Here is a 288,358-nt window from a genome sequence, read left to right on the forward strand (position 1 = left end):
GCTACAGGCTTCAAATCTCTAGCGGCACGGGCAACGGCAACAGCAAATAAGTCTAGAAATACGCGCGGACTGAAAGTTCCAACTACGCTCTCTATCGACATGACACCCACAGAAATTGCCAAGGAGCAAAAGGAGGACCCCTCATTGATTGAGTGCTACAGCAAAGTTAGTCAAGTACTGCAAAGGAAACGAAGTCGAACGATTTTTCAGTTCAAGCTTCTTGACAGTCTGTTGTATCGACATTGCCAGTTTTCGTCGGGGAGAGAAGCGCTCCAGCTGTTGGTACCGAAATCCTTAAGAGGCGGTGTTATGCGGTTGGGACATGACAGCATTATGGCCGGCCACCAAGGGGTGAAGAAAACGTTGGCTAGGATAACAGAAGACTTTTTCTGGCCTGGTATTCAAAGCGACGTGAAAAGATACGTTAGGTCTTGTGACATTTGTCAACGCACCACACCCAAAGGACGAGTGGGTCGGGTGCCTTTGGGGAGTACACCCATTATACAACGACCCTTTCAGCGAGTCGCTATTGATATAATTGGCCCGATATCGCCATGTTCAGGACAGGGAAATAGGTATGTGCTGACTCTTGTTGATATGGCAACGCGATACCCAGACGCTACCGCTCTGAAGAGCATCAACACTATACACGTAGCTGAGGCTCTTGTGGAAATGTTTTCAAGATATGGCATCCCAGAAGAGATTTTGAGGGACAGAGGCACCAGCTTTACCTCGGAACTTATGCGAGAGATCAACAGGTTGTTGTCAATCCACCAACTGCTTACTACACCGTATCACCCGATGGCAAATGGAATGGTTGAGAGATTTAATGGGACGATCAAAAATTATGATCAAACGGATGTGTCAAGAACGCCCGAAAGATTGGGATAGATATCTACCGGCTCTGCTATTTGCATATCGGGAAGTTCCCCAAACCAGCCTTCGATTTTCGCCGTTTGAGATGCTTTATGGAAGAACAGTGAGAGGCCCACTGGCGGTACTCAAAGAACTTTGGAGCAACAGTACTATTGATAGTGAAGTCAAAACCACTTATACATATGTCCTGGAATTGAGACAGAGGCTCGAGGAGACTTGCAAGTGGGCACACAAGTATCTGGAGAAGGCGAGGGAGAGATACAAAGGGTATTATGACAGGAAGACAGTGATGAAACTCATACGTCCCGGAGATAAAGCCTTGATTCTTCTGCCCAGTGACAAGAATAAGTTGTTGATGCAGTGGAAGGGTCCCTTCCAAGTCGTACAGAAGAAGGGAGATGTTGATTACGAGCTTATGGTGCATGGCCGAAGACAAGTTTTTCACGCGAACATGTTAAAAAAATACGAAGAAAGGGAGTCAAGCGACCAACATGAGGTAGCCTGCATGGTGATTGCAGATGAACAAGATGGGACCGACGTACAGACTTGCAACACTAAGAAGAGTATAGGATGGGAGAAGGTGATGATAAACCCGTCATTGGATGAAGAAAAGACTAGGGAGTTAGCGAACCTCCTGGAAAAATATTCAAACCTGTTCTCAGACTTGACGGGGAAAACAAACCTGGTGAAATGTAATCTCCAGCTGACTACGGACAATCCTATAACCGTCAAACAATACCCACTCCCGTTGGGAATTGAAGAATCTATACATAAAGAGATTCAAGACATGCTGGATTTGGGAGTAATTGAGAGATCAAATTCCCCCTACAGGTTTCCACTGGTTGGTGTCAAGAAGCCGGATGGTTCTATCCGAGTATGCATAGACTTTCGTCGTCTCAATGACGTATTGTTAATGGACGCTGAACCTATACCAAGGGTAGATGTTATTCTGGCTCGTGTAGCACAAAAGAGGTTCTTCACGAAATTAGACTTGACCAAGGGTTATTGGCAGATACCCATGGATGAGACCACAAAAGAAAAGACCGCGTTCGCTTGCAGTAGCGGATTGTTTCAGTTCAAATTCATGCCTTTTGGACTGAAAAACGCAGCCGCAGTCTTCACTCGACTTATGCGAAAAGTATTACACGGACTTCAAGGGGTGGAGCATTATATCGACGACATTCTGGTAGCGACTGATACGTGGCAGGAGCACCTGTACACCCTGGACGCACTCTTTCAGAGGCTCCTTCAAGCGCAACTAACAGTGAAGCCAACGAAATGTGAAGCCGGATATGGTGCAGTTACCTTTTTGGGCCATACACTCGGAATGGGTCGGATCGCGACAAACGTCAATATCTTGAACGAGATACAGACAGCCACAACACCGATAACAAAGCGGGAAGTGCAATCCTTTTTAGGCCTCCCAGGATATTACAGAGAATTTATCCCACATTATGCAGAGATTGTTGACCCCCTGGTGGAGTTAACGAAGAAAGGAGCCGGAAACAAGATCAACTGGACGCAGAGCCAAGAATTGGCCTTCAAGACACTGCAAGAGAAAATGTCGCAACCACCAGTCTTACTGGCCCCTGACATTACAAAGGAATTTGTTCTACGCACCGATGCTTCAGAAAGGGCTCTTGGAGCAGTTCTACTGCAGGAGAGCAATGGCATTTTGCATCCAGTGTTTTATGCTAGCAAGAGGCTGACCAATGCGGAGAGAAATTATGCGACGGTGGAGAGGGAGTGCCTAGCTTTGGTGTGGGCGATCAAGAGATTTCACATTTATCTCTATGGACGGACATTCGTGGTACAAACTGACCATCAGCCTCTACAATATCTAAGCAAGGCAAAGCTCACTAACAGCCGATTGATGAGGTGGAGTTTGGTGCTACAGGAATATAACTTCCAAATTCAGTACATAAAGGGACGAGATAATGTGGGAGCAGATTATATGAGTAGATTACCATAAGCTATTGTTGAGCGGGCGAAGTGTGGACAGGCTGCCTCCGCAAACTTAAAAAATGACTCTTGCTGAAGTTATGTGGGCATGAGGAAAGTGAAACTTTCGTGAACTTTTCAGTGATTACACTTTATTGTGTTAGATGTTGTGCTTAGTACTGAGCTGAACTGTGCTGTGAGAAACCGACTGACTGGGATTTGTGATATGAGGGCGGGTCATCGACCTCAAACGTGGAAGCAGTTTTTCATGAAAAACTCTTGAAGACGGGGGCAAATGTCAGGAGTCAAGGTGCGAAGACGGCGGAGACGACGACGAAGAAGGGATAAGAAGCGAGAAATTTCTGGAAGCTGGTGGAGAAAAAGGAGGAAAAACGAGAAGGAAGACGACGAGCGGGTGGACGAGGAGATCGTGGTTCGAGGCGACCGAAGGAGGCGGGACCCGAGGTCTGGGAACCCGCAGGGCACCAGCGGCACTGCCCCGTTGGCCTCCTCAAGCATTTGACGCGGGTGCTCCTGGGCAACGGCGGCTCCGCTCCGCTGGCTTCAGCACCGGCGTGCCCGGGCACACACGCACCAGCGGCTTCGTCCCACTGGCCCCGTCACCATCTTCACGGCGCTGCGCTCAGGGAACCACCCCAGCGACAACGGACACCCGACTGCTTCAAGGTTCCAGGACGACGCAACAACAAAAAAGACATCCCCCTCGCGAGGGGCACGATCAAATGCACAGCATTTCCGAGGGGGTGCGCCGGCAAGTCGTATCTCTTGATCGCGGGACCCGTGTCGCCATTTTTTGGAGGCGCGGGACAACTTGTGGCGCTTTCGAAACAAACGAGAAATGAGTGAAGTATATAAGGCGCGTTCGGTGCATCGAAATCTGTGTCGGTTTCGTGGCTCGGTCGGTAGGGCGCCGGGCACCTTGCGTTCCGCCCGCGGCGTCATGGGTTCGAAACCGGGCGCCGGAAACTTATTTCTTCCTGGCTGCGGACTACGACAAGGCGCGCATGCGGACTACGACAAGACGCGCATGCGGACTACGACAAGGCGCGCATGTGGACTACGACAAGGCACGCCAACGCCGCGTGACATTGTGAGTTACTAAAATGCTATGCATTTAAAAGTGCGGTAGGGAAATGGCCTTGAAGAACATGTAGATAGAGCGCGAGGACTCTGTTGTAGTTATGAACTGAAAGCTATTTAGAGAGAGAGAGAGAAGGCTCTTTATTGAAAAAGCAGAGAGTTTTGCCGGCGTTTGTGATCACCTACATGCTTCTCTGCTAGGGGTCGGGGATGTAGGGCGAACAGGCCCTAGAGAGAGGTGGGCAGAAAAGAAAAAAAAAAAAGAGAGAGCGAAAGAAAAAACGAAGAAGCAAAAAAAAACACTGGCGTGGTTTGGCGGGCTTGGCGGACTATTTTTTAGATTGTGTTACAGAATTTACAATTTTGAAATGTGGCCAATGTCCTCCAAATATGAAAACAAACTTTTTAGGGCCTGACGCTGCTTCGATGGGCTAGTCCATGGTCCTAAGATGGTCTTCAAAGTTACCGGCCCTTGATCTAGGCGTTCAATATCTTCAAAAAAACGGGATCTTGGTGCCAAGTAGGCCACACATTCTAATAAGATATGTTCGACGGTTTCTATGGAAGAACAGTTATCACAGTAAGGGTTGGTCGTCAGTCCGAGGCGAAAGAGGTAACTGTTGGTGTAGGCCGAGTTCAGTCGTAGGCGATGATATAATGTCTCCAGCCTACGAGGGAGCTCTCTAGGAAGTTTTGATGTCAAATCAGGGTCAATCGCGTGCAAAAATACTTCACTATTGGGTTCGTTGCTGCGCCATAGCCGGTTTCTTTCACTTACTGCAAAGCGATGGGCCATGGTGGAAGCGTCTGTTTTTGTAAAGTACACTTTGCGGTATTTGCGGTGGTTAAGGCCCATACGGGCCGCTTCATCGGCTTTTTGGTTTCCAATAATACCACTGTGGCCAGGTATCCATTGCCATTTTATAGTGTGTCCAGCAATGCAAGCGAGGTGGTGAAGGTAGGAGATATCGGCGGCTGCGGTATGGTGAGGGGAAGACCTGCTCCTCCTTGACAGAATTTGCAGAGCTGCCTTGGAGTATGTAAATATACTCCACTGACGCGGCTGGTGGCGTAAGACGTAAACAATCGCTTCTTTAAGGGCATATAGCTCAGCCGCTGTAGATGATGTTGGTCGCTCCAGACGAAATGAAAACATTTCACCCGTAAGTGGCACGTACATTCCAGATGAAGAGCTTTGCGGGGATGACGATCCATCCGTAAATATGTGTGTTCTAGCCGAATGCATTTTATACATGTATTGTAGCACAATATGTAGTATTTCAGTATGGGACATTGTCTTCTTGGGGCCAATTCCAGGGATGCGACATTGAATCTGTAAAGGAGTAACGTTCCAAGGAGGGAAATTTCGAGGCATTATTTGTTTCGGCTGGTTTGGAATTAACAGGGGTATTCTGCCAATTGCTTGGGCGAATCCAGAGCTCGAGCAGCTTGAGGATACGCGACTTAAAAAGTGATTGCTTGAGTGAAGCCGATGCCTCAGGTGCACACGGAGAGTCTCCTGTTTTCTAATCACGTCAAAAGGCAAGCAACGTGCCTCCGCAAGGGTTCCGACGCTCGAAGATCCCTTCGGAAGCCCAAGACATATGCGTAAATTATTGTTCCTTGCTGCCTCAAGACTCTTCTTGCTTGTGTCTGATATACGTTGTAGGACCGGGAGGCTGTACCTAAGCGCACCATCCCCATAACCGTTGTGCAGCATGACCATGGAATGACAATCGCTGCCCCAGCGCAAACCCGCAAGACATTTCAAAACCTGAGTGGCCGAAGAAATGCGGGCCCGTAACCGTTTAACCTCGGGTGACCAGGTCAAGTTGCGATCTATTAGAATTCCCAGAAATCTCTGAACTCGTGCATATGAGAGTGCGCGGCCGCCTAGAATCAGAGGATAACGATCCATCTTTTTTCGTGTGAAGGCCATGGCTACACTCTTATCTGGGGACAGCTTAAGGCCACGGGCGGCGAGGTAGCTAGAGATGTTATGGAGGGCTTTCTGTAGGCGCTGCTGCGTAGATCGTCGAGAACGTGAGGCATACCAGATACAGATGTCATCTGCATATAGTGTGATTTTCACTCCACTGGGCAGGACTCTCTTGAGTGAAATAAGGGCTAGGTTGAATAGCAGTGGACTTAATACAGCACCTTGTGGCACACCTTTTTCCACAGCGTAGTAAGATGTGGGGCCACTTGGAGTAGACATAAAAAGCTGTCGTCCATCAAGGTAGTCCGCTATCCATGAGTATATTCTGCCTCCGAGACCATGGTCTTCAAGAGCGGCAAGGATTGCTGCGTGAAAGACCGAGTCGAAGGCAGCTTTGATGTCCAGGAAAATGGCGGTTGGTGTAGAGCCGGAATTGAGTGACTCTTCAATAGAAGACACTAAAGCGATAATGTTATCTATCGAAGACCTGTTTTGACGGAAGCCATTCATTTCTTGAGGGAAAGTTTTCCTGCTCTCAAGATACCAGATCATCCTTGAATGTACCATTTTTTCCATTAACTTCCCAACACAACTGAGCAAAGCAATAGGCCGGAAAGATGCGTAACTTGTTGGCGCTTTCCAAGGTTTTAAAAGTGGTATTATTTTTGCAAGCTTCCACTCCGGAGGCACTTTCCCTCTTTGCCATATTGAATTATAAAATTCCAAAAGGCGCAGCTGAGAAGGCCGTGACAGATGAGCTATGGCCTCATAGCTGACGCCGTCATGGCCTGGTGTGGAGCGCTTATTCACATCGAAGATGGCCGAAGAAAGCTCTTCAATTGTAAAAGGAAGGTCAAGGGCTGGTTCCGACACTCCAGAGTACGTAGAGCAAGACACACGCATAAGTCGTGGTGAAGGCGTTGATGACGTTGAGAGAAGTCTGCAATATTCTTAGGAGACTTCTTTTAAGGGTGCGTGCTCGTGCAGCGAGAGGGCAGTTAATGGATGTAGTTGCTGGCTGCGTTTGCGCATTCCATTAAAAACACGCCATATGCGTGTCAAAGGTTGCCTCGCATTCAACGAAGCACAGAAGCTCCTCCAACGTTGCTGACGTAGCTTGTTTAGGTGGCGCCTTACATGTCTTTGCGCTCGTCGGGAAGCTCGCAAGTCTTCCATACTTTTGGTTCGCAAAGCCTTTCGCTCCGCTCGTCTTCGTATCGCACACAGCCTTTGATACTCGGGATCATTTTTTGGTATATCGCGGCGCTTGCTTAGGCTGCGGGTCGTTTCCCGCAAACAAGATGCAATCGTGTCGACAAGTTCGCCGTCACCAGTCTGAGCTGTCACACATCTACTAGTAGCGCTAGTAAATGCGTCCCAGTTCGTGCTGCTCACCTTCTCAAGGCGCCTTGATTGCGAAGCGTCAAGGGCGGTTATCAAAATTGGGTAATGATCACTTCCTCTTGTTTCTATGTCAGTGATCCATGTAAACCGCCCAGCAAACTGAGATGAAACGCATGAAGGTCAATGCAGCTGGTGACGTTCGGGGACTTGAGGTAAGTTATACTGCCGTCATTCAATGGCTCAACACCATGGCTAATGAACAGATCAGCCAGTTTCCTCCCTCTTGCGTTTGTGTGCGTGCTCCCCCATAGTATATTATGGGCATTGAAATCACCACAAATTATGTGGGGTGCCGAAGTAGTCCTAATAAGATTGTCTAACCGTGAAGCGTCGAAAACAGCGCCTGGTTCGAGGTAGGCGGATATAAAAGTGAAAGGTTGGCGGCCGATAATAGTAGTGCCACAAACATATTCGTTTGTATCATGTGGTGTGACGGCAGTTTCAACGAATGGCATGTCGTCTCGAAAGGCCACAAATAGTCTACTTGGTTTGTTAAATCGCCGCGAATGCAGTATTTGGTAGCCACTTATTCGAAACTCCTCACCCACACGCGATTCAGAGATGGTAATGAAAGGAAAGCGGTAAGTGTTCACAAGATAGCGAAAGTCCGCAAGCTTTGAACGCAAGCCACGCGCATTCCACTGGAAAATGGTAGAGTTCCTGTAATGATTGTGAAGTGGCAATCCGGGTCCTGCAGCTTGAGTTGTCATGACTTGCCTCCCGATGAACTTTGCAGCGTTGGGTATGAGGCGTTCACCAATGGCTCCAAAGCCAAGACAGCTTCGACCTCGGGGAGGCTTCCGGAAGACGGAAGCGCACGAAGAATTGCCTTGATAGCGGCGAAGAGCATAGGTATCAGAACCTGTCCGAGGTCAGCAGTGGTGAAGCTGCTGGACTTGTTTAGATGGGTGTTCCGTGGTCGCGAGGTCTGGGAGGTGCTGGCATGCTCAGGGTGAGCTGTGGGCTTGCATTGGTTGTATTTTGGCGGCAGCGACTTGTGATTCTCTTGAACAGACATTGCGTAGGACTTGTTAGGGGGCGTCTTGATTTGCGACGTCATGTCTGTTTGGGGACAGTTGGTTGACTTGTTAGGTGCTGCCGTTTTGGTTTGCGTAGACTCATCTGCCTGGAGGGCGTTGGTTGGCGTGAATACCATTTCCGGGTTAGGGGGTGGATCCTGGCGCCTGGGATTTGTGCCTTGCACTTGCTGTATGGCCCGAGCGAGGGTGGCAGCTTTTTCTTTGGACATGATCCGTACGATGCCGGGTGCGAGCCATCACAATTGGCGCATCGCGGATGGGACCGTGATGTGCAGTCCTTGTGGGAATGTGAACCAGCACAAACTTTGCACCGCACAGGACCATTACAGTGCTTGGCAATGTGCCCGTGTCGTTGGCATTTAAAGCACTGCGTAGCTGCGCCCATAAATTCCTGTATGGGGTAGCTACAAAACCCAAGGTATGCCCGCTTAGGCAAGGGGGAGTCATTCGCAAACTCCAAAATCACTGATCCACGTCGCGACTCTGTGACTGTCCCGTTTTCATCGGGAACGTAAGAGACCTGTCGTCTCACAGCTTTGGTCCCTGCTCGAGTATCTACGGGACCAAAGCTATTTAGGGTTTTTTCTGTATGAGGGGTATTTCCATCACTTTTATTGTCCTTTTGTTTTACGTTCGCAATACCTTTGCAAACCTTAAAGTATCGTCTCAGCTTGATCCTTTGTGTCCGGAGCCCATTCTTCTACCGAGGTGACGCGTGACATCTGCGCAGCAAAATCTCTTCCCAGCGATCAAGTCTACCGGGGAGGTCCGTTCCACACGGTGGGATGAGGGCACGTGTGGCGCGACGCAGATCGTCCTTCCGTTGGAGAAACTTTTCTATCGCACCGGGTGTTGACATTGGCAGCGGCCGAGGAATATACGTAGGGTGACAATTTAGTTGTTCTGCTCAGCGTGAGCGGCGGTCGCCGCCGTCGCTGTCGCCGATCCGCTGATCGGTAGCCGACCACCCCCGCATCCTCCCATGCATGCGCCTCTGGGTCGTCTCGGGTTACGTGACTCGTCTCCCGCCCGGAGAAGAGGAACGGCGCGTTCGCCGTGAATGAACACCGTGTTCGCCGCGTTCGCCCTGGTAAACGCCACTTACACCGGGCGTCCTTCTGTGAGCGTTGCACGGGACCGAACGGCTTTGAGCCGTGGCAGGCAATTGAGCGACATCAAAGGTTAACCAAGCGAAACCAATACTCAGCCAGACTAAACCAAGCTTTTGCATTGCATATCCAAGGTTATCTCAGCTAAGCCGCCGCCATTTTTGAGCACATTCCTTGCGGTACTAAATTACGCCTCGTCCAACCCATGCAGTACATTTCCAGCTTTTCGTATGTCTGCTTATTGTGACACTTGTTTACATTCCTTGGCACAGCATATTAAATTCCTGTTTCAGGGATTATTAAAATCAAATATGACAAATCAAACTGGTTTGTGGACAGTGAAGAGAGAAACAAAATTATTAAACATTCAATTCCACGAAGGTGAATGACGAGCAAAGCAGTTTAGTAAGCGACACATGTGTCACAGGATTTTGAGCAAAGGTATGAACTCGTTTATTGTCTTGATCGATGGTCATCCTGACGAAAGACACGCACACATTTAATGCCTCGCCACCTTTGTGTATTAATGCGACGGGATAAGTGCCTCGTTGTGCGCAAAACCGGCGTTGCCGTTTCCCGGTATAGAAAGTGTCCCCAACTGCAAAGAAAAAAAAAGACTTACAAAATGTTGGGATTCGCGACAAGGTGCGCATGCGGGGCAATTTTGATAAAGTAAATTAATTTGAAAACCAAATTCGGTATATCGTAGTTCGCGTGGTAATCGAAGCGGAGTATCTAGATTGGGAGCCGAGGCAGTTACCACGACAACAAACCATCACTTTGTCTTGGGCGGAGAAAAAGTCCAGCACGTGCGGCGCTGACGCCATATCACGTGATCGGTAGAAGCTGCGCCATGTGCGTGTGACGGCACGTGAGTGGAAGAGGTCACCTCAGCCGGGGACAACGCCGTTTCGGGGAAGTATTGCTCGCATTCAATATGCTTCTCAATATGCTTGCAGTGAACGTGTGACAGCGTGGACACTGTCACACGTTCTATTGGATCTATTACATGATGGACCTTTTATATGTAACAGATCCAACAGAGTCCACTTCAGCGACACCACTGAAATGCTTCCGCATTTATACGTAACTAGTGCCACTAGATAAGGATACAGAGTATCGGCACTCTTATCTCCACTTGTTCCTTGCCGCCGCTGTGATCATAGGTCAGTTCTCATCCAGTGCATTTGTTTACACTGCGAAGGTTCATTGGCGCCGCCATTTTGTTGTTTACGCGTTTTCGTCGGGCAACTCTGGTAGGCCTAGCTTGTCCTCCCTGTTTTGCGGCTGCGCGCGACTGACGTCGTTCCGAATGCGAATCAAAGATAACGCGTGTGGCAGCATTTCAGCAGCATAAGTGTGTCCAAGGATGCCGTTTTTCTGCATCTGACGTAGTCTTATCAACAAACGACCTAGTCGAAGTTGACGGCGAGGCAGTGGATGCGGCAATCTCGCAACACTGATGAACAACAAAATGGTTGCCATTGCAGACTTCCGTGGCTCAGTAGCGGAACTCGAATGCCTTACCTACTGACACTATATGTAGCCACTCTTATGGCCGTATGCTCAGTCTGTACTCCACTCCGCGTATTCCCTCGACTCGGTTGAGTGGGGGATACATCAATGCGTTTAGATGCGAAAATCTATTTCAAGAATCTTCCCGACTGGAGGCTCGAGTGGAGAAGGTGTTCAGAATACCATGGTTAATGTATCTCGGTTATTTGCTATTTTGAGCGTACCATCTTTCTGCCGTGCCATCACTCGTGGGAAATTTGCCGACAGTGACCACCGAGATGCCTCACAGATTTTTTGGCAGGCCAAATGGCTGAGGGGAGTTGGAGTTACCGACAACCCTCTCTCCTCAAACTCGGCGGCCGGGTGGGCCAGAAGGTGCTTGACGTCCTCGCCCTTTTAAGTGCTAAAGCACTTTATAAATTCCCGGCTTGTCGTCATAGCTCGTCAGGGGTCACGGTATCTAGCCACCATAGTCACGCGGCGTCACGCACCCAAACAGAAGCTCAGAAAAGATCACCGATTCCCCTGGTCGGGATCGAAAATGTGTCCCTCGCGTTACGAAATTAATATAAATCTCGTTGCGCCACAGGGGCACATTTTACTCATGTGAAAAATGCTTGGGGGGATCTTTGTGGTGCGCCGTTGCCATGGAGGCTGACGTTGCTAGGCCGCAGGTAAGTACACAACAATATAAAATAAGTAGGACATCATGAATTACCGCAATAACTACAAGAGATTAAGTTTAACTCTTCCAGTGTCTCTTTATATGCCTTTTCAGGGGCTGCAGTTCCCGCTCTTGAAATTAGCCGAGAGAGGCCGCCCCCGCCCCTCCGGCGAGTCACTGCCCCGCACTTGAAAGCTATCACGTTGGGTGTAACTGCTTTAATTTTTTCGCACTTCATTGTGGTTTGGCCGTGATGTAGTAAATACCGGGATGTCATTTCGTGGTTGCCTAGGTGGCAGGCTGTGTTCAGTACTGACTACAGAACTGCCCTCATCGGTCGGCAGCGTTGTTACTGTCGTTACCTTCGCGCTTTCCTTAGTGTCCCGGTAGGGTGATTTTCTCCGCAAGACCAGGGCTGTCTCGTTTTTTTTTTTTTTTTTTGCTTCCGCTGTCGTGAGCCTGAAACAATGCCACGCTGGGCTAAGTCGGGAACGGCCGACACGTCTCCGCATCTCCGCGACAGGCTCAGCAGCGGCCAATAGAGAGTTATGCAGAGCGGAGAATTGGTACAGAATAGTGCCCTTACACCTGCGCATGCGCACGACCAGTTTTTCTGTCTCTGCGCCCGCGCAGTAGCGCCGTTCACGTACCGGGTACCGCACCGCGACCGGTTCTTTGCTCTGCTAAAGCTCCCTAATTGGTCGCAGTTAGCACAGGACCGGGATAATTGGAGGTCCATGCGAGAGGCCTTTCACCTGCAGTGGGCGTGGGTATGATGATTATGATGATTATTATTGTTGTTGTTGTTGTTGTTATTATTATTATTATTATTATTATTATTATTATTATTATTATTATTATTATTATTATTATTATTACAAAGCAACCAGTGGTGTACCCCAGGGCTCCGTTCTGGGCCCCCTTCTTTTTTCCATTTTCATTAACGATGTTGCTTCTGCCATTAAAAATTCTTCTTTTTTGTTGTATGCTGATGATGTGAAAATCTTCAGAGAAGTGCGTAATGTTCAGGACTGTAATTCTCTTCAGGCTGATATCGTGTCATTCCATCGTTGGTGCACCAAAAACGACTTAATTTTGAACCCCTCAAAAACGAAAGTTGTTTCCTATAGGAGGAAAACTCAACAGCTGCAATACTCCTATAAAATAGCAAGCACTGCACTGCCGAGGGAGACCGAAATTCGGGACTTGGGAGTACTATTTGATTCTTCACTGACTTTCTCTTCCCACGTTACACAAATTACCGGACGCTCTCTTCGATGTCTGGGTGCTGTTTGCAGGTATTCTAGAGAGTTTAAAAGTCCTCTTCCTTTCTTAAAGTTGTATTCGGCTCTCTGCTTACCTCTTCTCGAATACGGTTCTGTTGTTTGGAATGGAACTTGCAAGTCCAATAGTGACCGCATCGAAAGGGTTCAAAATAAGTTCCTTTCTATCTTTAGGCACCGTTTCCGTCATGTACAAGAAGACGCAAACGGCAGCACGTCTTGTCTCAAAAGTATTCCTTCCCTTTGGTGTCGACGAATGAGAGCTGACATTATCTTTCTTTATAAACTTCTTCATGGTGATATTTTGTGTGATGACTTGGTTGCACTTATCAATGTCAACTTGCCGAACAAACTTTTCCGAAGATTTCGAACTTTCAGAACAGATGCTTTAAGTAAACGATGCTCGTCCATCTGCAGAATACAATGTGCATATAATGAATATTCCGATCGTCTTGATATATTCCAGAGCTCTTTGTCTTTGTTCTCTAATGAATTGAAAACTGTTGTAACTTAAGTGCCTTTATGTCATTTATGTGCCGTATTTCTGTTCCGTATTTATTTTATGCAAATAATCATCTTGCTTGTTTGTTTTTCACTTGTCCTGATTTTGTGTTGCTTGAATTTCTGTCGGTTTAAGTGTCAGTGCTTGCAACGCTGAACTTCGTTTTTCCATTTTGAAACTTCCTGACATTTTGTTACAAAACCTTTGTTTTATGTGTATAATCTATCTCCGTCATGTGCATTGAGTATTTGCTTGTATATTTTCAATTTTTCACGTGCCTTCAACGTTTTGCTGGCCGGGTGTCATGGCTTCTAACACTAGGCTTCCTTTTTTTTTTTTTCTGTTTTGCTGTTTTGCTTTCTGGGATCTCTGTAACTATTTTTATCTTATTGTTTCTTTCATATATACGGTTTTCTGTGTTGTGTTGTCTTGATTTTAGTTTGTTTTTATGAATGCTTGTATATGGTGTACCAGTACCAAGACCCTAGGGTTGTTCCTGGGCACCAAAAATAAAGGTTGATTGATTGATTGATTGATTGATTGATTATGTGATTATGATGATTATGACACTCTGATATCAGCAGGCCTCTGCATCAAGCTAGGAGAACCACGGCCACCTTGCACCCTTCTTTGTCCTTCACCATTTCCTTTAATATCACACCCAATTGGATGTACCATTGGATGTATCCTACTTTTTCCCCAACTCCCATTACCTAATCCCTCTCCCCTAGACACCAAAATTCGGCAAAGCGTAACATGGTAACATGGCGTCTTTGTATTCCTTGTACATTAAATAAATGCGTGTTACCACCACCTTGTCCGCAGGCTTTCCATACTGTAGACGCGTGATTTTCGATCACACCAGGAACGTGTGACCGTACTCAGGACACAGGTCCATTATGGAAACTCGGGAGAGGAACCGGCTCGAAGTGGCGCCGATCTAAATCCCTTATGTCCTTCATTCGGTCGCGAGCCGCTCGATCACTCGCACAGCAGGGACTCCAAAAGGCCCTCCAGTGGTCTAACTGCTTATGTGAGGTAGCTTCGGAGCTATATTTTGCCTTAATTCGGTCACAAGCACAGCGGGAGCTCTAAAAGGCCCTCCAGTCGTCTAACTGCTTATGCGAGTTGGCTTCGATGCTTTATTTTGCAGCCCCCTTCAAGGGAGCTCTCAAGGCAAGGAACGAAGAACTGAGACAATGTGATGTAGTCTCCATTTCAACCAAGTTTACCTCCGCTGTGAACAGAATTTTCTCTTTCAACAGCGGCGACAGTGAACCGAAATGAACCTCTTCTGGCTACTTAAACGATAACCAGGGTTGTTTTCGCAGTGCATGGAGTGTTTACCGAGTTTCGCGCATTGTGCCTCCTTTTGTGTACACGAAAAAACTCCGCAGACAATGGCTTGAGCGGGCCGATTACATCGTGTCAACACACGAGGCGCTGCTCTATGTCGACTGAGGGGACCTTTCAGTTGCACAGAGGATCTTGCTCGCGTCATCGTCATCGCCGTCATCATCATCATAATCATCATCATAACCGTCCGGCTGTATGGACTGCGGGACGAAGGCCTCTTCCATGTTCCTCCAGTCATTCCTGTCTTGCGATGTCCTAGCCTATCTTTTTCTATTTCTAATTATTAATTCTCAGAATTTTCTCATTTCGTCTCTGTCGAGTTAACGCTCTTCCTCTACTTTTAGTCCCGCATCTTGGCAGCGGTGTAGAAATCGGCCCTGATCCTTATGGTCCTACCCTGATGGTCCACCGGCGGGTGGTCAGTCCCAAGAATTACATGTCCAACCCAAGTTCACGTATTGATTGGAGCTATGATCTGCTCCTCCCAAATTTGTTCTCTGATATGGGATGCTAGTTTCCTTACAGCACCATGCATGTGTATTTATGTATGTACAATAAAAACTTGATTGATTGATTGATTGATTGATTGATTGATTGATTGATTGATTGATTGATTGATTGATTGATTGATTGATTGATTGATTGATTATATCTCCAACGGTTACTCATATTATACTTAATTCCGCTGCTCCTGTTTTTGCCATAAAATACTTTATTCGGCCTGCTCTAATTGGGTTTATTTTATGCACAGAAGAGACGTCGCGGGAAAAAAATTTACTTTATGCTGCCCGCTTTAATTTTTGTCTCCTTTATGCACAAATGAAATGCTGTGGAGACTACTGTGCGGGTTTGTTATTGCGCTGGTCAAAAAAAAATTAAGGCGCGTAATTGGTCATGAAAAGATCCTAAAGCATGAAAACGTGCGCGCAAGGTTTTGTTTTTGTTTACAGATAGACCGATAATTTAGTGCGAGCTGCTTTAAAGTCGGAAATTATATTTGAGCTAAGTAAGTACCTGGAAGCTTTAGCCCTCTGGTGAACTACTTGAAAGCGCACACCCAACAAAGAACACTGATTATTGTTCATCAGAGCTGGCGTTCTGCCAGTGTCACTAAGGTTTCCATGTGACCTATCACAAGTAACCCTCACGTGAAATGACTTTCCTAAAGAGAACTACTATTGTCAGTGTTACGGTTAAATAAGAGCGTCACGCCAAAGGGCAAGACGCAGGAAATTAACCCCGCACGTAGTTGGAGTGCGTGAAACGAAAGGGTTTTTGTTGAAGGAAAACAAAAGCTTTACCAGCCCTTCCTAAATAAATTTGAGAAGCGTGAAAGCTTCGTCCAATACAAGGAAAGTGCGTCCAATCGATCGTCAAACCTTCAAAGACTCAAATCGCAAGCTAAAAGCTCATGCGACGTTTTTTCGCGCACTAAGCAAACACATCTACGGACAATCTAAATGAAAACAACACGCGGTATATGAGACAGAGGTATACACTTTTGTACTCCTTCTCCGTGATCGATGAGTGTATTGTCTTATTTATACTCGGGAACAAGTTAAGAATGACAATAGCTCATGTACAGTATCACTCCGCCTAAGCGACGGACCCGGATGTCAGCGGGCGCTCGCATTTTGAAAGAAGATTGATATGAATACGTGATATCGTCTGCCTTTTCTTAGGTAGTGTGTTTGTCATTACTGAGGTAGTTTATAAGCAGATAAAGTCGAGCAAATCACGGAAACGGCTCCCGCCATGTTCAAAGTATTCCCACTAACGCACTACTTGCGCCGTGCGGAGCACCGTCCGGCTGCGGTGACGAGGCACAGCGACAATTTCCGTTGCCGTTCTTAACTTGTTACTGAGTATAGAAGCGTCCATTTTTCGCGATGTTCAGGTGCCCGTTTTGACAGAATGGTTTCACGCACGCGGCGTGTGCCTGCAGACATTATTAGAGCTATTCGGTCGACCAAACGGTCTATGTGGAAATGCATTCGTTTTTTGACAGGACGCCCTCAATCCCACTAAGAAAGCTTTCGCTTTAAAATACACCAAGCTCACGCCATATACAGCCTTATTGTAAAGACGTCCTGTGAATTGCGATCAAGCATCGCCACAGAGTGCGCGGGAACAACCTTTCCCCGCGCTTTTGGTCCAGAGTCAATAACTGTTTCACTTATTACGTACGTACCTTTAATGCACAAGCACTGAGAGAGTGTACGACAAAAAATATGCGACAGTGTATGAATCCCCCAAAGTGTCTAAAGCCTGCACGTTTGCACTTAGCGAACGAGCTGACGATTAAAAAGGGATAGTACAGCTGGAGCACCGAAAGGGGTAGAGGGAACGGTTGTAGCCGAGAACAAAAAAGGACGCGTGACGTCAGCACGAGCCACGCCTGCGCAGTGAGGGGCGTGGTGGATGCGTGGCTCGCCACGCGGATGTTCCTGTGCAGGGCCGTCTTTAGGGCCTCCGTGATCAGCAACGGCGCTAAGAGGAGGCGTCTTCTCGATATTTGGAAATATCTGAAAGCAGTATATAAAAGGAGGGCGAGATTGCGTAGTTCAGAGTGCATTGAAGTTCACCCTGAGGTGTTACTCCTCCACATAGCACAGAGTAACACTGAAAAAGATCCAAAAGCAGGAATTTATGCTGGTCAAGCTGCATACCGTCGTCTCTCGATAATTCGAAGTCGCGTAATTAAAATTTTCGATTGATTGGAAGCGACGTGCAGATCGGGGCAATTTTACATATGCAATCCAATGGAAGAAATCGCTCGAAAATTCTAAGCTGAAATTCATTACACCGGTTCACCGGAAGTCATTTCGAATAAGAAGTATCAAGGTGCCCATCCTTTCTCGATAAAATTTTAAATTTTCGAGCGCAAGAACAGCGCCGTGTTCTCCACTGACGTCGGCGCCATCGCAACTGAGCAGCGCGCAGTTGATAATGCGGCAGGCCAGTTTAGCCCCACGCAAACGTGTACCTCTCTCTCATTTGACGTTTTCAACCTTTTTTTCGTTGTTGCGCACAGCGTCTTGTGAGCAGTTCTTAGGTGGACGCTTCAGACTTCGATTTTAGGGATAAGTTTCAACTATCATGGCAGCCAGTGTCATACGCTCGACTTTGGAACGAAAGTCCAGATTATAAACGGAATCAGGAAGGGAAGCGTGTTGTGGTCAGATAACAATGCTGTTATGGTGCTCTTTGTTAATTTGGAAGTTCGGCAAAATCAAAGATTTTACTGCGACACAGCATTCCTCTGACTAGCCAGGGAAATTTTCGTGTCCGCGTTAGCAGAAAACGTCCAGGCTACTACTGGCTACACAAAGAAACATCTTAGGCTACTATTGACTACTGGCTACACCCAGGCTACACAAACTACTGGCACCGCCAGGGATTGAACCTGGGCCCGAGGAGAAGTGGAGCGAGAGCCCGTCGTATTGCCGACTAAGCTACGCCCCCACCTGGAGGCGGGGAGACAGACGGTGGTTTACATTCAGTGTCTGAGGAGGGGGAGGGCGCTTTTTGGAGGCGAGACATGAAACAAGATTGAGTGGGAGGCAGTGGGAGAGAGGACGCCATAGCCACGCCTGCCGCCCTCCTCCTCGTTCTTCAAAAGACGCTCGTCTCCGTTTTCTTTTTTGCGGCGCTGCTGCGTTCGGGACGCTTCCCCCTAGAATCCAAGGTAACCACTGGCAGAGTCTCTGGTTTCACTTTTTTTAGAGCCACGTGTGTGAATTTAAGTGAAGCCGCATGGATAACCGTTGTGAGGGTTGATTACAGCTTCCAAGTCCAACCACCTCCACAGCATGGTTGGGGCAAGTTTTTTTTTTTTTTTCTTGCGGTCGCTGTGGTCTTCGTATTAACGAGAGGCGACCGTAGGCGATACATACAACAATCATGCGACATCTGGACCTGCTTAGTTATAAAAATTAACACAATTAAGCGCGCACCTATTGCAAATCCTCATGAGGTCGTCCCACGATTAACTTCATCCTAAATTCTTCACGCAAGATTTTCTGCTATGTTAAGGCTGATGCACTTCCAGTATCGGTAGCCTCGGATACTGTTACTCGCCGGTTATGAATAACAATACCACAAGTTTTTCCCAATAAGAGCTTGCTTCTGGGCTACTTGGTACATTACTGCTTGTAAAACGCTGCGCTAAGTTGACATTGACGAAGACGAAGGGCAGCTAGATAGGGCTTTGTGTGGTGGCTTTGGGTGCTTTCTTTCTATGTTTACGTTTGCAATGTTTTTTTATAGTGTCGGAAAATAAGGCCAGTTGTTAGTTGCGCTTTCGTATATGTGCATCTCCTATCTCGCCGTCCTGGGTCGTTGTCAATGTCAACTTAGCGCAAGTTTTATTTTTTAAAACCCTTTCCAAGTCCCGGTTGACTGCACGTCCACCAAAGCGTGCTTCATCTTCAGTTGATGTGCGTCTACTTTTCGATCCCACCCAAACAAATAGTTTTCCCTGCTGGCTCACCGTTTCTGTCAACTACGTCTAACTTGGTTTCGACTCGCGCAGTCGTTCACTGCCTAAAAAGTCTTACATTACTGCACATTGATTGTCTGTTAGTATTTTAGGGATTTAGTGCTGGCATGCTCGCTTAAAACGTATGTCGCACGAAAATAATTCCCCGCTTATGGGTAGCATCTCGCATGCCACCGCGATGTCACCGCAAAGAATGGAACTCAATGTTTACGGTAAGTCTACGCACAATGTCTACATCACTCTATCGGCGAAAGATAACGTCGAAGGTCGAGCTGGGTCAAGAGCGCTGAAAAAGAATCCGTTAGAAATTGTGATAACAGCCGCCGCGTTGCACGGCAGTCCTCGTCAATATAGGTGGCGGGTCATTCTACGCGACCGTGCGCTGAAGAGAACGTCTGACCGTGGAGCTTTAAGCAACTCCTGTTAAAAAACTAACCGTTCTATTTTGCGCAAAGTTCTCACCATGAGCTTGCTACTGTCACTATTGAATTTTGACATCGGATTTCATACCGTGTGCTCCATCCTGCTGTTGTATGCACTGTTCAATCTCATCAGGTGAGCGCATCTTTGATTTCCCTATCATAAAGAAATACAGATTTGGTTTTGGAACATATAAAAAGAAGTACAACATTACCCTAGTAGGGCAATCTTGCAAGCCTGCATGGGTAAAATGTACGCAAATGCGTCTCGTTAACAGTATACGTTCAGAACATTTCTAGTATAGAGGAATGACCAAGTTTGTTCCCTTCACAAGCATGATGGTGACTCTTATGTCTGGTAAATGGCGAGACATGCCAACTGAGTTTTATATAATATACATTTAACACTCATTGTACTACCAGACGATTAAGAGTAGGGTATTAAGTCGAATGGCTAGATAGGTATCATGCCTACTTATGTGCCAGGTGCTATATCATTGTTTCAAGTTAGGCATGCTAGGCGCAGCACTTCAGGAAAGTTTCCCTCACTCCAAAACTAGTGGTTAGCAGCGGCACAAAAAAAATGAGGAGGTAGGAAGGAACACGCACAGCAACGCGGTGCCGAATTTCCAACTAGTTTTAATCGAAAAATAATGACACAGCTTACATACCATCGTTTACAAGTCGTGTGGCATCACAGTTCATGTCAAGTGCGTAAAAGGCTATTTCTTTTTCCTATAGAGCTACCGAAGGTGCACACACGCGGCCGTCAACAAAGCATGCTTCTAGAATCATGCGTTCCATGTTGTCGCTTGCTTTCTGCAGGAACTTCGTGTAACCAAACAACAACATGCATTGGCATATTTTGCAATGCTCTAAAAAATGTCCGCTTGCATTGTTCCACAGTGAATCTGTACAGGCGGGGACAAGTGAAAATCGAACACGATAATATGAACCAGAACCCAGAAACGGCACAATTTCTTTCCATGCAGGTCAAAATGACGCGTGGCTTAGACAAAATACAAGTTGGGTTTATTAGTAAGACTGCTTAGTCCCGATAACAATGATACCAATATCATCACAGTAAATGATGTAGAGGTTCGATGTTGTTCCTTGAAGATGGATGATGATCTGCGTTGGTGCCTGATGGTGGCGGCACTTGATGGCACGACGACGATGGTTGATGGAGGGTTTTCAAAACTGTATATTTACACAGAAGATATATACAGAATATTGACAAACTGAAGATAGAGTTAACAAAGTAAGAAATAAAATGGGGTTCTAGGTCAGCTAAAACTTTGTGCACGCGGCACCCCCGTCAGCGACGGACCCTGACCTTAAAACTACCCAAGTGGTGAGATCCTCCCTAGCCTGACCTGGCTAGCCCGGCAATACGCCGGCCGTGCATAGCACATTAAACCCTGAGGATTCGACCCCGAGACCTCGTGTCTCGTGGTTTTGATGGGTTACTTAGGCCCCACCCCCGATACACAGGCCAATCAGTATCTTCTGGGGACCTGATTGGATGGATTAGTGAATCCGGGCCTAAACCGTGGCGGGCAACGCCCCTCCGTAACCCTCAAACGGTGGTCACTCTCTCCCACCAGAAAAACAAGGAAGAGATCAAAAGCGAACCAAGCAAATGCAACAAACACTCAAACATCCGAGGAAACCAAAACAACCTCCTTGGAGGAAACACGTGCAAGCGCCCGGGGCAAGCTTCTAGGCACGCCGCCTCCCTTGCCCGTTCCCACGCCCGCACTTTACGCGTATAACGCCTTGTCCAAAGTTGGACCGACAACACAAACGCGGGGTGACCCGTATCCGTTTCTCTTAACGAACGCAGCGCGCCCTCGCGGTTCCCCGCCATTGACAGGCAATCCTCGGCAGAAACCATATGGGGCGCGCGGTCCCCGCGGCGTCGCATTCCCAACGAAACATCTTCGCACCTCCTTAGTGTGCGCGCGGGCCAACAAAGACCCAACTACGGCCCCAATCGGCCGCCGACAAAGCACGGTTGACAGCCCCTTGCTCCCCGTTATCAGAAGCGCGTCGGGCCACTTTGTTTTACAACCGTCCCTCTGGCTAAACGCGCGCGCAGGCGGCCCCCGAAGCGACCGCCACCGCGTCCACGCAAAAGCTCATCGAGCATCCGACCCGCGGTTTCCCACGCTCGTACTGTGCTTTGCGACTCGCCGCTCAAAACAACGCCACAGCACAGCTGAGGCTCAAGACAATTCGTCTCCACGCAGGCGGCATGATCCAAAGGCCGCCTGCTGTTGACAGGCTGGCTGCCAGAAAGCCCTTCAGGCGCCCTTCAGGGAATCGCCGCTTCACACGCTTTTGACTTTGAAGCGTCGCTGGCGCCTGCAACCCTTACAATCACAATCTTGGAACAAATAACGGAGATATTAAAGAAAACGTGTGAAGCAGTCGCGACCCCCTAGCCAATTTCCCGCAACTTTTCTATGACGTCACGGAACTTTGTTTGTGCGATTGGCGGCGGCCTAATTGACCTGTCGCGACGACATATGACTGGACGTCTGTAATGGGGCCTCTAGTTCCATTTGACCGCATCACTTGAATGCTAACGTGCAGTTAACGCACTGAAAATTATGTTTTATTGTTGGCCCGTATGACTTCATTCATGCTCATAACACGTCACTGTAGCGCAAAATTTGAAAGTTTTTAAATACTTCTTGCTTTTTTTCGTAAAAAAACATCTTTTGTGGCTGTAATGGAGCTAAGTGAGATACTGAATCCTAGTTCTTTCAAATTAAACGAAGTTGTATTTTCTCTTCATTCCGGCTCCTTTAAAGAAACAAAGTTGGGGAATGTGGCCAATAGCGCGCCATTGTAGGATCTCAACGAAGACTCTTCGTTGAGATCCTACAATGGTATATGTTTAAATTTTTCGTGTTCTGGTTCATATTTTCGGGTTCGCATTTCATTTGCCTATGACTGTACATGGTTTTGTTGCGACAAAACGTGCATCTGTCTACAGAGACGCGTGGCATAAGAATTTCGTCCCCAGAGCTATAATTTAAAATTCTCTGTAGCTCTCAATCTGTAATTGAGATGAGACAGAAACCGCGCAAGACTTGGCCTATTTTACTTGGTCATTGAAACCTATGTTATGTATGAATGTATGAATGCGTGACTTAGAATCGCGATAATGTGGTATATAGGCAGTCGGTCGCGCTTGCGCCGCGTGCTGAGCTGTTGCACTGGACGGCTGTCGAGGCGGTGGCGCCATCTGTTGGCCTAGCGGCGCACCTCCGCCTGGACGGCAGTCGAGGCGGTGGCGCCATCGTCGGCCTTCGCCTGGCGTCACGGGCATCGTCACCGGACATTGCGAGCCCCTAAGCAGCTACGCCGTCAATATTTGTTCCCTTAATGGTCAAGATTTGGCCTTCCTCAACTTAGTCGCTCAACTAGTCTCACCGCTACTGGTCGGTGCTCAAAAGTGGCAGAGTCGCCCCAAAAACGCTGGACTGTGCCATTTGATTGGGATCAGTGACATTTGGAACTGCATGTTGTGACGCAGGTGGAGGCAGAAAACGTACAGTTATTTCAAGGAAATCGGCATTCCTGGCCCCGAGCCGAGTCTCCTCTGGGGAAATCTAACCGAGTACCATGCCAAGGTAAGTAAGAAAACGCAGGTGTTTCAAGTTGCCTCTATCTGCACTAGAAAACTACCTGATCGTAGCAGCTGTCGCCGCTGTCCATTTCCCCCGGAGCGGGTACTTTAATTGAGGAGAGGTAGATAGATAGACCAAGTTTTTGGCAGCGAGGACGCGGACGGCTTTCACAAAAACATATTAAGAGATGAACATAAAATTGAAATACTGCAATGTTTGCGCTAGCAGATAACGGTAAAGAAGTGCCAGAAAGTGTTCATAGGTCCCCAGAAAATTGTCTTCACTTTGGGGAGTACGCGAATCGCTATTTCCCATCATCGGCATTGGCCAATTCCCCATACATTTGGTCAAATCCCTTTGTTTCTTTTTTTTTGTTCGTTTCCTTGTGTTTTTTTTTTTATGATGGAGTAACTCTTCGACATTACTTGCGGGCTCGTAGGGCTCTCTTCCCTTTATAGCGAACCACAGAAAATTTCGTGTGGTATGGGACTCCCTGACTTTGCTTAACGTGTATGTGCCACAAAACTTGTACTTTATATTTTCCTGGTTTTTCCTCTTTTTCTTTTTTTTTCTTTTTTTTTTGGGAAGGGGGGGGGTGGCTGGCCTCGTTTCTAAACAGATTCGCTCCTTCTTCACTTTTTTTTCCTTTGCTTCGCTGTTTCTTTCCTTCCGTAGTCCTGTCTTGCAGTTTCTGTTTTTCTTTTTTGCCGGTTGCGCAGCATAATTTAAATCCTTCCCGTTTCAAAATATCTGCTTCAAACGAGCCCCGATAGGCTGAATGCAGGCGAAAGAGATGTGACGCGCCCAGGACAACGTCACAACTTGAAACGAACGCGAAACGCGCGTTTTTGCAAAGGACACAACTCAAAATTCAGCCCCTATTATTCATTTTCGTATCCCCCCCTTACTAAAGCAACGCTTAGAAATATGCAGTTGCAATGGCAAATGAGCAATCATTTTTGCAGGATATCGTGTACGCGCTCGACGAGTGGTGCGAGAAGTATGGAGACGTGTTCGGGTGAGTAGGCTCGTTTATAGCGTTAATGTCACATGAAGGGCTGACTGCATACTACGGAGGCCCAACATACGGCCGGCCGACTTCGGCAACAACAACGGGAAAAAAAATTGGGTGCGTATCTGATTACTTCGCTGCAAATGCCTTCGAAAGACGATAGTCTTCTACGCCCCTGCCGCGCTAATACCTCTATTCTCTCTCCGCCCACCCCCACATTCTTCCCCTACCATTCTACCCTCCCAGGATAAACACGGAGGTGTTTGCTAAAGTCAGTTCAATTTTCCCGCGTTCCCCCTCGCGCCATCTACTGGAACCTTTTGTTACTGTTGAACATCGAACAGTGCCAAGAGGTCCAGGCTCATGCGAGGTCTTCTTGTATTTTTAGTTCGAAATATTGTCTTCAATGCGTGTTTTTTTTTTATTTTCTATAGCAAAGGCCAAGTACAAGTTAATTTTCAACTCAAAGCACACTACGCGCACCAGTTCTGTAGATAGGGTTTGCCTCAAATGTGCTTATTATTGTTTGCCTTTTGCAGAACATTGTTGAATATTATGAACATTGCCACCAGATTTCGCAGCTTGAAAATGTTTTGCCTACACAAACGTTAGGTTCTATTTTTTTAAACTTTTGGCCAGGTGGCTGAATAGAGGGACTGAAAGACGGACAAAGACCCCAATTTTTGGGTTTTAGTAACCGAATAAAGACTACCCGCTTTGAAAATTACCCGCCCTTGATCACCAGTCGACAGACAGAGGCCTGGGCATGCAGTGTAGCGAAAAGCCTCTGTTCGGCATGCTCCTTTTTTGGAGGGAAGGGGGAGGAGGTAGTGGGAAAATCTTCATAACACTGCATGCAAGAAGCAAAACACCGGCGCGTAAACAACCGTGCCGCTTTCTTGTGCAAATGCCACTGAAAGCAAGACAAAGCGCATAAGTGAGCCTTTAAGATCCCTGCTGTTAGCACTTGTAAAGAAGACATGATGGATTTAAACAACAAGAAAGCCTGATTGAAGAAATCGAGCCATGCCTGCAAATGTAAATATATATTTAAAATGCTGCGGATGTTCGTGCCAGTCTCCCATTTGTCTGTCTACGGTCGTTCATCCTTTGTTTAATTCACAAGGAAATGCTTATTTTCGTCTCCACAAGTGTGCCTGGGAAAGCAGATAGCTTCCTCAAGGCATACGTCTATCAGAAATGAAGATGCAAAGACGCATGAATGTGCAGAATATGTGCCCCGAAAGAAATTGAAAGCAGGTGAAGCCAGTTATGGTCGCATTACACTCTGTTGGACGAAAGGCTCGTCCTTATTTAAACGACTGAGCTGTGTTATTTCGCCATCGACGTGAATAAAACTTGAAAGGTACGCCACAGCTGTAGGGAGAGCAGTGTTCGGAGCATGGGCAAAGCAGCGGGATCAAATATTGAAACTGAAGTGGCTCAGCACTTGTAATCCTAATTATCATGAGTGAAAGCCCAAACGCACGCACAGACGTCCCAACAGTGCGCCATCCAGCGATGCTGAGCGACCAAGCGCCAGCTAAGCAGCCGTGGAACGCTCACCTAGTCACGTGGCACTGCAGCGGTGAGGTTCCCAGCGAGCGCACTTGTGATGTCTCTCCGCGGCGGTCACAAGGTGTGACGTCACACCTATCAGGCTTGCACTCCGGGGGCTCAAGGTCATTGCGACGCAATGAATGACCTTGCCAGACATGGCGTAGTCGAGCTTCCACTCTAAAAGTTCGGGATGCGCGCAAGATACGTGAGCCGGAACTCCCTGGCGACGACGTACACGGCGATCGACTGCGAACTGTGATGGGGAAGCCAACAGTGGAAATCAGTTGGAAGCGCAAAGTGGCGGCGCAGTAAAGCAATTTCAGGACGTAGCGCACTGCAAAGCTCATTATGCCAAAATGGAAATATGCAAGTATGCTGGCTTAGTCTTGGAGATCCTTTTAACCGTTTTCTACCGTCAAAAGAAGACATTTTTGCTTTAGTCATACGAGAAGATTGAAAACGTACACTGCACCTTGAAGACGACAATTATCCATAAGGCCGAATTCTGAGTCCCTCCTCTACTACATTTGCTCCCTCCGCTCAGCTGAGGGGAGGATTCCGCAATGTTTATGCATGGATAAATAGATTTCAAGGATCTCCTTCTCTCGAAGGTCGAGTGGAGGGAACTCTCAGAATACTAGAGATAGAGTAACAAAGCTACGACAATGCGAAGAGTTTTTATTGCGAAAAAAATGCAGACATGATGTTGCGCAAGCACTGAAAGCCGCATTATTGCATTTCAAAATGAATTTGCCGATTTGAGATAGAACCCATCTGCAGTCCGTCCAGCCCTCTCAAAAAATTTCTTTTTTTTTGGTCACGGAGTTTTTTCGTGCTCATCCCCTGCAATGTACCCCAAATGAACTACTTTCCAGTGATAAGCGAAACAGGAAGAAGTTACCACGTTGCGAAGGATAGCAGCAACTGCGCGTGCCCATTTTTATCTCGTTCTGTTTCAACAACCCGTACTTGCAAATCTGTTTCACTGATCCGCTGCGAATCTGTTTCACTGATCCGCTGCGAATCTGTTTCACTGATCCGCTGCAACAGTAGTTTGTCAGCGCACTTATTTTTCCGACCCTGCTTACAAGTGCCCCGACCTATTAAGGTAGTGTCAGTAGTGATCACAAGTGCACCAGTGGCGAAATGTGTGCAGCTCCGCCCTCAAGAAAGAACGGATGTGGGTTTACGGACGAAAGGTTTCTTTGTCTGTTCAATGCATATTCAAAAGTGTTAGCAGCAGTTATCCTAATATAAGCGCTCATGAAGCGTTTAGTAGAGAAACTATATCCACTCTTTGGCTATTAAGCTATCTACATTAAAAAATCGCTCTGATTTGTGTAATTTCAACCAAGAAAAGGGTATTGTTCTTCTTGGCGCCTTGGTGAAATCTGTATGCAACTCGTTCGCCCTTTCTGGGTGCACTTTTGTACGCCCTACCACTTGCCGGGTAAGCCGCAAAACAAAAACCTTTGCATGTTCAATAAACGATCCACCGGGGAGGGCACGGAATTTTAGCAGAGTGGGAAGTAACCAAATGGTAGTAAGCAATAAATAAGTAATGAGTAGTAAGTAATAAGTAATAAGTAAGTAATAATAAGTAATAAGATGTCGCTAATGCGAAAAACAGAACTAAAACGACCAGAAAAGGGAACGGGTGATGTTTTGGCAGTGTTGCAAAGGATGCATGGTCGACTCGTATTTTGTAAGTCCCGGGTTCGAACCCCGACCCAAATTCACCCCCATTTCTTTTCGTTCATTCTCTTTGAGCAGCCAGGCGTTTTTGGAATCATCCCTCCGTACCGCCGATGCGGGATTATCGCGTAATGGGGCATTTAATCCTTTCGCATTGATAAAAAAAAACGCCAATCTTGGCTTGGGTGGGATTTGAACCAGGGTCCTTCGAAATGCGAGGTTAGCTGCATCCTCAACACCACCACAGCTTAGTGGCTCTAGCTGCCTAAAGACGGTCCTAGGGAATGAGGTGTAGCTTTCGACATAGAAATGTGGTTTAGAGACGCATAATGAGGCTTGCATGAGTAATCTTGGCTCGCTAATTACAGAAGTAGCAATGACGGGAGTAGCAAAAAGTAGGTTCCGGTTCAATCTCCTCTTCGCTCCGAGTTTTTAGTAAGCCCCGAGTTTTAGTAAGCAAGATAATAAAAATACGCAAAAGGAAATGATTGTGGTGATAGTGAGAGGGCATAATCGGCTATTGAACACAGTCTGTCTCAATCACTATACATCATGAGGGGTGCTTAGGCACCGTAGAAATATTTTGAATCTAAATTATTACACCTGAGCAAACATAAATAAGTATATTGGGGCAAAGTAGTGGTTATCTGGATGTCAAATTGACGTTTCTTTTTTTTGCTGCTGTGTGAAAGGTTTTACAACGGTGATGTCCCCATGCTTGTGGTCAAAGACTTGGACTTTCTGACGTTCACCCTAATTAAGAACTTCCAAAACTTCGCTGACAGGGCCGTAAGTATATACTTTCTTGCTGAACTATTTAAATCCCATTGTCGTGCACTTCAACAGCAACATCAAAACACTACGCTGTACACGCTTGTCCAGGGCAAAGACGTTTCGGTGCGTGTATGTGTTGCAGATTATCAGCCTTCAGCTAAGTGACGAAATTTGACCAGGATGTAGAGATATCGGCGCACGTTTAAGAATTCCCAGATGGTCAAAATTAATCCGAAGCCCTCCACTCCGGTGCATCTCGTAGCCCAGCTTCGGTGCCTAAAACCTCATAATCAATCAATTTACCGTGATGTACGGGACCATTGCTCGGAATTCTACAAGCTGGCGAGCTGATAAAACCGGCAATGAAGTCACTGGTCACTTTTTTTCAAATATCTGCACCTTTGACACACCTTGGATTTATTAAAACGCCTGGATTTATTTGTACTTTCCCTGTTGACAATCGCGCATTATAAAAAAAATGCATTCGGCTCCTGGAGCCTGTGGTTCTTAAAACGAGTACCCCGTATTGTAGTTCGAGGAAGTAAAACTTCTATTAGGGTTTTATGTTATACAACAAAGCGGCACCTTGAACTTGCAAATATTGTCGATCGGGGACTGTTTATTTCTAACATTCACGGAGGTCGTTTAAAATTGACCTGTGGAAGTTGTCTTATTTTTCTGCTGGGCATGTTGTGGACATTTTCTTTGAGGATGACTGCTGTTCCCGGCAGTTTTCTTTTAGAATGACCGTCTAGTCCAGCCATTCGAATGTTTTGACGCAAGGTTTTGCTAAAAGGCAGCGGTATTTCGTAATAGTACAGCGTATTATAAAAGCGTTGCCAGATGGATTCCGGTTAGAAAGAATAAAATCTCGAGAATTAGCGTTTTTATTATTTCGGAATGCTAAACTTGATGCGGCGACAATAATATCAAGCACCTGAATCAGAATAGGCTTATTCGTTCCCATGTTCGAGTCTATCACGAATATTTCCTTGCAAAGAAAATACAATAGTGGTCTATTGCACCATATTGCTTTATCTGAAAACCGCATGTTGGGTTTGATGGGCAGGCAATGTCAAAACGAAATTACCGATGATGTCTTTCTGCGTTTAGCTCCTCGTGTGCATTTTATTAGAGATAGATTGTCCTCAATTACAATCCAAATCTATTTGTATTTGATTGTTTGCAGAGATAAATTTTTTATTTCGTTATAAAACATAAAGAATACCTGTTTGCTACACATTCACATTCGTGGGGGCCACGACGTCATTTTTTCTGCCTGGCACAGCTAATGAGAAACTCCACTGAATTCTTTATGATTTTAAAATGTATTTTGTTCTCAAAATACCACCCAATTAGTGAGCAGGAGGGTTAAAAATCGTGAGGTGGGAGGAATAGGCGTAACGCGAACACGGATATTCCTATTGATGTGTGTACACTTCAACAGGAGCCGAATAAACATGAATTACACACAGGTGAAAGAATTTCACACATTAAAAAATAATTCTTTAGAGCAACGAACTAGATTCGCCAGGGGTACGTTTCGGAGAAACCGCCGCTGTTGCACAGTGGCTAAAGCGTTGTGCTTCTGAGTACGCGGTTGTGGGTTTGATTACCGGCAACGATGGCTGTGTTTTGATAGAGGCGACAAACAAAAATAAAGGCCTGTGTTCCGAGATTGCGATGCACGATGGGAATCCCCATGTTGTCAAAGTTAAACCGTGGCTTCCTGCCCCAGTGCCCCTTATCTATGTATTTTATTAGATCCTCCACTTATGTATTTGCTTTTGGGGAAAAACTACTCCGAAACGCCACTACGTGGTTGAAATGGCGAAGTTTGCTTGGGGTAACTCTTACTGGTACTTTTGCAGAAGTTTGTAAAAAGTAAGCCGTGATATTATCGGGAATGTATTCATTACAGGCACTCCCAATGGTTTCAGTCGCAAGACGTTATACTTTCCGCGAAACGAGATAAAAAGCAGAATGAAAATGCCTGTCAGAGCAAGGTAGACTGCTCAGGTAGACTTCTTTGAGCTGACACAAACAATCTACAATGACTTCACACGATGTCTTAATAATATTAGAGAAAACTAACCGGGTGAAATTTGTTATGCTGAAGTTTCTTTTTTTTGTTTAACGATGAGCAAATGGTGCGTGATTTGATAATTAGTTTTGTTCTAGATAACCATGCGCACGGACCAAGAGCACAGCCTCTTGGGACAAGGTCTGCTCCATGCGAGAGGAGTGCAGTGGAAACGAATACGGAGCTGTATCTCGCAAGTGTTCACATCCAAGAAGCTCAAAAAGGTACGCTCTTGTAATCTGCAGCCACAAAACGAGTAGTGCAGGTGAAGACAGTGCCACGTTAAGCCATCTAGTCTCATTTATTGGTGGAGCAATCGTCATCAGCACTGCTCCTTTATCTACGCACCACAGGGTGAATTGAGGTCACTTTCAAATAAAGCGTATCTACTCAAGATTCCCTCAAGACTGTTCTAGCGTTTTGAGGCGATGGGTGAGGCAGAGAGAATATTGCCTCTGTTTAGTATCGTCATTTTTATGTGTGTTTGTATATGCTTGTATTGACAAAATACCTTAGTAGATCCTCATCTTTGTGGATATGAATGTTTGTTTGCTGTAGACATCGAGCGCAGCTTTTCTTTTAGTGGGCAATTTTTAGTAAGTCTGCGTCCCCTACCAATGGCAGTAATGAAGAGCTCATAGGCAAAAGGTCATTCCGAAGAACCGTCACCAATTATTTCCTGCTGCCAACCGTAATAGACAGCGGGGATTCTGTTTCTCAGCAATAGATTCGCCACAGAAGTGCCACTTTTTATTGCACTTTATACTAGCAAGTTTCCATAAATCATGCGATTTTAATCGTTCTTGTCAGTGAATTGAAACAAACTATATGTATCAAGACGGCCGGTTGTCGCCCTGAGGGACATTTTTTGTAGAATAGCCCAAAACAAACGTCTTGTTCGGCCGATAAATATTCCTGCCACCGAACGCATAACGAGAATATCCTTCGACACTTTCAGATGATGCCACATATAGTGGAGACAGCTGACATTCTAATGAAACTCCTCGACCAGAAGGCAGACGCCGGTGGCGAGTGGCTGATGCGCAGTTCCTTCGAGGCTCTGTCGATGGACTACATGACTCGCGCTGGCTTCGGCTTCGACTGCTGCTTCCAGAAGGATCTCATGCACCCTTTCATGAAGACGGCCCATGCAGTTCTTCGCGGAGTCATGAAGGGATGGGTTCACTTTGTGACACGTGAGTATGTCCAAGGCATTCCCCGTTCATTTATTTCATGTATCCGACCATCTAATTTTACATGCGGAGCACTTCTTGTGAAACCCTGGCCGGCACAGGATGACCCATTTCGTTCAATGTGGCGTAGCAGGAGTGACTACCAGGTGCTGTGTATGCAGAAGCTCTTAAGCTGTCACCGCTCGAAGCAGTGACGCATTGCGAAAGACTGAATGTGCCAGGGCAGGGCCATCTACAGTGAGAACAAAGCACAACGATTCCCCGTATCTTTTCGTTACAGGACATTTCTTCGTCATTGCGAATAGTACAGCTGAAGGAAACATGTTCTTGTTTCTCCGACCTCTCCTCCCAGAGTAGCCTGGTGGAAATAGTCCGAGCGGCCAGCGCATGCCAGGGTATCCCGGACTAGAGGAACCCCCCCCCCAGGCGGGTGGCCAGACATTAGCACCTAAGGCTCGCCTAAATAAGGTTTACTCCTCCTCCTTGCATCCAACAAGTTTTAATCTTGCCAACTACATACTTCTTTTTCGAAGTTTTTGCACAATGATTTCTAGCGGCAGGTTTTCCAGTTGTAGGGCGCCAAGCTGACATATAAAACAAGCAAGCTAAATGAAGTGGAAAGAGGGGGTGCTGAAGAGGAGAAGGAGGAACAACTTTATTTAGTCAACAATCATTGAATTGTTTGATTAATGATGATCTGCTTCTTGACTCCGTTAGGTGGCCAGAAGACCTTGCTTCATGGTGACTTCCAAAGCCCAATCCATGGCCTGAATTTGGGTCTCAGGCTCTCAGCTGGTCACCGCAGTCTCCCATTCTGTTTGGTTAGACAGATGCCATTCGGCTTTAGGTTGGAGCTCAGGGCGTTCATTTAGGCTGCGTTCCAATTCGCGGACAGCTTCGTAGACAGCCTACGAAGCAGTCTAACTAGACGTCTAAAGGAATAAAATTGGAACGGCGCCGCGGTCGCAAGCGCAACACCAGCGCAGACGATAGCGTCATAGCAGACATGTTGAGTTGCGCAAGCCGCAGGTTTCGTAACTATTATTACCGTTGTTATTACAAACGTTACGTAATTAAAAAAATTAAACAAAGTAATCTTCGTCACTAGGAACTTATACTAAATATTTAAATAAAGGAACAAGTGCTTTTGTTTTAACATTAATACGCAAAAAGGTGGCGCTAGCGTCACCTATTAGTTTAGACAGGAAGGTAGCCTGCATCGTTGCTGACTTCGATGCTGCCTCCTTGAAGCAGTCTTCGTTGACTGCTTCGTTCGAATTGGAACAGGGCTTAACATGGCGTACTGTCCGCGAAGACGGCAACGAAGCTGTCTAAACGGTAAATTGGAACGCACCCTTAGAATGTGGGCTAGGTCGGCTTTTTTGGCCTCACACATTCTGAATTTTGGGGTGTACAGACCTGGATACATTAGGGCCAATTTATAAGGATTTAGGAAGGTATGAGATTGGAGTTGCCTCCATGTCGCTTGCTGGATTTTCGCTACGGAATTCTGAGGAGCAGGGTAGACTAGTCTTTCATTTATGTAGTGCGACGTAATCTCTTGAAAAGTAACCATACGCTCCTTAAACACTGTGAAGAGGGTGAGGACGTGTGAAGTGGATTAATTTCGTCAACACAATTATATCACAAAATTGACAGAGAAATCTTATCACAGCGACAGATTACGGTACGATTTTTTTTAAGAAACCTTTAGTCGAACGTGTAGTAGAGTCGTTTGCAGCGACATACCTCCCCCACAGCCTCCCGTGAGACGGAATTGTGATCGGAGTTACACGCCTCATTTTATTTCTGGCATTAGCATAAGCACTTCGATGGTTCTAACATAAAGAAATTATCCTAAGAGCAGTCTATTTTTCCCTCCAAGTATTAAACCTGTGCTCACTTTTTTTGTTTCAAAAGGGTTTTAAAAATGTACAAGCACGAGCAAGAATTATTATGATGATCTTTTTTGTTTCAAAAGTTATCACGGAAGTTACTAAAATTGGGGCATCTACCCACTGGTGCGCGAAGCCTGGGTAAACAGCAAAGCTGGCGTCCCTAACTAGCTTATTCTTGGTTCAGCTAAGTTTATTCGTGGATATGCTTGGAGATTCGGCCAAGTTTTTTTTTTGTGGTTATGCATCAAGACTCGGTCAAGTTTGCTGCGTGGTGTCGTCGTTAGCCCCCACAAAGAGCAATGAACGCTCCATCATTAAAGTATGTACAATGCCCGCGTACCCACCGGCTTTGCGGAGAGGCTCCAAGAGTAGCGGAGGGCGCAGCGGGACGAGCGTTTGCTCAGAATGTTTGAACTCGTTCGGTGCCCACCATTCCGCTTATGTGGTCTGGCGTGCGGGACGCTAATAAAGAAATTGATTACCGTTATTAATTCTCAGCCTTCGGACTAAATTCATTTTGGCATTATTTCTTCTCTATGCCCAGTCAAATCTTAGCCACTCGCCGCAACAAGCGATAGAGCGAGCGCGCGCCCCGCGTCGCGATTAGTAAAAGCTTAGTAAAAAATTAGTAAAAGATTAGTAAAAGTAGTAGTAAAGCCGTGCTTGTACTAGTTGTGTCCTGCCTCCAACAGGTGGAGATACGAGTCCCGCCTGAGCGCGGCGAAGCAAAGCTACGATTAAGCGGTGCCGGCGCGCATGATGACATCATCACTCGGCGAGGTTTTCCTGTGCACGTTCGCTAGTCCACCCACCAGCTTACACAGCATAGCTGTTAATACAAGCACACCTAAGCATTCTTGATGTAGAGAATTCGAAGCACTGGTGTTCAGTTTCTACATGTGTCCTGTCAGGCTCATTATCATCGTCATCCTTTCCCTTTGGGCCTTTTCTCCTCTTCTCCGTTACTACTATTCAGAGGCTTGGCCAACCGCCCTCGTTAGACCTATACCTAAGTTTAACGCTACGTAGCCCTAACGCTCAGCTTTACGACGTGCGAAGCAACGTCGAACTTGCTATACATCAAGCAGCGACTACCGGTTGTCGATGTTCGAGCTTAAACCATAACATTAGGCCTAGCACCAATCTTGGGCGAGGCACGCGCTGCTCACGTGCTGTCTGCTGGGGCAGCGCCGTACGATCGCAGGTGCCAGTGGATGCGGCATGACGGCGGTATTAACGTCAGGTTTGCATATATCCGATGTCGCGTTGCCCAAGAGGACATATCGATGTAACGTGCTTTGATACCCGACCAATTGCTGTGTTGATAATTGGCGTGCTCAAATTCATCATGTAGACATCAGCACATCTCTCTAACACCCGCTCTTACGCCGAAGGCTACAACAACGCATCTATTAGTTCCAACCTTAGTCAGCTAGATTCAAAGAGCTTAAATAGCGTTGAGGATGCGTGCCGTCCCGCCTTCTGAGGCCCTAAGTTCCATTCTCATCTAGACCAAAATCTACCCACTGATCTTTTCATTTGGTTCATTTCTTTCATTTAATGTATCCTAAAAGGCTCTACGACACCACATAAGGGAAGGCAGGTGACGAGGTACAGTTCAGTGTTCAGTATAACACACAACTCCATTCCTTTGATTCTCCCAGCTTGTGCCGCCAGCCATTTTGTCTGCCAATTCTTCCTTACAATTCTTCCTTCCTTAAGTACACCGGTTTTACGGCACATCGAGGGAACTAACGGCTCCACATTGCAAAGGATAACGTTCTGCAATGGATAACGTTCAGTTCCCCACGGTGCATCTACAATGGCTTAAATTTATACCTCACGTCAATTTATTAGTAATTGACATACAAGAACCCCCTCATTCCAAAAACATTTGTAAAGCATGTATTGTAAAGACAATTTTCATCTCATCTAATGATTGAATCGCTTCGAATCATTTTCTCTCGATGCCTATATTCCAGAAAGTACAACCACCATGGGAACTTTGATGACCCCCGTGATGTGGCTCAACGAGCAGCTTGGTTCTTTTACCTACAGCAACTTCAACATGGAAACCACAAAGGTCCTCACTCACAGGCTGAACAACCCCAAGGTGAGCCGTCGTTTTTTCGTGTATAATGTTTCGTACTACTCGATTAGCGGCACTCGTGAAACAGGTAAGTTTGTATTACTGCATTTGCAGTTTCTTTGATCGCAGCACAAAATTCTCTTCCATGGCTGCTGGGAGCACTAACCGCTGAAGAACAATGATTGGAATGGTCTCATTTTCATACAGCACCAACGGCAGGCACGTAACAAAGTTAACACGGGAACACGCGCTCTCTAATTGTGCAAACATCAGGGATTGGCCCAGGCGTTCTTTCACATAGCAACAACTGTTGACATCAGTGGTTGGAACAAGCAAATTTTCACAGAGCACCAGGTGTTGACATTGAGCAAAGTTAACATGGCAGCATGGCCTGTCCGTTTTGAAATGCAAACGTCTGTTATTTTGTTAGGAACAATTTCGTTAACAAGCAACAAAAGACATTCAGTGAAGTGAACACTGTAGCATGGCCTCTCTTTCTGAAGAGCTACATGCTCATTGTAATAATGTGAGCGGCTGGTTCAAACTGTATCACGTGCAAGGTAAAGCACAAAATTGGTTAAATTTTTTGAGCCTGGCATTCTTTTTCTTCTTTTGGGCTTCGTTATTCGGATGTTTGTTTGACCAGGTTTCCCCCGTGTTCTCTCAAGTAAATTTTGGTATCCCTGGAAGCAATTTGAGAATTTAATTCTTCTGTCAGAATCTATATTTGTGTGTGACTAGTGTTCAAACGCAGATGTCATGAGTTCATTTTCCATTCACCTCCACAATGACTCGCCGTCACAGCATATTTCGGAAATCAGGGCGAAGCTCAGGTAAATGCCACCACAGTTCCTAATGCTGCGCAGAAGTCTTACATTGTGTTGGCATTCAAAAGAATTTCCTCAAACATATACTTCTAAACAAGCTAAATATCCGGTGCGAATGCAATTTGATGTCCCGGTTTTAGTCATGTAGGCGTTGAAAGCAATGCACTCTGTAGCTATTGAACAAATATTAAAAAATAGGAGCCCGTTCACTCTGTGGAGGTGGACGATCAACGAAGCTGTTTAAAATAAACATCACACGCTTTGTTAGACACTGAATTCGAACTTATTATTTCCATCGTTGGTGATCACAGCGACTATGGCATTGTTATTACTGAATGAAACTCGGAAAGACAAGAGTTTTATTCTGTAGACTAACATGGGTTTGTTCGTTTCACTCCTGTATCAGCGAATGGGTTGCCGGCAGGCGGTAATACCACTACTAAAGCATAACTGTAACCTACTTAGGATAAATAAATAAAACTCGCCATAATAATACCGTAGATTTCGCGGGGGATTTTCACATACATTGTTTCGGGATAGTTTCAAGACAGCAAGTTACATCCGTTTTGTGTCCAGCATTCGCGTTAAAGCTTGCATTCCCGCGGGGCGCTTTTGCCCGCGCAGAACGAAAACGCGCGGAACCGTTGCCACAAACAGCTTCGGTGTACAAACTTTTTTATTTAACATCTGACTGGTTCAAAGACACGTTATTTCCCTTCTCAGTCGCTTCGAGCCATCACGCAGCATCTGCTAGGCGCGCCTAAATGTGCCGTGTCGGCCCAGGGTGCACGTAACGCAAAGCAGCGTAACACTTTTGTTTTATTTTTCCGCTTGCTTTGTTTTTGCAGTTGAGGAGGGCAGACATCCTGCAAGTTTTGCTTGATGCACGTGAAGATGACAGTCTGCCAAAAAATGGTAATCGTTTTTATTTAACCTGAAACCTAAAGGCGCAATGAACATTTACCGAGGTCAACTAACATGATCTTCTCTGTGTCCACAAACAGGTGGTTAACTGTTAAGTAGCAATTATTGCTTTACGCAGCCGGTTGTTATTGGGAGAGACCACACAGTTGCAATTGCACGAGTGGTAAACTTAATCTTAAAGCAGGCTCCACATGTAAAAATATGACACGTCCCGTTTTTGATGCGATTATAATCATAGACATCGTCAAAGCTCGCTGGGCTCATAATGATTCAACACTCATATTGCACACACAGTCCACTAAAGCAGGTTTTATTATGTTCTTTTTCGTAAAGCCATTTACTTCAAAGATATGACTACTGTCACCTCCCGGTTGATGTTATAAACCCCTTTAATGCTCTCATAAATACTCAATTGTTTCGTTTCGGGAGATTTTGTCGGCGATGTTGCTGCCCCATTCCCCCAGACAAACAGGCTTAGGCTCAGGCTGTGCGATGAAAGCCGTTATCTGGAATCCGTTACCCATTTCAGCCGTTATTTGAAACTCTCCTCGTGCACAATGTGTTTTCTTTCACTCTTACTTAAGTAACTTTGGAAACTTCTACTAACATAAGCCTTCGTTCCGCGGATGTTACAAGGTTTTTCTGCTTCCTACTTGGTCCTTTAGCCTTCAACGCGTGAGCAACCAACAAGGAATATAGTTTTCGGAGTCATACAGCATTTCATATTATTCCTATAAACTCCCTTGTGAAGGTAAATTTAACGGATAAATCCAGCAAATCAGAGGTGCAGTGTAGTGTACAAAATAACGCTAATTTCCCATTGCCAATTTTTGTTTTTGTGAGCAGTTGAAATTTCTTAAATTCTTGCACGGCAGTTGTAAGATAAGAATTCATTTTCTTTTTCGTGCACCTGTAATTTTAGGGCAGCCACATAGCTGACCACACCCTCCAAACTGTTTATTTGGCTTGATTACACATTTAGTGGTTACGAATTCTGACATATTTTTTTCCCTTTTCACAGGAGAAGGTGACCAAGAAACTATGAGCAAGATGTCTGCTGAAGAAGTCGGAATTAACACGACCGTGCTAATATTTGCAGGGCAAGTGAATGTTAACTTCCCCTGTCTCATTTCCATCATATCACAGAAGTGTTGCAGGATTTATGGCAGTTCAACGAAAAGCACCGAGCTTTATGCATGCTCAGAATGTTTGGTGAAATCCTTAACTCACGCATGCGCACGAAAAAACTCGAGTACTCTGATGAAACGACGACAGTAGACAAAGTCACACACGGGGCATTTGACTTTAAAAGTGTTGACAGTAAAGCAGTAAAGTATGTTCTCTCACTATCTCTCTCTCTCTCTCTCTCTATATATATATATATATATATATATATATATATATTTATATCCTCTCATCTCTCTCTCTCTCACTCTCTCTAATCGGGGCCCTGCTAGCTATAAAAGCTCGTGCTCAAAATCTTCGGCTCGCGCTCAAGGATCCTTCATTGCACCTTCTATCAATTCTTTATCAATTTTTCATTAACTTCACTGCTTGAATTTTTTCCGGAAAATTAGTTCAATAAAACCTAAAATGTATAAATGTTACCAAAACACCGGTCTAACGCAGTGTTACCAACACAGTGTTTTCATCTAATGTTACCATCTGTTACCATCTCTTACTAACACAGTGTTACCATCTAACGCATGTTAGCAAACCAAACTACCGTTCTAACGCAGTGCATACATGTGCCATCTGAAATCCCACTCAGGCTATTGTCACCTTACCTTCGAATCGATTCAAAATCGTGCTGCTATGTCTAAGCCGCCAAACTATTACGACATTTTATCATAAAAGCAATAAAAAATTACCTTAAACTTTTTCGACATTTTATCCGCACAAGATGTCCTCTCCCTATTCCTATTTCAAGAAATCTTCAACTTTAATCCTTCTTCGAAACAATGGCTGTTTTCGTCCCTATTACGTTTCATCTCGTTGCCACCATTGCTTTAAAGCGGGTGGACATTGTGTCGCACAGATCTATAATGCGATTCTTTCAATCGTCGAACAAACACGGACTGGAACAACCTTCTCACTCTCCATTAATTTCCCAAATTCCACGCGCTCTGAAAAAAAAGCCTCTCAGCGATTTTTTTGCAGTTTTGACGGATGAATTGTATTTTATTTAATGTTTTACTGCTATCACAAATGCATAACTACTGTATCTACCTCTACCTCTTCTACGCTCTTCCTTTATTCTTATTTAATCTATCTGTGTACGTGTCACAATTTATTTCTTTTCTTCCCATATAGGTTTGAAACAACATCCATTGCATTCAACTATGTCGCCTTCATTCTCGCCAAGCATCAAGACATTCAAGACAAAGTCAGATCTGAAGTTACTTCTGTCCTCGAGGAATACGTGAGTGAAAACGTGTTAGTACTTGATGAAATTTAAAATACAAAATTATCGAAAATGGCCTGCCCTATTAAGTAGTAGCTGTAGTGCAGACGGCAATATCGATCCGGCTTTAAATCTTTTACAAATAATATAACGTTCGCATACCTTTTGGTGTAATTTGTGATTTTTCACTACAATAGTATTTTTAACATGCATTCGTATTAAACTTGCGCATATCGAAGTAGAAAACATCTGTTCTTTCGTCTTAGACAATTATGCGGTGAACAAAAGTTTTGGTCATAATATTGCAACACCCTCAACGGGCTAATGAGTATTCTGGGATGGACAGTTCGGCGTGTATGCTGACTGCTTGTGTCTTCTCAATTATGCGATCCATAATACGTACCTTTTCTTCAACGATTTGTGTCGTACGCGAATCAAAAATAAAGCACTAAAGAAATCATCATCATCATCATCATCATCATCACCAGCCTATCTACGCCCACTGCAGAGCAAAGGCCTCTCCCAGTCTTCTCCAATTACCTCGGTCCTGTGCCAACCGTGACCAATTTATCCCCGCAAACTTCTTGATCTCATATACCCATCTAACTTTCTGCCGCCCCCTGCAGCGCTTGCCTTCTCTAGGGATCCCCTCTGTTACCCTTAATGACCAGCGGTTATCTTGCCTTCGCATTACATGCCCTGCCCCCGTCCATTTCTTCTTCTTAATTTCTACTAATATGTCTTTAACACCAGTTTGCTCCCTGACCCACTCCGCTCTCTTCTTGTCCCTTAATGTTACACCTAGCATTTTCCGTTCCATTGCCCTCTGAGTCGTTCTCAATTTAAGTTGAAGCCTCTTAGTGAGCCTCCAAGTTTCTGCCCCGTATGTGAGTACCGGTAATATTGCAGCTGTCATACACTTTCTTCTTCAGCGACAATGGTAGGCTGCTATTCATTATCTGGGAATGTCTGCCATATGCACCCCACCCCATTCTGATTCTTCTAATTATCTCTGCCTCAAGCTTTACATCGGCTTTGTAGCCTAAAAAAGTCATATATCGTTTCCTCTTTTTAGGGTCAACTGGATTTTGAGTCCGTTATGCGAGGATTGAAGTACCTTGGCAACGTCATCGATGAAACGCTCAGGATTTACCCACCAGTCACTGTGTAAGTACGTGACCTTTAAGAGCAGAATGCCTGGAAAACTGCAATGGTTCTTCTTTTTTTTCTCCTTAAGGTGAGACGAACCCTAAGACAACATGAAACTGAAACATTAAAACTTTATTATTATTTATACACTAGTTTCAAGATTGGTCTTCTGTTTTGAATGGTCAGTGGTGACGTCGGGTACCGAAGTTCATGTTTTAAATTCAGGGGCAGATTCAAATCAGCTTGGTCGGAAAGTCAAACAAGTTCATTTCGCGTGCTTGGTACAACTGCCACGTGATTGTCTTGTGGCGTAACAACCCGGATGAGGCGGTAAAGACATCCGCCTTACTTCATTCATTTTAAATCAGACCATGCTAAAACATGGGATAAGGGAAAAGGCACAGTACGGCGCTGTCTCTTCTCTCAGGTTTACGGGGTGGACAAAAGTACAGTATACAGACAAATCCTCGAACATCGCCTCTCCCTTCCGATGAGTTCCAGATAAGGTGGGCAAAAATAAGGAAAAGATTAAATATTTACTCGAACGGAGGTGGAAGAGTAAATGAATCTCCTTACATCGATTTTCCCCTTTATTGAGTTTCTTACCAGAACAACAAAGATAACGAGAACAAAAGGATCATTGTACGTAAGGTAAGATTTATTTAAGTGTCCCACTCCGAAAGTAGCTGTCAGAATCCCATTTTAAAAATGATAACACCCTTTTAACGGGAGCTTACGTGGATACAAATTAAGAGCGCATGACCGTCTCTGCGCCGTAAGCTCCGGCAACTTACATGATCAAAACAAATAAGAAACATGCATTCATCGGACCGCTATATCGAAAGTTAACGTCCGTTTAGCTGAAGTCATACCTAGAGGGCACGCCATGGCATCTATGCCCAAACGTTATTTTACTCTAATCGCCTACCACACATATAGTCATGGACAAACCAAATAGCGTAATTTCTTTCCATACGTGTCACATTGCCGCATGGCTCCTTAACAGTAACAAAGTTTGGAAATGTGACTTTCCAAATATACCAGAAACGCGTCACTAGGCAGTTTTCACGAATCATATTCTTCCATTTTGTGTGTTCTGTTGCATATTTTTATGTTCGTATTTCATTTGTCTATGGCTGTACATCGCCGTGTTTCGGAGCGCATATAGTTTCTCTAACTCTTGCTTAATTGTTTTAAAGCGAATCTTTAGTGTCCCCATCGATGCGGTGGTACGTAAATACGCCCTGCGGCAAAGCCAAGTTTATCTGATGATGATAAATGATCGTGGGAGAAGTGAAAGAAAAAAAAACTCTTGTCGTGGCCGGAATCGAACCTGGGCATCTCGCGTTATAAAGTCGGCGTCTGTGCGATTGCTTCATTGAGACATTGTCATGGCCTTTTCGAAAACTCAGACGGCAACCAACCAAAGAAACCGCCACGAGAAGAATGGCGTTACTCTGCGTGTCGTAAAGGCTGTTGACCACAAGGCAGTAGGCCTAACTTCCCATTTTGAGGTTTAGGACTTTAGGCCTAACGCCACATCTTGGTGTTTAACAGCTGAAACCAGCGCCCGCTGAAAAATTGCTCACTGACGCCAAGCAGCAGGTACCGATTGACGCCGTACACCCCTAACCAAAACTTTGGTCTAAGGAGTGCACACCAGAAAATTGCGAAACTCCCTATAGGCCCCATGTATCAAAAAGCCGGTCTTCGGTTGCCCCCCTGCGCCGGGGCAAGCACGGGGCAAGTCGACCAGCCTGTCGTCTGTCGGCGGAACATTGAAGTAGTACTCAAATGCTTGCGGCTGCTGCCGTAAGTCATAAAAAGAAAAGCCACAAAAACACAAGTGCAATTCACGCAATGTGTGTATTCTAATTTAAAAAGCAATCTTTATTTTACAAAAAATTTGAATAATAATAGCCCAGCGAAGTTCATTTTTTATCTCCTAGGTGCCGCGCGCGTCGACTTGCCCCTCAGCTTCCACGGAGCAGGGGGGCTAGCGCCGCCCGGATTCGGAATCGGAGTTTCAGAACAGTATATATTGCCTGTGGGTACTCTAGAAAAGTGGTGCGTACCACCAGAGTAGCACATACTCGCAGTGCGGTATTGGCCAACCAAAGAATCCATCACAAGAAAGCTTCGCGTTGCGTTCATCCATCGTCGTCGTTAGACGGAGGGGTGCATGATTTTTTGACGCCATCTATGCGTTATCGAATTATCTGTGCGTATCTAATCGTCTAATTAGCCGTGTGTATCTAATAGTTGTGAGGGGTCACTCGCGCAGGTTTACTACCAGACGTGCGCTGAACGACTTCGAGTACAATGGCGTCACGTACAAGGCCGGCACATGCATCATGGCTCCGACACTGCAGATTCACATGGACCCCCGGTACTGGCCGGAGCCAGAGAAATTTGACCCTGACAGGTAAAAACAAGACAAGAAAGGTTAATTAAAGCAGCCTCGTGGTAAAACCCCTAGGTTCCCTTCCTAACGGTACTGAAGGTGCGTTGCAGTCACATCGTAGACGGTAAAGTAGACGATGCATGGACAGCAGTCACAGTGAGCCCCATTCTGATTTGACGAAACAGCTAGTGAAGACACCATCTTAATTCTGCCACATTTCATGCTACTTTGCTGTGTAATCTTGAAAATTTGCCAACGACATCTCCATGCCTAATAGTGTGCAAAAGAAAACAAGTGCTTTTAATTAAAACTTTTCTCAACTTAATAATTGAGCACCTGCATTTAGTAACTCTTGTAAGCTGTTCGCAAGGCGTCTGTAAACACTTTTTTTGCACTTGTCTGTATCGCTGGTACGGTGCTTTCGTCTACGCTGCTCCGATTCTCGTCGCTCTCACGCCTATTTGGACGTCTAATTGGACTGCTTCCTAAATTGTCTGCGATGCTGTCTACAAACTGTAACGCACCCTGAACAGCGGAAAGTGATGAATATTAGGACGACGAGAGAGATTCCGTGACGTGAGAATGGTCAAACTATATCCAACAATAAAAGTACTGTTATTGAGCGCTAAGACAAGCGGGTTGAACTGTACTTACCATTTTCTGGTGTCGTGTTAAAATTTAATGTCCCTAGAAGCAATACAGGGAAGTAACAGCAAGCTAAAAAAACGTAACCATCAAAGTAATTTCTGTAATTGTCGCTCAATATATTTTGAAACCAGGATTGTCTACATTGTCACCGATGGTACGGTGAATCCTGGTGGTCGAGGCTTGAGGTGGTGGTTGTGGTTTGCGACGGGAAAATGAAAAGCCGCCCGCATCTTCCCACGGGGGGAACTCGAGTAAATGCGTCGCATCCACGGTGGTCGCATCTACTCGAGTCAAGCAAAGCGTGACGTCAAGTGAAAGCCAAGCAAAGACGCCCTTGACTGAATTCCGAACGCGCGCTCCGCCGCTTATATACGTTGAGGGGACTGCGTAAGCCGGTCCCAGTCGACGACGTTGGCGTACTTGTAAAGCGGCGTGGACTCAAGGTATTTGAGCCAAGCGCGGATGTTGCTTCGCCGGAGAACGGCACACCGGTTATATGCGCAGCGCTCCCGAAGGAGAGGAAACCGCGGAAGAGAGAGTACTGCACAGCGCCGGCTCCAGCGCGTCTGCCGCGGCTATGACGCAACGTGCCGCGGCTATGACGCAACACAATCCAACACAATCCACTTTAATCCAATCCAATCCAATCCAAATCCAAGCCAAGCCAAGCCAAGCCAAGCCAAGCCAATCCAAGCCAATCCAATCGAATCCAATCCAATGCCCCTAGCGAGAGAGTGTTCGAATCCAATCCAATGCCCCTCGCGAGAGAGTGTTCGCTATCGCCTCGACTCGACGCGCATGCGCAGTGTGCGTGCGGACTACGGACGCCAACGCGGGTGACATCGTGAGTTACTGAAATGCTCTGCATTTAAAAGGAAATTCACTGGGGATATTTTGAGCTCGGCAGGGAGCTCACCTGCATATAACCCAGTGCAGGGGAAGGGAAGTAGAGGGGGAGTGATAGGATAAAGTAGAGAGAGAGAGAGAGAGAGAGAGAGAGAGAGAGAGAGAGAGAGAGAGAGAGAGAGAGAGGTATAAAGAGAGCTGTCAGTCCTAGAACGCTGTCAGTCCGGGCACACCAGTCAATCACTGCACTCCGGGCTACAGCCGCTGCGTAAGGCCGGTCGTCTCCAGGAAATGAAGCAGAAAAGTGAAGACTTCCCGTTGGGTTGCCGCAGGTCCCTTCGGGAACAGAAGGTCCTCCATGTCGGCGCTGGGAAGGCCTCGACGCTGGAGCGCTTGGTGGAGCTCTGCTCTCGGGCCCACGGGGGGGGGGGGGGGGGGGGGGGGGGGAGAAAGAAGAAGCAGAGTAGGTGCTCCAGCGTCTCCAGTTCGGAACAGTCCGCACATGTAGGGAAGTCCTTGCGCCCGTGTCGGTGCAGACGCTCCGCCACATTGCAGCAGTTGAGCCGCATGCGGAGAAGCAGGCAGCGGGCGTCCCTGCTGATGCGTGCGGGCAACGTTTTGGGCGCCAGGCCGCTCACGACCCGAGGGTCGGGGTGCATCGTCTGCACCATGCGGGCCAGGGCAGTGCGGGCCTCGTCGAACGCGGTGAAGTCTTGGGAGACTGGGGTGCCCTCCTGGTGGGCCTCCCTGGCGCGGGCGTCGGCTTGATAGTACTGGCGTTATTTCCATGAACTGGTGGGGTAGTAGCGGCGTCCGCGCACTTGCCGAGACCCAGCGACGTCGTCTTCCTCCGACCGTCAGTCGAGAATGATTGCCGATTGAGGTCTGATGATAATGTAGAAAGCTGAGCTCCAGATACGTTGCCAGTGGGGCTTGAACGTTTGCGGTGTGCCTCAATGAATACTAAGGCTTTCAGCGTTACCTGTATCTTGGTTATGTCGCAATTGAGCATTAGTATTCATTGTGATAATACAGACTTCTACATTATTCGCTTGGTTCATTCGCATGGTTCATGCGTTAGGGGGGGGGGGGGGGGGTTAACCGATGGAATAAAACCAACGTAACAATATTGCCGTTTTATTGCAGTTCCAGGCCATGTCGCGAAGCAGATTATCTGTCCTGCTTTGCAGCGTTATTGCAAAGTTAAAAACAAAATATGAATAAATAATGTCAGTAGGGGCCGCGATTGGTCAGCAGAGATCTATACTAAGTGGAGCAGTAACTTGTGCATGGCTTGTAATTGCTCTAGGGAGGTAAACAGGGCTTAAAACCATTCCACAATTTTATGTTCTACTTACGAATGCGTGTGCGCATTGTGTCATGGGCTCTCTCTTGTTATCCATTGCAGTGTATATGCGAACAAGGTATTTCGCTCAGAGCTAACGTACTCTGTCCGCTTTTTTGCACGTCTTAAGGTTCTTACCCGAAAACGTGGCCACGAGACCAACCGTGGCCTACCAACCCTTCGGCGACGGACCAAGAAACTGCGTCGGCAGACGCCTGTCTTTGCTAGAACTTAGGTACACAATGGCGAGAGTTGTTGAGAAGTTCAAGATGACGCTCGGAGAGTCACAAAAGGTAAGAAAAACTCTTCACATAACGGACCCTGGTGTGCACTGATAGGCAGTACCAGAACGACAATTACGGAATTGCTCGTTCTGGGATAATAAAAAGTTAATCAATTGACTCTGCAGTCATTGACCTTATTTTTACACGTTCCAGCTAAGCCCTGAAACCGTTGTTGTCTGCGAGAAGTATACGCTCTGGTTCGCTAAGAAACCACGTAACCCCAATTCCCGCTCCACCCTCCACTAGTTCCAAACTCTCAAATTAGGCAAGAATGTCCTCATTTCACAGAAGAAAGTTCGATTTATTCCTTTTCTGTATTCGCAAAAATCTTTCGAGGATATTTACGTAACGCAAATTATCATGTTAGCATATTGTGTAATAAAAAGGACACTCACTTCAACATGATTTATCCCGGTTTACATGTTCGTGTCGTTATTATTAAGATTTTCCTGTTTAGTTCTTGTCGCTGACGCGCAACAGACCTTCCGACAGTAGGGTCACTCATAACAAGCACTTGTCTTTAAAATAACACCAATTCGACAACATTCAAGACATATCTAAGCCAACAAAACGTTACAGTCACGGATTCTTACGCGGGGCAAATTTTTAATAATTACGCATTTAAATATATCTCTTAAAAACGTAAAGCTCCTGTGGTAATTTTTTCGTCTTTAATTTTCTGTTTCAGGGCCGCATGGATATGAAGTATTTTGCCATGGTCTCATCGCCGGCGAACGGACCATACATCAAGTTTGAACGCCTTTGAGAGCGCCTCTTTTCTTTCCCAGCCAGTAGCCCGAGTTTATTCGTACGAAGGCATATATGCGGCAGCGAGAGCGTACACGTGCGGATATAATTAAACTCGGGTATAAGTTAAGAACGGCAACGGAAGTTGCCTCTGTGCTTCATCACCGCAGCGGGAGGTTACTCGGCGCGGCGCAAGTAGTGAATTACTGGGAATATTTTGAACATGGCACGAGCCCTTCCCGTGATTTATTGAACTTAATATGCTTATAAACTACTCAGCGACGACAAACAAGCTACGTGAGAAAGGCAGACGATGTCACGCACATAGCAATCACCTTTCAAAACGCGCGCGCCCGTTGATATCCAGGTCCGTCTCTTCGGCGGAGTGATACCGTACCTGAGGTATTGCCGTTTTTAACTTTTTCCCGAGTATAAAGGGGGATAGCGTTTCTAAAGTTCTCCGGGAGCACGATACGCCCAAATCTCACGCTAAGCTTCAAGCACAAGCGCATTCACTGCAAATGGTAGTGAAGCCCCCCGGAGGGACGGCTTTAATTTTGGGGCAAATTTTTCATACCTGTGAGTCTTGTTTGCCATATTCACTCAAAGCAATAAAGCATTTGCAAATACAGTGGACTCTTGTGAAGACGAACCCGGTTCGGACGAATTTCATGGTTAATATGAACAACACATTTGCTCTCTTGTAGCGTGCACAATGCAAAAAACATTCACTTGAGACAAATTTATCATAATACGAACAAATTTTCACGGGCCCTTCGAGTTCGTCTTACGGGGAGTTTACTGTAATTTCTGGCAACACCGTCTATTTATAAAAAAATTTCGAATATTTAAATTCTCGCATCACTGTAAAACGATGTGTAACTTCGTTGAGTAAATGCTATCATTTATTAATCAACTGCAATCATTTTAGTGAACAAAAACACAGGTACAAGAAAAGTGCTGTGACCGCGTCTTTTGCTAATTTAGTTATTTGTTTACAAAGTCTGCAATCTTTTTGGGTGGCTTTCAATACGGTGAGGGGTGCATCGGACACAAAAATTCCACTCTACTACTAGGCCTAGTAGACTAAGTAGTAGCAGGACTTGTAACGATCCCTCGCCAGTTGTAACGGCTGGTATAACGGGACAATAAAGATACCGGTTACTGTGAATAGAAACTCTGGGGCCCTCGTATGTATACTAATATCAATTGTACCTGCTTTGTACCTGTTTGTACCTGTTTCCATCGAAATAAATTTCACTTTGACTTCTAAAGTGCCTCTCGTTGTCTTGCTGTTTAAGGGTAGAATCTATGGGATGACGATTCCATCAATGCATTGGTCAAATACAGGTTTCTCGATGGCATGGAAACAGAAAACAACTAAGCTAGAACGAACAAACCGTTTCGGCCGTACCGGTCTGTACACTCTAAACTCCTGCGAAGGGTTATAGCATGTGGTGGAGATAGACCACACAGGTTGGAGGTCGACTTGTGGATTTGAAGGCTCTCAAATATCCTTTTCTATTGCCTTATATTGTTTCCTCCGGGTTTTCGTGTTTATATCTGTACAAGTTCATATAAAACGAAGGCAGACAATTATCATCACTGAGACCCTCCAGACAGGAGCAAAGTCTGGATGAGACGTTATTTGCAATGTTTGCAAGCAACAGATTATGTTAAAGAAAATAAGGTTTTTATTTATTTATTTATTTACTTGTTTATTTATTTATTATTTTATTTATTGATTTATTTATTTATTTAGGTACCCTAAGGGCCCAAGTGGGCATAACATAGGGGGGGGGGGGGATGAGTTGAAAGCCGACACAACATACAATATTGTAAAAAGAAAAGAATCAACACAACAAAAGTGACATTAGAATATCATAAATGCACAAAAAGTATACGCTTGCAAAATACAGCGTGAAACATTATATCCAAAAAAAACAAAAAGTGTAAAAGTGACAGAAAATCTTGTATTTGAAAAGCAGGAACACACATTTACAGCCTGGAAAAGCTGAGCACGATGAAGACAAGTTACAGGGTATTTTGAATCGCTAAAAAGGCGAGGTTCTTGTTCATAATCTTGTTCTTGTTCTTGTTCAGAATCTACGTTTTCATCAGCAGGAGCCCACTAGGTCCACTGCAGGACAAAGGCCTCTCCCGTCGACCTCCAGCCGCTCTTATCCAGCGCTGCTCGAGCTAGTCCATTCTTTGCCTGTGAATTCCCTTATTTCGTCTCTCCATCGAGTTATTAATGGTCTTCTTTCCTTCTAGACCCTTCCCTCGGTGTCCACTCTGTCAGCCTGGTGGTCCACCGGTTGGCGTATATGCGTTTCCTAGTCAGTACAGCCAGCCGTTACCTGAGCTTGTTTATGGGTGTTATATCACAGCATAAACGTACCTAAAGCATACAAAAACCACCCGAACTGAAATAAATAACAGCCAAAACGGACCTGCAATGGCTGAAAACCACGGTGTAGAAACATATTCAGCAGAAATAGCCGAAAGTGACCTAAAAGGGGAAAACCCGCAAAAACGTACAAGAATCAGTAGCTGAAACTGACCAAAAGGCAACAAAAATACCCGAAATCGCGTTTATAAAGAATAAAGATGTCAAACTGATTATATGCGTAATAACAAATGTTAAAGGGGTCCTGAAATGCCTTCCGCCGATGCATGGATGTACATGTAACCAAATAAAGCAATGTATTAGCAATCTCCTCCTGCAAGAATTTTGTTAAAGCGATGAGTATTAGCTGAGAAATCGTAAATCAAAAACCGCGAATTATCGTCGCGCCGTATTTCCTCCTCCTTTCAACTGTTTCTTCGCTGTTGGCCTCCCCTCCCATGATGCTCCGCTCCTCAGCGGTGACGTACTTCCGCTATTGCGCTCCCACAGACTGCCGTCTGCTACGGGCCAGCTCTTTCGGCTTTTTCATCTCTGTAGACACCATGGACACAGGCTGGAAAAGCGAACGAATGACCTGGCCGCATGTGTGCGGCCTGGCCTTGCCCTTTCGCGGTGTACGTAGCTGCAGGGCTGCAGTTGGTATCGGCGGCGAACTCGCAGCCGCGTGGGGAGAATCGTGCGCTCGTTCCCTTTGGTGCACCGCGCACTGTTTATCCAAAAAGCGCGGTCTCAGATGTGGCCCCGCTGGTGCCGGGTGTTATTTTGCGGTGCTTGTAATTCCTACTACCGGCGGCATGTGAAAAAAGACATTTTCAACCGACACAGAACCCGTGCACAAAACGCGCCGGATCGGATCGCTTTATCAGCGGCGATGAACGTGAAGGCGAAGAGCAAACCAACGCTGCACTCGATCAGCGAGAACCCGTGTTCTGACAAGCTGCACCCATGTGTTGCATTCAACACTGACGGGAAAGCGTTTGTTTGCACTTGTTTGGATAGTCGTAAAATGTCCAAACACTCCGGCACTCCACTAGCAGATCAGCCGGCGAGACATTTCGGAAAACATTTGACAGATGGCGCCGTATGCATTAGTGTGTCGCTACGCAAAACTGATGAGACGCTCTACTAAAACTCCCATCGCGGTGTCACGTAGCGGAACGCAAAAATTTAGCGTTTAGCGTATGCAAAGGCCACAAACGCTGTACTAAAACTCTATTAGCAGCAAAATAGCGTGCGTATGTGAAACCGCTTGCGTTTACAAAGCTGCACGCCGAGCGCGTACGTTTCAAACCTAGTGACATCGTTTAAATATACTGGCAAGCACAGTGTAACGTAGTCAGATATCAACCGTATGCTCAGGCGACAAGCAAGAGCTTGTTTTATGTGGGGCGGAGATTGCGCATAAAGGCCCGTTCGCACTTGCGACGAAAGCGAGTGAGAGCGGCAGGAATTCCGTCGCTTTGTCGCGCGACGATCGTTTTTGTCGAATGGTCGGGACAAATTTTGGTTGCGCGACAGAATTCCCGTCGTTTTCGCTCGCTTTCGTCGCAAGCGGGAATGGAAAGTTCTGCCGCTGCCGTCTGCTACGCAGCTCGGAGGTAACCGCGCGATCTGCTCGGGCCGGATGAACGCGCACACTCCCGCACGGCAGCGCCCCAAGCGGCAGACGGCCGCGTACATCGCTCCCGGCGCCCGCCTGGAGCCCGCCCTCGGCACACTAGCCAGTATATTTCAGGCACTATAATGGAGGAAAGATTTTTTGCTTCCGATGAACCTAGTTCTTTGCCCCTGTGTTTTTAAATACGTGAAGTGGTTAGCACGTCGTCCTCACGCAGCTCTGTATCGTCGTAGCATCGCTGATTGTCCGAACGAAGCTTGCAGCTAAGCCAATGCAGCGACCGAAGCTGTGTGTGTGTGTGTGCATCGCCTCCTGTGTGTTGTGGACGCGTTCGTTTCGCGATGAAATGCGACATTGTACTTCTGCGGGTGGATAGTGCTTCCCATGGTCTGGATTATTTTTCTCGAACGACGTACCACTCAACCTCGCATGGGGTATGTGCAGTGTGCCTGGCTAAAAGCCTTCTCGCTTGCGCGCCAGAGTTGTGACTTGCTGCTCGTCCCCGCAAACCGGGTGTGAGGTGAGTGCCGTATTTACGACGGGCAGGAGGAGGCTACTCATCGTCTGTCAATCGCGGTTCAGACTTGCAACGCATGTTGTGACGTTGCGTTCGTTCGAAACGCATCTCTGGATTGTTTTGAAGTTGAATAAAATGTACGCGTCAAACCCGGGCATTCGGCTCAGGGTGTTCTCTGCGATTGCACCAAAGAAATGCCACGGGACTTTCTTTATGGTACGTACTCACGTAAGATAAAATCCACGTCGTGTTATGGCCGTGTTGCATTCAATACAAACGGTTAAGCGTTTGTTTACACTTGTTTCGTTTGTCGTAAAATGTCAAAGCACTCCGGCACTCCGCTGGCAGATCAGCCGGCGAGCCGACGCTGAGCAGACGACTCATCTCTTTGCCGGAAGTGCGTGAAAAAGCCGCCCAATAGCAGGATGTCTAGCTCATGACGAACATCTGGGAATCGATGATGTAGACATGTGAAGATGGCGGCGTCCAAAAACACGAAGGAAAGGGTGAGAAAAAAGCGACAAACTTTGCAACAAAAGTGTGAGCTTTCCGCTGCGCGTAAAAGAGTAATACTTGGCACAGGTGACGTTGGCGACCCAATCTAGCGATTGCGCTAGTTCATTTAGTGTGCTTAAAATGCCTTTCAGGGCCCCTTTAATATTCAGATATGACAAACCCTTGAAGAAAAAAAAACAGTGGTAACGGGATTTGAACCCGGATTAGGATGTTTGCTTCGCAGAAGTGGAGCTACTACACTACGAGGCTTTTTTTTTCTTTATTGCCTGCTTAGCGACAACGCAACACGCACTGCTCAGTGCACAAATTAGTAGCTCCAGCCACCAATCGGCTGAAGGGAGTGGCTTAAAACATCTTAAATTGCGCTACAACATCCAGAATGGGTAACCACTCAGGTTCTTCCGGCATGACTCGATAAACTTCTCTTATATAAGCAACGCTTTCAATGAAGTACTTTCGCACTGTGCGAGCATCCTCTTCGGCATTTTGAACCGCCATGCGAGTTTTCCACATATAATGCAGACTAACTGCCATGATCATATCATAGGGCACGCCTCCATCATTGTTTACGGGCAAAAAGCGAATGCCATAAGACGTTAATGGTAAGTCTTTTTTCAGGGTTCGTTGGAGGATGTCCCAGTGAAACACCGCATGTCAACAGTCCAGAAAGATGTGCTCAATTGTTTCCAGCTTTTGGCATAATCTACAGTTAAGTGTCCATGGGTGTACATATAGTCCTTTTTCCTGCAGCCAGGGTTTTACCGGTAGCGTGCCGCTATGAAGTTTAAAGAAAGATTTAACAGATGAACGTACTGGCATTCGTTTCACTATTTTTAGAACATCTTTTCCTGAACCCACTGCGTATAACTGACGATAAATCGGAACAGGCAGACACACATGAATCATATTTTTGTACAAACGTTTTCGCGGTACACTACTCAAATACTCCGAGGAAAGCCTAACCCTTAAAATACTAAACGCGTCCACCACTTCGCGCAAGAACCCACGCACACGTACTCATCGCATTTCAGAAGTTGAAGCTACATAGTCTAGAATAACATCACGTAGTCGGACTTGTACCAAAACAGTACGTAGAAAGCAATCTCTCTGATCTCTCAGAAACTGTCGGATAAACAGATGTGCCAGTCCCAATCCACCACTTTTCACCGAGCGAAACAAATTAGTTCGACTCATGCGCACCCAACTTGAGCCCCACAAAAACACCGCAAACACTCTGTGCAGATTTTGTATGTTCCTTCTTGACATACAAATCGCCTGTAGGACGTACCATACCTTGGCAACAGCAAACACATTACATACTGATGCACGGGCAAACATTGACAGATCCCTTCCCCCCGCCCCCCATTGTGTTAATTTCTCTCTAACTCTCTCCGTCCCACCTTCTAAGTTTCTCTCTAAGTTTCTCCGTCCCAGTACTCTCTAGCGTCATAGTAGTTTCAAGTGGGATGCCCAGATACCTGGCCGGAGTTGTCGTCCAAGGCATGTTCTCGAAAAACACTGGCCTACTTTGCCAGTCACCGTGCCAGAATCCTATTCACTTGTTCCAGTTAACTGCACTGGCCGACAACTCGCAAAATCGCTTTAGATCGTTCACCACATCACTCACACTTTTCCTATCACTACAAAAAACAGCGATGTTATCGGCATATGACAAAATTTTAACATCACTGCAGTGCAAACGGAATCCATGTATATTTCCATTTTGAAGAATCTTTAAACAAAAGGGTTCAAGATAAATCGCAAAGAACAAGGGACTCAAGGGGCACCCCTGCCTCACCGACGACAGTATATCAAAACTTCGTCCCACTTTTTTGTTTACAATAACACTAGCTGAGCACTGAGTGTACGACATCTTTACACCTTCGAGGATGACGGATCCTACGTTAACGTGTTCTAACACTGAGAAAATAATGTTATGCGCAACACGGTCAAAGGCCTTCTGCAAATCAATTTGGATCATCGCCACGTTGCCCCCTAGAGCGTCGCAACACTCTAATACACTTCTTGCGACATGAATATTGTTAAACATAGATCGTCCCTGAATTCTACATGTTTGATGGGTTCCAACAATTGTTTTTATTACTCCTTGCAATCTTCTATCCAAAACCTTCATAAAAATTGTGTAATCAATATTCGTTAAGCTGATTGGCCGATACGACTCTACCGCCAACAGCTTTTCAGGATCATCAGTTTTAGGAATTAACACAATATGGCTACTCCGGAACGAAGGCGGTGTTCTCTTGGATTCATACGCTTCCGTTATGACCCTGTACAAAATTACTGCTATATCTTCTTTGAAGAACTTGTAAAACTCGGTTCCAAATCCATCTGGCCCCGGTGGCTTCCCTATGAATAATTCGTCGATGGCTTTATTTATCTCCTGCAAACTGATCGGCGCCTCCATGCTCGTAATCTTTACTGCCTGGATTTTCAGTTCCAAGCAGTTCCTTATAATGTTCAAAAAACGAGCGCTCCACGACTTCAGAGTCCCTAGAAACCACATTATTGTATCGAATAGCTTTAATCTCATTCTTTTACGCATAATCCTTTCGTCACTCAGGGAACGTTTGATTGGCGTTTCGCCCAACCAGAGTCGCTCTGCGCGTGCGCGCACTATGGCACCCCTGTACTTCTCGATGTCAATCACCTCCAACTTATTTTTAACCTCTCTTATTTATTTTGTAAAAGTTCCAGGCTGTTGAGCCTAAATGCCTAGCAAGAAGTGCAACTCGCTTTGTAGTTGTGATTCCTCATTTTCTTTATGACGTATGACGGGCGATCTTTCTATTGCACTTATCTTAACGACACTTTTTAGCTGTTCCCAGACAGTGATAAGTGACCCACTTTCTGTTCCGTTTGTCTGCTCTAATCTTTTCTTAACACCAGTTGTGAATGGTTCATCATGCAATAGTTTGACATTGAATTTCCAGGTATCCCAGCTAAAGCGAGTTTTTCTTTGCTTCTGACATATTGTAAACGTCACCATGCTGTGGCCGCTGAAGGACAGCGGTTTCACGTTGTAGGCCTCGCACAGAGGCACAAGACCCAGTGATACGTAAACTCTGTCCAATCTTGCGTGACTTTCACGTTGCAAATGTGTGTACTGTGGTGCATTCATGTTCGACAGAACACACGCGACGTCCTCCAGGCCAAATTCATGCACTAGGCTATTTAAAACCATCGCACTCAAATCATGTGTCGGGGTTTGTTTTGCTCTATCAGCGCTCGAACAGACACAGTTGAAATCGCCAAGAAATATTACGTGCCTTTCGCAGTTTAAATACCCTTTCAAACTTTCAAAAAAAAAAAAAGGCGGCGATCCACTTCCTTATTTGGTGCATATACACAAATCACTCTCCATGCCATTTCCGAGTACAAAAAATCGCACACAATAAAGCGACCGCGTTCGCAAACGCTGACACTTTCTTCAAAAATTCCCACAGAATTACGCAGAAAAAGCGCACATCCAGCCGACGCGCCTACCGAGTGGGACACGCAAACGTTATATCGTGCTCTGAAAGTTTGCACCATCCGGTCCGTTTGCTCCTGACTTTCAATTTTCGTCTCTTGAACGGCGATTATGTCGATATCGTCTTCCAGAAAAAGGCGGTTAAGCTGGTACTGTTTCCTTTTTGACCACAGGCCCCTGACGTTGATTGTTGCCACCTTAAGTGCTGAAAGGAGATTCGTTGCCATTCACATTAATGAGCGTGTGGACAGGATGGTGCTTTCATTAATGCCAGGAAGAGGAGCGAACCGCTGTGGTCAGCCAAATGCGCCGTCGAAATGACATAGAAGCTGTCATGTGCCCCATACCAATTTATGGCACCTGTTCCGACCTCGACAATATCCTTACGTTGTCCTGCCCCCCCCCCCTCCCCCCCATACACTACAGACAGCAGCACGGGTACGGGGCGTGGATTCAAATGCAGCGCAGAATACGCTACTGCATTGCGGGCCAGGAGTCTCAGACACAAGGATGACCGACGCTGGCTCACTCGCACACCACTCGCGCGACTACGTCGGCGTCTTCACCGGCGTCGACGCTGTCTCCCTCCAGTCCGGGGGAACGCTACGCTTGGGCTTCTGTGTGGAACGCCGCCCCAGCACCGCTTTCCAAGGCGGCTCGTCGGAAGCCGCGTTGTCGCCTTCTTTCATGTCGGCGTTGCTCTCGCGTCCACGCTTTCCTCAGGTGCTGGGCCACGCCGCCAGGTGGAAGTCGCAGTAGATAATATTCAAGTGTACAGCGTTAAGTTCTGTGCATAATGCGGCAGACCCATAGCAACTCGAATCCGAATTTCTATCCGTGCAAGCGAACGTGACCGCGATTTGCGCTTTGCGCTTAGCGCTTTGCTAACTTTAGGTACTATTGCTCAGTTTGATTGTAAGTACAGCCTCACAACCATAGCTTTTTTCTCGTAAATAACCATGAACTCGTCGTCGCCTAGTTGAGGTAGGAGCTGGGCGATCGGACGACTCATTTGTTTCCGCACAAATAGCGCAAACTAGGTGTATTCTTAGTGTTCGATACATATGTTAAGTGCTCTATGTAACGTGTGTGAAAGGTGTTGTCTGTTTGAGTGTTAGAATAGGGAAGCAGACCATATTTTCCTGCATCGGCGAAACCGAATTCGGTGTTTCTTTAGCCTGAATTCTTCAAGTTCGCGTCGCTAGACGATTGCGACTGGTAAATGCAAGCGGGTTTTACAGAAGTTGCAGCATTGTCACAGCTTTGGTGCACAAGGCAATTATGTGCAGAGCGCAAAAGATAACTTCGAGACGGTTACCTGTAGCGAGCATTTTTATTTTTCAGTTGTCATCAGCAACTACTACGTTTTTTCTCGTCTGTTAAACATTTACATATTCATTACGCTTAGGAATCCACGTTTGCTATTGTCACTAATTTTTGTGTTACTGTTAACGCGCTTGAACGCTTTCATTGAACGTTATTACCGCGCACGAATCGTATGCAACACAGCGTATCAACATAACCTCACCGAGAGCGTCTGGTCATCGCGCTTCGCCGCTAGTTGCCATTACCCTAGGCGATTTTCTTATAATTAACATCGATATTTTCTCATGTGGCACCATCTAAAGGACCTGCTGACTGCAATGACGTGTGTTTTGGAAATCTAAAACTGTTCACAGACATATACGCGCAAGGGCAACGACGACGCCATGAGGGGATTAACGACGCAGCAAAGAGACTAACTGCATGCGTTTCGTCTTCCCGTTACTCCTTAGCGATCGGCGGGGACGAACAGTTAGTCCGCATTTGTGCACACGGCACATACTCTGCCGCAGATACTCCCCTTGAAGATGAATGGTTGCCTCTGAAGACTAACGGCTGTATTTTAGTCCCTATTTTAGTCCTTTTTGCCTAAGAGTGTAGTCTCGGACACTGTTCCTCGCCGGTTATGAGTATCAACACCACAAGTTTGTCCCACTGAGAGCTTGCTTGTGGGCTAGTTGGTACATTACTACTTATAAAACTCTGTGCTAAGTTGACATCGACGAAGATGAAGGACGGCGAGATAGGGTTTTGTGTGGTGGTTTTGAGTGTTTTCCTTCTCTGTTTACGTTCCCAATGTTTTTTCGATAGGGTTGGAAAATAAAGGCACTTGTTAGTTGCGCTTTCGTATGTGTGTATCTTCTGTCTCGCCATCCTTCGTCTTTGTGAATGTCAACTTAGCGTATGGTTTTATTTCTTTCCCCTTTCCAAGTTCTTTAACCACAAGTCCAACAACGCGCGCTTCATTTTCAGTTGATGTGCGCCTACATTTGAATTCGTCCCTTCCCCCCAAACAAACGATCTTCCCGGCCGGTTCACAGTTTCTGTAAACTTCTAATTTGCTTTCGACCCACGCAGTCGTTCACTTCCTAAACAGTGTTCGATCATTGAATATTGATCGTCTGTTTGTATTTTACTGATTTAATGGCTGGCATCCCCGCTTAAAACGTATGTCGGTCGAAAATAATTCCCCGCTTATCAGTAGCACCTTGCCTGCTACCCCAGATGCCACCGCGAAGAATGGAACACTATGTTTACGGTACGTCTACGCACAATGTCTACGTCACTCTATCAGCGAAGCTGAAAGATAACTTCGAAGGTCAAGCTGGGTCAAGAGCTCTGAAAAAGAATCCGTTAGAAGTGGTGATAACAGCCGCCGCGTAGCACGGCAGTCCTCGTCAAAATAGGTGACGGGTCATTCTACGCGACCGTGCGCTGAGAGCGTTTGACTGGGGAAGTTTAAGCAACCTCCGTTTCAAAAACCCACCGCTCTCTTTTGCACAAAGTTCTCGCCATGAGCTTGCTACCGTCACTATTGAATTTCGACATCGGATATCACACCGTGTGCTCCATTCTACTGTTGTATGCAGTGTTCAATCTCATCAGGTGAGCGCATCTTTGATTTCACTATCACAAAGAAATACAGATTTGGTTTTGGAACATGCAAAAAGAAGCACGACGTTACCATAGTAGGGTGATCTTGCAAGCCTCCGTGCCTAAAGCTTCGCAAATACGTCTGGTTAACAGTACGTTCATAACATTTTTGCTATATAGGAACGGTCAAAGTTTGTTGCCTTCACAAGCATGATGCTGCCCCTTACGTCTAATAAATGTCGAGACATGCCAACTCAGCATTATATAGTCAGGGGTGGAACAGCTGCGCCATTTGCGCCCCTGAGCGTCGAACTAGTTTACCTACGCCATCCTGCGCCGAAACGCTGCTATTGCGCCAAACTCGTTTATCAGCGCTGTCCTGCGCCACAACGCCCGAAATGAGCCGCGAGATACGACCACCATGATGCCCCGTGCGCGAAAACTTGGCTGGAACATTGTGTTTTCACAAGTCGTGTACCATATCACAGTTCATGTCAAGTGGGTAAAAAAGCTATTTCTTTTCCCGAATGGGCACGCACACAGCCATCAACAAAGTGCGCTTCCAGAACTGTGAGTTCAAGCTGGTAACTTGCTTTCTGCAGGAACTTTGTGCAACCAAGCCGGAAAATGCAGTGGCATATTTTGCAATGCTCTACAAAATGTCCACTTGCATTCTTCCACGGCGGACAATGCAAGTCCTGGACAGGTGAAAAGCGAACACGAAAACATGAACCACAACACAGAAACGGCGCGATTTCTTTCCGTTAAAGTCAAAATGACGCGTGGCTTAGTTAAGAAAACAAAGTTGAGAAATGTGGCTCTTCAAATTTGCCAATAGCGCCCCACTATAGCACCTCAACGAACGGTATTTCTGAATTTTGTGTGTTCTGATTCATATTTTCTTGTTCGCATTTCATTTTTCCATGACTTTACATGGCTTCGTTGCGACAAAACCTGCGTCTGCCTGGAGAGCCATGTGAAATAAGAATTTCCGTCTCCAGATCTTGCGTACAATGCTCTGTAGCTCTCAATCTGTAAATAAGATGAGACAGAAACCCCGCTAGACTTGGCCCTTTTTATGTGGTCATAGAAACTTGTGTAAATTATGAATGCGAAAGGCGAAAAGCAGACACCCGTGTGTTCGAGATTTCGGCGCATGTTAAAGACACCCAGGTGGTCAAATATTAATTCGGAGCTCTCCACTACGGCGCGCCTCATCGCCTGCGTAGCGTCGGCGCGTAAAACCACACAATCAATCAATCAATCAATCAATCAATCAATCAATCAATCAATCAATCAATCAATCAATCAAATAATTTATGAATGCGTGATTTTTGTTCAATTTTTTAACCTCTTTTTTAGGTTGAAGTGCGCGCTGTTGCAGAGAATCAGTTGTCAGTTCACGAGCAGACGGTCAATGCAGGAAAACGTATGTGCGTCCTGAAAACGTGAGCTGCCGATCCAAGAAGCGATTTTTACCATCCCTTGGCAGCTGTCGCGTGAATTTAAGTGCTTCCGGCGACTCAATGAGGATGTCAGTTAACATATTTTACTGTGACACTTTAATTTTTCAATGCCCCATTCGCTACCGCCAGATGGTCCTCCACACACCTAGAAATGGTAAATCGACTTGTCAACATTCATGTGGACACGCTTGCCAAAAGCAATCGAGTTGGAAACCAGTACAAGTGAGGAACAAATGCCAATTTCATTCCGTTGCAAATAATACCTTTAAAATTAACCACCGCAAAAAGAAGGTGGACACCGGCAAATTGTCGCAGTATACCGCCACACCGTGAAGCCTAATTTCCCCGAATTGAGGGTTTTCCACTGACACCTCCGCGTGAAGCGAGGCATTTACCGACTGCGCCGCGTCGACCGTGCTACATCACCCCTATACTCGGTTACAACTTAAGAACGGCAACGGAAGTTGCCGCTGTGCCTCATCACCGTAGCCGGATGTTACTCCGCGTGGCGCAAGTATGGCGTTACTGGGAATATTTTGAACATGGCACGAGCCCTTCCCGTGATTTTTTGTATTTAATATGCTTATAAACGACTGCAGCGACGACAAACAAACTGCGTGAGACAAGGCAGACTATATCACGCATTCATAGCAAACCCCTTTCAAAATGCGTGCGCCCTTTGACATCCGGGTCCGTCGCGTAGGCGGAGTGATACCATACATGAGCTGTTGCTGTTCTTAACTTGTTCCCGAGTGTAGCTATTTCTACGTGATTTTTGTACTTAATATGCTTATAAACGACTGCAGCGACGACAAACAAACTGCGTGAGACAAGGCAGACTATATCACGCATTCATAGCAAACCCCTTTCAAAACGCGCGCGCCCTTTGACATCCGGGTCCGTCGCTTAGGCGGAGTGATACCATACATGAGCTGTTGCTGTTCTTAACTTGTTCCCGAGTGTAGCTATTTCTAGTCTCCGTAACGCCTTCAATGCCCGTGTTTCCACCTTTCTATTCGGTGCTCCGCTGATGCAGTACCGCTAGCACGCACTGCGTTCACGCTAGGTGGCGGCGTGAGGTTTCGCTCTAGGATGTCCTGTGTGGTGTCGTAGATGTGTTAGTTGACAACTTTGACCGGCAGTATGATCCTCCATAAAAATGGTAGCTTTACGCACGCGCGAAGTATCTGATAAAGTTCATGCTGCGTGGGGCCCATTGAATGGCATTTTCGGAGTTCGGCCTATCTGTGAAAATTAAAGCCAGTTTCAAGCCTGTGAAATTTCTGAAACAGGGGTCGCGCACTTGGGCACGCTGGCGGCCATTTCCCGAGGAGGCGGGGGTCGCTCTCAACGCCGCTCTCCGCGGTATGTACGTACCCTGAGCTCAGTGAGCTCCCCCACGGAGTTCTAGTTTATCGGTGCATATACCATGGTCACTCGATTCTGAGCACCCCCTTTTTCTACAATCGCGATACCCAAAGTGAGGGGGGTGCTTAGATTCGAAAAATATAAACTGACTCCCCCCCCCCCCCCCCCCACAAACACACACACATACGCACCCTTTTTGCGGCGATACCTAGACGAGATAGGCGCAGGTAATGTTTTTATAACACACAATAAAAAATTTGGCCGCGTGTCTGCTCCTTTCGTTGCAAATGTCTTTAAAAGACGATAGTCTTTGTAAACATTTGCCAAGGAAATGCCCCCCTTTGCTTTCCCGCTCACCTCTCATGCTGTTCCTGTACCGTCGCGCTCATACCAAGGTAAACACACTAAAGGTTTGCCCAAGGCGATTTGAATTTACCGCGTTCCACTGCTACAGGACAGGTTCCTCGATGCCAGCGCTGCAGTACGGCGGAGACGCGCGTGTATGGAGGCGGCCGACCACAAAATTTATAGAACCGCGTGGCCGTGCTCCACGTGCGTTCCAAGCAGAACGTGGAACCTAGCTAGTGGAACCTTTCGTTGCTGTTGCCGCGTGATTTTTCATATGCCGCCAGGAGGCGGCGGTTTTCCGCAGTAGATGTAGAATATCATTTGCTATCGAAAAACCAAGCATCCATGAATTTTTTAATAAAGGAACACTGTAAATATCCCTTGTGTAGTAATTTTCTTTCTTATATTTCCGTAATGTCTTGTTCTTGTTCAACAAAGTTGACAAGTATGAACCCACAAACCGGGCTTAGACGCTCACATTTGGCTGTGAGTATATAAGACTATTGCGCAGTATGCACTTTACTTTGGCCGGGTGGCTGAATCGAGTCACAGACAGACAGACAGACGGACAGACAGACATACAGACAGACCAAAATTTCTGTGTTTAAGTAGCCCAAAAAAGACTATCATCTTTAAAAAGTATGCACGGACAGTGAATTAAACTCTTATGTCTGATATTCAGTCGCTCTCACTGGAGTATGTCGCAAGGCTTGAGCCGCTGCTGCCGGTATCCCACAGCAGGTCGTCTCCTGTTCCGTCGAACTGGTTTGTAATGTAAGATTTCTTGAAGGACTTGACCGCAGCGTCAACTCGGACCCACTTCCACGCGTCTGAAATCTGTCTTGAGGGTTGACGGGGACGCTTTCTGCTGCTTTTCCGTGGTGTTGTGTTTTATGTTCTGTCGTGTTGGAACGCAGCAACACGAGACACAGCCGGGAAAGCCTCAGCTAATGAGAGCTAACGCCTCCTGGCCGTGCACGAGAAGCCGGAGAATGCGCCACTTCGACAGCCCCTGCGTATGAACGGAATCAACAAGCACAGTTGGCAGCCTGGGCATCGCGCGCGTCCTCGCAGAAAAGGGGGCCCTTATATTCACATGCAAACTTTTAGAGGCGAGGCACCTTAAGGCAGAGGCTTGTCCAGCGTCCGGCGTCCGTGCTCACGTCACAGCCCCGTGTAAATCGAAACATCTGTGAACAAAAGGTTCACGAAAGGTTAACAAGAACAAAACGAAAGGTTCACAAAAGGTTAGAGAGATGGAGAGAGAGAGAGAGAAAGAAAGAGAGAGGGGGCTCCTGGAGAGCCGTGTTGCGCATACGCGAGGAGAATTGTATTGGACTGGATTGGATTGAATTCGATTTGGATTGTATTGGATTGATATAAACTGGATTGGATTGGACTGGATTAAATTGAATTGGATTGGGTTGGATTGGAAATCGTTTTAGCAGCAGTAAGCACTCTCACGGGTATTTTATGGTAAGAACGACCCCCCAGTGCTTCGCCCACTGGTAATGATTCCCTTCGTGGAGATGCGGCGAATTTTTTTCCAAATGTTTTTCTGAAAATAGATGAGGGTGCTTGGAACCGGCAAGGCGGGGGGGGGGGGGGGGGGGGCGGGTTAGAATTGCGAAAATGCGGTATATAGGGAGTCGGTCACGCATGCGCCGCGTGCCCAGATGCTGCACTGGACGGCTGTCAAGACGGTGTCGCCATCTGTCGGCCCGGCGGCGTACCTCCACCTGGGCGGCAGTCGAGGGGGTGGCGCCATCGTCGGCCTTCGCCTGCGTGATGGGCATCATCGCCAGACATTGCGAGCCCCTAAACAGCTAGCTCCGCTGTTAATATTTGTTCCCTCAATGTTCAAGATTTAGCCCTGCATCAACTTAGTCGCTAAGCTAGCCGCACCGCTACTTCTCGGCGTTCAAAAGTGGCAAAATTGTCCCCACAACAACGCTTGACTGCGCCATTTGATTGGGACCAGTTACATTTTGAACTGCTTGTTGCGGCGCAGGTGGAGACAGAAAACGTACAGTTATTTCAAAGAAATCGGCATTCCTGGCCCCGAGCCCAGTCTCCTCTGGGGAAATCTAACCGAGTACCACGAAAAGGTAAGTAAGAAAACGCAAGTGTTTCAAGTTGCGCCGGTCTGCGCAAGAAAAATACCCAATCGTAGCAGCTGTCGACGCTTCAAATACCCCTGAGTGGCTGCTTTAATTGAGGAGAGGTAGATAGATAGACCAAGTTTTTTGGAACCCAGGACGCGGACGGATTTCACAAACACATCTAAAGAAATGAGCATAAAATCGAAATACTGCAATGTTCCCACTTGTAGATAATGGTAAAAAATTGCCAGAAAGTGTTCATAGGTCCCCAGCAAATTGTCTTCACATTGGGGAGTGCGCGAATAGCTATTTCCCATCATCGGCATTGGCCAACGCCCCATACGTATGATCAAAGGCCTTTGTTCTTTTTGTTTGCTTGCTTGTTTTTTTATGATGGATTAACTCTTCGGCATTACTTGCGGGCTCGTTGGGCTCTCTTCTCTTTATGGCGAATCACAAAATATTTTGTGTCGTATGCGATTCCCAGACTTTGCTTAACGTGTGTCTGCCGCAAAATTTTCAGTCTCTATTTTCCTGGTTTTTCCTGTTTTTTTTTTGTGTGACTGTCCTTGAGTCTCAACAGATTCTCTCCTTCTTCACTTTTTTCCCTCGCTTCGTTCTTTCTTTTCTTCAACCTTCCTGTTTTTCATTTTCTGTTTTCATGTTTTACCGGTCCCGCAGCGGAATTCTAAATTCTTCCCGTTGCAAAATGTTCACTTCAAGCCAGCCCCGATAGGCTGAAGGCAGGCGACACAGATGTGACGCGCCCACGACAACGTGACAACTTGAAACGAACGCGAAACCCGCGTTTTTGCATAAGAAACAACTCAAAATTCAGCCCCTATTATTTATTTGCTTATCCCTCCGTTACTAAAGCAACGCTTAGAAATATAGTCGCAATCGCAAATGAGCCATCATTTTTGCAGGATATCGTGTACGCGCTCGACGAGTGGTGCGAGAAGTATGGAGACGTTTTCGGGTGAGTGGGCTCGTTTATAGGGTTAATGTCACATGAAGGGCTGATTGCATACTACGGAGGCCCAACATACGGCCGGCCGTCTTCGACAACAAAAAAAAAAAACGATTGGCCGCGTATCGGCACACTTCGCTGCAAATGTCATTGAAAGACGATAGACTTCTTCGCCCCTGTCACGTAAACGCCTCTCCTCCCTCTCCGCCCACCTCCTACGCTCTTCCCCTCCCTTTCGATCCTCCCAGGATAAACACGGAGGTGTTTGCTAAAGCTAATTCAATTTTCCCGCGTTCCACTGCTCGCGCCATCTACTGGAACCTTTTGTTACTGTCGAACATGGAGCACTGCCACGAGCTCCAGGCTCACACGAGCTCTCCTTGTATTTTTAGCTCAAAATATTGTTTTCAATGCGCATTTTTTTATTTCTTGCAGGCAAAGTCAGCCTCACAATAATTTTCAATTCAAAGCACACTACGAGTACCAGTTGTGCAGAGATGTTTTGCCTCCATTGTGCCTATTGTTTTCTTTTTGCAGAACAATGTTGACAATTATGGACATTGCCACCAGATTTCGTAGTTTGAAAATCTTTTGCTTATATAAACGCACAGTTCAACATTTTTTTAAACTTTTGGCCAGGTTGCTGAATAGGTGGACTGACAGGAGGGCAGAGACCAAAATTTCCGAGTTTTAGTAGCCCAAGAAAGGCTATCGCCTCTAAAAATTTCCCGCCCTTGGTCACCAGCCGACAGACAGAGGCTTGAGCATGCAGTATAGCGAATAGCCTCTATTCGGCATGCTTCTTTTTTATGGGGGAGGTAGTGGGGAAAACCTCATCACAACGCGTGCTAGAAGCAAGACACAGGCGTGTAAATGACAGTGTGGCTTTCTCATGTAAATACCACTGAAAACAAGACAAAGCGCATAAGCGCACCTTTAAGATCCCTGCTGTTAGCATTTGTAGCGAAGACAAGATGGATTTCAACAACAAGAAAGCTTGATTGTAAAAGTTGAAGCATGTCCGCAAAAGTACGTATAACTAAAATGCTGCCGATGTTACTGCCAGTCTTCCATTTGTCTGTCTACGACCGTTCATGTTTTCTTTATTTCACAAGGGAATGCTTATTTTCGTTACCACAAGTGTGCGTGGGTAAGCGGGTAGCTTCCTCGAGACGTGCGTCTATCAGAAATGAAGGTGCAAAGACGCATGTACGCACAAAATAAATTGAAAGCCGGTGAAACCAGTTATGTTCTCAGTTCCCTCTGTTTGACGAAAGGCTATTTAAGCGACTGAGCTATGTGATTTCGCCTTCTGCGTAGATAAAACGTGAAAGGAACACAGTAGCTATAGAGACTGCAGTGTTCGGAGCATGGGCAAAGCAGCGTGATCAAAGATCAGAACAGAAATGTCTCACCACTTGTAATCCTAATTGTCATGAGCGAAAGGTAAAGCGCCCGCACAGACGGCCCAGCCGGTGCGCCATCCATGCGATACTGAGCGACCAAACGCCAGCTAAGCAGCCGGGAAACGCTCGCCTCGTCACGTGGTACTGCAGTGGCGAGGCTCCGATCGAGCGCACTTTTGACGGCTCTCCGCGGCGCTTCTTCACGTGGTGTGACGTCACACCTGCCAGGCTTGCACTCCGGTGGCTCAAGGACATTGCGACGTGATGAATGACCTTGCCAGACATGGCGTAATCGAGCTTTCGCTGTAAAAGGTCTGGATGCGCCCAAGATGCGCGAGCCGACAAAGGCGAAAAGCGAAAACGCCCATGTGTTCCAGATTTCGGCGCACGTTAAAGCTCCACAGGTGGTCAAAATTAATCCAGAGCCTTCCCCCACGGCGCGCCCCATCGCCTGTGTAGCGTCGGCGCGTTAAACCTCCTAATCAATCAAATCAATCAATTAGTCAAGTGATCGACCGCGAACTGTGATGGCGAAACCAACAGTGGAACTAACTTGGAAGCGCACAGTGGCGGCGATTTAAAACGATTCCAAGATGTCGGGCACTGCAAAACTTATTATGCCGCAATGTAAATGCAAGTATGCTGGCTTAGTCTTGCATATCTTTTTAACCGTTTTTCTCCCGTCGAAGGAAGTCATTTTTGCTTTACTCGCACGGGAAGATTGAAAACTTACACTGCACCTTGTAGACAACTATTAGCCATAATTAGACAATTAGACGCCGCATTCTGTGTCCCTCATTTACTCCATTTGCTCCCTCCGTTCGGCTGCGGGGAGGATTCCGCAATGGTTATGCATGGATAAATCCATTTCAAAGATTTCCTCCTCTGGAGGCTCGAGTGACGGGAGGTCTCAGAATAACACGGATAGAGTAACAAAGCCACGACAATGCGAAGAGTTTTTATTGCGAAAAAACTGCAGACATGACGTTGCGCAGTCACTGAAAGACTCATATTTGTATTTCAAAATGAATTTCCACATTTGCAATAGAACCCAGCTGCAGTACATCCAGCCTCCTCGAAAATTTTATTTTTCGATCACGGAGTTTTTCCGTGCTCATCCCCTGCAATACACCCTAAATGACCTACTTTCCAGTGATAAGCGAAACAGGAAGAAGTTAACACGTTGCGAAGGATATCAGCAACTGCGTGTGCCCCTTGTTATCTCGTTCTGTTTCAACAACCCGTACTTGCAAATCTGTTTCATTGATCCGCTGCAACAGTAGTTTGTCAGCACACTTATCTTTCCGACCCTGCTTACAAGTGCCCTGACCCATTGAAGTAGTGTCAGCAGTGATCACAAGTGCCCCAGTGGAAAAATGCGTGCAGCTCCGCCCTCAAGAACGAATGGATGTGGGTTTACAGACAAAGGTTCCTTTATCTCTTCAATGCATATTCAGAAATGTTAGCAGCACACTTCTCCTAATGTAAGCGCTCATATAGCGTTTAGTAGAGAAATTATATCCACTCTTTGGCTACTAAGCCATCTACATTAAAAATCGCTCGGATTTTTGTAATTTCAACCAAGAATAGGGTATTGTTCTTTTTGGCGCCTTGGGCAAATCTGTATGCAATTCGTTCGTCCTTTCTGGATGCTCTTTTGCACGCCCTACCGTTTGCCGGGTAAGCCGACAAAAAAAAAACCTTTGCATGTTCAAACCATTTCAATAAACGATTCACCACTGAATGCACAGAATTTGTGCAGGGTGGAAAGTAACCAAACAGTAGTAAGTAATAAATAAGTAATAAGAAGTAATTAGTAGGTAATAATAGTAAGTAATAAGTTATAAGTAAGTAATATTAAGTAATAAGATGTCGCTAATGCGGAAAACAAAACTACAACGACGAGAAAAGGGGACGGGTGATGTTTTGGCAGTGTTGCAAAGGATGCGTGGTCGACTCGCATTTGGTAAGTCCCGGGTTCGAATCCCGGACCCAAATTCACCCCATTTCTTTTCGTTCATTCTCTTTGCGCAGCCAGGCATTTTTGGAATCATCCCTCCGTACCGCCGATGGCGGGTTATCGCGGAATGGGGCATTTAATGCTTTCGCATTGAGAAAAAAAATATCTCCAATCTTCGCTTGGGTGCGATTTGATTCAGGAGCCTTCGAAATGCGAGGTTAGCCGCACCCTCAACACCACCACAGCTCGGTGACTCTAGCTGCCTAAAAGGAAGACCTAGGGAATTGGTTGTTGCCTGAATTCGACATAGAAACGTGGGTTAGAGACATATACTGAGCCATACATGAGTAATATGAGGTCGCTAATTGCAGAAGTAGCAATTGCGGGAGTAGAAAAAAGTAGGTTCCAGTTCGATCTCCTCTTCGCTTGGTGAAGTTAACATGGGTAGGTCCCGAGGTTTAGCATCCAAGATAAGAAGAAAAATACACAAAAGGAAATGATAGTGGTGATAGTGAGAGGTCATGTTCGGCTATTGAACACTTATGTTTCCTCATTCACTAAACATCATGAGGGGTACTTGGGTGTCCTAGAAATGTTTTGAAGCTAAGAAATCGCACCTGAGCAAAAATTAACAAGTATATTGTGGCAAAGTTGTGGTCATCTGGATGTCAATTTCACGATTGTTTTTCTGCTGCTCCGTGCAAGGTTTTACAATGGTGACGTTCCCATGCTTGTGGTCAAAGACTTGGACTTTCTGAGGTTCACCTTCATTAAGAACTTCCAAAACTTCAGCGACAGGGGCGTAAGTACTTACTTTCTTGCTGTTTCTTGCTGGCGTATGTAAATCCCATTGTCATGCACTTCAACAGCAACATCGAAACACAACGCTCTAAACGCTTGTCCGAGGCAAAGACGTTTTGGTGCCTGTATGCGCTGCAGATTATCAGCCTGAAGCTAAGTGCCGAAATTTGACCAGGATGTAGAGATATCGGCGCATGTTTAAGGGTGCCCAGATGGTCAAAGTTAATCCGAAGCCCTCCACTCCGGCGTGTCTTGTAGCCTATGGGCAGCTTCGGCGCCCTAAACCTCATAATCAATCAATTACAGTGATGTACGGGACCATTGCTCGGTATTCTACAAGCCGGCGAGCTGATAAAACCGGCAATGAAGTCACTCGTCAATTTTCTTCAAATATATGCTAATGCCATTAACTTCTGTTTCCGAGACTTTGACACACCTTGACTTTATTAAAACGCCTGGATTTAGGCTTATTTGTGCTTTCCCTGTTTGCAGTCGCGTAATATAAAGTGTGCACTCGGCTCCTAGAGCCTGTGGTTCTTAAAACGAGTCCCCCGTAGTGCAGTTCAATAGAGTAAAACTTCTATTAGGATTTAAATTATACAACAAACCGGCACCTTGAATTTTGCAAATATTGTGGATCGGGGACAGCTTATTTCTAACATTCACGAAGGTCGTTGAAAATCGTCCTGCGCACGTTGTCTTATTTTTCTGGGCATGTTGTGGACATTTTCTTTGAGGATGACTGCTGTTCCCGGCAGTTTTTTTTTAGAATGCCCGTCTAGGCCAGCCATTCGAATGTTTCGACACAAGGTTTTCCGAAAAGGCGTCGGTATTTCGTAATAGTACTGCGTATTATAAAAGCATTGACAGATGGATGCCGGTTAGAAAGAATAAAATCTCAAGAATTACCTTATTTCGCAATACAGTTAAACCTGGATGTAACAAACCCCTATGTAACGAATTCCTGGATTTAACGAAGTTTTTAAATTCCCGATTGCCGGCCCTATTGAAACCCATGTGTTTGCGACCTGTATGTAACAAAAGGCGTTGCGACGCTTAAACTTGATGTAACAAATTCTATACGCTGATTTTTCTTGTATTCTTTCTGAAAAATCAGCTCGAGAAATGCATCAATGTTACCGAACTTCGCCCGCACCGCAAACTAACGTGCATTTTCATTGTGAGTGCGATGTTGTCGATTAGGTGCGAGAACTGCCTGCCGGCGTGTAGTCGCGCGTCTCCACTTCCATCTGTGCTGTCGGTTCATCGGCGATGAGTTCTGCTGCCAGAAAACGAAAAGTCTTGTTTTTTTCTTCAAAACAAACTCGTCTTTTAAATGCCGTCTCCGCCGGCGAGAAACAAGAACGTCGCCGCGCAGTACAGTGTCCCAGCAAGCACCATCTCAACATTTTTGAGTGTGGCAAAAAGCAGCGAGTTCGCGAAAGGTGCCCTTTCAGCAGTTTGATCCTTGAAACTAGTTAAGGACCGAAATGCGTCAAAGGCAAAAGTGATACTTAAGTTGCGTTTGTGAATACGGGGGCAAGTGACCTTGGTCCTTTGAAGTGCCGTGTAATGACTAATTTCGTGGGAAGGCAGCAGGCACAAATCGCGCAGTTTTTACCGTGAAATAAATCCTTTGAGGGTGAGTTCACCATCACTGATGTCTAGTATATTGGTTGCGTTGCTGCTTCATTCACGCGAGCCTTAACTCGAAACCCGCATGTAACGAAAACCTGCATGTAACGAAAAAATTGCGAATTTTAGTGAACTTCGTTATATCCAGGTTTAACTGTAAACTTTATGCGGCAACAATAATATCAAGCACCTGAATCACAATAGGCTTATCCGTTCCCATGTCTGAGTCTATCACGAATCTTTCCTTAATAAAGAAAATACAATAATGGTCCATTGCACCATGTTGCTTTATCTGAAAACCGCATGTTGGGTATGATGGGCATGCAGTGTCAGAACAAAACTACCGATGATGTCTTTCTGCGTTCAGCTCCTTGTATGCATTTTATTAGAGACAGGTTGTCCTCAATTACAATCTATAGTATTTGATTGTTTGCAGAGATAAATTTTTTTATTTAGTTTTAAAACATAAAGAATAACTGTCTGCGACACACTCACATTCGTGGGGACCACGACGTCATTTTTTCTGCCTGGCACAGCTAATGAGAAACTCCACTGAATTCTTTATGATTTTAAAATGCATTTTGTTCTCAAAATACCGCCCCCTTAGTGAGCAGGAGGGCTAAAAACCACGCGGTGGCAGGAATAAGCGTAAAGCGAACACACCTATTCCTACTGATGTGTGTACACATCATCAGGGGCCGAATAAACACGAATTACACACATGTGAAAGAATTTCAATGCATTCAAAAATAATTCTTTAGAGGAACGAACTAGTTTCACCGAGGGTACGTTTCGGATAAACCACCGCTGTTGTACAGTGGCTAAAGCCTTGTGCTGCTGAGAACGCGGTCACAGGTTTGATCCCCGGCAACGATGGTTATATTTGGGTAGAGACGACAAAAAAAATAATAAACGCCCTGGTTCCGAGATTACGGTGCCCGATACGAATCCCCATGGGGTCAAAGTTAAACCGTGGCTTCCTGCCCCAGTGCGCCTTAGCTATGCCTTTTATTAGATTCTCCACTTTTGTATTTACTTTGGGGAAAAACTAATCCGAAACGCCAGTACGTGGTTGAAATGGTGATGTATGCTTGGGGTAACTTTTAGTGGTTACTACCTTTGCAGAAGTTAAATAATTTCCTGTAAAAAATAAGCGGTGATATTTTCAGGTGTGTATTCATTACAGGCATTCCCGAAGGTGTCATTCGCAAGACGGTATACTTTCCGCGAAACGAGATAAAAATTAGCATCAAAATGTCTGCCAGAGCAAGAGCATACATCAGGTAGACTGCTTTGAGCTGACACAAACATTTTACAAGGACTTAACACGATGTCTTAATATTAGAGAAAACTGGCCCGATGAACTTCGTTATGCTGATGTTTCGTTTTTTGTTCAAGGATGAGTAACTGGTGTGTTATTTAACAATTAGTTTTCTTCTAGATAACCATGCGCACGGACCAAGAGCACAGCTTTCTGGGTCAAGGTCTGATCCATGCGAGAGGAGCGCAGTGGAAACGAATTCGCAGCTGTATTTCTCAAGTGTTCACATCTAAAAAACTCAAAAAGGTACGCTCTTTTAACCTGAAGCCACAAAACCAGCAGTGCAGGTGAAGGCAGTGCCACGTTAGGCCATCTAGCCTCATTTATTGTCGAAGCAATCGCCATCAGTACTGCTCCTTTATCTACTTAGCACAGGGGGAATTAAGGTCACTTTCAATTAAAGAGTGTCTACTCAACATTCCCTCAAGACTATTCCAGGACTTTGAGACAGATGGGTTGGGGCAAAGAGAATATTTCCTGTTTTTTATGTGTGTTGTATGTTTTTGTATCGACACATTCTTTTAGTAGATCCTGACATTTGTAGATAGGCAGGTTTGTTTGCTGTTGACATCAAGCGCAGCTTCTCTTTTAGAGGGCATTTTTTAGTAGATCTGCGTCCCCTACCAACGGCAGTAATGAAGGGTTCATAGCCAGAAACTCGCCACAAAGAAACGTCACCACTGATTCCCCTCTGCCCGCCATAATAGACAGCGGGCAATCTGTTTCTCGGCAGTAGAGTCGCCACTGAAGCGCCCCGGTTTATTACACTGTATACTATCAAGTTTTTAAACATCATGCGATTTTAATCGTCTTTGGCAGTGAATTGAAACACACTATGTATCAAGACTGCCTGGGCTCGCCCTGAGGGACATTTTTTTTTGTTCCGCCGTGGTGGCTCAGTGGTTAAGGCGTTGCGCTGCTGAGCACGAGGTCACGGGTTAGATTCCCGGCCGCGGCGGTCGCTTTTCTGTTAAAGGGGAAAAGCAAAAACGTCTGTGTGCACGAGATTTCGGCGCACGTTAAAGATCCCCAGGTGGTCCAAATTAATCCGGAGCCCTCCACTCCGGCGCGCCTCATCGCCTGCGTTGCGTCGGCGCGTTAAACCCTACAATCAATCAATCAATCAATCAATCAATCAATCAATCAATCAATCAATCAATCAATCAATCAATCAATCAATCAATAAATCAATCAATAAATCAATCAATCAATCAATCATTTTTGGTAGAATGACCCCGAAACAAACATCTTTTTGGGCCAGTAGATATTCCTGCCACCAAACTCATAACGAGACTTTTCATCCACACTTTCAGATGATGCCACATATAGAGGAGACCGCTTACATTCTAATGAAACTCCTCGACCAGAAAGCAGACGCCGGTGGCGAGTGGCTGATGCGCAGTTCCTTCGAGGGTCTGTCGATGGACTACATGACTCGCGCGGGTTTCGGTTTCGACTGCTGCTTCCAGAAGGATCTCATGCACCCTTTCATAAAGACGGCCCGTGCAGTTCTTCGCGGAGTCATGAAGGGATGGGTTCACTTTGTGACACGTGAGTATGTCCAAGGCATTACCTTTTTATCTAATTTATGTAGCCGGCCATCTAATTTTACACATAAAGCGCTTCTTGTGAAACCCCGGCCGGCACAGGATGACCCACCTTTTTCAGAGTAGCGTAGCAGGAGAGGCTACAAGGCGCTGTGTGTGCAGAAGCTCCTAAGCTCGCAGCGCTCGAAGCAGTGACCCATTACTAAAGATTAAATGTGCTACCGCTGGGCCATCTACAGCGAGAACAAAGCACAACGATTCCACGTATCTTTCCGTTATAGCAACTTTCTTCGTTATAGCGAAGAGTACAGCTGAAGGAAACATGTTCTTGTTTCTCCGACCTCTCCTCCCAGAGTAGCCTGGTGGAGATAGCCCGAGCGGCCAGCGCAGGCCAGGGTACCCCCCAGACTAGAGGAAACCCCCCCTTCAAGCGGGTGCGCAGACATCAGCACCTAAGGCAGGCCTAAATGATGATAAATTCTTTTATTATGAAGGGAAGAACCGAAGGTCGCTGGTGGGGGCTGGCCTAAATAAAGTTAACTCCTCCTCCTCGCATCCAACAAGTTTTATTTTACCGATGACATAGTTTTTTTTCGAAGTATTTACACAATAATTTCTAGCGTCAGGTTTTCCAGTTGTAGGGCGCCAAGTGGACGTTTAAAACAAGGAAGCTAAAGTAAGTGGAAAGAGAGGGTGCTAAAGAAACACGGTGAAGACGGTGAGGAAGTGGGAAGTGGCTTCATTTCGTCCAGACAAGTCTGTCACAAAATTGAAAGAATGCTTATCATAGCGAGAAATTATGGTATGATTTTTTAGGAATTCTTTTATCCGAACGTGTAGTAGAGTCGTTTTCTGCGACGTATACCTCTTACACAGAAGACTGTGAGACGGCATTGTGATCGGAGTTACACGCCTCATGTAATCTCTGGCATTAGCATACGCGCTTCAATGTGTCCAACATATAGCAATCGTCCTATAAAAGTCTATTTGACCCCTCAAATTATTAAACCTGCGCTCACTTGTTTTTGTTTCAAACGGAGTTTAAAAAAGTACAAACACGCCCTAAGCATTATAATGATGATCTTTTTTTGTTTGAAATGTTGTCAAGGAAGTTACAAAAATTGCGGAAGCTTCGCACTAGTGGCGTGAAGCCTTGGTGAACAGCAAAGCTGGCGGCCCCACCTAGCTTATTCCTGGTTCGGCTAAGTTTATGCGGCGTTATGCTCCTAAACTCGGTCAAGTTTGCTGTGTGGTGTCGTCATTAACCCCCCAAAACAGCAACGAATACTTTTTTGCTTCAAAACCATTTTGGATAAATAATTGCTGTTTCTCTCTCTCTCTCGGTCATTAAAGTATGCACAGTGTAGGCGTACCCACCGGCTTTGCGGAGAGGCTCCAAGGGTAGCGGAGGGCGCAGCGGGACGAGCGTTTGCTCAGAATTTTTGAACTCGTTCGGTGGCCACCGTTCGGCTTGTGTGGCTGGCGTGCGGCATGCTAATTAAAAATCTGATTAACGTTATCGCTTCTCGGCCTTTTGGCTTCATTCATTTTGGCATAATTCTTCTCTATGCACCGTAAAAACTGCACCACTCATCGCAACTAGAACCACTCGATCAGGTATCAGAGTATCGGCACTCTTTTCTCTCATTGTTGGGCGCCGGCGACAGCGGCCATTGGTCGAACCGCGTCACGTGATATTTGATTAAGCCACAATACCCATTGTCGCAGACATTTTGGTGCCCCTGTGTAGCTACGCGCGTGCGTTCTTCGATAAATCGTGATTTTCGGAGCGCAGTGGGGCAGAATGCCACGTTGATAGGGAGTTTTTAAGCCTCAGACAGAGGAGAGATGACATGATGCTCTGTACATTGCTGTTTGAGCCGGCCGAAAGATGGAAAACGCCTCCTTCGCTTCCCGCTGAGAAAGAACGACCGTGGCCCAGCGTAGCCTACAGCCACTAGAAAAGCGTAGTTTGTTTCGTGGATTTAGCGTAACCTAGAGCTACTAAATAGGCTACGCTGACGTAACCGAGCCTGACCCTATCGCACTGTCGCGCTGTCTCGAAATCCTTGAAAAAAAAAAAAAAAACACAGCTGTCATGGTTGCCAAGCGGCGCCCGGACCAATTCCGCCCGTCAAGATCTGCGGCAATTGGGCGCATAAAGTTGATCACACTGGAGACTGGCACCAAAATGGCTACCGGCGTGCATCAGGTGCCGTGAGTCTTAAGCGTAGCTTATTTAGTGGCTCTAGTGGCAACAAGCAATACACCAAGCAGTGCTTGTATACTAGGTGTGTCGTGCCTCCAACAGGTGGCGACACGAGTCTCGCCCAAGCGCGGCGAGGCAAAGCTGCCGGCGCGCGCGCTGACGTCATCGCTTGGAGAGGTTTTCCTGCGCACGTTCGAAGTTCGCTAGCCCAACCACCAGCTTAAAGAGCATCGCTGTTAATACAAGCACACCTACGCATTCTTGATGTAGAGAATTCGAAGCACTGGTGTTCAGTTTCCAAATGTGTCCTGGCAGTCTTATTATCATCGTCCTCCTTTCTCTTTGAGCCTTTTCTCCTTTTCTCCGTTACTAGGACTGAGAGGCTTAGCCAACCACCTTCGCTAGGCCTATACGTAGGCTTAAAGGAGCCATGAAGAGAAAATGCAAGTTGGTTTTATTCGAAAGATTTCGTGTTTTATAGTGCCCCCAGCGCTTGTCCGGATACAAACGGTGCTTTATTCACTGAGAAATTAAACAATTTAGGTTAAAATTTTGATTTTCCCGCTCAATCGTGCGTTTTCGTGGCCCCAAGTGACATCACGGGAACCGACCGCTCTGCAGCCTAGAGTACCTTCATTCACGCATCCGCCGTACAGGGTAGAGACACGTAACGCTGGCGCCGCCATGTTCGGTTGCTCGCTCGCCGCCGAAGCAAGTCATTGTGTCAAAACCGCGCTAAAATTATCGCCGCAACGCGGTTTACTGAAGAAGTTTGAATCATATTGTCTGTTTCGCGTTGCTAGGTCTCGTGGGAAACGAAAAGAATAACGCGTTGAGCCCGTTGGCCCAATTGCGGCGGCACGGGACCGTTCAAAGGCTGTCTCCACCCTGTACAGCGGTGTTGGTTTGTTCCCACGTTTCTTTACGTTCCGTAACCTAGATGGCGCCACCATACCGTGGCAAGCGTTTGGTTTGTTTTTGTCCGCATTTAAACCTGGCTTGTTTTTGTTCTGGGAGAAAATATTCGTTCCCTGAAACAGTGCTCGCTCGACAAATGGGGTCACGTAAGACACCGTTGCTTGCGTCAATCGGCCAGTGTCGTCTGAGACAACCCCAAGCCCCATAGTGCTGTGCGGCTAAACCAAAGCATGCTGTGCGCAGTACGAACAGCAGAACGCATCAGTACTTCTATGTTTACATGTGCTTTCGTAACTTCCACTGTTTGTCCCATCATTCCTATTTCTTTGTAAAGAATGTGCCCTAAATTTAAGCGCAAATCGCCCGTTCGTCTAGTTTGTAAGCTCTACCTAATTTGCGTCAGCTTCTGCCAGCCTCCGCCAATCGCAGAGCTTAGCCCATGTGACATCACAGGTTCTGTTGCGGGAAATGAGCTGGTGGGTCGCATGACCATTCCCGTTTTTCCTAATTATGTAGCTTATTTGAGCGAAGTTTACGTTAAAAGTGGTGTCAGTATGATTCTAACGAGACAATCTTTTGAATGAACCAAACTTGTGTTTTCTCTTCATGGCTCCTTTAACGCTAAGTAGCCGTACCGCTGAGCTTTACGACGTGCGAAGCAACGTCGAACTTGCTATACATGAAGCAGTGACTACCGGTTGTCGATATTCGCGCTCAAAGCATAACTTTAGGCCTAGCGCCACTCTTGGGCATACCTGCGTTCGTGCTGCTCGCATGCTATCTGCTGGGGCAGCGCCATACGATCGCAGGGGCCAGTGGATGCGGCATGACGCCGAGATTAACGTCAGGTTTGCACGTATCCGCATTAGCGCTGCCAAAGAGGACATATCGATGGAACGGGTTTTGCTACTCGACCTATTTCTGTGTCTGTAATTGGCGTGCTCGAATTCCTCATGTAGACATAAGCACATCTCTCTAACACCCGTTCTTACGTCGAAGGCCACAACGCATTCATTATTTCCACCTGTAGTCAGCTAGAGTCAACGAGCTTAAATAGCGTTGAGGATGCGTGCAGTCCCGCCTTTTGAGGCCCTGAGTTCCATTCTCATCTAGATCAAAATCTAACCGCTGATCTTTTCATTTGGTTCATTTCTTTTATTTATTTCACCCTTAAAGGCTCGAGGACCTCACATAAGGTAAATCAGGTGAGGAGGTACAGTTGAGTGTTCAGTATACCGCACATTTCCTTTGATTCTCCTACCTGGTGCCATCACACCATTTTGTCTGCCAATTCCTCCTTACAACGCAGTACACCGGATTTACGACACATCGAGAGAACTAATGGTATCACGTTTAAAAAAAACTTGTTCTGAAAAGGATAACGTTCAGCTCCCTACCGTGCACCTACAATGGCTTAAATTTATACCCCACGTCAATTTATTTAATTGGCATACAAGAAGCACCTTATGCCAAAACATTTGTAAAACACGTATTTTAAAGCCAATTTTCATCTCATCTAATGATTGAATCGTTTTGAATAATTTTTTTCTCCCGATGCCTATATTCCAGAAAGTACAACCACCATGGGAACTCTGATGGCCCCCCTGATGTGGCTCAACGAGCAGCTTGGTTCTTTTAGCTACAGCAACTTCACTTCAACATGGAAACCACAAAGGTCCTCACTCACAGGCTTAACAACCCCAAGGTGAGCCGTCGTTTTCTCGTGTATCATTATTTGTACTACTCGATTTGCGGCACTCGTGAAACAGGTAAATTTGAGTTACTGCATTTACAGTTTTTTTATCTCAGCACAGCATTCTCTGCTCTCGCTGCTGGGAGCAGTAACCGCAGATGAACAATGATTGGAATGGTCGCATTTTCATACAGCACCAACGGTAGACACGTAACAAAGTTAACACGGTAGCATGCGCTCTTTAATTGTGCAATCATCAGTGATTGGCTCAAGCGTTCTTTCACAGAGCAACAACTTGAGACATCAATGGTTGGAACAAGCAAATTTTCACAGAGCACCAGGTGTTGACATTGAGCAAAGTTAACATGGCAGCATGCCCTGTCTGTTTGAAATGCAAACGTTTGTTATTTTGTTAGGAACAATTTCGTTGAGAAGCAACCAAAGACATTCATGTAAGTTAACATGGTAGCATGCACTCTCTTTCTGAAGAGCTACATGCTCATTGTAATATTGTGAGCGGCTGGTTCGAACTGTATCACGTACAAGGTAAAGCACTGTGACAAGTGTGTGGCGCCCCCCGATACTAATCTTCGTTGGCCGCTAGATTCAGTGATCCCACCAGGCTCGGTGGGCAACATTGTGTGTGGCTGGAGAATAAACACCGCCGAGCACAGCAGCTCGCGATCAGTCACCGTCACCACCAGCACGCTGTGGGTCGTCACTCGGCTAGAGGGTACCCCGACCCTCCCACGTTCACGAATGCGGGCCAAATCATGACACTGGCGACGAGGGAAAAAGCACGCGGAGCGGCCGAGACACCGCCCCCCTACGCCGGCCGCCATTACGCCATGCCGCTGTACGGGAGGCTCGAGCCGTTCGAGGGTGAAGGGTCCGCCTGGCCGGTCTACGAGGAACAAGTCGGCGTGTTTTTCTGGGCGAACGACACGCCCGAGGCAAAACAGCGCGACATTTTCCTGGCCAGCTGTGGGACCCGCGTCTTCGCTCTCCTGCTCGCCCTCCTCAATCCGGCCACGCGGCATGACAAGTCGCTGGGTGAGCCGCTCGCGAAGCTACACTCGCACTTAAGCCCGGCTCAGTCCACGTTAATGAAGCGCTTCCGCTTCAACAACCCGAGCCGCCGAGACGGAGAGACACTTGGGCAGTTCGTCGCAGCGCTGCGAGGGTTGGCGAGCGGCTGCGCCTTCGGGGACCAGCTGGACTCGCTGCTCCGGGGCTGTTTCGTCTGCGGCATCAACGACCCCGCCATGCAGACGCGACTCCGGGAGCTTCCTGACCCCTCGCTGGACGACGCTGTGAAGGCAGCGCTGGCGATGGATGCTGCGGCCAAGGACGCGGGCGGCCGGCTCACCGTCGACGGAAGCAGCGGTGAACAAGATGGCGACACGGCATGACAGGTGCAGTCGTTGCGGTGGTGACCCCCCCCCCCCCCTTCCTCACAGTGCCAGTTCGCGCAAGCGGAGCGCTTTGCGTGTGAGAGAACTGGGAACATTGCTTGGGCGTGCCGATGGGTGATGGCAAACGGACAGAAGCAGCAGCCGGGGGCAAGCACGTTTTCCCCGCAAGCCCACGGCCAAGGGAGCCAGCGCAAGGGTAGGCTTCACGTCGTGGCCGAAAACCCGCAGATTTTTTACATGTGGCACATGGACATACTTCAGTCATCTGTGCCACCGTACATGGTGACCGTCGAAATCTGCGGGCAACCCATCTCCATGGAGCTGGACACAGGGGCCAGCGTGTCGGTCATGGCCGGTGAAGCCTTCAAACGCACCTTCCCTGGCGTGTCCGTCGAGGCGTCGGGCGTCATGCAGCGCAGCTACTCCGGACAGCTCGCCCAGGTCGAGGGTCAAGCCCAGGTCAGCGTTCGCCTTGGCGACAAGGAGGCCACCCTCCCCCTGTACTTGACCAAGGGGTCGTCACCCACGCTTCTGGGCTGGAACTGGATCCAGGCGTTGGGCGTGCGGCTGCCGGAGTACCAGGTAGCAGTGCATGCGGTGGAAGACGTCCCGAGCATCCTGACCAAGTTCAAGGCCCTGTTCCAGCTCGGGGTGGGCACATTCACCGGCACGGCAGTGAGCATACAGGTCCCAGAGGGAGCCCAGCCCCGTTTTTCAAGCCGAGCCCGCTGCCGTTCGCCTTGAAGGATGGGGTCACCCAGGAGCTGCAAGGGTTGCAGCGAGACGACATCCTGGTGCCCGTCAAATCGTCGGAGTGGGCTGCTCCCATCGTGCCAGTCCTCAATCAAGATGGTAGTGTCAGGATATGCGGGGACTTCAAGGTCACCATCAACCCCGTCGCTACGGTCGAAAAGTACCCGCTGGCCCGTATTGAAGATCTCTGGTCGGCGTTGTCCGGGGGACAGAAGTTCACCAAGCTCGACCTCAGAGATGCTTACCAGCAGCTGGTGCTCCAGGAGTCGTCCCGGAAGTATGTCACCATATCGACAACGCTGGGACTCTTCCAATACACGCGCCTAGCGTTCGGCGTGGCCTCAGCACCTGCCATTTTCCAGAGAGAGACGGACAACCTGTTCAGGGGCATGAGGCACGTGGCGGTGTACTTGTATGACATCCTGGTGACCGGTACAGACGACGAGGACTACCTGCAGAACCTGCACAACGTCCTGGCACGATTGCAGGATGCTGGGCTGAAGCTGAAGTTGGAGAAATGCATTTTCTTGGCCCCCAGCGTTGAGTACCTGGGCCACGTGATTTCCCAGGCAGGCCTGGCCCCGGCACCCCGCAAAGTTGAGGCTGTGCTCAAGGCGCCCAAGCTCCAGAACAAGAAAAAGCTAAAGAGCTACCTCGGCCTCGTGAACTTCTACAGGAGCTTCCTTCCGAACCTATCGTCACATCTACAGCCGCTCCATCTTCTGCTTCGCGATGAACAGCAATGGGCCTGGAAGAAGGAACAGGACTTGGCCTTCCAGTGCAACAAGGAGCTTATCACCAAGGCTCCGGGGCTGGTGAACTTCGATCTGGCCAAGCTTGTCGTCCTGACCGCAGATGCATCGCAGTACGGCGTGGGAGCCGTCCTAGCCTACCGGGAGAAGAATGGCCAGGAACGCCCTGTATCGTTTGCGTCCCGTCGGCTTCATGCTGCAGAGAAGCGCTACAGCCAGTTGGACAAGGAAGGCCTGTCTTCATGTTGGGGGTCGAGCACTTTCACCAGTACCTGTGGGGCCGAAAGTTCGAGGTGGTCACGGACCACAAGCCGCTGCTGGGACTGCTGGGGCCTGACAAGGCGGTCCTAGTGCAGGCGTCACCTCGAGTGGTGCGCTGCGCCTTGGGGCTCACGGTCTACAGCTACCGGCTGGTGTACCGTCCGGGAAAGGACCTGGAACCTGCTGACACCCTGAGCTGACTGCCCCTGCCGGAGGTTCCTGCTGCTGTTCCTGAACCTTCCGAAGTGTTCATACTGGAGCACGCCTACCCGGAAGTGCTGTCCAGATAGGCAGTGTCGCAGGCGACCAGCCGCGACCCAGTCCTGTCACAGGTGGTCAAGGCGGTGTCCCGAGGGTAGGACTTGGCGGAGAGGACGTACAGCCGCAAGGCTGCCGAGCTGAGATTGCAGCAGGGATGCCTGCTGTGGGGTTCCAGGGTGGTAATTCCACAGAACATACGGTCCAGGGTCCTGCAGTTGCTGCACGCGGGTCGTCCAGGCCAGGAGAAGACCAAGATGGTGGCCCAGTCCATCGTTTGGTGGCCTGGCCTGGACCAGGACGTTGCTCGCATGGTGCAGAGCTGCCAAGTCTGTCAGGAGAACCAGCGGGCCTCGCGTCATGTGGAGATCAGCCCCTGGTCGTTCCCGGAGACCCTGGTCCCACCTGCACGTGGACTTCGGGGGCCCCTTCGAGGGCCACTACTTCCTGGTGGTGGCGGACGCCTTCTCCAAATGTGTGGAGGTCCTACCAGTCACCACTCCCTCGGCAGGAGCAACCATTGTGGCGTTGCGGCAAGTCTTTGCAGCCCAGGGGTTGCCGGATGTCACCGTGTCCGACAACAGTCCCGCTTTCGCCACCGGAAAGTACCTGGCCTGGTGGACGAAGAATGGAATCCGTCGGATGATGGTTCCGTCGTACCACCCTGCGTCGAATGTTGCTGCCGAGCGGGTGGTGCAAACTGTGAAGGAAAAGCTCAAGAAGAGCAAGGCTGGGGATTTCCGTACGCAGGTTTCCCGGGTCCTCTTCCAGTACCGGACCACACCCCACGACGTCACGGGTCGTGCCCCCTGCGAGCTCCTGTTGGGCCGGATGGTAGAGACACCGTTGGACGTGTTGCACCGAGACCTCCGGTCCACAGCGCTCCTGAAGCAGCTCAAGCAGAAACTGGCGGCTGACCGAGGTTGCCGTCCTGGGCCTTTGCCGGAGTCTGGGGCTCCGGTCTTCGTCAGGAACTTCCGGCCTGGTCCACCCTGGTCTGCCGTGCATGTGGTCTCTCCTGCCGGTGCGTCGTCACTGCCCGTCCGCAGGTCGGACGGGACAACGTGGCACCGGCATGCTGACCACGTGAGGCCTCGCCAGGCAACCTCTACCGCCCCTTCAGGAAGCCAGCAGGCAGGAGAGCAAAAAACTACACCGGCCGCTGTCAGCACAGCACCAGGGGCTGGTGCTACTCGCTCCACGGAGGCGCCACGTGCAAGTCCGGTGCCACCTGCAAGGCTGACGGACTGTGCGAGAATGGCACAGGCAGTGCCTAATGCTGCCGCACCTACATCGACACCTGTGCTCAGGCGGAGTGAAAAAATGCGGAAACCTCCGAACCGTTACTCACCGGGGTGACAGGTGTTTTGTGGTTGTGCTGGACAAACAAACCTGGGGGTGAGGAGTGTGACAAGTGTGTGGCGCCCCCCGATCCTAACCTTCGTTGGCCGCTAGGTTCAGTGGTCCCACCAGGCTCGGTGGGCAACATGTAGCTGGAGAATAAACACCGCCGAGCACAGCAGCTCGTGGTCAGTCACCGTCACCACCAGCACGCTGCGGGTCGTCACTCGGCTGGAGGGTACCCGACCCTCCCACGTTCACGAATGCGGGCCAAATCGTGACAAGTGCAAAATTGGTTAAATTTTGTGTGCCTGGCATTCTTTCTCTTTTTTTGGCTTCGTTATTCGAATGTTTGTTTGACCAGGTTTCCCCAGTGTTCTCTCAAGTAAATTTTGGTATCTCTGGAAGAAATTTTAGAATTTAATTCTTCTGACAGGATCTATATCTGTGTGTGACTAGTGTTCAAACGCAGATGTCATGAGTTCATTTTCCATTCACCTCCACAACGACTCGCCGTGAGAGCGTATTTCGGAAATCAGGGCGAAGCTCAGGTAAACGCCACCATATTTTTTAATTCTGCGCAGGCGTCTTGAATTATGTTGGCATTCAAGAGGATTTCCTCAAACACATGATTCTAAGCTATATATTCGGTGCGAATGCCATTTGGTACCCCGGTTTTACAGTCATGTATGCGTTGAAATCAATCTATTTTATCGCTATTAAACAAATAATAAAAATATGAGCCCTTGCACTCTCTGTAGGTGCACGTTCAACGAAGCTGGATAAAATAAACATCACACGCGTTGTTAGATACTTAACACGAACTTATTATTTTCGTCGTTGGTGATAACAGCGACTATGGCTTTGTTATTACTGAATAAAAATAGGAAAGACAAGCGTTTTCTCTATAGACTAATATGGGTTTGCTCGTTTCCCCCTGTATAAGCCAATAAGTTGACGGCAGGCGGTAATACCACAACTTTTAAAGCTTAATGTAACCTACGTAGGATCAGTAAATAAAATTCGCCGTAATTATACAGTAGATTACGCGGGGGATTGTCACATTGTTTCGGGATAGTTTCAACAAAGCAAGTTACATCCGGTTTCTGCACAGCATTCGCGTTAAAGCTGGCATTGCCGCGGGGCGCTTTTCCTCACGCAGAACGAAAACGCGCGGAACCATTGCCATAAACAGCTTCGATGTACAAACTTCAAAGACACGTTATCTCCCTTCTCAGTCGCTTCGAGCCATCATGCAGCATCTGCTAGGCGCGCCTAAATGTGCCGTGCCGGAAAAGGGTGCACGTAACGCAAAGCAGCGCAACACTTTTGTTTTATCTTTCCGCTTTCCTTGTTTTTGCAGTTGAGGAGGGCAGATATCCTGCAAGTTTTGCTTGATGCACGTGAAGATGACAGTCTGCCAAAAAATGGTAATCGTTTTTATTTAACCTGAAACCTAAAGGCCCAATGCAAATTTACCGAGGTCAACTAACGTGATCTTTTCTGTGTCTCCAAACAGGTGGTTAACGGTTAAGTATCAATTATTGCTTTACGCAGCCGGTTGTTATTGGGAGAGACCGTTCAGTTGCAATTGCACGAGTGGTAAACTTAATCTTAAAGCAGGCTCCACATGTAAAAATATGACACGTCCCGTTTTTGATGCGATTATAATCATAGACATCCTCAAAGCTCGCTGTGCTCATAAAGATTCAACACGCATATTGCACAAACAGTGCACTAAAGCAGATTTTATTATTTTCTTTTTCGTAAAGTCATTTCCGTCAGGTAGACTACTGTCACCTTCCGGTTGATGTTCTAAATCCCTTTAATGCTCTCATAAATACTCAGTTGTTTCGTTTCGGGAGATTTTATCGGCGATGTTGCTGTCCCAATCTGCCAGACAAACAGGCTTAGGCTCAGACTGTGCGATAAAATTCGTTATCTGAAATCCGTTATTCGTTTCAGCCGTTATCTGAAACTCTCCTTATGCACAATGGGTTTTTTTTTCGCTCTTACTGAAGTAACTTTGGAAACGTTTACTAACTAAGTGTTCGTTCGCTGACGTTACAAGGTTTTTCTGCTTCCTCTTTGGTGCTTTAGTCTTCAACGCGAGAGCAGCCAACAAGGAATATAGTTTTCGGAGTCCTACAACGTTTCATATTATTCCTATAAACTCCCTTGTGAGCGGAAATTTAATAGATAAAGCCAGCAAATCAGAGGTGCAGTATAGCGTACAAAATAACGCTCATTTGTCATTGCCAATTTTCGTTTTTGTGCGAAGTTCAAATTTCTTAAATTCTTGCACTGCAGTTGTGAGATAAGAATTTATTTTCTTTTTCGTGCACCTATATTTCTAGGACAGCCACATAGCCGACCACCCTCCAAACTGTTTATTTTGCTTGATTACACATTTAGTGGTTACGAATTCTGAGATATTTTTTTCTTTTCACAGGAGAAGGTGACCGAGAAACTATGAGCAAGCTAACTGCTCAAGAAGTCGGAATTAACACGACCGTGCTAATATTTGCAGGGCAAGTGAACGTTAACTCCCCTTGTCTTATTTCAATCATATCACCCAAATGTTGCGGGGTTTATCACAGTTCAACAAACAGCGCTGAACTTTATACATGCTCAGAATGCTTGCTGAAATCCTTAACTCGCGCATGCACACGAAAATACTCGTGTACTTCTGATGGGACGAAGACACCAGATATTCCCGCACGGGGCATTTGTCTTTAAAAGGGTTGACAGTAACGTCTGTTGTGTCTCTCTCTCTCTCTCTCTCTCTCTCTCTCTCTCTCTCTCTCTATCTCTCTCTCTCTCTAATCGGGGCCCTGCTAGCTATAAAAGCTCGGGTTCAAGATCTTCGGCTCGTGCTTAGGGATCCCTCATTGCACCTTCTATCAACGCTTTATCAATTGTTCATCGAAATTCACTGCTTGAATTTTTTTCCGAAAATTAGTTCAATAAAATGGCAGCATCTCCACTCCGTGGATGATGCCGAGGGTGCGGAGTACGGGGACTCGAAATGACATCCAAGTTGCACCCCAAGTGACATTCGATTTGCGCCCCGACCGTCATTCGATTTGAGCCGTGAGTTGCACCTTGATTATTCCCTAAATGAAACTGCAACGCACGGCTCAAATCGAATTTCGCTTGATTTTCGCTTGATGGTGGTGTGCGTACGGATGGACGCAGACGGACATTGGGAGGTCCTAAGGTACTCCGCACCTAAAATCTAAACTGTATAAATCTTACCAAACCACCGGTCTAACGCAGTGTTACCAACACAGTGTTACTATCTGTTACCTTCTCTTACTAACACAGTGTTCCCATCTAACACATGTTAGCAAACCAAACCACCGTTCTAACGCAGTGCATACATGTGCCATCTGAAATCCCAATCAGGCTATTGTCACCTTACCATCGAAGCAATTTAAAATCGTGCTGGTAGGTCTATGCCACCAAACTATTACGCCATTTTATTATGAAAGCAATACAAAATTACCATAAACTTATCCGACATTTTATCCGCACAAGATGTCCTCGCCCTATTCCTATTTCAAGAAATCTTCAACTTTAATCATTTTTCGAAAGAACAGCTGTTTTATCGAACACACACGGACTGAAGAACCTTCTCACTGCCCATTAATTTCCGAAATTCTACGCGCTCTGAAAAAGAAGCCTTTCAGCTACCTTTTGTAGGTTTTACGCATGAATTGTGTTTTCTTTTTTGTTTTTACTGCTATCACAAATGCATAACTACTGCATCTACCTCTTCTACGTTTTTCTTTTATTATTACTTAATCAATCTGTGCACGTGTCACAATTTCTTTCCTTTCTTCCCATATAGGTTTGAGACAACATCCATTGCACTCAACTATGTTGCCTTCATTCTCGCCAAGCATCAAGACATTCAAGACAAAGTCAGATCTGAAGTCACTTCTGTCCTCGAGGAATACGTGAGTGAGAACTTGTTAATACTCTAAGAAATTTAAAAGAAAAAATTACCGAAAATGGCCTGCCCTGTGAGATATTACTCTAGTGCTTGCAGTGGTATCTATCCGACCTTAAACCTTTGAGAAAAATATAGCGTTCACACAACTTCTGGCCTAATTTGTCATATTTCGCTAGAGTAGTATTTTTAACATGCACTCGTATTAAACTAGCGCATATCGAAGTATCAAACTTATTTTTTTACGTCTTAGACAATTGTGCAGTGAACAAAAGGTTTGGTCATAATTTTGCTACAACCTCAACTGGCTAATGAGTATTGTAGGATGGACAGTTCGGAGCGTATGCTGACTGCTTGTGTCTTCTCAATTATGCGAACCATAATACGTACCTTTTCTTCAACGATTTGTGCCGTACGCGAGTCAAAAATAGAGCACTAAAGAAGTAAATAAGCTTTACACCGGCTTTCTAGCCTAAAAAAGTCATATATCGTTTCTCTTCTTTAGGGTCAACTGGATTTTGAGTCCGTTATGCGAGGATTGAAGTACCTTGGCAACGTCATCGATGAAACGCTCAGACTTTACCCACCAGTTACTGTGTAAGTGCTTGTTGCCCTTTAACAGCAGAACGCCTCAAAATCTTCAGTGGTTTTTCTGTTGTTGTTTTTTTTCCTCCTTGAGGTTACACGGGCCCCAAGACCACATAAAACTAAAACGTTAGAAATTTATTATTATTTATATACTAGTTTCAAAATTGGTCTTCTATTGTGACTGGTTAGTGATGACGTGAAGTACCGTAGACAGATTCAAATCAGCGTGGTCGAAAAGTCAAACAAGTTGATTTCGCGTGCGTGGTATAACTGCCACGTGATCTTCTTGCGGCGTAACAATCCGTATGAGGCGCTAAAGACATTCGCTTTACTTCATTCATCTTAAATCAGACCAAGGGAAAAGGCACAGTATGGCGCTGTCTCTCCTCTCAGGTTTACGTGTTGGACAAAAGTACAGTATATAGGCAAATCCACGAACATCGCCTCTCCCCTCCGATGAGTTCCAGATAAGGATGGCAAAAATAAGGAAAAGAAACATTTACTAGAACGGAAGTGGAAGAATAAATGAATTCCCTTACATCGATTCGCCCCTTTGTTGAGTTTCGTACAAGATCAACAAAGATAACGAGAACAAAAGGAACATTTTACGTAAGGTAAGATTCATTTAAGTGTCCCACTCCGAAAATAGCTGTCAGGATCGCATTTTAAAAGTGTATAATACCCTTTGCACGGGACCTTACGTGGATACAAATTAAGAGCGCATGACCGTCTCTACTTCGTAAGCACCGGCAACTTACATCATCAAAACAAATAAGAAAATGGTCGCGATACCGCCCTGCGAAAGTGGATGTCCATCGAAGCTGTTGTAAACCACTACATATGCTGATGGTGGTGGGTATGAAATGTTGCTCGTCTCGGCGGGCGTATCACTTGCACTCGGCTTCTCTGGTGGCAAATGCTGGGGCGTGCCCAGCGTGACGTATGCGCTTGACGTCTTGGGCAAGAATTGCTCTATTTAGTGACACTAGTCCTGCCTAGCCTTCAAACATAATCTGCAAATGTAATCTTCACCAGGACCACATGGGGGGGGGGGTGTAATTGTTCATAGGCACTTTATCATCCATAATGCGATTCAGATGCTTGTTTTCTGTTTTTTTAATGAATACTGAGCCCTATGCTGTATGCCCGATTAGCCTGACGCATGCGCTCTGCGTCTTAGGCGAGAACTGCTCGGTCCTGCCTGGGGTTTTTGTTTACGTCACGAAATTTTCCGACCAACGAGAGGCTAACAGCTTCGCTGTAAAACATGCATTCATCGGGCCCCTATATCGGAAGTTAACGTCCGTTTCGCTGAAGTCATACCGCGAGGGCACGCCATGGCATCTATGCCCAAACTTTATTTTTCTATAATCGCCTACCACACATATAGGCATGGACAAATCAAATGTGAACGCGAAAATATAACCCGGAGCACACAAATAGCGCAATTTCTTTCAGCATGGCTTCTTAACAGTAACAAAGTTTGGAGATGTGACTTTCCAAGTATACCAGAAAAACGCTTCATTAGGCAGTTTTCACGAATCATATTCTTCAATTTTGTGTGTTGTGGTGCATATTTTCATGTTCGTGTTTCATTTGTCTATGGCTGTACATCGCCGCGTTCGGAGCACATACAGTTCCTCTGACTGTTAATTGTTTGCTTGTTTTTTGCACCATTTGTGCGTTATCTAATTATCCGTGCTTATCTAATTGTCTGATTACGTGTGCGTATCTAATCGTTCTACGGGATCACTTGCGCAGTTTCACTACCAGACGTGCGCAGAACGACTTCGAGTACAATGGTGTCACGTACAAGGCCGGCACATGCATCATGGCTCCGACACTGCAGATTCACATGGACCCCCGGTACTGGCCGGAACCAGAGAAATTTGACCCTGACAGGTAAAAACAAGACAAGAAAGGCTACATAAAGCAGTCTCGTAGTAATGCTTCTAGGTTCCCATCCTAACGGTACTGAAAGGTGCGTTGCAGTCACATAGTAGACGGCAAAGTTAACGATGCATGGACAGCAGTCACAGTGAGTCCCATTCTGATTTCACGAAACAGCTACTGAAGACACCATCTGAATTCTGCCACATTTCAGGCTACTTTGCTGTGTAATCTTGAAAACTCGCCAGCGTCATCTCCATGCGTAATAGTGTGCAAAAGAAAACAAGTGCTTTTAATTAAAACTTTTCTCAACTTAATAATTGTGCAACTGCATTTAGTAGCTCTTCTAAGCTGTTGGCATTTATTATTTTCAGGCGTCTGTAAACACTTTTTTTTTGCACTTGTCTGTATCGCTGGTACTGTACTTTCGTCTGCGCTGCTCCGATTCTCGTTGCTCTCATGCCTATTTGGACGTCTAATTGGACTGTTTCCTAAATTGTCTGCGATGCTGTCTACAAACCGTAACGCACTCTGAACAACGGAAAGTGATGAATATCAGGACGACGAGAGAGATTCCATGACGTGAGAACGGTCAAGCTATATCCTACAATAAAAGTACTGTTATTGAGCGCTAAGACAAGCGGGTTGAACTGTACTTGCCATTTTCTGGTGTCGTGTTAAAATTTAATGTCACTAGAAGCAATAGAGGGAAGTAACAGCCAGCTAAAAAATGTAACCATCAACGTAATTTCTGTAATTGTCCTTTCATTTTGAAACCAGGATTGTCTACATTGCCACCGATGATACCGTGAATCTTGGTGGTCGAGGGTTGATAGTACTGGCGTTATTTCCATGAACTTGTGGGGTAGTAGCGGCGTCCGTGTACTTGCCGAGACGGAGCGACGTCGTCTCCCTCCCACCGTCAGTCGAGGATGATTGCCAATTCAGGTCTGATTACAATGTGGAAAGCCGAACTCCAGATAAATTGATAGTGGAGCTTGACCGTCTGCAGTGTGCCACAATGAACACTAATGCTTTCGGCGTTACCTGTCTCATGCTTATGCCGCAATTAAGCGTTAGCATTCATTGTGATAATACAGACCCCTACCTTAATTCGCTTGGTTCATTCGCTTGGTTGACAAGGTAACGAAAATGAAGGGCTACTCGATGGGATGTAACAAATGTATCAATATCGCCGTTTTGTTGCAGTTCCAGGTCATGTAGCGAGGTGCATTATCTGCAAAGTTGTCAGCTTAATATGAATAAATCATTTCAATTGGGGGCGCGATTGCTCCGCAGAGATTTGTATTAGGTGGAGTAACTTCTGCATGGTTTATAATCCCTCCAGGGAGATAAACAGACCTTAAAGCTATTCCACAATTTTAACTTCTACTTACACATGCGTGTGCGCGTATTGTGTCATGGGCCCTATCTTGTTAGCCTGCGCAGTGTGTATGCGAACAAGGTATTTCGCTCAGAGCTAACGCACTCTGTCCGCTTTTTGGCATGTCCTAAGGTTCTTGCCCGAAAACGTGGCCACGAGACCAACAATGGCCTACCAACCCTTCGGCGACGGACCAAGAAACTGCGTCGGCAGACGCCTGTCTTTGCTAGAACTTAGGTACACAATGGCGAGAGTTGTTGAGAAGTTCAAGATGACGCTCGGAGAGTCCCAAAAGGTACGAAACACTCCTCCCATAGTGGACCCTGATGCGCACTGATAGGCAGTACCATAACGACAATTACGGAATTGGCTCATTCTGAGATTACAAAAAGTTTATCAATTGACACTGCAGTCAATTGACCTTATTTGTACACGCTCCAGCTAAGCGCTGCAACCATTGTTGTCTTTTAAAAGTACGTCACGTTCTGGTTCGCTAACAAACCGCGTAACCCCGATTCCCGCTCCACCCACCCCTTGTTCCAAACTCTCAAATTAGGCAACAATGTCCCCATTTTCCAGAACAAATTTCGGTTCATTCCTTCTCTGCAATCGCAAACATCTTTCGAGAATATTTACGTATCGCAACTTATAATCATCATCATCACGATCGTCGTCATTTCTTCAACCCTCAAAGGCCCCATTGGGGTATTACATGAGGGCCCCATTAGGGTGCTACATTTACACGTTAGCACACTGTATAAAAAGGACGCTCACCTCAACATGATCGATTCCGTTTTACACGTTCGTGTCAATATTATTAAAACTTTCCTGTTTAGTTCTTGTCGTTGCCGCGCAGCAGACCTGTCGACTTGCAGGGTCATTCATAATACGCGCTTGTCTATAAAACACCAATTCGACAACACTTAAGGATTATGTCAGCCAACAACGCGTTACAGTCATTGATTCTTGCTTCGACGGAGATATCATTTTTACGAAGTAAATGCGGGGCAAAATGTTAATAATTACGCATTTAAATATATCGCTTAAAAATGCAAAGCTCGAGTGGTAATTTTGTTGGTCCTAAATTCTCTGCTTCAGGGCCGCATGGACATGAAGTTCTTCGCCATGGTCTCATCGCCGGCGAACGGACCATACATCAAGTTTGAACGTCTTTGAGAGTGCCTCTCTTCTTGCACAGCCAGTTGATCAAGCATATTCATATGAAGCTTATGCATGCGAAGTTGATCAGGCTTATTCATATGCGGCAGCGAGTGCTTACGCGTGCAGAGATAATTAGATGGATAGCGTTTTTAAAGTTCTCCGGGAGCACGAATGCCCAATACTCACGCTAAGTTTCAAGCACAAGCGCATACACTGCAAATGACACTGAAGCCCCCGAAAGGGATGACTTTGGACAAATTTTTCGAACCAGTGAGTCTTGCTTACTACGTTCACTCAGAGAAAAAAGCATTTGAAAATACAGTATACTCTCATTAAGGCGAACTCAGTTAGGTCAAATTTTATGCTTAAGATGAACAAAACATTTGGGGTGTTGTAAGGTGCACCATGCAAAAAACGTCCGCTTGAGATAAATTTCTGGAAATACGAAAAACTTTTCACGGTTCCTTCGAGTTCGCCTTAAGAGGAGCTTATTGTTTTTCTGGCAACACTGTTTTCTATAATGAATTATGGTCACTTAAATGTTCGTATCAGTGTGAAACATTGTGTAACTTCTTTGAGTAAATTATAACATTGATTATTCAACTGCAATCATTTTACTGAAAAAGCACAGGTACAAGAAAAGTTCTCTGAACACGTCTTCTTGCTGATTTTATTTTTTGATGAAGTTCTCACTCTTCTTGGGCGACTTTCTATACGGTGAGGGGTACATCGAACTCTAAAATTATAGTGTACTACTAAGCGCAACAGTCCAAGTGGTAGCAGGATTTGTAATGGTCCCTCGCCAGTTGTAACGGCTGGTATAACGGGACTGTATAGATCTCGGTTACTGTGTATACAAACTCGGGGACCCTCGTGTGTATACTATTATCTTTGTACCTATTTCCACCGAAATAAATGTCACTTTGACTTCGAAAATGCCACTCGCTGTCTTGCTGTTTAAGACTAAAATTTATAAAATGGCGATTTGATTAATGCATTAGTCAAACACAGGTTTGCGGTAGCATGGAAACAGAAAACAACTAACCTATAACAAACAAACCGTTTCGGTCGTACAGGTCTGTACACTATAAGCTCGTGGGAAGGGTTATTGCATGTGGTGGAGATAGACCACGCAGGTAGGCGGTCGACTTGTGGATTTCAAGGCTCTGAAATCTCATTTTTCCGTGTCTTATATTGTTTCATCCGGGTTTACGCGTTTTTATCTGCACAAGTTCATATAAAACGAGAGCAGGCAATTTTCACTGAGACCTTCGAAACAATGAAAGGAGGAAAGTCTGGATGCGACGTTACTTGCAATCTTTGCAAGCAACAAATTTGTTTTGGGGGAAATAAGGTACATTGATTCCTGTTCATCATCTACGTCTTCATCAGCAGCAGTCCACTGGTTCCACAGCGCTGAAGGACGAAGGCCCCTCCCATCGACCTTTGACCTCTCCATGGTCCCGCGCCGCTCGAGTCCATTTTTTGCGTGTGAGAAGAGAATTTATTATAAAAGCACATATCAGCACGCAGCGACTAGTGGTAACCAAAACAAAAACAGAAACAAAAAACAGAAAAAAAAATCCAATCAGTTTCTTAGTACTCCGGGTAGTCTACACTTTGCACAATAGTCTGCGGTGGTGAAACAATTAGGCTGCTCTGAAATCAATGCACAAAAAGTTCACATGTGTTCAAAGAAAAAGTTCAGAAACTCGTTGAAAGTCAATACGGCACAATAGTGATGCTCAGGATGTTATTCCTGACCACTATGAAACGCGTGGACCAGCGTAACAGGAAGGCTTCTTCACCTAGAACTGCCAACTCATTGACTAAGTGATTCATAAGGATTGACCGCACACGCCACAGCAGTGGAAACATCTCCCGTTGCGGTCGGGCGCGAAATTCTTTGCCTCCGAATTTTCTTATTTCGCCCCCGCATCGAGTAATTGGCCTTCCCCTTCTTCGAGACCCTCCCCTCGGTGTCCACAATGTCAGCCTGATAGTCCACCGCTTGTCATTTGACCTAGCTACGTGTCCAGCCCAAGTCTATTTCGTTTTCTTTATTTGAACTATGATATCCTCTATAGTGTTTGATCTCTCATCCAGGAAGCTCGTTTCCTCTACCTTAACGTTACTCCTATTATTCTTCTTTCCATATCCCGTTGGAACCGCCCAAGTTTGCTTTCAGGTTCCCATGCTCTAGTGAATGGCCGCCATGTTCCTCACCGAGAACGGCAGGAGCGTCCGCTGCGCTGGCAAGGATTGCGGCGTTGCGCCACGCAGACCCACCTGGCTTACCGGTGTCCTCTCACCATTATTAGATGCGGAGCATCTGATTCACTCGCCTTATCCCTCCGGCGTCGTCGTCGTCGTTGGCGGCGGCGTTGTCCACCCCTCCCCCATTCTCCTCGCCGTGCCAGCTGCGCTCTCCGCCGCTCACCCCCTCTCCTCTCCGATAGCGAACACTCTCTCGCGAGGGGCATTAAATTGGATTCGATTGGATTGGCTTGGCTTGGCTTGGCTTGGCTTGGCTTGGCTTGGCTTGACTTGGATTGGATTGGATTAAAGTGGATTGTGTTGGATTGTGTTGCGTCATCGCCGCGGCAAACGCGCTGGGGCCGGCGCATGTACAGTACTCTCTCTCTTCCGCGGTTTCCTCTCCTTCGGGCGCGCTGCGCATATAACCCGTGTGCCGTTCTCCGGCGAAGCAACATCCACGCTTGGCTCAAACACCTATAGTGTCCACGCCGCTTTACAAGTACGCCAACGTCGTCATCGACTGGGACCTGCTTACGCAGTCCCCTCAACGTTATGCGCGCTATAAAACGCGGTCCCTTCGCCGCTCCGCCTATGCGTCGCATCTACACAGGGGTTCCCGCGAGGGGAGGTGGAAGTTTTTGTCATCACTACCCTTGTTTTTTAACAGCGAAGCTGTTTAGAAAATCGCAATTCTTAGCGTCCGCAGTTAAAAATGCCAATAATTTACCGAGCTCGCGCACGTGAGCGCGGGCCTCGCGGAGACAGCCCGGCACTTAACAAAACCAAGGAAATGCCTAGCGCTCATGTGGGCTTGCCTCACGGCTGCCGCCCAGCGTCCTCGGCGCATATTTGTCAAGCCAAGCATACCCGCCTAAAGAGATTGGCAAAGATTGGCAAAGAAAAACTCCAGCGTTCGCCGTAACCGTTGCAGCACTTGCTCGGAACGAGAAAGACACGTCATAGCGTACGCTCCTCCAAGGTGATGTCCAATGATTATCCCTTCAAAAAAAAAATGAAAGAAGCTCACACTTGTAGCAACAATGATGGAGTAAAGTCGGTGCGGCCCTGGAGAAGAAGCAAATCGGCTGCAATCGTGTCGTGAAGGCTGCGTACAGTTTAGCCACCTTTAAGTCGTACGCGTTAGTGTGGGCTTCCTTCATTTTTTCTTCTTTTTCTTCTCTCTGTTGCTATATACTTACAGCGCGGCGCCTTATAGACTTACAACATGACTGGTACGCTAGTAGAAAAATTAAGGCCAATTAAGGGCGCGAGAAGAGTCAGCGAAGTTTATACAGGTACTTAGGGACTAAAATCAGCCAAAACTTGTTTACAGCTTTATTTACAACTTTATTACAGCTCAACCAAGGTGCGGCAAGCACTTCTTGCGCTGGGTGACCTAGCACAGCGGCCAGCACCACGACGAAACCTTTTCGATCGCTTTAAGAAATGCAGCCGTTAAGACGAGATTTGTAGGAAGTTTGGGGGACGCTTACTGCACGAGCCTTGGAATAAAGCTCATGGCACTGGCTTATGGCCGAGTGGTCTAGAGCTTTAGGCCCGTTTTGTGATTCTCAAGTTCAAATCCCCGATATCACACGTCTTTCCTTTTTCTTTGAAGTTAATTTTTGCGCGGTAACGTTAATTCACTGCTCCAGGAGCGAGTTTGCAGAATGTGTGCAGAGTGACGCTGACGCGCCGGCGAATTCTCGTTGGCGTGGTGTTGCCATACGCCCCGACTGCTCGCGGGCACAGTCCCGAAACAGCCGACCCTTGGCCTGGTATGCACATCCCTCATGCAATACAGGCCCGATCCAGGCAAACTCCAAAGGTAGGGGAAAAGCGCATTGCATTTTAGCGTCTCCTGTGACGCACACGGCGTTCATCCACTGCGTACGTCTCGGCTAGTGGGAGATACTGTTGACTAGCGATCGCCTGGAGGTCCAAGCACTCCTTGTAACCCGGGCTACGACGGCGTGGTTAACACATGGCTTACTGAACTGAGGATCAGCTCCTAACTCTACAGCTCAATAAATGTTTTTAGATGCGGAGCGTCTTATGCTCGGGGGTATGTCCCGCGGCGTCGGCGGTGGTCCGGCGTCCGCACACCACCGTTTCTTGGTCAATCCTTCACGTCGTCTTATGCTCGGGGCTATGTCCAGCGGCGTCGGCGGTGGTCTAGCGTCCGCACACCACCGTTTCTTGGCCAATCCCCCACGTGGGTACGTGCCATAGGAGAGGAACAACAGCAACAACAACTCCGGTTGTGCTTGCGCTTGACTCCGTGATTCTTCAGATGAAGTAGGATGGAAGCAACAGCCCCGTCAGTGAGTGTGCTGACGCAATTAAGTGAGAGCATCAGCGCAATGACAATGTACCTCGCACCCAACCTCTCGCGTACAAACGTGGAAAGGTACATCAACGAGGCAATGGGTGACTACAAGAAGAAATGTACAGACACGGTGCATCCGTTCGTTCTCGTGGGAGACTTTAATATCGACATCACCAAGAGCGATTGGATAGTGCAGTACATGGCATCGCGTTACTCGGTGCAGTGCGTATCGAGAGAGCCAACTACAATCCACGGAACGTGTATCCATCTAGTCTTTACCAACTGCAACGGCGACGACTACATACAACCGCTGCTACGAGATCCACTGACTGTGCACTTCAGTGACCATAAGGCCGTCATACTAAGTAAGAAGACGTGCAAACCTAAATAAAGACCTTTAGATACCACTTCAATGAGTGGGATATATGAGCATTACGGGGTTCACTACATTTCCACCAAATTTGGCTAACTAACATAACGGAAACGCAAACGGAACCCCCATTACGCTCCGCATCCTACTCATGGTTCCCTTCGAGGAGATGGGTGTAATTTTTTCTCTCTCTCACACTCTCTCTCTGTAACGGCAAGCCTGACAAATTTTAGAGCCGACATGGCAGAAGCGCGGTATGCCGATTCCTCATATATCGAGCATGCCCATGCAACCTTGACGTCGGATGCGAAGCATGTTCCACAGAATAGAAACCAAAACTGGTTTGAATTCTAATCGTCCAATCACAGTAGCACCTCGTATGTATGACACTGCTTTAATTGGTGCGGCCACCGCAGACCGCGCATGGTAGTTTTTCTCCGTTAACGCTTTATAAAATACCGCCTTATCGACCGGATAAACGGCGAAAAGTGTTTGAGCCCGTCTGCGCAATCCAAGCAAAAACAGAAGCTTCACTAATTCACTTCAATTACCACAGTGCCACATTTGTGCTCCATTCATTGGCGTTCGCGTGCCTGATCAGCTACTCGCTGGCCGGAAATATCAGTGGCGAAGGCGAGGCGCTGCACGGAAGCGTATCGGGCCCTGTAGACATTCCAAGGTGAGGGAACGCGGCTTCACAAAACCGATGTAGTAAGGGCCTATCCTGGGCATTATTTCCTCATTTGCCCCCTGGACACTCATACATCCCTGGCGATGAAGCAGCCAACGACGTGGCTCGCCACATCGGACACCGTGCCCTTGCTCACCAGCAAAGCAACACCAACCGCTGAGCGCAACGTCAACATATCCCCCCTCGTACAGCCCTCCGAGCAGTAGAGGGCTTCCCCGGCCAGCATCGTGCAGGATTCCCGAAACAATCCGGCGTCCCGAGCGATGAGAGCCATCTAAAGCCAAGGCATCGCGGACATTCTGACAAGGGCCCGAAGCGCATTACCTGTGCGTTCGCTGGATAGAAAGTAGCTGCACTTGCTAGAGGTCTCATCCACCACCTAGGCTTCCACTGGCAAGCACAAGAGGACGCGTGGCACAAAGAACGGCAGAGCAAGTGCAAAGCTGCATGGGAACTTTATTGCATGTCCAAACAAAAACAAATCCCTGCACATGAGCTGCACAGCACAAAACACACGGAAGAGAGGAAGAAGAGTCCTTGAAGACACACACAAAGAGGGAAGGCTTGGAGACCTGAAAGGCAAAAGATAGCGTAGTGAAGTAACGGTACAAACCTGGTTAGTAATCCGAAGCACTACTATAGGCCATGTCTAGAGTGCCGTCCGGCGGTATTATAATCACTCCACTATTTCGACGTCCACTCGCGTTTCTCATCAAAATTGCCGCGTCTGGCACTACATCGCGCAGGATAACGTAAAGCTAGGCAACAACCTAAACATAACATAACAAGGCCTAACGCGCACAAACCAATCATTTAAAACCAAAACTAACCCACGCCATAAAGTCACAGGTGAATTTAAAGGTGAAAAAAAATGCGCGTCAATCCACCCTGTGAAGGTGGTTGGAAAGCGAAGCTGTTCACCCACAACGATTACCCATGCGACGTCACTTGAATTTACACGTGGCTCTAGAAAGAGTGAAACCAGAGACAAGTGAAATGCACTTTACCACACCCTTCATTACTTCAAAGAGATTTTTTTGTGAAGGTAAAATCAATAAATGATTCGTGAACGGAGGTTGGTCGAGTTGTATTCGTGAAGCGAATGAGTGGATACTTTGAAATTAAAGCAAGCTCATACCCGGCATTACACGATCTCACTTCTCCGTCTCTACCGCCGCCGACGGAGGCGATGAGATCGGCGGCAGAGACAGAGAAGTTACATGCAATGCGCTGAAGTCCCAGCGTATGCGTTAGGCGCGCCCACGGCCGCTACACGTGCCGCGGCCGCTACACAGCGCGAGAGGTCGCATGACGCTATAACGTGGCATTCAGCGAGAACACAAGGGGTAAACCCGCAGATGTGCTCGGTGAGTGCACCGTCTGTCTCCCCGTCTCCGCGTCCGCTCGTAGCTCAATGAGTAAGACAATGGGCTCTCGCTCCCCTTCTCTATTCGTTCCAGGTTCGATTCTTGGCGGTGCCAGTAGCTTCTTTTTTTGTCCGCGGGAGTTTTCTGTTGACACCAACGGCCGTGACAGAACCCTTGGGCGGTAGATCGATTTTACAGCAGTAAGAATGGTGCGGCAAACAGCAAAAGGTACGAAAGTACACGTAAACATAGAAGTACTGATGTGCACTGCCGTTGGTACTGGGCGCACTATGCTTGTTTTAGCGGCTCAGCAGTCCGACGCTTTCGCGTTGTTTTATACGACGCTGGCCGATTGGCGTAAGCGACGTTGCTTTACGTGACCCTTTTTCCCAAGCATACCCCCTGTTTCCCAAAACAGATACTTTCTACCGTAACAAAAACAATCCAGGTGTAAATACGGTAAAAAGCAAAGCAACGGTGGAGTTCTGAGTATGCTAGCGCCATCTGGAAAATTTGACGGCAAGCAAGGCAGTAGAGCCGAATGGCGCATGGAAGTTCTTTTGTATACGCGCCGTTATGACTTAATTGTAGACGTCACGAAAACACACGATTTCGCGGGAGAATCAACGTTTTAACTAAATTGATTAATTTCTCAGTGAATACGGCATCATTCGCTATAAATCACGAAATCTTTCGAATAAAACAAACTTGTATTTTGTCTTCATGGCTCCTTTAACTGTCGCGGGAGAAGCAGCTGCGTGAACGCTGTGATTGGCATTCCGCTGCGCAGCCAAAACGGGACGCTGCCGTTGTCTTTTTGTCTGTCCATCAGGTTCCGCTGTTATCCCCTTCGCCGTCACCGCTGCGAAGCTTCGTACGCCGCGTTAGCTTCCATTGGGACATTACATGGCCTCTCGCCCACACCTGCCGCAATGAGTGTTTCGTCTCCGGCGTATTCTTGCTGCGTGGCTTAGACGCACTTGACAATGAATTGATGCGCTGGGACAACGGGACAAGAGAGTCAACACACACAAGGCGCTTGACTCGCTTGTCCCGTTGTCCTAGCGCTTCAATTCATTGTCATGTTCATTCAACAGGCCCAAACCACCACCCTCATTAGAAGCACTGTGTTTAATGACGGGCCTCCTCTATCACTACTGGTCAAATTCAACGTAGATGAGCACAAGGTTGAACTCACCGATGAGCGCGCTCGTCACACGAAGTACATGGCGGTCTGCAGCGAGTCCATGACCTTGACGGCCTCGACGTACTGGCTGGTGGAGAGCGAGTCTCCGCTGCCGCCCGAGGAGTCGGAGGAGGAGGAGGAGATGTCGACCTTGCTCATCACGTGGTTCTTGGCGCGGTACGCGGCCAGGTGCGCGTAGTACACGGGCGCCGGGATGCTCACGCTGCGCGCGCACCGCGCGTACGTGTGGCACAGGTAGTAGCTCAGCTTCTGCAGGTCGTCCGCCGTGAAGTTCGAGTCGTCCCACACGATGTAGTAGTGCGACGGCTTGCTCGTGCCCTGCAGGGCAGAGTTGATTAAAACACAGTCCACGTCCAGCGCTAGTCCTGTACGGTCCTTTTTCTGGTCCTCACCGCGCTTTTCAAAGCGCTTAAGCCTTCTTGGTAGGATCAACGGCATCCTGTCAAAAAACTTGTGTTTCCCCATAGACCTGTTGGTCGACCGAAAATATGATCAGATCTCTGGTCACACGGCGTATGCGTGAAACCGGGCTTCTTCCATTGTGTCAAAACGGTTTAATCGACAAAAAGAAACGGTTCTAAATAGGACAATCCACTCATCGTCTTGAAGGAGTGCAATACTACACCTCTAACTCATAAACCTGATTGTATACATTTAATCTTACGTAGCCGAGTTTACTCAGTGCGCGAAACTTCGCTACATCAGTTCGTTCTTCGTGTACGATTTGGGTCTTTGAATGTTTGACGATCGATTGGGCGCACTTTCAGCGAAGGTTGAACGCAATTTTCAACTGTCTTTGGGAAGAGATCGCATACTTTTTTTTATTATATTTCATCGTTCTCTAGGAATATCCCCGAAAATCGGGGCTAGTTGGTTCTGTTCAGTTCCCTGGAATCCACTCGTAGTGAACAGTTACTTCGTGCGGCACCCATATGCGATGTTGCTGATGACGACGTAATAAATAAGGCGCTTGCAGAGAAGCTAAACTATGCTTGCTGCTCTTTGCTAGGGCAACCGCTCTACTAACCGAGTTTACCGGTGCTAGTGAAGCCGCCCAGCCAGTTCTAGAAGGGTGCAGCTGCCACCACGAGCCTTTAAATGCGAAGTATTGTAAAGTCAGCTGGGCTATGGTCATTCGCGGGAAGGGAGCTAACGAATACCATCTAAATATCTGCGCCACATGTGCGGGGTTATACTGCCACGGTCATAGAAAGGCGCCGTCCGCCCCGTCATGGCTCCACGTACGACTGTTAGGAACGTAATTACGAAGCAGAGCGTGTGCTTAATTTAATTGTTAGAGGGCGATCATTACCCACCTTTTGTACCTCGTTTTGCCAATTTTAACCCTTTATCGCATTCGCGGATTTTTGAGAGGGACAAATGAGCCCACCATCGGCCGCAAGCAAACCTCGAGCCCTGGTAATATCCTCCGTCCGTCGTCGGTGTTAAAGATAAATTCCGAAAGGTCATCTCGCTTATCCCACGAGAAGCAGGATAACGATCTTAATCTTCAACCAGCCGAGAAAACTGTTAGTAAGGCATACAGGATCTTCGCTTTTATTACTCAGCCAGACATTCCTGTATTTTTTTTCAAGGACACTGCACTTTAACCCTTTTCTTTGTTTGCTCGCGGGATTTTTCTCCGCGTCATGAATTATGGCGCCAAGCTTTCAGAATCTCAAGTAGCATATACAGGTTGAAGGGAGTTATGATTATTTCGGAAAAAAATAGTAAAACCAGTGTTGACGAGAGGTGGTTGTGTATTCATCCAGAATTTTGAGTAGTTATGGCTTTTATAAAGCGCACCAGGCGCTAAATCATAAAACAAAATGAAGGCTAAAATATTGCCCAATTTGCTGCATCTAATTACGACGTGGAATTCCGTTTGTTGGTTGGCTCGTGTGCGCGTTTGCTGGTACTAGCCAGTTCTTTTACGTTGTTGCACCAATATACCATGAACTCAGTTTGGGAACTTTGACGAGCGCTTTTAACCTCCATACCACTCATCACAGCTAAAAATTAGCAGCCCTTTCCATTCTGAGGAACGTCACTGCGCAGTCCCGTACGCATTGGATTAAATCTTTTTATGGGAGTCGGCAGCGTTTAGTCAATATTCAAGACAGTGAGTATATTCCTCTAGATCTAAAAAAGGTAAATTATGAAGGTCTCGGTAAGGTTAAGCTACGACCACCTCTCAAAAATCGGCTCCACTTGGTGTTTTCAGTATTAACCTAAGCTTTGCGAACATAGGCACTGATGAGCGGATAAAATGCGGGAAGCCGTGGAAAAAGAACTCACCTGAATTCCGAAGTGGCTGCAGAGGAAGAAGTCGAAATCGAGCGGGTGCGTGACCACGGAGTCGACGGTGGTGCCCGGAGGCACGTTGCGGCACTTGCCGACGCCGTCTCGGTCGCTGGCCGGCATGAAGCGAGTGTGGTGGCGCTTCTGGACCACGATGAAGGTCAGGGCCGGCTCGTACGTCTCGTTCGGAGAGAGTTCTTGGCAGGCCAAGCGGATGGCGCTCACCTGGAACACCGTGTTCGGAAATATGTTACCGAGAAGCGGCAGGCTAAAGCCAGTATTATGGCCAGCTAGCTAGTACAGATGAACGAAAAATTCCGTGCCTGTCCACACAGGGCAGAAGGTGGATGACCAGCGGAGCTGCATGGTTCCGGGTTATTGGTTTGACACAAACTCCCGCCAAAGCGTGCCGTCGTGCCAGAAGAGTACAGCGGAATTGTTAGTAGGATTCACTGTGCAACAGTTAATGTGGAAAAGCCAGCCTACAAACGCCAAGCTCACACACCCCTCTCACACGGGCACTTTCCAGAGGACACCCGCACGTGGCGCATGATCCAAGCGCACACGATCCCTCACCGCACAATCCTACAGCACTCCCACCCCCACCTGTTTCCCTCCCCCCGCTGCCCGCACTGTGGTGCACTGGACACGCACTTTCATTCCCTCTACCAGTGCCCCAAGAATCCCTACCCACCCCTCCCCACCCCCCAGGCATGAGAGCAGGCCATGCGGAGCTCCGAGGTTTCAGACCAGGTGCTAGTCACCTCCCGAGGCCTCCAGGTGGCTGCGGCCCTGTGGGCAGCCGTCACCACCCCATAAGGGGGAGCTCTTTAAATAAATGTTACTTCTCTCTCTCTCTGTCTCCGTCCCCGCTGAGTAACGGCACACAAGGTGAAAACTTCAGCTAACGCCCCAAACCGCGCAGTTACCAAACGCCGGCCGCGAAGTACATTTTTAGCGCCATCTGCCGTTCGTGAGTGCAACCGGGGCAACATCTCGATCGGGATCGAAACGTGCCGTGTAGCAGCGTCGGTGCGTCGAGCACGCTCGAAAGTCAATCGCGCTTCGCTTCAATTCGGATTGAAAGCGCCCGTGATGTGGTGGTGATGATTATGATTGCTATTGGTTTCCCTTTGTAGCGGGGTGATGGTATGTCATCTTACCAAAAAGGACTAATACACCTATGTTTTATACTTTTGGTTTAATACTACCGCTGCTTAGGGCAGGCACAAAAAGCGTATTAGCCACAAAATATTTTTTTCCCGTTACAGGTGGTAACTGTCCTAGGCAATATTCCCCTCTCTGCTTTTCGTCCACCAGCATTCTAACCTTTTCGTGTTCTCGACAGCCTTGAAGTTAACTTCCTCTGTGCTACCCTTAAATCCTAGGGCTTCTGGAAGCTGAATATTCCCCTCATGTAGATTTGGATGGATACACTCACATTCTAACACTATGTGCCGCATAGTTTCTGCTTTTCCGCAGACCACGCATACCCCATCATTTTGTGAATGCTTCCCCACGAAGCTCATAGTTCGCAAGAACCTGTTCTAGCCTCAAAAAGCAAAGCACTGCCCTGGAAATTATCGTAGACATTTTCCTTTCCGATGTCAAATTTCTCAGCCTTGTACATCTCTACCGACGTTTTAGCTTCCTTTTTCTCTCTCCATTTATCCGTTTCAATCTGCCTTTTTTGGTTACCTAGGCTGTTCTGGATTCCCCACTGTTCTTTCCGTATTTCATCGTTAGCCTTCTGGTCTTTCTTAACCACTAAGTGTCCACGCTTTTCAAGTATAGGTACCTAAATACCTTAGCTACCCACCTTCGTTGGTCCATTGCCCTCAACCTCATCTCAAAGCATATTTTACTCTGTGCTTCTCTAACTTCAAACGACGCCCAGCCCATATCTCCCTGAACTGCTTCGTTAGTTGTTTTTCCATGCGCTCCTAAGGCCAAACGGCCGACAGTTCTCTGGTTCACTTCAAGGCCTGATAGAACGTCTGATTTTTCGGGTATAAGTCGGCTTCATTTCTGAACACATTGACACTGCTAGGAAGACATTTTTGGAGGGCAATTTACGCCATCTGATGCCGAAATACGAAGCGCCGCAGGCGAACATGTGGCCGAAGGGAGAGGTTGTGCCGAAGTGAGGGGAAGGGGAGCGAATTTTCAAAGCCTTTGGATGAAAACGGGGGTTGGCCTATAATAGCTCGTATGTAGAAAAGGGGACATCATCGGAAAGGGAAGCGGTGGGTGGGGGGGACACCGGCAGCAAGGACGGCCACAGAGGCCTTTGCATACGCAATTGCATACGCAATTTATATATATATATATATATATATATATATATATATATATATATATATATATATATATATATATATATATATATATATATATATATATATATATATATATATAATATATATATCATTATAAGTATAACACGTTTCAAGCGTAGGAACTGCCCGGAAGGCTGTGTGAGCCAATACACCTTGCAGGCGCATTATGGCCAGATGAGGCTGCTGCGCAACATAATTTGCAGAAAACAAAAGCAAAGCTCTCATGCCGTAGTTAATACCTAGACGCCAAACCCCTACCATACGTGTCTCCCTCGTGGAAGCCGTCAACGAGATGTGGAACTGCTACTTTAAGGCCCGCTTTATTGCCTCCTACAAATCCTCTTGCATCTGATTCCTCTATCCAACCGTACTACTAATCCTATCCCATCACTACTTCGTATTTAGAAAAAGTCCACCCCGCTTTTTTAACGCCAACTGGCTAAAAAACAACCAGCTCCATTCAAAGCCGTACTGGCCTGTCCACAAGATATTTTTTCGGCAGTAACAACATCAGGACAGGCACGTATGCAGTGGCGTGCTTTGAATTTCATTTCTTGGGAGAAGGGGGGGGGGAGGCGCGGAGACACTCGCAAAAAAAAAGTGAAGCGGGACAGGACGAAAAAATTTCTTAAGCAAGAAGTAACTCAAAACTGTCGCCTAATCTACGGGACCTGAGATTCTTTTTGTTCAGTTTTGTTGGACGTGCGCATAACAACTAAAACACTGAGATTCCGCAGCAAACCTGAACTCAGCAGCGCCGCAACGAAAGCCGGCCAACTCACCTCACGGTTCCGGACCTCCATGAACTGCCCCTCACTCACTCCATCCCTGTAGAAGATGATGCGTTCCGGCTTGTGCTTAGTGGCACGGTAGAAAGCCTTGAGCATGTCCTTCATCATGTCCTTGAGGTCCTTGATGATCTCGACGCGCGCGGTGGCCGCCGAGTCCTCCATCTGGACGCGAATGGAGGCGTGGAACTTGGACGGGATCGAGTCGAGGCTTCCGACGCAGGCGGCGATAGAAGGCCGCAGCTTGTCTCCCGGTGCCGGGTGCGTGACATCTGCTCCAATGATGATCACCGGCTTCTGGAAGATTGCCGGCTTTTCCTGCGCCAGCAGGCTGTTGTTGGTTCCGCCCATCTTGGCGTTGATCTTCTGGCAGAGGTTGGTGACGAGGGCAGAGTTACACTTCTTCACCACGTTGTTGTCCATGATACACTGCGTGCGCAGACCGAGCTCGGTCTCGGCAACCTGCTTGATCTCGGCGTAGTTGGTGCTCTTGGAGAGCACGATCATGAGCATCTCCAGGTTACTCTGCTTGGGCTGCTGCTCAAGCAAGATGGAGCGAATGGGCTTGCGGTTGGTGTCCGCCACTCCGATCTCCATGGGTTGTTCGATGCGCATTCCCAGCTCCTGGCCGACTCGGATGAGCATCTTGACGAAGTTGTCCAGGCTGTCGCGCTGGCAGAAGCGGCTCAAGTTGAGCAGCTTCCAGCGGCTCAGAGTGGCCGGCTTGTAGAAGTGGCGGCCCCTGAGCTCCCAGGTGCCCTCGCGAGGCTTGCTGACAGCGTTGTTCTCGAAGACGAGCGACGGCGGATCCAGGACGCGGCCCTTGAGCTGAGTCGGCTCGGTGTTGATCTTGATGCCGAACTCCCGCAAGCACGTCTCGCTGCTGTTGACGAGGTCCCTGACGGACTGGCGGATCTCGAAGAAGCGTTTGGAGGGCGCCTGGGCGGTGCGCTTGATCATCTCCGAGGTCTGGTTTTCATCGAGCTTCTTCTTGCAGTGCTGTCCCTCGACGATCTCGCACACTTCCAGCGGAAGGTAGACCGGGTGCGTCGTGCTGCCGGTCTGCACGCACGGCAGGTTCGGGTAGTTGAGGCGACCGTACCGGTTCTGGAAGTAATCGGCCACGGAGCAGCGCGATCCGTCCTCCATGTTGAAGAAGAGCTTCTTGGCCGGCTCCTTGGTGACGCGAACGACCTTGTACTTGCGCGGGTAGGGAAGGTGCGTGACCTTGACGCGCAGTCCTTTCAGCTCCTTGTTCAGTCGCACGTTCTGGAAGTCACGCAAGTCGCGGAAGTCAGCGGCTGTCATCTCGCGGCGGCCCTCGCTGAAGATCTTGCACATGAAGGTGAGGACAGGCAGCGGTTCGTAGAAGGCCGTGGCGGACATGTCCACGTTCAGCATGGGCTTCCACTGGGCCGGGCGAACGCTGGTGTAGTAGCCGAACCAGACCTCGCGGCCCCCTCCCAGCGAGCAGTTCTCGTTGGTCGGCGGAGCCTTGAAGAAGGAGCGGCCGACGGGAGTCAGCTTGATGGAAGGCCCATGGCGCAACACGATGTCGACGGCCTGGAGAACCTCCTGGGGAACGATGTTGACGCGGTTCTCGAAGACGGCGTGCAGCGCGTCCAGGTTCACGGTGGCGGCGTACTGAATCTTGACGATGAACTTCTGGATCCTCTGGTCCTCCTCCATGTCGACCGTGAAGGTACGCTCGGTGAACTTGAGCTCGCGGCGCGTGTACAGGTTCTTGCGGCCATCGAAGGCCGGGATGCAGTTGCTGAGGTCAGTGCGGTACTTCTTGACGAGGAGCTCGATCACCATGCGGTTGATCTTGGTGCTGATGCAGCGGTACTTGCGCTTCTCGGGCACCTTGACCTCCTTGCGCGTCTCGGAGAAGATCTCCACGTCGTAGTGGTACACGTTGCCGCCTGGGATCTCGACGCTGAAGTGGTTCGCCGTCAGTTGAATGGGCCGGCCGAGCTTGCCGTGCGCTGGTCGACGCGGGAAGTGCGACGGCAGCGTCCGCTCCATCTCCTGGTGAGGAAATAATGAAGTCAGCCGTACGCGTCCTTTGTTAACGGGCAGTTAAATATTCGTACAAGCTGAAACAACAAAAGCGACTCGAGAATTCTATCAGAACCACTGACATATGAACGATGAGAATATAAATCTGTCACGCCGTACATCTTACAACTGACTACAGTAAAACTGTCATAACGAAATCGCGTGTATGGTATGTATAAAGGGCACATCACATCAGCTTTTAGCGAATGGTCGTCTACAAAGAAATTGGTTTCCTTTCCCAAGGGCTGTATTATATTCTTAATTCCATGTATTTTGTAACATTTCTGCATGTTACTGTATCTTATATAACATATACTTCGAATAGGAAGGTTTACTGTATTATGTTCTTACATCATATGTCCTTTGTAATATCTCTATAACTGTATCTTATAACAAATTAGTTAACGTCTTTCTAACGTTATTCGGCAAAAGATGAAGCTTTGAAGTTTCTATATAACAAGAATGGGGGTTTAATTCTATGTCCCGTGAAATGCGTAGTAGTACACATGATCACGGCAGCTTCAGCAAAGTTGCACATATAATTTTTCAAGCAGATAAAATCTCATTTGCATTTCTAGTCACCATCATGCATAATAGCTTCAACCTAAACATATGCCTACCTTGTTCTGGGGCTTATTGGTTGTATTGATAAGAAGACCGTTGGTGTGATTATGTTATCATTATTGATACCCTCCTATTTTGTATTGTTCAATAACGGCGCTAAGTCAACGCCCTGTCAAACGCGCAGTAACACATACGGTACTTCAAGCACATGAAATCCCATTTGTAATACGAATCATCAGAAAACAGGACGGCTCTAGCAAAGTACCCGTCCTGGTTCAAGAAGAAATCTAATATGTCCTCCCAGTCATCAGAATAAACGATGTCTTTATCAATGTAACTTATGGTACTTGCAGAAGATGAAAGCTAATTTGTCGGACGAGTTCTTGCAATACATGATGGCTTCAGCAAAGCAGCACACGCTGCCTGAAGCAGATAAAATCTAATTTGTCTCAGAAGTCGTACGTGGTAGCTCTGGCGACCTATACAGCCATGTTTACCTTGGTCCGCAGCTCTTCATTGCTAGCGTTAAATCAACGAACGGATGTGGTACATATGGTCCGCCAAGCAGATGACATCTAATTTGTATTTTTGCCCAGCGAGACCTCCGAATAAATGGTGGCTTCATTAAGATAACCTCTGTTGCTTCAAGCAGATCGAGTGATACCTGTCCCACGGGTCTTTACAGGTTTCATCATAACTGTGCGTTAAATAAACGCCCCGTGAACCATGCAGTAGCACAAGAAATCGTCGTCACACGCGATGGCTTCGGCGACGCACACAGCCTATGCCTACCTGGATGCGGAGCTCGTCATTGTGCGACTTGTTGACCAAGCCGTTGGAGTGACTGGAGGGTCGCGTGGCCGGAGTGGTCGGCTGCGTGGACGGCAGCGAGCCCTCGGTCGGGGCCACAGTGCGGACGCCGACGCTGACGGGGCCGTTGATGGCCACGCTGGCGGGGCCGTTGGTGGCGACCGTAGAGGCGCGCAGAGCCGGAGCGCTGCGCTGCTGCTGGTGGATGGCCTGGGCGAACGAACCTTGGGCGGCGAACTGCAGCGACTGTGGGGACGCCTGGGAGCTCCCCGGAGGCGAACCTGCGAGACGCGGAGGTGGTCAGGGCCTCGGCGGGCGCCCTGACGAAAGATGGGGCTGTGGCACAGAAGAGGAAGGTTGCACCACTTATCGCGACACTTTCGCTCGCAATGAGCATTGGGGTTTCTCCTGGTAACAGTCTTGCACAGACCGCGGACTCTCACAGAAACATTTCAGGATTGATTTTAAAGCGAAGCTATGTGTGGCTGGGCGAGAGGAAGATGCGGCGTCATGTGCGCGCAGAAGACTCCTCCGGCGCTACTCCGTGTGCCTGCACTAAAGAACTGAGGATGGAGAGGAGTAAGGAGTAACGGGAGAGGGCTGAAGCGACATCGACGGGCAGGGGCGGTGACGGTGCGGTTGGAGCAACGTCAACGTGAAAACACCGGCCGCACGTTACTTGGCAATGGGAAGGGCAAGCGTCATACGCACTCCCGAGGCAGCTTATGATCAGCGACAGGAAATTTATTAGAGAGTTTTAGCAGCCCGTCTGTTCCGTCGTGTACGTAGTTACCGTGTTGATCGGGACCCGTTTGGGCACTCGGGCATTCGTCGCGGTAGGTGGGTTAGTTCCGCGGGTCGGTCTTCGCCATGAACGTGCATTCGCCACGGTGGGGTGAGCCTCCTCACCCGTCCTCCTCGCCCTTCCGCGCGCGCATACGCAGTAGGATACCGGTAATCACGGTAATAATGTACATGACGGAACAGACGGACTGCTAAAACTCTCTATTGTCTACGCCGTACCAATGCTGCAGCGCTTCGCCGGATGACCACCTGTTTAACTGAGAGCAAGGGGTCTCCTTTACTAGCGGAGCTGTTACTGGCCGTAAGTTCGGGGTTCGTGCGCGCCGAAAACTACCGGCGAGGAACGCTATCGCGTTGGCCTCGTGCAGATGTCGCCATACCCACTCTACAACGGCAAGACACGTGATAGCGGCCGCCGCGGCACTCGAGCCCTCGGCGCGGTAGCCCGCGTGGTCGTGCGCATCCGCTCAGTATCGTAGGAAAGACGTGATAGCGGCTGCGCGGCACTCGAGAGTAGCTTGCGCATGCGCTCAGTTTCGTAGGAGAGCCCTTCGCGCGGGAGCTCGCGTCGTCATGCGCATGCGCTCAGTATCCTACAAGAGACGACACGCGCAGCGTCTTCGCAGTCCTCGGCATGGACCGGTCGCGGATAGTTCGCATGGCCGAGGAAGAGGCCGTGATCCGAAAGGCAGGGCGTCTTACAGAAATTAACTATTTGTGTCCGTCAATGCTCACCTGCAACAGCTTCGCGATTAAAGTCTTGTGCGTGAATGCAAGCTTAGTAGATTTTCTTCCCATTTATTTCTGTGGCGCCAAGAGTCTTCGGACTAACCGCAGACTGCTTGGGTTGAGCTAGAGACGAAATGGAAGGGCCCCAGTGTTTCGGCGTGTTAACCGAGAACTTTCTGCAGTAGTAACAAACCCGTCCCAAAGTATGAACTTTACCAGCGTATCGCATTGCTATCTCCGCAATTTAATTGCTGTATTTTTAAATGTCTGCGGGAGGTATGCTTTATGGGTCTAATATTAGGACAAAGCAGCCGAATGTTCGTCATGGCTTTTATAGTTTGCGCCATCTGGAAAAGGTTTGTTTCATCGATCAGAGAGGGAGAAAAACACTTTCTATGCAGTTCAGGAGGTTTATCGGTTGTCACGAAGCGAGACCTCCTCGGGCATCTAACACCACCCCTTTTCACAAGGTGGGTGCAATCTCTCGCGACAAAACAAGATCCCGATTACCGAGTCACCGACTATTACGAAATGCGAAATTTCAGCGCAGCCGTTATAGTGTTTTGTTTGTGCGATATGTTGAGAATAATTTGTGAGATAAGAGAAGCAAGCCCGTACGTCCACCTACAGGACCCCACTCCGTCACCTGTCTAACTACCACAGACAGACGTCCCTTCATGCAAGCAAAGGGCTTGCAGTTTGGGTTACTGTGAACGCGCTTGCCGCGTCAACCATAACCATAACACAACCACAACCAAAACACCATAACCAAAAGCAAAGCGGACGCCCTGTCAGGCAGCAGTAGCCCTCGGGATACCGGGAGGGGAGGCCAAGAAAGCTTCGCTTTAAAGGAGGTGGAAGAGAGTTTGCCACTGTGGTTGGACTTGCATGCCGCGCACAAAACAGATCGAAAACACTGGCCTGACGCCATGCTACGTTCATGAGACGACTCTCGGGGAGAATAGCGAACTGGTGGAAGGATAGGCCGTTTACAACGATTCCAAACCTCGGAGCTTGATGAGCACAGCCCTCACTGGATGAGAGCGTACTGGCAAGTGGGAGCTTGCGCTCGACGGCCCAACTGCAGCAGAGCGCCCATCGCAAGAGGTCAGAGCCCGCATGGCCGGCGAAGAGCGCAAACCCGAAGCGGGAGGACCAAACCTAAACACATCCGCGCTACTCTACAGCAACAACTTAACCTGGGTGGCAATCCAGCGCGATGCGCCCGCCGTCTCCTGTTTTTCACTGGCCCCGTGCCAGATGGACGTGCGTAAAACACGGATTTTCGTTCGCATAAGTGTTCTTGAAATCAAGGGTTGTACGGAAGCCCGCCTCGTCGGAAAAAAGGATGACAATAATTAAAAACAGACATCGACCATGAATGTTGATAAAAACAAAAAAAAGACGTTTCGGCTACTCTACGGCAATGACAACTAAATCTGAGCCTTGTTTACAATGACTGTTTATAAAAACCGAAGAAGACGATTCGTGATCAAGGCTCCCATGCGAGAGTCGGAACGTCTGTCTTTTTATCAACATTCATGGTCGGTGTCAGTTTGTAATTGTCATAAGGAGGGGTGGTAAATATTTGTCGCTCAGCGGGCGATCCCATCCGGCGGCTGTAGCCACCCCACGCCCCGCTCGTTCACGTGGATCATCGAATGCTCAAGCTTTGCCCCGAAACTGGGACGCGAGCTTGTTTCGTTGCATTTTAGAGACGCGGCACGTCCTCGGCGTATTTTTACAGCCACGTTTTAACCTCTTCTCGCAATAGAGCATATCCGGCTTTCGCCGCAAAAGGTCCGCGACGAATACGACATAACGCGATATAGTTTCGCTTTAAGCATCGAACACATGGGCGGAAAAGCACGCGTCTCCGCACGCGTCTTCGCACCGAGAACCTGTTTGGCTGCCGGATGACCCGCCGCGTCGTCCTCTCCCCAGCGCATCCAAGCCGGAATCCGCCGGACGGACAGGTGTCCCTTACTTTAGTCACTCAAAAAATGCGACGCGGCGCCGTGCTTTCACAGCGCCACAGGCTGCGCTTACATGGCTGCGACACTTCCAGCCCCACCTGGTCAGGCATTTCATTTTCATTAGATATGCTGCGATTCTTCGGCAAAGCATCCGGCCTGAAAAAGCGATGTCATCCCATTTTTAACGCCGGTGCGATGAAGGCCATGCGATATGTTGAATACCCGCCAGCAACATGGGGTCATGGCGCGTTTCGACGAATCACGAACTTGTGTTGCATGTCAGCACAGGTCCTCAATTATCAGTTTCGGAAGGTCCCCGGACTCCCCGGGACGCGATCCGGCGCACAATTTTCTCACCCTACAAGACCCCAGTACGAGGGCAGTCCGCGGACGGCCCGCGGACTACCGTTGCCGGTGCAAAACGTGCATATATCTTTAAACCTGACAAACTTCCTCTACAAGCCCACGAGAAATCTGACCCCAGATACAAGGTCTGGTCACTCTTAACAGTCGCATGGCACAATTGCCGCTAGGCCTCTACGATTGAGCACGAATCCTGTTATTAAATGAAGAAAAGGATCCCACACGGCGTTCACGGCACTTCACGGGCAGTGCAGGACGGAAAATCGACGCGGCACTAAGAGCAACCAACGCCTAGACGCGAATGCTGGCCCTAAGCGCAAACCCATGGCTCACCTCTACCGCGTCCTCGGGGCCGCGGAAACGGTATGGCCTCCATGCCGGGAGACAGGCAGCGCTTGACGGACTCCATGTTGCCACCGAGAGACCCCGTTTCTTTGGTTGGTGACGAAGCTGCAGGTTCCAACGAGATAGTCCGCGACGGGCCGAGTGAACGCGCTCTCGAGAACGGTGTACGGCTGGCTCGAGCCTCGCGGCTGCCCTAGATGGTCTTCAAGGAGCCACTGGCCAATGGCAAAGCTCGGTCGTGACGTCAAAAATGGCGCGAAATTAGGACACGGTCGCGAGACGTGCCCGTGGCGGAAGAAAAACGATCAAGATTAACTGAGTAAACTTTATTGGAAACAGCAGCACGGTGATCACATATATCAATGTGAGCACCGACGTCATCGTTGCTTCCTTTTTTGTGTGTGCGAAAGATTGTCCTACGGCATAATAAAGTATTTTCATATGTACAACACTGCACCCGTAGCGCGCCCAAACATTCATGAAGAGACTGGTACTAGGGCCCCATATACAGCGCTTTAGATTTGTGGGTCTGCCAGGATGGAGTTCGATACTGGACTGTTCGTTCCCGCCTATCAACTCATCGTCGCGTAACATGCAAGCACCACACCGTCTTCTTCCTCACCCAGTCTCGCGCCTTCATCATCATCGTTTTTGGCCACGCATTCTCCGCGAAATTGCGTCCTCATTAAACACGTCTTCCAAGTTTCCCTTGTCTAAGCCTTGCAATATATTAGTGCGAACTCACTAATAACCTGCCGCTGCCGGTTTGACGTGAAATGGGTGACGACTTATTCACGAAGCCTCTTTCGTGATGCCGACCGTAATTTGTGTTATTCAAGACTAGCATGTCTTTCCTTTAACATTTGCCCCTTATTCTGTTTCTAACTCGCTGAGGCGAAATTTAATGCGCATCTGAGGGGAAAGCAGACTCGGGCATGCGACAACGCGATATTAGGCCTAACGTCACACATTGAGGTCAACGTCGCCAACCCGTACTCGGAGCTCGCAATGCAATGATTATGACGTTGTGTGGCTCCTCGCAGGTTACAACTTGGAGTTTACTTTAAGTTAGGCTCAAACATATGACGTCAGGCCTAACGTCACACCGAGGCACAACGCCGGGTGGTCACCCGGTACCCACTGGATATTGCACTAATTGTACTTCACTCTCCGGGTACCAGTTGTGAGATGTCAAACTGTACCTTTAGGCTTATGCTCCTACACTCTGGTGCATATCTGACAGTTGATGGTGTTAGCCCAGCAATGTATACATAAACGTGCACATAGAGCCCATACCCGCTATGGCGTATTCGACAACTCTTTCCAAGCACAAATATGTGTTGCTTTCGCACGATATTGAGTGCTTGGCCCAGAGAAACCGTCGTACCACATTTTTCGCCACGTTTAAACACCGCAGGCCATGCTGCGCTACTGCACAGGCGTTCGCTGTCAGCTATAATAATCCGGGCAAGAAAACTCGCGCACAGAGGAGGGAATTTTACTGTGATATATAACGAACAAGAATATTGTTTTGTTTTCGTACGCTGTTTCTCAAGTAATCGTAAGATACAATGCTTTAGAAATACAGGTCCTGTTTCGTACAAGATACCAGTACGTGATGGGCACTCCACATTTCGAAGCTGGGAGCAGGCTATTCTTCTAACCTCCCGTTTCACTCATTGTACTTATTGCCAATCGTACTGTACTAATGCTGTATTCGTTACCATATACGACCAATATTACAATGATTATGATCGTGCTGACGACTGATCACGACAAGGCGCGTACGTACGTACGTACAGTGGTCATCAAATGAAACGCGAACACGAAAATTTGAACCTGAACACACAAATAGCGCGATTCATTTCCATGCAAGCCAAAATGACGCGTGGCGTTCTTACAAAAACAAAGTTTGGAAATGTGGATTTCCAAATATACCAATAGCGTCCAATTATCTGTACTCTACAAACAGTATTTTTCAATTTTGCACGTTCTGGCTCATATTTTCGTGTTCGCGTTTCATTTGACGACCACTGTACATTACAGCTCCTCGTCTTCGGCAGTATTTTCCTATGGTGATGATGATAAATAGATTACAGAGAGTGATGCGCTGTGTTACATGCCTGTCTGCAAGCAGAGCTACCCCTGTACGTCAAGGCATGTTCATCGTACACCCATATAATACTAATCAATTTTACTTACACTGCACCCACATAAACTATTATGGCGAAAGCCTTACATCCTTGGAAGAGACCTTGAATGACCCCGGCATCAACACGAACGGTACGTACACGCGAACCAAAGCATGTCAGCCATGTATAAGAGGTGATAATTCATAATGAAGTGATCAATGTCACCAGTCACACTGCACGAGGGGCACAAAGGGGAAGAAACAATGTTGATTTTATGTAGCCAAGCTGGTGTACGGGCGGACGAACTTTTTTCGTGATCTCGAGAAGTTAGGAGTGCCCCATGCTACATCGGAGGACATTATTTTTCCTAGGGACCACTGGATTGTGCGAAGAGATGTGTCTCATCTCCTACTCGGATTCTTGCAGTCCACAGGACTAAGTGAGGTGTGGTGACATTGCGTGTCTGTTATTTTAGGACTAAGTGATGTGTTATGACTGAGAGATTTGATATGGTATTGGGGATGATTAGGCGGAGCAATTGCCGGCAGCTATGCAAGGCTAAGTCCGCCTTATTCAACAATACTTACTACTACTACTACTAAGAGGTGATAATGATTACCAAATATATCACTGATTAGTGACCTATTGTATGGATTAGTAATGCGAGATTATTGTGGGTGAAGATGGATTTAGGCGGATTACGATGTATAAGGCGTATTACGATGGATTAAGATCAACTATGGGGATTAAGATGGGTTGAGGACGGAAAAATAGTGCGACTGCATTGTCGACGGGTGGACGTGTTTATAAAACGAATTGCCTGTCCCAGTGGTACTACGCAAGGCTTTCGCCTTCCAAGAACTAAGCAAATTTAAGTACCCCGAGAAATTTGTTTCTAGTCAACCGAGCTGTAGATGACCGAACAAATGTTTCCGGCGCTCTTTGGCCATCGGTGTCTCTGTGCCACTAGAATAGGAGCCGAATTACCGAAGAGAATGAAAGGGAAGCTCCTCACATAAGAGGCGGTGGTGGGTCAGTAGTGAGCACAACGGGACGCCGTTTGCAGAAGCAACAAAACACGCTCGCGCTGGTTCTTATAACCCTATCTGGTTCTAATAAATGAAAAAAAACCTTGGCCAGAACCCCGGAGTGGGTATACGCCAGATTATGGACAGTGTTGTACACGTTCCTCCAAAATAGGAACGAAAGCTCGTTCCTCGTTCCTTGCCAATTTTGAAACGAGTTCCCGTTACAAGTTCCTTTATTGCGAAAGGAACGCGTTCCAGTTCCACTTCGAAAATTGGAACGTTTCGTTACATTAACGTTACAATTAGGTTTTTAAACTAAAATATAGTGTAGGATAATCCTGCGTCGAAATTAAGTCAGACATTTAAAACTCACATCGAACTACGTATAATATACGAATATTAACACTACCGGCAGCAGATTATCTGGAGATAAAGATAATCAAAAGAAACGCTCCTAGGCGATTTTTTTCAAGGAGCACCGGACAAACTCCAGACGGCTCGAGGACATTTCGGTGCAGGATATTTCGGTGCGGAAATTTCGGTGTACGGACATATGGGTGTACGGACATATCGGTGTACGGACATTTAGGCGACCAAATTATCCGGTGCTTGCCTGTTTGCGACAGCTGTTATATTTTTATTTCCGCTTAACGTGGGTTATGAACAACAATCTGGAGCAGTGAATTTATTTTTTTGATTGATGCCCTGTTCGATCTTTGCCGGGTATTTTTAGAAATTCTACATTTATATATTTTTGTTTAATACCTCTTCCTGGGGACACCTGTTATGCAGCCGATTGAATTCTTTAGCACACGTTTTTTTTTTATTTATGACAGGTTGTTAATTTATATTCGCTCTTTTTAACCTAAGACAATTACCTGTGTTTACGATGGTCTACCGCCTCTTTTGTATTTTTTTTAGATTACACACCCTCAAATTACATAAATTACATGCACACTCTCAATATCCAAAAAGTAACAAACATTAGCTAGCCCCCAGAATGAAGAAAACCTTATTAGGAGTATTACGTAGGCTGAGCTGCCTTGCTAGAATGAATTCGCGAACACTGGTCTAGGATATTGTCGGGGAGGAAAAACGGGCCTGTTGGAAAACAGCCACAGGTTCTAATGTCCTAAATGCTGATTAAGCGCGTACCGGTTGTGCATACAAATTGACAACCAACCTTCGTATAATGTTTACAAGCCTACATTTACCACATTTTAATTCTTTGTTCTAGCGCCCCCCCCCTTCCCACCTTCCGACTGTACGCTCGAATATCGACCAGATTTCTTTTTCAGCCATATTATTTTCGGTTTCCCCTGAAAATCCTACTGGCGTGGTGGAGTTCACGGTCTCCGAAGCGTCACCGCAGTGATTTTTTATTTTTTATTTAGAACATACTGCTAGCCTCTTAGTGGAGGCTTTTGCAGGAATCGGGTGATACATTCAGAACAATGACATAGCACACTTCGCGTTTAAAACAGAGAAAAAGCTTTACATTCACCATTAGCGCGCGAAACCTCTATAATGTGACACAAAAAGCCACCAAAAAAGCCGCTGAGAACACAATGGCCACTATCGTTTGCTGGCCACGCTCTTCCGCGCGTCGCGGTCATATCGGCGGCGCCCCCACTCCAGGAATCGCTCTTTCTGCGCCTTCAGTCGCCCCCTTGGGAATTAACTCATCAAGTCGCGCATATCATGGACACCCCAGGTATACATCGCTTCCTCCCATTATAAGGAGCAAAAAAAAAATGAATAGGCTAGTGTGACGAGAGCGGCAACAGTCGTCTTCAAGTTTTCGAAGTCCAGCCGACGCAATGGTGAAGCACAAGTGACACCCCTCTCTCTCTACTAGGAGGATGATTGCCTGCGGGGCTCAGCTTTCCCCTCCCCTAAGTAACGCCACCGTAAGTGCGATCGTTGGTTTGTGAGTTTTAAGTAGAACATACACCGAATGCAACGAAGGCGAGATTGATTGAGAGAATAATTAAAACGAAATGCACACGCGCCAAATCGCCCTCGTTTTTCTGTTGTTTTTTCGCGGACGTTTTGCTGGGGGGGGGGGGGGGAGGAATAGTCTAAAAGCAGCAGCGTCTTGCACCATTGGGTGAAGTGAAAGGAAAGCGCTTTGGTAACACTTAAAGTATTAGGGTTGTTCACATGAATGTTAAAATAACAAAAAATGGTTGAACAGATCCAAATTAACACCATTAATTTTTACCATCTGCTGCAGAAATTGGGTTTCACGTGGTAATGCTCCGCCAGGGTTTAGCGTTCGTTTCCACGAACGGCGGCGCAAGCACAAGTCTCGAACGTAAAATCATATCAAGTCACGAAATTACAATATTAAAGCTAAAATGTTCAAAGAATGCCTGGGACATCCCCTCACACAAAATGTCTCGGCCAAGACGTCGTGCACCAAAATGTCCGTGCACAGAAATGTCCATACCGAAACGTCCTGGACCGAAATGTCCGACACCGTAATGTCCGGATCCCGTTTAGCAGTCCGTCCGTTTCGCTGGCTACGTTGGGTTGACCGGGGCCGGTCTGCCCCTGAGCGCGCGGGAAGGGCGAGTAGGAAGGGTGCGGAGGCACAGACATGGCGAAGGCAGGCCCGCGGAACTAATCCCCCTACCGCGACGAATGCCCAAGTGCCCAGCCGGGTCCCCGTCAACCTAGTAACAACGCATACGACAGAACGGACGGACTGCTAAAACTCTCTATTCTTTCCCCGCCAGGGAACAATTCTATCGGCCAGACGCGCATTCTGGCCTCCCCAGACAAACGATGAAGGGTGAAAAGCATTCTCGCGGCTACGCTATTCACCCGTCGAACGCCGCGTAAGCAACCAGCATGAAAGCAAGCACAAGCTGCGGCCTGCTGCGTGGTTATTCTTCTGCCTTTGACCTTCGAGGAAGTACGTACGGCTGAAGGGCGGGCAAACTGACCATCTTATAAGAAGAGAAATGCAGTAGCGCTTTGTGGACTTTTGTACTCGAGCCTTGGCATCAAAAACAGCCAATTCCTAGCGATGTAACGGCAGGAACGCCGTTCCTGCCGTTCCTTCAAAAACGTAACGAGTTACCGTTACAGTTCCACCGACCTTTAATGGAACGGTGGCGTTCCTCCGTTCCTCCAAAAAGGAACTAGTTCCAGGAACGCCGTTCCTTGTAACGCCGTTCCGTACAACACTGATTATGGAACACCACCGCCACCACCGCAGACTAGAAGGAGAAGTAATCGGCGTAATGAGAAATGTAATATGGCGATGGTAACGACAGGACAAAATCACACCACTGGATGCTTACACGACATTTTGATAATGCTAATTAAGGAATTAGCACAGCATGTTTACGCTAATAGAGTGCTATAGCGAGTGTCGAAGCATCTTAGTCGTTGCCGCAGGGAGAAGAAAACGACGCAAACGTAAACGGGTCATCTGTATGAGCCACTCTTTTGGCACCAACAGACATCTAATATAGGTCACATTCAGATTAAATACAAAGCTTCTTGGCCAATCCCCCGCGTGAGTATATGCCGTGGTCTGAACCAGCCAATTAACCATAAGGATGATTATAAGCGGGCACAATCCAACTACTGGAGCACTGCAGCAGTTATTTGAACCTGCTAATAACCAAAGTAACAAATCACGTTTACGATAATAGCGAATGTGTACTGTTATAAAAGGCGTGTGACCATGCTTCTCTACCGTAGTAACACAAAGAAAGTGACTGCGACGGGAAAAGGATATTGACGAAAGTAATGAGAAAACACAATCGCACCACCGGAGACATTTCTGTATGCGGTTCAACAGCGATGGACTGTTGAAGCGTCTACCTCAACTGCAGCAGTCAAATGTTTCTGCTGCCAAATATATTTTACCATTTATTGCGTTTCTTAAAAAGCGTGATCTTCACGGTCCCAGTCAGGCGTTCTTTAACACCTATGAATTCCACATTCTTTTTTTTATCTTTTTCGCGAACTACGATGCCAAATGTGCTAGGACTTCAGAGTAAAATTCACAAGAAACTCCTAGCAATGAGCCCCATACAGATATGGCTGGCATTAAAAAAATATTCAAAGAAAAACAAGGGGTCCAAGTAACAGCTTAATGGCGACGCGGGCACGCAAGTGACAGTGAATTATCCCCAAGGCAAAAAGGGCTTTAGCCCACACTCGCTTTCATCGCAGGGTTTTTAGATAGCTACGGTAAACGGTCGAAATTATTTATCGCGGGTGCATATATACAAACGTATACGATTGTCTGGAATGACTGAGCACGTGCTTCGACCGTCGGCTACCTCAGACACGCCCAGCCAACGAGCGGAAAGCAATTTCTGCGCAGATGAGGAAAAAAAAAAGAAAGAAATCAATTCTGCAAGCGTATTCCCATGCACACAAATTATAAATAAATCGAAGAAGTGCAAACGTTCAACTCTGAAAAGAGCGCCCATGTTCGTTGACACGGTGCCACCAACAGCTGACATGAGTCATCACAAGGTGATCGACCGCCAAGAAGTAGATCATTTCACGAAATAAAAATTCTACACTAATTCCGCAGCGATTACGAATAATCGCGAAGAAACATTGAGATTAATAGTATCAAGTGAAGGAACACACTCGCACGACAAAAAGAAACGGCGTGGAGAAAGACGAAGTTTCTCGAAACCCACAAACGCGGCCTCTTCAGCGCTAATCGTGATATGCACGAACCTGCTCACGTGCTTCAATTAAAAAATATAAATCACGTTAAACCAAACGCCTTTGACATGCGGAAGCTCGAAAGAATGGGTATTGACGCGAAACTAAGTACGAAGCCCTGCCCCCGTTCGGTTGTAACAGTTCTTTCCGTGACAGCAAAAAAAAAAAAAAAAAGAACAGTCGAAAATACGGTAAGTAAAGCATTCTGCGACGCTCCGCGCCGTTTAATTCTCCAAACTTCCGCTATAATTAGCCAAGCGCTGCGGCCGTTAATTTGGTTACAAAGCACCTGACGTTTGACCCTCCTTAGGGATCAGCTGTTCTACTCTATGTCATCAATAGAAAATATAAAAAAGCTCAAAAAAATACAAGTGAAAAAAATTAACCGGGAGCGTTTTTAATGGAAAAAGCTATTCTAAACAACTGCATTTTACACCGCCCTGAAAAGCTAACCGACCGAGCGCAGCGCCGCTATGCGAGGCCTAACAACAGTTCCGAACGCCCACCTAAACCTCCCAGCTGAAACCGCGGTCAAAAGCCAGCAAAGCGAGGTACGAAAAAGAACTCATCGCACTATCAGAGAGAGACGAGAAAGATGAGTATACTCACGACGGCACCGGAGTACAGCCGCCTTCGACATGATGTCAGCCGGGAGGAATTGTGATACGCCTCAACGGAAAACAAGGAACGCCCGAACGCTGCTTCGCCAGCCAGAGCCGAGGACTGAATGAGCGCGTTACCAGGCGAGTACGACTGGCTCGACGGACGGCTCGAGATAGCGCACGTGTCGGCACAGCGCGCGACCTACTGGACCGACCATTGCGAGTGTGCCAGCGAGTGTCTGCGCGCCTGTATTGCGCGTGTTTGTGAGCGAACTATGCTACGCTTGCGCGCGAGAGTATAGGGAGGATGGAGGAAAACATGAGTGGTGTTAGCCCGAGCAGTAGACAATCGCAAATAAAGCAAACCTAGAGACCGCATGGTGCCGGCCTGGATGCACTTCGACGCCATTGGGAACGGTGATCTGTGTTGTCTTCTGCGGCAGCAGCCATACGAAAAAAAAAAAAAAAAAGAAAGCCAGGAGGCGGCAATACCGCTGATACTAAGATCTTTTGCATACCGTAGGCAAAAGCAGGCCATTAATAAAGAACGTGTGTGCAGCAAACGTTTTCTTAAACAAAAGCCGTTTCCTTGACCAAGACTAAGAGCCTTGAATAGCTATTCAAGCTATTCCCGGGATCTTATAAAAGGCACGGGTCCAGGAACTTGGGACGAAACGCTTGTGAATGACAAACTTAGCAAATAAAACAAAGAATATTATGTGCAGAGCACTTAGGGGCTAGGGTTGCTTTTTTAAAGAAAAGCTTTCTACCTCTACCAGCCAACGGTTCTTTCGCGGCGTGCGGGACAATTAACTCCCAAGGCGGCGGAGGCGGCGGTGGTGTGTGTGGTGGGGGGCGGGGGCGAAGGGAGGGGGGGGAGGGTTTCACTCACAGAGCACACTGTAGATGGCGCGGCGAATTTACCCAGCGTGTGGAGGTACCTGGCCGCTAGGGGGCGCGTAGGCACTACGGCTTTGTCGTCTGCTTTAGCGACGGTTGTTTTGGGGCCATTTTGGCTCAGCTTCGCGTCCATTGCACGCTTCCTTCGCTCGGCTTGATTAACTTGTTCGACAGCACCTCCTGGGTAACCCGGACCCGACGGAATAAAGTGGTCGTACGGCAAGGATACGTTAAGAATGGGTTTGCAGGGCGGGAAAACAAAATTTAGAGACCACATACAGACATGTGGCCGCTAGAGAAACGCTACCTTTTGCACACTGCTTGCCACGAATGGGACTACGCGTTTTTTTTTAATTTGTGAATACCAATTCGGTTGTGTTTTAAGAGGTATTACAAAAGGCGAAAGGAGCATATGGTTCTGATAATAGGCGATCATAAAAGTTCCCTCAGCTTTCTCGCAATTCTCAAACATACCAAACTAAGCAGTTTTAATCGGCATAAATCTGAATCACTAAGCTCACAGGCCGAATTGTTTTGGTGACTGCGCTTGTGTCGCGTGGTGGTGTAGCCCCGAGCTAGCACATCAGAATGGCTAGGTTACGCTGTCTCACCCTTCGAAAGGCGCTCCTCTCCGTTTTGTTGCTGCCGACGCACGACCGGGCACGGCCGACGCTGCTGCGTTCGGGACGCCGCCCACGCGAATTCCAGGTAACGGCTGGCAGAATCTCTGGTTTCACTCTTTGTAGAGCCACGTGTGTGAATTCAAGTGACGTCGCATGGGCAATTGTTGTGAGTGTCATTTAAAGTTTGCCTGCCAATCACCTTCACAGCGTGGATTGGCGCCAATTTTTTTTTCTTTCTGAACATGTTCTTATGGTACAAACACAAACAGTAGTACAAACAAAATTAGGTTGAACTAAATGACACAATCCATCGATTGATTGATTGATTGATTGATTGATTGATTGATTGATTGATTGATTGATTGATTGATTGATTGATTGATTGTAAATTTTAACGCGCCGACGCAACGCAGACGAAGATGAGGCGTGCCGTAGTGGAGGGCTCGCGATTAATTTTGACCACCTGGGGATCTTTAACGTGCGCCGAAATCTCGGACACACGGGCGTTATATCATAAAATCACTTTGAGGTATAGCGCTATTGGCTAAAATATTCTCGTCTATGTTAACTTTTCCCACTGTGACAGCCAGTCCGGTACATCAACTTGTGCCTTCACAACTCCAATGAATTAGACCACGGCCTCTGGGAAATAGTCTCGGACAGGACGCGCATCAATGTCGGAGTACCGGACTGCCATCCGACACCTCCATATACTGTGCTAGCTCAGTAGCATGATTAAATTCAATGGAATACCATCTTCATTTTGAACGCACAAATACCGAATACCGCGCACGTCGATTGGAAGTTCTTTTTTTGGCGTTCATTGCAGGACATCCGAGAACAAAACCCCATCCCGACAATCAATGATAACATGTTCAATCGTTTCTTGTCCAGGTAGCTCACTCGCTGGACCCGAGTAAAGCGAGAAGAGAATTGGCGTTCCGTCGTAGCGGCTGTCGTCGCTGCGTAACCGAGTGGCTTTGAAGGCCAAGTGGTTATATAGTCATAAGCGCTCGCAACTAGCGAACCGCTGGCGCTTGTCTATACACCTCCTCGTTGTTCAGCGCAAAGAAAACTGCAGCTACATTTGAGGCAAAATATACGTAATTAACCGCCAGCGCCCGCGTTCATTTAGTTAGGAACGCTGGTTAGGTTGGTTTTTACGATAGTAAGCGAAAAAAAAGTGGCAGTGTTGTTGTTGTTGTTGTTGTTGTTGTTGTTGTTGTTCCTTTGATTGCGGTGCATACCCACTTGGGGGATTTCCCAGGATCGGGAGCTTTATGGGGCTAATGTGCGCGATTTAGGAAACTAAATTTTGGAGAAAAAAAAAGTTGATTAGAATAATCGCACAACAAACACAGGAATTTGTAGAAGAGCACAACGCAGGAATTTGCAAGAACGGGCTCTTCTTTCGTCTGTGTACAAGAAGAGCGGCTAACAGGGTAGGCGCCTAGTCTCTGAGACGTTGGTGTGGACGGCTGTAACCAAATTCTTGTGAGTAAACCCAAGCGAAATGGCACCAAACGGCAGTAAGACCGGCATTGAAAGGGTAAGTCCAAGGCGAAGAATTGGCTCCACGAGGTATTTTCTTCTCATTAAAGGGAAACCACGGCAATGTAAGAGAAAATGCCCTATGGTTTCGGGTTCATCACAAAGAGCACAATGACGAGAGGAGGTGAGCCCAGCACTGTGCATATAGAAGTTGAGCTGCGGAACTCTACAACGTAAGCTAGCTAAAGTAACCTCGCATTGGCGAGATTCGCAACAACGCGAGTTCCACGCATATGCCAAATGGGCGTAATCGTCAAAGGAGGTTTGACACCCTCCTGCCATCTCGCCAGATGTTGATGCCGACGTATCCGTGCTCCGGCCAGTATAGAGGGAAATGGACAGACGTCGATCGGAGGGCCGTCTAGTGGTGACCTCGCTAAAGAGTCTGCGTGCAACGCCAGCACGTGCGGGAGGAAAAGCACGCACAAAAAGGACAGAACTCCCGCTGGCGCTTTTTCAGGCAGGGGGCGCGCGAGCACTGCGAAGGCGGGAAATTAGAATTGCATTTGACAAACTTCTGTTAAGCTCATCAGGAGAGAAATGAGACAGGGCGCGGAAGAGCTTGATGGGTGGTAAGAGTGAGCGGATAACGGTGGTACAGCCCATTATGGCGAATCACGGCTCTGTACTGCCCACAGCTTTCACATTGTCGTCTATGTACCTCACAATATGCACAACCCTGGCATTTCACAAGGCATGCACTCATGCACACTGCGAGGAACCACCATGGGTTCGAGCTAGTTGAGCACGCTCACGATACTGAAACGCCGTCGCGCCAACTCAACACCGCGTCTGTTGGACAGGTGGAGTAGGGGCGACAAAGGAAAATGCCCAGGGTGCGGCGGGAAGACGTTTATTTTACATCAACGTCCCAGTTACCTGATCTAAGGTATAGGTACGTACTTCCCTTTAGTTGAAGGGGGCGATGGGGCGCCACGTGCAAGTGTGCGCGTCGTCGGAGCAGAGAGCCAGTGGGCTCTTCGGTCAGGGCAAAATCCGGGGCGAGGGGCAACCGTTGTGCGCGCGCATCGCCGTGCTGGCCAGATCGGCTCGCAGCGGCGAGGGAGACGTGGCCCGTTCGCTCAGAGGCGCGTACCGCACGGCGTGATCGTCTAGTGGTAGGTACGGCCTTGCTATATGTGAGCGTAGGGACAACAGGGGCAGCCTAAGGCACGGGCCGGCAGCCGGGAGGGCTGGTGGGCTTTCGCCGGCGCAACAGAGTTACAGCCGGCTGTTAAAGAAAGCGTCACATACCTTCGGCCAACGCCTTCGGCGTCTGGAAGCGTCTCCCCGAACGGACCCCCGCGCATAGCGCGTTCGCGTCCCGGCGAGAGTGAGGTTCGGGAATCGTTCAAACGGGCCAATGAGGTGAGGTTAGCTCCACTACCAGGGCAGAGCACCTGCTGCGCGACAGTGTTTTATCACCGCAACAGTCGCTGCAGCCTTCACCTCAGGCAGGAGTTTGAGAAGACGGCTCGGCTCTACACAGTGGCGCCGAGACGAGCCGGCATTTCGGGGAGAGAGGGGAAAAGCGCCGCGCAACGGCACAAACCTAGCGATCGCGCAATGGCTCGGGCGCCAGGATCCCCACAACATTGAGTGGGACGGCTTTAATTTTTCTGCTTAGATGGTGCGTTTTTAAACCGTTAGATTTTCACAATAGCGTGCAGCCAGCCCAAGAGCCTAGCAGTTGCGCACTGAGCTAGCATTTGCTACTTTATTCGTATCTGTTTCCCGATTGAAACTTGGTACAACTATTCACATTTCATACCGCGCTGACATTACTTGCTAGAGTAATCTGTTTGCTGCCACCGCAGAGATGCGTGCCTGTCAGGCCCGCGTTACTTTCGTTATAATAGTGATAATTTCGGTCAAGCGCAAAGCAAAAACTCAAGGAAAAGATAAGGACGGGAAAAAGGCACTCTTGTCCTCATTCTGCTGTCCTTACTATTTCCTCAAGTTAACCAGCCTTGCATGGTGTCACAATGGCTTGCGTTTTCCCAAAACTGGAGGACCAGGCGTGAAATGTCTCCCCTTGTAACTCAATGATCGTTAGGGAACATGACCTCGCCGAAAGAGGCATGCGGGGGCGGCTTTCATTCGAAGTTCTTTAAACAAAACTGACCGCTCCGTCAAATGCTCTCGGACTTCTGTTGGAAAAAAATGTCCTACGTCATTTTTTGCACCACACGTTAGACACAGAGTTGATGAGATTGATTTGATTTATTGATTGTAGGGTTCAACGCGCCGACGCAACGCAGGCGATGAGGTGCGTCGTAGTGGAGGGGTCCGGATTAATTCTGACCACCTAGGGATCTTTAACGTGTGCCGAAATCTCGTACACACGGGCGTTTTTGCTTTTCGCCTCCATCAAAAAAGCGGCCGCTGCGGCCGGGAATCGAACCCGCGACTTCGTGCTCAGCGCAACGCCTAAGCCACTGAGCCACCGCTGCGGGTGGGAACTGATAAGATAAGGTTTAGCTTGTGAAGCCACGCCGATGCTGCAGTTGTACTTGGCACTTGACCGGAATTCCTACGACGATGTACTTAGTAATTAGCCCGTATATACACCTTAGTTCATTTGATTACTAGCATATGCAATTGGTTATCCATCCGTCAAAAAAAAATTAGCCCCATCTTCCCGAAGGGAGCGATGAGTAGATGCGGAGCATCTTGGGGTTCCGTTGTGTGTGGGGTGGTGCTGACGCTTGCTTGCGCCAACCCACTAACTGACGGGACTGTTGCTTCCATCACACTTCATCGGAAGAACGGAGTGAAGTGGAGTCAACCGCAGCAAGCGCTCAACTGAACGCGCGCAGCGCGCTACCCGATTTACATTCAAGTTTGAAGGAGAGGAGACGAGAGGAGGAGAGATGCGCAAGCGCCGAGCATGCGCCGCGAAAGCAGAAGCGAGAACGCGGGAGAAGCGAAAGCGAAGTGCACGCAGCTGGTACGAGAGAAGAAGTGGCGGGAGTATCGCGCAGCTGTGGGAGAGAGGGAACGAGGAGAGTTGCGCATGCGCAGTGTGAGTGCGGACGCCGACGCGGGACATGCCCAGACTATAAGATGCTCCGCATTTAATAAAGAGAATGTTTCAATCTATGCAATGAGCTGCGGATGAGATTAGTCCCCGCAGAAAACAATTGCTTCTTCTCTGTTGTGCGTGGTCTATAGGGATATATCATCACGGCAGATCCAGTCGCCGCTTTCATCGAGTAGGCGATGGTTCGACAAAACTCCCACGCGGCCAACGATTTTCATACAAGAGCTGCTCAAAGAGAGCATGGATAGCTCACCTTTCCCTCAGCGACATGATGGCCGTCTGAACCAGCCTCTTTATGCACGGGCACCCACCCACTTGTCAGGTAATGTGGTATTGTACGCCTGTGTACGCTTACAGGTTTTCAAACGTAGCAAAGCGGGTAGCATATCAGGAGATCGTCACTGACGTCGGTAAACTCAAGCCGCGACCACTTCACCAGAGCACACCGCATCTGCAGGGTCAGAGTCTGTCAGCTTCGAAGCCAGCGCGCCGTAGTACCGACGCTTTTCGGGTCGACCCTGGTAACGGGCATAAGCACTGAGGTGCGAAACTGCGAAACAAAAAACCATGAGTCATTCCACTCTGCGAAGGACGGTGACCAGCAAAGCTGGGTGAAACAGAATTTTGAACAAAGGTGCACGAACTCCTGGCGGAAGTCGCGCGGCGAATAGCTGTTCCTCGAGTTGATTCAATCTTGGTGGTTCTGGCCACGGCAAGTTTTGTAGCGTGAGCTGCACTGGTCGAGATTGTGTAGTTTCACGTGGCTCCTGGAGAGCCGTGCTGCGCATGCGCGAGGAGCAGTGACGTCGCACGGCGCACACAACGTTGCTCGCTGCCCGGCGTCTCTCACGCACCCCACCCGCCCAGCGTCTTCGCCGACCTCCGTTCTGCACGTGGCGGTCCGGTCCACTTGACGATCACGTGAGGGGTGGCCGGGTGTGGAACCGATGGCTCGTGCATCGCAGCAACACCAGCGTGCGCCAGTAGAACCAGCTCAGCTCTGGGGCGATTGGTGACGCTGCGCCGGAGCCGCTTGATACGTGTCACATAATGCGTATACCGTGTGTGTGTCATTGAAGCAGCAGTAAGCATGATAATCAGCTAATCCTACACAACCAGGAAAGCCAAGAATAACCAGGTGAACCTTAGCTCACGCTACGTATATCCTGGCATAACCGAGCTAAGCCACTGCTAATTTTATTATCCGATTCGATGTCAGTTATCTCGGCATTACCTTCCTCTTCCGACTTTCCCTTGTACCGCACGCTATTGTTTTTTGTTGTTGTTCCAAGTCACGTGAAGGAGGTCCCTGGCCATGCGGACATCAGGGTCAACGAGAGCGGACCATTAAGCTAATATCGCTGTCACAGCTCCCGTTCAATTCGGCATACCTAATCTGACTCTATTTGCATCATCAAAATTAGGACGATATTGGCATTTAGACGCTGCATGTTCCGATGCACTTCTATCCTTTGAAGAGTTTCAACATTTAAATTTCGGTTGTAATGCTCATTTTTGTGGTTACCGGCAGTGCGAAGTCACCTTCACCAAGCTGCATTGCAGGATTCGACGGCTACATTTCTGTTTCGAACAGGGATTTTACCAACGAAACTAAATGTTCGATGCCAGATCCTTGGAACAATCGAACATTTTTTTCTCGCCTGTCGCCGCTTCTCAGCAGCTAGACAATTGTTTTTGTAGGATCCGATTGAGCGTTTGGGGTTGACTTTATCGGTTCCTCTTATATTGTCTATTACCGCAACAAAGTTGGTGTATGAAAAAAGGGATATATATAATTGTATTCCAGCTTTTCTTTCTGCTTTAGGTCGCTTGGATTGCTGAAGTGTACTAATTAATGGGTAATTGGGGTTTTAATGATAACGAGGTGGCATTTTAGGGCCCCTGACTTTCCGGAAATAGATTAGTATATTGATGTCCTCACGAATTCTCTCTCTCTCTCTCTCTCTCTCTCTCTCTCTCTCTCTCTTTCTCCACAAGTGAGTTAGTCCTGGCCAATCCCCCCTAGTGGGTACCTGCCATTATACTTTGAAGATATCATCAGCAATTTACATTATTACTTGCACAATTCTAAGATTCTTCCCTTCTCCGGTCATTCCGTTCATTCGTTCCTTACCAGCTTCGTGAGATCCGGTTAGTGTGGGTCCCTGGTCACGCAGGGATAATCTTCAATGAACTGGCAAACCAATTAGCCAATTTGGCTCTTGGGGATCCTGCCGTCGTGAATTGCCCAATTGACAGTTTTCTTTTGGGAGCGAGGTTCAGCCGCCTTCAAGATTTACAAATTAATCGGCAGGATGCCCTTCGATCACGCTCCGACTATATTCACCTCTCTCACTTATGGAAGCCTAAATTCTGCGAATCTCGTAAATGTGAGGTGGCAATCACAAAATTTCGCTGCAGAATCCCCCCTTTAAATTTTTATCTACACAAAGCTGGTCAGGCTTTATCTCCTCACTGCCCTTTCTGCCAGGCCCCCTGAAACAATAGAACACTTTCTTTTAAATTGCCGCAGCTTTTCACGATGCGACGCACGCACCTTGAATACACGTTTAATCGTCTGATTCTCCCGTTATCTTTAACAGTTATTCTTTCCCTGGGTGCTTCCGTCCTAGGATATTGGCACAGAGATGTTGTGATCGCCTTTCACTCCTTTATTGCGGCGACATGCCGGATGCCCTGCTAGACAAGCTATGTCTTCATTCGCAATTTTTTTTCTTCCCAGCAATCCTGTTCTATTCAAAGTTTTCTTTTTGTTCTCTTAATATTTTTCTCGTACCTCACTTTTTTTTTCTAAACCGGGTCACAGCCTAATCATTACAGGCAGCTTCTTGGCCAATCCCCCGCGTGGATACGCATCATGACTTAAGGATCGAACCAACCAACCAACCAACATGTGTGTTCCCGGGCAGATCTAGCAACCTCACCCTTGTGCCACTTCTGCCATGAAATTGAATCGGATGAGCATTTCTTCCTTTTTTGCCGCCGATTCTCGCATCACCGGAGAAGGCTGCTGGAGGCTCCCCTGCGGCGTCTTGGAATGCCACTAACCTTGCCAGTGCTTTTGTCTTTTGGAGGCACGCAGCTAGGCCACTGCCATGGGGATATCTGTCAAGCCATTCATTCCTTCATCTCAGAGACGGCTCGTCTACCTTGTTAAAACGATTCTGATCAGGCTCTCTCGCTCCTATTTCTTGTTCTATTTCTGTCTTCAACCTACATTCTAAATTCTTTCTTCGACTGCACCTTTTTGCTAATCTGGTTTTTTAGTAAAAAAAACACACTTCTTGGCCAATCCCCCTCAGTGGGTATGCGCCACTTTATGGGCCACCACCACCACCATCTCGCCCCAGACCTATCCAGTGCGGCCGATGTGGGAGACTCGACCATGTGGCGGCCGGCTGCAAGGGTAGCGTGAGGTGTGGCGCGTTGTGGGGGAAGACACAGCTCACAACAGTGCACCGCAGCTGTTGCCCGAGCTGCTCCAACTGTAGTGGCCGCCACATTGTGACGGACCCCCGTTGCCCACACTGGCAGCACGAGCGCCGTGTGGCCACAGCCATGGCCCAGGCGCGGCAGCCAGTGCCACATGCGGAGGTCGAGGCGTCGGTTAGAGCGGTGCAGCCCGGCTACGCCAAAATGGTCAGGCGGCGCAGCCCCCAGCGGCAGTCACGGCTTGGCCAACAGACGCAGCAGCCTGCCCCCCAGAAACGACAGCAGCCCCGGTCTGCAGCACAGCGGGAAGAGGCCAGGCGCCCCACTGCCCAGCAGCCCGCCCCGCCCGCAGCCCCGGTCGTTCCGCTTGCAGCCGCCGGCCCAGAACAGCTGATGCCCGTCCTCCTGGCCCTCGCGCACAGATTGGTGGGCCGACTGCCCTCCGATGACCCTGCACAGATGGCGGCCACAGACGCCCTGGCCCTCCTGAACCCCCCCCCCCCCCCCCCGCCCACCTCCCCCATGGCTAGCAGACCCTGTGAGAAAGGCAAGCGGCCACGCATCCTTCAGTGGAACTGCAATGGCCTGGCCCGCTGAAGCGCTGAGCTAATTGAGCACCTGCTGCGAGAGTCTTTCGACGTGCTGGCACTGCAGGAGGTGTACATCTACGGCGACACCCCACGCCTGCCGGGCTACGTGTGTCATCTCAGCGCCACTAGCTGCCGCAAGAGGTCTTGCAGCAGCACACCATGCCGCGACGCCACCGACCCACAGGGAAAGTCGTGGGCAGTTGTCTATGTGCGGGCCACCTTCAACAGCGCTCTTGTTGATCTAGCCCAAGTTGCTGACGGCCCTATGGAGTGTGCCGCCATGGCGGTGCGCATGGGGACAACGGACACCACCGCGGCCAGCGCCTACATGCGGCCGCAAAAATTATGGGATGCCGTGGCGCTGTGCCGGCTGCGCGCAAACCTGGGCTCGGACGCTGCAGTGTGCGGCGACTTCAACGCACATTACCCGGCCTGGGGGAGTCAGCGAGCCACTCGAAGGGGACGGGAGCTGTTGGATGCCACCACCTCCTGTGAACTGCACGTGGCCAACACAGGCAGACCTACTTTCGTCCGCCCTTGTCGTCGTGGCACGGTCCAGCAGCCATGCATCGACATAACCCTAGTAACGCAGCGGTGCGCATATTCCTGGGAGACCGCCGCCAGCACGTGCGGTTCTGACCACTACCTCATACTGGTCACCCCCCGGAACCACCACAAGCGAGCCGACACAAGGGCTTACACAGTCACTAGCTGCGTCGACTTCCGCAAGAAAATGACCAAATGCACTTAGGACCCGGAGGTCGACTTCCTTGCAGCAGTCGTGCGGAGCGCCGACAAGGCAACGGTACGGGGAGAGGTACCTCTCTGCACGCCACTCCCGGACATGGAGCTGCTTCGGCTTCGGGCCCGCCGCAACCAGTTACAGAGGAAGGCGGGCAGACGCCCAATGCCGCCGACAGGCACGGCAGCGTCGCAGGCAGGGCTGAGAGTCACTGTGTTGTTCCATGGACTCTCGCAGGTACCAGGGCAGAGCCATGGCGTATCTTTAAGGCTCTGCTGGGGCCTACCACCACCAGCCGGCGTCCCCTGCTCGCGGTCGCCATATCTCTGGGCATCACCGAAAAGGACCTGGCGAAGCTGTTCGCCGACCACTTTGCCATGGCCGCCCACACCTCGCCTCCAGTTCCTGCGGTCTCACCGGACGCGGTGCCAGCCGCCCCACATGACCAGAGAGTGGTGTCCCTCTGCTCCACGGGCATCACACTTCGTGAGCTGCAAGCCACAGTGAATCGCTGCCCCGATCGGTGGAGTGCTCCTGCTATCGACGGGGTGGCGTACTAGATGCTGCGGAACCTGGACGTGACTCAGATGGAGCCGCTTCTGCGACTGTTTAATCTGGTTTGGCAGACTGGTGTCCTCCCGCCACCCTGGCTCGTGGGGCTCATCTCGCCAATTCTCAAGGTCGGCAGGCCCCCGACGGAGCCAGAGTTCTGCCGGCAGGTGTCCCTGACGTTGGCTGCTGGGAAGGTCATTGAGAGTGCAGCCCTGGCCCGTCTTGGGTGGGTCGCGGACCACAGCGGCGTCTTCCAGGAGCAGCAGGGCGGCTTCAGGCGGCACCTCTGCACGGCTGACTCCCTGGGGGACGCCATCTCCATGCTTCAACAGGTCCGCCACGACAAAGAGGTGGCCTTCCTGCTCCAGTGGGACATGCAGTCGCCACTCGACACGGTCGCCCACGGGGCCATCCTGGAGGCCCTGGACGTCATGGGCGTTGTGGGGCGCCTAAGAGGCTACATCCGAGCGTTCCTGCGTGACCGGACACTGCGGGTAAAGGTCGGCCGGACGACCAGCAGCCCTCGAGACGTCCGCTCCGGGGTGCCCCAGGGGAGCGTGCTGAGCCCGTTTCTATTCAACTTGGTGCTGGCTCCTCTCCCAAACTGCATCCCTCCAGGCTTGCGATGCCCGGTGGAGGTGGCGGTGTACGCTGACGATGTGGCATTTTGGACCCATGGCCCTACCGAAGACTACCACGCAGTCAAGGCGTGCCTCCAGGAGGCTCTGGGAGCAGCAGCAGTCTTCCTTTAGAGCCGTGGCCTGCAGCTTTCTGAGGCCAAAACGCAGGCCCTTATGCTTTACCCGGGAAGATGCAGGGCTCGACGGGCAACACCGCCCATCACACTCAACGGATGGCCTCTTCCCTGGCAGGTGACCGTGAAGTACCTGGGGCTGCTGATCGACTGCCGGCTGTCAAGGCTCTCCGGGCACATCCAGCGCTTACTGACCGCACGCGACGGGGCTGGGCTCCTGCAGAGGTTCTGCAGCCGGCCCAACTCGCACATGGGAGCGTTGCTCACTATCATCAAGGAGGGCATCGAGATGCCCAACCGACCCCGCCTGGAGCCGCCACCACCAGACACCGGGGAGGCCCTGCAGATCACCACGACCCTCCGCGGGGTCCGCAACAAGCGGACCACGCCGCCCCAGGCCATCCGCCACGAGGTGGCCGCCCTGCTGCAGGACGATCTGAGCAGCTACCTGTATCTCTTCACGGACGGCTCCGTCAAGCACAGCACGTGCGAGGGGGCGCCTTCGTGCGTGGTGCCTGATCTGGGAGTCAGCCGGAGCTGCCGCCTGCCCTTCCCCATTCCCCCCACATGAGCGGAGCTGGCAGCGCTGCTCCTGGCCGCCGACCTCCTCCTCTAGAGGGGGCTTCAAAAGTACCGCGGGGAGGTCATCCTCACGGACTCCAGGACTGTCCTGCTGGGGCTACACGCGGCCGACCAGCCCACCAACAGCAGCGGCTACCCGGAGCGCTCCCTTGCAGCCAAGCTGCACACTGCGGCCTCCCGAGGCTGCGCCCTGCGGCTCCACTGGCTGCCGGAACACAGTAGCATCCAGGGAAACGAGGACACCGACGTCCGAGCCAGGGAAGCCCACCAGGAGGACACCCCAGTTTTCCAAGACGTCACCGCCTTCGACGAGGCCCACACCACTATGGCCCGCATGGTGCAGACGATGCACCCCGACCCTTGGGTTGTGAGGGGCCTGGCGCCACAGCCGGTGCCTGCACGCATCAGCAGGGATGCCCGCTGCCTGCTTCTCCGCATGCGGCTCGACTGCTGCAATGTGGCGGAGCGCCTGCACCGACACGGGCGCAAGGACTCCCCCACATGTGTGGACCGCCCGGAACCAGAGACGCTGGAGCACCTACTCCTCTGCTTCCCCCCCCCCCCCCCGTGGGCCCGAGAGCAGAGCTCCACCGAGCGCTCCAGCGTTGAGGCCGTCCCAGCGCCTGCATGGAGGACCTTCTGTTCCCGAAGGGGCCTGCGGCAACCCAACGGGAAGTCTTCGCCCATCTGCTCCATTACCTGGAGACGACCGGCCTCACTCAGCGGCTGTAGCCGGAGTGTAGTGACTGACTGATGTGCCCGGACTGACGGCTTTCTAGGACCGACAGCTCTCTTTGTATCTTTATTTCTCTCTCTCTCTCTCTCTCTCTCTCTCTCTCTCTCTCTCTCTGTGAGTGTGTGTCTCCACTTTATCCTGTCGCTCCAGTCACTCCCCCTCTACTTCCCTTTCTCTGCACTAGGCTGTATTCAGGTGAGCTCCCTGACAAGCTCAAAATATCCCCAGTGCCTTTCCTTTCGTTTTCCTCTGCCGCAAACCACAACCCCCCCCCCTCCGTCACCGCTATGCGCATTCTGCAAAGAACCAGAAACGATCGACCATTTCTTCTTCTCCTGCCGACGGTTCTCCTCTATAAGACGAAGATACTTAGCACGCACATGCAGCCGGCTAAACCTCCCGCTCTCTGCTATACTGATTTTGTCATTCGGGACGAAAGAACTGGGATTCTGCAACGGGGACCTTTGCCGCGCGTCACACTCATTCATGCTGGAATCAGGCCGTCTGCCGTGTTAGGTATCATTTGGCCCTGCTGGATTCCGCAGTCAAGCCCATGCGCGCCTAGCTCACTGCTTCGTCAGTACCACATTCTTTCTTCGCGATTCCTACTTCCAATTTTCAGTCAATGGTGTTCGTTTTTACTTTTTGTAGCATGAGCTACAATGGCCGAGGTTGAGCAGTTTCGCGTGGCTCCTGGAGAGACGTGCTGCGCATGCGCGAGGAGCAGTAACGTCGCACGGCGCACAGAACGTTGCTGGCCGGCGTCTCTCCTACCCCACGCGCCCAGCGTCTTCGCCGACCTCCGTTCCGTACGTGGCGGCCCGGTCCACTTGATGATCATGCGAGGGGTGGACGGGTGTGGAACCGATGGCTCGTGCGTCGCAGCAACACCGGCATGCGCCTATGGAACGAGCTTAACTCTGGGGCGATTGGTGACGCTGCGCCGGAGCCGCTTGATATGCATGTGTCACATAATGCGTATACCGTGTATGTGTCATTGAAGCAGCAGTAAGCATGATAAGCTAATCCTTGACAACCAGGAAACCTAACAATGACCAGCTGAACCTTAGCTCACGCAACGTATATCCATCCTGGTGTAGCCGAGCTGAGCCACTGCTAATTATTCTATTTATATAATCTCCTTGCCTTTATTTCTCTAGTCATTTACTGCTAATCCATTCTCATATTTAAATATTTTTTCTAATCACCTCGTCTACCCTCCTCCTCATCCATCTCTCAACAGCAACGACGCACGCCTTTGGCGACGACTACAAACACAATTCTACACAACATATCACCAACCATGTATCCCGACGAATGCCCAGCCTGTAAAACCCCCAACACCACATACCACCTTGTCTGGGCTTGCCCCTACCACCCAAATCCCATCCCTTCCCCCTCCCTGGAGCAGTGGGAGTGCGAGCTGACCAGCTGCCTGACGCAGGTTAACCTCGTGTCTCGGGCAAGAGCAGCTGCCACGACTCGCGGCTATCCGGACTAGGAAGGCCACCCACAACAGCACTTTCCGCTCCAATAAACGTTTCTCTCCTCCTCCTCCTCCTCTTACCCCAAAAAATTACATAATTTCTTTCGTTAAGGCGCCCATTTCCTGGCCAATCCCCCTGAGTGGGTATGAGCCATTTCCCTGGTACCACAACCACCACCATCATCAGTCGCCCTCGTCGGGTAACGCGCTCATTCAGTCCTGGGCTCTGGCTGGCGAAGCAGCGTTCGGGCTTCCATTGCGGCGGATCCCAATTCCTCCCGGCTGACATCATGTCGAAGGCGGCTGTACTCCGGTGCCGCCGTGAGTATACCCTTCTTTCTCCTCCCTCTCTGATAGAGCGGTGGGCGATTTTTCGTACCTCGCTTTGCTGGCGTTTGAACGCGGTTTCAGCTGGGAGGTTTAGGTGGGCGTTCGGAACTGTTGTTAGGCCTCGCACAGCGGCGCTGTGCTCGGTTGGTTGATGTTGCAGGGCGGTATAAAATGCGATTTTTAGGACAGCTTTCCCCATTAAAAACGCTCGCGCTCTATTTTTTCCGCTTCTATTTTTTCCAGCTCTTTTTAGATTTTCGGTTGATGACATAGAATGGAATGGTTGATCCCTAAGGAGGGTCATACATCGGGCGCTTTGGAAACAACTTAACAGCCGCAGCGCTTGGCTTATTATAGCAGAAGTTGGGAAAATAAAACGACGCGGGGCGTCGCAGAATGCCTTACTTACCGTTCTTTTGACTGTTTTTTTTTTTTTTACTGTCACGGGGAAGAAAAAGACACAACAGAACGGGGCAAGGCTTCGTACTTAGTTTCGTGTCTAGACCGATTGCATCGAGCTTCCGCATGTTAAAGGCTTTTGGTTTAACTTGATATTTTTTTTTTAATTGAAGCACATGATCAGGTTCTTCCATGTCGCGCTTAGCGCTGGCGAGGCCGCGTTCGTGGGTTTCGAGAAACTTCGTCTTTCTTCACGCCGTTTCTTTTTGTTGTGCGAGTGTGTTCTTTCACTTCATACTATTATTCTCAATGTTTTTTCGCGATTATTCGTAATCGCTGCGGCATTGCCGTAGAATTGCTCTTTCATGAAATGATCTACTTCTTGGCGGTCGATCACCTTGTGATGACTCATGTAAGCTGTTCGCGGCACCGTGTCAACGAACATGGGCGCTGTTTTCTGAGTTGAACGCTTGCACTTCTTCGATTTATTGATAATTTGTGTGCCTAGATATACGCTTGCAGAATTCGATTTTTTTTTTTTTTTGCTCATATGCGCGGAAATCGCCTACCGTTCGTTGGCTGGGCGTGTCTGAGGTAGCCTACGGTTGAAGCGCGTGCTCAATTATTCCAGACAATCGTATACGTTTATCATGCACCCCTGATAAATAATTTCAACCGTTTACCCTACCTATCTAAACGGTGCGATGAAAGCCAGTGTGGCCTAAGCCCTTTTTGTCCTAGGGATAATTCACTCTCACTTGGGTGCCCGCGTCGCCATAAAGCTGTTGCTAGGGCCCCTAATTTTTCTTTGAATCTATTTTTAATACCAGCCGTATCTGCATGGGGCTCATTCTTAGGAGTTTCTCGCAAATGCTATTCTGGATTCCTAGCACAATTGGCATCTTAGTTCGCGGAAAAGATGGGAAAAAAAATAAAGTTGAAGTTAGAGATGTTGGAAAAAGCCTGACTAGGGCCATGGGGATCAGTTTTTTTAAGAAACGCAATAAATGGCAAAAATTATTTGGCAGCAGAAACGCGCTCGACCTCTGATAGTTTTACAGCTTAGGCACATTTTACGGTTTCAGCTGAGGTAGACGCTTCAACAGTCCATCGCTGTTGAACCACATACAGAAACGTGTCCGGTGGTGCGATTGTGTCTTCTCATTACCTTCGTCATTATTCTTTTTCCGGTCGCAGTCATTCACTTTGTGTCATTACGGTTGAGAGGCTTGGTCAAACGCCATTTCTAACAGTGCACATTCGCTACTAGCGTAAGCGTGATTTGTTATTTTGGTAATTAGCGGGCTCAAATTACTGCTGTAGGCCCCCAGGGGTGCAATTGTGCCCGCTTACATTCATCCTTATGACCCTTTGCGTCGTTTTCTTTTCCTGGTCAATAATCAGAAGCAAAATGGAGAGACGAGCTAGTTGGTCCCAGTGTCAGCTTGCGCTTAAGTTTTACTCATGGTCAATAATCAGTCATATGTTTGCTAATCATTATCACCTTTTATACACGCCTGACATGCTTTGGTTTGCTTGTGGCCTTCCTTTGGTAATGGGGGTTTTGTACCGTTCGTGTTAATGCCGGGGTCATTCAAGGTCACCTTCTTAGGATGTAAGGCATTCGCCTTAATATTTGATATGGGTGTAGTGTAAATAAAATTGATTAGTATAATATGAGTGTACGATGAACATGCCTTGACGTAAAGGGGTAGCTTTTCTTGAAGACAGGCATGTAATACACTGCATGACTAAAATTGTCCGCGTATGCCACTATTTATCGTCATCACCAAGGCAAATACTGCCGAAGACGAGGGGCCGTAATGTACGTACGTACGTACGCACATATGTCGTGATCAGTCGTCAGCACCATCATAATCATTGTAATCGTTGTCGTATTTGGCGGGTGTTTGGATGAGTGGCCGAACGAATACAGCATTAGTACAGTACGATTGGCAATAAGTACAATCAGTGAAACGGGAGGTTAGAGGAATAGCCTGCTCCTAGGCTTGAAATGTGTAGCGAGTGTGCCTATCACGTACTTTTAGCCGTTAGGAAAAAGGACTTGACCCTGGATTGCTAGAGCATTGTATTTTACGATTGCTTGAGAAACAGTGTACAAAATCGAAACTCCAGGCTGCTTGCTCTCAATATTCTTCTTCTTAATCTATCACAGTAAATTCTTCTCTCGTCTATGCGGGAGTTCTTGTCCCGATTATTACAGATGACAGCGAACGCCTCCGCAATAGCGCAGCATGGCCTGCGGTATTTAAACGTGGCGAAAAATATGGCAAGACGGTTTCTCTGGGCCAAGCACGGAGTATCGTGCGAAAACAACATATATTTCTGCTTATGAAGAGTTGTCCAATACGCCATTACGGGTATGTTCTCCGTGTGCATACGTAATGTTGGTATACGCTAACAGCACCGACTGCCAAAGATGCACCACAGTGTACGAGCTTAAGCCTAACGTTACAGTTTGACGTCTTACAACTGGTACCCGCAGAGGGAAGAACATACAATTAGTGCCATGAGCACTACATCCAGTGGTTAGCGGATGGCGGCATTATACCTCGATGTTACGTTAGGTCTGATGTCATATCTTAAGGTGAAACTTAAATACTCCAAGTTGAGACCTGCGAGAGGCCACGCAACGTCGTAATAATTGTGTTTGGAGCTGTGAGTACGGGTTGGCGACGTCGACCTCAATGAGTGACGTTAGGCCTAACATCGCGTTGTCGCATGCCCGCGTCTGCTTTTCCCTCAGATGCGCATTGGATTTCGCGCGAGCGAGTTATAAACAGCAGAATAAGGTGCAAACTTTATTGAAAGTAAAGACAGAGCTCGTCTCGAAAAACAGAAAATGCGGTCGGCTTCACGAAAGGGGCTTCGTGAATGAGGCTTAACACATTTAACGCCCAACCGGCAGAGGCAGGCTATCAGCGAGTGCGCAGTAATATACATATTAAGGCTTGGGACAAAGGAAACGTGGAAGACGCGTTTAATGAGGACGCAATTTCACGGAGAAGGCGTTGCCAAAAACAATGATGACGAAGGCGCGAGACTGGGTGATGAAGAAGACGGTGTTGTGCTTCCATGTTACATGATGATGACGAGTTGACAGGTCGGAGGGAATAGTGCAGTAGCAGTTAGGAAACAACGATGACGTCAGTGTTCACAAAATTAATCATTTTGTGGTCACCGTGCTGCTGTTTGCAATAATGTTTACTCAATCAATCTAGATTGTTTCTCTTCTCCCGGCACGGGCTCGCCTCGCGAAGGCATCCTAATTTCGCGCCATTTTTGACGTCATGACCGAGCACGGCCATTGGCCAGTGGCTCCTTGGAGACCATATAGGGCAGCCGCGACGCTCGAGCCAGCCGTACACCGTTCTCGAGAGCGCGTTCACTCGGCCCATCGTTGACTGTCTCGTTGGAACCTGCAGCTTCGTCACCAACCAAAGAAACGGAGTCACTGGCTGGTAACATGGAGTCCTTCAAGCACTGCCTGTCTCCTGCCATGGAGGCCATACCGTTTCCGCGGCCCCGAGGACGTGGTAGAGGTGAGCCACGGGTTTACGCTAAAGGCCAGCGTTCGCGTCTAAGCGTTGGTTGCAATTAATGCTGTATAGTGCCCCGTAGATTTTCAGTCCTGCACTGCCCACGAACTGCTGGGAACGCCGTCTGGAATCCGTTTCTTCGTTTAATAACTGGATTCATGGTTGGGGTCAGTCACTTGGTCAATCGAAGAGGCCTAGCGGTAACTGCGCCTCCCGACTCTGCAGAATAACCAGACCTTCTTGTGGCTGGGGTTGGCTTTCTGGGACACTTGTAGAGGCAGTTTGTCGGGTTTATAGATCGGCACGTTTTGCACAGTGAACGATAGTCCACGGGCAGTTCTCGGACGGACCCCTGACTGCGGTCCTGTAGAAAAACATGAGAAAATTGAGCGCCGGATTGCGCCCCGGGGAGTCCGGGTACGGTCCGGGACTGATAGTCGAGGAGTACCGGTGCATGCTGACAAGTTCGTGACGCGTCAAAACGCGCCATGAGCCCTTGTTGCTGACGGGTATTCAACATATCACATGGTCGCCATCGCGTTGGCGCTAAAAATGTGGTGACAGCGCTTTTTCGGGCCGCGGCCGAATAAACGCAGCATAGTAATGAAAATGCAATGCCTGACCAGGGGCGGTATTCTCGTGTTTTGTCCGTTTTGTGTCCATTTCAAAAGTGTCCGTTTTGAGCAAGCCATCATTGGCTAAAGCAAACCCCCGGATGTGACGTCATGCAAGCACGGCAGACCTATGAGCCGCCGCTTCTCGGAGCTAACGGTTTGGAGCAGACGATTTTTCGTCGTGTTGTTGTTGGCTTAAAATAGAAAAAAAATTGTTGGTTTAAATTCTTAGTTTAAATTTAACGTACGTTTAGTCAAGAAAGTCAATGTCAATGGCAAGAAAACATGCTAAACATGTTTAGTCAATGGCAAGAAAACATGCTAAAAGATTGCGCGAGCAGTGAGGACGAGGGAAAATTGAATTGGGTCAAGCAAACTCCTTTTGCATCCATTATAGGAAGAGGGAGAGGAGTGAGGAAATGAGGGCGTTACGAGGCAGGGGCAGGACAATGTCATCTTCTGCGATTTGCAGAGAAGCAGGCAGATACGGGGGCATTTTTTTCGCTAAACACAAAACGCTTATGACAACAATTACAAACTGACGCGGACCATGAATGTTGATAAAAAAAGCAGATTTTTCGGCTCCCCTGGGAGCCTTAATCGCGAAAAGGTTTTTATAAACAGTCAATGTAAACAAGGCTACCGTACAGGAGCCGAAATGTCTTTTTGATTTTGATCAACACTCTTGGTCGATGTCAGTTTTTATTGTCATGCGTTTTTCCGACAAGACGGGCTTCCAACCCTTGACTTCAAGAACGCTTATGCGAAACAAAATCCGTCTGTTGCTTTGCGCACGGCCATGTGGCCCGGAGCCAGCGAAATAGAGGAGGCGACGAGCGAATCGCGCTGGAATGCGACCCAGGTTAAGTTGTTGCTGTCGAGTAGCGTGGACGTGTTTACGAAATTTCGTCCGCCCGCTTCGGGTTTACGCTCTTCGCTGGCCATTCGGGCTCTGACCTCTTGCGATGGGCGCTCTGCTGCGTGGGGCCGTCGAGTGCGAGCTCCCACTCGCCAGTACGCGCTCATCCACAGAGGGACCATGTGCCCCGCAAGCTCCGAGGTTTAAAATCGTCGTGGACGGCGCATCCTTCCACCACTTCGCTATCTCCTCTAAGACACGTCTGCCCGACGCAGCATGACGTCAGGTCAGTGCTTGTGATCTGTTTTGTGCGCGGTGAGTCCAACCACAGTGGCAAACCCTCTTCTACATCCTTTAAAGCGAAACTTTCTTTGCCTTCCCTCCTGGTATCCCGAGGGCTGCTGCTGCCTGACAGGGCGTCCGCTGCGCTTATGGTTATGGTGTTTTGGTTGTGGTGTTATGATTAATGCAGTGGACGCGTTCACCTTAACCATGACCGCAAGCACAATGCTCGAATGATCGAATGCTCGCATGAAGGGAGGTCTGTTTGTGGCAGCTGAGAGGGGTGACCGGGGAGGGGAGGGGGGGTTCTGTAAGTGTACGTATGTGCTAGATTCTCTCGCCAAATTACTCACGTTAGTGTATCGTAAAATCAAAACACCATAATGGCTGCGCTGAAATTTCGCGTATCGTAATAGTCGGTGACTCGGTAATCGGAATCTTGTTCTCATCGCGAGTCAACGCACGCTCCTTGTGAAAAGGGATGGTATAAGACATGCCTGAGCAGTTCCCCTTTCTTGAAAACCGATGAACCTCCTGAACCGCGGGCAAGTATTTTTTTTACAGCTGTGATCTATGAAACCAACCTTTTAGAATTGACGAACATTCCGCCACCTAGTCTTAACATTAGGCCCATAACGCCCGCAGACGTGCTTAAAAATACGGCAATGAGATTGCGGAGTAGTGATCGAGAATATGACAGCGCCGAAACAGTGGGGCTCTTTGATTCAGTCGCGCACTCAACTCAGATAGTTCGCGGTTACTCCGAAGATTCTCGGAGCCACAGAAATAGTATATGTGAAAAAAAACTTTGCCATCTCTTCCTAAGGAAAGCTGAGAGAAGCGATATAGCTTTCTCACCTCAAGACTGCGTCAAAAGGGTGTCGGAACCTTCGCTAAATATGCGCCCAACCTTCGCTGCTGAAAGTGCGTCCAATCGATCGTCGAACATTCAAAGACTCGAGCCGCAAACGAACGAACCCATGCGACTACTTTTCGCTAAATAAGTAAACGCATCTACGATCTAAATGTATACCGATACGTGGTTTATGAGCTGAAGGTATCTTTTGTACTCCTTCATTATCGAAGCGTGTATTGTCTTATCTACAAGCGTTCCTTGTTCGCAATTTTCAAGTAACCGTTTTGACCCAATTGCAGCAGTGGAATCTCCGTTTCACGCAGGCGCCGTGTGTCCAGGCATCTTATCAGAGCTTCTCGGTCGACCAACCGGTCTATGGTTAAATGCATTGGTCTTGTGGCAGGACGTCCTCGGCCCCACTAAGAAAGCTTTCGCTTTAAAAACAGCGCCCATGCAGCTAGTACAGGTCGTTAACCAGTGAAGCTGCAACGGGCTGCAGCAGCGGCACGGCGTAGATCAGAACGCTCCTAGTTCTGCTCGCGGTGTCAGTGATCGTGAGCTGCCTGCTCCTCGGGATACCCATTTTGAAGCAACATGCGCCCGGTGTTTTCCTGCTGCATTAATGCTGCACCGCCTGCACGGCACCTCTTGCGCCCTTGCCTGCCGCTAACGCTTCAGCTGTGCTTCTCGCAGTACCTCTCTCAACCTTATACCTCCTCTTCAACCTGGATTTTCCGCGCATGCGCATAATGTACCGCCGTAGGGTGTCTTCTGCGCACACAGGATCGCGCATCTCCCTTCCCCTCGCCACACAAAGCTTCGCTTTAAACTTATCCCGAATTGCTTATCTGGGAGTGCGCGGTGCGTGCGAGACCGACATTAGAAGTCCTAGTGCTCATAGCGAGCGAAAGTGTCGCGATAAGTGGTGGATGCTTCCTCTTCGGTGCCCGAGCCCCAGCTTTCGTCCGGGCGCCCGCCGGGGCCTTGACCACGGCTGCGTCTCACAGGTTCGCCTCCAGGGAGCACCCAGGCGTCCCCAGCGCCGCTGCAGTTCGCGGCCCAAGGTTCGTTCGCCCAGGCCATCCACCAGCAGCAGCGCAGCGCCCCGGCTCTGCGCGCCTCTACGGTGGCCACCAACGGCCCCGCTAGCGTGGCCATCAACGGCCCCGTCAGCGTTGGTGTCCGCACTGTGGCCCCGACCGAGGGCTCGCTGCCGTCCTCCCAGCCGACAACTCCGGCCAATCAAACGTCCAGCCGCACCAACAGCCTGATCAACAAGTCGCACAATGACGAGCTCCGCATCCAGGTAGGATAGGTATAGGCCGCGTGCATCGCCGATGTCATCGCGTGTGACGGTGGCGACTTCTGGGAGAAATTAAATATCGTCTCCTTGAATCACCAGATGTACTAATGCGCAATTCACGGGGCGTTGATATAACACGCAGTTATGTTAAAACCTGAAAAGAATCGTTGGTACAAATTTCACTCGGCATGAAGCGACATGTGTTAAGTTCTTGAAGCCATCATTTATTGTCAGGACTCTCTGGACAAAATGAACAATAGGATTTCATCTTCTTGAAGCGTCAGATGTACTACATAGTGCGTTTCACTAAGCGTTCATTAACGACCTGCTCTTGAGCAATAAGTTTCGCAATAACGAGCTCCTGCTCATGGTAAACGGGGCTGTCTCGGTCGCCAAAGCCATCACGTATGACTTCCGGGACAAATGAGATTCTATCTTCTTTAAGCCGCGTGTGTTCCTTAGCGGAAGCCGTCATGTATTGTGAGAACTCGTCGGGCAAAATTATATTTCGTCATCTTGAAGCACCGTGTGTTACTGTGATGAAGTCATCATATAGTCTGATAACTTGCAAGAAAAATCATCTGCTTGAAGCAGGTTGTGTTAGTTGCGGAAGACATCATTTATTCTGATAACTCGCACGGCTGATCAGATTTTATTTGCTTTAATCAGGGTACGTGTTACATTGCTGAAGCCGTTCTGTATTCTAATGGTTCGTAGGACCCATTTTGTTTCGTGTGCTTCAAGCACACTATGTACTACTGGGCGTTTTACTGAGCGTTAATTTAAGTCTGTTCTTGCACAATCTAAGACCGATTCATACAATAAGCTCTGGACCAAGGTAGGCATAGACTGTATAGGTTGCTGAAGCTATCATATATGATGGTGACTAGTAAGACTATATTTTATCTATTTGAAGCATTATATGTGCTACTTCGCTGAAGCCGCAATGCCCCTACGTAGTACTGCGCGTTTCACAGGACATTGATTTAAAGCCCTGTTTTTGCTATATCGAAGCCTTTAAGGCATAATGTGCCGAAAACCGGAAGAGAGAAGTTAATGTTATATAAGATACAATAATAGAGATATTATAAAAGACACAGAATGCAAGATGGTTAATGTGAAGTCCTAGTGAGAGGAAACTGGTTTTATTGTAGGCGATAATTCGTTATAAAACTGGTATGATGCGCACAATATATAGTCCAGTATACGCGATATAACGAAGGTTTACTGTAGTCAGTTGTAAGGTGTACGGAGAAACAGATGCATAAGTTCTCATCGTTCATGTCAGCGGTTATGATGGAATTCTCGAGTCATTTGAGTTGTTTCAGAGCCTACAGATATTTAACTGCGTGTTAACAAAAGAAGCGTACTGCTGACTTCATTATTTCCGCACTAGGAGATGGAGCGGACGCTGCCGTCGCACTTTCCGCGTCGGCCGGCGCACGGCAAGCTCGGCCGGCCCATTCAGCTGACGGCGAACCACTTCAGCGTCGAGATCCCAGGCGGAAACGTGTACCACTATGACGTGGAGATCTTCTCCGAGACGCGCAAGGAGGTCAAGGTGCCCGAGAAGCGCAAGTACCGCTGCATCAGCACCAAGATCAACCGCATGGTGATCGAGCTCCTGGTCAAGAAGTACCGCACCGACCTCAGCAACTGCATCCCGGCCTTCGACGGCCGCAAGAACCTGTACACGCGCCGCGAGCTCAAGTTCACCGAGCGCACCTTCACGGTCGACATGGAGGAGGACCAGAGGATCCAGAAGTTCATCGTCAAGATACAGTACGCCGCCACCGTGAACCTGGACGCGCTGCACGCCGTCTTCGAGAACCGCGTCAACATCGTTCCCCAGGAGGTTCTCCAGGCCGTAGACATCGTGTTGCGCCATGGGCCTTCCATCAAGCTCACTCCCGTCGGCCGCTCCTTCTTCAAGGCTCCGCCGACCAATGAGAACTGCTCCCTGGGAGGGGGCCGCGAGGTCTGGTTCGGCTACTACACCAGTGTTCGTCCGGCCCAGTGGAAGCCCATGCTGAACGTGGACATGTCCGCCACGGCCTTCTACGAACCGCTGCCTGTCCTCACCTTCATGTGCAAGATCTTCAGCGAGGGCCGCCGCGAGATGACAGCCGCTGACTTCCGTGACTTGCGGGACTTCCAGAACGTCCGTCTGAACAAGGAGCTCAAAGGGCTACGCGTCAAGGTCACGCACCTTCCCTACCCGCGCAAGTACAAGGTCGTCCGCGTCACCAAGGAGCCGGCCAAGAAGCTCTTCTTCAACATGGAGGACGGATCGCGCTGCTCCGTCGCCGATTACTTCCAGAACCGCTACGGGCGCCTCAACTACCCGAACCTACCGTGCGTGCAGACCGGCAGCACGACGCACCCGGTCTACCTTCCGCTGGAAGTGTGCGAGATCGTCGAGGGACAGCACTGCAAGAAGAAGCTCGACGAGAACCAGACCTCGGAGATGATCAAGCGCACCGCCCAGGCGCCCTCCAAGCGCTTCTTCGAAATCCGCCAGTCCGTCAGGGACCTCGTCAACAGCAGCGAGACGTGCCTACGAGAGTTCGGCATCAAGATCAACACCGAGCCGACTCAGCTCAAAGGCCGCGTCCTGGATCCGCCTTCGCTCGTCTTCGAAAACAACGCTGTCAGCAAGCCTCGCGAGGGCACCTGGGAGCTCAGGGGCCGCCACTTCTACAAGCCGGCCACTCTGAGCCGCTGGAAGCTGCTCAACTTGAGCCGCTTCTGCCAACGCGACAGCCTGGACAACTTCGTCAAGATGCTCATCCGAGTGGGCCAGGAGCTGGGGATGCGCATTGAACAACCAATGGAGATTGGAGTGGCGGACACCAACCGCAAGCCCATTCGCTCCATCCTGCTTGAGCAGCAGCCCAAGCAGAGCAACCTTGAGATGCTCATGATCGTGCTCTCCAAGAGCACCAACTACGCAGAGATCAAACAGGTGGCTGAGACAGAGCTCGGTCTGCGCACGCAATGCATCATGGACAACAACGTGGTGAAGAAGTGCAACTCCGCCCTCGTCACCAACCTCTGCCAGAAGATCAACGCCAAGATGGGCGGAACCAACAACAGCCTGCTGGCGCAGGAAAAACCGGCAATCTTCCAGAAGCCGGTGATCATCATTGGAGCCGACGTGACGCACCCGGCACCGGGAGACAAGCTGCGGCCTTCTATCGCCGCCTGCGTCGGAAGCCTCGACTCGATCCCGTCCAAGTTCCACGCCTCCATTCGCGTCCAGATGGAGGATTCGGCGGCCACGGCGCGCGTCGAGATCATCAAGGACCTCAAGGACATGATGAAAGACATGCTCAAGGCTTTCTACCGTGCCACCAAGCACAAGCCGGAGCGCATCATCTTCTACAGGGATGGAGTGAGTGAGGGCCAGTTCATGGAGGTCCGGAACCGTGAGGTGAGTTAGCCGGAATTCGTTGCAGCGCTGCTCAGTTCACGTTTTCTGCCGAATCTCAGCATTTTAATTATGCATACGCGCACTGGCGCACGCAAGGGGGATGAGGGGGTCGTGCCGCCTGTTTTGAAATTGCCCTAAAGAAAACAAAATTTAACAAAACCACCCCGGGATCCTGTAGAGTACGACGACGGTGTTGAATCCGGTCCTCTTTACAGTTTTTTCACTCCTGTTTCTCCTTTTTTGGGTATGCCCCCCCTCCCCTCCCCCCCCCCAACACACGCAAGTAGATATTCTGCGGGCACCCCTAAATACGCGTATGCGCAAGTGTCGTTAATGACGAATCATTTTCGTTCATAGTCAAGTACTGCTTTGAAAATAGCTGCTTGGTTTGTAGTCAGACAGTGTTAAAAAACAGGAGAGGTCTTAACAAAATAAGATCACGGGACAGGATTAGTCTTAGGGCAGGATGGAGGAGTTAAGACGCTAGAGCGTTCGTGGGAGCAATCAAGTGAACTTTAAAGTAGCAGTTTCAGCTATGGCCGACGGCTGCTACAAGGAAGGCGCGCATGGTGGTGGTTCGGATTGGAGATACAGTCGAACACGGATATATCGAACTCCAAAGGGATCGCGAAATAGTTCGATATATGAAAAATTCGATATAAAAAATATGGGCTCTGAGACCTCACCTGTGGCGGATGACCACTTACCGATCGGCGCATTCAAGAATGACTACTAATTCCGCACTAACGACACAACAAGATGCTTTATTTGCGTGAAAAGAAATCGCTGATCTTGGCCTGCTTCTTCGTCCTGTACATGGAATTAAAGACGCTGGTCTCGATACTCTCGAGGCTATCCAGGTGTGACAGCCCAGTTCCTCCCATGTCGCCGCAGCTACGTAGAATCAAGCTGAACGCAGCCGCCAGTTCACCGGTGGAGTACGATCGTGTAGCCGCATCCTCGTCCGGACGATCATCGCCACTCGAGCTATCAGCCTGGGTTCCTGCAACCGCAACTACGATATCCTCGTCACCGACGCTCGCAACAGCCTATACATTGCCGTCAGCGTTCACGAAGTCGCCGGCAGGCAGTCCGGTTGGAACAGCAGCCGGGAAAAGGGACGACAGCTCGCGAAACGTGTCGTCCATGCCCTATTCGTCGTCGTCGCCGTCTTCGCAAGCTTCCGAATGTTCGGCCGTCACGACGCCTGCTTTCCGGAAGCAGTTGGCCACGCTTTGCTTTACGCTGTTCCAGGCACCCGTCATCATGTGTATGGCCCCCAGCTGGTCAACTTTAAGCTCGGTGCCCACGCGGAGGTTCATCAAAAGCGTATCGACGAGTCGCCTCCTGTACCCAACCTTGAACGACTTAGTCGAGCGGTCGAGCGGCTGCAGCCTGGCTGTTATGTTCGGAGGCAGAAACTTGAGCTCGATGTTGTCGAGCTCGCAGGTGGTTTGGTTGGCCGAGCAGTTATCCATGAGAAGGCAAGCATGACGCTGCGACGCCCCGGCTGCTGTCCCCGTTGGGTTTCAGCGAAGGCACTAAGCGACCACGGAAATCAGGGGTGCAGCGACCGCCGAAGAGCACCTTCCAGCTAGGGCGGTGTTCGATATACCAAATGTCGGGAAAAAAAGCGTTCGATATAAACGTACGAATTCCTATACTTTTACACAGTATTTTCAAGGGGATAATTCATGAGTTCGATATAGACAATAATTCGATATACTCGTGTTCGATATATCCGTGTTCGACTGTATTACGATGGCATGGGAGCTTTGCTTTCTCTTTCTTTAAAGTGTATGTTGCACAGCAGCCTCATCTGGCTATAATGCCCGGAAGGTGTGCTGGTTCACGGAGGCTTCGTGGCAGTTTACTAGCTGCAAACGCGTGGTACGTATAGCTACGCAATACATATATCTAAATGTAATTATGCAAGCAGATGTCACTGCGGTCGTTCATGTTTCCGGCCCATTCCCCCGATAACGCACCGTGAGCACTTTTTACAGCCGAGTTGTTATAGGCCAACTCCCTCGTTTGCGTCCGTAGGATGAGAAAATGCGCTCCTTTTCTCCTCACTTCGGCACATCCTCTTCTTTCCACCACCTGTTCGTCTCCGGTGCTTCACACTTTGGTATAAGGTGGCGCAGATTGTCCCTGGAGAAACGTCTCCCTGCATGTCGGTTGGGCTTAGAAGTGAGGCCGACTTTAGGGCAATCGGTGCTAGCTTTGTCTTTGTAAGCGGGCTTTCCCACAGTCCGTGTTGCGCAGTGAAGACTACTCACAATTCCGCTGAACTCTTATTCGGCGTGACGGCGGGGTTTGAGCGAGAGTTCGCGGTCCGCCAACAACCCACAAACAGCTCCGCTCGTCGTGCAATTTCAGCGTCCAATTTCATCGACCTAATGACACCGCTTTTTTGCATCAGTGTTGTCTAGCTGGTCATAATGCTGCCTTGCAGATCTATCAACTCGGATGCCGACATATCACGCTCGTAACACATAACGTTAGCAAATACATTTTTGAGCACATCCTACAAGAAACAAACGATTCGATGTTCACTTCCAATGCTACTAAACTATCTGCACAGACATTACAAACCATTAGCAGAGATAAAGTGCGCACTTTTTTGTACATGCGGTATGCGTTTTTCGAAGAACTTTATTATATACTGTTATGTTAGTCAGCTATGTTTCTTATTTTCATGTCTGTGTTTTGTGAACTGATTATCCCGCTCGGTGTATATTACACTGTTGTTTGCTTGAATATTTGTCACCCTCGCTGTGCTTCGTAAAATGGGGCCCGAACCCTCGCCAAGTGGACCAACTTCTTTTTGTTCGGTCCTCCTTCCAAATGTTATTTGGAAAAATGAAATTATTTGATTTTATTTGAACTTTTGTTCTGTCTGGCCTGACGCTTTTCAGTAATGTGTTTATCCGCACGCGGTGTTCCAGGTGAGCGCCATCCGCTTGGCCTGCCAGGAGCTGTCTCCGAACGAGACGTACGAGCCGGCGCTGACCTTCATCGTGGTCCAGAAGCGCCACCACACGCGCTTTATGCCGGCCAGCGACCGAGACGGCGTCGGCAAGTGCCGCAACGTGCCTCCGGGCACCACCGTCGACTCCGTGGTCACGCACCCGCTCGACTTCGATTTCTTCCTCTGCAGCCACTTCGGAATTCAGGTGAGCTGTTTTGCTACGCCCAACCGCATTGCATCCGGTAATCAGTGCCTATGTTCGCAAAGATTAGGTTAATACTGAAAACACTAAGCGCAGGCCATTTCCGAGAGGTGGTCATAGTTCACCTTACCAGGACCTTCATAATGTACCTTTTTTAGGTCAAGGGGAATATACTCACGGTATTGGATATTGACTAAACGCTGCCGACCCCCATAAAATATTTAATGCAATTCGTACGGCACTGCGCAGTGATGTTTCTCAGAATGCGAAGGGCTGTTAATTTTTAGCCATGATGAGTGGTATGGTGGTTAAAAGCGCTCGTCGAAGTTCCCAAACTGAGTTCACACTGGTGAAGTGAAATTTGCCGTGACGGAATATTTTTACAACAAAAAATCAAAGAATACTGGCTAGTACCAGTTAACGCGCACACGAGCCAACCATGGAGCAACAGCGGTCGTAATTAGGGGCAGGAAATCGGGCGATATTTTAGCCTTCATTTTATTTTACGATTCGGCGCCTGGTGAGCTTTTTATATATAAGTTAATCATTCCGCGCAGAAAAGCCATGTCTAATCAAAGTTCTGGATGAATACACAACCACCTTTCATCAATACTGGTGTTACTATTTTCTCCGAAATAATGACTCCCTTCAATCTGTATATGTTACCTGGTATTCTGAAAGCTTGGCGTTAAAATTAGCGACCCCGAGAAAAATCCCGCGAGCAAACAAAAACAAGAACGGTTAAAGCCCAAGGTTCTTGAAAAAGGATACACGAATCTCTCTCTGGGTAAGACAAGCGAAGATAATGTATGCCTTAGTTTTCTCGGCTGGTTGAAGAGTTATATCGTTATCCTGCTTCTCACGTGATAAGCGCGATGACCTTTTGGATATTTGAGTATCTTTAACTCCGACGACGGACGTAAAATATTACCAGGGCTCGAGGTTTGCTTACGGCCGATTGTGGGATTATTTGCCCCACTCAAAAAGCGGCGAATGCGATAAGGGGTTAATATTGGCGAAATGAGGTACAAAAGATGGGTAATGCTTGCCGGCCAACAATTCAATTAAGCACACGCTCTGCGTCCTAATTACGTTCGTAACAGACGTACGTGGAGCCATGACGGGGCGGACTACTGCACGGCGCCTTTCTATGATCGTAGCAATACAACCCCGCACATGTGGCGCAGGTTTTTAGATGGTATTCGTTAGCTGCCTTCCCATGAATGACCATATAACCCAGCTCACTTTACAATACTTCGCATTTAAAGGTTCATGGTGGCAGCTGCACCCTTCTAGAACTTGCTGAGTGGCTTCACTAGCACCGGTAAACTCGGTTAGTAGAGCGGTTGCCCTAGAAAAGAGCAGCAAGCATAGTTTAGCTTCTCTGCGAGCACCTTATTTATTACGTCGTCATCAGCAACGTCGCATACGGGTGCCCACTGCCCCGCGAAGATCTGTTCACGACGAGTGGATTACAGGGAACTGAACAGAACCAACTAGTCCCGAGTTTCGGGCTATTCCCAGAGAACGATGAAATATAATAAAAAAAGGTATACGATCTCTTCCCAAAGACAGTTGAAAACTGCGTTCACCCTTCGCTGAAAGTGCGCCCAATCGATCGTCAAACATTCAAAGACCCAAACCGCACACGAAGAACGAACTGATGTAGCGATTTTTCGCGCACTGAGTAAACGCATCTACGGAAGAATAAATGTGTACCATCAGGTTTATGAGTTAGAGGTATATAGTACCATACTCTTTAAGACGATGCGCGTAGTGTCCTATTTAGAACCGTTACTTTTTGACGATTTTCAAGCTGCCGTTCTGACACAATGGAAGAAGCCCGGTTTCACGCATGCGCCGTGTGACCAGATATCTGATCAGATTTTCAGTCGACCAACAGGTCTGTCGGGAAACGGAAGTTTTTTGACAGGACGCCGTTGATCCTACTAAGAAGGCTTAAGCGCTTTGAAAAGCGCGGTAAGGACAAGAAAGGGGACATAGCGGGACTAGCGCTGGACATGGACTGCGTTTTAATCAACTCCGCCCTGCAGGGCACGAGCAAGCCGTCGCACTACTACATCGTGTGGGACGACTCGAACTTCACGGCGGACGACCTGCAGAAGCTGAGCTACTACCTGTGCCACACGTACGCGCGGTGCGCGCGCAGCGTGAGCATCCCGGCGCCCGTGTACTACGCGCACCTGGCCGCGTACCGCGCCAAGAACCACGTGATGAGCAAGGTCGACATCTCCTCCTCTTCCTCCGACTCCTCGGGCGGCAGCGGAGACTCGCTCTCCACCAGCCAGTACGTCGAGGCCGTCAAGGTCATGGACTCGCTGCAGACCGCCATGTACTTCGTGTGACGGGCGCGCTCATCTGTGAGTTCAACCTTGTGCTCATCTTGGTCACGTGTTTAACCAGACGTCCTCTAAACCACATCTACAAGCAACATCTACTGGTGTGCTTTAGGAGGACCTCAGGGCTTCTAATCAGCGCGGCCCCGGTTGCCCAATTTGGTAGCATTTGGGAAAATCATTCCCCCACATTACGAGACGGCATCATGGCAATCCGTGCAGTTTTGTGGTTAAGCCCCAGAGAATGCATACTGCTGAGGTTGATGACGAGGGAGCATTGGAAAAAAGGTATGACACGTTGTTCAAACTGCGGCGAACTTTGATGAAGTGCCGCTCTTTCGTGTTAGTCGTAAAAAATTAATATTTATGAAAAGAATCACGTTATGCAATGATCGGACCCTTCTCACATTATGCATTAACTCAATCTCTCGTTCATTAATTGGAAATTGTAGGGTTAAGCGAGGTTATAACAGGTGATTGCTTTAACGAGTGAAAGCCGGGGAGGATATATAATTTAGGCCAAATAAGAGGTACAGGTTGTGCTACCCACAAACCTATGCACGAACGTCTAGCTACGATGATGAAGCTGTTTTGTGACAATTTCTATGAGAACGTCGGATGGGCAATCAGTGATTCGATACTAACGCAAAAATAAGAAAGCGACAGCTAGGCGATCGTGCAGTAAGAAACAGTCAGTCGGAATATCCGAAGTGACGCAGTTGTTTGATTTGCAGAGAAAAATAACCTGCGGATAATAAATACGTTATTTCTCAGGTGAAGGAAGAAGAGATAGCCTGGAAAGACCCAACGATAAAAAAAAATGCTGGGGTTTAGCTTTGGTTAACCCTAGTTGATAGAGAAAGCTTTACTGCCACTGTAGGAGCGACCACAACTGGATGTTCGTCTCTCTCCATCGCACACGGCTCTGCGCCGCACGTGGCCTCCTGGGGCCGAATTCCCTAAAACGACGGGGCGTCGCTTTGAAACGACGGGGTAGCGCCATGCAAATACATGTGTTCTGGGGTTGTGGCCGTCGCTTTGAGGAAGGTGTGCACACAGTGGGAGCCGCAGAAAAGCACTGTGGCAAGGGCGCGAAGCGACACCCACTGGCCCCCATCGTTTCACTTGTCGCTTCGCGCCCTTGCCACAGTGCTTTTCTGCGGCTCCCACTGTGTGCACACCTTCCTCAAAGCGACGGCCACAACCCCAGAACACATGTATTTGCATGGCGCTACCCCGTCGTTTCAAAGCGACGCCCCGTCGTTTTAGGGAATTCGGCCCCTGGCCTTCCTTAGCGACGCGCGCTTATCGCTGCGGCGGCGGCCTCCTCGCCTTCCTCCGCCAGGAGGCGACATGGCTCCCGCGCACGTCTCCGTTCCCTCATCGCCTATCTCTCCCCTCCATCGGGCCGCTGCTTCGTGACGGCGCTTGTGGAAGCGGGTGTGGTTTGACCTCTAGCGCTCAAGGTCAAAACTGGTCACCCCGCGAAGTCTGCCCGAGGCAGCGTAGTGCAGCTTTCGCTACAAAATGACATCCGCTTCATTTGGCAATTCAAGTAGCTTGGGGTGTTTGAAGGTAATGCGCAACGTAAAGAGCAGTGCTCAGAATGGTGAACAGTAGATCATTGAAGGGAAATGATAAAACTAGCGAAAAGAAAGGAAGCATACTTGCGGTGAATGAGCGACAACGTGGACGATAGGTGATAATGGAAGCTAAAAAAGACCCAATGCAATGGCCTAAAGTGGACCGCAAGTAAAAGATGGAAATATCCTAATGCACGCCAGAGGAATTGAAATTGACGCACCCGTAAGCCTCACTACACTCGCTATCCTCAAGCACCGATAGCGCATGTGCTCGCTTGTCGCGGAAATTCAGTTTGCAGGTATTTGGATAGAGCGTATGGCCCCCTGGCGAGGCAAGGATAATCGGCTTCTTAAACGAATAGGGACTGCTGTAGAAAGGAGAAGGGAGCAGCTAATAAGTGTATCGTTTCTAGGTACTGCAGTGACCTAGGCATACACTGCCAGTGCCCTGCAATTTTCCGATCACCCTCAGTCGCTGTCTTCCTCACGCGCTCTTGCCAGAGCAGAAAGCTTAAAGGGACCCTGCAACACTTTTGTCAACTGTTTTTGAAATCTTAAATACTTGCATGGCGTAGCCACCCAACACACCTAGTACTTAGATTAGGGGGTCGCGAAGTATCTCAGCCAAAAATTACTGCTCTATGCCCATCAGATAACTTGAAAACTCGCTCAAAATATTTTTCTCTCTCCTGGCCTTGACGTCCTTAGACCGCCCGAATTACGTCACTAAGGCCATGTAACGGCTGTTGGCTGGTTTTCCTGTAGTTGCAGTAATGAACGCTTTTCGATAGCAACTTTAAAAAAAAAGCCACAAAAACAAAGCAGAAACGGAAGGCGTATCTGGTGCGACGAGCAAATCACGCAGTGCCGCTCCGTGCTGGCGATAACTATAGCTTTCGCAGTGGTTCCAGACGCGAAGGAAAGAGTGAAGGCGCTTATCTAATGTGTTGCAGGGTCCCTTTAACAGAACATTCTTCTGCAACTATCTGGACTTCTGGACGCACTGCGCGTGAATAAGTCGCTGTCTTTCGTCTCTTAAACCACGGCACTCACCTTGCCACCGCAGAAAAGGAGCGTTTGTCTTAAACGTTTAGGTCAATACAAACACATGGGTGGTATGGGACATCTGTTCCCTTCGGTAGGTTAACTTCAGATGCTGGGAGGTCCACGCAGTCTAATTAATTATTCAGGCGGTGCCGATGGCTTCAGTGCATTGAACTGCTCAGTAGGCGACTTCTTGGAGAAACGTAGGCAATTTTTCTTCGTCCACCTGGCGATGATGATGATGATGAAAAAAATTTATTATAGTCGTCTCTGTTAAGACGGAGTCACTGCTTCGGAGTGGCAGTGTGCTCGTCCCTTCAGACGGCGGTCAGGAACCCATGGGCCCTGGCGGCGTCTTCCGCCAGCTGGACGACTGCTGTTTGGACGTCGGGTTGGGAGCTAAGCAGCGCGGTCTCCCATTGCTCGTGCCTCGTAATGCGTACATGTGGTGTCTCCGATTTACTGGGACACGCCCAAACCATGTGTGCGAAACTTGGTCAGAATTTGCTTTCATCTTCTTAACGCAGTATGCCTCCTCTCATGCAGGGGCAATTTTAAAGCCTGGATGCAACGAAGTTGCGTTGTCTAATACATGGTTGGTTGAGTAATGAAAAAAAAAACGCTTTTCTGTTGATGTAACTGATGTCATCGAAACTTAAAACGTGACTTATTTTATCCTCGAAACACAAATTAAGTGGGTCCGATGCATTTGTTCCAGCGTCGAGCATTTTGTTGGATCTGAGGGCGACGCAAGCGTAATCACTGTATTGAATTTACAGCTACCGGACGCTTCCAGTAATGCCAAAAATGCTGGGCTGGTCTTGTAGTAAAGATGTCATAGCGGATACCCGCCGCCTCGTGTTGCGCATCCTAAATGTCCGGTAAAGCCCGTACAATTACGTTGCGCCTTTTTCTGTTGCGAAGCCGGTGCTGTGACTATCCACTCTTGCGAATCTATCCATTCTTGCTAGCAGTGATTTTGGCATCGAAACTCGTTTGATTCTTTCATACGAGCGGTATTCGCAGCAGCTTGCCGCAGTTGCGAAAGGGGTACGCTGTGTTGCATGATGATATCGAATTATGGTTACCAATTTCGAGTGATGGTAACCAATTTCGCGGATGCATTTTCTTGCGTCCCCGTAAACGCACTATGCAGAGCAGGCTTAAGTTGTCGGGCAGTTCTACTGTCGGATGCGATATTTACGCTTTCCGGATAGTGTGCGCACAAATACTGTGGGCAAGCTTCTCGAAGGGAGATCCATTCATCAGCCCATTTGCTTCATATTTCTTCATGGGGCGCTTTTAAAATACGACTTTGCTCCGTATAGTTAACATCTTCATCGTGTTCGGGTGTTTATAGAAGGTTCTTTACCGGTGTACGAGTCTGCAGGCAAAATTGGCATTTAACGGACCATGTATTCGGATCAGTGAGGTCAACACTGCGTACCCTGAACTCTCCGCAAAAGGGCGTTGTAGCGAGACATCTGCGCGTGATCACGGGCAGGTATTGATTGGAACTTATCGGAATAACGTGTGGTCAAGTCGCTTCCTTGCACCATCCACTGTTTTTCTCGGGACGGCTGTGATGCACGTCCGCCAACCCTAGAAAGTCGATGAAACATTACACGTTAAACAAACACTGCCGGCTCTGATGCACGTTATAATCTATACATTACTGATTTAGCTCAATGAGCACGTGTGTACCGTTACTTCACCGTGCCTTCTTTTGCCTTTCAGGTCTGCAAGCTTTCCTTTTCTTTTGTGTGCCTTCGATGATTCTTCTTCCCTTGTGTGTTTTTTTGTGCCGGGGCATCTGACGTGCAGGGACGTCACACGTCGTTTTGTTTTTTGTTTGGACCTGCAATAAAGTACCCCCGCAGCTTCGCACTTTTTTGTTGTGTCATGCGTCCTCTTGTGCTTGCCATTGGTAACTTAGGTGGTGGATGCGACCTCCTTCAGCAAGCGCAGGGGGGTTCTACACACTGAGCGTATACAGGTAATGCGCTTAGGGCTTTTCCCAGGAGAGAGAACCCTTTGGTGCCTAATGTTGCTCAGGAGAAACTACTAAATATTTTCTCGTTTACTTTTTTTTTCTACATTTAACATCGTCTGAGGACAAAGGTTCCCGGACCTTCAAAAATTAACAAAGAGGGCAGCGCGTACTTCCGTGTGCTGAAAAAGTCTTCTTTATGTGTGTCAACTCGCATCGAGCCCAGGGTTGAATGGGCTAGGTAAGCGAAATTGTGCAATTACGTTAATAATGTCTTCACTTGAACCATCAATCATGCTGATCAAGGTACGTAGCTCTCTTGTTCAACTGATAAGGGCAGCCAGTACCCAGCGTTCCCCAGTGCCCAGTGGGTCCCAGGGTCCGTACTAATGAACCAATTTTTTTTCTCAGCCGAACTTTCCCATGTCTGTGGTCACTTGGGGTAGGCAACCTGTCGCGGAAGCCTGTGTTAAAACGACGCAACACCTTTATTAGACAGGCGCACACATTGTCCCTCCCCTGTGATCTGTTCCTCCACTACATACAGAAGTCACCAGGCCGTCCGCACTGTCAGGTATGCGGTGACTATCCGGACAATGAACATACATATTGGCGCTGTGTACGGGCGACCTCGATTTCCACATTTCTTTCGACCAACCCCTTTCCCCCTGATATTCCCTACTCGTGGTCTAGCTGGGCCGCTCCCCCTGAAAACCTACGGGCAGCCCTGTGGTCCCTCTTGGCTGCCCACATTGAAACTCTTTGCGCATCTCCGCCAAGCCCGTTACCGTTGGAGGACCATGGGACACCCCCTTCCTCCGAGGACTCGTAACTCCGTGGCTCGGACTTGAGCTGCGGAATAAAGTTTCATCTTTCTCTCTCTCTCTCTCAAGCTGGCCTGGCACCCCCTCAAGCTCTTCCCATCTTTCACTGTCTCCCCGAAGAAATAGAGATAACAATAGTTTGGACCCCTGGCCACTCTGGTCTTGCTGGGAATGAAGCGGCCCATGCCGCAGCCCGCGCTCTCCACAACCGGGCACTCCCCTCTGCAAGGCTAGATACCACAGGACGTCCAGATTCCGTAAGCACCACCTTAACACCGCTGGACTCTACCTATAGCTCCATCCTTTCCCACTACACAAACATCAGAAGAAGGTACCCTCCTCCCCACCCATCCCTTACCCCACATGAAGCCTACGTCTATCGCCGCCTTCAGACGGAAACTTTCTATAATCACACGATTCTCTCACACATCTCCCCATCCCTATTCCCCCATGCATAACTCCCAAGCGTGTGACCTTCCTCTTACCACCTTCCACCTAGTCTTCTCCTGCCCGCAGCACCCAACCCCCCTTCACTCCCCCACCCTTGAGCAGTGGGAGTCCGCTCTGACCAGCTCGTCACCGGAGCAGCAGCTCGCCCTGGTGAAACGAGCTCTGGAATCGGCGCGGGCTCGCGGCCTCCTGGACATGGGAGGCTGACCACTTCCCCTTCCCTCTCCCCTAAAGCTCAAATTAACGTTTTTACCACCACCTCTCTTCTCTTGCACGCTACCGCATCAACACACCCTATGCACTGGCGAACGCGCCTTATGTCCTTGACTCATTTAAACTACGTCAAGAAGCTACTGATACAACGAAGGCACGCGAAGCTGAACGTAAACGGAAACGACGAACTGAAAACTTTAGGGGAGGATGTTAGCATCTCTTGCTCGGGGGAATGTCCCGCGTCCGTGCCCCGTCCACGGCGCCTCTGATGATGATCGTGGCAGGATGCCCCTAGGGACTGGCCAACCGAAGAATCCATCACAAGATAGCTTCGCGTTCAACCACCGTCGTCATCGTCCCGTAAGAGAACCGCTGAAGACGAAGAAGGAGAAGACAAGGCTGCGAAGAGGAGGGCGTGTACATTGCTCTCGCCCCGTCCGCAGCGCTTCTGATGATGATTTTGGCAGGATGCCCCTAGGGATTGGACAACCAAAGAATCCATCACGAGATAGCTTCGCGTTCAACCACCGCCGTCATCTTCCCGTAGAGGAACCGCTGAAGACGAAGAAGGAGAAGAAGACAAAGCTGCGAAGATGAGGGCGTTTACGTTGCTCTCAGCCGGTGCACGAACGTCCACAACCTTTACCTCACCAACGCTGACGGAGACTACCGATTCTACCACAGAGACAACATCGACAAGAACATGATGGACGAGTTTCGGCGCCTCGAGAACCCCCGCCTACTCACCGTAACACAACAGTACTTGCGTGCCTTTGCCACCGGTGTGGACCCGGACGTGGAATTCCCTCTGGCGCTTCTAAACACCAGATCACTCAACCTAACGACAACACGCCAGCTGCGCGATAAGCGCGCAGGCGCGTCTCCTTTGTCATCTCCTCTCCACTCCATCTGCTCAAAATAATAAACCCGGTCCGCGCACCGCTTCCTCAGTTGCTGCTTCGGTTGAGACACGCTGCACCGTCCAATGAGCTGAATGGACGCCAACAATTCTGCTTTGCATCACCACATAGTTCCTTCCGGGGAGATGGTGTAATTTTTTTGAAGTGTGCGTAGCGCAACCGACCAGCCAGCGGAGGTCCTCACGAGATCTAGATCTACTTGAATGTGGAGTAAATAAACAACATCCAAACACGTCACGAGTTTGTGTTGGCCACTTCCGCGCTGCCGGCGTTTCTCGCCGGCTCGCCGGTCTGATCGGAGGTTGCAGCTTTTGCTCTCGAGCAACGAACGACCCGATCATTGGCGTTGGAGGCGCCGGGATTATTTCGTCGGCTCACCGGTCAGCTGGCTGCGACCTAAGTTCTACAGCGAATCCAGGCACACTATTTTTATTACTTTTTTATTACACTGGACGGAAAACGCCCCTAGCACACGACAGGCGCACTGAGGGAGCCGCGCATGCAACCAGCGCCACCAGCACGGTCGCTGTGCACAGGCAGCGACCGTGCGCACACAGGCGCAGGCAGGCGCAGGTAGCTCGAGCGATAGCTTGTTATCGCTCCACTAAATGGGCGAAAACATAGCTATAGATGCGAGAAAGGGGGTAATAATGCGATGTCAAATTGCATTGAAACAGGTTGATATGCCACATTACGTTCCTAACGAAAATAATTCGTAGGACTGAGTTAGGAAGACATTTTACAGTAAAAATAATCATGGTTCTCGAAAAAAAAAATACTGCTGGTGCTCGAACCCAGGCCGCTAACACCAAAATCGGCTATTTTTCTTAAGGGTGCTGAAACTACACAGCGGAATTGTTTACACGTCAACACGAAAGTGTTTTATTCCGGGATACACCAATATTTCGCTGACGTCATATCCGTCACGGAAATGACGCCATAACAACGAAGCAAGCGGCCTGTAAAGAGTGCACCCCTGCACACAGAATTTTTTTGCAGGGAAGCAACCTTTAGTACTAAACAGTACGTTATACTTTGGGTTGTTCGTTTTCGGGTTTTACATTTTAACACGAAAGTTTTTTTATGACGGAATACACCGAAATTTCATTGACGTCATATCCGTCACGGAAATGACGCCAGTACACCTTTGCCGAAGCGACCCGCCATCAGGACGTCGCTCGCCGCAAGACAGCCGGCAACCCGCAAATCATGCTCAGCAGCAGATTTCGCTGTACATTTCACTTCCGTGTTTTACCGATTCCTATGGCTGAGCAATCAACCACAGTTTTTCAGTTGCTCAGAAGAATAGGAATGTCCCATGCGAACCACTAGGTTGCGCCAAGTGCGTGAAAGGGAGAGGGAGAAACGACCTTGTTGGGGGTAAGGCGAACTCTAGGCCTGTTGGGGGGGGGGGGGGGGGAAGCGGGTCAAGAAGGATTGAGTAAGGTAAAGTGGGAAGTGCAGGGCTTGCACCTACTAGGGAGCGGACCTTTTCAACACCAGGATTCATTAAAAAGTGGGAAACATCCAGCACTACTTGGGGAAGCGATCACGATCCCATTTTCCTTAAAGTAAACTGAAAGAGGAGTTCAGACAAATTACGGACCCTCATACAGCGTTACACGAGCTCAACAAGGCCTACACTGACAATACAACTGCCAACAACATTATAGCGCTATCATACAGACACTCCAGCAAGAACGCACGATAGTTGGACTTGCGTGGACATCGGCAAGCCCACGACGCTGCAATGGAGTGCCTCCTAACCTCTCCTCTCTTGATTTCCAACCCTCCGCCTGAGCCTATTCCAGCAACACGGTATTTGCATCGCCAACGCTTGCAACAAGAAACGCTTAAGCGACTCCAACACATTACCTCCCCAGGGCTTCCTTCCTTCCTGCTGGAATCCCCCTCAGACGGCAATAAGAAATGTTTATTAACAATGCCTACACCAACGTGGCATATACCCCAGACGTAACCCTAAAATGGTATAACGGTGGCCCATTACTTCACATCAACACCCTAGTGTATCTTTTTTGGGCAGGCTTCGACGCCTATAACCTGTACCATAGAATATGGCACTGTCCGACATTTGACAAGGGCAGAGCCGCCCTGCTTGATAAATGGCCATTGCCATCTGACGCTCACACGCACTTACAGCTACCCCGGAGTAGCGCATCCTTACTCGGAGCAATAGGCCAATACGCACAAGAAAGTGGTCTATACAAAGCAGTATAGGGCGGACCTTACCCACGTTTTTTAAGCGGCACACAAGAACGAAGACGCCCATAAAAGCACCTATGATCCCACAATGAACTTTAGTGGTATTCCCTTTTCATCCCTTTACCACTTACCTCCTTCCCCTCAAAGGGCTTCGTGCCTCCTTTATAACAAACCATATTCATCCATCTATTCGCCGATCTTGCCGTGCATGCGCCGAATACTGTGCTCGAGACTGCCGGCACGAGCGCACATGATACGAGCTTGGAGCGTGCGTTTGAAACCAATTCTTTTACTTTTTGTTTTTGTTTATAAAACAAATGGCGACAACGCGCCTCGTGTGCAGCCTGTCTCTCGTTTGCTACCAACTAAACGCAAGCACGATGCCAAAACTGCGCTCTGGGCTAACAGATATCTGCGCGGTACTTCCAAAGGTGCGCGCATGGGTTTATTTCCTAAGCTTATGCCAAGCTTCTTATCATATTTACCACGCTAGTCTCTCACCACCCGCGTCACATGACCGGCCTGCGCAAAAGAGGTTTTCCCACAAGCCACTTGTTCAGCATACTTACCTGGTGCTGGGCTGTCCGGTGGTCCCGATGGCCGGCGCCCCAAGTGGAGGCCGGTCATTGCACTGCGGCCGGCTGAAGCTTGCCCCTACTCCAAACAGGGGTAGGTGGGGCATGTAATTTTTGGTAGTGGGGCTAGGCGTTCGCGCCAGGCCCCATTCCTATGAAAATCCAAAATAAGACTGGCAAACCCGAGCGCCCTACTGCGGGGCGCGCCGGTAGTCTTCCGAGTTACTTACCGCAGAGCAGGTTACACAGGAGTGGCAGACGGGATTATGCAGCATGAGCAGTTAAGTGTTAAGATCTGAAAGTCATACTCATTATGCTTAACGCAGCGGATACTTGAATATAGGCCTAGCAAAGACGATTGGCTAATGATTTTGCTTGTAGCAACAGATAGAAAAGACGGATAACCTCTTGATAACCTGCGAAGCTGGACGCAGTCCACGAAATGCACGACACAAAACACGTTTGTTTGCAGCTCGCGATCGAGCATTTTTACCAATTAACCCAATGAAACTTTGTAGAACTCGAGTTCTATTCTAACGGACAAACATGGAGCAGTCTGTTTCCCTCCCGCGTAGTAGGCATCTCACTGCCTGCGAACACACCAACCCAATCCGATCGACCACTGAGGACACCTGACAGTTCGCATTGGGGAGGCGGACGTACACATTTAAACCTCCGGCCAGCGCAACGGACATGTCTTGAGTGAGGGCATGAAACCTTTATCTGCGTGTGCACGTCCCCCCCCCCCCTACCTCCACTCCCAACTCGTGCCTCATTAACCACCAACCAGTTATGTGCGCGTGCTTCGAAGCGAAAGGCACCGCCAAAGTTGTCGTTCCGAAAGCACTTCAAGCTGACCAAGAAATCTTGGCTCCCGTCGAAGTTGCTGTTCCTTCCGGAGGGATTCCCAGCTACTCGGCAAGCTGGAACTTGCTGCGGCAACGGTGGTGGCAGCGGCTTTATATTGCTTTCGCTCCCATTCGCGCTTCTGCTCCGGCAGACGCTCCTTCGATTCCCGCTGTTCTGTGAACGACACGCGTCTGTCCCCATAGGGAGTTAAAACCTGGAAGGACTCAAGCGTTGTTCCGGAGGACAAACATGTGCTTCTCCGTCTTCCTCCCGCGTCGTGGGCACCTCGCTGTCTGTGTAACACACCAACCCAAACCCAAACCGCTCGACCTTAAATTAAGGACAGCTGACAGGTCGCACTGGGCCGCGAGACTTCGACGTTTCAATTTCGCGCCATCACAACGCGCATGTCATCAGTAGCGGCATGAAGCCTAGCTCTGCATGCACGCTCCCCTTGTTTGCACCCCAACCAGTGCACGCATAATCCAGTGATGGGCGCGTGCTTAGGTGTGAAATACACGGGCAAAAATGTCGCGCGGAAAGCCTTTCATGCTGAAAAATAATTATGAGCTCACATAGGCGTTCAAAGCGGGCGTGTTGCTCTGGTAACGCCTGATGAGGGCGCTGCCGCCGTATCGGCCGATTGCGCGGTTGTGAAAGCGGTGTCATGAAATGCAGTGGGCCAATATTTTTCTTTCAAGTTCTAAAGCAGCTTTACTTTCCCTTTAAGTTCTTATTTTCATAAGTCTCGTCAAGCATCCTCCCTCAGTGCGCTGTCTTCCGTAAACCAGAAACAAGTCACGGTCTCCTTTTAAATTGCCGCAGGTTTTCCTGAATCAGCCGCACACATCTACAATCCATCATTCGTCGTAGCCACCTTTCATTTTCAGCGTCCATTGTTAGCGTGAAAGAATTACGTGGCTCGTTAGAGTACGTCCCCCTTAATGTTCTCTGCTAAGCGATGCGAAATTGGCTAAGTGCCCGCCTGACGTTAGGCCGACCGTTGAGTTTCGGGCTCTTATGTCATCAAGCGGAACCCTCAGCTTAACGTTATGCCGTTGCGTAGCCTCCCGTAAGGCTCAACGTTACAGAGCTCCATGACGTTAAGCTAGAATAACAATGGCGATTGGTCAAGGTTTTCAGTCATTGTAACGGAGAGAAGAAAAGAAAACGCAATGAGTGAGGCGAAAAGCGAAAACGCCCGACTGTTCGAGATTTCGGCGCATGTTATTACAGATCCCCAGCTGTTCAAGATTAACTTGGGGGAGCCCTGCGCTACGGCGCGCCTCATCGCGTGTGTAGCGTCGGCGCGTTAAATGCCACAATCAATCAAATAGAAAAAAAAAACGCGAAACGAAAGGGATGATGATGATGATTATTGCGAAAGAGAATGTGATTTCACCACGAGCCGCATCGTGCTTCTCACTCACGCCATTGCCACCTTCACGGTGCTGGCGTTGCAGTCGCCAGAGATTCAGGGCCCTACGGCAGCATCGGCGTCTCCGTTCGGAAATTGTTGGGTGGTAATGTTTTCTCATTCACTACATAGTAAAAAGTTATTAGGTGTTCTGGTAATTTTTCTCTCCCTTCACGATCCTGCCACGGGGAAGTTGTGGCTGATCTTCATTCTTTTCAACAGGCCGGTTGATGATTTCCAGCCATGACTTACTATCTCCTTTCTTTCTAACTCATATATTCACGTGTTTTTGAAACGGAGGTCACTGCAGCCTATATAGTTTTCAGCAACCAGAGTTTTGGTCAATGCTCTAAGTGGCTATGAGGGCCATTCTTAGCGGCAACCTTCGAATCAACCATTTCTGCATTATGCAACAAAAGCAGTTAGGACAGTTATTGGATGGTCAAATTTAGGCTTCCGTTTGCGTTTCAGAGACTGTGGCTTCACATTTGTAGGCGGAAAGGAATGTAACCAGGCATAACGAGATAGGCGCGAGGTTGGAAGTCTGTGGGAGAGGCATTTTCCGTGCAGTGGAGTGGACATAAATATGATGATCATGACAATGATGACGACGACGATGATGGTGGTAAGCTTAGGATACGCAGCCACTTGCACTCGTTGGCACAAACTTGTATAAGTTATTCTGTTCAAATAAATTTAGAACATGATACCGCGCACCGGACACAGGCCCCTCTGAACGCAGCACTTTTCCTAATAAAGCTGTCTGTAGCGCACGCTAGGGCATCGATAAAGAAGTGGCGATTTCTCATCCACTCATCACCCACTGACTGCAGCGTGCCATGCCGACGATCGATGAAGCCTACAGTGAGATACAAGCCGGTCGTGGACACAACGCACGGAAAGACGGCCGTGATTAATGCATCGGTTCCTCCCTGCCTTCTTTTAGATGCAACGCATCTTATGCTCGCCCCTTCGTCCTTCCTGCGTCTGTCCGGCGTTGTCCGCACAGCTGCGCCTCTCCTCCTCTCCTCTCTCCGATAGCGAACGCTCTCTCCCAAACAGCTGCGGGTTGGCGCAGCGCTGCGCTCGGCGCTGCGCATGTGCAGTACTCTCTCTCTCCGCGCTCTCCTCTCCTTCGGGCGCTGTGAATATAAAGCGGCATGCCGCGCTCCGACGGTCTCAGTCGACGGTCGTCCGCGTTACGCTTGCACTCTCTCGCAGTACTCGACGATTGTTTGATGCAATCGTCGAGCCCCTAACTGCGCACTTTACGGACCACAAGGCACTCATTCTCGTCTGCAATAAAGACCGTACCTGAGCATACGTGTTCTGCATGTGCATTGCATGTTGAAAATGGAAAATTACGCCCACCTCCCCTTCGCGTGAGAATCCCTGCTATAAGCGTAATCAATACGATGGAAAACGCCAATGGAACCCCCTATGAGATGCGTTGCATCACACCAGGGTTCCCGCGAAGGGAGGTGGGCGTAAATTTTTTTATTATCAACAAGCAACAATCTAACTGGCCGGCTTCAATGCCAACCACTAAAGTCTTTTCATTTACGCCACTTCGTTCGTTCATCTCGGCCTTTGTTATCGTGACGGGACCCTAGATGCCTTCTTTGTGTGTGTCTCCGTGCTTGACTATTGATGATCCCGGCTGTTGGTATCTCGGGAGAGAGCCGACACTAACGTAAATTGAATGCTACGAACTGAAGCCGTGATGAGCATGGCATCTTCACAATACAAATGACACCCCAAACTACCAGTACTCCAGTGCAACGAAAGGTCTTGTTAACTCGAATTTCACTAGAGGTGGAATTTTGATGTTGCATCAAAAATGCCCTTTGTGCGCGCCCACTTCAATCGTGACGTACAGTTCTATTTACAAGGCTTCGGGCCAGCGACACACTGCGTGGCGCGGCGTCACATTCGGGTCGTCTGCTTCCAGCCAATCAGGGGTCGCTCGAAATGGGCACTTTGAAACTTTTAAATCCAGAACGGACATGAAACGGACAAAGCTGAGGACCCCTTCAGGTTTGCCTTTCATCATAATTTTATGCTGCCGTCGGTACACATGAATAACGGAAAGAAAGAGCGAAATGGGTGTCGAGTGAGGTAAATAGAGAAGGGAGAGAAGAACAGAAAAATTCGGCAGGCTGAGGAAACGGCGGAGCTGGTGATCTTCACTACCTTAAACTTGGCTTTTCTTAGGTCTGCCTACGTTATCGTGGATCTGAGAGAGATAAGTGGTTCGCTTTAAAGGAAACCGGTAAGAAAATGGACTGGGGATATTATTGAACTCCGGGGGAAAAACGCGTCCGCCGGGGCAAGGGAACTTTTTCACCAAAACTGCGTCAATTGCCGGGGCGAGGACCTTCCTCGCAAAAACCGCTTCCGCCGGGGCGAGGGAACTTTCACCAAAACCGCGTTCTCTGGGGCGAGAGAACTTTTTCACCAAAACCACGTCCGCCGGGGAGAGGGAACTTTTTCACCAAATCTGCATCCGCCGAGGCGAGAGAGGCTCCTTTCATGCCCAGCGAAAGCAAATGCTTCGTACATTTTTATATTTCTGACTATCTACAAAAATGGATATATGTTCAGACCGACGTAACAGCATATCGTATGGACGTAACAAAACGGCGTTTCACGCAGTTCGGTTAGCCGAGACGTCAAATGACGTCATTATTTAAAGATATTACGACAGTTGCGACAACAGTCTGAACCCGACCGGACTAACTTTTTCGCAAAAACGGTGCCCGCAGGGGCGGCGGACTCTTCACATAACTTAACCCAGCCCGGGGGTGAGAATATAATGTAGGAGAATAGGATAGTGCTAAGAAAAGTAAAGGGTAGAAAGAAGAAAGTAGAGTGTTGCCCACTTTGGTTAGGACCACCGCGCACGAAAACACATCGCAGCTAGGGCACAGTCTTGGCGTCCCGCTACGTCCGGAAGACGAATCTCCACAGGAGCGATGAAGTGACGACGCGAAGCTGCGATGTGATTTGACGAGCTGTCATGCACGGTGGTACCGAACTGTCGCAGCTTGCAGGGTGAGGGTTCAAGCAAATAACCGGGTACCGGCAAGCGGGAGCTTGCTCGACGGGCCCGCACATCAGAGTGCCCATCGCCGAAGCAAGCACCCAGGGCATCGACGTACGTGTGGCCGGCAAAAATCCTGAACAATTGCGGCCGCGGGCCGACGAACGCGAAATCACATCCGCACGCCACGACAGCCGCAACCAAACTCCTCGGTAGATCGTACAATGATGCCGGCGAGTGCACGCCGTCTCTCTCAACCAGGCATGCAACCAGGAGAACACCTGCGGGTCGGTGCTTACGTCATCTCCAGGCGCAGCCAATCCCCGACGCGCGCCTCCCCACCCGAACATCTGCGTCGCGACGCGCACTCCCCACTCCTGCTCCTCGCCCCTTTTTCTCACCCCCTCCACTTTGCTGCGCCGCGCTTTGAGCGATGCTAGGGACGGATGAAACTCAAGCTTAAAGCGAGTAGCAGGACAAGAGGAAGGGGAGCGAATGAGGGGAAGAGAGGAGGGTGCACACGATACAGGAAGGTAATCAGAATGGACGATGAGGAAAAACGGAGGGGGGAGAGAAGTTGTGGAGAAATGGAGAGCTTGGAGGACGGGCAAAGCACAATGGTGTCGTATTGGGAGGGCAAGGACATAAGGGGAAATGGTTCGAAGACACGGCTAGAAGGAAAGGTAGTATTGAGAAAGGGCAATGTTGGGACATCTACAGGGGAAGAACACGGAGTGGAGGAGAATGGTAAAATTGTGAGGGGTGAAAAGGTGATTATTACACCATTCACATTTTAACCATGGGTGGGGAAGGAGATGAGCCTCACAGCAGGAACAGACAAGGGGAGCATCATGTAACAGAGAGGGTGCGAAATGGTGGCAATGGCTAACCATGTTGGAAGCTAATTAATTACTTGAAGCCCTCTGGGCAGGATTCCACCAGCACTTCCAGGCATGCGTGGACAATGCTCTCATTTTTCTCACACATTTGTTGGTTTAAGAAAAATACGCGTGATGACAGTTACAATTACCACTACAATTTTGTGGCTCGATTCCATTCTTGTTGCAAAAGCCCTCCTCTGCAAGCAATTGCACACACACAGAGAAATAGTTCACAAGTCCTTCATTGTCCTCCACGACCACAGCTTGCCAGTTTCTGGATTAAGGTGACCTTCATTAAGGTAAGGGAACCTGGAAGGTACGGCAACCTGGAAGGTAAGACAACCTGGTAACCTGGATTAAGGACGCACACACACTCCTAGTCTGAGCATCCCGTATAAGTTAGATTTCTTGTACAACGTAAAATTCTGAGCTAATGCCCAGGTTGAAGGCTCACCATCCCAATTCCTTCCTTTGTTCAACTACTTGTTTGGAACAGTATGCCGGTAAACTGCCTTTCCCCTATAGCAAGACCTAAGTGATAAAATAGTGAAACCTAAAAGGATACTGTGAGGTATTCATTGAACTGGTGCGGCGCGTAGCATTACACTGCAAGGGTTTGAAGATGGTGAACTCACCGACCGCTTGGCATCCGTCAACGATGGAGTTCTGAAGGAACACGACAGCTTTGCTGATCAGGATCTGGAGCTGATCATTGACAGTGTAGGGGGGCCTTTCAAAGGTGCCTCTTATGTCCAGTATACATACGCAAACAAATATCCCATGCACTTGCTTACAGTGTCTTGCAGTATGGCATTTGCAGTTTTTACTTCTGTACCGTCTTCTGGAAAAATAAATTAACTGTGTATTGAAATCTGCTCTTAGGTCAGTAAATACGGTGCATCGCTTGAGTCGCATGTAGGCGTTTTTCAGTTGTCAAGAATGCCCGAGTTCTTTGTGTTGTATAAGCAAACAGTGGTGTTAAAATATATTTGGTCCCATGAACACTGTGTACTGTACACGCCACAACGTGACCTCCGCTTACGAGATCGTTTTGTTGTGCCGAGGTTTCACACTAAGCATGGTGACCGGCTGCGCACTTTCTATATCCCTTCTATCCTCAACTCCCTTCCCTCCAAACTGTTTTCTGTTAGCTCCCGTGCTCAAGTTAGAGACACTGTTTTTGTACTGCGCGGTTGACTGTAGAATGGTTGAAGCTGCGCTGTATGTATTTTCTAGTGCTTGCTTTATTCAACTCTTCTTCGTACATTCTTTTCACTTTTTTCCTTTATTTTTTGCGTTATTCTTTTTTTCCTTTTGCAGATGACAATATTTGTATCGCTGCGTCCGCAATGACCAGCAACTGCCGGGCACGGCCCCACAAGCCTTTTTTGGCTTGGGCTGGCTTAAATATGTATTCAGTGCAGTCAAATAAAGATTATTATTATTAAGTAGAGTCATACTGCGTTCTATCGTCGCGGTGTAACCCAGAGGCTCTGTCGTCGCGACGTAACCCTCGCAATTTATCCTCTAATTAGTGCCTATGTTCGCAAAGCTTAAATTGATACTGAAAACAACAAGCGCAGGCCATTTCCGAGTGGTGGTCGTAGCTTACCTTACCAACACCTTCATAATTTACGTTTTTTAGGTCTATAGGAGTATGCTCATGGTATTGACTAATGACTAAGCACTGCCGACTCCCATAAAAATATTTAATGCAATGCGTACAGCACTGCGCAGGGATGTTTCGCAGAAGGCAAAGGGCTGCTAATTTTTAGTTATGGTGAGTTGTATGGTGGTTAAAAGGGCTCGTCAAACTTCCCAAACTGAGTTCACACTAAGTTATATTTGCCGTGACGGTATGTTGGTGCAACAAATTAAAAGAATATACTGCTTAGTACCAGTTAATGCACAGACGAGCCAACCAACAAACGGAACGCCAGCGGTCGTAATTAAAGGCAGCAAATAGGGCAACATTTTAACCTTCATTGTATTAAGCACAGAGCACTTTAGGGGCTCGCCTTGTCGTCGTAGCTCCCTCGCTGGACCCCAGTAGAGCCACACGGCGTTCTGTCGTCGTGGCGTAACCCAGAGGCTTCGAAAGCTAAGCGGTTTATATAGTCATAATCGTTTGAAACTCGTGAACCGCTTGTCCTACATCTCCTCGTTGTTTAGCACAAAGAAAACTGTAGGTACATTTGAGGCAAAATATACATAATTAACCGGCAGCGCCCACATTCATTTAGTTAGGAACATTTGCTGGGTTGGTTATTACAACAGTAAGCGAAAAAAAAGTGGCAGTGCAACGCCAGCACGTTCAGGAGGAAAAGCAAGCACAAAAAGAACAGAACTCTCGCTGGCGCAGTTTCAGGCAGGGGGTGTGCCAGCACTGCGAAGGCGGGAAATTTGAAAAGCGTTGGGTGGCAGCAGTGAGCAGATAACGGCGCTACAGCCAATTATGGCGAATCACTGCTCTGCAATTCCGACAGCCTTCACGTTGAGTGGAACGACTTAAAATTTTTTTATCGAAAGGTTGCCCACCCTGCTTTTTACCCCCAATAGGTACACAGCAAAAAAGGGCGAATTCGTTCGGAATTTCATGGTACATAGCTTTTAGATTGCCGATAGCCCTTGTCATATCTGGAAAGAAGTATGCCTCGTGCAAGTACCCACATATACTAGATTCAGATGGCAGTGGCGATGAGGAAGTTTAGGATAGGCCTGCAACATTCAGATGGCAGTGGCGTTGAGAAAGTTTATGATAGGCCTGCAACTTCCTGTACACATGAACATTACGACAACCATCTCCTTCAAGCCTGCACTAATGAACGGAGACCACTGGAAGCCACATTGAACATTCAAACAATTTTATTCAACCACCAAGCAGTGAGGTTATTTGTTTGTTTTGTGCCCTCCCACACTATACAGCATTTTTGTGGACAGAGTCTGGCGACAGATGTGGCACGTCACGAACTCAAGGTTCCACCGTCCCCCTGTTATAATGAGTACCCTCTCCCTGGCTAATGAAACGGACTTTACACTCTGCCCTAACGGCCATCAATTCAGTTTTCTTCCACGTCAGGCACGATGCCACGCATGAAAAATATGTACTTGTCGTCATGATACACAATCGCAATGGTTACACCGACTTCGGTAATTACGGGCCTGCCTGAAATGTGGCGTCGCTTATGCGAGCAAGTCTATTTGTTCGTTGTTTTTTCAGTGGCATGATTATTCACTACTTTGGCCACCACAGCATGGCTGGACAAGGTTCACAAGATGCTGAAATCGTCGCATTTAGAAGGAAACCAACCTCGATGACAACAAATCACTCTCATAGCAGAATACTGCACAGCTCAGCCTCTCTAAACTTCAAAAAAAAAAAAAAAGAAAAAAAAAAGAAAGCTTATCACATCTTGTGTTAAAACACATACATGAACAAAGAGGAAACAATCGTTCTCCAAAGATTAGAAGCCGAACAAAGGTGTAAAATACACGCAAAGATTGTAGAGTACACGCGGAAAACAATGCAGAATTGACCACTTCGGTAGTTACCACGTAGAGATCAATAAAAAAAGGAATAATATATCAGGCACCGCAGCTACCGAAAGTGATTAATGGCACCCCGAGAAACAAACCCCACAAACAAATGGCATATATGACGTGCGTAATGTACACTATATGACACAGCCCGAAAAATAAATGTGCTATAGGCATGGGCACCCACAGCAATTTGCCCAATATGAGGCAAATTCGTACCTTGTGTATACGATACGGATATACGGTATGGAGAGGGAGGGGGGCAGGGTGTTAAGGCATGGCTATACCAAATTATTGTCTTCGAAGTATTCAACAAGAGGAAACAGCTAAAAGCCTTCACAATTTGCACTCATTTCTAAGCAAAACAGATATTTAATTAGCTCCCACACCAATGTTAACGCTGAAATCAAGCCACTTACAACTTTCACCTCAAATCCAAAGAATGGGGCATATATATATATACATACATAATTGATGCCTCATTATTAAGGCCTTACTATCTGTCTTGTGTGCATATTCCACATTTCAATCGTTTCGTCGTCTGTAGCTTTCAACAGTGGTATTAAAATAACGACACTCCGGTTAACGCCATAAAACTACGCAGGGGTCTGACGATCAACTTTACGATAGAGATTTGTTCAAAGGCACTTCATACGTAGGCTTGAAATTACAGCTACACTAACTCTATTTCACCGTTTCTTTTTCCACGGACAACGTTTAACAAAGGACATTACGAAGAACAAAATTTTTTTTTCCCGCTTGGCTTGGGAAAAGTTTAAGCAAGCTACTCCATACAACGACGTGAGGCTACGTTTGTTCGGCTACCTACACAACAGTTAGTAGAGACGGAAGAAAAAAAACTGCGCGCGAGCGCCTAAAGCTGCGCAGCACAGGTGAGGGCTTGTGAAGACAATAACGGTCACGTTACGACTATGGAGGCTGAACGTGAATGGAGCCGATGATAAGCCGATACGTGGCCATCAGCAGCCAAGCCGTTACGCAGCCGACGCTAGGGACGTCACAAGTTGCTTATCTCTGGGGAAACATTGCACACAGTGTAGTCGCTAGGACCAAGAATCTATGCTCTACTGAAAGGCAGAGTTAGGCTTAAATACGTATTGTTGTGTCCACATACGATCAGTGATGTCCAAGAACAATACTAATGTACCAACTAGAAGTGACACACAGTTAAAGAGAAAAAAAACCGATGCTGTTCACAGGATAAACAAATCAGCACTTGCCCCCAACAGTGGCTTTGTGTTTACAGAGACAGTCAAACTTCACAAAGACAAGCTTTGTCAAAAGCTAGCAGCTTGCATAACAAAACAGTGACGAGATGCAACAGACACATGCAACAAGAAGCATTTCACCAATAAGGGAAAGACAAATTTAACAAAAGCAAGCAAACGCTTCATGTACAACCTACCTCTGCTAGTGAAAGAAAGACAACAAATGAAATTAAAACACCAAAGCAGTAGGCTTGAAAAGAGCAGAAACTAGTGGCGATGAAACTTTGGCTAACACCAGAACCGCTGCGAACGGAAAGCGCTCCCAACCCACAAATCACATCTACGGACCATACAGTATGTCATGGGAGTGGAGCGAAAGAGAGTAGATGTGGAAAAAACTTGCACGCGTCTAACCGAACCATCGAAAGTGACGAACAACACGGCCTACACTAAGAACACTTCCTGTCAGAAGTTGACAACGGTGGGCTTCTGTGGTCTTGCTACCCCAATCGCTAGGACAACACAAAATGTCGGGTGCAACCAACAAGCAGGTGTGTCTTCGGTAATGAGTTGCCTTTCCACCTACGCAGATATGTGATGACGATGTCTGGTGTGAGCAAAAGATGATATGGCCCCGCACAGGGCTTAGCCTCCTGTTCCAATATAAGAGGCCCGTGGGAAGCCAAACGTTCTAACTACCTTCACCGCCTTTCGTTACAGCACAGGCTATGTTAGCCAATTCTTGTCCGAACCATTTCTACGGAAAGCTATACCCATATGTGAACAAAAAGCACCGCAAAGAAGCCTCTCTGCATTGTCCTTGACGTGTGGTATTACTGTTCAAAGACTTCACCGCCACACAAGGGCGTCGCAGTGCTTCTATAGCTTCTGGCAAGCCTTTGAAAAAAGCAGAGATTTTTTCAAACTTCTTGTTTTGCCCAGCTTTTATGCTTGCATCACAGCGAGAATGCCTGCTGAGCACATGTGGGTCGGATGCGGGCATGTACGAAGCCAAGCCAAGCCAATTTGGCTTGTACCACTAATGGCACCAAAACAACAGCACACCCGTTCTTGTGTCCTTCAAAAACACCAACATGCAGGTCAGGTGGAGGCATGCACCTGGCCGCACTGCATTGCCCTCATTCATTACTGAAGCCAAGCCAAGCCAAGTTTGGTTGTACCAAAACTGGCTCCAAAACTCTTGCATTGTTCAAGAACAGCGACATGCGGGTCAGGTGGAGGCATGTATCTGGCTGATATACAGTGCCCTCCCCCACCACTGAAGCCAAGCCAAGTCGGGCTTGTACCACTAATGGCACCAAAAACGACAGCACACCCACATTTGTGTGTGGAGGTGGTCCAAAGTGTCCGTGAAAACCACAGGTGCTTGATGGCCGCACTGAGGAGCACCTAACTGCCCCAGTACCAACCAAGAGGTGTAAACGCAGGCAACACACACACATAATTAATACGCATCTATATATACAAAATGAGCCAGAAATAGTGAGCATTTGGGTGTCACGCTCAACGTAAAACAAGAGCTCCCAAACAAGCAGCGAGATATTAAACTCTAAACCAGCCACGGCACTACTGAGAATGGGAACTACCACAATTGTTGCACCCTACACTGGAGCACTACGACAGAAGCAGCTGTCGCACGAGTTGATGATCCACACATTCCAAGATCCCCGCTAAGAAGCACAGTTGGCTCTGTCGCACCGACTGCCGCGATCCATCACTGAACCCTTCTTCGCACCAAGTTCACCGCACAGATTGGAGAGAACTTCTGCAAGGTCTCAGAAAACAACAATGGCTTTCCCGCAAGCCACTGATAAAACGCAAACCCCATTCGGAGATCCGAGTGCCATTGCTTCTTCCTGGAAAGTTTTCTGGGGGGGGAGAATAATACCTACGGACAAAATGGCTCAAAAAAAGTACAAGAAGACAAAAGGGTCCCGTAACAAGAGGCTTTCCTAAACAACATTTGACACAGCAGCATTTGTGAGCACTTACAATTCACCCATGTGAGCGAACACAACTTCACAACAGGCAGACGAACAAGTCTGGGAAAGCAATACAAGAGACCCAACAACCAGCAGGCTTTGTTGCATTCACTGGTTAGGTGCCACTGAAACCCCGTAAAATGACAAAATGCCCGAGAGTACACCAAAGAACCTGAAGCAGCAGTGAGTTTATCTCCTTCTCCGCAGTGACTTAGCATTACACCGAAAAATGCAGAAACTATAATTGTAAAAGTGAATGGGAGAAGAAACAAAATAGACGCTGCCGGCTGCAGTAATGGCCTTTCGAGAGAGCGAATGCTTTCTTGCTAAAATCTGAGTGAGGACGATAGTATTGCCGCTTGCGTCTGAACAACGAGCCTGCTGTGATCCTTAGAGATGTGGTCCAAAATCAAGGAACAGGTCCCAAACACAAGATTAAAATGACACCCCGATCAGGCTATAGTGTTCGACGGCACATGAGCATCAGGTGTATGTTGAGAAACACCACCACAATGTTTCGCCCCTCAGCTCAGTCAGAATGCCCACCAGTACCCTAGCCCGTTGCTGGTACCTGCTACTGGTAACCTCAGGTAAACCGCTGGTAGTTGAGAAATGGCAAGGCAAGCCCAACTTTTGAGCAAATGTTAAATCCTACCCACCAATATTTCAAACGCATCATACAATCATATTGTATACAATGTGATAGTATTGTACGATACAATATTGTATTGTATGATACAATACAATACTATTGTATACAATGTGGTAGTGCTGTACGGTACAATAAAATTGTATTGTATGATACAATACAATAATATAGCATGCAATACTATTGTATACAATGCGATAGTGTTGTGTGATACAATATTATTGTGTTGTATGATACAATACAATACGATAGTATAGCATACAATACAATAATATTGTTTTGTATACGATAGTATACACTACTGTATTGCACTATTGTACATTGTACAATATTTTGTCAATACAGTAGTCTTGACAAAATTGGCCTTCGAGTGCAATTAGCTACCAACAGGTGCTTCGTGCCAATACAGGCTTAAACGTGCCCAAAACTCCTACATTTGGGAGCATGTCTGAAAACCTGAGAACTGCTATTGGCAGCCACTCAGAAAATAAAACAGTAATTACCTATCGATAAATGTGGCAGCTGTGACAAAAAGTGAGCAAGGGAATGCGCAGGCAGCAAGCGCAAGTGTTTATGGCCGCTGCTATTTACCTGCCTAATAAATCTGGCACCATCAACAAAAACTAGCTTGAGCACCTCTTTATGCTAACCATATCTTGGCAAACCACGACAGGTATTTTTGTTGGCATTGCTTTTTTTGGCATTGTGTTTCCCTTCTAAAGGTGCATTTGTTCAAGGCAACCTCACTGCCGTAGAAGCACTACAGTGGTAGAAAGGGAACCTGCTGGCCCGACGAAATTGTCCTACTTGTTAACTTCTGTCACCGAGAAGAAACAGGAAATTTGAGGCAGAGCATAAGTGCGTAACGTGGGTGAGCAAAGAAACGTTAATTAGAAGCACTCATAGCGTTGGCTCATTTGGTGTCGCAAAATAAAACTGCAAACGGGGGAATTATACTGTCAGGTCAGGTGGCTAAAGAGATTGAAGAGGTGGTATGTATGGCTAAAGAAACATTCATTGCTCTTTCCAGAGTATATTATTCCACTATAGCTTGCTGCCAGAAGTATTTTACAGGCACGCAAAATTTTGTCAAGCTTACCAGTTTCGAGGTACCTTAGTGGCGATTTGAAAACACACCCCTTCCGCAGTGTGCGACAAAGCTCTCTGGACCATCTTATACAGCGCAATACTGAGAAAGAAACTCGAATAAGAGCTACTGCCAAGCATACCCCGCAGAAACCATTTACTTGCAACGCAAAAATTACCAATCCCTCAAGGCAGTTGAGCCAACATGTATGCTTGGCATCTCTTTGGCAACTTTCAGAGTAGTGTCTTCCGAATTTAACCACTATTTTTATTTCTCCACCCATTCAGAAAAATCCCCTGGGGTGGAGTAAGTTTCTGCGAAGGGAAAATTTGACGTCCACCTTAAATACAACCGTACGGACACAAAGGAAAGCTATGCAGCTTCGTCAGAAACTTCGCAGTTGAAGAAAAATTCGTCCTGGTTCAGAATGAATTTTGCCTCAACTGTGAGGTTGCCGACGAAGTTGTATGGCTTTCCTTTGCAGCCGTATGGTTGTATTTCAGGTGAATTTCAAATTTTCCCTTCGGATTTCTATTTCTCGCTGCCTCAAGTACATCTGCACGTAATGCCTATTGGTGGCGCACATGAGCAAGGTATGCGTATCCACAAGGTCCCTTCACACTGCAAATGCCCTATTGGTAAACTAATAAAAACCACAGGGGCATATTGCTCGCGATAATTAGATACTGGCAAACGAAAGCATTCATCCACTTTGGTAAGGACTTTCCAGTCAGATAATACTTCCATGCATAAGGAAGAAGCTGAGGGATCCTGACTGGTTTCCCAGCCTGCACTAGCTGCTGGCGATAACCTAGTATGCAACAGGAAGAGCGAGGTCATGTGCTTAAAGTTGGTGGATGCAAGAGAACAAACTTCCCTTTTTAACTCTGGGTAGTGCGAAACTAAACAAGACCTAATTTGCAACGGTGGGAGGTCAGGCGAGCTGGTGATATGTGAAGGGTGAGAGAAGTGCAAAAACAAAACCAGAGAAAAAAAGGTGTGAACTACACCACTCCTGCTTGCACCATGTGTTCGACTTTTGAGCTGCTCTCATTCTTCAGCTAGACGTGAACTCTGCAACAGGCACCAGCAGTGAAGTTGCTGTAGTTTGGCAGTTGGCAGGGCTGTTTGTTCGAGAATCTACACCACTACAGGTTACTGAACAAGATAATTACGAAGCAATTTCTACAAGTAACAGTAACCAGCCATGCTTTCCCAATCCAGATGGCACAAGGAAGTTGCTTAACAAAAAAAAAAAAAAGTAATTTTGACCAAATAAAACACTGCCCCACAGAAACGAACAGTAAGGGGCATAGAGGGCTGCCTTGCGGAACCCCGGCCTTAAAGAAACATTAAAATACCGAGCAACAGGTACCAGCAGTGGGCAAGGTCACTACCCAAATACCTTTGGAGATGAAATAATGGCTCTAGAGCTATTCCTAAAAATAAAATTAAAATAAGAAAGGACAAAGATCACACAACCCAGAAAGAACAACGTCCCCCTCCCTCCCACCACCACTGGCGTTGCCAGCAGGTCAGCCGAGACTCGTGAGCCCTGCAACTGGCGGGCACGAGACTAATGAGTAGTAGCCTCGCAAGAACACTTGTGAGCACGAGGCTTATGAGCGCACAACTCATGAGCACGTGACTCCAAAGTCCGAGACTCACGTGCACAGACACTCACGAGACTCATGAGCTCTGGTAGCAGTAGTACGGGGGTGGCTTGGCAAACTGGCCCTCCCAGTCCGCTCCTGTGCTGTGCCGCGCCGAGTCGTGGGTCTTCCCACAGTGGCCCGGATCACGCGAGTAGTGGTAGGCCGGTGCGGGCGCGTAGGCGATGGCGGGAGACGTGAGGGGCCGGTGGTGCGGTGCGACAGGGTGGTCGCGGTACTCAGGGCTGATGTCGTGGTAGTAGCCGTCGCGGCTCTCGCTGTACGAGGCCACGACGGCGCTGTTGCTCCCCGTGTGCCGCCGCTTGTGGTTTACACTGGAAAGGGGGAAAGAAAAAAAAAGTCAGAGCCATGTAGCTTCATCATCATCAGCAGCAGCATCAGCCTATCTATGCCCACTGCAGGGCAAAGGCCTCTGTGGATCTCCAATTACCTTGGTTATGTGCTAACTGCAACCAATTTATCCCCGCAAACTTTTTAATCTCATCTGCCCATCTAACTTTCTGTCGCCCCCTGCCACGCTTGCCTTCTCTAGGGATCCCCTCTGTTACCCTTAATAACCAACAGATATCTTGCCTTCGCATTACATGCCCTGCCCACGCCCGTTTATTCTTCATTTCTACTAATGTGTCCTTAACACGTGTTTGTTCTTCTTGTCCCTTAATGTTACACCTATCGTCTTCCATTCCATTGCTTACTGAGTCATCTTCAATTTACCGTTTTTCCGCTCTATAAGTCACACCTTTGTATAAGTCGCAGCCCCCTCAAAACGAGTTTTTCCGGGAAAAAAAAAACACATATAAACGCACCGGTGTATAAGACGCACTTTTTAATCCGGTAAACTCACAGAGGATCAGTTGGTTAGAAAGTGCAGCGATGGTACATGGTTGCAGTGGCCACCGCGTGTCAACGCATCCCCCGGTAAGCAGTACTAGACACATGCATATACTGTCAAAGTCTAGACATTACTAACTTCTCAAAGATGGTTTATTGATACACACAGATGGCATGTACGGCGGTCAGGCAAAACCATCAAAGTCTTCTTCCTCCAACTCGCTAACAACAATTCAGCAACTTCAAGTGGGAGGTCCGCGGCACAACGCTGTCGTCGTCCGACTCACTGGTATCTTCTTCGCCAAAATCGTCGCCACTCGTGGGAGGATCAGTCCAGCCTTTATGAACACAGCTACAACTGTTTTTGTAGAAATAGAGTCTCAAGAGTTGGGGACCCATTTGGTCACCTCTCCAAACGTCGCGTGCGTCATGCGTCCTGTCTTCGTAAATCAGCGCCATGGAGGAAGATCAGCGCAATAAAGGTGTCATGGCAGACGGAAGTGACGCGAACGGAAGGGGCCCGAAAATTGTAGCTTATCAGCAAGCTGTCATTTTCAAAATTACCAGCACATTTACCTCTTTCAGAGTAACACTTTTCGTAATATTTATAAGCTGCATTTTGTTTTTGCAACCCAACTTGATGTTACTTTGAATTTAAACTGTAGTTACTGCACGTGGCAAAAGGTGGCACGCGGTTGTCCCAGGCCATTATCATGTTTTTGACTAGAAAAAGCCGCGAATTATTTGTTTCCAAGTCCCGAAGAAACATATGGGCTATGAGAAACGCCATAGCGGTGGGCTTCGGATTCATTTAGACCACACAGCTGTGTCTCTTAACGTGCGCTGACATCACGCAGCACACAAGCACCTTTTCGAGTGCGGACCAGATGCGGCCGCCACGTACCAAATTAATTCCATACATAAGTCGCAACGGTAGATAAGACACACCAATTAAAATTTCCGGAAAAAAAAAAAAATGCGACTTATACACTGGAAAATACGGTAAGTTGAACCCTTTTAGTGAGCCTCCAAGTTTCTGCCCCGCAGGTGAGTACCCGCCATGTAGCTTTAGCAGCCCATTGATGAAGGAAAATGGAGAACAATAATAAGATGCTTTGGATGACACTTGGCTCTGTCTTGTTTACTGATCCTGGATTGCGATAACAGGGCCTACTGCTTTTCTGTTTTGGAAGTGGGAACAAGCCGGCAGAAGCCCTTGCTGAACATGGTTCTTGCGCCGTCGTTGGCTTCTTCGTGTGATGCCTCATCAGCTCCCATTATTTCCTGGGTGAGCTAGCTTTTGTAAGCCCATCGACCTCTGCCACCAAAAACCGACCTCAAAATATCAAATCAGTTGGGCTATAACAGGGCAACAAATGTAAAATATAAAATGAGAGAGTGAGAAAACCTGCACACAACACTGTCCTATGAGTTTTTAAAAAATATAAGAAAACAAGCATATGTTGGATTCGGAAGTTAAGACTTGCTAAGCCACAAAGAAAAGCGAGCTTGCCACAAGAACCACTGAAAACAACAACATGCGAAGTAGCTACTACTGGCCCCTAACTTGCGGGTAATCCGATATCAGCTGATCAGGCCAATATCGGATTACAAATCTACAACTTGAACTCATCATGTACCAATACCGCCAATGAGAGGTTATTCAGCTGGTAAAGGCCGAGAAGCCTAAAAAGCATTATTTCAAACCAAACTCTTGTAAAAGGTAGGTTTGTCCCGACACATCAACAATGACTTCTCCCCACAAAGAGCGGCAAAATTTTAGGAGCGCCCAAAATTTTCTGAGGCCATTCAGATAAGAAGGAAAGAGCAGAACCAGTTTAACACAGCTTTAGCTGTACTGCGACAAAAACCTGGTCACAATTCTGCCGTCGAAATGCTCTAGATGTTGCTCGTGAACAGATGCACTTACCCCAAGAAAAGCGTAACAGAACATATTCTCCTCTACAAACAAAGCCTCCTGGCTATGATTAGCACAACTGTGACACAACCATTTGCAAGCACTAGAAAAGCCCTTATACCCTTTACTTACTTCTTTTCCTCCAAACAAAGCCCCACAGCAGCTGTTTGTTTCCGATTGTTTTGTTCCAAGACAAACCGCACATTGGACCACAGGATCGACAACCACTCAGACGAATACCACAAACATGACGTACTAACAACCATGTTCCCCTCTGCATCAATTCAAAGCTCAGACACCCGTGTTCAGAACGCCACAACTAAGACAACCCACTTGACCCATTGCTGCCCCCTGAACCACAAAGCAATAATCACAACTAAGCACAAACAACGCGATGGAAGATAGCACAGCTCCTTGAAAAACAGAAGACCAAGGACGACGGAGTTGCAAAGCAGAGGACAAAAACGTGTTTGCACAGACAGAGAGCAAACACAGACGGGGGGGACAAAAGACGGGACCCTGCCGACAGCGAGAGAGAATCACAAACCCACGCTGGTAAGGCTGGCTATGGTAGCCCCCATTGTCCCGGCCATTCTGATGCTGGGGGGGAGGGAAGACCTTTTGAAGCCTGCAAACAGAAGCGCCTCTATTCAACAGGGGGAACATGCTCACCGAAGTGCCTAATGGCCTTCGTCACAGCTGAACAAAAAGCACTTCCGCAGAGGCAATACCTGTTGCAAGCGACCCCTCTATCCGACATTTGTGCGAAATAAAAAACGTCCTTCGGTGAATGACGTTAAGGGGGGACATGGTTCTTAAAACACCCTTCCTTAAATTTTTAAGTTAACTCTGTGAAACTTGTCAGTCTTGCTGCTTTTTCCCCCACTGATTTCAAATATGCCGCTATTTTTTGAGTAAGACAATTAGTTACCAAGGTGATTAGAGATAATTAGCCATTTCTGGTCATACAATAGACAAAACAGTGTTGGTCATAAAACTGTAATCTTTATATTTTCCAATACTATGAACCCTTGTGAGTGGAATAAGAGAATCGTTTTGTTTTTTATGCACCACTTGGAACTAATTTTGCAGCTAATTATTAAACTTTGGTGTTTCAAACGGGCATTCGAAATGGTTCCTTGCCACTGGTGCCACTGGTGCCACCAAGGTTCAATGAGCTGCAAAATTAGTTCCAAGCGATGCATAAAAAACAAAACGATTCTCTTATTGCACTCACCAGGGTTCATAGTATTGCAAAATATAAAGATTACAGTTTTATGACTAACACTGTTTTGTCTGTTGTTCCTCCAAAAAATGGCTAATTATCCCTCATTATCTCGGTAACTAATTGGCTGACTCAAAGAGTAATGGAATATCTGAAATCAGCGTGGAAAAAGTACCAAGAATGACAACTTTCCCAGAGTTTACTTAACAATTAAAGGAAGCTGCTTTAAGAGCAGTGTTCCCCCTCAATAGCAGTCAAGAAAGTACGATGTCACACCTGTCCAATTGGCAGATATGACGTCCCCATAGAGTGGCTTTGCTTTCACACTGGCAGCTATTGATATCTTCCTCACGCAATGCAGGCCCCCTATAACATGCTGTGCAAGCAGTTCGCTTGCACTGCCAACTGCCTGGTTTACAGACACGTTTAAGCCTGGCAGTTATGAGACACTGCCTAGAAAACAAAGCCAGGCAGTTAGAAGACACTGGTGAGAAAACCCGGTGAGGCCCGTGCAGCAAAATAAATTCCACTCTTCCAACAATGCTTGGCTGCACACAACAGCTGGTACAAGTAGATAAGTTTCAAGAAATGTCGGAAAATATTGCCACGCAGATGCATGGTAGCATCTAGCGAATTACAAAGCGAGGACATGAAGATAGGGGTGAGGGGTATGGCCTTCTTATCAGGTTCATACTAAAGCAGCTGATCAGTGCCGACAGCGCACTAACCCTCCTGCTCCGAGCTCTGAACACCAAAAGTTTCAAATAGATATGCTGTGTCCGCACGACAAGGAGGAGAGGCAAGGCCTGCAGCAGCGGCAGTCCGACAACTGGAGACACCCGCTATATCACCAGTGACATTAGGACGCAAGGGCACAGGCCGATAGTGAAGGTGCCCATTGAAGTTAACGGAGTGCTGACATCAACTCTGCATCAGCTTCCCAACGAAGATGTGTTCAATGTTTGCATCATATATTAAACACCACCTGCTGAATACAGGCGTGCCTTTCATGCCTGTGTAATAGCGAATTCCCTGTGTAAACAAACCAAAACCTAAAACACTGGCTTGCTTAACCAAACACTGGCTATACTGGTTACACTGGCTTGGTTAAGCAAACAGGCCGGTAATTTTTTATTCCTGGCATTTTGTGTCAGCAAGCATGTGTGTGTGTGCATAGTGAGCTTCCTGGTGTGGTGCCCAGCAGTGAGTGCGTGAGAGAGGGAAGGAGAGAGAGACAGAGATAGAGAGAGAGAGACAGAGATAGGTAGATAGATTGAGAGAGAGAGAGACAGAGATAGGTAGAGAGAGAGAGAGAGACAGAGAGTGGATAGATTGAGAGAGAGAGAGAGAGAGAGAGACAGACAGACAGGGATAGAGAGAGAGAGAGAGAGAGAGGGTGGATAGATTGAGAGAGAGAGAAAGAGACAGACAGACAGGGATAGAGAGAGAGGGGGGAGGGGGAGGGGGAGGGAGGGAGGGAGGGATAGGTAGATAGATAGAGAGAGGGAGAGAGAGGGGGTCTTCAATGTGGACTGGTGAGGTCAGCCCTGCTGGTGACAGGGCTTGCTACGCCAGATTGGGGATGACCACAGTGATAAACGACGAATGTCGGACATTACGGGTGCAACAGCGAGAAAGCAAACAAGAAACATTGAAAGCAAAATACAAGAAAATGCTACTAGCAAAGTTCGAACAGAAATTAAATTTGAAAAAACAATCGTTGATGTAAACTCTGATTCAGAATACGAAGTAAACAGTGCAAAAAAAAAGGGGGGGAAGAGCCCCAACCCAAGAAAAAGAAATAGATAAACACCACAGCACGAAAGAGTACATATCTCGAGACCGGCAGCGAGCCTTCTGACAGCGCTCCCTCCCCATCAGCGCTAATTGCGATGACCACGCGACATAGTCTTCACCTAAATGCAGTCAACACACCAGTATGTTGTTTGACAGCGTCCGCTGCCGGTGAATATACGTACGCATGTATAAAGACTTTCTCTCTAACTCACCGTGCCAGCGGGATGGTGTCACTATCCATGTAGCTGCCACCCGACACGTGGTCCCTGTGAACGAGAAAGACAAATTTCTTGCTCTGATGGGACATGATAGGACAGGGATGCATGCGGGTACACTTACAACATTCTGTTAAGAAGCATCAAACTGATAGAAAAAAAAATAAAAATTAAGGCCCTTTTCATCTAACGGGATGAATCACAAAGCTGTCGCTCTTGAAGTCGCCTAAATGACCATTTTTGCCTATGTTTGCAAACTTCGTGCCCTGTTTTCTCTGAACCATTTTTTTTCCCACATGTTCAGCTGTCGGGTACAATATCTTGGGATGTACTGGTTCGATTTACATCATTTTTGCTGCAATCGAAAACTTACGAACTGAACAGTGCAATAAAGCCACAAAAGTATGGAATTTCTTTTTGCTGGCACAACATTTTATGCAGTTAGTTTTACAAAAACATTGTAAATTGATGACCTGACATTTACGAATTTTACAGCGTTTGCAGAAGCCATGCTAAAGTTACTGCAGTGGTATAGTTGCACTCCCTGGTCCTTCTAGAGCACAAAGGGATAAAAGCTATTTGAGTATTTCATATGCACATAATGAAAAAATTGCCCGAAACGGAGTGACATAACATGTTGCACAACTCTAAACTTACACCCCATAGACCAAAACTGACTGCATATTTGTGCTCAGGATGTTGAAATAAACTCAATGTGTAAATCTCAAGTACATAGGTTAAAAAATAACAAAAATGTCCTCAAGAGCAGTGTCCCCCCTTAATGTACCTCTGTGGCAAACCATTGTGTAAGTTGCCTTTCCTGCAGTGCGTTTTGGGTGTAATAATTTGGATTTTAGACTTTGGCTTTGCGCTTTGAAGAAGTCATTGGCTTTCGACCAAAGAAAGCTTCGCGTTTCAACAGTCTTTCACTTCACCCATGATCATCATCAGCAGCAGAGAAGGTTGGCTTTCCTGCAGTGTGTTTTGGGGCAACGCCACCACCATTGAGGCATAGAAAGCTTCGCTTTAAAAGCACACCTTAAACATCTACTTATTAAAGTAGTTTGGTAACGCCCACCCCCCTTCAGAGCCACCAATAGGAAGGTAGGCTGTGTAACTTGAAGGAACTACATCACCATAGCATGAGTGAATTGTCCCGCCCAATCCCAGAATCCCAGACTGAATAAAAACATGACAAAAAACATTTAAAAACAAAAAAACAAGACAGATGGGCTTACGAGTCCACGGGGCTCAGAGGGTCCAGGTACAGGCTGGCTGGATCGACCCTAGCGTAGAGCGACGCCAGGCACAGCGCAAAGATCACGGCCGGAATGCCCACGACCAGGAATGCAGCAACACTGAACCAGTAGCCATTCTGCAAGCCAAGCCAAGCCATTCAGTCAAACACAAAAGAAAGATAAGCAAGCGACAGCTTCAGTACCAGCTGCTAGGGCTTTAGGTTTCAACTCAGAGAAAGAGTTAGAAGAGGGGCACTTTGTTCCGAACAACTCGTGATGAATTTTCGCGCAAGACGAATGAGGACTCGTAAGTAGAGACGAAGAGAGGACGTGCTGACACTTCACCGTAAAAAAAATTTCCTAAAAGCCAAACCAAAATAACCTAGCCAATCCGTCTTGAGGCAGAAAGGTTTCACTTCACAGTGAACACACCCACCAACCATGTCTGTGCTACCAGATAAGGCAAAAATACGATTTCAATTAGTGAATTCGTATTCCCAGCATGCTCTTCACAAAGTTTGGGTGAAGCGATTAACGATTAGCAGAGAAGCCATGACAATGTTTTTACACCAAAAGGTACTAACGGCAACTTATCTCAAGGCATGAAAAAGCATAACTGATGCTCAACTCTAAAAAAAGCATAATACAGCCATTTTTCAGACATTCCACTACTATGTGTTAACAGTAGTCTTAAGATGAGGAACACGGCATTTATTCATTTAGTTAACCAGTTATGAATAAATTTGCCATTCTTGAAACAGTGAATCAACTGACTGCTCATTATGCATTCTTCGACATTACAGTACCTAGTTAAATTTAGCGCACCAACTTATGCTGTCCAAAAAAGTACTGAGTCTCCTGATATCACTTGTTATTAAAGCGAATGCTCTCTCAGTAGGACCGAAGGCGTTCTGTCAAAAAACTACTGCATTTCCCAATAGACTGATTGGTCGACCAAAAAGCTTTGATAAGATCTCTGGACACACAGTGCATGTGTGAAACAGGACTTCCATCCTGTCAAAACGGTTGGCTGAAAAAGGTGAAAAAAGAACGGTTCTAAATAAGACACTAAATGCATCGATCATGGAGGAGGAGTACAGTCGTATACCTTTATCTCATAAACCATGTATCGGTATACATTTACATCAATCGTATCTGCGTTTACTTAGTGCACGAAAAATCGTCGCATGGGTTCATTCTAAGTTTGTCATTTGGGTCTGTAAAGGTTTGATCGGACGCACTTTCAGCAAAAGTTTTGACGCACTTTTGATGCCCTTTTGATGTGAGAAAGCTTTCGCACTTCTCTCAACTATGTTTAGGAAGGGGTGGTAAATTTTTATAGCCACGTATTAAGATGAAAATCTGCAATGTATGTACGCAAAAGGCACAGGGGCCAAATCTCACCAGTGGCAAGAGGATTTTGTCACAGACAGAGCCCACGGCAGCACTGTAGACAATGTACAAATCCTTGCAGTCTCCAACATTCTCTTGGACCTGGACGTTGAGAGAAAGAACAAACAAAGAAGGAGTAAAAAACAATTGTTTAAAGGAAACAAGCTGAAATAAACCAGCAGGAAACGGAGCTCTACAAAACATTTAAAGGTAAGGCAAAGCAATGTAGCTGGTGTTCTACTCATGTTCTGAAAATTTCTCACTGAAGACAATGCATTTCACTTCTGCCAGCGTGATGAGGCCCTCAAAAGGACCCTGCAACCCTTGTAAACTAATATTTCTAGCACTGCAATTTAGTTTTTGAGGCCCTGTAGAATAAAATGGAACAACAATTTCATTAACACAAACAAAGGTTATTAAAAAAAAAGACAACTGGTGTTTACAATCTTTCCTTCCCATTTTCCAAGCAGTGCAGCAATGGGGAAATAGAGTGACAACTGAGTAAAAAATGCTTTTCCTTTTCATCTTTTTATGCATTAGTACCGCACCACAATTGGTACCAACTGGTTAGTACTGTACCTGACCACTGGCAGTCATCTTTCCCTTCCCGTTCTGAAAACATCCACTATCACTTGTCACACTAGTGAGAAGTAATGGCTCATCCCAATTGCAAACGCCAAGTTCCTCCGTTGCCACCTTTTTTTACATGTACTGCTAAAGGACAATATTTTTAACCTTTTCAGAAATTTGAGTGCAGTTTGCCTTTGAAGATGCCCACCAAGCACCAGGAAAGAAGCAATGCCAGTTCACTAGTTACATTAGCAAGTTTATGACTAAGCAGGCAACAGCAGTAGCTGTTGTAACCAGAGCTCTTCGATGTAGGCAGTTGCGAAACAATGCCTCAAAAAACGACTCGCACCTGGACCCCCCCCCCCCAACTTTGGATCATGCGTACAGTGGCACCACCACGGCCACCACAAGCACTATCCAAAAACACACTAATTATGCAAACTGGGTATTTAACGTTCAACTTTATTTTAAAGGTGCATAAGTTTTTACTTTTGCGCTTTTGTAAGTTACTTATTGCTTTCTTAACTCCGGTTTTTATGCTGCGTTTGTTTCTGCGTCTGCACAACTGCCTCGTGCGGGCACTCTGGTGCAATATAGGTTCGTCCTGACGTACTAAATTTGATGTTGTCGCTCGGCCTATGGCCCACCATACGCCAGAACTAATCCAGTAGCTGATCAAGTGGCTCTATATAATCCTTGCAAGCATGTGCAAAGCTGTCAAACTGAATTTTTAACTCTTTTTGCCACCAGAAGTGTGCAGATGACACTCGGCAAACAATGCGCAGGCAACGACGCATCTTGCTGACCACACGGTCACATTTTTTTACTACTCTTGCTTCGAATGCATACAAAACACCTGCATGGTTGAACACATTGGGCGCAACAAATTTATGTAAGCACCCAAATATCATTTTTCGCCCAGGTCGTACAGCGGCAAGGCCCACTGTATGGTTTGTTTTGTCACCAACAGATGGCGCCACTGCGTGGAAAATCCAAAACAGTGACATTGAATAGGAGGGGGGAGATGATAGATCCCTGTGGGGTACGGCTGCTTCCCTGCTGTAACGGATCTGGAGCCTGGACAAAGGGTTCCACCCGTGATTCCCCCATTTTTTTCTCCCCTTCCCCCTTTCCTCCATCTTTCCTTCAATAAAGTTTATTCAGTCAGTCAGTCCAAAACAGTGGACCAATCCTAGGGCCACTTTTTGATGCATGGAGACTATGAGGAGGGAGGGAGTCAACACACCTGCTTCCTGGTGTGGTTGGCGAAGTAGTTGACCAGCTGGAGGAACTTGTCCTTGTACTTGCGGGCCGTCTCGTTGAGCTGCCGCACGTCTTGCTGCAGCTGCCGCGTGGCATTCTCCACCAGTTGCAAGGCGTACGCCTATGGGCAAGGGGAGGGAGGGGGATAAACAAAACTAGGTCAGGGTCAAGAAACCGCGGGCGAGAGATTCTTCTTTTTTCTATCCTGAAAGGGCAAAACCCTTCTAAACAGAATAAATAATAGAAAAGGTAAAATGACAAAGTCCGATACATGCAGTTGAACCCCTTTATAAGAGACACGTACTGGGGAGCAGTTTCTGTCTGTTATATGAGAGTTCTCTTACAAGCAGGGAACCATATTTTCACTACTTGATCAACCTATAGTTCAATGTGGGCATCGTACGACTAAAATAGGCTCAAAAGAATGCTACAGTATGCTGCAAAAGGTTTATTCTAGTTCATGTTTTGCCCCCAGAATTTATGAAATAGTTCTGACTCTGTTTTCTTTATGACTGTATTTACAGTGCGTTTTACAACAGCTACTATAAGCTTCCTCTTCTTTCACTGTCTGTGGAAGATGAATCGTAGATGTCGAATCGTAGATGTCGTGTTCACAAGCCTGATGAACAGCCAGAGCGCACAGCTTCTTCCACTGTGTGCTCTGGCTATCCGTCTTGCTTGCAGGACTCAACATCTGTGATGCTTCTTGATTGGGAGCTATGTGATTGGGAGAGCCCACTGTGCACTCCCGGTAATCCTGGCTTGCGCAGAAGCCCGCATGCGCAGTCGCACTCGTACGCATGGTGGTAAGTTTTAACCCCTTCTGTACGTTGCATTTCTATTTGCACGGCTTATCGTCATCATTTCATAGCTGAATGAACCACTGGGTGTTTGCTGAAGTTATAATAAATTTCGTCCCCTTGGATTACACAATGGGCACAACTGCAGTTAGGGACTGGTGGCACCACATTTAAAGTTAGAATGTCTGTTACAAGTGAGCTTGATGACCAAAATTCAAGCATAACTTGTCCTTTATTATCCAACTACCTTCTACTACCAATGTCTGTTATAAAAGAGGTCAATTTAATGGCCATCCGTGTGGGTGAATAGTCTTATACCTGATTGTCTCTTACAATGAGGTTTAGCTGTAATCACACTCAACAAACAAGTGAACTTTCGTGTTGCAACTGCGGCTTCTTATCACAAAATGCGATGACACCAAACAAAAACTTGTTCATTTCTACGGCACAGCCCCTCCCCATCTCTGATGATAAGCGAAGGAGCACTGATTATGCTTTTGGCATCTTATCTCGAGCAATGCAAAAACAATAAATTGCCCGGGAAAATCCACCTCCTCACCGCTTAGCTCCTGAGGGATAAATTTCACCCAAACTGCCCCCTCCCCCTCAGTTCCCATTTATCATGTGAAGCTTGTGGCTAGCACATGCGATTTCAGGATTAAACGGGGCAGTTAGTACGCCGACGCCACATTAGCAAGCATGCTGCACTAGGAACAATAGGACGGGCTATCACCGCCGCGGTGGCTCAGTGGCTAAGGCGTTGCGCTGCTGAGCACGAGGTCGCGGGTTCGATTCCCGGCCGCGGCGGCCGCTTTTCTGATGGAGGCGAAAAGCAAAAACGCCCGTGTGTACGAGATTTCGGCGCACGTTAAAGATCCCCAGGTGGTCAAAATTAATCCGGAGCCCTCCACTACGGCGCGCCTCATCGCCTGCGTTGCGTCGGCGCGTTAAAACCCTACAATCAATCAAAATCAATTATCACCAATTTAACTAATAAAAGCTAGTGAGTAATTGTTCTTAGGCCAGATTACGTGTGAAGCTTAGGAGGTTAGTATTTGGCTTGAAATCAACAACCAGGTCCTGGCTATTGAAACTCAATACTTAGGCCAGCACAGACAGGAAAGGTTTGGTTATCACCGTCAAAGCAAACAGCAAAATTCTTCAGGAGTCACGCTAAAGTCGGCACTTTGTAACTGAGAGTCGCCCTGAGATGGCGCTATGTCTTGAGTCACTCCCGGAATAATTGTTTGTTTTGGGTAAGTTTAATATTGTAGTTATTCGTTCCTGACTCCATCACTGAAAAATAAGGTTATTTCATTCTTTTACCCCAGTTTGTTCTTGAAGCCCAGAATCCCTCTTTATTTTGCAGTTGGTTTTCCCAGCATTAGACAATTGCCCAAAGGCTTCTGACGTCGCAAGTTAGTGCAGGAAAGTATGTAGTGACTCACCACCCGCCTTCCTATGGTATAACTTATGATATAACTTACTAAACTGAAGTTTGTGCCCAAAAACTGGCTTGAACTTCATTCCAACAAAGCAATATTTCAAAAGGAATGAAGTTGTAAGTTGTCTTCATGGCCTTCTTTTATCGCGCACTGGGGACCAGTCTACAGGTTCATTGACTTGCAACCAAGGATCACTGATCAGTTCTTCCCGACAAACATGATCACCAAAAGCTATTTTAGCTTCAAAAAGGAAAGCTACCTCCACTATCCCCTTCAATGACTGTCTTATAATCCTGCTAAACAGGCATTTCGAAGGCCTTTGAATCGAATGTCATTTAACCAAAGAGGCCAGCTCCGAGCTGCTACACGATATTTTTCGAAGTCATTTGGTTGAAATGCCATTTGAGTCAAAGGAGTACCACTAACTACCTTTGAGGTTCTCAAGGGCCTTCAAAATGCGAATGTTTGTACGCTAGGATGCAGTTCCTGCAAGCTGCATTTGCAAAAATATTTATTTACGAGTACAACTTGGCTCTTAATAGTTTTTTCACTTGTTTTTGTTTTCTATTCCTCAATCGACGATTGCAGGGTAACTTGGTACTTTCAACATTGGCAGTGCAAAAAAGAAAAAAAAAAATCCCTGTCCACTTTGTGCACGTATGTAGGTTGTTATCAATTCCATCACTAATAATAGCGTTGTTGTGGTTGTTGTTTGGCCCAGTTTAATTCTAAAATTACATTTTTCGACGAGTTAAGAGAAAAGAATTGGGCATCAGTGGTGACATCAAAACATGGCGGGCGAACGCGAAAACTTTCAACTGCCTCTGAAATTGGTCGTGTAGATTCTCCTCCAAGTTCGAAATGACATTTGAAATTTCAAGAAGCATTCAACTCAAATGTCCTTGCAATTGCTTGTGCAGCACGGGTGTTATTCGTGGATTCAGTAAGGTCATCATCCTCTTCCATTGACTAGAAACGGCCGGCCAACTTACGTGCAAATCCTTGTCGCCGATCATCAGAAGGCCTTCCACCTTGTCTAGGGATGGCAACAGCACTTCCTGGAACAGCAGAATGCAGCATGACTTCACTTAACGAAATTCCCTCTCCAGTCCGCATATACGGAGCCCTTCGCAAAAGACTGCATAGAGCGCTGTCAGACAGTACTACAAGCCCTTCACACCCACACATAAAAAACTCATGCCAAGGTCCTCCATTACGCATCGTAACGTAACCTAACAAACAGAAATAATCATATAAAACACCAAAAATTAACCTGGGCCATTAAAATTATAATGGAAACTAAAGATGAAAAAAAAAATAATAAACGAGGCAGGAGCTGAACTTGAACCAGCACACCACAACAAAAGATGATCTGTTCTATGCCAGCCTAATCTTAAAAATTCAAATGTTGTCGGAAGGCCCTCTAGACACTGCGCTCTCAAAAATACATAATCACGTAATGACAAGGTAGCGAAATTCCATTATCGTCGTTGTCGAAACCATCATCATGATCATTACCATCAGTTGTGGGTATCGATTACATCTGTTTCCCACCAGAACGCACCAGAGGAAAAGCTTGCTCCAGCGTCTACGCAAACGCAACTTCAACCGGCCTGGCACGCTGGGAACACCGGGAAGCGTTTCCTTTTTATCCAGATTAGCTCTTGAACAAGCTCAAAAGGTGTTTCAAAAGTGGAGTTAGCACAGTGCTGCACTACTGAGAACTTGCTATCGACTGCCACAAACTTGCACCAGCTATTTTAGTTGTGGCGACACGCTTCTCCCCAATACACCGTCTACTAGGTGCTTGAGGAACGCCTCCTGTGCTGCTTTTTTCACGTCCTGATATGATAGGGTTGCCCTCAAGTCCCTGTGGGGAACACTCTTTAGATAACAAAGCCTAGCTGCGTGCCGACATAGCTAACGCACCAGCGACAATACCTGCAAGTTTGCCTCGAAGATAACGGCCTCACTATACATAGGAAGGCTACCGTATTTGCGCGACTCTAACGTGCCCCCGAATATAACATGCACATCAGTGTACTTACAAAAATTCACACAAAAAAAAGAAAAGAAAATTAAAAGAATTGAAGCCGACCATACCATGCAGATGTAAAAGACACGACACCACTTGCCAGGCAGAAGACATTTCACCTGATGCACGCAAATGTGGCAGCAAAATTCCTTGTGCTACATAAACTTGCTTATCCAGCTCTTGCTGGCATTAAAATGAAAGTGAGCAACACTGAAAGCCAATATGGGCTTTGAGCCAGATTGTAACATGCGTGCCAATTTTTTTAAGGCTACCTTTAGGTGTGTGTTAGAATGGTGCAAACATGGTACTTTGATCCTGATAGATGGGCTCTACACAGGAATGGCTTTGATAAGATAAAATCGAGGACGGAAATTATCAGTCACTCATGGCTGATTTGAGCAGGCACGGTAAAGGAGGGGGTCCGTTAACAAAACTCACCTTTTGCTCTTCGATGACCTTGACGAATCTCTCCAAGTCCTTGAGTTCTTTGGTCACGCTTTCCAGGTCTGGCTTAACCTTAAATGTGGAGACAAAACGGCACACATGGAAATTACAGCAGAGCCTAAACAGAAGCTCGCTTCTTTTCTTTTTGAACGTCGAAAAGCTAGGCTGCCGGACAAGCAAGTTTTGCGACTGGGCCCATTGTCACTCAATTTCAGACAAAAAGCATCCTCGCTATTATGCAAACTTCTACAACAGAGCAAGTCACTCTTTTTATGTTTACTTCATCAGAATATTTACCTGTTAGACATAAATAATTTTATTGGGGCTGGGACTTCGTTGTAGCAGTACTATAAATGCTGTGATACTAAAAGCTGGGTAATGAAAACACAAGTTTTTCTCAACACTGTATCAAAACAACTGCCTCTCATTTTAAGAAATTTGATATTGTGTCAATAAACTTTTTTTTTTTTTTTGCCGGAGCATCGTTTGATTAGCCGTTTTTATACCAGGTTTCTATCTCTCGTGCCATATACAAGCATGCCCATCGCTGTCCAAAAATATACTTTAAAAAAAATGCACTCCAAAAGCACCCCTCATTCCGGCATTACTGCGGACATCATCACTTTTGCATTCAGAACCCATATAAGGTGCTTGGGTGCCCTCCAAGTTTGCATTTTCATTTGGTGCCGCTTCTATTCTGGGCATTCCAAGAATACTTCATCCGTAAGAACTCTTCAGTGCAAATTTGCTCGAGGTCAAATTTCTTGTTAGTTCTGAAACCTCTTTTTTTTTTCCTTTTAAACACTGAGAGAGAGAGTAGTTCAAAGGAAACAACTGCCATTATGGCTTTAAAATATTACAGCATCTCTGGTTTCTCAAGCGGACATTTTTTTCAGCTGCTTTTCACTTTAAGGCACATTCCCACTGGCGATTCGCCTCGTCGCGCGACGAAAAGCGATGTCGCAAAGCGACGAGCCGGCCGTCGCTTTTCGTCGCTTTGCGACGGCAGAGCAGATCGCTCTCGGTCCGAATTCCCTCGTTGCGCGACGGCCCCGCAAAACCGGTAAGCCAATCACGGCGGCGGAGTAGGCTGACGTAGCCGGAAACAAAACGTTTCTTTACATCCGGTATGCAAACGCTGCGGGCGGGCGGGCGAGGACGAACCGCCGCCGCCAGCCGCTGGTACCGCTGGCTCGCTCGGCCGCTTGGCCCACTATCGCTGTACCCGCCGGGTCGGGCCGGCAAGCAACTTCCCGTGTGCATCGGTTCTTTGGTCAGTGGCTTCAGCGTACGCGTGCACTATAATCAACGAATAGCGTGGAACTCATCAGTGTGGAGAAGCGTGTATGGATTGTAAAAGCAAGTAATCATCGTATAGAGCTAGGTGGACAGCGAGACGGTAGGTTGACTTGCAGCCTCTTCGTCTATCGGTGACTGGTAAACACGCGTAGAGTTCGCAGGCGTCAGAACCTTGCGCCTGTGAAAAGAAGCGACATTTGTGGGCCGTGATGCGGGTGTTGTGGCGTGAAAGCAAGCGTGTGCATTTCTTCGTGCAATAATATGTTGAAAAGAGCCTTCGTGAGTTTGTTATTTTCAGCTCCTCCCGCAACTCGCAAATGCTTTCGGCATTGCTCCAGGTTAGTAGCACGTGTTTTAGTTTCATTTCTACCTGCTTTTGTCGCGTAACATCATTTTCTTCGACTTCGAATGGTTGTACCAACGAGGTCGTACAAGTCGGGAAGCAGCTGCGCTGAACGCAGTCGCATCATCGCTCATCGCAAGTGCGAACACCACCTCAAAGCCTCATCGCGCGACGCGCGCCGTCGCGCGACGAGACAAATCGCCAGTGGGAATGTGCCTTTACTCTTGGCATTCTTGCGATTTTGTAATGTGCTGCTGCAAAAACGATGTTTGGTATGACAAAAGTAGTTCACCCTTCCTGAACTCGCAATACAAAGTTCCTCATCTGTCATCCTCCTGCTTCGCTCATAAACTTGCAACGATTTTCCGACGTTGGGCACTACGCAAGCAGTACAGCCTGCTTGAACAAAGTGTGGCCGCACTGCTTTTAGTGCAGCCCCAAGCACCTTTAATGCACATTTACATTTACCCCGTATCGACAGCCTGACCTGGGAAAAGCTTGGCGAAAAAGAAAGAGCAGAGGCTTACATCCTGGACCTTTGGGTCAGACTTGAACTCGTCGATCTTGCGCAAGGTTTCTTGCAAGTTGAACTTCAGGTGGGTCTTGTTGATCTAGGACGGAAAGGAAGCGTGAGCAAATTCAGAACAAACCAGACAACCGTTTGGAGTAGACCTAGGAACAACTTGGGGATGCTGGAAAACACAAGTACAGTTCGATACTGCTATTTGACCACATTTTGAACAAATGACAGTTTAGTCTTCTAAGACCCTTATTTCAAACCAATTCTGATAGTTAGGTCACAAAGAACAGATCATTGAGGACCACCCCAAGGTGGTAAAAACTACATCGACAGTGGCTGATGTACAGCTGTGCGACTATGTGCATTAAGGGGGGACACTGCTCTTAAAAAAGCTTTTAATTGTTAAGTACACTCTGTGAAACTTGCTGGTCTTGCGGCTTTTTTCCCACTGATTTCAAAAATGCGTTAATTTTTTTTTGAGTCAGTCAATTAGTTTCCTAGATAATTAGAAATAAGCAGTAATTTTTGGAAGAACAATAGACAAAACAGTCTTAATCATAAAGCTGTAATGCTTATATTTTCCAATACTCTGAACACTGGTGAATGCAATAATAGAAGCGGTTTTGACTAATTTTGCAGCTCATTTACCTTGGTGTTTGAAATGGGCATTTGAAATGGTTCCTTGCCACTGGCACCACCAAAGTTCAATGACCTGTAAAATTGGTTCCAAGTGGTGCACCAAAAACAGATTCCCTAATTGCATTCACCAGTATTCATAGTATTGGAAAAAAGGATTACAGTTTTATGACTAACACTCTTTCGTCTATTGTTCCTCAAAAAAATACTAATTATCTTAAACTGTCTTAGGAAATAATTGACTGACTCAAAAAATAATGGCGTATTTGAAATTAGAGGGGGATAAGCAGAAATACTGACAAGTTTCACCGAGTTTACTTGAAAATTAAAAGAAATGGTTTTAAGAACCATGTCCCCCCTTAAATTAAGCAGGGACTGCGTGTTTCAATTGGACCGCGGTTGCAGCAACATTGTTCCCTAATCCCTAAAACTAGAAACTAGAAGAACTAGAACTAGAACTAGAAATCACTAGAAAGCTGTAGAGCTTTCCTTTGTAGCCATACGGCTGCATTGAGGTGGATGTCAAACTTTCCTTAGCAGAAACTCACTCCACCTTGGGGATTTCCCCTAAATCTGGTTGATTAGAACTGCACAGATATGGCTTGTATTCACTGGCAATGCACGCATGCAGGCAACCATGTGAGTGCGCCGTCACTGGTTACGTCAAGCTCCGCGGGATGGCGGTACTTATCCGTGCTAAGCACACGATTTCTGCTGGACGTTCCAAACTCTACCAAACCGAACACAAAGTAATGCCTCGAGTCCAGTGTGAGTGCGATTAAAAACATCTCTGTTGACACCATCATTGAGAATCGGGTGGAAATGGAGCAGAGAACGCACGCCAGTGTTTTTTTTCTTCGGCATGTGGGCGCAGCAGCCATGTCTGTGGCCGTTTCTAGTGTTGCCAAGCAAAGGAATTGACAGCTAAACTTTTCAATGAATACTACCTATACTTTTACACTGAGCCACACAAAACACTCACCTCCGCCTTCAGGTCTTCCAGGTCCCGTTTGTTCACCTTAGCCTTGGAAAGCTCGGCCAGCTTGTCCTTCAGATCCTGGGGCACAATGTTCTCCACGTTGACGCCGTCAATAGCCTGCTCAAACTCCTGCGCCCCGTCGTTGATGTTGATCCCCACGTCCCCGTCTCCCCAGAGCCAGTCCGTCGACGCTGCCTGGTGCGTCAGGTTCTTCAGCACCTCGCGGCCCAGCAGGTGGAACAGGCTGTACGACCGGTTCCGGCACTGACCGAACCGGTCCAGAATCTCCCCAAGAGCGTCTTCGCTGACCGGGGCCGACGGCGGCAACCACGACCGTGACGCCCAGCTCGCCAGCCGCTTGAACTCAACGCCGCTCGGGTTCCGCGCAACGTCACAAGCTCCTCGCTGACCCGCGATCCCGGCGAAGAGGAGAACGGTCGACAGGAGCATCGGGATGAAAAAGGCCAGGATGAAGAGGACCGCGCCGGTCGTCAGACAGCTCCCGCCGGTCTTGCGGTGGCACGAGCCTTCACGCGAGCCGCAACCGCCCCACAGGAGACCGAGCACGTAGAAGACGAGGATGGCGGCGAGAATGCAGGCGATGGCGAGTGTGGCGTAGCCGTAGTAGCCGATGTATGGAGCGGCCTCTTGGAAGGTGTTGCGGATGGAGGTAGTGTCTAGTTGGCCGGGCTTGGTGATGTTGTTGAGGTCTAGCTTTTCGCTGTTTGTCTGCAGCGTCGCACCCACTTCGTCCAGCTTCGTGACGATCTCTGTGGGTCACGGGAGAAAGAAGAAACTGCTTGCAGCGACATTGTAGTTGACACTCATCTGGCCGCAGTGTTAACATGCGAAGGGAGAACTTATTTCAAAAACAGGAGAGGGGGTAAAATTCCCTCTCTTGCTTTACCCCGTCTTACAGGAGGTAAAGATAGGGTAAAATGGGGTAAAACCCTGTTTTAGCCACTCCTACAGGGGGTAAAGAAGTGGTAGAACAGTGGGTAAAACCCTGTGTTACCCCTCCTCTGTTTTACCCCCTCTTACAGGAGAGGGGTTTTTACACTCTCTCCTGGAGGGAATAAATCCAGAGAGGGGGTAAAATGGGGTTCTACCCCCCATTTTACCCCCTCTCATTTTACTCCCTCTCCTGTATGAGGGGGTGCAGTGTTTATGAACAGATGAAGAAAGTACATGAGGACAGTGCCCTGTAGTGCGCTGGGGTTCAAGAGCTTGCGGCTTTGTATGGATGCTATAGGGAGTTGTTATAAGATGTTGCTTATGGGAGTTGTTGTGTGGGCCAGTTACCCAATTTCAGTCACCTCAGAGGAAATGTGCCACAAAGAGGAACACACAGTGATGATCAACACAGATATGACTCTTGTTAGCATTACTATCATGGAGAAAATTGTCACCTGGACCGTAAAAACTGTCTCACATCAACATCGCAGTGCCTAACGAAATTCAATCACCAAATTCCCTTATTTTTCTGGTCTTTCGTAAGCGCTTGAACAAAAAGTTCCACGATCAGCCAACATCTTGGAAAATGCATGGTGGTAGTTCACACATGCACAAATTGCATGCTAATTGCTCTAACAAAACACTTTTGCTTATTAAACGCTTTATGAAGTAAGCTACAGCTAAAGAAATACTGCCCTCATCTGCATTACAATACAAACAGGCCAATAATTTGAACTGAAAATGGGCAACTGCATTGCCCTTTTTAGTGAGATGGGGTGTTGCAATACAAATAAAGGCCTCACAGCTACTAGTGAAAAACAATTCCCGTCCACATTTCACAACACTACAAAATCTGTCGTCTTTGGTGCTTGCTACTTCATTCCATCCAGAGAACGGGTAGAACAAACTTGCAACGATAACCTTGTGATATGAGAAAACTGCTCACACGGTGTCAGAATCTGACGTTAACTCTGCCACGAGTTCTAGCTTGCATTAAAACCTAAACACTGTTGGGAACAGCGCTCTTCAACTGTACATCTGAAAGTTTCCTCTACGCAGAGTTATAAATGTTTCGGCCGTCACGAGCACTCAGGCGATACGGCAGAAATGTTTGAGACACAGCGGCCATCTTCAAGCAAACAAAGACGGTAATGTGCTAAGCCTAAGCTGCTACGCATATTGTTAGGCTAAGCCTAAACTAACACACTAAGCTGCAAAGAGAAAACAATTAGGCCAATTAATGCCAGGGTGGCAGCTTCCACTAGGCAAAAGGTTCAGCCAACACGATAAACAAACTTGAGCTGCACATTCAAAGAAAATTAAACCCTGCACTCTGATCACCAACCCCAACCACCCACCCAATCGAAGCACAGATTATACGAGAGGCTGCCGCCATTGCAGAAAAAAAGTAAAGCCGTTCCACGCAACGTGAAAGCTGTCGGAAGTGCAGAGCAGCGATTCGCCATAATGGTCTATGGCGCCGTTATTCGCTCACTGCTACCACCCAATGCAATTCAAATTTCCCGCCTTTGCAGTGCTCGCATGCCCCCTGCCTCAAACTGCGCCAGTGGGAGTTCTGTACTTTTTGTGCTTGCTCTTCCTTCCGCCGAGCCAGCGTTGCACTGCCACATTTTCGTTTACTATCATAAAAACCAACCCAACGAGCATCCCTAACTAAATAAACGCGGGCGCTGCCGTTTAATAATGCATATTTTGCCTCAAAGGTACCTGCAGTTTTCTTTGCGCTAAACAACGGGGAGATGTATGACAAATGCCAGCGGTTCACAAAGTTCGAACGGTTGTGACTATATAAACCGCTTGGCTTTCGAAGCCTCTGTGCAACACCCTACGATGGTACGCCGGGCTCTACTTGGGTCTGTCATCTCGCTGCGCCGCCTGATTGCAGCAGTCACTTGACGTCAAGCGCTACAGCGAGCTACGACGACAAGGAGGATTCCCTAAAGTGCTTTGCACTTAAAAGTGTTTGAGCAGAAGTTCTTGCCCAGGACGCGAATGCCCACTATGTAGACCCCATTTAGCAAGCCAGCAGTTCCTGCACAATTCTGACCGAAATGAACTGAAGTTAACCTACGACAAAGGTCCACTGTAAACAAGTATTTAGGCCTCGATACTCACTGTCGGAGACTGTCTTAATTCGGTCCATGACGTCTTTCTTCCGCTTCTCTGTGTCCAGGGCCTGGGGAAACAAGTGGAAGCCAGGAAAGCAACCACATGAGAATACGAAATTGAGCATTTCATCACAAGCTACAGCTGAGCCCAAAGCGCTTGCACAATTTCACTAATCATACCACTCCAAATTATAAGTGCATGCAGCAAAGAAAGCCTTGGCTTTGTAATTTAATTTAAGATTGCCTTTCGTTGTTCCATTAAAGCCATGGACATTGAAATGTCTGACAAACACGGGCAATTTTGAATGCCGGTCTCAGTCACCAGCTCTTTATCAAGGAAGCTAATTAAAACAACTACCCTCTGCCCTAATAAAACCCCTGAGCTTGGAATGTGCAGAAAAAACAAAGAACATTTAATCACGCATTCCTTCTTTTCCCTCCTCTACTCTGTTTTTTACATCCTGCGCATCTCTGCTGTTTTCCTCAATGAGAATATTTACAACCCAGGCATCGTACACGCAAGACAATGTCCTGTGGCGTCTAAAGCAATTCAAAATCAGTTCTAATCTCGAACAAAAACAAACGAAAGAGTTAACTAATGTAACGACAAACTTTCGACAAAAATGTGACCCGTGGGAACTGCACAGCCCTCACGAGTTCCCCTAGTTACAGCTGTGTTTCATTAAAGGGGCCACGAAGACACAATACTAGCTTGTTTTATTCGAAAGATTTAGTGTTTTATAGCGCTACAGTGGCTAGAATAGGAAAGTGTGATTAGCGACATGCAGCGCCTGCGAGGCGCTTTGAAGCCGCCGACAGGGATCCGCGAGGGGGCGCGCGCGATCGTTTACATGTCGCCTGGTGAGGCGCGCGCGGATCGTCTGCAATACGATTGCTGCTTTGACCAGAGAGAAGCACCGCCTGTTTCCTCTGCCGTAGCAGGTTTAACTGCCGCCAAAGCAGAGCCACAATTTTGTGCCGGGCCGCTCTACGGTGTACAAGTCCTGCAAAAAGAAACTGTTGTTGTTTGGCGTTCCGAAGAACGCACGTCTATATTGGCGCAGTGGCGATGACGAGCAATACCACGTACTGAGAAGCGGCTCAAGGAAAACACCGCTATGTGCGAGCTACACTTCGACGTAAGGTAAATCTCCCGGCACATTGAACATACCGTGAACGGAGAAGATTAATCTACAGGGGCAGGCCTCGGTTGCCCCCGGAAGCTGTGCCCACGCAATTTCCCAATCTTCCGAAGTACCAGCCGAAACAACTTCCCCGAGCAGGAAGTGTCAAGCGAGAAGCGCACCCGCGGCCCCACCCAGCAATAAAAACGCTAAGGATGGTGACTCCGCCTCTGTGAGTGCAGAGTTTGAAGAACCCCATGCTCCTTTTCTGTGAAGAACTTGACCTTCGGAAACACGGGGGAAACCACACACTGAGTGCTCCGCCCTTCACAGTGGCTTACAGCGCGTGTCGCACTGTGCAGGATAAAGCCAAAGCCCGTACATGTACCCTTCCGGACATTGGAAGCATTTACGAAGCATCTGACATGCTAAAGAAGTCTGCCACTCTCCCTGTCCATGACTATCAAATTCGTTTGGTCCTCTAGCTGCACTTTTACACGAAGGCATTGAAAAAGGAGAAGGCATGCCTCTTCGATCGTGAAAGGAAGAAGCACTTAAAGATCAATTGCCTCACGTAACAGCAGAATCGAAGGTCTAAAACGCTTTTACGAAGACAATTGGAGAAAAAATTCTTGGATTTGTTCACACACGAAGAAGAACTAGCAGCGAAAGGCAAGGCCCATTGAGCAAAGAAAGTTGATGGCTCCGAGCCTTTGTAATTTGGAACGAATCATGAGAAATTCACCAAAAGTGAGCAATTTTTGTTTGTTTGTAACGAGCACGTCAAAAATAAAATGCATTTACCAGTTGCCAGTCCGCAATTCTCTGATTTGCGTTTCATAAGTGTCAGAGCCAGCCGGCTATATGCGGCTGTCAAAGCGCGCCCAGTCGGCTGTAAATTTCGATTGTAGTAGTTCTTAAAAAAAATACGACATTCATTGTATCTCAATTTGCGCGAGCACGTAGAATAGCTATCAAAAAGGCTTTCTCGATGTGGTGCTGCGCGTGAATACTTTCGTACCCCGTATTCTGCCGCCGTCGCAGCGAACATGCAAGCGTGTGACAGCGCCACCTGGAATTTCCTCCAACAGCGTCATGAGGGAGAGGGCACGGTCATCACGCTTTCCTATTCTAGCCACTGTAATAGCCCCCCCGGCGCTTGTCCGGCAGCAAACGATACTTTATTCACCGAGAAATTAATCAATTTAAGTTAAAATTTTGATTCTCCCGCTAAATCACATGCTCCGTGATGTCGGCAATGACGTATCCAGGGCAGGGCCGTAAAACTTAAGATAGTATGCTCACCAGGCCAGCTACCATGTCGCAGACGGCCATTTGGTTATCTTGTTTATCTCCCGCTTTCATGGATGGCGCTGCAATACTGCTGAAGTCCAGTGTTCGCACTTTGCTTCTGACAGTACCTGTACACCTGCCGTATTTTTATTATGGTTGATAATGATAGTAAGCTATGACTAGACAAATATGGTCACGTAAGTGGCCGTGCCGGTTATGTCAGTTGGTCAGTGTTGTGTCAGACAAGACCAATGTGTCCGACGGCTGTGTTAGGCAGTGTCAGCTGGCAAAGTGCCGCACTACGTTGTTTGCTGTTTACACGTTCGTTCGTAACTTCCATTATTTGCCCCGCCATTCTCAACTGCTATAAGAGTATGCATTAATTTAAGCGCAAATAGCTCGTTCTGCAAGCTCACAATTCCTGCCTAACTTGCGTTTGCTTCTGCCGGCCTCAGCCAATCGCACAGCTGCACATTTTACGTCATAGATTCTAGTGCGGGAAGTAAGCTAGTGGGTCGCATGACCATTCCCTGTTTTACTAATTATACAGCTTATTTGAGCGAAGTTTACGTTTAAAGTGGTGTCCGTGTTATTCTAACGAGGCAATCTTTTGAATGAACCAAACTTGCATTTTATATTCATGGCCTCTTTAACATCCATTTCTAAATGCTAGCTCAGAGCCTCATCGGATGTTGCATGAAACAACACATTAGATACCAAAAAGAAGAAGTGGAACTAATCCACCTGCTGTAACGTACCTCGTTAATTTTGTTCTTGAGGTCGTCAATGTTGAGGCCTTCGAGGTCCTTCTTTGCCTTGTCGATGGCACCCAGCTTCTTGTCCAACTGAAAGAAACGGCACATAAGGAGTGTCAGTAATGGTCCACTCATCAAAGATAGGCGCTTACCATGACATTTCAATGATTCTTCTCAATAAAAAGCACATTTCACCAAGAAACCAGGAACTGCTATTCTAAATCAAATGTGATGCTACAGCACCTTACAGCAGTAGTTCCTGTAGCTACGTGGCATTCACAAAGACGACTTCAAGGCATGATGTAAATGCAAACGTCCTCACAAACAGCAGCATGTTTCTGAACTAGGCTAATCCTCCATTAGCTTCAATCATTAATTAGCTTCATTATTGTAATTATACCATAAGTACGTCAGTTTTGCTACCTGATGGCAATCTTAATTCAGTATCTGATGATCATGACTACGATGGTCACCATGGCAGTAGTCTATCCCAAAGCCAGGCGTACCGTATTTGCGCGATTCTAAAGCACATATTTTCTCACTGAAAGCAACTTTCAAATTTGTGAGCACGTTACAATATGGCACGAAATCGAAATCGACTTCAAAATGTCCAGCAGCATCGCAGTGGACACAAACATGCAACTCAATCCTGTACAAAACAATGCATCGACATGACAAGAGTAAATTTTGGCATACGCATTTTTCTAATGGCATTCCTTTGCCAGCTGTTGCGCATATTTATTTTGAAATTATTTCCAGATTAAAATACCTTTTAAGATTTCTATGAGAAAACTTACCTGTGCGTTACAATAGGGTGCGCGTTAGAATCGTGCAAATACGGTACGTCTATTCTGCGTTCCCATTCCTGTGTGTCACCACCATAGCAGTCATTGAAATATGCTCCACGAAGTTACAACTGCAGCAAAAAATGCAGCTACATCACTATCTTTGAAGTTTGCCGTAACATTTCTGCCAACACTGCCCGAAGTTGATACAGCTATCGCAGCCATTTCCTTGCATGCAGAGGGTAAATTGCAAATTTTTTAAACCCACTACAAGCCCTCATAGATACACATCTCCTAGCAAAAATACAACTAGGAATTATATGCAACTTATTTTTCAACCTGGTGGAGTGCTGTTTTTAAATTCAAGCAGTTCTGAAATCCCTAACAGCTATCACAGCCTTTTTTTAAAGCTTTCAGTTACTGCAAAAAATATGTACATAAGGAGATGTTTGCTTTTGACAGCTGAGCTAGAAGATATTTTAAATTTTTTTTACCGGTTGAAAACAGTCTTGACCACAAGCTTCTAACCCAAAGGCTCGCTAATTTTGGCTGCAATTTTCGTAACTTTTTTTTCACTGATGCTTGCTTAGAATTCTACAAGGGTAACCCTGATGGCCGTAGCAAAAACCTCTGCTATATTTTTACTTCAGTCATTGCCAAACCTCTTTTGAATTTGCGAAGCCAACGACAGCTGTACGAAAACCCGGCTTCCAGACGCGAAAACAAATTCCACGCTGGCACAATCAGAGATAAGATACTGCCTACCGGGGATTTTTAAGCCACAATGTTTTCCCAACGGCACTCTTGCCTCAAGACAGTATAGCCCCAATAAGCCTGCAACGTTGACAGAACGAAACAGCACACGTCAGTGTCCATATACGCCGTGCCTTGTGGGAGCCTACAGGGTCCAATCCTCTACAACGCAATAAAGCCATTCACCCCTCCTTTAAAAACAGCTGAAACACACCTCTGCGCATACAGTAGCAGAGTTATGGGGCCATGAAGTAACAGGCCTTCAAATGTTGTAACAGGCCCAGATAAAGGAATAAAACGAAAGCACATTGCAGGAAAGAACGCATCTTGGGACATACTCTTCCCCACTAGCCTCCATATATACGGAGCAATAGACAGGGTATACGGAATGTTACAATGCCCGCAAAATGACGACCCCACCCACAAGAAGAGACAAACAAGGCTACTGCAGCAACCGCGGAATTTTTCAAGCCATGTCTGCACCAATGTCTTTAGTGCCACAGTACAACAACCACGAAGGCGCAATACAATAACATCTGAGACAAGGGTTACTCTCCCCGGTATAAAGATGAGTACGGGCGTCATCGAGGTTGCCCAAATGTTTACAATGTGGTAAACAGAGCCGGTAGCATGCGTGCCCTGCTGTAAACACTTGGCACTTCATCAGAGATACGCAAACGGAAGCAATTCTTTTTTTTTCTTCAATGGTGCAGTAAGGCAACTGCTGTTTGGGCCAGCAACAAGCATCTTGCGCCTTTTTGCGAGACTACATTACTGATTATGTGCAATCTTATCATGCATGTAGTTATTTTGTAGGACTTGAACATGTCCACAAGACCAAGGGTAGGGTGCAGCAGACCTAAAACTAGGGATTTTCGTCTGTCCTGCTGGCATGATAAGGACATAAAATACAAAACAAAATAATGGGAAGCTTGGTGTAACTTCGCACGCATTTAACTGCACGACCACTCATGCAAAACAATTGAAAGCCCCTCACACATCGATACCTGCTCGATCTCCTTGCCACATATTAACCATCAGAGGAGGCTGCTGCATAAACCTCGCCCAAGTCGCCTCAACAGGACTTGGGATGATATGAGTTAATGCTTAGAGATAGAAAATGAGTTTCCTGGATCAGGGACAAAACTAGAGTAGAAGCAGAGTCCTTCAATGCTTCTCAGGTCATGAAACTCCCGGCCAAGTTTCGTACGGGGACAAAGGCTACCGCGAGGGGCGCCACCGCAGATCGGAGGGCATCTGGCGGCCGCCGCTGTTCTGTAGAAAGACCGGCAGGCAGGAACGTGGTAGCAGCATACCCGTTCGCACCAAATTTTTTCGCCACTCACAAAATGATAAGTCCATTTGAGCCGCCCACGGCACGTAAAGCGAAAGCGCACTGCTGATAAGGCGGCGAGCGTCGGTTTTATCTTACTCCGTGGTCCGTTCCCTGCCAAACGCGCTCTGACCACGCCCCTGGCTGCCCTCCGATCAACACCAGCGCCACGGCGCGGCAGCGTATGCGGCAGCGCTTGTCCTTGTATCCCTCGTCCTCTGTTCTCTTGGCTGCGCTCAACAAAGTTATAATGGATTACCAACTCGCTCGTACCCACACGTAGCGTATGAAACTCTCCCATAGCATGATGGCGAAGTTTCATGACCAGAAAGGCATTGAAGGACTCTGGTAGAAGATATAATTCAAATAAATAAAAAGAAATGGACACGGGCTGCACACGTAGTTAGGTAAAAGGACAACCGGTGGCCCACCCGGGTGACAGAATGGATACCGAGAGACAAGGCTTGAAGAAGGGGAAGGCCATTAACTCGATAGAGGGACAAAATATGGAAATTCCGAGGCAGGGAATGGGAATGGACAGGACAGCAGCAGGTGGCAGTCAATGGGAGAGGCCTTCGTCCTGCAGTGGACCTAGTAGGCTGCTGCTGACAACGATGACTCATTGCACGTTAACTACTGCTAATTATATTCAGGGAACGTAACGTACGTCTGGTAGCTCCACGTCCACCTTCTTCTTCTGGTCGTCGATCTGATTGCACGTTTCTTTAGTTGCACCCTGCCTGTTGCATTTCTTCACAGCCTCGTCGATGTGCTTCTTGATGTTGGAAATCGCGTCGCTGACATTCTTGACTGCTTCCTTGGCCAGCCTTGCCGATGCATCGATCTTGTTCACCTCTGCGGTAAGGTTCTCCACGTCTGCAAGCCAGAACGACATGTTAAGCAGTGCCATCTGCTCAAGGTTTTAAGGGGCACATGGTTCTTTCAAAGACCAAAAACTTTATGTTTACAGTTATGATGATAAAAATTGGAGGACATAAGTAGTTTTTCATTCTGGTTGCAGATATAAGATTTGTTTTTGTGTAAAATGGCTGCATTCAAATTTATTCGGATGATTATAATTGATTTCTTGACAGCTTTTGTAAGAAGACCGCTGGAGTGATGCAGCTGAACAAGGAACCAGTGGACTGTGCACAAATCAAGGAGTGCAACAAGACTAACATCATCACTCCACCTGGTCTGTAGCAGAAGTTACGACCGTTTGAAGTTTGGGCCTGGAAGGCAAAATTAGTTTTTCTGGCTCCCACCTTCCAAGCCCAAACTTCAAACGGTCGTAACTTCTGCTACAGACCAGGCGGAATGATGATGATAGTCTTGTTGCACTCCTTGATTTGTGCACAGTCCACTGGTACCTTATTCAGCTGCCTCACTCCAGCGGTCTTCTTACAAAAGCTGCCAAGAAATCAAATATAATCATCCGAATAAATTTGAATGCAGCCATTTTACACAAAAACAAATGTTATATCTGCAATCAGAATGAAAAACTACTTATGTCCTCCAATTTTTATCGTGATAACTGCAAAAATAAACATTTTTGGTTTAAGACCAGTGTTCTCCCTTAACCCTTTCACTGCCGGGTTATTTCTGACTGCTCCTCACCCCCTGCCGGGTATTTTTTTTTATGTTCGTTCAGTGGAAGTTGGTTTGCAGGTGTAAAAACGTGCGCTATATCTGTTGTCTTAAATTTAATTTACAAGTTCTTCTATGTGTTTAGGTGACCTCTTCATAGATGGCGGGACATGAATGCAATTTTTTTTTCGCACGAGTTGTCTCGGGAGTGGCAGGGAGTTTTTTTTTTTCTAAAGCAGCACGAGTATACTCGGGAGTAGCAGGGGGTGCGCGTGGGTGGTTTCACAAGTTATCTCGGTAGTGGCAGTTAAAAGGTTAAGGGGACAGCCAACCACTTTTTGTTGATTGCATATCCCCTCGCTCATATGAACGACAGCATTTCTTATAGTGGGGGTAATTACAAGGAATCTCTAAATAAATTGGTGGAAATTATTTTAATTTGGCGCTAAACTTTACGAAATCTCAAAGGTGGTGAAATTTAGTGTCTACACATGACACCACCGTACATATACAATGCTTACAAACAGCTCAGTCAGTTTCAATATGCGATTCAAAAACCACATACAGGAACACTAGAGACTGCACTTTATTATTGTTTTAGCTGGGAACAAGTTTTTAAGCACCTCTTTCCACCTTGCGTACAGTCAAAAGTATGTTTCCGTGCGGCTCACTGACGTGTTTGCCAGCATTCCTTTCGGCCGCATAGTCAATTCTGGTAGGCCTAAAAATTCCACTTTCAAACGTTTTAGGGCCATACCAGGGAAATCGCTTTGGTTGAGGGTGTTTCAAGTGATGACCTTTCATTTCAGATGAAGAGCATGTGCTCAACCAAAATCGGTTGTCTATCTCTTTAAAGGGACAAAATACAATATTGCTCAGCTTGAAAGAACTAGTCTTTGGTTAGTCACTCAGCTCCATTTCAGCCACGGAAGACGTTTTTGTAGCCGAGAAAACGGTGAACGCTGAAACTCGTGTACCGTATTTCTTCTGTCAAAGATTAAAAACAAGACAAAACAATAGAGTAACAAAGCACATCTGGCCAAGAGTGGTTGAATATTTTTCAGCAATCAACGAGCTAACTAAACACCAAAAGGCACAACTATTCCGGGGTCCGAAGCGACAGGACACTTGCCCACAAACACACCTGCCAACAGCCAACGCTCGATTGGAAGCACCCCGTTACAGGCAGAAAACACGCGTTACCTCCCCCTACTCTAATTCGCGTGAAAGGTATAGTACTATGGCCTCACTTGGAACGACCACGTCTTTGAGTTTGAAGGCTGGAGACTGTGTGATGATCCGCGAGACGTCGTCACCCACTTGGTCTGTGCAAACTGGAACAAGAAAGAAGTATAAATGTTGATTGTTTGATTGATTGATTGATTGATTGTAGGGTTTAACACGCTGACGCTGGCGCAACAATGAGAACGGCTAACTTTGACGCTTCCCCATCTAGACATTCTGAATGAAATATTCAGTTCAAAGTTCAGGTATTCTCCAAATCTACAAATAGTTTAAAAAAATTTGAATTAATGTGAATTAGTTTGACTTCCATAGATTTAGGTCAAATTAATTCCCACTAACTAACTGTGTTTGCAAAAACCAACATGCCTAAAGTTTGCACTTCAGTTTCTATTGTTTCAAAATGACAATTTCACTGTTTGACGATACTTGATTAGATATTCGAAGTCTTCCGCTATTACTTGGCGCCGTTCAATTCTAATTCAATTTAGGGGGCAAATTTCTAATGATCCTCGGAACCACGTATAACACTGTCGCCTCCATTTCGTGGTACTACACCCTCACCAAATTTGACGCTTCTGTTGCTACCCATTCTGAAATTTCCGACGATTTCAGGAGGCTCGAGAAGAAAACTGGGGGAAAAATCAATTTTTCTCTTGCATTTTTAACAGCGAAGCAATTTAGCAAGTCATAATTTTTCGTGTCGGCAGTTAAAAATAAACAAGAAATTGCCGAGCACGTGCACGTGAGCACGGGTCTCGCATCGACCGCGCCGGCAGTTAACAAAACCAAGAAAACGCCTAAAGCTCGTGCGTGCATGCCTCGCGACAACTGCCCAGCGTCCCCTGTGCACGTTAGTCAACACAAGCATGCCCAATTAGAAAGATTGGCCTAGATTGCGGCGACTGCCCAGCAGTTAACAAAACCAAGAATATGCTTAGCGCTCGTAAGTGGGTGCCTTGCAGCGACCGCCCAGCGTCCCCGGCGCACGTATGTCAAGCCAAGCATGCCCACTTAGGGAGATTGGTTAAGATTGGCCAAAAAAAAATTTCCAGCATTGGACGTAATCGGGGTAGCACTTGCTCGGAACGAGAAAGACTCCAGCGTTCGCAGTAATCGTGGCAACACTGCTCGGAACAAGAAAGAGACGTCATAGCGTATGCCCTTCTAAGGTAATGTCCAATTATCACCTCCAAAAAAATGAAAGAAGCTCACATTTATAGCGACAAATATAAAGTAAAGGTCGCTGTGGCAGCAAAGAAGAAGCAAATCGGTTGCAATCATGGATTTACGCGTTACGCGAGTCTTGCACGTTTGTGCAAGCTTCCTTCATTTTTTTTTTTTTTTCTATTTCTTACTCTTTAGGAGTTAAGCATTTCTACGTTTTCTCCATGACTATAGCAACACACTATAGCAAGCAACACACTATAGCAAGCTATATATGACTATAGCAAGCACACTATAGCACACTATATATGACTATAGCAAGCAACACACGAGGCATGCTGAGACCAGCTTAGGCCCTTTCGACGACTAACAACGAAGCGGTGCCAAGACAACAATGAGAAACAAGAAGCAAGACAACAATGAGAAGCCAGAGATAAGACACAATGTTACATCACTGTCCAACACAACCTAAGGTGACGTGTGGCTGCCAGAGACGTCGTGTGACTCACCGTTGAGCCTCTGCACAAAGTGGAACTTGAACTGTCCGTAGTTCTTCACCAGGAGATTGTCCACCTCCTAGAAAAGACAGAAGAACTCGTGAAACCGTGAACGTGAACAACCTCTGCCCCACTCACTCCACAAAAACAACTGAGAACTTGAAGTTTTTCCCGTTTTATCCAAACTAAGACACACACTCCCATCTCGGTGATCCCGTGCCTCGAAATTGCACTTTCCTCTCCCACTTGTGCTGTACAAGAGAAGCAAGTCTAGAAAGAAAACGGACAGTAGCTCAAACACGACAAAAACAGCACGTTTGACAGTCTATGGGCCTCTAGTGCGATGACAGTCATTGGTGAGTCTTCTACTTTTTTTGAATGAGCACTCAAGCTTCACTACAAACTGTACAGGTGCCATCAAAAGTAACTGAAGCACAGTCTTTTAAGTTTGCAGGAATTTGTTCTTCCGGGAACCCCCAGGCTGCATTAGTGTGCGTTTAAAGAAGCCCTCGCTGATAGAAAAAGCTTCCTGTGAGCCAATAATGGCTGTCATAAAGCCAGTAAGACAAATATTTTGTGATATTCACCAATCCATGTTCCAATGATTTATGACGGCACCTGTACCCAACATTTACCCAGCACCCGTCAATGTGCTCTTGGCAACAGTGTCCCTTGTACAGTTTCTGCAGTAATAATCCACTGCTTCTGTTTATCAACTCTGCTTCTGTTTACCGGCTCATTCAGCAAGGGTTTCCTGGAAGAAAAAATAAAAGCTGCGAGGGGGCGGGAAAGATCAAGATGAGGACGCTACTGGCTATCAACCAATTTTTTCTAGAAAGCATGCTTTATTTACATAGACAGGCTTGCCGCATATTTCATGTCTATACCATGCAAAATGACTTCAAATCTGCGAGCTTAATGAACACAAACGAATATGAAGTTTCGGAATTAACGAAAACAAGGAGATGGGAAAAATAGGGCACTGTGTCCTTCTCGGACTACACTGAAGGGCCTCACATCTTTGGTCTTGTTCACCACTAGAAGCGTGTCGTGGGCAGAGTTCCCCAGGTTGTCCGGGAGGCTCATCACTGCCGCTGGAACGTAGGCGTTCGTCACAAACGCACACACCAGCGAAAACCTGCGGCAAGACAGGGAAGACGGAAACGTCAGCCACCGAATGTTGTTCAGTCTCTCCCGGATGCATGCTCCTGTACTGCTAAATCCTTTTTTTTTTTTCTGTAAGGCTTTGCAAGTACTTGAATACATAAACACAAAAACGGTTATTCGGAATAATTTGGAATAATTTCGTTTACGAGTCAAATAACTGCTACTATTCCGTTTCCCGAATATTCCCCACATTCAGGGAGCACACTAGCAAGGGTGTAAAACACGCTGTTTCCACCACGACACATCCAAACCTTGACCACAATTAATAAAATTACAATTATTGAGCACAACCGGCCCGATGGTATGCCAGTTTGACACCGACCTTAACAGACTCAGCCTATGAATCGTTGCAAAATTGCACCCTGCTTTTTCAGTCTCCACACCTTTGCTTCAGGTAATTTTTTTTTGAAAATCCTGATGTGAAGAGCAGTTAAATGAGTGTGCAAGAACGCAGCTACTATTGGAAACAGCCTCTCAATGAAAAGGTTGTTACAAACTAAACCGACACAGCAATGCTTGGTGGGCGGTATTATAGAGAAACCAGGCGGTGTGATAGAGAAACAATAATCGGCTGAGTAGCGGTCTGGAGCCTAGAGAGGGGTGAGGGTGCAAGGGAGAGCGAGAGAGTAGACTTAGAGGGGGAGAGAATACGAGACAGAGGGTACAAAGAGACGAAGAGTGACAGTATAGGCTCACGAAGAGAGAGAGAGAGGGTAGTACTCACAGGAGGCCCAGGGCCAGGAGGAAGAGGCAAACGCCGCGCCAGCCGCGCTTGGCGGCGTCCCCCTTGCGCTCTGGCAGGCCGCGGGCACCCCCACAGCGTCGGCAGCAGCAGCGGCAGCACAGGGCCACCACGCCCACCAGGGGCACCACCAGCGCCAGGGACAGGCCCACCACCAGCAGCACCAGCAGCCCCAGGAACAGGCCCGGAAGCTGGGTGGCAAGGGGGGACAGGACACCGCGGTGGGCTCTTGTAAGTCCCCTTCTCTCCGGGACAGTCATTTAGTTGGATTAGGTTTGAGCCCCCTGACCCTTCTTAAGCGCGTGCTACACAGCGATTTCGAAGTGAAGGCCTTCGAATGCAGCGCATATCAAGTGGCACATGGTCTGGGCATAGGGCACACTCGTGAATAAGTACACCACTGTCAAGTAAGCGTTTTCGGGTGGCACAGTTATTAGTCTTGTACCAGCTAGCTAGAAGCTGCCATAACCAGGCTGGAGGGTCAACTGTTTACCCCGAGCTCCTCCTTTCTTATTTTTTTTGCCCCACGGGAAAGAAAAATGTGTTGAAGGACAAGCAACGAGATGTTCTTGCTGGGCAGAGGGGTGCTTCACTTTTTAAAGAACGCTGCCTCCCTGTCGAGCGCAGAAAACTCCTCACGCAGCTTTTCCTTAGTTGGGGATGGAGGGGGGGGGGGGGGCTATACCCACACCTTTTAAGGGGGCTTTACAAAGGTAGCCGTTTTATACTTTATGCGAAGCACAAGAGAAATGAGTGGAGGCCCCTCACCTCTCTCCATCGATCGTGGAACATGGCGATGGGGTCCTTGAAGAGCCGTTCATCGCTCAGGATGGCTAGAAGCGGAGAGCACATGGCTTGTCAGTACCCTCTGTGCCTCAGTCGACCAGAGTGACAAGAAAATGAAGAAACAAAACGCTAGGCAGCACCACCAAGATCAAAAGTTTGCATTAAAACTTTTGTTCGGAGGTATTCCAAAACTTTCAGTCACAAAATTCCAGTGTGGCGTCAGAAGTTATACCCTCCCCCAGTGGCCCAGGAGATGGACCTTACAGCAACCTGATAGTCGCCACAGCTCACACGGCACAACATTAACCTTATTATCCAAATTTGAAAGAACGTTGCAGTTTTCGGCATTCACTTCATATTAAAACGTTGCCAGCTCAACTAGAAATCCTACAACCACTCTTCAACGGTACCCGAACGTTTTCTTCTAAATGCGACTCCTTCAGTGGTTACTAGCGTGCTTTGCCTCACAGTGGCAGCTGAAAGCCATTTCAAATAAGAAAAAAAAAATCACTTCACTCAAGGAAAAAATTAACGAGTTATATATTATTAATTATTTACAATAATTAATAATAAAAAATACAATCACATTGTCATTCGTGAAACAGATTAGCCATTAGTGACATACAAGGCGACCTCCGGAATCATTTTCAGGCCTCGAAAAAGCTGAAACTTGGGCTTTAGTATGCAACCTTTAAAAAAAAAAAAAAATACAGCATGTCAGACAGGATGGAAACAAGAGTGGAGAAACACTAGCACTTACGAAAACATAAGCCCATGCATTTGTCTACTCTTGTTCCCATCCTGTCTGACGGGCCGTCATTTTTTTTCCACGTTCAAGCACCAAATGCCCACACGCTGAGTTCTCTTCGCCCTAAAATCACGTTTCAAGCCGAGTCTTTAGACACGGTGACACCACCGGGTGAACGTAAGAACTCCAGCGCTGCGGCATGCCTGACATAAAAAATTGGTCGCGTATCTGCTCCTTTCGTTGCAAATGTCGACGAAAGACGATGGTCGACTGGCACCCCTGCTAAGCGTTTAAAACGCCTCTCTTCTCTTTCCTGCTCACCTCTTGTGCTATTCCTCTCCCGTCTCACTCCTCCCAAGATGAACACCCTTGAGGTTTGCTCAAGTCAATTTAAATTTACCTCCTTCTGCTGCTCCACGTCAAGTGCCTCAATGCCAGCACTGCCATGCGGCGGAGACGTGCGTGAATCGAGGCACCCTACAACAATGTTTATATAACCACGTTTCCCTCCTCCCTGTGTGTTCCAAGAGGAATGCGGAACCTATCTAGTGGAACCTTTCCTTACTGTTGCCTTTTGATTGCTTAAAATTCCCCCAGGAGCTATAGTGGCATGGATGACACCAGGCGAAGGAGTGAATTTTTTTTCTGCAGTGGATGCAGTATTGCAATCGCAAAAATCAAGCATCCGTTAATTATTTAATAAAGCAACCCTGCAAATAACACTTACGTATTGAAGTTTTGCCTCATATTTGCGTAATGTCTTGTTCTTGATCAACAATGTTGACAAGTATGAACATTGCCACCAGACTTAAACGTTTAGATTTGGCTGTGGGTATATAAACCTACTGTGCAGATCCTGATTCACTTTGGACAGGTGGCTGAATCGAGTGACAGACAGACAGACAGGCCAAAATTTTTGCATTCAAGTAGCCCAAGAAAGACTATCATCTCTAAAAGATGAGGGCGGATGGCAGAGCAACTCACCCGCAGGCACCCCCGGCTCAGCCACCACCAGGGTGGCAAAGTGGGTGACGATGCTGTACAGGTGGTCCATGCCACTCGCCTCTGGGGGCTGCACCGACTGGAAGCTGTAGCCGCTTGGGTCCACCGATGTGAAGTTGATCTCCACGGGGCCCAGGCAGCCTGCGTTGTTTGCAGGGGGGGGAGCCGGTTTAAGCTGTCAAAGCCGCCAAATTGGGCTCTTTTTGCTTCACCGTCTGGCAACAGTGGTTGCCCCCCAGCTCACTCAAAAAGCAGCAGCCTTACAGCAATAAATTTCCGCTGCCCTTTGGTTCTGACACTGGTGTGCTGTCAGCGTCTCCTGTACAGTCTTTAAATAACTGCGTCAGACAGGCTTCAGACTTGCATAAACACCACCTCACACAGGCTACGACATTTCATTTTGCTTTGCCTTCTCACCCCTTTACGCTTGGAAGCTCCTTGCTTGAGAGTTTGTTAATTTATTTGAAATACCGCCAGTCTCTTTGTAAAACCAAAGCAGGTGGGCATACATGAATAGACATGCGCAACAACCTTCTCCCTCTGTTTAAGAACACGGGAAAAAGGGAAAGAGGGCAAGTACGTGGCAAACCATCTCCACTCCACGCGTTGTACAATGCTATGGAAGAGAATGTGATGTGTGTCATGGGAGTGATGCAGAAAGTACCATATTTATTCGATTATAAGGCAGTCACGGTTATAAGGCAAAGAGTGAAAAAAAATTCTGATTATATATATAGAAAATAAGGGTTGGCAGTCAAGGTTTTCTTGACTGCCGAGTTTCCGAGGTTTCCGAGGTTTTCTTGACTGTCAACCCTTATTTTCTGTCTTATTTCACGGAGCCCCTCATTTCCCATTTTCTGATTCGCTATATATATATATATATATATATATATATATATATATATATATATATATATATATATATATATATATATATATATATATACTGAGCTTTGAGTATAAATCTCGCCTTATATTCGAATAACTACGGTACCATGTTCACACAAAGCACACAAATGCAGCCCCAAAATGGTGCGACTGCACAAAGTACAGGCAGGGAAGAAACATCTCATGTCCCACCAGGCATTTCCACAATGGACAGACAAAATGCAACAACTGACCGTTGTCAGTGGCAGCCTGGGATGTAGCAGGGGCAGCCAGCAAGGAGGCGGCAAGGAAAGCCACCAGAAGCATCTTGAAGCCTGTCATGGCTGAGCCACCAAGATTTGGGAGCAACGACCAGAGTTCCTCCTCACGTCACGACTGGCCAGTCTAGAAGCCCCTGCGGAAGAGGAAGAACAAATTGCAACTCACCACCTATAATCACGTCCCAATTCCTACAATTACCCACCACCTCATGATGCTTTGAACCCATTTCTAAACACCAACTACTTCTCAAGCCTCAACCCACAGCACTCAACTGCAACATTTTCAACATTTAAAACTTTTTACGCATATCCCCAGGGTTCACATCGCAGGAATTGCTCCTGCATACCATATTCTCGTGCGTATAACCCGCCCCTGCATATAAACCGCACCCCAACTTTCAGCCCACCAGAAAAGAAACAAAAAACCTCGCGTATTGCCCACACATTTTATACACGAAAGGCTGCACCAAAGCTACTGCTCAAGCAACACATCGCATACTATGTAGACAGCAAAAGGGTATATTTAGCAAGTAGAATGCACTGACTGCAAGGTGAAAGTCACAATTCACTAATAAAATTTAGTTGTCACAGTGCGATCGTCCTTGTTTTTTCTTCCTTGTATGTTTTGCGCAATCGCTGCCATGGAAGGCCTAGTCAGTGTTACTGCGTAGGAGCTTCCCAGCACAACATGCATTGCCGTGAAGCTGCACTGAAGAAAAAATTACGCCCACCTCCCCTCGCGGGAACCTTGGTGTGATGCGACGCTGAGGTGGGTTCAAGCGCAAGCGGAGAGCAACCGTCGACCAAAAAGCTGCCGGAGAGCGGCACACCGGTTATATGCGCAGCGTGTCCGAAGGAGAGGAGACCGCGGAGAGAGAGAGTACTGCACATGCGCAGCACCGCGCGTAGCGCCGCCCACTGGTGGAATGAGAGCGCACTGGGCCGCACACCCGCAGATGTTGAGAGAGTGTGTTCGCTCTCACCTGGGCACGCGCCGGCACCAGTGCATCTGCCACGGCTATGACGCAACACAATCCACTTTAATCCAATCCAATCCAAGTCAAGCCAATCCAATCGAATCCAATAGAATACCCCTCACAAGAGAGTGTTCGCTATCGGAGAGGAGAGGGGGAGAGTGTAAAGGCTGCGGACAACAACGGACGCACGCAGGAAGGACAGGGCCGCCGACAAGAGATGCTCTCAGCGTTGCATCTAAAAACCCCACGTATTATCTGCACCTCTACTTTGCCACTGAAATTTTCGCATTTTTGTGTGGGTTATACGCGCGAAACTATGGTATATAAGTGCAATATCTGAGTTGTTAATGAAAAAATGTTTCTCCCCGCTCCATTGCTCGACCATACAAATAAAAAAAATGCGCCAATGACAGGCGACACAAAGCAACATCACGGGATACATGAGCGACTGCACTTTCTCTCACATACGCGCTTTAACTAGCCATCCACTTTCCATTTAGGCTGCGGCCACTTGCGTTTAGGTGAGATGCTAGTGTAGCTTTGAGTCTTGCCATCCCAAAAACTAGAGATGCACCAACTGTTACATTTATTGCCTTGTCTGCCGTGTATCGTAAAGAAAACCACCTTTATAAACATTTCAGATGTCATAGCTCGCTCAAGACCCAAGAAGGAATCCATGCAAAAATGCGTCTTATTCATCATTCCAAAGAAATATGATGTTCACTCAGAGAAAAAAGAGACTAACAAGCCCAGCAACAGATCTGTCAAGCTACCAAGGTTTTGACTCCATTGTTTACTTAAACGATGGAGTCAACGATCTACGAAACGATGGAGGTGGTATAGTACCAGAAAATCTAGCATATTGCCTACTAATGATACTGAGCCAGCCATTGTACCACTGTAACGAAGCACTGTTCAAAATTAACCTGTTAATTAACCAAATTAACCACTCTACATTTCAAGATTCATAGTTTCATGAAATGGCAGAGTAATAAGTTATTTAGAGGATTTTATCCCTTAAAGTGCAAATTTTTGCCAACAAGTTATTGTCTTTTTTTGACGCACATTAGTGCCTGGGCGCCGTCAAGTGCCTAACACATGATTCCTCACAGGATACCCCTCACACAGGCAGTCCTTCAAAACTATTTTAAAAGGAGCTGTTTTTCAAAGGCAATATTTATTCGAAATTATCTTAAAAATTAGTTTCGAGCTGTATATCAGGTAAAAGTTTACTTCATGCTCCGATCAAAGCGCTCAAAAGAGCAGTAAAGGCAGATTAACCAAGTTCTTGCTTGCTGGATCCTTTCTAGTTTTCTCTACATTATTTAGTGCCGGAAAAAAAGCTCCGTTCATGCAAAATAAACAACCAAAACAGAAATTTTTCTGTTCCTTTCCCTCAAATTTTCTCATGATGAGCAGTGCGACATCACAAATAATGAGCAAGGCAGTACCACCTCACAGCTGCGATCACGAAACTGCTAACATTGTTCACACGTTTGCGAGAATAAGTGCGAATTTTCTTGATCAGAGACCTTCAACAAGCTCAACAAGCTCACGCTCAAAGTTCACAATGTCACAAAATTACAGAGGGAAACAAACTGTTCTATCAATTTTCAGTTCATTAAAGAGGCCTGTTGCCACCGAGTTAAAAAAGAGGATACAAGCGGCAATAGGCGAGAGAGTTCTCCTTCTAGCAGAAGGTGACTTGTTTCCAGCCTGAAATTTTTCTTCCAAGTAGAGACAGTTCACCACAACATCATCAAGTAAAGCTGATGACCAACTGTATCAGCCAGAATGAAAGGCAAACCAAACGCACACTCACATTCTTTCCCCAGGTACTGTTACTACCGCCATGGCTACTACTCAACAAGATGGGAAAAAGGTTTTGATTCCCTTTAAACAGAGAAGACTCACAAGCGCGTCCCAAGACCAAATAATGCCAGCCCAGCAAACCTGGAAAATGGTATATCCGGAGAAGCAGAGTACATCAGTGGGACACCTCTAAACACACGCCTCATCAACCTTGACTAGTCCACACCGCCCGCGAAAGCTTCCGGAACACTCCGCAGATTCCACGCACTGTTGAAAGAGGAAAACGCACACTACCCGACACGAACGGAATGCAAGAGGCCCGAGATGGTCGGTAAGCGCAAGAAATCACTCACAGCCAGGAACAGACAAGTGCCTCCGAGATAGGCACAGTTGGAAATGGCTCCGCGCAACGCAGATATAAAAGGCATCGAAGAAGCAAGAGCAAGCGAGATTAGGGGTGCCACTTCAGGGAGCGGCGATAGCGCCAACAGATGTCCAGCCTGCCGACCACTGGGAAACAAAACAGCAAATTGGCAGACGTGGCCGATGGAAAAACATGTGCCTCGAAGATAAGGTGCATCCCGGATTTCCCGGAGCCTCTTGACGTTTAAGCATAAAACGACGGTGCAAGGCACTGAAATCGAGACAAATTGCGGTGCGAGCACGATGTACAAAGGGCACTGGAAAGAGTACGATAAGGCGTTGCGCAGTACCTGGTGACATCACCATTTACGACGCATTTTGAAAAGGACAGGGGGCAGGCAGGTAAGGATGACAAGGTTATAGGGGCCACCTGTATAGACTCGGAAACATCGTACGGTTGCAAAGAAAACTAACTAGCGTTTGGGCTTGGGCTACTTGGTTCATCATAAAACAATGAAACGCCGCTTAAAGGAGCCATGAAGAGAAAATACAACTTCGTTTAATTTGAAAAAACTAGGATTCAGTATCTCACTCAGCTCCATTACAGCCACGAAAGATGTTTTTTAACGAAAAAAAAGCAAGAAGTATTTAAAAACTTTCAAATTTTGCGCCCCAGTGATGGGTTATGAGCAAGAATGTCATCATACGGGCCAACAATAAAACAATTTTCAGTGCGTTAACTGCACGTTAGCATTCAAGTGATGCGGTCAAATGGAACTAGAGGCCCCATTACAGACGTCCAGTCATATGTCATCGCGACAGGACAGTTAGGCGGCCGCCAATCGCGCAAACAAGGTTCTATGACGTCATAGAAAAGTTGCGGGAAATTGGCTAGGGGGTCGCGACTGCTTCACACGTTTGCTTTAATATCTATGTTATTTGTTCGAAGATTGCGGTCATATTGGTATCATTATTATCGGGACTAAGCAGTCTTTCTAATAAACCCTACTTGTATTTTGTCTGCATGGCTCCTTTAAGAAGGAACACTGATCTTAAGCAAAAAATGTTAATTTTTACAGTTACAATGATAAAAATTGGGGGAAATGTGTAGTTTTTCATTCTGATTGTAGATAGAAAATTAGTTTTGGTGTAAAATGACTACATCCGAACTTATTTGGATTTTAATATTTGATTTTCTGACAGCTTTTGTAAAAAAACTACCGGAGTGCTGCAGCTGAACAAGGTACCATTGAACTGTGCACAAATGAAGGAGTGCAATAACATATTATAATTCTCTCCGGGTGTGCTGGACATCTCTGACGTGGCGGTGTGCGGGCGCGGCTTTGTAGCAGACGTTACGATCTTTTGAAGTATGTGCCTGGAACGTCGGAACTAGAAAAACCGGTTTTGACTTCCAGGCCCAAACTTCAAACAACCGTAACTTCTGCTACAGACCAGATAGAATGACAATTTGTCTTATTGCACTTTTTCATTAGTGCACAGTTTGATGGTACCTTGTTCAGCTGCATCACTCCGGCAGTTCCTTTACAAAAGCTGTCAGGAAATCAAATATCAAAATTTAAATAAATTTGAATACATTCTTTTTTCACAAAACAAAATTTTATATCTACAATCAGAATGAAGAACTACATATTTCCCCCAATTTTCGTCGTCACAACTGTAAAAATCAAGTTTTTGATCAAAGACCCATGTGCCCCCTCAAATGAAGAAAGTAAAAGAAGATAGGAAAAGACAGGCACGACAGATGTCTGGGTTGTGTCTTTTTATTCTGTCTTTGTTTAAGCGCTGTTTCGCTGCTTTATGTGAGGAAAGCCATACTTGCTGTGTAGAATAGGCAAGGGTGTAAGCATGTGGAGAGCTCCAGTGAAAGAAAATTTCCCCGATGATTTCGAAGAGCCTATAGAAAGCAGGTGCCTGAACACTACACCAAAATCAGCCTGACAGTTTTTTTTTTTTTTTTTTTGAGACATTAGTGGAGTATGACAGCCTTTGAAGGTCCATTGCAAAGCTTCCTGAACGCTGTAAATAAACCTACGCAACCTTTCGGTTACAAAGCCAGGAACATCCAAGCTAAATATTACACACCTATGCTTAGTGGGAACCTTGCAAAACGCTGCGAAACATGAGCAACAACTGAACACACTTTTCCTACTTGTTTTGTATTTGCTGTACTATTCATGGCCCGAGGGTATTATCCGTGTCCTAGCCGTACTATTGGCTATAGCTGCGCAATATCACCGCTTCTCAAAATAGACAAACAAAACAAAAAAGGCAAAAAAAATCTCTTCCTCGTGCCCTTCCGATATGACCAACCGTCACCGGAAGCGTCAACAAACCTAAACTTATCTCGCCGCCGATGCCTAGAGTGCACTGCATTCTGAATGTATGAGCACGATGTGTTGGCAACTTCGGTGATACATCCTGACGCATCTGCACCCGCTTTTAGTTGCACTCTCCACCTCTTTTGGCAACTTTCCAGCATGGCATATCCGCGCACAGGTGGCAATTTATTTGCACAATCCTTGCCTCCAGCCGTGCTCACAGAGCCAGGTAAATAAATGCCCACTGCTACTTCTACCATGCTGCACATGCAGTGTGTCTAACGTGCTGTGTACTCCTTAGTACAAGAGCTGTGGGTGCTTGCTTTACTATAACACGGTAAGAGCTGGACAGCCTATATAAGTGAGCACGAAGGCCCCCACTTCCTCGCTCCACATACCGGACTTCGGAAGTAGAAGACTCCGTGTTGCAAAAAAGAAAACAAATGAACAGCCGATGAATATCGGAGGTGGCTGAAGGTGGAGACTGTTCCAATTACCCCGCTTCAGCTCCGTGGGTGACAGTCCCAACCTTTGTGATGGCAGTGCAAGACTGAGCACAAAGGACAGCGAAAGTGATTTGATACTAATTTGACAGTTTAGGGCAATGGGCTTTACCTCGAAAGGCATTCCGAATGGCCTGCTTATCTGCAAGCAGGCTCTTCAGTGGACCTGTAACCTGGACCTGTAATCTGCAGCTCGAAGTTCTTTAAAGGGGACCTGCAACACTTTTCCTAGCCTCGCGGGGCGGGCAACACTTGCTGGAAAGTGTTGCAGGTCCCTTTTAAAAGCTTCGAGCTGCATCCCTTGAAAAAAAAAAATTGCCCCAGCAACGACAAGCCACGTGTTGCCAATCGAACCTGTGATGCAGTCGTACGGTGGTTGTACAATACCTGCACTTCCACTGTTGCAGGCAACACACACGCAAAAAGGCCAACGGCAACATCCTTTCATGACGTCCGGCAAGAAGAATCATACACGAGGGCTCTGCATGGAGAAGCAAGCTGAGCTAGCACTTTTGTCTGCAACTGCCTAGTTGCAGATAAGCAGTGCACGTATGTGAAACAGTCCATGTATGCCATTTATGTGCTTTCTGGTGTTGTCATAAGGGGAGAAGACGATGAAATGGAGAGGGTGCGATTCACATTGATGAATAAGCCCAGAAACGAAAGGACTAAAACACGCACTGAGCTGGGACAATTCAGACAGAAAATAATTCACTCTGTGAGCCTAGTTCAAATGTTCAGCTCGCACAAAATCTGACTATGCTGAGAGGTCTGTTTAGGTTACTGAAAGGTTATAGTTACAGGCTTGCAGTGTTCACATTAAAATTAGCGGTTAAAATAAACAAGCTCCTCAGCAATTCTTTCTGCATGCCTTATAGCCACGCACGATCTCTGCTACAGGGTAAATTCAAAAGGAAAGGATATCGCACATTGCACTTTTCTGTGCAGTCATAACAGGGCAGCCAAAAAAAGAAAAAAGCGATGCACGAGAATCAGGTAAGGTGTAAACTAAAGACAGGCAAATGTAGTTTAAGATAAAGGTAGCAACCTGATGTATTCAATATGTGCCAATTCATGGTTCCCTTCTACGCACCAAACTTGCTGCATTCAACACAAAGGCTTGCCTACAAAGCTTAACGGGCTCCTGGAAGGAGCTCTGAATGTGGCAAATAAACTCGCCCAATCATGGCGCTCACTTTGGAGTCTCTCTAAGAGGGTACAACTTTAATTGAGGACGACTAAGCGTGCAATGGAACGGAAGGGGATAGGTGTAACGTTAAAGGAGTAACTGACGCCAATTTTTGGCGTTAATATTATTGCACAGTTCACTTCCTTCACTCAACAGAATACCCTGGGTGAAATATTAGCGGCCTGCGACGCGAAGAACATACTTCAATTGGACCTCATTTATCGCGCCGACGGAGCAGCGCGCGGAGCGGCACTCAGCAAATGGACATCAGCGCGACTTCATCCTGTGAAACCCAAAAGAAGTGAGGCGGCAGCGCTCATCAAAAACTCGTGACATCACTTCAGGCGCGTGGCACCGCGAGCGCGTTCAGCTCCGGCGACGGCGCTGTCGAAACAACGCCCCACCGGCCTCTAGTGTTTTGACGTCGGCAAAAAGCGGTGAGGTAAGGCAGCGCGGGAATTTGAAACAAACGATTTTCAGGCCGTTCAGTGTAATTAATTATCGTGCGCTGAAGTATTTAAAGTGCGTTTCGGGTTCGCCAGACCATTAAGCATCGATAAAAGCAATAAAAGTGGAACATAAAATTTCCGTGTCAGCACTCCTTCAAGGGACAAGAGAGCAGAGTGGGTCAGGGAACAAACGCGTGTGAAGGACATATTAGTAGAAATTAAGAAGAAGAAATGGACGTGGGCAGGGCATGTGATGCGAAGCAAGGCGACCGTTGGTCATTAAGGGTACGTAACAAGATCCCTAGAGAAAGCAAGCGTGGCAGGGGGCGGCAGAAAGTTAGATGGGCAGATGAGATCAAGAAGTTTGCAGGGATAAATTGGTTGCAGTTAGCACAGGAGCGGGATAATTGGAGATCCATGGGAGAGGCCTTTGCCCTGCAGTGGATAGGCTGGTGATGATGATGATGAATTGTGGTACTACGTAGTTGGAGACATCCGAACCGAGTATTGCATTTTTACGGACAGCAAAAAAGCTCACAATTACGACAGAGTGCGCAGTGCCTTTCTTCTGCCTTTTCTGAACTCGTGTTCACACATCGTGGTGTGAACATCTCTGCAATTTGGTAAGCTTTTTTCACGACCTTCCATAAACGAGTGGAACGCGCTGCCCTCAAACATCGTCGCTATTACTGAACCCTCCCCTTTTCAATCTTCAGTACTTACTTGCTTACTTAGAAGTTGACAATAATTTGTAGCCACCATTGACATTTAATGTGTAACGCATGCGTAGAGAATGTTTATTGCTATTTCTTGAAACATGTTTACTGTTATGGCGGACTGCTTACTGTGTTTGTTACTTACGGTGTTATTAGCAGTGTTGCTTGTGCTATTGGTCAGTCTGATTACTAGTATTACTCCCTGACATGTTGTTTTACTGATGCTTTAGTAACCTCCTGTATGTACCCCACCTTATGTAATGCCTTCTGGGCTATTAAGGTATTTAAATAAATAAAATAAATAAATACACAAGCCCTGTCCTTGCACCACACTGCCTGCTGGCTCTGTTGACACTTTTCATTGATCCGATGCTTCATTAATGTAATGCATCATTAATTTCGTTAATGCAAGGCATCTTATCATGCAACTGTCACGCAGCACATCGCAAAAAGAAACTGCGCAGTCTGCTTTAGCACACAGCTTCTTTGCTGGTCGACTCCCGGTCGCACCCATCCAAACGTCCAGTAGAGCAGTGTGTAACTGAAGCATTTGATATCAACCAATTTGCCCAATACTTCTAAATTCAGCCTTCAACCAGTGCAAAGGGACAGAATGCTCAGACAGCAGGAGGCCGTTTTCGAATCTCCCACTATCTTTTCCGCTGCATTTAAGAGCCATCCAGCAAAAAATCTTTGCCTTTGGTCAGCTTCTCACGTGCGCTTCTGATAACGTTACATTATCATGCTAGCTTAGCTCACTGTCAGCTGCTTAGGTCAATAACGACGCCTTACTGAGGAACAGATTAGCAGATGCTGTGAGGGAGAGCCTAGATGGATCGCAATCTTGAAAGGCAAAAAAAAAAAAGGCAGTGGGAGAACCAAGGAAAAGCAAGGCACGCAGACAATCGCCGACTAGAAAGCAATTCAATGTCAACAAAGCTTCACTCTTGTACGGATAACATGAATTCAACATCATCAGGAAGTACGACTGGGGAAGGGGGATAGGTACATATAGGACATCAGGATGACAAGGACTTTATCTCTTTCGTAAGTACAGAATACAATAGCTGGCTCGAGCGTAACTGGGCCAGAGAGACAACGACTGAGAGATTGAGAGCACAATAGCGACAGAGGTGGAGAAAAAAAATTATGCTACAGTAAAGCTTTGTTTGGCGAAGGAGCCCACGTATATTGAGCGGAGCTTATGTGGCTGAGGTGCCATGTATTTCTCATGCCCGCGAACGAAAACTCCCAAGGCTCCAAATGTCTTCGAAGTGTGAGGCGTTGCAAAACAGACGTCCTGTTGCATGTGCTATTGACATGCAATCACCACCAAAACTACACGCGGTTTGAAACCTGATTTGGACTTCAAGCTAACACGTCTCATCACTTGGATATGCATTTTGAAAATATTAGTTTGTAATAGGCACCTATTTTCAGATAACAGTAGAGTAAAAAAAAGTGCATATGGGTCTTCCTTAGGGATAACTGCGGACAACGGTCAAGAGAATGAAAATTTCCATACCTTTCACCTTAATGTTGCGTCACCTCTATGTCGTGTGATAAAAAGACTCTTCACTGGTCATCCACCTTCACAGAATGGAATCACTTATGATTTATATATTTTACATGTTTATTATATGTATGTATATATATATATATATATATATATATATATATATATCGATGAATAAGTTCCGGGATTCGGTTTCAAAAATACACGAGAGGGTAGACACACGTATGAAAACGATGACTGAACTAACATTTCGACCGGGGTCCGGTCTTCGTCAGAGCGAGCTGAATATATAGGCACGAAATGATAAAGGCTGACGAATAGTCTTGCCACTTTGCAGATACAAATCAACAATAATAAAATAAGAAGAGCACACGTGGTGTTTGTACACGTGTGAATTAACATGACGTTTTCAAATACAGAACTTGTACGGAATATCGGAACGGATCAGGGAGGATCAGCAACTACCCTTTAGAAAGAAAATGATAACGTTCGGGGATTACAGCTTAGCACTTAATACGCAAACACATCAGGAGCAGTATGGAGATATAAAAAAGAAAAGATGTCATCGTTTCTGGAAACATTTCATATCGCTTCCGTTCGCGTAATCAAACAAATGAATCGGTAAAGCCGCATTGAAAATGGTGGCTCTGCTTCTACGGTTCCAATAGGGATAATGCAATGACGCCAGCATATCAGGGCAAGAGGCACGTTAACGTTCCTACACTTTCATTGATACCGCGTTTGACTGTGTTAAATTTATGAATTAAAAAAGACTCACGCACTTCCCTTTCGTGATGCGAACGGAAACCTGATTCCAGTATAGTAGCCCTAATTTTTTCGAAAGAGTGACCGGGAATATTTACATGCTTAGACAAAGGAAGCCCAGGAGAGGAACATGCGTGCGCCCGGTGGTTATTAAAACGGAGCCTGAAAGACGTCTCGGTTTGGCCGATATACTGGAGTGCGCAGACTGAGCACTCTAGGAGATATGCTACATTCGACGTATCGCAGTTAAAATCGCCTTTAATTTTTAAGGAAAAGTCAGAAGCTGTGCTGTTTACCGTTAGTGACGTGGTCATATGGGCGCACACTTTGCAACGAGCTTTCTGGCAAGGAGAACATCCATGCTAAGATGGCGATGCGATCGTGGAAGAGGTCAGCATGTCCCGTAGGTTTTTTGAACAGCGATAGACTACGCGAGGTGGCTCTTTAAAAATGCTTCTAAGTCGCTGACTTTGCATAAGGATATTATGATGCTTCTTTAAAATACCTGTGACTTTCGGCGCAGACGCAGAGTGGGTGAGAACGAGATTGGGTTGTGAATCAGCCGTTGTGTTATTCTGCGGTTGGAGAAGTGTTTTGCGGTCCAGGGAATCCGCACGCTTCAGAGCATCGTCAATTAATTCTTGAGGGTAGTTTTGCTTGATTAGAGATTCCCGGAGTTTGCCGCAGTTATCAACAAAATCTGATTGCTCAGAGCATATTCTTTTGAAACGAAGAGCTTGGCTGTATGGTATACTAGTTTTATTGTGTTTAACATGGCAGCTTTCGAAGTGCAGATACTGATGCCTGTCAGTGGGCTTTCTATAGAGTTTAGTCGACAATTTTCCATTGACTAGGGACACGGTTACGTCGAGAAAGTCAATTGTAGATTCTGAGATATTGTGCGAGAAGTTAATAGACGGGTGGGCGTTATTAAAATCAGCTATAAAGGAATAAAGCTCAGAATCCCCATGTTGCCAAATTAAGAAGATATTGTCGATAAAACGCCTGTAGAAAAAGGGTTGAAGGCAGCGGTTGGCAAGAAATTTGTCTTCCAGGACACCCATAAAGATACTTGCATAATTAGGGCCTATTCTTGTGCCCATATAAGTTCCACTTACTTGAAGGTAGTGTTCATCGGAAAATTGAAAATTGTTTAGTTCAAGTATTAATTTCAGCATTGTTGCTAGCCCGGACCTGTCAATCGGTTTGTCATCATCTGAGCGTTCATATAAGTTAAGAACAGCCTTTATACCGTCTGCGTGCGGGATGTTAGTGTAAAGCGATGCCACATCAAGAGTTACAAGAAGCGAACCATGCGGAATTTTAAGATCGGCTATATCAGATAGGAAGTGATTCGTGTCTTTCATGAAAGACGCCAGAGTTGGAGGTATTTTGTTAATGAGGTTATCAACAAAGCGTGAAAGATTCTCTGTCACAGTGCCTATTCCAGAAATAATGGGACGCCCCGGGTTCTTTTTTATGAATTTTGGGTAACAGATAAAAACGACCAGCAACAGGGCTGAGTGGGAGGTGCGATTTAGCAAGATTCGAAGTTATATTCCCTGTCTCTAAGAGGCTCTTAAGAGTATTTTCGATTGTGGCTTTGAATTCTGGCGTTGGGTCGTAATCAAGGCGCCTGTAGAAAGAATTATCAGCAAGTTGCCTGTGGGCTTCATTGACATAGTCACTGGTATTCATTATAACAATGGCGCCTCCTTTATCGGCAGGCTTAATAATAATATCACAACGCTCTCTCAGTTTATCAATAGCTGCGGTTTCATTACTAGAAAGATTTCTGCGGAAAGATCTGCGGCCTTGGTAGCTTTCGATAACATCCTGCTGCACTGCTTTAATGTAAATATCAAGGAACTTATCCCGTTGGGTTGGTGGGGTCCAATGTTTGCAGGAAGGGAATAACGAAGGTTCAGGATTTGAAGCGGGACGGCCGTGAAAAAAAAAAAATATATATATATATATATATATATATATATATATATATATATATATATATATATATATATATATATATATATATATATAGTAAAAAGGGGCGCAATAAAAAACATAACAAGTTTACTTCGAAAACATAACTTTACATCAACGTTTCGGACGGGCCTTTATCTTGATAAAGGACGGTCCCCGTCCGAAACGGTCCCCGTCCGAAACGTCGATGTAAAGTTATGTTTTCGAAGTAAACTTATGTTTTTTATTGCGCCCCTTTTTACTATTTAACCTTCACTAGCCTAACCGTTTATCTTATATATATATATATATATATATATATATATATATATATAAAATAATGTTACATAAATCGCATATTTATAAATTATATATGAATATATATATTTATAAAAGAAACAATTTTTAAATGCCTTTCACCACTAACACCTGGCCACTATGTCATTTCGCACCAAGAATTGAAAATGACAACTTTAACGTTTAAATTGCCCTTATTATTTGATCGTTCAAACCAACACAAATGTGGACATACATATATAATACACAATTGCCGTTGTGTAAAGCACAGGTTTGCCTTCACAAATTGTTCACTCATTAATTTATTAAAAGTGCTGCTTGTATCTACAGATTGTCGTGCCCACCTGTTATGGCGTCAGTGGAGACTCGCGGCACTGTAGATACATAAATTATGCTACTTGCTTGCAAGCTCTCACCACTTTAAAGCATTGAAGGATTCTGCCGCTGCTTATGGTGTATTTAGCTACAAACTAGGAAAAAAGTATTTTGCACACATACGTGTATGTGCGTGAGACAAGGTTCCAAAGACAGGTGTGTTTAATCCCTCCCCCATTATAAATGCGCATTGAGAACTAATGGCAGTGGGGATGCCAAATTGAAGGGAGTGATGATTCACCAGGAACAAAAAAAAATAATAAAAGGAAGGCATAAGGTGCCAAGAAGGCAGGAAGTGCAACTATTTCCTTTAAGGCAGAAACCCACACGCCCCTTCCTCTGTGCAAGGATGTGATGACGTCTAGCGAACGCATTTCTTCGGAATGTAAAGAAAAAAAAAAAGTGGGAGGAATGCAATACAAAGAAAGGCCAGACAAGGAACATAGCTAACAGCCAAACTTGGCATTTCCACCCGTTCTAACCACCGACTTAATGCAAGTAAATTTATTTGAAGAAAAAAAAAAAGAGAAAAATGTACCTTTTTAAGCTTGTTTTTGTTTGGCCCACAAAACAAAGAGACAGCTTTCTTGAGTCCAAACAGTAAAAAAAGGAAGCAATTCTTTGAGAAAATCTTTTCTGCCAATTTTTTAAAGCATATATCTAAACAATGTTTTTCAGTTGGTATTTCTCCTACGAGCTAGATTTGTTGATAGCTTGGCGAACAATATGGTCCTAAACTATTTCTTTGCCTATGTATTGTAATAATTCACACGCCCATCCATCGAGAGTACCGTGATCCAACCACAAAAGTCTACGAGTACTCAGAAGTACCTAACAATGATCTAAAATGTGGTTCTTCTGAGAAAAGGTTCACTGTCAGAGTATGTACCGACAAAGAATGGTGCTGGCAAGTTTCGCACCGGGAAACACCATTATCTTAGTGCCAGTAATTGTCCCAACAGTTAAATCAAATCAATCCATGTAGTTACAAATATAGCACCATAATGTATGACCACATGTTTTTCGAAACTCCGAATTCTCCTGCTATTTTACTACATAACTGTATACTCGACATGTTTGAGTACTCAGTTTACGACGGTATTCTGAAACCATTCTGAACTGGTCACTTATGAAGGGAAAAGAAAGCTAAAAAAGCTCGCTGTTTGATAGTGAATGTTACAAATTAGCGAACATGGAAACGCAAATTCGCTTGTTAAAGATCGTTCGCGTTTACTGCGGCTTAAGAGAAACACTTCGCATGTTTCAAAAAACACGACAATATAGCGACAAAAATGTTCCATCTTCAATTCGACATTCGAAGCGAGTTTTGTTTGTTCATCACACGTTTCTATCCTACTTGTTTCTGAAAAATTCTCGATTCAAACACCCCTCAGAAACATTGGCTGACACTGCGCCAAATAACGAGCACCTCAAAGTCATGCACGATGCCCAAGCGTGCGCTAAGAGACAGCCGGCGTTCGATACCGAACCGCACCCGCCCGCAAAGTCATCAATGAATTAGCGAAATGATACGACAATCGTGATCAGAGACCATCAAGGGACACAAGGCCAGCGCTCGTGAATAATGACGTAACGTACCGTCCCGAACAGCCAGGCGTGGTTGAGCTCCCCGGCACGATAGTCCAAGAACACCCACCTGACGTTATTGACGGAGGAGCTTCGCTAAACACGTCATATCCACACAGGAACCGTCCCGCTACTGCAGCCCTCTCCCTTCTCTTCTTTCCGCAGTTATCAGGATTCGCTAGCTACGATAGAGACGCCGCACCGTCGACAGGATAAGATATCCGATACCGCTCCGCTAACGACAGCGCGAGTGGTGTGCATTTCGGCGGTTCGCTGGAATGCCCCCGAAAGGGCGCTACCACCGACCGAGTTCGAAGAAACAGGCCCGGTCAGCTGTCAAAGGCGCGCGCCCGAAGCTACCTCCTCCGAAGCGCCGGTGACCTCAACTCCCGCGAAAAAAACAAAGAAACAAAGTTGGCTGTTTTGTTTTGCGCAAGTATGCGTGAACCCGACCGGCGCACGAAACCAAAAACAACAACCCCGCGTACGGCTCGGTATTTACATGTAGACGCACACAAAAAGTCAGCGACGACGACTCACCGCTATTTTGTGCAGTCGTCGACTGCGAAGGTGACGTGATGTTCGCTACATGCCTGTTTCGACACTTTTTTTTGCTACCCTCGCCTGTCTTCTTCGTGAAGCTGCCAGCAGGGTCGGGTCTTCTCCGGCGAAGACGACGTCAACGCAAAACAAAACACCAACAAAGAAGCAACGGTCCGCACAACGCGAAGCCTGTCGTTTTCCGGGCCGTTGGCGCTATCAGGAAGTAACTCGACTGCTCGTCGGGGGAAGCAATTTAGGAGCTGAAGCAACGCAGCGGATGTGCGGAGAGTTCATCCAGCGCCGAGCCGTAGTAACAAGAAGTCGCGGGCACGTCCGAACAACGGTGCTGCGACGATGGTTTGGGCCACGGGGAAAAACCCCGTGTCGATGACATTTCTTCCTCGGGTAGTTCACTCTACTCGGGTTATGCTGCGAAGGGAATGAAAAGTGAGGGATGTCCTCTCACGGCGCAACGTTTCAGGTTTGGGCACGTCAAACGTTCTTGTGGCGGAGCGCCGATGCGCTTGTATCCGATTCTGAGCTTCGGGGCGCCGGCTCTAGAGGTCCACCGTTGTTGCTTCAGGAGCGGCCGGTAATACGCGTTTTTACGGGGCTTCGGCAGCGAGGGTTTGGCGTCCGATGACCTCGTACGGGCTCACGCGCGAACGAGGAAAACATCACAGCAAGCGCGTAGGCGCCGCCATTTTTTGTGAGTGTCGACGGTGGTTGCCAGCATGGCTCCACGCGCGCAGCGTTTCTATCCTGGCAAGCGTCTCGTTCGTCATGCGTTCGTCCTGGCAGCGATCGCCGTGTTTTCTGTGTTTTAGAACTGTTTCGAATTAGCGCAGCTGGCTCATTTGTGAAGCTTTCCCGCGACCTTGCAGAACGGAGCGCTGTGTAAAATTTTAAGCGGGCAGTTATTTCAGAAACGAAAGTAAAAAACGTTGGCCAATTCGCTCGTCGGCTGTTCGAGCGCAGCATTGCCGTAGCAGACGACGCAGTTGCCGAGGCTACTGTGGGGCTCGGTTGATGTCTACATGTGCACAGCTGTTTAAAATAAGGCTATTTTTTACTTGCACTGGCTGCACCGGTGCAAGCAGTGCAACACATATCTTTTTTTTTTTTTTTACTAGAATAAAGTTCGCCGCACTCTGAAGTGGTCTGCACCATGAATGAAGTTGAGGTGACAAACACGGGCGCTGACTAACAACTGTTTATTTTTGGAAGGAAATAACATTTATACGGGTACAAAAATTTTCATGGTTATCAGAGAACGGATTAAGGCATGACAAACAGGCAGGAAGCTCTTATCCAGCATTCGCGCGAAGGTATAAACGAAACGTGGGCTCAGCTCTTATCCCGCCAGATATGCGAGTTCCTTATCCAGAAAAGCCACCGACGGTGTGCTGACGCATGAACATCCTCTGCTGTGAATGAGGAATGCCTCGCATATTTCATGTGTGCGCTGGCCTCTATACCTTTTCAGGACACGGCAGGCTTCAAAATCAGGCATGCACAAATTGCAAGTTTTCACATGCTGGACAAGCATGCTGCCTGTCCCGGTTTTCAGCGAGTTGGCATGTTCGCGCAGCCTGTCATTGAGACATCGTCCCGTCTGGCCGATGTACGACTTTTTACAAGACAGAGGTATTTCGTAGACTACCCGGCCCCTTCTTTGCATTGGACGAAGGGCGTGGCGTGGCTCTTAGTGCAGTGCTGGCGTGCTTCCTCCTGGTTGACTTGATCATAACCTGAAGAAGGTCGTTGGCCGCTCTGGTGTGGATCTCCTTTTTTCAGCGCCCAACAAGCTGGGTGGGCTTTGCAAGAAAGTCAACCAGCTAGGAGTAAGCACGCCAAGAGTCACGCCACGCCTTTGTCCAATGCAAAGAAGGGGTAGTCTACGAAATACCTCTGTCTTGTAAAAAGTCGTACATCGGCAAGACGGGACGATGTCTCAATGACAGGCTGCGCAAACATGCCAAATCGATGAAAACCGGGACAGGCAGCATGCTTTGTCCAGCATGTGAAAACTTGCAATTCGTGCGTGCCTGATTTTGAAGCCTGCCGTGTCCTGAAAAGGTATAGAGGCCAGCGCACACGTGAAATATGCGAGGCATTCCTCATTCACAGCAGAGGATCTTCATGCGTCAGCACACCGTCGGTGGCTTTGCTGGATAAGGAACTCGCATACCTGGCCGGATAAGAGGAGCGCCCACGATTCCCCTATATCTTCGCGCGCATGCTGGATAAGAGCTTCCCTGCCTGTTTGTTATGCCTTAATCCGTTATCTGATAACCATGCTAATTTTTATACCCGTATAAATGTTATTTCCTTCCAAAAATAAACAGTTGTTAGTCAGCACCCGTGTTTGTCGCCTCTGCTCTTAGTCCCGTCCCTGCGCTGTTCAACTTCATGCAATGAATCAACTAGCCCAGTTACAAACCTTCCTATGGTCTGCACGACACCCCACGCGGCCTCTCCAGCCATCTCAAGGAGCCCATAGACGTGTTTTGGGTCGAATTGTCCGCCTTTAAGATGTCCGGAGCCACAAACACCCCACCTTCTACTCTCACTTCCACCACTTGACGTAGAGTGCACTCTTTGCACCCGTTTAGGTAACGACGATGATGACGAATAAACTCTACGGGTCTTAGTCAAGGTGCTGGTATTAGAGTGCTCTCTGTCCGTGCCCTCTCCCCCACTAAAAAAAAAAAAAAAAAATCCCGGGCCATCCCCACTGACGTGAAACCTGGGGAGGGGCGAAGCATGCAGTGCATATATATTCTTGGCGCCTTGGCGTTTTTGCCAACGGAGATGAAACCGTTGGGGGTAGAGGTATACAGCTTGGCTGTATAAGTCTCTGGTCTTTGACGAACTAAGCTCTCTAGCGCGAGGCGTAAACGAGTGTTTCCATCTGTTTTTTTTTTTTTTTTTAGTGCGCGTTACGAAGCGCTCCAGCGCGAGGCATAAACGAGTTTCCCGGTGTTTTAGTACCGCGACTACATGACACGACGATTACGCCGACGACAGGAGACGCCAACAGCCCCAGCATTCAAGGGGTTTCGCCCCTTAAAAAATCCTCGAATAAACGAACGTGGACGTACGATGGCATTGTACGTTCCAAGCATGCACAGTTTCGATCGATGTGTTCTCACCCCGAAATACGACATTCTGCAATACCCCCGAATAAAAACGAGGAACATAATCGGAAGGTCATGAAATAACACCCAAGGCCTCACCAACTGGTGTCTTTTTTTTTTTTTCAAGCTTGGACTAATTGCGTGTTTGGTATTTGTGTTGTCTTTAGTGTTTGGTTCTTTTTACTTTTTGCCTCCTTTAATTCATGTGCTCACGCTGTCTACTTTTTTTAAGAACCCCACCCCCTTCCGCCCGGAATGAAATCCCGCCCACGCTGCCGGATGGAGGTGGGCGGGACATTTTAGGGTAATAGTTGGGTAGGAGAGAACTGTAGAACTAGAACAAATGCTGTAGAGAAAAAAGAATGGAAATGACATAGTTATAGTTTATATGCTAGACTCTTAACATCCAGGGGACGATTAAAAACGCGAGATCGAATTTTTTTGCCTCGTGGAAACACCCTACACGTAGCTCACGGTACCGAAGAAATCTACCTCCAGAGAGGAACTCTTTAGTTGCAGACTGTGTCATACAGTGAAAATAGAAGAATAATACTCTCCAGGAAATGGGGAAGTTTCTAGAGGCAACACTAATATCAAGATGCAAATGACGCTTGAAGTCATCATGAGCAGTGTGAGTATGAGTAGTATATAGCATTCAGCGTTTCACTGTTTCCTCGCTAGCCAGGGTTATGCTCAAATGCGACGAAACGGTATTCTGCCTAAACACATTAATTGCTTATATACAGATGTAACTAAAATGCAATTTATGACTTTTTTAGTTCATGCCGATGAGGTTTCAACAGGTAAAGAAAAATCTGTTAAACACGGCAGTCAACAAATTTCTAAGCAGTCAATTCACTGTCATACTTTTTTCTTATGTGGCAAAGTCAATGATAAAGAGCGCGTTTTAAGAATATCTTTCTTGTCTTAGTAGTCTGCTCTTCAAAAAGAAGTTACATCAAACAATCCATATATTAGCTACTTATTCTTGCATGTGGGTTGGGTAAATACCCGTAGCTTACCGCTTACCATAAATACCCGTAGAGTTCGATATTCAGATTTTATCTCTCACTATGACGTAACGGTGGAATGAATACTGGCTTCTTTCAGTCTGTCGACCAAGAACCGAAAGTACATCTGTTAATAACATGCCAAATTAGAGGAAGGATCAACTTTTACGTGTTGTTTGGTTCGCAGCAATTCAATACGATTCAAGTGCGTGCTTTGAATTTCGCGCGTGTCTAGTACCCTTACTTTCAGCAGCGCCTCTCGCGGTCGCCGCTGGAGGTGCACAGTTTTCGCGCCACTCGAGTTGCAACTCCTGTACGGACTTGTTCATGGCGCGGCTTTTAGTTGAGGAGAAAAGTGAGAAAAGTACGAAATAAATGCCCGAGTAGACCTTTCGGTCTCGAAATAGGTCCGGTGATGGCAGCGATTTCAAGTCTCATCGATGAGCTGGACGAAGTAACAGTAAGCTCTGCCGGTTTGTGTAATGTCGTGCGTGAGCTTAGCGATCCCAGCGTAACTTTCAAAAGCGATGCCAAAGACCTCGATCACCTCAGCGCAGACGATCTCCTGGTCATGCAGGCAGCCCTGCTCTGCTGTTCAAAACGAAAGGACGACCTACGCTTGGGCAGGGACTGCTTCCCGAGCCTCGGATACGCTCAGGTCGCAATTCATTGCTCCGAATCCGGAGACCGCCAGAATTGTCTGCTCACCGAACAGGGGAGGAAGGCTGCGTTGGCGTTAGTTGCACACGTCAGCGAAATGAATTCACCGGACGTCGACTTCGCCAAAGTGCTCACAAGCTGCGCTGGCTGCCCGCTGGAACTTCTCAGCCGTCTGCACGCCGGTAACGTCATGCGCATTGAAGACTACATCGCTCTCAACGTCCAGAACCCCCGGGTCATCGCGGACCTCAGCAGAAGTCTCCTCACTTGCTGTCAACTCGCCGTTCAGAGCGAACCAGCGGCGCTGACGTTCTCGGTATCTGCGTGTGCCGTGGTTAATTGTGCCTACTCCGGATCGGACCTCAACGACGGTGGACCGTCAGTTCGAAAAGTTTGCCGTACGGTACTGGAAACTCTCCTGCTGCGTCTCCTCAAGGCTTGTGAAGAAGGCCAAGCGTGCGGTGATCTCCTGGGGCCTTTACTGAAGAGCCCTTTTGCGCGGAAGTCTGCTATTCGCAGCTGCGCCGGCGACGCGCTTGCCTGTGTTCTAGCCTACAACCCGGTATACAAGGTGACCCAGGCCATCTCTAGCCATCACAAGTGGACGTCCAAGAACTGTTCTCCTTGGCTCCTCGGAACATTCCAGAAGGTGATGCAGGTGCTGACGGTGGTGGAAGTGACGGGTCAGCTGCAGAAAACGCTGAACAGCAAGGAGGTGAACTGGTATATGTTGCTGACAGCGCTGTCTGTGTATGTTGCCACATACCAGGACTGTACACTCCTCACTGGTCTCATTGAATCACTGCTGAAGACGGCCTTTGAATGTTTAGGTATGGAACACCTTGTCAGTGCCTTTCTTTTGGCCAGGCAGGCAGCTCAGGAAGCTCCACTGACTTTCCCTCCGTATTCCTCGTGGTTTGAAAAGTACTTCGGCTTTTCCGACACGACGTATGCAAACAGCTCGAACACTTTCGCGTTTTTGGTGAAAGTGTTAAGTGATATGGTGCCGTTCGAACGACCCAGGTACCTGAGGGCACACATCCAGAAGCCTGCCCACGCGCCCCCAAAGTGCCGCCCGCTCTATCACGACTATGTCACTTTAGTGAAAACCCGTCTGCAGGACCTTGAGGAAGCAGATGACAAACCCGCCTCCGAAGACCAGGAACAATTCGCTCAAGCTTACGGCTTTGTCAGGGAATGCCTGGAAGACTTTGCGGCCAAGGGGAAAATACCAAGGAGTGTCATCGAAGCAAGCATATTCAAGAAGCCGTACTTTTCTGGGCAGTTCCTTCCAGTCCTCTTGAATCGTAGAAACTTTCCTGAGCAGCAAGATGTGGTATGCAGCTTGGTACAAGGGTTGTTCCAGCATGGAAAGATCTCGAAGGAGCGATATGAAAAGTTTCTCAGTGACGGTGAGAAAAGGCAACGTGAAGGTGGTGACCAAGACGTTGAAATGAGTTCTGCACCCTCTCTGCTCGAGCATCTCATAGCTCATATGAGATGCGAGCCCTTAACAGAGGAAGACTGCGCAGCAGTTGTCACTGATCTAAGTCAGGAAATTCAGAAGCGCGAAACAGAAGAACTGCAGAGGACACTGGAACTTGGAGTAGAATCAGCCGACTGCAAGGATGTGTTTGAGCTTCTTTATTTTGTTGGAAAGGCCTGCTGCCAGCAGCCGCAAAAGCCGTGGGTGACAACTTTTCAGCTGTCCATGACGCGTTCACTGTGCACCGTTCGTGTGCTGGGCAAGTTCCTCTGGGAGCTGCTGACTGGGAAGCAGATGGACAAGGAAGAAGCTGAGGTCTTCAGTCGCTTCTTGCTCTGCATGCCAGTGACGTGGGAGGATCGACCCGTGCAAGTCTCTTTTCAAGGGACAACCTACTCATCTGTGCACGAGGCTATGTTTTCATCATTTCCGCTGGCCACTCACCAGGACAGGAGGAGGTTCTTGCAGCTGTCCGCCACCTACCTGACACTGGCAGCCCAGCAGACCAAAGCCACGGCCCTCTTGCCTTCATGCGTGCCTGAAGTGTTAATTAAAAAGTTTAAGTTCGTTGCGCACAGGGCCGGCCATTTACGCAAAGAGCTTGATCCTGTGACCTGGACGCGGTTCAAGGAATCGCCCGCCAAGCAATGGTTGGAGTCGCACGACCTGTCGGTTCAAGAATGGGTCGACCTCGAGTCCAGGATTTGTGATGACACAGCTTCAGCAATCTTGAGGCAGGATCTTCTTTCGTTTATTTCCAGTGGCCGCAGTGCCAGGCATTTGTGTGCAGCCCTTCTACAGGCTTTAGTTTCTGGTGGCCCGAGGACACCCAACTACAGCCAACTTCAGATCCTGCTGCAAAGCCTGCTGTTGAACCCAGCTCGGGACGAGAGTGGAGAAAGCGTACCTTTTGCAACCCAGGCGCTGGTGCAAATGGAAGATCATGTACCTTACTGCGGGTTGAACGGAGAAGAAAAAGCGGCGCGTTTTTTCAGGCTGTACGTCCACCTTCCCCCGTACTGCCTACTGGTCAACCGACCGGAAGACTGCCCTACAAGCGAGTCGGTTCAGCTCTTCATAACAGTGGTCAACAAGCACCTACTTCAGTGTAGCCCAGAAGCAACACCTAGTGTTACACTGCACTTGTTCCGGGGCCTGCTTCAGAGCAACCTGTCCCGTGCTCACGCGAGCTCCATTCTAGAACAGTGCCCCGTACTAGCCTACCGTCTCGCTCTTCACTGGAAAACCATCGCCCCGATTCTCGACCAGGAAACCGTGAAATGCGACGAGCTCGGGAACCTGATGGCCGGCGTTAGAAAGTTGTACGCGTTGGCCGAAGAATTCGTGGCCGGCTCGGTGGACTCTGGCCGGAAGCTGTCCAAGATAAGCAAGACCTGGCTTCCAGCGCTTGTGCTGGCCTGTAGCATCAGTGCGGATGGACGGATGCCACCGCACTATGATGCTCTCACGGCTTCGGTCCAGCAGAAGACACTGCAGTTCCTCACTGTTTTGTGTCAGCGCAAGGCTTGGGGCAGCGACCTGAAGGCCTGCATTTCCAAGTTCATTTTGGACAATCCAAGTCTGTGCTCTGCATTGGCCTTGTTTGATGCTGCATTGATGAACACGTTAATGCCTGCCCTGGACTTCTTCGAGCTTCTAGTTTCTTCCTTCAACCTAATCGTGGATGTTGTGTGTCGGCAGGACTCGAAGTGTGGCTGCTGCTTGAGTACGGCTATTTCACTCATGGCGCGTCTTGAGACAATCGACGGAGACTTCCAGAGTTGGGACGCGGCTGCTGAGGGGGCGCCATCTTCAGCGTCTGCTAGACTGTATGCACTGGTCAGGAAGGCGCCGGCAGCGGTGCTGAGGTCACTGCCCGAAACCACAGTGGCGAACTGTCCCGAGGGTCTCCGTCAGTGCATCGAGCAATTCCGGGGATGTTGATGTGTGTCTTACCAGAACAGTTGTGCAAAACCTTGCTTGCCTTTTAAGGATAGCTCGGTAAAATTGATCTGCCAGGCGTCTTTCGAAACAAGCAATTTGTGGTTTCTGGCATAAAACTACAAAAAACTCTATGGTTCAAATGAGTACTCAAACTGCCTCAATTTGTGACGTTTCAGCGTGTGTCACTTTCAAGTTTTTTCGTAATTAAATGTTATTTTTTTATGACTATTTTGTATGTTGTGCAAGATAACTTGTACTGCTAGTACATTTTGGCTTGGGCCACACAGTGCTGTAATATGCAAATGATTACTTTCTGTGCTGCTTGTTTTTTATCATCTAATCTGTATACACTTCCTTACAGGCATTTGCAAGGTCCTAATGAATTGCATACTTCTTTGTCCTGATAGCTGGAACAAACTATGGTCATAAGTCGAAACATTCTCCTAAAAGAAATGCCGTGTTGCTGAGCAGCCAGGAATTTAAAATGTGCAGGACTTGCACTGTTGATGAAACCAAGTAAAACTGCTGACCTGCCCAACAGGTACAGGTGTCGTCATAAGTAAGCACAGGAACAAGGATTTGTGAATATTACAAAATATTTGTTATACTCGCTTTGTGACCATGATTACCAGTTTACAGGAAGCTTTTTCTATTACGGAGGACTCCTTTAAATGCACTCCAATGCAGCCAGGCAGTTTTCAGAAGAAAAAATTCCTGTAATGTTAATAGACTATGTTCCAGCTACTTTTAATAGCATCTGTACATTTTTACTACACTGTGAGATACGAGTTTGGGCTAGCTTTGCACATGACATCAGAAAGACAAAATGAGGTTACACAAAGACCAACACCCTCTGTTTTCTGCACTGTTCAATTTGTATTACTAGCCCATTGGCACACCCTTCAAAACTTGCCTTTCACACTTCTCAATCCATCTTGAAATTGTTGTGTCTGCATGCATGCGTGGGGTCTTAGTACAAATTTTAAATGGAAAATGAGCTCTGGCAAAATCGTTCTATAGTACGGGGATCAAACTGCCAGCTTCCGAAACAAGAATTGTAACCACCCGCCCACTTAAAAAAGAAGTCCAGGAGGTCTTGTAAGTAATAGACTTTGCTTTAGAAGCAAACAGTAGTGGTTTTTCGTCCAATAGTTCAGAAGTTGGGCAAAAATTTTTTCAATAGTCATTGCCTGTGCTAACTTGTAAACAAAATCTCTAGTGTCGGAATCAGAATAATTCACTTTGAACAACTGTACTGGAAACATGCCGCAAAGTGTTAAATGCACCTAGTTGGGTTTTCTGCGACAGTTATTTACTAAATAAAACTATTGACCTGGATGGGAGTCGTCGTACAGTCTTCCAGAAAAGGTGATCTCGTTGGAGAACACAACGTCAATTACAGCCGGCATCGCCCATTGAATTAATAATAAAAAAAAAACACCGCGGCGCTCGTTCGCGGAACTAATCCTCTTTTTGCCCGTTACATACAATCGCTGGCTTCCGCAAATGCACAGGTGTATAATCGCAAAATGAGTGCGTGAATGTGTGTTCAAGAAATAATGTGGACATTATGTTACTGTAACAAAACAACTCTGCTGCCGATACTTCCGTACCAGATTTTGTACCCCGCATCGCAGAATTTCAAATTCCAGCGTTCATTGCAGTTGGCGAAAGAAGCGCTAACATTTTCCGCAACAACGCAAATAGACAGCCCATGCGCACCATATCAGAATGCGGTGCGCTGGGCTTGTTTCTGCATAATCACAGGGTGCTGTTACGTGGATGCACGTTACGCTGCTGGGAGTGCGCTTATGCTTCAAAGTAAGAACAATCTTGCCGCATGACATTCGGAAAATCGGGAAGGATAGATTATGTGCCGTAACTGCTTCATAACCCGACCCAGAGTGACCCTGACCGAGCCAAGCTGCAGCATCTCCGGGCATGCACCGGTTTATGGGAAGCGCTCCAATGCGCTTGCGTCTACATAAACGTTACGGCTTCTAGCTGATTACGTATAGCGAGATTGACATTCATGCCATCGGTACACTAAATCCATGTATACTGAGGGAAATAAACTCAAATTTTCTCAAATTATCACAATAGCTTGTTGAGCATAGACAAAAAGTAGGATAAGGTCCGATGAACCTATCACAATACTTTATTCAAGTGACGTGTTTGGCCTGACACTGCTGCCGGGGTCCTGCTCCTGAATGCACAAGAAAACGGTTGCCCAACACGGCCTCGCGTGTCGGTCCGACAGTCGGATCCCACATGTTAGTTCCGACTTGTCGGACAAAGAAGCAAGCCCGCAAGGCACGTTTGTAAACACCGCTGTCTCATTGGGGGGGGGGGAACAACCCCTTGCACCAATCCTCGTCTGCTGGAGTCCATGTTGTTCACTCATCATACAAGATGATAATCAAGCCCAAGTGCAACTTCGACATGTCCAAGTTCCCGAATCACATCATTCAGCGTACCTCCGACGCCTACCTTAATTTGAGTGAATTCAAGGGCTTTGCGTTACACCGTCCCACGAACACCATTTTCGTCTGGGTGCATGGTATGGAAGATGTCACCCTTCTGCAATCTCTGCAAACAATTGAGGCCTCTAAAGATCTGACTGTACCGGTGCAGGCCTACCTCTCTTCAGGCACAGATCTTTGACGGTACGTTGTTTCTGGCGTGGATGCTGGAGAAGACCCAGCCACCCATTTACAAGACCTGAAGTGCCCTACGCATGCGTGGTTGCTGCTCGTTACCTTGGAAAAGGGAGCTCTTATCTCATAACACTAAGTAGACCCTCCGACTCACCTCCTCGCATGTACTACTATGGATGTGTCCTTCACGTTCGCCAGTACTGGCCATCTGCTGTGTACTGTTACAAATGCCTCCACCGTGGTGATATGAAGACTTCGTGCTCATATACTGCTGCAGAAGTGGCGGAGACGACGACATCGCAGTTCACTTGTGGACTTTGCAAAACAAACGATCATCAGATTACCTCTCCACTGTGCCCCACCAAGTGGAAGGCTACGGAGCAGATGCGACAGTGCCAGTCTCTAGAACTCGCTACTTCACATCACCAACAGAATGTCACCACAATTGAAGTATGAAATCGTTAGGCAGCACTGTTGACCGACCTTACAGAAGAACAATCATACGAAATTGATAAACCTGACATACAATTTAAACCGTCTTACAGTGAAATCACTTGTAGTAAGAGTCGCCCTTCACGCACCCGTATTGACGCAACCCTGAACGAAGAGACTGAAACATTGGACGCGTTAGATCACTGGATGCTGAAATTCAGCGATGTGGCGCTACGAAGGATTCGTGTCGGGTTTGCTCTCACCCCAGCTATCGCCCACACCTGGCCCCCAGATCGATGGGCTCCATTTTGCCAGACATGTCCACTTTGCTTCACGTCAGCATCGACCGCAAACATTCGCCATCTTCTGTGGACTTGCCATGGTCTCCAACGTTCCCGACAGCAAGTACTAAGTAGTGTGGGACAACCCAGTCCGGCCGCCCGACTACAGATGCTGGCTCCTTGGGCCAACACTGGGGCTTTCAGACTTCCTCACTGAAAACTTACTGTTTGCGTACATTTAGACTCACTCGCCGCCACCGTTTTATGCTGCAGAGCAAACATTTGCAATTAAAAAAAATCTGACAGCGTAGGGGCGCGCTCGGGGCATGGTAGTCAGGCTGGCGCATGCGCAGAAGGTTTTGCGACTAGTGCGCCGCCTATCGTAAACTCGGGTAAACTTCACGAAATGGCTGTGGAGCGAACGAGCCGGCGGGCGCGCGGGGTACGGGGCCGGCGAGTCCGACGCGACGCGCGCGGAATAAAGACATGCTACGCCGAGCTCTGCTGAACGCGCCCGCGTTATAGGGCGTAAGCGACGTTGCATAGCAAACCGTCGCTTCCTGGCCGCAGCGCCCTGACGATGTATTTGCCGGCACTTCGGCTGAGATCCGTAGTTGGTGTCTGTTGTTGGTGCACACTCCGTGACGATCGCGTGCATTTCTTCTGGCTCGCGTACTGAAAACTAACCTTATGCACTGCAAACACCACTTGCCATGGAAGGAAGAATGTGACTTTTATTTTACAGCTTTCCAAAGTACCACAGCGCCATGCAAGCCCCATCAACGGCATCAAACCACAGAACAGAAAGATCAAACGGTGCGCCGCAACACCATCATCATCATAATTTTCTATGTACTACGCGTAGATGTATTTATCCACAGGGTCGCCCTCAATTTGTTGCAATGCATTACGTAAATAATGCGGCAACAAACTGTGCCACAAATTCGCGTTTCAGCCGCCGTTCCAAGTGTAATTCTCGCCTCCGCGCAGCGGATGTTTCGCGGAGTTTCGGAACTTTGCAACGTGCACCCGGTTCTGCAACGGAGCTCGCCTCGATGAGGTTCCCTAGTCCTGCATAGCTCTTCACTTCTAGGCATGAGTGAAGAAATTATTTCTTCAAAGTTGTGCATACCTCGTAAAAGCGCCCACTAAATGCATGCATTTTATTGCGACTGCTTTAATATCAAGAAATGTTTTTTTTTTTTGCCTTTCCAGTTTTCGTTTAGTCTTGATACTCCATCTCCAGTCGTTTTAACCAGATTATTTTGTTTTTTTAGAGCTTTATTTGATTTTTAACTCATGTTAGTCTACTTTATTATTATTTATAAAATAAATAATAAATTACGCAAGTCTCACTGAGAAAATTACAAAAGCGGCAACACTGGGCTCAAACTATGTTTTTTGTTTTTTTGCGTAGTATTTTAGCGCAGTCGCATTTCGTCCATCACCCCGAGCGTTTGCGCACGTGCTGCGCGGGAGCGACAAGTGACAGAAAGGTAAGTCTCTTTGCACTATCGTGTCTCACGATGTTATATCGCATCAAACCGGCACGTACAGTTGTTATAGCGTTCCGAGTTTATGCAGTCTGGACACGCGCTGTCGAAGCGGCGAGGAAATGTGTACGAAAAGTGCGTCCACATGTGGGATCCTTCTTTTCGCCTGTTTACCCACTACGCGTTTGTCTGCTCTGGCAAATCATCTGGCGCGCCAAATCAGGGTGAAAAGACCACCTTACAAATCTAGGCTGCGTCATGACCCAGCACGTCGATCAGTCAGGCCAGCAAGCACCTAACAAACCCTTTGTCAAGTGTGCTAGCAGTGCGATCAGACATATGATATCTTAATATTCGAAAAATGCGATAACTTTTCCCGCCCAGTTACCTGAGCGCAGCTTTTACGCCCTGCTTATTATTATTTCTCGTTTTGACAGTTTGGTGCACTTTGGTAGATTGGTGCACTTTAGTAGATTGGCCACGTGCAGTAGTGAGGCGGCATTGTTCCCGTGTTGTTATGTAGACGTGACCACAGCTGCTGTTGCCAGTATGCAAGAGTTTTGATTTAATCTACTCATATATCACAAACATTTATCATATAAACGCTCTTCTACAGACAGTAACCTCCTGACAAGGAGTCGCGATGCGGCCGCGGCGTCGTGATAACAGAACGAATACGCTTTTCTCCACTTTATTGTATGTTTTCTTTCTGTTTTCTGCTTATCTTAAGATATATGCGCACCCTAGTGCTGACTCAGGCGTAGTCATATCGCGAACGCTATCTCTTCGCAGCCCGTGGGTGTGCTAAGCCTATCTTAGTCCCGGCGTGGTTTTCGGGCCCCCAAGAATTCCAAGTTAGGGGAACGCAACCGCTCGCGCGCGGCGAGTTTTAGAAGAGGGGCGACCCCAACAGCCCGCAACCGGTTTGCGTTGCTCGGGTCGGCTCGGGTGTTGGGCCAGTGGCGTAACTAGATAGGACGGCGCCCATGGCAAATATATTTTCGCGCCCCAGATGATGATAATGATTGCGATTATTATTATTATAATTATCTGTATGCGATTACGGCCATTTGGATGTTTTGGGCAAGCGAATGAGCGATTACTTGATTGATTGTTCCCTACAGCGCATCCATGCATGCACTAGATGTCCGCAAGGTTAGAAACACCGCAGTGTCTAAAGTTACGTCCGACGGAAACTAATAGCATCCTCGATAAACCGCATCGGTGCACACCAGGGCGCACTGGTGCGCCTTTTCATCCTCGATAAACTGCACCGGTGCGCACCATCTGTCCTCTATAAACCGGGGCGCACCGTCGCAGGGCAGTTTTTGGTGCCCCATCGCGCACCGTGAGGGTCGACGGCAGACCTGTGCGCTGGTATTCCCACCTTCGGCGGCGGCGCGGATTAGCGAGGGGGGGGGGGGGAGAGAGAGAGAGAGAGAGAGAGAGAGAGAATATGCAAAAACCGTGGGGGATCCGGACATTTCGGTGCACGGGATGTCCCAGGCATAATTCTTCTAACATTTTAGCTTTAATACTTTGGTTTCGTCAGATGATATGATTTTACGTTCGAGAGTTGTTTGGGCCGCACTGCGAGGAAAAGAACGCTAAACCGAAGCGCAGCAGCAGCGCGTAAAACCCAATTTCGAAAGTAAATGTTAAAAATTAACGCTGTTAATTTACTTCCGTTCCACCTTTTTTTTTTATTTTAGCATTCATGTGAACAACTTTAATGTTTTAATTCAAGTGTTACCAAAGGGCTTTGATTTCACTTCATCCACCGCTGCAAGACGCTGCTGCTTTTAGTCCATCCCAATCTCTTTCCCTCTCTTCCCCGTCCGTCAAACCGCCGCGAAAAGAAGGGAAACGAACTTTTTCCATCGATTTCGACTTGCATTCGGTGTTGGTTCTACTGAAAAACTAGCCATTGATCGCGCGTACAGTGGAGTCGCTAAAGGGGTGGGGGTGGGGAGGGCTAAGCACTGCCGGGTTCCAGCCCCCTTGCTAGAGAGAGGCGGGTGTCATTTGTGCTGCTACAATGTTTAGTAAACTGGACGTCAGAAACTTGAAGACGACTGTCGCAGCTCTCGCAAAACTGGCCTATTCAATTTTTTTCTTGTTTAATGGAAGAACTCGAGGAATGTCTGGGGTGTCCATGATATGCGCCACTTGAAGAGTTAATAGCGGATGGGGCGACGGAAGACGAAGAAAGAGCGATTCTTGGAAAAATAGCGCCGTCGGCGGCACGCCGGCATCAGAGAAGCTCTGGTCGGGATGACCGCGACGCGCGGAAGGGAGCTTAGCCCCGTTTACATTGACCCGACGAGGGCGCGTTGAGTTGAAATAAACAGGTTTTTAAGTGCGAATGCACTTCTTAAGCGACCCTGAATCACGCGTCCACCGCCGTCCGTCCATCCGCACCACATACCCACTTAGGGCGATTGGCCAAGAAGAATTCTTTTGCATCACCCGTGCATTCCCACTTACTTGGCACATACCCACGTGGGGGATTGGCCAGGAATCGGGCGTGAGAAGGGCTAATGCACCTGCTTAAAGGAGTACTGACACGAAATTTCAAAGCTGAGATCCGCTCTAGCAATCAAGTACAAGGACAACACAAATAGGTGTCTGTGAATAAATGCATCTTTCTTTCTTTGTAGTTGTGTGTGTGTGTGTGATCTCTCTTTCGCGAACATTACCGACCCGCGCAAATTCAACTCGTGCATTCGCACTTACACACTCTCCCCCTCGGGGAAGTGCCGAGGGAATTTTTTTTGGACTCGACGCACTCATGTATAAGCGGACGCGGTGAGTCGAAAAGCCGTCGGGGCGAATCCGTTCGACTCGCAGGCAGGGGGTCGGTTCACGCGCCCGTCGGGCTGAGTCGGCGGGCGGCGGGGAGCTGAATACCGTATTTGCACGATTATAACGCGCCACCGATTGTACCGCGCGGGTAGGTTCGCGCAGGAAATCCCAAAAAAAATAATTGGACGTTGGCTTTACCGCGCAGGTGTAAAATACATTACAATACTTACCTAGAAGAAGGAGATTTTATTTTGCGCGTGCAACTGTGGCAGCGAAAAATAAAATGTGCTTTGTAAACTTGCTTATCCAGCTCCTGCAGTAAATAAAACTATAGCGGGGAACATTGAAGCTGTTTGCGATTTCAAGTGTCTTGACCTTCATAATTCTACGTGTGACGGGTTAATTGCAATAGTCAGGGGTGAGACAGCTGCGTATATTGCGCAGATCTGATAAAAATTTGTTTTCCTGCGCCAGGCTGCTCCAAAAGCTTGAAAATCGCAAAAATTGCGCCAAACAGCTCCAAAACAGTCTGAGAGCCAAGGATTTTAACGCTCCCGTCAGTTCCAGTGCGGAAAAATGCTTACTGATGGCATAATTTTCCAGCACCCCCGGGGTGATGCTGTTTGTAAAGGTTTAATTGATTGATCATTCCATAAAAAACCTGCTTAAAATTGTCTCCGAAGTAGATTTTTTCGAAAGTCACAATGTCGGGTTGCACATGTTATATTCTGTGCGTTTTTAAAATTTTCCCATTGAAAACCATTGCAAAGTCTTGTAGAAAAAAATGCTTAGGTGTGTACTGAGGCGTCAGACCGCTCGTGCAAGTTGATGAAAAAACGGCAATTTTTGGAGCGCCGTATCTCCGGAACGACATTACTGGGCACCGCCACCTCGGTGTGAAGATATGAAAACATGGCCGCCGGGCGAAGCAGTTCCTTGTGGTTCAGGCAGAGCGCTCTTCGCCAATTTCTACCTTGGTTTTAGTTATGGGGGTGGCTGGGTTTACATTTAGTCGTTTGATCGGTTGCTGGAAGGGGCGCGACTCAAAAGACGGGAGCTCATCAAAAACAACATGGCGCCCGCGAATTCGCCGTGTTTCGGCCTTGAGTGTGGGGCCGGTACGTGCTTGAAGTGAAATTTGGGACTCATTGCGGTGCCATAAAACACTGAGTTATTGATTCCATTCCCAGCGGACTTGCGAGTGACGGGAATGGGACGATCGACGCTGCAGAAGTGGAGGCGCAGGCTACATCGCCGCAAAATGTTCAAGCAGTCTTCGATAGCGGGACGGGCTATTATTTCACGCTAGTAATAATTGTTCATTTATCTGAAGTGAAATTTATTGCCGAAAGAAGGGAGGTGCATAAACATACCAACGTTACTCAGATTACGATAGTAGTGAACATGCACCTTGGGGATTGAAGTGGGAGGGCTGGTGGGGTGCGACGACTGTGACCTCGCTTTGGCCGTGGCTCTACACTTGTGCGTAAAGACGAGTCTGCATGGGATTACAAAAATAACAATTTTGGCATTCACATAATAATAAAAATGCCCTACTATCGCTTAATTTTCTAATTCGATATTATCAATGGAACTCCACGTTATCTATGCATAGAGCCTAAGAATTCAAAAATGGCTACTAAAAAGGTAGTGCAGTTCGTACCTTGTGATACTTTGGTAGAAAAAACTTTATTGAAAGGCTGTTTCAGTGTTATGTACGTTTAAAACCAATTAAAAAGTGCACGTTTCACCCGTGAGTTGCCAAAAATTTGATTTTTGTTGGCTCCTAAGGTGATATAATAAATGTCGTTCTTCTGCTCCAAATCAAGGTTCTTCTGCTCCAAAATTGATATTTCGCTGCTCCAAAAACTGCTCCCAAATCTGATTCAGCTGTCTTACCCCTGTTTTGTTAATCTTGCGAAGCGTGCACATTGCTCTCCAAATCCGCGAAGGGTGTATTTTTTTATTTGCTCTTACACCGACGCCCAATGTCTTGACCGGTCAACAACGACAACAAAAGCCGGAAAAGAATGGCGAACAAATAAAATTCCGAGAATGGGCCAGCTGTGCACTAGGCCTTTCATCTGCGAAAAAATACATAATTGGTGAAGTGACGAAGCCAAATTGCGGTAATGGTGTAAATGTAACATCAATGGCGAAAAGAAACAGAAGAGAGCTTTAAAACAACCATATAATACAGCGTGTTTGGGCACTCATAGCTAAATCCGGCTCTAAAGAATTCTCGCAATGAAGGCAAGAGGATTAAGAATGCATTGGTTGACAACCCTGTTAATTTCTGTAGATTTTCTGATGGTGCCTTTCACCATTAGCTATGTATCCATTTTGACCAAATATTCTAGTTAACTGGCCTCCAGCGCAGAAAAAACAGCACGACGTACGCTCCTCTGCCCTCAGGGTCGCTATTATATCACAGCTGCTCAACTACGGCACTGGTTATCTGAAGTTATGCGAGTATTAGAATTTCCTTCCAATTTTGAGTTTCACGTTTCAATGAATTGTTGACGTTAATGAATTGTGAATGCTTGAGACAGGCTCACAGTTCCGGAGATCCTAGCTGCGATTTCATTGACCCTTCCTTGCGTACCTGGACATTTCATATATTGAAACCTATATAGATGCCCCTATACTTCCCGTGCACTCTTCCCATAATGACGCTGACCATTCAATCTTGCGCGCTACTGCGGTGGCTTCTTGGGCACTGTTCCGTGTTGATTATGGGGCTTTATTCTTCTATATTAGCGGCTTGTCCCCTTGAGAGAATCGACGACTGGTGGGAGGAGCTGGTACACTGATTTTGGAGGCGTGTACCCTGGTCGTTCTCTTTCAGTCTCTCTGCGATCGCATCTTTTGTGTTAGTGTTTTATTTTCCTTGCAGTGTATACTTTTATCCCCGTTGGATGACGATGTTAATAATACGCCAAGAGACCGGCCTTTGTCACGAAGGAAATTAAGGTGGTCAAACACTTTTGGTCAGGTTTGTGCAGTTGAACCAGTATGGCTTGAGCGGCTGAAGTTTTCGTTTGCTCCTGTCCTCCGTCCCACTTCCCTTTGGAGAAGAGGGGGGAACAAGGTTGTTGGTTGGGCTATTGACGCATAGAGGGTGGGCCCATGTAACCACGGGTGCCTGGAGTAACGTGGATGCCTGGTCATTTTAGAATTTCTGGCAAAGCGGATAAAACAAGAAAGATGTCGCGCTTGTGTGGCAGCGGGAGAAGCTGGGGTGCTTCAAGAGGATTCCGAGTCAAGCGCGTCAAGACGGTAGGCAATCACGCATTTGTCAAGGCGTAATCACACATTTATCCTTTGTTAACAGGTCGCGGTACGCATGGAAAGTTTGTAGCACTGGTAGGGCTGGTGGGACGGACGGGCTGGGAAGGAAAGGTATTCGGTGAAGGAGGGGAAGGCAGACTGACTGATTCAAGACAGAAAGTACAAATCATCCGTTCATGCATGGTGGATCGCGATTATTTCCCGACGAACAGCCCCGCTGAGAGGCATTTCTTGCACGCTTATGGTCGCTAGATCCAACGGGTCATTAGATCCAACGAGTCAGGAGATCCGGTCACGTGATGCCCGAGTCAGAAGATCCAACGAGTCAAGAGATCCAACCGAGTCACTAGATCCAACGCGTCAATTGATCCAATGAGTCAAGAGATCCATCCGAGTCACTAGATCCAACGCGTCACTAGATCCAACGAGCCATTACATCCAAAGGGAGGAACCGCGCGTGCTTGTATTTCTCGGGATTGGATGGTCGTTGTGTTCATCGGTTTGTTTTTGTTTACTAGCATCCACGAATAACCGGTTGATGAACTACTTGCACTGAACCGTGAATTATATATGCATACATTTCGCAATTAAAAAAATAAACAGAGGGCATAACTAAGTCGTCACAAATTCACAATTTCAGTAATTCGTTTCAGTCGTTAGCACTTATATTCAAAGAACATTTACAAGAAAGGTAAATAAATGAAAGGATTGAGGACGATCCTTAAAACTACAATTTCAATCGTTTAAAAAATATGCGGATTCATAATTTTGCGTAAATATTACAATAAGAGAACAGACCACGTTTTTAGAAAAATAAATCTTTGAAACACTGCCCAAAGACAAATCCACCCTTGTCAGCAACAATCTACAGCCCGTTCCGCCTTCACACGAGTGCGTCGGTGCGCCGTCGCTGCAGCAGACGGCGGAGCAAGCCGCTTCGCCGGGCATCTCGGGATTGCACCCCGGCGCACCGTCGACTAGACCTGTGCGCCGCCGCGTCGCGCCGCCGCCTGTTTTGGTCGCGCCGTCTGCGCCGCCGCCGAAGTCGCGGGAATGAGCACGCCGCCGCCGGGCAAAAATTGCGGCGCGCCGCTGGCCCCGCGCCTCGCCGTATTATTCTTTTCTTTGAGGGGAGCTGCTGAAGGGCGACTCTTCTGAACAACGAGGGGATATGAAAGGACAATAGGCAGTTTTAGCATATCGTTACCGTGTTTACGTTACCGTTTACCGTGTTTGCGGGAGTAGACTGCGCAGCGCGAGAGTTACCGCGAACGGTAACTTACCGGCACAGGCTTCACCGTCGCCAGCGCTTCCGGTAACACGGTAAACGGTAACGCAAACATGGTAACGATATGCTAAAACTGCCTAATACGTCGCTTCGCCAGAAGTTTCGTTACCGGAATACTGAAATATACGTCCACTCGCAGGGAAGGATTTTAAATGCAGAGCATTTTAGTAACTCACGATGTCACCCGCGTTGGCGTCCGTAGTCCGCACCCTACACTATATAAAGAAATAATACCTTCCGGCGCCAGGTTTCGATCCCACGACTCTGCGGGCGGAACGCAAGGTACACGGCACTTTACCGACTGCTCCACGGAGCCGACACAGAATGGAAGGTTATGCACGCGCCTTATATCCTTGACTCATTCAACCGTCGGCCACAGGTGCGCCCTCTCCCCCGCGTCTTCCTCGCCTTCTCTCCGCTCGCAACACCCTCTCTCGCCGCGTTCGGTTCGCGTTCATGTGGTGGCGCGATTTCGGCGCTATAACACTCTCTCGCGAAGGGCATTGAATTGGATTGGATTGGCTTGGCTTGGATTGGATTAAAGTGGATTGTGTTGGATTGTGTTGCGTCATAGCCGCGCCACGTTGCGTCGTAGCCTCTCCACGTTGCGTAATAGCCGCGGCAGGGGGTTCACGGCACGTTTCACGTTTCACCATCGACTTCATCGACAATGTCTACGCTGGAAGACAACAATTACAACAACAACAACCAATACGTAATCCATAAGACTTGCAGGCACGCCCCCCGCGGAAATGCTCTGCATTTGATCGTGCCCCTCGCGAGGGGGATGTTTTGATTTTTTCCCTTTCACCCTCGCGTCTCTTATCCCTCGGTCACCCACATCGCCCGTTTCGGCGCGTTCTTGGAAAACTGCATTGAGCTCCTGAATGGGTTGCCTTGGCTAGCGGACGCTGCAGCGCGCATTAATTTAAGCGCCACGAATGGTAGGGGTGGCCCGATCCAAGTGCAACATGGTGCCAACAGGGGCGTGCATGGTGCCGGATTCGGCGAGCTCCCGCCGAATCCGGCACCATGCACGCCCCTTCCCCCGTTCCCGTGTGCCGAGAGAAATTCGGGGAGGGACAGGTGGCTGACCCGTAGGGCGAACGTCCATCGGGATCCAGAATCCAACATTTAAGGAATAAAAAAAAAATAGAATAACACATTCGCTTTGGGGGCATTTTTACAAGGCCTTTTCGGTGCATGAACATACGATTACACGCACAGTATAAGCACCCGCACGTTCCAGTGTTGGTCGATTTCGGTACAAACAGGTGTAGGTGATCCAGGAATTGATGATAGGAAAAAAAAAAAAACAGTGAAAAGTTGCAATCAATTACAGATTTTTTTGTTATTAATATTTTATTTATCCCGGCATAATCATAAGTGCACTCAATTTCTTCGGAACGATTTCTCCAGTAATTGTGTATTAAAGAGGGGTTCGAATTCATCGGACAACGATGCGACGGGCTCATAGGCGCTAATAACGGCCAGAGATTGTAAATGAAAGGGACACTGAAGTGAATTTGTCCAGCTCCCGTTTTTGCTTGAACTGCGTAGACTGGCTCAAATTAGCACTCTTTTCATCGTTTATCCGGTTGACAAATCAGTAATTATTTTACAAAGCGCGAAAGAAGAAAAACTACCATGCGCGGTTTGCGGCGGCCGCACCAACTAAGGCTGTGACGTTGGGAGGAGGGGGCACCGTGATTGGACGATGCCCAAGGTTAGCAATCAAACAAGTTTCGGTTCCGGTTCTGTAAAACACAACCGATGGCGTTGTTGGACGGGCATTCTCAATATCTCAGTAATCATCGTACCTTGCTTCTGCCATGTTGTCGGCTGTAAAATGCATAAAAGCCTCACAGGACGGCTTGGAATCGTAGCATTCAATATCCGAGGCCTACGCAGTGCACGAACGCCCTCCGCGTCCCCGCAGACGCTCAAATGCCATGCGTCCCCCCCCCCCCCTCCCCATATTTGGAGCTTGCCTCACTCATGCCTGTATCGTAAAAAGCGTGTTCGCACCAGACCAAGGGTCTGATGATTCTGGCCTGTGCCCGCTGTCCGCAAGCAGTCGGTGCTTATGGCAACAGCACGCCAACGAGAACTCGCTAGCGCGCCAGTGCCAGCCTGCGCGCGTTCTGTGAACTAGTTCGTGGAACAATGAACGTTGCGGCCCAAAAAAAGGTGAACTCAGTATAGAAAACATCGGTGGAAAACGAAAAAGTTAACTTATAAAAAAAAGGACGTACCCGCGGGGATTCGAACTTGTGACTTGCAAAACACTTGCGATGACGTACTTAGCGCTCCAAACCACTCGGCCACAGGCGAGCGCTGCCGACCTTGGAAATATAACTTGGATTGGCCAACCAAAGAATCCATCACGAGATAGCTTCGCGTTCAACCGCCGTCACCGCCGTCGTCATCTTCCCGTAGGGGAACCCTGAGTACCACACCCCCACTGCGCATGCCTGGCCAGGCACCGCTGATGATGATCGTGGCAGGATGCCCCTAGGGATTGGCCAACCAAAAAATCCATCACGAGATAGCTTCGCGTTCAACCACCGTCGTCATCTTCCCGTAGGGGAACCCTGAGTAGTATGCGAAGCATTCCTCCTCTCCTCTCCGACACTCCTCTCCTCTCCGAAGCTCCTCTCCTCTCCGGGATTGCGCAATGAATGGCAACACCTGCGGCTCCGCGCGCTATAATGCGAAGTAGCTTAGGGTTAGAGACGCGACGGTAGCCGCTGCATACTCCACTGGGGACGCCACTCGCGCGCGCGCTCCGCTCCCCTCATTCTCCTCCCGCAACGCCGCGATCGAACTGAAAACTAATGGGAACTTGAGTCGACCCCATGGCTGCTTCGCATACTACTCAGGGTTCCCCTGCGGGAAGATGGTGAATTTTTTTTCTGCTTGAGAGTCGTTTGTCTTTCCGTCTTGTCATTTTTACGATAAGAAAACGGGTCGAATGGGAGTAGAAACCAGAGCACGTATCGGTGCACTGAGCAACGCTTACGTCAAACCAGACCCTAGGATGTCCCGGAAGCGGCGTCGCGGCGAGGTTGAACTGAAAACATCGACTCAGGGGAACCTCCTTTTTTTTCATCGTGGTAGCAAAAGGTGAAAAATTTGTTCATAAGGCATTCAGCTGAGCAGAAGAATAGGACTTGTGTTGTGCGTGTGCTGTGACGACAACTCTATGTATTGCGCATGTGTGCTCGTCGCACGTAGCGTTCGCGTACTTAGCGTGAATAAAGTGCTCAAGTAAGATTTTAGCTGTCGTCTTTACTGCTCAGTGGCGTACACTGGCCTGGCCTAGCTGCGTTAGCTGCGCTTCGGTCGGGCCCAATGCAGGCAGTGGGAGGGGGATGGGGGCAGAATCAACAGCCCCAAGAGGGTGAGCACATTACCTCTCCCCCCATCCGCTGCGCCTCCTCACGTGGTTGTCATGACTATTATAACTCTTCCCAGGACAACATGGCAGCATCGTTGTTATGGCAAATTCTACGCATTAAAGGGACCCTGCAACATGAACCATCGACTACTATAGGAATGTATTTTGGGGTAAAGTCTATTGCCTCAGCAATCTCCTCCCGCAAGAATTATGGAAATTAGTGCACTATCACTGTAACTACGCGCGATGAGAAATCGCGCATAGTCGTTCCCTCTCAACTCGACCGCGGACAACGCGACGAAAGCTGCGCGCTCTCCCCCGGAGAGGGGGGGCGGCTCGCGGCGCTCTCTTCCGCGGCCTTCGATATATCGTAGGCCGGGGAGTTTTCTCCTTTTCTCCGCAACGTGGAGGGGTCTATTTCCGGTCTGGTGCCACAAAAAGGCAGGAATGGGTGCCTGCTCGCAAGCACGCGCTCTGGCGGGTAACGCGTTTTTGAAGCAATAAACGTTTGTTGTCGAGTGGTGTGGTTGAAAGGGAAGTATTGAGATCATCACTCAAACTCCGCGCGCACTCCAAGCACAAAAGGAACGGCGAAACTGTGCCTACAGGTTCAGGCATAGACGAGGTTCGCACACAGCGCTGATAACGGCGTATCGTCACAGGAAATGCGAGAAATTAGCCGCGAAGTTGACCAGTGACGGCCGACCGGACAGCCATGGCCTCAATGACGTCGTGTAGGTCATGCCAGGGGTGCCTAATGAGGAGAACTGAAGAGAGCGTGGTTTGTTTTTCCGCGTCTTTCAGAGCGATTTGCGCGCTCACCGCTTCACGTGCACGTGTAATATTTGGCTCAGGTATTTCTGGTAGTGTAAGCGAAGCGTCGCGCCGGTTTACTTGCACTGCTCAAAGAGGGTTGCAGGGTCCCTTTAATGTTTACCCAGGCTCACCAGGAGAGGATGTGGCGTTAGTACCGGAATTAGTCCGGACGCTGGGCTAATTCCGGTACTAACGTTACAGTTAACCTCTCCTGTTGTGCACTTCTCAGGGGGCATGCTTCACGCTAATGTTTTATTCCATTCTGGCACGGCAGGAGTTAATAGACTGGGATCCTGCTCTGGAAACCCAGGTTCAAATCCCTCGCGAACCCGTATGTGCTTACATTTATTTATTTTATCTTTACAACGGTTCATTTCGGTACCATTTGTGCTGCCAGACAACAACGGTGCTGGTCACCTTTCACGTTTGATGATATAGCCTCGTGCAAAGGAGAAGTGACAGAAGGCTGCGGGGGAAACAGGCAGTCGACCTATTTTTCCTTTACGCAGGTTAATCCAAATGAATGAATGAATGACTTTATTTCAGGGAGGAGGCTATAAAGCCCTGTGGGTAGGGAATGGAAAGTAGGATTGGTAAAGTGGTAGTACAACTAAGTAATGTTCAAGCTTCACTGTAGCGGTCACTGTAGCTGTCTCTCGAGGTTCCGTTGGAGCAACACACACACACTGGCCTTCCCCTGAGGGGAGGGGGTGTCCGGCATAGTTCTTGATGGCACATTACGGTTGGTGGGGCAAGACGGATGCGCACCGGTGTTCATTTGTGACTGGTGAACTTGAACAGGTAGTCGGTCAGCCATTAAACCATTTTATAGAGACCATTTTTTAGGGCAAAGTCTGTGATTTTTTCTAACATTTCTGGGTTGACCCTAACATACTCGACATGCTCTAACGCCGACGTCGGAACCGTGGCGCTTGCTAGCAACTGCGTACGGCCGTCTGAGAAGGCTGCACATGACCAAGTAAGGTGGAAAAGGTTGGGTTTCTCGTTACTGCCACAGTGGGGGCACCTTGGTAAGGAGGGACGCCTTGGGTTCGTCCACTTCGATATCACATCAGGGGTATAGGCCGAGTTGGCATAAACTTTGTTCGCGAAGACCTCTCCTGTTCTTGGAAGGGTCTTTAGTGGTGCGAGGAAACCAGGGGGTGAGGCCTCGGCTAGCCGCTGCCGACTGAGGGCTCTAGCTTGACGAATTTTTTGTTGCCAGTGTTGTTGAGATGTGTTCGGTGGGTCAGATCGTGCTGGAGTGGTGTCGAGAACCGTGGGAGGATTTAGTAGACACTCCCGGGCAGCGTTGTGCGCCGTTCGGTTGCCGTCCGCTCCAGACGTGTGGGCAGGTGTCCAGACAATGCGTATCGTGATTCCTTCATGAGACAGGTCCCGTACTAAGTAGAGGATGTTCGTGGCCGTAGAGTTAGGCGTGAAGGTCCTATTCAGTTCCCGGAGGGCAACGTGCGAGTCAGTGATGATGCGGAACTTCTTTGTGTGGATGGTTGAACAATGGGTCTGGATGCTTTGAACTGCGCCAAGAATTCCAAAGAGTTCCACTTCATCCGAGAGGCCGTAGGTGTTCGTAATGTTGCGAGAACCACCTAGTTGCGGAACCTCGGGGCAAGTCCAAGCAACAGCGGCTGTTATGTCTTGGATAGCGGCATCGGTGAATACATCAACTTCATCGTGGGCTTTGTCATTGACCAGAGTGCGGACGTACTGTTCCCTAGCTGCTCGTTGACGTCGGGGAATGGGTCGTCGTCGGATAGGGCCGATTGCAGGTCTCTCCCAAGGTGGGATGGATTTAGGAAATGTTTCAGGGTCAAAACTGCTGTTCAAGGTGTCCCATTTAAGAATGGCTCGTCCCTGTGGCATGTATTCGAGGTGCTTCTGGAATCGCAGCTTGACTTCTTCGACTAGATTGGTGATCGGAGGAAGTGGCACTGCTTGTTCCAGCACGTCCGTCCTAGTGTGGCGTGGTAGGCCTGTTATGGTACGAATCAGGTGTCTGTTTAATATGGTTAGTTCCCTGAGATGCCGGGGACGGAATTCATATACGGGAAATCCGTAAGACAGCCGGCCGTGCGCAACGGCGCGCGCAAGCTTGAGACAGGCGTCTTGGTGTGAGCCGCCGTATTTATTTGATAGACGGGTAATGAGGTGCAAGGTGGAGCGCCATGTTGTCCGAAGATGACGGATCCATGTAGTGGGGCTATTGCAGCTGCTAATCTGGAGGCCAAGTAATTTGATGGTACCATTTCTTGATTCAAGAATCGAATTGGCGATATTGAGGTGTAGAACTTGGTCAGGGTTGGTCGATCGCTTGTTGTCGACGCTGAGAAATTCGGTCTTGTTGGGGGATAATTGCAGCTAGAATCGGGAGAGGGTGCTTTCCAAGCTAAAAACAGCAGCCTGGAGTTCGGCCTGCATAGATTCTTTTGAGTCATAATCAGCAGCCTCGGTCCACACAACTATATCATCAGCATAGAAGGCGAAACGGGCCGCTGAGTCCACTTCAAGGGTGCGGGCTACACGATTCATCGCCAGATTGAAGAGTAAAGGTCCGAGAATTGAACCTTGGGGAACTCCTCTGTCAAAAATTGTGTGTTGCCTATCCAGAAGAGCCCTGCTACGCTAGAAGCAATCTCGTCATTGCCTCAGTCACGATGACGCCTTTTTGTCTCCCAGCTGCAGCGAAGTTAGTCGTGGGTGCTTCCTGCCCGCCTGTGTAGGTCCTGCAGTGTTTCCAAGCACCTACGAGTTGAGGCCTGATGCCCCTTGCTTCGTGTGTTGTGTCCTGCAGCTTGGCCCCAGAGGAGCGGCCAGCGGCACAGCCCAGGGAGTCACCTGGTCCCAACCAGGAAATGGCGGTCAGCAAACTGCTGGCTCAGCAGCTGGCGAAGCTGGCGCTCGACGAAGGTGCGTCTCTTTCTCTGTCTGTCTCCTGCTTTGAACCTGCCAGTTAAATGGTTATCAAAGCAGGCGTGCACCAAGCAAGGGAATCGTGCAGCAGTGCACCAGCTGGCACCGTACTGTGCAGTTGCAGGATTCGTATTCACTCTCTCTTTTATTCATTCAGTTGTGCACGGTCCTGTAAACAAGGTACGGACTAAAGGTCCGCGTGCAAGCTTGCGAGGAGTACCGTGTGAATGACAGGCGTAATGGCTAGATAAAGCCTGGGTGTGAAACGGGTAACAGTGAATTCCTTCTCTAAACACAGGATTTTTTCCTCTGTTCTGGTTAACCCAACCTTGATCGTATATTTACTGGTTGTAACACCACATGGAATAAGTGTTTTGCAATGCGCATGTCACATTTGGCGACTCGAGTAAACCCCTCATCATGGGCTGCACCCAATATAAGACGGTGAAGGATAATGAAATGCAGCGCGAAAAAGGACGGGACAAAAGAAGAATTAACGACGACACGGCGCTGACTCGCAACTGAATTTATTAGAAAAAACACACACATATATATACTCAATCCTCGTGGCTTCCTATCATGTTTCTCGCGATTGCAGCAAAACTACAACGTTGTCAAACTATGCCTGCCAAATACCACGCACTACGCACTGCACCAGACAGTAAAACAATAAATCACTCCATCACGTTGGCAAACGTGATAACACCACTGATACAAATCACGTGCCGAGGACCACCCTATTGTGCACTGCGACCATTCAAGAACACATATTCACTCTCGGCTAACGAAATTGACGGAATGCTGACGCACTTTTCTCCCTTCTTTCTAATGTGATACGCTTCTATAATTTCCCGCACACGTTGGTCCTTATGTTTAGCAATTACAATAGTGTCTTCAAACACAGGAGCACACCCACACTTGGCACAATGCTGAGCAGCTTGAGAATGCTTGCCACCTTGCAACGTGCGTTTGTGCTCCAAGAGCCTCAGGTTAAGGCAGCGCCCCGTTTTACCGATATACACTTTCTGGTAGCACGAAAACGGGATCATGTACACTACTGCCACGCTACAAGGAACGCATGGCGACACGTGTTTGACTTCGCAACGTGTATGCTTGGCGGCTCCTGATATCTTCTTATCAACTGTGTTGCACAACCTACTTAATTTGTTTGGGACAGAGAACAACACGTTTACTCCGTACCTTCCAGCTACATTTTTTAATCCATGCGATAATCTGTGTACGTACGGCATGACACAGAATTTTTTCTTTCTGGATTCAAGCTCACGATTTTCTCGAGTCAGAGATCCGCATTTCACCCAATTTTGAACTTTTTCTACCGCGAGACGCAAAACTTGCCTATCGTAACCAGCCTTACCCAACCTTTTCATTTGCGCACTAAAACTGTTAAGATACTTATGCGCCAAGACTTTGCAAATACGTTGCGCAGATAAGAGACAGCTATGCCAGCCTTCACAATTTTAGAATGCCCAGAGTTAAAGTTCAGTACCGGCTTTTGTGACCTAGGGCTATATTCCCAGCATACATGACTAGCCTGAAGATCCAGCTTAAGATCCAGGAACTGGATTTGGTTGTGTTTTGGAAGTTCGAACGTGAATTTGAGCCCATGGCCACACTCCTTAAAAACTTTCAAGACATCAGGTACCCTACTAACAATGTGACAAGGTTCTGTGACAATAAGGAAATCATCGACGTACCTCTCTGACTCGAGAAAATCGTGAGCTTGAATCCATAAAGAAAAAATTCTCTGTCATGCCGTACGTACACAGATTATCACATGGATTAAAAAATGTAGCTGGAAGGTACGGAGTAAACGTGTTGTTCTCTGCCCCAAACAAATTAAGTAGATTGTGCAACACAGTTGATAAGATATCAGGAGCCGCCAAGCATACACGTTGCGAAGTCAAACACGTGTCGCCATGCGTTCCTTGTAGCGTGGCAGTAGTGTACATGATCCCGTTTTCGTGCTACCAGAAAGTGTATATCGGGCAAACGGGGCGCTGCCTTAACCTGAGGCTGTTGGAGCACAAACGCACGCTGCAAGGTGACAAGCATTCTCAAGCTGCTCAGCATTGTGCCAAGTGTGGGTGTGCTCCTGTGTTTGAAGACACTATTGTAATTGCTAAACATAAGGACCAACGTGTACGGGAAATTATAGAAGCGTATCACATTAGAAAGAAGGGAGAAAAGTGCGTCAGCATTCCGTCAATGTCGTTAGCCGAGAGTGAATATGTGTTCTTGAATGGTCGCAGTGCACAATAGGGTAGTCCTCGGCACGTGATTTGTATCAGTGGTGTTATCGCGTTTGCCAACGTGATGGAGTGATTTATTGTTTTACTGTCTGGTGCAGTGCGTAGTGTGTGGTATTTGGCAGGCATAGTTTGACAACGTTGTAGTTTTGCTGCAATCGCGAGAAACATGTAGGAAGCCACGAGGATTGAGTATATATATGTGTGTGTTTTTTCTAATAAATTCAGTTGCGAGTCAGCGCCGTGTCGTCGTTAATTCTTCTTTTGTCCCGTCCTTTTTCGCGCTGCATTTCATTATGGTAACTATGAACCAACTAGCCCAACTTGCCATCCTTCTGCACGGTGAAGGAACGCGGAGTAGAGAAACTTCGCACGTGGCACGGTTGCAAGATGGTCGGAGATGGTGGCCAGTTATGCACACACACAAGCACTTGCTAGGTAAATGGGCCAGTGGACATGTAGGCTTTGGTCATGTGGTGGGATGTGCAATGTGCATGAGTGAAATTGGGCTAGAGGAATTCTGGCACTTACGTTGTGTGAGTCTCAGCATCCTGCTGATACTAGCAAGTTTCACTGTTGCAAGGTTCTGCTTGCATTCATGTTGGTGATCACACTTTGGAACCATGCAACGTCTCATTGGCGGGGCTTATAAAGGATAAAGCGAGCAGCTTACAAAGCCAACCACTCATTCATAGACTGCAGCACCATTTTTGCAAGTACCTGTTATCAAGATTTATTTCATCAGGTACATGCACCACCTACAACCTACATATACTATGCATACATTTTTTATGAATGTATGGCATATTTCTAGCAAGCAGGTCAGGTTTGGACTAGCTGCAGTCCACTTTCAACGGCCCAGTTGTAGTGTAATGACGTTAGAGAGCCAGTTGCTTTCACCAGGAAGGCTGATGTCACTGACACCCTCTTCTGACTTCTCTTGTCCTTTCAAATGCAATGTGCCCGCTTCTCTTACAGAGCAGTCTGTGGAATCCAAGAACCCCGAAGAGGACTTCAAAGATTTCAGCAATACCTCTAAGTCCATTGGTGACTTTAAGAGTCTCTTGTCGAACTCTGCAGATCTTCAGAGCCCCAAAGAGGACTCAGGAGGTAATAAGAGGGCTGAAGAGGAACCCATGGACAACGAGAACTCTATGGACGAAGCTTCCAAAACACCGAAGAGTGGCACGCCTGCAGAACTGGTTTCACTGGCCGTCCTCAAGCGTCTAAAAGGTACCTTTACTGGCGCCACCCTTGACTGTCAGCTTCCTTGCACTGCTGCTGAGGACAAGCTTTGTCAGATCTTCAACCACCTGTCGGCCTGGAACGAGTTCCTGTGGCTGGCTTCACTGCAGCTGCAAGAGACGACGGGAACCTCCGGAAACCTTGCTCTGGTGTGTCAGGCTGGGCCAGACTTGGCAGCGCGTCCCTCGGAAAAGCAGTGGCACCAAATCTACACTCTTGTGTATTGGTTGCTCAAGATACACCACTGTATAGTGCGCGTTCAGATAGATGTTCCTCACTTCAAGCGGATTGCTCATCTGCTTTGTGATGCCCTTCAAGAAAATCCAAACGTCAGAAGTTTGAGGCTCTGGTTTGGTGGTTACGGTACCCGCGAAGACCAAGTGCCTGACATACTCTCTATGACCAACTTGCGAGAGCTACGATGCGCAGGGTACCTGGAGGGTACAGAAACACTGTTGTGCCAGCTGTCCAGCTTGCTGCGCACTTCGAGGTCACTGACGACCCTCCGGATTTCAGACATGACCCTCCAAGGTCCAAGTGTCAAGGACTTTTTCACAGCGCTAGGAGAAAACCGCTTGTTGGAAGAGCTCGCATTGCCCGAATCCATCATTGGTGAAGCCACACCTGCCGCACAGGCACTATTTGCAAGGTTCCTAAAGAACAGCACTTCGTTGAAGACTCTGAGCTTTGTGGCAGCTTTCGAAAAGTACTTTTGTCTACAGTGGATCCTTGAAGGCCTGGTCGGGAACAAGAGTGTTGTCAGCGTGAGCTTTAAGGGTCTACTAGTTGATCGAGCCGCCATCCAAGTGATGGCCGAGGTTTTTGCCAAAAATGAGGTCTTACAGAGTTTCACTGTGTCGTACGGATCTGACGGAGAGACTTTGGGTCTTGACAGTTCTGTGCGGGGTCAACCGACTGAGTCCGACTTTGATCGCTTGCACAAGTCTCTTGTGCGGAATGACACATTGGAGCAAGTGTCTCTGCCCATTGAGTTCTGGGATTCCAAGCAGTGGAAGGCACTATTTGAGGCATTGACAATGAAGGACAGCCCTAATATGTTGACAATTGAAGTGCCGAAGAGGTTGACTTTCATAAAACGTGATGGGAGTTGTCATTTGCTGGACGTTAGTGCGGCCTTGGAGGGAGCTGGCGCAGAAGACAAAGTTTCCCTCAAAGTGTCATTGTTTCATATCTGGACTGACAGCTTTTCCAGCAGGGCGTCTTCAGAAGCTTTTGTGTATGCCAGTGATCATAATACCCCCACAGCCTGTGAATTTTTGGAGTGTCTGCCATCACTCGGCCACATAAAATCGCTGGAGCTTGAGCTTGGCTATGTTGATGGGAATGATGAATTTTCCGCGACTTTCACCACCTTCTTAAGAGAGACTAGAACACTCAAGACGCTGAGGATTGGCATCAATGAGGACCTGTGGCGCTTAGAAGAGGCCATAGTGAAAGGTGTGGCTATTAACACCAGCCTGAGAGAAGTCTGCATTCGGGTGGATCGGGTGCTTTCGGACCTCTCCGAATTTTCCAAGCCCCTGACCGAAGCAATCAACAGCAGCAAGACCATCAGCAGGGTCAAGATCAATGTTGCGGAAAACCAGGACGCGGTGCATAGCTTTGTTCAAAATCTGTCCCTGGGAATCACCAACAACTACACTCTCCTCAGTGTGAGTGTCATCATGTTTGAGCCACTGGGCAAGGAGGCAGAGGTCTACTGGTTCCAAGTCGACGACGTGTTGCGCCGCAACCGTGGGTTGGTGACGGCTGCTGCAGACTTCGCGAGGGGTGTCCGGCGTGACAGGTACGTGACCTCCTTTCTTTGTGGGGCATCTTGGGATTGTCTGATCCATTTAATTCATCATCATCAGCTTATCTGCGCCCACTGCAGGGCAAAGGCGTCTCCCATGGATCCCCAATTACCCCGGTCCTGCGCTAACTGCGACCAATGTATCCCATCCCCGCAAACTTGATCTCATCTGCCCATGTAACTTTCTGCCGCCCCCTGCCACGCTTGCCTTCTCTAGGGATGTTACCCTTAAAGGAGCCATGAAGAGAAAACACAAGTTTGGTTCGTTCAAAAGATTGTCTCGTTAGAATCATACTGACACCCCTTTTAATGTAAACTTCGCTCAAATAAGCTACATAATTAGGAAAAACGGGAATGGTCATGCGACCCACCAGCTCATTTCCCGCAACAGAACCTATGATGTCACATGAGCTAAGCTCTGCGATTGGCGGAGGCTGGCAGAAGCAGACGCAAATTAGGTAGAGCTTACAAACTAGACGAACGAGCGATTTGCGCTTAAATTTAGGGCACATTCTTTACAAAGCAATAAGAATGATGGGACAAACAGTGGAAGTTACGAAAGCACATGTAGTACTGATGCGTTCTGCTGTTCGTACTGCGCACAGCATGCTTGGTTTAGCTGCACAGCGCTACGGGGCTTGGGGTTGTCTCAGACGACACTGGCCGATTGACGCAAGCAACGGTGTCTTACGTGACCCCATTTGTCGAGCGAGCACTGTTTCAGGGAACGAATATTTTCTCCCAGAACAAAAACAAGCCAGGTTTAAATGCGGGAAAAACAAACCAAACGCTTGCCACGGTATGGTGGCGCCATCTAGGTTACGGAACGTAAAAAAACGCGGGAACAAACCAACACCGCTGTACAGGGTGGAGACAACCTTTGAACGGTCCCGTGCCGCCGCAATTGGGCCAGCGGGCTCAACGCGTTATTCTTTTCGTTTCCCACGAGACCTAGCAACGCGAAACAGACAATATGATTCAAACTTCTTCAGTAAACCGCGTTGCGGCGATAATTTTAGCGCGGTTTTGACACAATGACTTGCTTCGGCGGCGAGCGAGCAACCGAAAATGGCGGTGCCAGCGTATACGTGTCTCTACCCTGTACGGCGGATGCGTGAATGAAGGTACTCTAGGCTGCAGAGCGGTCGGTTCCTGTGATGTCATTTGGGGCCACGAAAACGCACGATTGAGCGGGAAAATCAAAATTTTAACCTAATTTGTTTAATTTCTCAGTGAATAAAGCACCGTTTGTATCCGGACAAGCGCTGGGGGCACCATAAAACACGAAATCTTTCGAATAAAAGCAACTTGCATTTTCTCTTCATGGCTCCTTTAACGACCAACGGTTGTCTTGACTTTCCATTACATGCCCTGCCCACACCCATTTCTTTTTAATTTCTAGTAATATGTCCTTAGCACGCGTTTATTTCCTGACCCACTCCGCTCTCTTCTTGTCCCTGAATGTTACACCTATCATCTTCCATTCCATTGCTCGCTGAGTCGTCCTCAATTTAAGTTGACCCCTCTTAGTGAGCTTGCAAGTTTCCATTTAATTATGGCATTCTTGTTCGTCCATCTGAGCAGCATAGGCGGATGGTGCTGGAAGGCCGTTGAGCTTATTTGCAACCGTAGGCCAGTTTTGCTGGTCCCCTCACGTGCTCTGATAGACTGCGATGTGCGCGACGCCATTTTGGTTTTGCTATTTTGAGCATGTAAAGGCAGAGCTTGGTTATGTTTGGCAGTGGGCTGTTATCATTCGGGGAGATTTGTCGGTAGAAATTTTTTTATTCAAATTTTTTCCTCTTGCGTTCTTACCTGTATTATCATCTCCAAAGATCCCAGTGTGGCAGCACAAAAAACCGAGGACATCTATACTTGAGTGGCTTAAGATGTAGCCATGAGAATGTAGTATGTGTGTGTGTGTGTGTGTGTTGCAGAGGCAATGCCAGGATGCAGCAGTTTCAGTGTTTCGACACACCGTGCATTGTTTCGCAGATAGAGGTGGCAGTGGTGAGCGGACCACGAGAGAAGATGACAGTAATTTTCAAGTTTGTGTTAATCGCCGCTACTTCTCGGGCATAATTTGTAACAATGATGATATTGTAGTTCATTTCTATACATATCAGAGGCTTTGCCATTGGTTTTTGAGAGCCTAGCATTACATTTGGTCACTGCTTAGGTAACACGATGTTGGTGCCGGCATACTGGTTCAGTGACGTCAGTTGTGGGCACGGCTGGTGACTGTGTCGGTGAGCAACGTGTGAAAACCGATAGGTGGGTTGAACAAACCTCACTGTGCAGGCACAGCGCTCGCTGAAATCGCCCATTCTTTCTCTTTCGTCTCGGCCATAGCCGTGGTATCATAGTCTCCCTTCCCACACTGCTGTAGTCGCTGTGCCCAATTCCAGCTTTAGCCGAGCGGTGGTAGTTTCCTTTGGTGGAAATCACGTGGTTCCGCGGACACCTAATAGGCACGGCTGATGGTGCACTTCTAGCACCTATGAAAAATCTCTCAATCAGCTTCCCAATACTGTCAAGTTGAACCTCTCTCCCTCCTTTTCCCTTTCCGTGCATGCAGGCACTGTGCCCTGGCCCTGGAGCAAGTCTATCACCATCCAGAGCTGGTGGAAGAGGTGGCCAGGCTGGAGTCTGTTGATGAGGCACGGGCGGCTTCCATGGTCCAAGAAGGCTTCCAGACCATGGCCAACATGGCTGACTTCGTGTAACCCCTGGTGTTGCGGAAGAACAGCTCATGTGTCGCGCATGCAAGCGTCCGCACGTGTGGTTGGGCGCCCTGAACGAGTGGTGCAGGACCTGAAGCTGTCCAATCTGAAGGACTAGGCCGGAGCACTGTCATCATACTCATGGAGCTGAAATCTCTGGGTGTCTGTACTAAATAAGCACCCACGAATAAAGCTATGAGATGTTTCTCGCAGCAGGCACTCTTGCTCCTGGTGCCATCATTGCTTCTTTCCAAGGCCTGTTTCATTGGGCCTTCACAATTATCAGTCCCGGATCATCCGTGGGCTGGCTGGGACAAGATCCGGCATTTATTTTCCCCTGTATTCCACAGGAAACTTTTTGCGGATTGTCCAGGACGTAAATTGAGCATGCCCATCGTTTTAATTGTGCGTGTGAGTTGGTGCGCCGTAGAGCTAAGTCCTGATTCCAAAGAACTGGCTAGGCCACAGCTAGCGGATATGGTAAATGTGCCTGCATGCAGAGCCACACGTTAACTGTGATACCTTTAAAGACAAGCAAATTTTCTAGCCCAAAACCTGATCAGGGGGGCCTTAAAACCACAGCCCAGTCTGAAACTACCAGCAGAATTTGGGGGGAGAAACTCGGGTTTCTGGCAATGCTCGGGCTAGAAAAGAGTTATTCAACGGTGAATTTTTTTCTTGTTTGGTGGGAGGGGCCTCCCTTGCGAACAGACATTGCTCCAGGTTGATAAAAGCTGCAGGCTCACCTTAAAGACAATGCTATCAGAGTAAATGGCATGCAGGCCAAGTGTTATATCCATGCCCTGCCACAGCTTCAAGGTCCCAAAGACTGATATATAGCTGCATTGACATATTTGTAGAGGATTGTTTCTGCCAAGTAGCCAGTACAGTGAGATAGTTGTACCAATGGTGTCAAGCTTGCTGGGGTGGGTGCTTACCTATGTGTTGCATTTCTTGGTGCTCTTGTGGGATGCGGATGTGTGTAACTGATGCAAGCTCAGTGTATCATGCGGTATGGGATGTTGTTAACAGAAAAACCTAACCTTCCGATAAGAAGTGCTCAGTAAAGCTGGCACTACACCATACGTCTACTACTGCCGTTTGTGGGGATCCTAGCGCCCGAGCCATTGCGCGATCGCTAGGTTTGTGCCGTTGCGCGGCACTTTTCCCCTCTCTCCCCGCAATGCCGGCTCGTCTCGGCGCCACCGTGTAGAGCCGAACCGTCTTCTCAAACTCCTGCCTGAGGTGAAGGCTGCAGCGACCGTTGCGGCTATAAAACACTGTCACGCAGCGGGCGCTCCGCCCTGGTAGCGGAGCTAACCTCGCCTCATTGGTCCGTTTGAACGATGCCCGAACCTCACTCTCGCCGGGACGCGAACGCGCTCCCGGCGCGGTGGTCCATTTGAAGGAAACGCTTCGAGGACGCCGAAGGCGTTGGCCGAAGGTAGGTGACGCTTTCTTTACCAGCCGGCTGCAACTCTGGGGCGCCGGCGAAAGCCCACCAGCCCTCCTGGCTGCCGGCCCGTGCCTCTGTTCCTGTTGTCCCTACGCTTGCATATAGTAAGGCCGTACCTACCACTCGACTTTTTTTGTATTTATTGCCTGTCTTCGACAATTCACAACAGATTACATCTCAACATTGCAAATATGTACACATACTAGAGGTGGAGTTGCCAGCCACTACAGGGCTGACTTTGTCCCTTTAAAATGCCCTCATATTGATTAGTTGCTCTATTTGCGGCAGCCAATCAGGTAGTTCCTGGTGGAACTTAATAACTTCAACAAATCGCCCAATGCTCTATTTGAAATACTCCCTTGCACGTCGCGCATCAACATCATCGTACAACCTTGCTGTACGAGAGCGCCATATACTATGGAAACCCAGTGCCATGACTAAATCGTAAGGCACTCCATCCTCATTGTCTATTGCAAGGAAACGTATACCGTGAGGATCTAGTGGAAAATCTTTGCGTAATGTCCTCTGTAGCACATCCCAAAAATATACTCCCTCCCAACAATGCAAAAATACATGATCTATTGCCTCGGGGGATTTACAACTAAAACAATCTTTCCCCTATGGTACGAATAACCCCCTTTTTTCCATAAATGTTCGTACTAATAATGTTCCTGTATGTAACCTAACATAAAGGATTTGACCCCTGGTTGAATCTGCATTCTTACCCTCGTAAGCACATCGCTACCGGGCCTTCCTACCACTCGACGTACACGCCGTGTGGTACGCGCCTGGGAGCGAATGGGCCGCATTCTTCCTCGCTGCTGCGAGCCGATCTGGCCAGCACGGCGATGCGGACGCACAACAGTTGCGCCGCGCCCCGGATTTTTCCCTGACTGAGGAGCCCACTGGCTCTGCGCTGACGACGCGCGCACACTTGCGCGTGGTGCCCCATCGCCCCTATCACCTAAAGAGAAGTATGTACCTGTACTGTAAATTATGTAATTGGGACGTTGATGTAAAATAAACGTCTTCCATCCGCACCCTGGGCATTTTCCTTTGTCGCCCCCTACTCCACCTGCCCAACAGAGGCGGTGTTGAGTTGACGCGACGGCGTTTCAGTATCTCGAGCGTGCTCAACTAGCTCGAACCCACGGTGGTTCCTCGCAGTGTGCATGAGTGCCTACCTTGTGCAATGCTAGGGTTATGCATATTGTGAGGTAGAGAGGCCACACGTTGCATGTTGTGCCTACGTATCGCTCGCACTGATACGTGTATTTTAGAGAAAATAATGGTTCCCGATGCAGTTACTGCTTGGAATAGGAGCCGCCGCGGTGGCTCAGTGGGTAAGGCGTTGCGCTGCTGAACACGAGGTCGCGGGCGGCCGCTTTTGTGATGGAGGCGAAAAGCAAAAATGCCTATGTGTACGAGATTTCGGCGCACGTTAAAGATCCCCAGGTGGTCAAAATTAATCCGGAACCCTCCACTACGGCGCACCTCATCGCCTGCGTTGCGTCAGTGCGTTAAACCCAACAATCAATCAAAGCTTGGAACAGGACAGCGCTGTCCACCCGAGCAAATAATAAGACGGATTATATCTTAAGGGGGGCCATGCAGACAAAAGACAAGTTTGGTTCCTTCGAAAGATGGCCTCGTTAGAATCATACTGACACCAGTTTTAATGTAAACTTTGCTCAGGTAAGCTACATATTCAGGAGAAAAAAGAATTACCATGCGACCCACTTGCTCATTTCCCGCAACAGAATTCCTGATGTCATTTGTGCCAGCTCTGTGATTGGCTCAGGCCGGCCAAAGCAACCACAAATTAGGCAGGGCTTATAAGCTTGCCGAACGAGCTATTTGTGCTTACATTTAGGACAAATTCTTCTTATAGCAAGAAAAATAGTGGAGTGAATAGTGGAAGTTATGAAAGTACAAGTACCGATGTGTACTGCCGTTGGTACTGCGCGCACTATGCTTGTTTTAGCTGCACAGCACTGCGGCAAATGGGGGTTAACGTTTGCGGGCTGTACTACATACGAGCATAAATGAAAGTTGTTGCATTTTATATTTATTACCAGGTTACTTACAAATTACGGAGTTTTTAATATGCTAGTGAACTTAAATGTTGCAGTTCGAGATTGCGAAAATACGAGCGCCACTAGGAGTGGAAAACGAGAACCGCGCCTTTCTACTTCGCACCGCTGAAAAGGGGCGTTTCTTGTCGCGCCCACAGGTATGCTACGATCCACGGTGTTCCGAGGGCCGTTTTTTTCACCGTAAAGTTCGTTTCATCGAAACAGACGCATGAATGGATTCGCGCCGTCATCACAGATTGTGCTGTACTGAGTGGTGTCGAAATTCTTCACGCCAGGTCGCACAAAATTCTTTTGGATCCCGGCGGACGAAAGGTACGATTTGCATGCTGCTCGTTTTGCTTTCCTACGCTTGCACGAGATAGTAGGATGCGGTTGCAGCAGTAGCTTTATAGTTTAAGTGAGCATACACGTGCACTATTTATTTGTTACATTCTGATTGTCTTCTTTGACTCTTGAATTACGCATGAAATGCGCGGCAGAGCATTTGGTAATTTATCCAATGTCTACATTAGCTAGACACGTTTGTCTATACGTTAGTTATTAATTTAATGCGTTTCGATCGTGTGTTTTGCATTTTAGCGCAAGTGAATGCATGGTGTGCAGCAAAATGTATATGAGGCAACATACACAAAAACAAATGGAACAGTGTGAGCCTATCTGCACTTTTTTATTAGCTTTTGATTGCCTGCGTTTAGTTTGTTTTCGTAGCATGCGTTGCTGTTATTATATGAATAATATTGTGATTATTAGAATTATTATCAGTATTATTGTTATCGTTATTATCAGCCTATTTATGTCTACAGCTGGAGGAAGGCATCTCCCATACACTTCTGGCTCAAATGGTGGGTCCGTAGGTTCATATCGTGTTGTTAGCACTATGTTAACTAAGTAGTGACTACATAAATAATAAATTGCGTTTCATTTGTGTGTTCTGCACTTTCTCTTCACGTGAATCAACGAAACATAGCAGAATGAATTTGTAGCAATAAATACACAAACTAAGCAATTACTGTATATGTTTATAATAAAACCATAACCACACATCCGCCACTTATAATTTATAATTTAAGCTTCAGTTCCGTGCTTCGAGTTTCAGCTTGAAGTACAAGAACGATATATTCACAAAAACGAAGTTACAGCTATAAGTCGATAAATAATTAGACAATGCAGGCTTAACCTTTGCTAGTAATTTATTAGAGGTTTTTAAATAAGGTTTTTATGACCGGTTTACTGCAGGACCCGAGAAATACCTGAGGAATACATAGTGCGTGAAAGTATATATGCATGAATAATTGCTAGCGATTCTGGTGTGGGATGGCTGCTTTTGTCTGTAGAAATGTATTTTGGATTAAGAGGAAAGGTGAATCGTTGCCACCGAGCATTATGATCGCACGAACAGAAAAACGTATCCGCGTCTCTTAACAATAAAGGATGATTGTAATTTAAAATTTGCCTTTACGATTGGTGTTTTCACAAGTCGTCTTCGTAGCCAAAATCAATTTAAGAAAGAAAGATTCCTAATACATCAGATAACATTTATTTCGAATACAGATGCCAGTTTTCACTCAAAACTATGTTCGCCTGAAAGCGGCATTAAAGCTATACCCGGTTACAACTCAAGAACGGCACCACCTCATGTAGTGTATCACTCCGCCAAAGCGCCGGACCCGTGACGTCAGTGCGCGCGCGTTTTGAAAGGGGTTTGCTATGAATGCGTGATATCGTCTGCGTTGTCTCACGCAGTTTGTTTGTCGTTACTGGAGTCGTTTATAAGCATATGAAGTCCAAAAAATCACGGGAACGGCTCACGCCATGTTCAAAATATTCCCAGTAACGCCCTACTTGCGCCGCGCGGAGAAACATCCGGCTACGGTGATAAGGCACAGCGGCAACTTTCGGTGCCGTTCTTAAGTTGTAACCGGGTATAGTATTCATTCTAACCCAAATATACACGCGTGCTTGTTGATGTTCCAGATCTCGCGTTTGGCTCCAGTGTTGAGAAGGCAGGACCTGGCTCATTTACCACCTTGCCAGATCTACAGCAGCTACCGGCTGTGTCCTGCCAATTTCACCAGCAGAGACTACGTGGACCTTGGACAGACAAGGCACGGGACACATATGCACTGGCTGGATGCCTAGTTATTAGCACGCGGCCATGTGCCATACACTTTTGTTTGCGACTAAAAGCGCAAAATATCCAAGTTGTGTTTTTACTGTATGGATGGTACATTTAGGCAGTAAAAATTAAAATAACTGTACTCTTTATTCTTGTCTAGATTGTGTTTACTAATAAACCAAAACAACGTCGTACTTACAATAAGTGGTGCAAAAAGATGTGGACGCGCAAAACTTCATCAATCAGGACAACACAATTGCCCTTTTGATTCTGTGGCGGGTTGCGCAACAGGAACAAGGTGGTGCGCTGGCCATCTGAATATCTTCCACTCGCTCAATTTACCTTGCATGTGCGTCCCAATTGAATTTGGCGCTCAATTGCCTCCCCCTTTCCCCACCGCTCGGCTTTTTAGTCCTCATTAAGATGGCGTCTCCCAGTGCATGTCTGCAACGCGCCGCCATGTTTTTAGTACCGCCCCCAAATACTAGGGGTTTGTCCGGCGCTGAGAGCGAATTTCGCGTCCCATGTAAGGTATACACCATTTTCCTTGCTAGAGGTGGGCGCCGCCATTTGCTTTTTCTGACCAGACGCTAGCGCCGTCTATGAAGCGACCGCCAAAACCTCCGCGCTGGGCTGTTAAATGCGCCGTTCTTTGCGTGCGTCTGCTCGGTATCCGTGCATTACCGAGTGAACCGTAGTGGTTTGGCGTTAAGTTAGCGGTTGCAGTGCTTGTGTGTGTGTGTTCTGTTTTGTTTTCATCATCTGCGGACGGATTTTAGGTCCTAATTTGCTGCCAGAGCGGGAAATTCCGACCCCGGCTGTTGCGAGCAGCAGTAGCAGTGTGGTGGTGGTGCTCCGCAGTTCCGCGATGCAAACGTACCGGTATGGCACCGAGTGACATAGAAATCGATATCGGGGAGTAAATACGTGTTTTCAATGCCACCGTGCTTGTTACGTTCACCGATTAGTCATGTTTACGGAAGCGCGGACGTCGAATACGGAGCGCGCACAGCATATGTGGGTCACGGTGATCCGTGCTCGCGATGGACTTTCGACGAGGCGATTGCTACGCTGTTGACATTGCAATGCAATATAATCTTTCTTAACTAGACTTATGACGGTTACTGACGAAACGAAATTACCCGGGTGGAAAAATAACACGACCGCACAACCAGTCAAATTACTATTCGAAGGTTGAGCAAAAGGGTTGACGTTCAGGCGAGTTAATATTGGTTGATCATGATCGTGATCATGATTGACCTAACTCTGCGCAGCGCATGTGGCCTGTCGCTCGGAGCCCACCTTTGTGAAAGCGCTGCTTGCACCACAATTGCTTTACGCGACCAGCACTGTTTTGTAATTGTAATACTTTAGATTCCGTGGCAACGCAAAAGGATTAGAAGCTTTTCCTTTGGCCGCGTTGTGAACAGGTTGAGCTATTTTCCAAACGCAGCGTTCACGCGTATCTCGAGCTGCGTTTCCACATTTGGCTGCCTGCTTATCCTGCTATCGACCAGCAGTGTGCGGTGGAGAAAGTTATCCTTTCATATCGTTTGGCAGTGTAATGCGTTGGCCTGAAAAAAAGTAAACAAAACGCTGTGATTTTAAAGGTTAGATTAGATGAAAAGGGGATTGTTTAATTCCATCGGCTGTAATGACCAAACAATATGTGGTATTTTAAATTGACTACAAGGAACCAGAAGTCATTGTAGTGTTGTATTGTATCGGCGCTCGTGAAAGATCCCCAAGTGGTCAAACTTAACCCGCAGCCCTCCACTACGGCGTGCCTCATCACCCATGAAGCGTCGGGGCGTTAAACACCATAATGAATGAATGAATGAATCAATCAATCAATCAATCAACCAACCAATCAATGCTGAATTGTAAAGGATAAAGTTGCTTCTAACATTTCAGGGGGTTCCGTTCCCTGTCCCAGCTTTGCGTGTGATAAATGGATTCCACCGATATCTCAACTCGGTGTGCGTTGGGAAGCGATGCCGCAAAAACACGCCGCAACCGCACTGCATTTTCTCCAGGCAGTGTCGTGCACATGCGTGCTGTCAGCGACTGTTTCTCGCTTTCTCTGGTTGTTCAATAACCCACCACCGCGCAGTGCTGACCAAGCGACGTTTGCGCCTTGAACGGCATCGCAGCATTGGCTAAAACAGTTGAAAGTTCCGCAAAAACTAAGCACATGGTGCGAAATACTCCTGAACTACGCAGCGGAGCACACCGCGCCGAGCGATGTTAGCAGCCCAGCGCGCTCAGGCAACGCTGGTCGGCCGCCGAGAGAACTGGTTTGAGAGTATTTTCCTCCTTTCCCGGCTGCTTATGGAAAATGGTGTATAGGAAGTTTCACTCCCCTGGCGGTGTCTCGGAGCCGACTGAACGCCGCGCAGCGCGCGCACCTGCTTTTATACAGCTGGAGGAGAGGAGAATGGAGGAGAGACGTGCATGCGCAGTGGGGGTGTGGACGGCGCAACAACAAGGGAGGGACATAGCCTCGACCATGAGATGGCTCCTGGAGCGACAGTGTCGCCGGTGTCTTCCTGGGCCGGCACGAGACGAGCACGATTCCCCTTTAAGGGCTACTGGAGCGACAGGGTGGCCGGTTTCTTCCTGAGCCGGCACGAGACGAGCCGAGCGGCGAGGAGGAGAGCGGCGTTATCACAGCTGGCGTGGAGAGGGGGACGAGAAGGAGAGGTGCGGACGCCAGACAACGGAGGGACAAGGCGAGCTCAAAAGATGCTTTGCATCTAAAAATGAATGGCCAACACAACACTGCAGTGACAACTCCTAGTCCTATAACACCCCCATTAAATTTTTATCAACAGAAATCTGGCCTGCCTTCATCCCCAGAATGCACAGGGATTCATAGTATGCCTTCCATGCGTGTATGCCCTCTCTGCGTTGAACTGGAACTGCAGAACAGTATATGTTCTGTAGTTCTGTAACTGCTGGCATTTCAAAAAATATATTTTGCTTTCATTGATGCAGTTGTTGGTCTTAATCTTTAATGATTTTAAGCAAATGTTACGGCTTATTTTAGGTGTGTATTTGGTTTAGTCATGTTGGTTTATTTATGTCTACTGCAATATCATTTGTTTAAAATTAGATAATTTCTTAAGTTGAACTCTGGGAAGATTTCTTATTGTTTGTTTAAAGAATGTAAAATACACGCCAAAAGCACCATAAGTTACCTTCCCTACATCAGACGAATTTACCGACCATTTCGGTGGGTGAGAGTGAGCCCTTGGTGGATATGACGTCATGGTTGGTCCCTCCTGGCTTTCTCGCGCCATTTGTTTACATTTTCAGAGTGCTGCGTCCGCCTACACGGCGAACGCACGGCCAACGTTTTGGGTAGTCGCTATGGTTGTCGCCCAGTCAAGCATCGTTCAAGAACTCAGCATTGCGGCTTTGCTGTCAGCTGTGCACGTTCAACTGTTCAGTGTCACCATGCTCAGGTGAGCGCTCTTTGTTGGCGGGCTTCCGGGCTTGCCACTGAGATCGATTGATTGATTGTAGGGTTTTAACGCGCCGACTCAACGCGGGCGATGAGGCGCGCCGTAGTGGAGGACTCCGGATTAATTTTGACCACCTGGGGATCTTTAACGTGCGCCCAAATCTCGTACACACGGGTCTTTTTGCTTTTCGCCTCCATCAGAAGAGAAGCGGCCGGGAATCGAACCCGCGACCTCGTGCTCGGCAGCACAACGCCTTGCTTGCCACTGAGAAAGTGTGCGGAACGGTTCGCATACTCGCTACTGTCGCTGTTCTATCTCTAATTCCGATGTTTACAAAATTCATGACGGCACACTCTTGCCGTCTTGAATTGTCGCTGTTTATGCTGCTCTGCTCTCGCGTCTGTCAGCGTTCGCCAGCTCTTGACAGTTTGCTGCACGGAGCATTCTGACAAAATCTCTCTCCCGTTGGCTCGTAACCCAACCTCGCCTATGGCGTTTCTTTGTTTATTTTTCAATGTGGCGCTTTTAACACCCCTTGGTGCCCTCTACAGCTTTTCTGGGCAACGTGGCTCATTAGTGCGTAGCAATCATATTGTCACATTCCATCATGTAACGCTGCGCGACCCTTGCGTAAAGCTAGAGCGCGAGAGAACGCTCTTGGCAAGGCCTTTTGTGGGAGCCTGTGTTTCGTGAGTGCGTTAGAACATGCTGTAAGTGGCCTGTTACTACACCCCTTACTGCATCCGGTACTTGCGCTTTCCAGGCATACCTACCAAAGAATGCGTGGTTCGTTGTATTTTCATCATACGGAACAGTGAAGCTGATCGGTGTTTTATAATCGGCGGAAATGAGAACTAGGAATAACCGGGCTACGAACCGAGCGGGAGCCCTGCTTGTGTGGTCTTCCCTTTCGTTTCATAAGGCACGCATTTTTTATTTGCTGCTGTGTGAACGTTGTGTTGATTAGTCATGCTCCATGTCTTTCTCTTGCAGCATCTCCTGGCTGCAGTCATGGTGCCCCTAGCCTGCCTGCAGTCATCACACGTCCTGCCGCTCTAGTGGGGACTGATGTGACCGTGCTTCTTGTTGCAACCGAATGGGTCCCCGCCCATTCCTGGCCCGTAATCAGTGGTACCTGTCCACCACTGCGTTCTCACTGCACGTACAAGGAAGCCCAGGTCTGTCTGTCTACTGACCTCAAAATATTTCAACAAGCCTGACGCTCACTACACAGACGTTGCCCAATACCCCTATGGATTGGCACATGCAGTGGGAGCATCAGACCCAAACAGCAGCGTCAATTTTTCACCACACTAACACCTACTTTCCCGCTTGTGGAACTTCTTTTTAGCGATCAGATTGATTCAGAAGAGCAGCGACAAGCGCGGTTGCTACCGTTCGAGCCGCCGGTTCGAGCCGCTGAGTGTGCCGAGTGGCAGGCGCGGCCGGCGTGTGCGCGGACTGTTTCCGAAGGCAGAAAACGCTTCACGATTGCTTGCTTTATCCATTTCTTGCGAACAAACGCGCAGAATCTACAAATTCAGCTCAGCGATCGTCGTAGTTGATCATGGAGCAAAAACAGTGGGCGGAGCGACGCCGACGACGCATCGCATGCGCGCATCGGGCCATGTGTCTCAAATTCACGCGTACGACTAGTCGTGGCGACAGTCGTAACGATAAGTCGCATGCGAATCGCATGTACCAATCGTACATGTGTCCGTGTGCGAACTGCCGGCCTTTGTTGAGCTGGCGATCGCAGCTCATGCAAGACGACTCCAAGTACTGCTCGCTCTGTTGCTCGGACGGCACACGGATCTGTCCGAGATTTCTCTGCCAGCCCTCATTCAGTGATAAGAAGCAGCCTGGTATTATGTGATGACCAGGGGCTGTCATCTTAAGGCGTTATAACACCAACACAGAGGAAAAACTTCGGCTGCTCCTCGCCGTAATGTGGGATTTCCGTGCATACAACGAGAACGCAGCCGGAGGAAATGCCGGCGAACCCTGCCGCTTCAACTTCCGCTAGGCATGCTAGGTGGCAGCACACCGCAATGAAAGAGGCGGATTCAGGATTTTGGCAGTTTGAGCTTGCGGAAGAGTCTCGAAGCATGACCACGTTCATAACGCCATTTGGCAGGTACCGGTTCAAGAGATCTTCGGAATCAGTTCAGCGCCTGAATTCTTCCAAAGGAAGATGTCACAGTTTTTGGATAACCTGGAAGGCGTCGTGTGTAGCATGGATGATATCCTGATCTACGGCAGGACACAAGCATAGCATAACGCCCATCTCAGAGCGGTTCTGGAAAGGTTACAGAAACATGGCATCACGTTGAACCGTGAAAAGTGCGAGTTCAATGTTCAAAGGGTAAAGTTCTTGGGACACATCGTTGATAACCAAGGAATTCATGCCGACCCGTCAAACGTGCAGGCTATCATTGACATGAGACCACCATCAAACACTCAGGAGCTGAGAAGGTTTCTCGGAATGGCAAACTACCTGATGAAGTTTGTCCCGAACTTGTCAGAAATAGCTCACCCCATGAGCGCTCTTCTAAACACGAAAAGCGAATGGGTATGGACCTCAGCCCAACAGAAAAGCTTCGAACTGCTGAAGAAAAAGCTGTCTGAAAGTCCAGTTCTGTCAGTATTCGACCCAGAGAACATGACTGTAGTTTCAGCAGATGCCTCATCGTTCGGGTTAGGTGCAGTTCTGCGACAGAAGCAGAAAGATATAGTCTATCGACCTGTAGCGTAAGCATCCCGTAGCCTGTCAGAGACAGAAAGGAGGTACGCTCAGATTGAGAAAGAAGGCCTTGCCATGACTTGGGCATGTGAGAAATTTCAGGAGTATGTGACTGGCTTACAGTTTACAATTGAAACTGTCCATAAGCCGTTAGTTCCGATTTTCATGTCGAAACATTTGTCGGATATCACTCCCAGGCTACAAAGGCTAAAAATGCGCATGATGCGTTTTTTTCTATAAAATGGCATGTGCCGGGGAAGGACCTTGTTGCTGCTGACGCTCTGTCTCGACGGCCGCTACCTCACCGAGATAGCACTGAGCTTGAAGAAGTTGCATGCTACGTTAGAAGCGTAATTGCCAATCTTCCGTCAACTGACAAGAGATTTGCGGAAATTCGACGAGAGCAAGCGGCAGATCCAATTTGCAGCACGTTGAGCAGCTACTGCAATGATGGATGGCCAGTCCGCAAAGAGCTCCCTTTCGAATGTAAAGATTATTGGCAGCACAGGTCAGACATTGCTGTTCAAGATGGCCTTCTCATGAAAGGATCAAGGATTATAATTTCTGGGCCCATGCGCAAAGAAATACTCGCGAAGATACACCAGGGACATCAAGGAATTGCTAAGTGTCGAGCAAGAGCCCGAGAGTCGGTATGGTGGCTGGGTGTATCGACAGAAACCGAAGAGCTTGTTCGCCGATGTACACAGTGCGTTAAAGAACAGGGATACAGACATGAGCCGTTGATGCCATCTGATTTTCCCGATCGACCATGGCAGAAAGTTGCCATGGACATGTTTCACTGTGGAGGGAAGAACTACTTGCTTGTGACCGATTATTATTCAAGGTATCCCGAGATCGCCCTGCTTCCGAGAATGACAGCGCAGGAAGTCATCAAGCACGTGAAGTCTATTTGAGCGAGGCATTTCACGCCTGAAACAGTTTTCAGCGTCAATGGACCTCAGTTCAAAAAACTTGATGGCTCTGCTTTCCGCCAGTTCGCGGAAGAATGGGGCTTCGAACTCGTAACATCAGGCCCCAGGTTTCCGCAAAGCAATGGCTTCGTTGAGGCAGCCGTGCGGATTATAAAGAAGAGCCTACAGAAAACGGGGGACAGTTATGTTGCTCTTCAGGCGTACAGAGCCACGCCACCTGCAAATGGCTTTAGCCCTCCGGAGTTGTTAATGGGACGGCATCTGAGAACGTCTGTTCCGGCAGATCCCGCTAGATCCCGCTGTGGTCGACAAGACGGCGCTCCAGGCGTGGGAACTGCGCCGAGCAGCCCAGCAGAAGAGATACCATGACAGAAGGCACGGGGCTCGGATCCTCTGTGATTTAGAGCCGGGAGGAACGGTGTGGATAAAGAACCAGAACAAGACTGAAACGGTGCTTTCATCGGCAGGGTCTCCGAGGTCTTACATTGTGGAGACAGACACAGACCAACTGAGAAGAAACAGAATCCACTTAGCCCTAGTCCCTGAAGTTGAGGTTCCACACTCGTCGCATGAATCAACGCCTGGGAGAAACCCGCCAGCTTCTCAAGATGCAAGGAGACGTGAAGTGGGAGAAGCGCCGGTTCAAGACGACCAAACGCCGCCAGAAAAAAAAAAATAAACCCCAGGAAAGCTCATCCGCCCCACAAGGCTACAAGACGCGGAGTGGACGCATAGTCAAGCCTGTTCAGCGGTTGTAGAAGGGTAGGCTAAGAGGGTAAGATGTGCTCGCTATTGAGCTCGGGTTCAAGCATCATCGCATCACTCCACGGCGGCCGGAGGCTAATGGAGAAGCCGAACAATTTATGCGCACTCTCAAGAAGTGTGTACTCTCAAGTCGTGTCAGCCATTTGGATTAGACCATTGAGCTTCAGTCGTTTCTGTTTGTCTATCGGTCAACACCCCATGGTTTCACAGGAAAATCTCCGTTTGAACTCCTATTTTCCTGTTTGGGAGAACCATGAAGAATATTTTCCCAACACTTGCGATTTATGCTAGCAACTCAGCCTACTCCGAAGATAGACAGAACGACACCCAAAGGAAGGTGTACAACAAACCGTACGCCGACACCCGGAGACACACTAGCCCCAACTAGCTGCTTGTTGGACAAAAAGTCCACTGGAGACAAGACAGATCAAATAAGTTTTCTTCTTACTATGACCCGCGTCCATACACGGTTACCAAGGTAAATGGCTCCAGAACCACAGTGTCCAGGCATGGAGTGTCGATTGGTCGCAACTCGAGCTTCTTCAAAGATGCAAGCATTGTTTAGGTGGAACAACATGAAAACCAGATCGGCATGCCAGATCTGGATGATCTGGACCTTTTAGGCCGCAGTGCAGGTGCTCCTCGTCAAGCCCTTTCGCAAACTCCCAAGGCTGTCTCACGACGATACTCTCAACGAAACAAACAGGCAATGACCTGCGCATTTGAAAGATTTTGTGTAGCGGATTCGATCCCTGAGCGGATTATGTAGTGTCCATACACAGCTAATGTTAAAATATTGGTGGTGAGCGCGACCACTGGTGGCGCTGCGAAGCGCGCCTCCGTGACGTCGGCTTAGGGATTCTCGCATTTGTCGTCTGCTTCACTCGGGTTCGCTGTCCCTGGTGTTTCTTTGCGCTCGGTTCATGTCTGATGCTTGTCCGGCCAGATTTTGCGTGTTCGTACATTTTTATCAGAATAATTGACTTAAAGGGGCACTGACACAAAAATTTTGCATCTTGTTTTTTTTGTTGCGATAAGTAGCTAGTGACCTACTTATAACCTGTAGAAACCTCATTTGCTTCAGCGTGCGACGGTTGTTTAATTAGAGGCATTTTAAATGCGGCTAGTCGCAGTTTCGGTTTCAGCGAGTGCCGCGAAACGATGGATTTCGTGGATTTTGTGTGAACAAAGCTGACCACGTGACCGTCGGAGGGATATCACAGAGCAGAGCCGCCGTAGCACTGTCGAATCCGCATCGACGGCAGTTTCTGTGAATGCCCCCACGTACTGATCTCGTGAGGCGCTTAATTAAAAAGCGACCGTGGATGTGACGCAGGCGCTGCGAGTGCAAATGCTACCGCGGCTAAAGAACGACGCGCGACGCTCGAGACGGTGGGTGGCAAGACACGCGCTGGGAGCAGCCGGCCGGTCTGCCTACAGGTCCGCCTGCAGATGTGTTCGGCTTAGCACTGCGGCGGATATTCGAGTGCCGCTCTCGTAAGCGGTGCAGATGACAATTTTTAATGCAACCCGCCATCGCATCATTAACTTCTTTCTCATGTAAGCCACCATGGTCGGGACTTGGGGACAATTTCGTGCAGCGGTAACAAGCTATCAATCGAGCTACCTGCGCCGGCCTGGGCCACTTCGCGGCCGTGGCCGCCGCCTGCACAGCGACCGTGCGGCTAGCTCAGTGGGCTTTTCGTGCCTCCGGCGCGTTTTCACATCCAATAGTAATAAACAGTAATAGAAACAGAGTGCCTGGAATCGCTGTAGAACTTTGGTCGCGAACAGCTGCCCCATGAGCTGACGAAATCACGGCGCCTCCGCCGCCAACGATCGGGTCGTTCGTTCTCGAGAGCAGAAGCTCCGCCCTCCGGCCCTCTGATTGGAGCGGCGAGCCGGGCGAGCCGGCGAAAAACGCCGGCAGTGCGGAAGCGGCAAACACAAACTCGTGACGTGTTTGGATGTTGTTTATTTACACGATATCCTCGGGATGTCGATTGCGCGTGGTCCTCTGCTGGCAGCTCGGTTGCGTTTCGCACACTTTAAAATCGATTTTAAATATGTTCTAGGCTGTATTCGCCGCTGATATTTTGCAGATGATGTATATGTGTTCCCACCAATCTATATCCGAATTTATCTCGTCAGTGCCCCTTTAAACTCGCATGTTTAGATCAAGGCGTGAGTTAAAGTATAGTTTTGGATGCCCCCACAAAAGACACATTGCCGGCGTCGCCCCATTCCTTGGAAAGCCGGCCTGTGCGGAGCGTGAAGAGTCGGAGCTAGGCGTCAGCTTCTGTAGTGAGCCATCTTTCGAACAAAGGGAACAGCCAGCTGCTAGTAACCGACAACAGCGAAAATAAAGACCAAAACAAATTCAAGGCCTTCGGGGCTGTCGGCTTTGGCAGACGGTATTACGATTCCCCGTAATGATACGTAAGGTGAAACAGTTTTTTCAACCTTGCCGAACGCTCCAAAGTATTGTATCACATCACTTTACGTTGTCATGGTATGAAAGCATGCCGACATGCCCTATGGGCTGCAAATACTGTAGGTTGTGTTCCAAATAACCCACTGTATGTATAGGCGCGTGCTGGGCTTATACCAGGCTTCTAGCCAGTGTGGAGATTTATTGAGCAAAACGATTCACGTCTACGGTAAAGATACAGTAACACTATGTTTGTTCAGACCTGGAGGGATATATCAGTACATTTTCCACAGCCATATCTTCCAAATATTCACATATGCATTAAAGGAAAACTGCACTCAAAACAAGGAGGAGTAGGAAGAATAGGAGGAGGAGCCTAGCAGTAAAATCTAGCTGATTAGTGGACCGGGTTCTTAGTCCGGGACAAGAGAGTAAAAGTAATTTTCTTCAATTCATATAACGCCATAGAGAAGACCAGTGTTTGTTCTTTACGCCTGCAAGGGTTGGAAAACAATAAAGAGCTGTTTGGAAAATTCATCGGTTTTGATTCTTGTAATATATACACGTAAACAAGCTATTCAGTTCGTTAGTGAGTATATCAAGCCCGAAACACCGTAATCATGTCATAATTTTTCGGGTTGAGAGTTAGTTCGGTATGATAACGATGGTTCCGATTAAAATTTGAAGCCAGAAAGCCGACTTTGAGTACTCTGGACAACGTTGTCTGGGGCGCGATTGCGGTGGCGTAGCTCAAACCTTCTCATTGTATTTGCATGTGAAAAAACAGCTCACGCTGCGGATATGCACCTTCTTGCGCGCAGCCATAACGAAAGCTGATTTATGAAGCAGGGAATGTTTGCCTCACAACCTCAAGAAATTGTCCACACAAAATTTGTGAGCCTCCCAAACATTCCCAAGTCTCCTAACAAAACGTTCATGACGGCGAAGAAAAATTAAAGCGTTTTGCACAGAAAGAAACATTCATCTGATGCAAGGCAACAACAAGGAAATAAATAGAGGCCAGCCGCTTTATTTCCTGCTGTGTGATGCGCGTGTAGGGGCCCGCTGCTTGGTACGTAGCGTTATACTCTTGAGTCGATTGCCGCCGCGGTGGCTCAGTGGCTAAGGCGTTGCGCTGCTGAGCACGAGGTCGCGGGTTCGATTCCCGGCCGCGGCGGCCGCTTTTCTGATGGAGGCGAAAAGCAAAAACGCCCGTGTGTACGAGATTTCGGCGCACGTTAAAGATCCCCAGGTGGTCAAAATTAATCCGGAGCCCTCCACTACGGCGCGCCTCATCGCCTGCGTTGCGTCGGCGCGTTAAACCCTGCAATCAATCAATATACTCTTGAGTCTTCATAAGAGCATCTCAAAAATACTGTAGGGAAGCCTACGCATTTTGAATACTTATGGAGGAGCTCTGAGCGCTGAACCTCGCGAATAAGCTAGAAAGGACGAGTTACACACGATCTTCTGACCGATGCTTCGAACAAAGTTGTTCTCGCTCTCTTCGTCTGTTTCAAACTTGTGGGGGATACAGCTCCAAATTATTCAGATGAGTCAGACGCTGGCAAAAATTAATGAATTATACTAGAAATACACTTTTTAATGCACTAAAGTATCAAAGCGGGCGTTTTCTAGCGCAGGCGCTGCTGCCCTTCACCCGCGGAGTGTAGCAGACGGCAGCGGCGCGCGTCCCTAAGCCGACGTCAGAGCCAGGGGGCGCCACTCAAACGTCTCATCGCCAATAGGTTGGTAATCGTGATCGGGGAGACCCACACTCAAGATGGCTGCGTAGTAGTGTAATAAACGGCGGTGTTCTCCCCATCCAATATGGCTGTATTACGCACCTGGGTTAGAGTGAACTAGAAGAATACCAAGTATTCTAGTTCACTCTACCTGGGTGTCGCGGGCTCGGTGTCGCCCTCTGGGCGCTGCCCGGTGCCTATAACCTGCGTTGAAGGCACACACAACCCAGCGGCGACGATTCACGCGTTCGGTGCTACTGCCGAGTGTAGCGGACAGTGGCGGGACGCGTACTTATGCAGCTTGGTGAAGTTAACGTAAGACGTTGCAGGTCGCCCTTGCAGATGATGGTATAGTAGATGCCGGCGGGCGTATACCTTGCACTACTCACGCACGTGTGCGCGCAAAGCTTGGCCACTTCGGTAATGATTACGCTTGACATTGTTACAACGGGGGGTCTGAAGATGTTCATGAACAAATTTCAGCTGCTAATCCCTCAACAAGCATCCGTACCAAAGAAGTGACTGCCCCTGACTGGCCCCTTGCAGTGCCCGTACACAATCCAACTTTTCGTCGGTGCGAATTTCGCTCTCTAGCCAGCCTTTCAATCCTTTCAACGTATCTTTCTCGTGCTCGCTCCGAGGATCGTGTTTCGAGTCCGCACCCGCATCGTGTTCTCGTTCGCCAATGCCGACGCGGCTGCAGCATACCTTGCCACAAAAGCGATAAGCACGCTTCCACTAAGGCAAAGGTTGCGTTAGCTGGTCTCGCCGCGAACAGAGATAGTCCACGCCACGGTTAAAAGAAAATTACACGTGACGAAAAATAAGTGTCAGGGTTGAGAAGGGGGGGGGGGGGGGGGAGTGGATTCGTTAGTTGCTTTGGGGAAGGGGGCGCGATCGCCCAACCGCTCGCCACCTTGGATCCGCCACTGCCCGAGACACAGCAGATATATATGCGCCGTGACCAAGAAAACTAAAGTCCGGGTTACACAGAAATCTTGTATTAGGGAGTACAGTAATCGTCAGTGCATTTTTTCTTGTTCTCTCTTACAGTTGATCACACGGACGCGGAGCCTAATAGGTGG

The 288,358-nt window shown here is 47.8% G+C and overlaps 6 protein-coding genes, 1 non-coding gene and 1 pseudogene across 17 annotated transcripts; 6 read left to right on the top strand and 2 right to left on the bottom strand.

Annotated features, from left to right (window-relative positions):
• The first annotated feature begins 19,567 nt into the window (after positions 1-19,567).
• LOC144138099 (cytochrome P450 3A14-like) lies at positions 19,568-48,380 on the top strand. Its single transcript, XM_077670191.1, has 14 exons — positions 19,568-19,786; positions 23,198-23,294; positions 24,257-24,309; positions 28,251-28,347; positions 30,514-30,639; positions 31,374-31,611; positions 35,489-35,619; positions 37,271-37,337; positions 38,368-38,446; positions 39,660-39,768; positions 40,826-40,917; positions 43,184-43,324; positions 46,273-46,435; positions 47,115-48,380. The coding sequence occupies exons 1-14, from the start codon at positions 19,695-19,697 to the stop codon at positions 47,190-47,192; spliced, it is 1,563 nt and encodes a 520-aa protein (XP_077526317.1). The 5' UTR covers positions 19,568-19,694; the 3' UTR covers positions 47,193-48,380.
• A 10,034-nt stretch (positions 48,381-58,414) lies between these two features.
• LOC144138098 (cytochrome P450 3A14-like) lies at positions 58,415-93,078 on the top strand (annotated as a pseudogene). The gene is made up of 14 exons (XR_013315818.1): positions 58,415-58,652; positions 63,834-63,930; positions 64,851-64,903; positions 68,966-69,062; positions 72,138-72,263; positions 73,331-73,568; positions 78,261-78,396; positions 84,528-84,594; positions 85,617-85,695; positions 87,018-87,126; positions 87,625-87,716; positions 89,469-89,609; positions 91,114-91,276; positions 92,080-93,078. The product of XR_013315818.1 is annotated as a cytochrome P450 3A14-like (transcript).
• Positions 93,079-98,233: 5,155 nt separating this feature from the next.
• Positions 98,234-122,221, bottom strand: LOC144138101 (protein argonaute-2-like). Of its 2 annotated transcripts, none has more exons than XM_077670194.1 (6): positions 121,919-122,221; positions 109,211-109,509; positions 105,788-107,824; positions 102,664-102,891; positions 100,357-100,683; positions 98,234-98,363 (listed from the first exon to the last, which is right to left on the bottom strand). In XM_077670194.1, exons 1-5 carry the CDS (start codon positions 121,947-121,949, stop codon positions 100,372-100,374), a joined length of 2,907 nt encoding a protein of 968 aa, XP_077526320.1. In that variant the 5' UTR covers positions 121,950-122,221; the 3' UTR covers positions 98,234-98,363; positions 100,357-100,371. The 2 variants fall into 2 exon arrangements, with proteins under 2 accessions (XP_077526320.1, XP_077526319.1); XM_077670193.1 differs by lacking the exon at positions 121,919-122,221 and adding an exon at positions 113,434-113,655.
• Positions 122,222-131,607: 9,386 nt separating this feature from the next.
• Positions 131,608-158,545, top strand: LOC144139652 (protein argonaute-2-like). Its single transcript, XM_077671946.1, has 12 exons — positions 131,608-131,907; positions 132,136-132,586; positions 133,051-133,316; positions 133,440-133,784; positions 134,238-134,461; positions 134,921-135,108; positions 141,099-141,215; positions 144,831-145,129; positions 146,523-148,559; positions 151,511-151,738; positions 153,790-154,116; positions 158,457-158,545. The coding sequence occupies exons 1-11, from the start codon at positions 131,608-131,610 to the stop codon at positions 154,099-154,101; spliced, it is 4,767 nt and encodes a 1,588-aa protein (XP_077528072.1). The 3' UTR covers positions 154,102-154,116; positions 158,457-158,545.
• A 5,355-nt stretch (positions 158,546-163,900) lies between these two features.
• On the top strand, positions 163,901-164,063 carry LOC144140104 (U1 spliceosomal RNA). The gene has a single exon (XR_013316319.1). It is a non-coding gene; the product is annotated as a U1 spliceosomal RNA (small nuclear RNA).
• An 8,888-nt stretch (positions 164,064-172,951) lies between these two features.
• On the bottom strand, positions 172,952-234,568 carry LOC144138102 (prominin-1-A-like). 9 transcript variants are annotated; one of them, XM_077670202.1, is made up of 21 exons: positions 233,838-234,568; positions 218,418-218,568; positions 217,279-217,437; positions 215,529-215,593; positions 214,743-214,951; positions 213,869-213,989; positions 212,864-212,930; positions 211,196-211,279; positions 209,026-209,234; positions 205,491-205,577; positions 202,323-202,383; positions 199,236-200,002; positions 197,625-197,708; positions 195,450-195,527; positions 193,969-194,034; positions 190,715-190,852; positions 188,911-189,000; positions 187,507-187,643; positions 186,266-186,319; positions 183,579-183,659; positions 172,952-180,596 (listed from the first exon to the last, which is right to left on the bottom strand). In XM_077670202.1, exons 2-21 carry the CDS (start codon positions 218,503-218,505, stop codon positions 180,299-180,301), a joined length of 2,943 nt encoding a protein of 980 aa, XP_077526328.1. In that variant the 5' UTR covers positions 218,506-218,568; positions 233,838-234,568; the 3' UTR covers positions 172,952-180,298. The 9 variants fall into 9 exon arrangements, with proteins under 9 accessions (XP_077526328.1, XP_077526322.1, XP_077526323.1 ...); XM_077670196.1 differs by having other exon boundaries at positions 218,418-218,578; XM_077670197.1 differs by lacking the exon at positions 233,838-234,568 and adding an exon at positions 233,368-233,775 and having other exon boundaries at positions 218,418-218,578.
• A 3,712-nt stretch (positions 234,569-238,280) lies between these two features.
• LOC144138103 (Fanconi anemia group A protein homolog) lies at positions 238,281-243,488 on the top strand. Its single transcript, XM_077670205.1, has one exon. It carries the CDS (start codon positions 238,406-238,408, stop codon positions 242,078-242,080), a length of 3,675 nt encoding a protein of 1,224 aa, XP_077526331.1. The 5' UTR covers positions 238,281-238,405; the 3' UTR covers positions 242,081-243,488.
• Positions 243,489-246,868: 3,380 nt separating this feature from the next.
• LOC144139190 (uncharacterized) lies at positions 246,869-269,808 on the top strand. The gene is made up of 4 exons (XM_077671620.1): positions 246,869-246,946; positions 261,356-261,471; positions 264,720-266,793; positions 269,378-269,808. The coding sequence occupies exons 2-4, from the start codon at positions 261,417-261,419 to the stop codon at positions 269,523-269,525; spliced, it is 2,277 nt and encodes a 758-aa protein (XP_077527746.1). The 5' UTR covers positions 246,869-246,946; positions 261,356-261,416; the 3' UTR covers positions 269,526-269,808.
• The last annotated feature ends 18,550 nt before the right edge of the window (positions 269,809-288,358 follow it).

The sequence above is a fragment of the Haemaphysalis longicornis genome, unplaced genomic scaffold (genome assembly GCF_048455015.1).
Source record: "Haemaphysalis longicornis isolate Haplotype H1 unplaced genomic scaffold, Haemaphysalis longicornis Haplotype H1 scaffold_5, whole genome shotgun sequence".
NCBI lineage: Eukaryota > Metazoa > Arthropoda > Arachnida > Ixodida > Ixodidae > Haemaphysalis > Haemaphysalis longicornis.

Bases quoted from the DNA above. Each gene is read 5' to 3' on its own strand.
- LOC144138099 (XM_077670191.1), top strand. From the start codon at position 19,695: ATGAGCTTGCTACTGTCACTATTGAATTTTGACATCGGATTTCATACC. The intron at 38,447-39,659 runs GCAAGTGAATGT...CTTCCCATATAG, and splicing joins ACCGTGCTAATATTTGCAGG to GTTTGAAACAACATCCATTG. The intron at 40,918-43,183 runs GTAAGTACGTGA...TCACTCGCGCAG, and splicing joins ATTTACCCACCAGTCACTGT to GTTTACTACCAGACGTGCGC.
- LOC144138101 (XM_077670193.1), bottom strand. From the start codon at position 113,509: ATGGAGTCCGTCAAGCGCTGCCTGTCTCCCGGCATGGAGGCCATACCG. The intron at 107,825-109,210 runs GTAGGCATAGGC...TTTCCTCACCAG, and splicing joins ATGACGAGCTCCGCATCCAG to GAGATGGAGCGGACGCTGCC. The intron at 102,892-105,787 runs GTGAGTTGGCCG...ACGGTGTTCCAG, and splicing joins TGGAGGTCCGGAACCGTGAG to GTGAGCGCCATCCGCTTGGC.
- LOC144139652 (XM_077671946.1), top strand. From the start codon at position 131,608: ATGGCCCAGGCGCGGCAGCCAGTGCCACATGCGGAGGTCGAGGCGTCG. The intron at 131,908-132,135 runs GTGGGCCGACTG...CTGGCACTGCAG, and splicing joins TGGCCCTCGCGCACAGATTG to GAGGTGTACATCTACGGCGA. The intron at 135,109-141,098 runs GCAGGGATGCCC...TGGAACCTGCAG, and splicing joins GCCGGTGCCTGCACGCATCA to CTTCGTCACCAACCAAAGAA.
- LOC144138102 (XM_077670202.1), bottom strand. From the start codon at position 218,505: ATGACAGGCTTCAAGATGCTTCTGGTGGCTTTCCTTGCCGCCTCCTTG. The intron at 187,644-188,910 runs GTGAGATTTGGC...CTTGGCTTGCAG, and splicing joins ACAAAATCCTCTTGCCACTG to AATGGCTACTGGTTCAGTGT. The intron at 186,320-187,506 runs GTAAGCCCATCT...TCTCGTTCACAG, and splicing joins CCTCTGAGCCCCGTGGACTC to GGACCACGTGTCGGGTGGCA.
- LOC144138103 (XM_077670205.1), top strand. From the start codon at position 238,406: ATGGCAGCGATTTCAAGTCTCATCGATGAGCTGGACGAAGTAACAGTA.
- LOC144139190 (XM_077671620.1), top strand. From the start codon at position 261,417: ATGGCGGTCAGCAAACTGCTGGCTCAGCAGCTGGCGAAGCTGGCGCTC. The intron at 261,472-264,719 runs GTGCGTCTCTTT...CTTCTCTTACAG, and splicing joins GAAGCTGGCGCTCGACGAAG to AGCAGTCTGTGGAATCCAAG. The intron at 266,794-269,377 runs GTACGTGACCTC...CCGTGCATGCAG, and splicing joins AGGGGTGTCCGGCGTGACAG to GCACTGTGCCCTGGCCCTGG.